Here is a 264,743-nt window from a genome sequence, read left to right as displayed (position 1 = left end):
CGTGCCATCTGGGCCACGCGGGGGAGGTGACACGCCTGTCACCAGTGCCACACGTGTCCCCAGCCCTTGCCTTGCAGGGTGCGGGGATCCAGCCCTACCTCCCTGTCCCTGCCGTGGGGACGGCACTCCCGGGGAGAGCAGCTCAGGCCACACGTGTGACCTTGTCCCCACTGTCCCCAGCAGCCCGGGGGTCCCAGGGGGGCCCTGCCGGCTCACGGCAGGGGAGGGGCGAGGGGGGTGGGGGGCTGGGGAGCGGCTCCTCCATCCCCATCTGAGCCGACTCCAGCGCTGTTCTCGCCGCAGCTGCTGCCGCCGCCGGCTCCATCCCGCATTTCCCCGCGTGTCTGAACCATCTGCCGTGGTGCCCGCGGGCAGGGGGCTGCGGGGCTGCTCCCCCATCCCCCCCCACACCGCCACGGCACCACCGGGACCCGCGCTCTGAGCGTTTTGCTCCCGGTTTCGCCGCAGACCATTTAATTTCGGCCCTAATCCGTGCCGGGTTCGCTTCCCCGCGCGGCTGTCGGCGGCGATTTCCCAGCCCTAATTAAAGCTCGGAGCGTGTGACGGCGCTTCCCTGGGGATGCTTCTCTTGCTTCCTAGCTCCCGTCAAGATCAGGGGGATAAACCAATGTTGCCGGCGGAGTTAACGCCGGCGGCAGCTCGGGGGAGCGGTGACGAGCCCGGAGCCGGCGGCTCCCGCGATCCGGAGGCGAATCCAGCACGGGCTCTGCCGGTGGGGGAGGGCTCGGGGCTGCTCAGATGAGCCGGGCCGGTCTCAGCCCAGCTCTGAGCCCCTTCTGTGACAGCTCCTTGTGGTTTGGTGTCCATGTCGTGACAGCCTGTCGTGACCCCGGCCAGGCGTCCCCGTGTCTGGCGGGAGGGGAGGTTTTGGGGTGCCACAGCTCCCTGTCATTTGTGTCACTGTCCCCGCTCTCCCCCCCCTGCACCCCACAATGACCCCTGATGGCCCAGAGCACCGCAGTGACCCCGGGGAGGGACAGCTGGGCTGGCACCCGCCCTGGCGAGCTGGGCAAGCGGAGCTGCCTCCTCCCCGGCACCTGCCAAGCAACCACAGCCCGGACATCTGTGCCCGCTCCCAGCTGCCAACCAGCTGCCCTGGGCACCCGAAAACCCACCCGCAGCCCCACGGGGTGGATTCCCAGGCCTGGCAGGAGGACGGCTGCTGCAGGCAGGGATGCTCCTGCTGCCTGGCACGGCTGCTGCCTGCTTAATTGCGCTGAAAGCACAACAGATGGCAGAAGGGCTTCAAGATGTTCTTTTCCAACATTTTGGGCTCCTTTGCTCGCCTTCCTCCAAAACGGCTCCAAGGAGGGAGGCTGGGAAGAGCCCTGCGCGCCTGGGGAGGGTTGATGACCCCGGGGACGAGTCCAGGGCCGGGGAATTAAAGGGAATTAAAACATTTGCCGGGCTCACACTGCACCGCTTTCTTCCCGCTGTAATCCCTGCGCCTGCTGCTCTTCCTGCCCGCACCTCCCGCACCTGCCCGCTGCTCCCGGGGGACAAAAGCCCCTTTACCCCGACCCCGGGGCAGCTGGTGGCAGCAGCTGGGGGCTGGGGGTCACCTCTGGGCCGCGGGGGGCTGCGAAGGGACCTCGTGGCTTCTTCCCAGAGATGAGGGTCCTGCCACACTCCAGACCCAGCCCTGGCTGTGCTGGACTGTCCCAACAGGGCACTGAGGGTGGAACCAGAACCCCCCAGCACCCCGGGATGCTGTGCAAGGCTGGCACCCAGCATGGCTGAGCTGGGCCAGGACCCAGCACGCATCCCTGTCCCCAGCACCCATCCCTGTCCCCAGCACCCATCCCTGTCCCCCAGCACCCGTCCGTGTCCCCGGCACCCATCCCTGTCCCCAGCACCCATCCCTGTCCCCCAGCACCCATCCATGTCCCCCAGCACCCATCCCTGTCCCCAGCACCCATCCGTGTCCCCCAGCACCCATCCCTGTCCCCCAGCACCCATCCCTGTCCCCCAGCACCCATCCGTGTCCCCAGCACCCATCCGCGCCGCTGCCCCGCCTGCCCCCGCCGCTCTGGGGGCCGAGGTGTGTTACCACGAGCCTTTGATGAATTATTTATGAGGCAGGTGACCTCATTCATTCAGATTGATTTTCCTCCGTGTCACTCCAATTCCATCATGCTCCTGGAAGCGGCGGGCGGGCGGCACGTCAGGTGCTGTGCTGTGGGACACGAGGCGAGAGCCCTTTGCCAGCCCGGGAATTATTAGCGTTAATAATAATATTATTAATATTAGTACCTTCGGTGTCAGCATTGTTATTATTAAAATTAAGATTTTAAAAATCATCATTATAGTACCGTTATTATCATTATTGATAATTTTGGTATTATTACAGTTGTTACCACCCTCCTGTCCTCCCCAGGACCCCGGGCTGTGCCCACCCTGCCTTGCCTGGGGCAGACAGACCCACATCTGCCAGTGGCCCAGGGCCACCAATGGCCACCTCTGCCGGATGTCCCCAAGCAGGAGGGTGGGAGGTGGCAGCCTGGGTGCTCTCCCAATGTCTTAAAGATGTGATTACAAAAACATTATTGGGTTAAAACCGGAGATATTTGAGGCTATATTTAATTTTAAGTGTTCTCTGTGTTCAACCAGTTGCTTGAGCTTATTAAAAAAAGATCTATTAAAAAAAGCAATGTGTATTTATTTGTGTACACACACGTCTGCAGCTCCTGCAGCCCCTTCCCAGCGCTCGCTGCCTGTCTGAGCTCTCCGTGCCTCAGTTTCCCTCCCGGCTGGGCAGGAGGAGCACAGATCCACACGGAATGGGGACAGAGCAGGGCTGGCAGAGCCCACGGTGCTGCTGGCCTTGTGACACGGTGGCACTGCGGGACAGCGCCAGCGCGGTCAACTTGTGCCCTCCCAACAGCCCCTGAATTCCCCAGCCGAGCATCCCTGAGCCAGAGCATTGCCTGGATGAGCATTCCTGGACAAGCATTCCTCGACCAGAGCATCCCTCCAGCTCAGCATCCCTGAGCCAGAGCATCCCCTGGATGAACATTCCTGGACAAACATTCCTGGACCAGAGTATCCCTCCAGGCGAGCCTCCCCCCCGGCTCAGCATCCCTGAGCCAGAGCATTCCCAGGATAAACATTCCTGGACAAGCATCCCTGAGCCAGAGCAGAGCATCCCTCCAGCTCAGCATCCCCCCGGCTCAGCATCCCCCCGGCCCTGTCCCCAGCCTTGCCCCACGGCCAATTCCCATCAGGAGCCGCCGATCGCCCAAATTCCCCCCTCGCCGCCCCTGAGCGCGGCTCGGTGGCAGCTGCCCATCCCTATTGTCACCCGACAATGGGAAGCGCCCAGTGCTGCTCCCCGGGAGTGCCATTAGCCCAAATATTTGCTTCCCGTCTCCAGGGTGACAGGGTTGCCAGCGCTCACCCACATCCCTCCTTTCATCATTTTCCTCTTGATCTTCCCGCGCCGCTTCCCCGCGCTCCTCCCCGGCGCCCTCGCCTCGTGGGGATGAGGAGCCGGTGGCACCCGCGGATCCGGGAGCGGCGGTGCAGGAGCTGGGGGAGATGGAGGGCAGGGGTGGGGGAGATGAAAGAGGGACTAGGAGTGATGGAGATGAAGAGTGGAGGATGAAGGCAGATGAAGGGGGGTGATGGAGATGGGGGTAAGAGAGATGTTTGGGGGGTGTAGCAGGTTGTGAAATCTGCAACCACCATCCCCCCATGGCGACAACCATCCCCTCCCCATGGCCACAGCCACCATCCCCCCCCATGGCCACAGTCACCATCCCCTCGTTCAAGCAGAGCCATTCAGTGGCCAGGGAAGGGAGAGCAGAGACTCTTTGGTGGGACCACGCTCCCTGCACCGTGCTGGGACAGCAGGACCTGGTTCAGCAGAAGCCCTGGGCAGGATTGGTGCAGCTTCTCCCTCTCCTTCCCCCTGCTCCTACGCACTCCTCCTGGAACTCTCCCAGCCCAGGGAGCCAAGCAGACCCACCAGCAGTCCAGGCTTGTTTCTGTCTTTCCCAAAGCTCACCCAGGTCCAACAGTGGCTCTTAGGGCAGGAGATGGAGATGGGAAATTTCTCCCAGAATAAGAGGAATTTTGGAGCCAGGTGGGATCAGCTCCAAAATCTCTGGAATTTGGCGGTGGCAGGAGAGGGACCGACAGTGCCGAGCCATTTCTAAGCAGCGTTTTTTAAAAACAAAGCGAAATCTTCGCCAGAAAATGTTATTTCGATCCCTTTGGCAACCACGAGTCGTTTCGAAGCGACGCTTTGTGTTCGGAATGGGACCCAAATCTAAAGGAGCTGGGAATGGAGCCTCTGGGAAAGCTGCTGGGAGCTGGGATGGAGCCACAGCGAGGGATGTTGGGGTTTGGCAGCCGGTGGGGCTGGATCCACACTCCCACGATATCCTCGCACTGTGGGACCTCAGAGGGTGCTCGGGGGGTGCCACCACCCCGGGTGACAATCCCTGTGCCTGGGTAGGTGGTCTCAGGAGCAGTGGCCTTCACCTCATAGACCCAAACCCCTTTGGGCCCCACACTGCAAATCCCCTGGGAAAAGGGCAGAATCCAGCCCCCCTTCCATGGGGAATCCCATCAAAGACCAGGAGAGACCGGGGGGACCAGAGGGGATGTCTTTGAGGGACCAGGATGGAGGAGAGGGGACATCAGAGAAGCCACCATTGCTTGGGGCCAGGAGGGACATGGCTGGAGAACCAGGAGCTCTGGAGGAACCAAAGGACCAGGAGAACCTGAAGGGACCATTAGGGACAAAGCTTCAGGCCCAGGGGCGATGCTGTCACACAGCAGAGACATCAGCAGAGGACCGGGGGACACCAGTACGGACACTGTCACCAGGTGGGAGCAGCCGAGGACACCGCAGCCACCGGGAAGCGGCGGCGCGGGGGGTGGCAGCGGCCGGGGGAGACGTGCTCGCCCGCACTTTTCTGCATGACGGTGATTAAGTTGCTTCCCTTCGTTATGGTCCCTCGGGGAGGTGTTAACCAGCTGCTAATAAAGACGGATGGTTCTGAAGTGGCGTCTCCGGAGCCTTTGTATCCGTGGAATTTCGGGAAAAGCCACCGGGGTGCCCGGAGCCACCGGGCAGAGCCTCGGTACCCTCGGGCCGCGAGCACCCGGCTCTGGTGGGGACAAATCTGCTCCGTGGGGGTGACCGGGGGGACACTGGGGAGGATTTGGGGAGGCTCGGAGGATGCCGAGAGCCGGAGCAGCCCCGGGGAGGAAAAGGGCGACCCGAAGGGCTGCGGGGGGGCGGGAAAGCAGCGGGAAGAGGAGAAATCCAGCAGCAACTGCCCATTAAAATTCATGAAAGCTGTTAAAAAGCAGAGCGCAGCGCGAGCTCCCGGCTGCTGCTGACAAAGCCGGCGAGGGAGGCGGCGGTGCCAGCTCCGTGCAGCGGCAAGTTCGGGGTTCAGCCCCCCCTTTCCCAAAGCGGTTTCCGTCCTGGTGACCCCACAACGGACCCGGCTCCCTCAGCACCAGCGGCTGCCGGAGGAGGGGGGGGGATGGATGCTCCAAATCACATCCCCCCACTACGGCCATCCCGGCCCTCACTGGGGACCCCCAAACTCCCTCCGCTGCCTAGAGGGGGATTTGCATCTTCGAGCTCATTTATTTTCCTTTTTCCCATATATTTTTAGCCCCCCCCCCCCAGCTGCCTGCGAACAAGCCCCGGCGCGATTCCCTCGCCGTAATTAGCAACGTTTCTGCAGGCAAATGGCAGTCGGGAGTGGAGGTGGCATTTCCTTAATTAAAACAATTAATTAGGGTGGGGTGAGAGGGAAGATAAAACATCTTCCCCACAAAAAAGCCTCTTGGAGCTGCCGGTCCCTCGCGGTGGTGCCGGGGCTGTGGCTTCCCCAGGGTGACGACGCCACGCATGTCCCTGTGGGTGCCACCCTTGGGTGCTGCCCCGCTGCTGAGCACCCCGGGGCGGCTCTCGGACCCTCATCCCAGCTTCTCAGCCTGCAAGGCCGGGCTGCTTGTCCCAAAACGTCCCGGCTATGGCCGGTCCCAGCCGGAGCATCCCGGTGATGCCGATGCCGGCATCGTGCCGGCCCCGGTTCTGTGCCGGGGTATAAATATCCGTGTGTTACTTAGCGACTAATTGCACGGAGCGCAACAGCGGGGGGTGCCAGCCCCTAATGAGGATCTGGAATCAAAGCTGCTAATTACCCCTGTGCCGAGCTGCCGCATCGCTCCTGCTGGGCTCTGCCTGTCCGGCCACGCCGCGCGGCCACCGCATCCCGATGGCATCCCTGGCACCCCAGACCCCCGTGCCAAGGGCTTTGGGGCAGGTGAGAGCCCAAATCCAACCATCATCCCTTTTGGATGGCCCATCCGAGGCAGGCGCCACGCCGCACCCTGGTGACATCCCTTTGGGTGACCTGGCACGGCCACACCGGTACCAGGGACCGAGGGCTGCCCTGGGTGGGTGTGGGAACACCCGGGCACGTGCAGGGGTGTCTGTGTGTCCCTGGGGATGTGCAATGCCAGCTTAGGACAGCGGTGTTTGAACTCCCAACCTTTCCACGTGCTGGGGGAACGGCCCCGGCCAGGCCGGTGGAACCCCCCCAGCAGCACCAAGCCCCCCCTCGCTGAGTTCACCCACCCCCTGCGCTCCCCGGGACCTCTCACTCTGCCCCAGAAGCTCCAAGACCGCCCGGGACGAGGCTCTGGCATTCCCGGCACAGGCAATTGCAGCCCTGGGACAGCCTCCACACCACCCTGGTGCCCGGTGCACCCCCGGTGCTGGGGTTACCCTTCCCCAGATCACAGAATTTGGGGAACCCAGGAATATCCCTCCGGGCTCATTATCTTCCCGTGGCGGGGGGATTTTTTTTCCCTCGGCTCTGCACACCACACGGATGGTGGGAAGCAGGTCCCGGGTAAATATCTCCCGGCGGGTGCGTGCGGGGATGCTGCCTTCACAGGATTTACAGCTTCAAAGCCTCGGCCTCAAAGCCTGCAGATATCTTTTCATCATTTCAGCCGCGGTCTAATTACCCCGCTGGCCGCCGGCGCTGCCCGGCGCTCCCAGGTACAGCCTCTCTTAATAGCTGGGATTTATTATTTAAATGTCGTTTTTCAGCTCCTCGTTCCCGTTCCGGCTCCGAGGGTGCCTGTGCCCCCCCCTGCACCCCAAAACCTGATCCGCCAGCACCCGGCGTTCATGCTCTCCGCCTGCTCTGAGCCGTGACGAGTTATTAATTAACGGCGAGGTATCGTTCCCTGCTTCATCTTCGGTGTAATTAGATGGTGGGGATGCCGGGAAGCTGAGCTGGTTAACGCTTGCCGGAGGGGGACGGAGGGAACCGGAGTCCTCCCGACCCAGCCGGTGCTGCCGGATGCTCCCGAGCTGCCGAAATTGGGGCCCCCCCGCCCCGGCGGCCCCGAGCTCTGGCGCAGAGCCCCGGTGCCTCTGATTTACAGCGGGCACCAACCCCGCCGGCGGCGGGGCCGTGATGGATGCGGGGAGCAGCCCCGGCCGCGGCGCCTGTTAATTAGTCGCTTTGGATTGATGAGAAATTGCAGCTCCCGCTAACGATGGCAGCGGCTGAGCCGCGGCGGCAGGGCCGGGGTCGGTGCCGCTTCCCCGGCGCTCCGAGGGGCTGCTCGTCCCCGCAGCCGGAGGATAATTTATGGTTTCGTATCAGTGCCGCTGATCTTGGAGCTTTTCCAGCTTCCTCTTCCCTCTCCCCACATTGCTTTTCCTCGAAAGCCGATTGCTCAGGATGGAATCCAGCTCCTCGCTGGGATATCGCTGTCCCCAGCATCCCTGGCCGTGTCACCCCCCCAAGGGACCTGGATCCCCCCCCTCCGAGCTGAGCTCATGCGTGTGTTGAGCTGTGTCCGGGCTCTGCGCTGCCTCCTTCTCTACCTGAAGGATGCTCGGCTGCTCCAGGCATGCGGGCAGGGCGGGAAAACGGCATTTCCACATTTCCACATTCCCAAATTCCCAAATTCCCACAGCCTGGAGCCCACGGGGGACACGCGCCTGGCCCGGACCTGTTTGTGATCTCAAATTGTCTTTTAGTGATTGGATTGCTCTGTGGAAGTGGAGCTTGGGGATCTGGGAAGGGATCTGGAAAGGATCTGGAAAAGGACCTGGCAGGACATCTGGGAAAGGGTTTGGGAAGGGATTCGGGAAGGGGAAGCTCAGCAAAGGGCGGTGCTGTCCCTCCACTCAAGGAAATGACCCCAGTGCCACCAGCTGGTCCGGTTTTGGGGAGATTTTGGTGGGTTTTGGTGTTTTCTCGGTGTCTGTGGGAGCTCTTTGCTGGAGGAAGGGCAGATCCAGGCAGAGTCGGGGGACGGCGGTGACCAGAGGCCCTGGCGATGGGCACAGGGGGTGGCACTGCCCGGGAGCCTGGTGACCACCGCGGCACGGGCAGGGTTAAGGTGAGCGCTGCAGGCAGAGCCCTGCCAGGGGGATTATCCACGTCCCTCGGTGCAGGCAATTCCCTGCCTTGTCCATCGATCCCTGCGAGGTGTTAAGAGAGGCTGGAGCATCGATTGGAGCAAAGCCCAAGCTCGGCGAGGCCGAAGGCTTCCCCAGGAAGGGGGTGCAGGCTCGGGCCTCGGGGTCTGGAGGCCAGAGGAGGCACAGAAACCTCTTTGGGGACAAAGGATGGCGGGGTGGGGACGTGCTGGGCCATGGGAAACGCCGATGAGCCCTCGCCTCGCCTGCCAGGCGCCCGCGGCGTGCCGGCTTGGCACTTCAGCACCACAAACCGAGCTCTGGATCGTGTCCCGGGCGCTCCGGTGACAGACGGGGACGTTGAGCGAGCCGCGGGCGGATGCTCAGAGAGGAACCGGGAGCGGCCCCAGCCCGGGATGCGGCGGGAGCGGCACCGGCTCGTGGCATCCATCGGGCACCGGTGTATAAATAACACCGACAAAAAATCGGATTCCATTTTCCTGAGGAGAAAGGAAGGGCTAAAGACAAAAGAGGCCGTTTACCAACCGGCTGGCAGCCCAGGGGAAATTGCTATCCAGATAAAAAATCACAGATTAAGGAAGGAAAGAGCTGACCTTAACTCCAGTCCTTAGGCAGGGAGGAAGGGCAGGATTTTCACCATTTAATTGGGGTTTTTTAACCATTTCGGGCGGTTTGTTTGCTCTACTTCAAAGCCTGGAGTGCATCATTTTTACTCTGTGGCTGTAATAATGGCATAAATAAAGAGACTTTTTTTTTAAAGCCGCTTTTTCGACTCTAATTGTCCTTGAATTAATGAATCTTTTTGCGGAACAGAACCCCAGTTCCTGGGGGTTTATCCTCGTGCAGAGACAACATCAGAGCTACAGGACTGGGCTGAAAGCTGGAAAATAGCTGATGGAGGGGGCAAAAAAAATCCCAATAAATGGCAGGATGGGTTCAGCATCCTGCTCCCGGTTTGTGCCATTGTTTTGGGTGAAATCCTTGCCCTGGCTGTGGGAGGGGATCCCCCATGCCCAGGTTTGTCCCTGCAGCGGGTGGTGCCGGAGCTCCTCCGGGGGGTGGGAAATGCTTTGGCTTGGGCTGCGGGGCCGGCGTTAGCCACGCTTCAGGGGAAAATCACAATCGCTGCCGGGGCCCCGGGCCAGGAGCCGGGCCCGGATTTTCCCCGGGAAGAGCCGCTCTGCCAGGGGGGATCCACGTGGTGGGGGCTGCTGCGATCTGCAGGGTCGCTTTGGGGGGCTGGAGGTTCGGTTTGGGGGTTTGTTGGTGGGGAAACTGAGGCACGAGCTGAGAGGGAGGGGCTCAGGGAATGAATGGGTCGGGGGGCACATGAGGTACCCCCCCCATCTCCACACCGTGACCCCCGGGAGGGAAAAAGCCCTGCCCAGCCAAAAGCCTTGACTTTGCTCCTCCTCCTCCTCGGTAGGATACGGAAATCTTGAGGATTTTATCCTCGTGAGGAGAAAGGAGCAAAGCTGAGGAGGGAGCAGGGATGGGGGCAACTCCTCCACCAGGGGGGAGGCAAAATCTCTCACCAGGGATTTGGGGGCACGGGCACCTCTGTGGTCACCCCCGGCACTGGTTCATTGCCAGAGGGAGGGAGAACTGAAATCTGGGGTTGGAATAAAGGAGGTTGTGAAAGTCACTGGCTCCGGATGGAACCGGAGCAGGAGAGAGCTGAAAGGAGGATAAAAATAGCCCCGGCTCGATGGGGGGCACGGGGGTGGGGTGGGGTGTGGGGGGCACTGGCCATGGACTGGGGGGGAACAGCTGGGCTGGGACAGACGGGGCTCCTGGGAGCACATCTGGATGGGGAAACAGTGGGAGCAGCTGTTTTGGGAGCCTGCGGGCAACAGCTGGATGGACGGCCCTAGGGTGACAGCGGGAACAGCTGGAACGCGGTCACGGGGGGCACATCTGGATGGCAGAGCCGTGGGATCTCGGGGGGCTGTGTAGGGCTGGAAACAGCTGGATTTGGCCTTGGGGTACATCTGGGAGGGAGAGGCCGGTGAAGGTGACGGCCACGGCTGGGTGACACTGATGGGGACACCGGGTCCCCCTGGGGCTGGGGGAGCTCAGCTCCTTCCCAACCCCCTCCCCCCCCTCCCCAGCAGCCTCGGAGGGTCCTTCTCTGTCCGGATGAACCCGCTGAAGTCACCAGTCACCTCCCGGAGCAGGGAGATGGCAGCGGGGTGGCAGGAACAAGGTCATTAAAGCAGAAAGAAAAATACATTAGAAATGTTCAACTGCTCAGTCTTGCCTGAAATGTGCTTAAATCAGCCCCGAGTAAACAATGAGACGGGATTAATGGCAATTAGTTTTCATTAGAAAGGTGGCATCACCCTCTCCTGCTCCCCAGGGGCCTCTCCCTGCCTCGTGGGGACCGGGGGGGAGCTCCCGGGGGATTCAGCCCCGGAGGGGTGAGCGCGTCCTGCCCAGCCCCGGCTGCGGGGAGCCGCGTTATCTGCGCCGAGGCAGCCGGAGCTTCAAAGGGAACCCACAAATCCGGCACATGCAAAGCCCCAGCTGGTCCTGCAGATAAACAGAGACCGGGCTGGGGTGGTCACAGCCAGCCCTGGCAGCTGTGCCACGGGCAGTGCCTGCTCCGGGGCACCATTAGCTTTGGGGGGGGTGGGTTTGGGGTGATGTTTGACCTTGGGGTGCTGCTGGGCCCCGGGGAGCTGCTCAGCCTTGGGGTGAGGCTCGACTTGGAGGTGATGCTCAGCCCTGGAGCAGCGCCCAGGCCCCGGGGATGCTCGGCCTCAGGACAATATTTGGGGCCATGCTCATCCTCAGGGCAGTTTTTGGGGTGATTCTCATCCTCAGGGCAGTTTTTGGGGTGATGCCCAGCCTCAGTTTTTGTGGCTCCCCATCCTCAGCAGGATTTTGGGGACAGAGATGAGGCAGCAGAGCTCCCAGGGGTGCATGGGGAAGAGGGGGGGAATGCTGTGTCCGTGCCTCCTGCATTTTGGGGTGCTGATGGTTGGTGCTGGGTGCTGCCATTCGTGTCCCACAGGGAGGGGACGCTTCGGTGGCCCCACAGCCCCCTTAGGTGACACGAGTGGCCAGGCCTCAGCTCACCACCATCGTTCCAAAACACTTCCTGGGCAGCAGGGGTGGAAAGGAGCCCCGCCGCCTCCAGAATGGGATAAATTCCCTCATTTTTGGGGCTGGCCCAAGCCTACACCGGCCTCACCGGGAGGGACGCACCCACCCCCACCGGGCTGACCCCCGGTGCCTCGGCAGCACCTGCACCCCCGGGGGTCCCTGTCCCCCACCCCGGGGCACGACCCCCGTCATTAGCACCCAGAAAATGTTGGGTTCCTGCCTGGGAAAACACAGCAGATATGTACATTAAACATCGAATTATAAAATTAACAGATTCCAACTGCGGATGATTTGCATGTGCAAATTAACTTAATTACCACTCTTCCTCCCCGAGCGCCAGCGTGCCGGGAAGGGCCGGCCCCGGCACGGCCGGCGGCAGCTGCGGGGGGACCGGGGGGGACCGGGAGGGACCGGGGGGGCTGCGGGAACGGTGACAGCGAGAGCACAGCAGGGTGGGGGACAGGGGCGCTGCGGGGACCTGGGTGTGGCTGGGAGAGGGGGATAGGGGTGGACATGAGGGTGGACACACGGATGGATGGACACACGGATGGATGGACACACACGTGTACACGGGTACGGACACGCGTGTGCACAGCCACACTCACACACAGAGGGAAGGGGACGCCCTGGGGCCCTGATCCAGGGGTTCTGCCGGGAGGGCGGGGCTGCCGTGCCAGGATCCCCCGGATTTGGGGTTCCTGCCCCCCCATTCACCCCCTCTCAAGGTGGAGGGGCCCAGGGTCCATCCTGGCCGAGTGGGGGCTCTGCCAGTGCAGACGGGGTGGGGGCTGTGAAGGCACCGCTCCCCAAAACCCCTGCCCGGGCCCCAGCAGGGCGCGGATCTCGTGCCGTGCCGTGCCGAGGCGTGCCGGGACAGGCCGGGGGTCGCGGCTCCCACCCCGCGTGCTCGGCGTGCACGAGGCCGGCGAGGCACGAGAGGGGAGGGGGGGACACACCCCTGACCCTGACCCTACCCCTGACCCTGTCCCCTCCTCATCGCACCCTCCCCGCAGCTGAGACCGGCCCCGCTCATCGCACGGGTGGCTGCGGGACTCAGCCGAGCCCATCGACTCCTGCGCCGCGCTCTATTCCCTTAAAGGTCACACAAATCCCCAAATCCGGGAATAAATCCCGATCTGGAGGCTGCGGATGGGAAGAGCCCTCCCAGGGCCGCAGTTTTCCGAGCTGCCAGCCAAAATTTCCTGCACGAGAGGAGTCCTGGGACCGCCGCGGCCGCGGGGTGTCGGGGTCACCTGGGATATTGGGGTGCCCTGGGGTGTCGGGGTGCAGATGGCGGGTACCAGGGGATATTCGGGTTCCATGCGATGCTGGGGTGCCGTGGGATATCGGGGTGCCCGAGGATGGTGCTGATGTTCAGCAAAACGCGTCTGGACGGTGCTCGCGGGAATTAATTCCGAGGAGGGTTGATTAATTAGCCGTAACGAGCCCGAGCTGGGCGAGCGGAGGGCCGGGGCTGTGTGAACAGGTCAAGGGGCTGGCGGTGTCCCCTCGCTGTCCCCCTGGGGACGGTGATTCAGGCGCTGAGTCATGGCTGTGTTTCCTTCCCCTGGAGACCCCCCTTCCGTCAGTGTCCCCCCGGGGGTGGCCGCCCCCCTCCCTGCCCTGGGAACCGGCGGGGACCGGAGGGATGCAGGAAGAGGTGAATCACGGTCCGAACCTCTTGCTCACCAGGGCGGACTGGGCCCTGGCACAGCTCGGGGCACCCATGGCACCCGGACAGGAGTTTACCCCCATTTGGGGTTTTTCAACCCAAAACAACTGGGACGAAGCAACAAAATAATGGCGAGCTAGGCCCCCACCCTGTGTGTGACCCCCGGGGCCCATCCTGGCGTCCCCTACAGGTTTGGGTGGGCAGGTTTGGGTGGGCAGCACCCGTGGGGTGCAGAGCAGCTCCTGGGGGCAAAGGGAAACTGAGGCAGAGGGTGGGGGGCGCACATCGAGGGAGGGAGGGGGTTCAGCCTGGGGTCACGGACATGTTCGACAGCAATGGAGGAGAATCACCTTCGAGGCGGCGGGCGAATGGGGTCCGAGCCCCTCACCGGGATGGGAAATTCGGGAAACTGAGGCAAGGGGCGGAGGGGGTCGGTCTCAGTCCCTCTTCGTGCCAGGGGGGGAGAAAAACGGAGGCAGAGGATGGGGGGGAGGACTCGGTCTGAACCCCTCTTCGTGCCGAGGATGGAAGGAAACCCGGGCAGGAGATTGGGGGGATCAATCCCAGCCCCTCCCGGCAGCCGGGATGGGCGAAACTGATGGAGGGGACGAGGGGGGTTGGTGCCGCCGGTACCCGGGAACGCGGGGGGAGCGCTGCCCCTTTTCAGGGGGGCCGAGGCGGGCGGGGCCGGCTCCCCCCGCGCTGCCCCCTCCCCGCCGGGGGCGGGGGGCCCGGGGCCGGGCCGGGCCGAGCCACCTCCCCGGGGCGGGGGCAGGGCGGGGGGCGCAGCCGCTCCGGGAGCGCCGGCGGCGGCGGCGGCGGCTCCTCCATCGCCGCTGCTGCCGGAGCGGCCCCGGTGCCGCCGCAGCCACCGGGCGGGCCCGGCCCCGGCCCCCCCCGCCCCCCCCCCGCGGCCCCGCCCCGCCCGGCCCCGGTACCGGCGCTCCCGGCGCGGAGCCGAGCGGGGCCGGGCCGAGCCGCTGCCGGTGGGCGCAGGTGCGCGGTGCCCCGAGCACCCCCGGACCCCCCCGGGACGGAGAGGTAAGAACGCGGTCGGTGCCCCCACCCCCCCCCCCCTTCACCCGCCCCCCTCCCGATGCGGTCCCGTCCCGGTTTTTCCTCCTCCTCCTCCATCCGTTGCCCCTCCTGGGGTGGGGGGGAAGGGAGAAAAGGGGGTGCTGCCCCCCCCCCCCCCAGCCCTCCCCCCTCCCGCCGCCGCCGCTGCTGCATTGGGAAGCGGCGCTTTTGTTAGCGGAGCGGGCGGAACCTTGAAGGGTCACGGGCTGGAGGGGCCCCCCCGCGCCCCCCAACCCGCACCCCTCTGTCTCCTCTCCGTGCAGCCTGAGCCCCCTGCACCGCTGCCCCCCCCCCAGCACCTCCATCCCGCATCGCCATCCCCACCCCGGCACTCCTGGGGGTCCCACCCGCATCCTAATTCTTCCCCCCCACCAGCTCCTTCCCGTGCCCCCCATCTCCAGCCCGCACCCCCAGCCCAGCCCGGCACCCCGCGACCATCCCGGCACCCTCATCCCGCACCCCCAGCCCCCCCTGGCACCCCGGAGTCCCTCCCCGCACCCTCATCCCGCAACCTCATACCCCCACCCCCCGCACCCCTGCTCCCCCCCACACCCCGATGTGTCCCCCCAGCACCTCGGTCCCCCCCACATCCTCACCCCCCACCCCCAGCGCCCCGATCCCGCTCCCTTCTCCCCATCCCAACACCCCGACATCCCCCCCGTACCCCCCTGAGCTCCCCCCTCCACCCAGCACCCAGTCCCACCCCCCCATCCCCTCCCACGCCCCCCTGCCACCCATCAGCCCCCCGGACCGGCACCCGAACCCCCCCCCCCAGCCCCGGGACACGGTGATGGACGCGGGATACGGAGCCCCCCCCGCGCCGAGCTGGGGGGATGAGGATGGGGACGGGGATGGGAATGGGCTCGGGGGGGGTCTCTGCTTCGTCGGGCTCCCGTTTTGCCTCCGCTGCTTCTTTGGGAAGCATCCAGGGCTTGTTGTTTTTTTTTGGGGGGGGGGGAGGGTGAGAAAAGGAGGGGCTGGTCTGTGCCCCCTACCCCGGGCAGCCTCTGCTGGTCTGGGGGGGCGCAGAGACTGAAATGGGGGATCCGGCCAATGCAGCCCCCAAAAGGGCAGCGAGGAGCGGCGAGGCTCAGCCTGGAGGGGGGCTGGGTGGTTGTGCCCCCCCTCAAATAATCCCGCAGGGCTGGGTGGGGGCAGAGAGCCCACAAATCCAGGGGGTGCCTGGCTCTGTCTCGGGGCTGTAACTTGGTGGGAACAAGGCTTGGGGGGCCAGCCGGCAGAAGTGGGGGACCCGCCGTGCCTGGGGGGTGTCAGGGCAGGGCCGGGGGGGCCGTGCAGGCAGCGCCTGCCAGGCTGGGGGGGCTCCGTCCCCCTTTTTGGGGCTCGGCACCGCTGCGCCGTCGGCAGATTTGGCGAGGGGGAACCCTAAAATAACACGGCTGGGGGTGTTTTGTCTGACCCCAATCCTCCCTGTCATCCTCACTTGGGGTGTCCCGGGCACCCCCAGACCCTGGAAAACCCCCCTGCCCCTCCCCCCCAGCCTGACCTCCATCGTCCCACATCACCCAGAGCTGTCGGGGGGGGCTGGGACACCCCAAACTCCCCCCGAAACCCCCCCATGGGGCAGAGGGGAGTGGGGACCCCCGTCCCTGTGCAGGGGCTTTGTGGAGGGGGCCCAGCACCCCCCATTAGAGCTGGGGGAGGGGGATGCCCGCGGGGCTGTGCCATCGGCACGGGGTGACCTTGGGTGAGCTCTGCTTCCTGCCGTGCCTCAGTTTCCCTCTGCCAAGCCAGGCCGGGAGCTCTGGGGGGGTTGCAGAGGGGACCCCCAATCCCTGGGGTGTGTGTGTGGGGGGGGTCAGACACCTGCCATGAGTGACCGCCCTCCGGGGCACCCACCTCTGCTTTCCTGGGAAAGGTGGGGGTGATGATGGCACTTGTGGCACCGCCGTGTCCCCCCCGGGTGTCCCCCTCGGTCTCTCTGGGTCCAGCAGGGCCGGGTCCTGCTCCAGGGATCGCTGGGAGGGGGGCAGGGGCCGGCTGAGCTCCCTGTCCTGCAGACACAGCCTTGGGGAGGGCTTGTCCTGGTTTGGGGGGGCCCCCCGAGCAGTTCACCCCATAAAATGACACCGAGGGCAGCTCTGGCTGGCCCAGGGTCCGTCCCGGGGTGCCAGGTGCGGGCAGTGCCGTGTGTCCCCCTGTCACTGTGTCCCCCTGTCACTGTGTCACATCGCAGGGTGCTGCCGGTGTCCCCGCTGGGTGCTGGGGTCACATCCCGGTGGCTCTCGGGGTGCTGAGCGCGGCCAGCACGGCTCCAGAGCCCCTCCTGCAGCGTCCCGGGGGTGACACGGGAACTGGGTCACTGCTGGCACCGCTGGCACCGGGCACGTGGCTGCACCGGGGAGCTTCTGTGCATGGGGGGGGGGGGCAGGAGGTGGCCCCGGGGCTCGGGTTCAGTTCTGGGGGTGCTGGGGGCACCTCGCCCCCCTCCCCCCAGCAGAGCCGGTGTGTCAGTGTGGGGGGACACGGCTCATTCCCCCTCCCAGGAACCCGCCGGTGGTTCTGGTGCCATTCCCAGGACAAAGGGAGCTGGCCCAGCTCAGCCCGGTGACCCCACAGAGAGCACAGGAGCTCTCCCACGGCAGGGCTGTCCCCTCGGGGGGCTGCAGTGTCCCCCACGGCAGGGCTGTCCCCTCGGGGGGCTGCAGGGACCTCCCGTGCTCCCCCCAGACCAGGCCCCTGCTGGCTCTGCGTCCCTTCCAGCCCCACCAGGAGCCCCCCAGTCACGGGACAGGGTAGTGACACCAGGCTGGCTGTCCCTGTCCCCTCAGCCCTGGCAGCCGGCTGCACACGCCAGGCCGTGGTTTGGCTCCCAGTTAAACCAGTAACTGCTGTGCCGTCACCAGCAGTCCCAGAGCGGTGCTGGGGCACGGCCCGGCCGCGGGGCCCGGCTCGCCAGGCACCGGAGCTGGATGCAGATCCCTGCTGCAGTGCCGGATGCGGTTTGTATCCCTAGACAAGCTGGAATATTTTTAATTAAACCTGCCAGTTTGGATGAGATTTAATTTTTCAGTGAGCTGAGCTGCGCCGGGCCCTTGGAGCACCTCCCGTGCCGGGGCCGGATCCCAGCTCGTGTCGGGGATTTGTCCCACCGGGCACGGACCCCGAGATCCCCACGGTGCCTTTTCCACGAGGGTTCCTCCCTGGCTGTGCCAGGCCCGTGGGTGAGCAGGGAGCGGCCGGGATGGATCCCTGTGGTGGCATCCGGCGGTTTCGGCGACATCAACAGTAGTAAAGAAAAGCAGGAGCAGCTCCGGCTCCATCTGGGAGCTGTTCCTGCCGAACCTGTCGGCTCCATCGCCAGCGGCTCTCGGGAGCTGCGCCCCGGGCACCTCCGGCTTTGCTGCCCCTGCCAGGGTGGTGCTGGAGCTGGAGCCGGAGTGGGGCACCCAAAGGAGGCTCGGTACCCTCGGTACCCAGCCCCAAATGGGACACGATGGCCTTGGGGACACTCCAGCCGGGCCTCAGGGAGCTCCAGGCTTTGGTGGCGTCCCCCAAAAAGGGGCCAGGAGGGGTTGGGTTCCCTGAGAGAAGCGAGGGGAGAGGAAGAGCAGTGGCACAGAGGAGATCCCAGAGGGGCCGCCGTGTGTTAACGGGATTTTACTCCCTATTTAATTACAATTTTGTCAAATTAAAAAAAAAAATGGAGGTGTGGGGGGGGGGGTGAAGAGATCCCTCTCGCCTCTTTGTGCCGGTTAATTAAACAGCGGCTGCTGGAGCCACCGGTCCCGGGGGAGCCCCGCGCTGGGGCTCGGCCTCACACCTGGGCTCCAGTTGCTCCCAGTTCAGGCCAGTTCGGGCGGCTGGTGGCGTGGCAGTGGCAGTGGCAGTGGCAGTGGCAGTGGCAGTGGCAGTGGCAGTGGCAGTGGCAGTGGTGTCGTGCCGATGCGCCGTGGCTAATCCTCACTCTTCCCCGTGTAATCCCGCCCGCCGGGATAATCCCATCAAACCCGGCAGCGCCGCGGCCGAGCTCAGCGCCGGGTTTGGCGCCGGGGGGATCTGGGAGGGACACGAGGGGGACACGAGGGGGGGGGGACACGATGGTCCAGGGGGAGCGGCAGCTGTGAGAGCCTTCGGGGGGCTCGGGTGGGGAAACTGAGGCACGGAACAGGGAGCAGAAGGGAGGGAAGCAGCGCTGGGAGCAGCCCCAGGGTGATGGAAGAGGGTAGGGTGGGACGAGGCAACGGTGGCAGCACCCGCGGGTCCCCCCGAGAGACAGACCCGGGCCTGGGTGGGGTTGGGGGGAGCATGGCGGGCTCTGCTCACCGCCCCATCCATCACCTCCCGCCGGCAGCGCGCAGATAAAGCCCCGGGAAAGGAGGAAGTGTCAAGGTGGAGGTTTGGGAGCTGGGATCCATCCTTGCTACGTGCCCAAAATAACCCGAGCTGTGCTCAGTCCCTCGTGCCAGCCCTGTGGGCACAGCCCTGGTCACACGTGTGCCAGCACACGCCTCACACGTGTGACATCCCTGCACGTGTGTGACACCCATGAACACCTGCACACGTGTGACATACACGAACACACGTGTGACACCCCTGCACACACCTGCACACATGTGACACCCCACACACAGGCACACAGGTGCCACCCGCTGCACACACGAGTGCCACCCGGTGCCCACATGCCATCACACGCAGGTGCCAGCTGGTGCCCACATTCCTGCACATGTGTGACACCAGGTGCCTCCTGCCAGCCCTGCACACGACACCTGGCGCGCACACACTGACACGGAGGGACATGTGACACGTGTGACACCTGCTGTGCACACCGACACCTGCACAAGCACACACGACACGCGGTGACACCCCTCCGCGCACACGTGACACCCCGCGCACACCTCCCCCCCACGCACAGATGGCACCTGGCACACCTGGCACACCTGGCAGGGGACAGGGACACCGTCCTGCCCTGAGGCTTTGGGCGCCGGTGCCTGGGAAGCTGCGCCGGTGATGGCGGCGGGGGTGGCAGTGGCGGTGACAGCGGCGGTGGCAGCGGTGGCCGCGGGCTGTGCCGGGAGCAGCTCCGAGGGCGGTGAGGCCGCTCGGACCTTCCGGCGAGGCGGCAGCGCGGAGGCGGCGCTGGGAACAATGGCCCTTTGTTCTGCGCGCCGCTGGCATCCCAGAGCTCGGCCTGCATCCCATCCTGCATCCTACATCCCATCCTGCATCCCAGAGCCCGGCCTGCATCCCATCCTGCATCCCATCCTGCATCCCATCCTGCATCCCAGAGCCCGGCCTGCATCCCATCCTGCATCCCAGCCTGCATCCCATCCTGCATCCTACATCCCATCCTGCATCCCAGAGCCCGGCCTGCATCCCATCCTACATCCCATCCTGCATCCTACATCCCATCCTGCATCCTATATCCCATCCTGCATCCCACATCCTATCCTATATCCTACATCCCATCCTGCATCCCACTCTATGTCTCCTAAGCCAGCCTGCCTCCTATCCTGCATCCTACATTCCATCCTGCATCCTGTCCTGCATCCCATCCTGCATCTCCTCCCGTGTCCCCTAACCCAGCCTGCATCCTGCATCCCAGCCTGCATCCTCCATCCCATCCTCCCTCCCATCCTCCACCCTGCATCCCAGCCCACATCCCACATCCCACATCCCATACTCCATCTGTACATCCTGCATCCCACTCCTCATCCCACATCCCACACTCTACCCCATTCCCGGGCAGTCTCAGCACCCATCCCGGCTCCAGGCGTCCCGCAGCTCCCGTGGGGCTCACGGGGGTGGGGGGGTGTTGGGTGTCACCCCACAAAGCTCCCCCCTGTCCCCAGCCACGACAGAGGACACTCCCAAAAAGGAGAGAATGGCGCCGGGTGGGAGGAGGAGGAGGAGGAGGCCGCAGGGCGAAGGCTCACGTGCTCTCACCCACACCTGGCACCGGAAGCCACTTGTCACTTTGTCACCCTCTGGGCACACTGGTGATGGCGGGAGGAGATTTGCTGGGGATGGCCGTGACTCCTGTCCCCTCGGGTGTCCCCATCCCCTGGTGCTCCTGGGAGCTAGATGGCTCCAGGAGGGACGGTGGGCACCCTGAGTGCCACCTCCAGGGCCATCATCACCTTGGGGACAGCAGGATGGCGAGGCTACAGTGACACTGAGGTGACACTAAGGTGACACTGCCATCCCCAGCCCCTCTCTGCCCCGTTGAACCCAGCAGATATTTAACTTTATTTAAACACAAGAGTTTGAAGATAATCTGGGCGGGAGAGTTGGAACAGCTCCGTTTTCCTGACAGGAGCAGCGTAGCTGTCACAGGGAGGGGGGACCCGAATGCCAACAAACCCCAAAACTATGACCCAACTTTATTAGGGTTTAAAAACTGACCCGGCTGTGGGGCTGACCCTTGGTCCCAACCTCCCGGAGCCCCCCCCGGCTCCTCTGGCTCTGGGATCCGTGGGGTGTCATTGTAGGGCTGCTCTCTGGGGGCTGGGCTGCTTTTTGGGGTGTTTTTTGGGGTGTTTTTGGGGTGGGTTTGGGGTGTCGGTGGGTGGTGTGGGTGTGTTCAGCAGCCTCCCATCCCGGGAATGCCGGGGTTCCATGTCCTGGCAGGTAATTGCAGGGTTCCCGCCTGGAGCCGGATGTAAACACCGCAGGGTGTTTTTGTAGGGTCTCCTGTGGGGGTTGGACCAGGGGCTGGTGTCCCTCTGCCTGCTCGGGGACACCCACGGGGACAGGGATCCACGGGGAAAGGGACACTCTGGGGACAGGGACACCCTGGGGACAGGGACACCCTGGGGACAGGGCTCCATAAGGTGACAGGAATCCCTGGGGACAAGGATCCCTGGGGACGGGGGAGGTGCCATCCCGGAACTGGCAGGGCTTTGGGTGGGGGTTCCCAGGGCGGTGCCCAGGCTCGGGGCAGGAACAGGGGGTTCCCTCTTCCCGTGCCGAAGGGGAACTGAGGCACGAGGCCGGGACGGTGACTCGGGGCAGCCGGAGCTGCTCCTGTCACCGCCCTGGGGCCATGCGGGCACCAAAGAGAGGGGACAGGGTGACATCCAGGGGACCCCGCCAGGGCACGGAGCCCCTGGGGTGGCACAGGACGAGGCAGGTGAGTGCCTTTGGGGACAAGGGGACATGTGGGGCTTTGGGGACAAGGGGGATGAGGGGAATGGCTGTTTTGGAGGGACAGGAGGGGTGGGGATGTGCCCCTTTGGGGACAAGGGGAGGTGAGAGTTTTTGGGGGGATGTGTGTGTGAATAGGGACAAGTGGTTTGGGGAGAGCAGCAGGACGGGAGGATCCCGTCCCGTAGAACTGGGGGGGGACAACAGGGGACAAAGGCTGTGAACCGGGGGGACAAGAGGGGACAAGGGCTGTGAATTGGGGCGGCACACAGCGCTCCGTCTGCCACCCCCTCTGTGTCCCACCCCAATCCCGGAGTTTATTTCGGCGTGACGCGTGATCCTCCTCGCTAGGAAACCGTCCTTAATATGCAGATGAGCCTGTATTTAATATGCAAATCACCATGCGGCTCTGGCCGGCCACCAGCACCGCCGGCGTGCTGGGAGGGACAAGGGACGTGTCGGGGCACCCATGGGTGTCACCCGGGGGGTGCCGAGGGGGTGCCCGGCAACCGGGGCCACCTCTGGGCACCCACGGCGGGTGACAAAGCCACCCAAGGTGACCGCGGGGTCCCCACCATCCCCCGTGCCCCTGTCGGACGCCCTTGGTGGCTTGCGGTGTCCTGGGGGGCTCGGGCGCCTGTGTCCCCACCCGGTGGGCGATGGGGAGGGGACAGGGACAAGGGACGGGGCCCGGGGCTATAAACGGCAGCTGTAAGCGGAGCCGGTAACCGGAGCGGGAGGCCCGGGGGGACATTTGAGCCTCCGGCGGGGCCGTGGAAGCGCCAAGGTAAATGGTGGGAGCTGTGTCCCCCCCGCCGGCACCACGGTGACCCCCTCCATCCCTGTCACCACGCGGGGACCCCCCCCGGTGCCGCTGTTTCCCCATCCTCTGGGCACCCCTGCAGCTCTGGGGGTGCTGGTGCTTGGAAAGGGGGGGACCCACGGCAGGAGACAGGGACAGGGACAAGGCCAGCGCGCGGTGCCAGGTGGCCGGGGTGACATTTGCTCCGTCCCTGCCGTGGGGACAGCTGCTTCCTGGCTCTGCCATCTGAACCGGGCCCGGAACGGAAACCCGGGGGGGGCTCAGCCCCCCAGCCCCGGCGGCAGCAGCAGCTGGGATTGGGGGGGTCCCCACGGATGGGGGGGGGCACTGCTGGTGACCCCCAAGCCCCTCTGTGGCAATGGGGGCGACACTGTGTGACCCCCCTGGGCAAGGGCACGGGGGGCCATATTTTGGGGGTCTGGAGCATGTGGGGGGGGTGTGTAAAGCCTCATTAGCATATCTAATTACTGATTTCTTATTGGCGTTGGGCGCCTTTTGAAGGAAATGACCCCAAAATCCAGCATTAGACCGATGGATGGGATGTGGATATGGAGATTAAACAGGGGACGGGATTCCCAAAAAGTTGCGTTTTAAGGCATTTCATTGTTGGTGTCCTCTGCCTTTCCCACCCCCCATTCCTCAGTGTGTCTCCCCTTCCCAATGTCCCCCCCATTCTCCTGCGTGCTCCCCCTTTCCCACTGCCCCCCGTATTTCCCACTGTGTGTCCCCCATTTCCTGTGTGTCCCCCCATTCCCGGTGTGTCCCCCCCTCTTTCCCACTGGATGGGGGTCCCGGTGAGGCTGGGGGGGGACCCCGCTGTGCCCTCTCTGTGTCCGGGGTGGGGGTGGTCTCACCGGTGGCTCCGTGCTTTCCCCTGGGGACACCGCGGTGCCGCTCGGGGGTCCCATGGGTGCCCCCCCGGGTCCCTGGCTGCGGTGACAGCTGCCAGGGTGGCGGCGGGGGGGTTGGTGGCTCCGATTACGGTGACATCACCCAGCCCTACCTTCCCACCTGGCGCGGGCGGGGGGCGCGGGCCCCCTCCCCTGGGGGTCGCGGGGGGTTGATGTGACAGCTGAGAGCGCTCGGAGCCCCCAGCGCCGCCAGGGCGTCCTGGAGAGGGGGTGCCCACCCTGGAGAGGGGGTGCCCACCCCCAGCTATGGGACCCCCCCGCGCGCGGAGGGGACAGTGGTGACATCGCGCCAGCGGCGGAGGCGGCCGGAGCAGCTCAGGTGGGCAGAGCGCGACACTGAGGGGGGGGGGGGGGGAGCAGGCAGATGCCACGGGAAGGGCTCCCACCCCCGAAAAGGGACGTGAAGGGGGGGACAGAGTGACCCCCCCAGCAGGGACACCCCTCCTCTGTGGGATCAGAGCGATCCCGCTGCGCTCGGAGCCGCTGGGAACTGCGGCGAGAGGGGGGACACTGGGGACACTGCCCCCCATTCCCGCCCCATTCCCCACTGCCGGGGGTCGCCGAGATGCTGGAGAGGGGGGGTGGGACAGAGCAAACAGCTGCCCCCGCCCCCCAAAACTCTGTGTGTGCGGGGTGAGGGCTGAGCGTGCTCTGGGATGGGGAAACTGAGGCACGGAGCAGGGACAAGGGACAAGGGACATGCCCGACGCTGCTCACCCGCTCCGTGTCGGAGATTCCCAAGCGCAGACCCCCCCTCACCCCCGGCACATCCCCCCCCTCTCCACCCCTGCCTCAGTTTCCCCACAGCCGCTCTGGGGACACGCACGGGGACCGTCCCCCTGCTCCGCCGCCGCCGTGAATGGGTCCCTGTTTGTCACCCCCCTGCTGCCGTGTCCCCCTCCCCGCCGCGCCCCCTCCTCCTCCCCGTGCCCCCCTCTTCCCGCTGCCTTTTCTTTTCCCGCACAATCGCCGGCATTTATGGCGCCGGAGGCTCCGGTTACCCTGAGCCCGCTCGCTGTCACCGCACTGGGGGACGGTGACACCGCAACCCCCGCTCGGGGTTCCAGGCAGGGCCCCCCCGGCCCCCAAACCCCACCCGGCCTGGGCGGGTTCCCAGGTGGCCGCTGGACACCGAACCCTTCCCCGGGGTGCTTTTTTGGGGTCCCCCCCTTGCTCCCCCCGGTTCTTGGTGGCTTTCGGGCTCTGCTATGTGACAAACGCGCCACAAAGAGCTCATTTCCTGCTTGTTGGGGACACCACGGGGACAAAGCTGGGTGTCTCTGGGAGCTGTGGCAATGCAATGGGGACAGGTTTGGATGTGCCTGAGATAGTGGGGACATGGCTGGGTGTCCCGGGGGCCGTGACACCCTGAGGATGGGGTCAGTTGTCCCCAGGGGCTGTGACACCAGGGTCAGGTCCCACTGGGGTCGCCTCCTGCCCGGGGGCTGTGCCACAGCAGGGACGGGGTCAGATGTCCCCGGGGACCGGGTTGGGGACAGTGCCGGGTCTCACCCGGGGCCGGTGACACCACGGAAGGGCTGGGGACGCGTCCCCTCCCCGCGGTGACACCGCCCGGTGTCCAGGCCCTGTGACACCCAGCCCCACACAATGTCACCCGTGCTCGGTCCCCGCGGGGCAGGAGGGCGCCGCTTCGATCGCTCCCCGCTCCCTGCTCCCGTGGAATTAACGATCAATTAATTCCCTGCCCGACTGCTAATTACCCAGCCCCTCGGGGACGGGACAGGGTGGCCCAGCGTGGTGTGGGGACAGCGGCGGTGGCACTGGGGCTGTCTGGATGGGGGGTGCTGTGACACTCTGAAGTGTCCCCGGAGATTTTCCGAGACATCCCGGTGGCGTTTGGGGAGGGAGAAGAACATCCCTGGCTTCCCACTTGTCCCCACATCCACGTGTCCCCATGTCCCCTGTCCAGGTGTCATCATCCTCCTGTCCCCAAGTCCCCAGCCCTGCCCTGTCACCAGCAGTGGCTTCCCCACGTGCTGCTGGTGACAAACCACCGGCGTGGCCCCAATCCCCAGTGACACCGAAGGGTTTGGGGCGCTCCGGGGGGGGCACCTCTGTGGGTGCTGCCCCTCCCAGCCCTGCCCGTGCCCGCAGGTGCCCACCCAGGGCGGGGGTCGCCATGGGACCCCCACCCCGCGTGCCCCTGGTGCTGCTGCTGCTGCTGGCGGCTGAGAGGACGGCGAGGGGCACCTTCCCCGAGGAGCCCGGGCCCATCGCCGTGGCCCCCCCGGACTGTGAGTGCCCACCCGGGGCTGGGGGGCCGCGGTGCTGCGCTGGGGCACAGGGGGGGCACGGCTTGGCATGGAAAGGGAGGGGGGTTTGAGGTGATTTGGGGTGAAGGCAGGAGGGGGCACCCGAGGGAGAGTTTTGGGATGAAGATAGGATGGGACCACCCGTGGGCACGGCTGGGCTTTGGGTTACTTTTGGGGGCACCTATGGGAGGGGTTTTGGGGTGGTTTGGGGTTAAGGCAGGTGGGGGGCACCAATAGGGGGGATTTTGGGCTGAAGGCAGGAGAGAGGTGCCTCCCCTGGGCAGGGCTGGGTGTGGGGGTCACCTGGGCTGTGTGGGGGTGCCCGGCCCCGTGTGACCCCCGTGTGACCCCCGTGTGACCCCCCCCAGATGTGAAGCACTACCCCGTGTTCGTGGGTCACGGCACCGCCCGCCCGGGGGGCCCCGAGGCGGGGAGCACCCAGCGCCTCAACATCCAGCGCATCCTCAAGGTCAACAGGACCCTCTTCATCGGGGACAGGTCTGGACCCCGGCACCCCAAAGCCTCCCCTCCCACATCCACCCCACTCCCCTTGGCTGGGAAGGACCCCACTGCCTGCCCAGGGCACCCCAAATCTGCCATGGGGCATTGGGGGGGTTCATTGGCACTGACACTGCCCTGGTGAGGTTCATTGCCCACCCCAGCACCCCAAACCTTCCCGGGAGGTGGGGTGGGGGTTGATCCTGTACCCCCAACGCTGGGGAGCTCATCCCAGCTGGGGGGTGGTGACACCCGTGTCCCCTTCCCCAGGGACAACGTCTATAGGGTCAGCCTGGAGCCCAGCGGGGCCGCTGAGCTGCGCTACCACCGGGTAAGTGCTGGGGAGCCCAGGGAGCCCTGAGGGTCCTCAGGGGGGTCTCAGGGGGGTCTCAGGGGGGTCTCAAGGGTGCTGTTGGTTTCTCCCTGTCCCCACACTGCTTTTTCCCCCCCCCCGCAGAAGCTGACGTGGCGATCGAACCAGCACGACATCAGCATCTGCCGCATGAAGGGCAAGCACGAGGTACGGGCTGGGGGATCTGCACCCCATGGGGACCCCCGGGAGGGGGGCTGAGCACCCCCTGTGACCGTGTCACACCCTGTCCCCTCTCAGTGTCACCGCCCCGCTCCCTGCCAGTTGTGTCTCTGATTTATTGGCCGCTTGGCTAATTTGATTTGTAATTAATTATTAGGGGACAGAAATCCCATTCCCAGCTCCCATAAATGCAGTTCTGGGCTGAGAAGAGCCCCCCCCCAAGCCATCCCCTTCCAGTGCTGAGGTCCCGGGTGGGGTGGGATGAGGTGGGGGGGGTTTGGGGTGCTGAGGGTGACGATCCCCTCTCCCGGCGCAGGCAGAGTGCCGAAATTTCATCAAGGTGCTGCTGGTGAGGAACGAGAGCCTCCTGTTCGTGTGCGGCACCAACGCCTTCAACCCCGTCTGCGCCAACTACAGCGTGAGCCCCCCGGGAGGGGACCCCGTGTGGGAGGAGGGCTCGGGGTCAGGGACGGAGGGGACACCCATGGGAGGGGTTTTGGGGTGAAGGCAGGAGGGGACACCCATGGGAAGGGTCTGTAGCATCAACACCTTCAATTCTGTCTGTGCCAACTCCAGCCTGAGCCCCCTGGGGATGGGGACCCCGCGTTCCCCCCGTGCCCGGCTGTGTCCTCATGTCCCTCTGTCACCCCCTCTAGATGGACACGCTGGAGCCTGTTGGGGACAACATCAGCGGCATGGCCCGGTGTCCCTACGACCCCAAGCACGCCAACGTGGCCCTGTTCACAGGTCAGTGGTGGCACTGCCAGTGTCACAGCGGGCACTGTGTCTCCCAGCCCCGCTGACACCCTGTCCCGTGCAGGGGGGATGCTCTTCACGGCCACGGTGACGGATTTCCTGGCCATCGACGCCGTCATCTACCGGAGCCTCGGGGACAGCCCCACCCTGCGCACCGTCAAACACGACTCCAAGTGGTTCAAAGGTGTGTGCCCACCCTTAGCTGTGCCAGGACATGGCACGTGTCCCTTGGGACCATCCTGGGCCACCCCTGACCCCGCTGTCCCCGCAGAGCCCTACTTTGTGCACGCTGTGGAATGGAGGAGCCACGTCTACTTCTTCTTCCGGGAGATCGCCATGGAGTTCAACTACCTGGAGAAGGTGAAGTCGGTGACCCCCACACTCCCTTCCGACCCAACCCCTTCTGTCACACCCACAGGGACACTTGGGGTGGGGACAGGGACACAGGGACGGCCGTTGGGGTTGGGTGGTGACGGTGTCCCCCCCCCGCAGGTGGTGGTGTCACGGGTGGCCCGGGTGTGCAAGAACGACATGGGGGGCTCTCAGCGGGTGCTGGAGAAGCAGTGGACGTCCTTCCTCAAGGCCCGGCTCAACTGCTCCGTGCCGGGCGATTCCCACTTCTATTTCAACGTCATCCAAGCCGTGACCGACATCCTGGAGCTGGACGGGCGCCCCGTGGTGCTGGCCATGTTCTCCACACCCACCAACAGGTCAGAGCCTCCTGTGCCCTGCCTGGATCCCCAGGCTCGGTAGGATCTGAGCTGGGATCTGGCTGGACTCCAGGCTGGATCCTGAGTGGGATTTGGGGTGATCTGGGTGAGGTCTGGGGTAGGGTTCTGCACAGGGTTTGGACTCGCTTCCATTTGGGATCTGCAGGGCCCCTCGCACTGCCCGGGGCCCCCTCTGTGCTCACCCCACAGCCGTGTCCCCACAGCATTCCCGGCTCCGCCGTCTGCGCCTTCGACATGACCCAAGTGGCCGCCGTCTTCGAGGGACGGTTCCGGGAGCAGAAATCACCCGAGTCCATCTGGACACCCGTGCCAGAGGACATGGTGCCAAAGCCACGGTGAGGGACAGGGATGGGGACAGCAAGGAGCAGCTCTGGTGCCTGCAGCAGGGTGGTGGAGATGGGGCTGGGGGCAGTGCTGGGGCTGGGGAAAGGAACGGAGTTGGTGACAGGGACAGCGGCCAGTACCCGCTGGGATGGGGACAGGGATGGGGACAGCGCCACTGAGCCGTGCCGTGGCCGCAGGCCCGGGTGCTGCGCGTCCCCGGGGATGCGCTACAACTCCTCCAGCGCCTTCCCCGACGAGATCCTCAACTTCGTCAAGACGCACCCGCTGATGGACGAGGCGGTGCCGGCCCTGGGCAACGCCCCCTGGATCCTCCGCACCATGAGCCGGTGGGTGCCCGGGAGGGCTGGGGGGAACTGGGAGGGCTGGAAGGGATGGGAGGTGCTGGCCAGAGCCTCCCGTGCCGCCTTTCCACGCTTGTGCCAGCACTGGGAGCGCTGGGAGAGCTGATAAATCTCATACACTTTGCAGTCAAGATTGTCTCGTCCTAATTAAATCTGCCTTAATTGCTGCTTGATGGGGAATTAATCAAGCGGCGTTCTCGGGCCGCAGCCTCCCGCCGGCAGGGCAGCCGTGGCGTGAGCGAGGATGGGGACAGGGGCATGGAATGGGGACAGGGACCTGGGGATGGGGGGGTGGGGATGGGGATAGGGACATGGGATGGGGACAGGGGACGGAGGAGTGGGGATGGGGACAGGGATTGTGGGGCTGGAGCTGGGGACATGGAGATGGGGGTTGTGGGGACTGTGGGGCTGGGTCCCTCACCCTGCCCCTGTTTCCCCCACCCTGGGGACACCTGGACTCCCCCACACCCCAACATTGCTACGTCCCCCCACTCAGGTACCAGCTCCGTAAGATCGCGGTGGACACCGCGGCGGGGCCGTGGGGGAACCACACCGTGGTGTTCCTGGGCTCCAGCACCGGCACCGTGCTCAAGTTCCTCATCCTGCCCAACGCCACCCGCAGCCCCGCGCCCGCCGCCCCCGGCAGCCAGAGCGTCTTCCTGGAGGAGTTTGAGACCTACCAGCCCGGGAGGTGAGAGCCAGGGTGCCAGAGGGGGGAGAGGGGGCGACAAAAGGGGTGGGTGGCGTGTTTGGATGGATGGATGGATGGATGGATGGATGGATGGATGGATGGATGGATGGATGCAAGGGTGGGGGAATGGATCAGAAAATCTCCTCTGGACTGGGGCAGGCTCTGTGGAGGGCCCTGTGGAGCAGGGCTGGGGCTGTGACAGCTCTGCCCTGTCCCCAGGTGTGGCCGGGACACGGAGGACGAGCGGCGGCTTCTGGGGATGGAGCTGGACAAGGCTGCGGGGTCGCTGCTGCTGGCCTTCCCCCCGTGCGTGGCCAGGGTGCCCGTGGCTCGCTGCCAGCAGCACTCGGGCTGCATGAAGTGAGTGCGTCGGGCTGGGCCGGGGTGGGAGCTGTGCAAGGAGTAACCTCACACCCCAGGAATTCACCGTGCTGGGATCAGGGCTCAGCACGGCCGGGAGCACGGCTGGGGAAACTGAGGCACGGCACGGGGCGGGGCAGGGGCTCTCGGGGGGGGCGGGGTGTTGTGTCCCCGCCATCAGGGCTGGCCCTGACATCTCTGCTCCCTGCCAGGAACTGCCTCGGGAGCCGGGATCCCTACTGCGGCTGGACCCCCGAGGGCTCCTGCATCTTCCTGGAGCCCAGCCCCAGGTAACGCCGCCAGGCCTGGGGGACATGCAGGGGGGACAGCGGTGTCCCCAGAGAGCATCGGGTGCTGCAGTCCCCAGTCGCTGAGCCCCAACAAACTCGCTGAAGGGGGATGGGAGACTCTGCCAGGCCATTTGGGACCCACTGACCCTCCCCAATTTGCACCCCAGGGTGACCTTCGAGCAGGACATCGCCGGCGGCAGCACGTCCCACCTGGGCGAGTGCGAGGGTGAGCGCGGGGCCGGGACCGGGCTCGGGGACGTGGTGGTGGCACTCGCAGGTGCCCTGACGTGTCCCCAACCCCAGGACTGGTGACGGAGAGCTTCGTGGACGAGCCGGACGGGCTGGTGTCGGTGAACCTCCTGGTGATCTCCTCCGTCGCCGCCTTCGTTATCGGCGCCGTCATCTCCGGCTTCAGTGTGTGCTGGTTCATCGGGCACCGGGACCGCAAGGAGCTGGCGCGGCGCAAGGACAAGGAGACGATCCTGGCGCACAGTGAGTCGGTGGTGAGCGTCAGCCGCCTGGGCGAGCGGCGGGCGCGCGGCGCCTTGCTGGCCCCGCTCATGCCCAACGGGTGGCCCAAGGAGCTGGGCAAGGTCACCCAACACGACCTGGACTCGGGGGTGCTGCCCACGCCGGAGCAGACCCCGCTGCAGCAGAAACGCTGCCCCGGCGCCCTCCAAAACTGCACGTGGGAGCAGAGTCACAACATCATCAACGCGGCTTTGCGGGACCCTGGCGGCTCCGGCCCCGCGGGCGCCGGGCGGGGGCACGGCGGCTCCGGCCGCCCGCCGCGGGGCATCCCCCTCTCCTGCCACGCCATCCTGGTGGACCAGGAGCTGGAGGCCGAACTCAGCGACTCCTCAGGTGACGGGCATTGGGGTCGGGACCCTCAGGAGGGTCCCCGCACCCGGCAGCACCCACCCGCCGGCGCCCGCCGCCCGCCCCGCAGCTCCTACGGCGACTTCGGCGGGACGCCGCACCCCAGCCCCGAGCGCCGGCGGGTGGTCTCGGCACCCAGCGGGGAGGGGGGAGACTTTACCGAGGGGCCGCCCTGGCACCCCGAGCAGCTGAACTTCAACGCCAACAACGGCACGGGCCGCCCCGGCGCCCACCTCAAGAGGAACCACACTTTCAACAGCGGCGAGGCGGCGGCGGGCGGCTACGGGCGGCACCGGGCAGCGCGGGCACCGGGCACCCCGCGGCCGCTCACGGACCTGCACCACCTCCTGCGCTACGGCGTGGAGCGGACTCCCTCGGGAAAATAGGGTCCCACCCTGTGTGCGTCCCCCTCGCCAGGACACTGATGGGGCCCCCGGCTCCCTGGGGACAGGGAGGGGTGGCCGGGCAGGAGCTGCGGGCATGGGCTGAGGTGCTGCATTGGTGAGGGGGGGACAGGCACCCCCTGGGTGCCCCCGGATAGGGTTTGGGGGTGTCCCCGGCTGGCGTGGGGCGGTGCCCTGCGCTCCGGCTGCTTTGTCCCATATGCCGGGGGGGGGGCCGTCCACCGTGTCCCCTCCCCAGGCTGGACCCAGGGCCCGCAGCACCCTGGGACGGGGATCCCTGGGGGGCAGCAGGATGGACACACGGACATGGGCGCTGGGCTGTGCCCCCCGGCCCCCAGCCCCTCGGCCCGTCAGTGGCACCCGGGGGGGCTTTTGGGTGCTGCCATCCCCCTGGGGACACCCGGCCGGGGTGCACTGGTTGTGGTGATGGAACCTGGTGAACATTTTGGGTGCGGGGAGCAGGGGGCCCCCCGAATGTGGCGTTATCTGGGGATGGGGCACACTCCCACCCCCAGTCTGGGGTCAACCCCTTCCCAGTGCCAGCCTGGGGGTTGCTCATCCTTCCCCCTCCCGGCACCCCCTCCTGGAAAGCACAGCCGGGGTGGGGGGCACCGCTGGGGGGTCCCACCGAACCCACTCTCTGCTGGCAAAGGGTGCCCTTTCGGTGCCACCCCTGCCTGGCACCCACCCGGGGTGGCGTGTCGCGGGGGAGTGGCAGGTCCCTGGGGGATGGCAGGTCCCCAGGGGGTGGCAGGCTGTAAATAGGGCAGGGGGCGGCGGGAGCCCCCCCCCAGCGGCCATGCATGCGGCCGCCCGCGGGCTGTACCCCGCGGCCCCAATAAACACCCGGTTACCGGAGGCGACTCCCCCGCCGCCGCCTCGACCCCTTCTGAACCCCCCCGGGAGGCGGGAGAGGCCGGGGGAGGGGGGCACAGGGCTGGGGGACAAAGGGTGACACCACCTCCATGGGTACCCGCCCCCACCCGCGCTCAGCCCCTCCCCACGCACCCCTGGGCCCCCACACGCCCCTCCCCGCACACGCGGCCCCACCAAAGTCCCCACCCCACTGGGGATATCCCCACTGGGATAAGGCAGTGCCGGCACCGTGTCTCTGCCCGTGTCCCCTGCCTGTCCCCTTTCCCGGCCGTCTCGTGCCCCACGGGGGTCACTCACGGCCCTCTGCCCCCCGTCATTGCTGTCCCCTGGCCTGAGCACCCGCGGGGGCTGGGGGACACCTGGCACCTGAGGGGCTCTGGTGGCACGGGAACACCTGGGGTGGGGACATCTGGCAAAGGAACACTTGACATGGCGAGACTTGGCGTTGGGTTCCTTGGGGACGCCAATCATTGCGTCCCTTGGCGTGGGGACGCCAGGGGTGGGGACATCTGGGCTGGCGGCCATCGGGTCTCCTGGCTTTGCTTCACCAGGATGGGGACACTTGGAGAGGGTGGGCACAGCGGCCATTGAGTCCCTTGAGGTGGGAACAAGTGGCAAGGGGACACGTGGCAAGGGGACACCTGGGATGGGGACACCAGGGGTGGGGATAACGGGGGCGGAGACACCTGGGGCTGGGGCACAACAGCGGGCACGGGGTCCCTCGGCGGGGGACACGTGAGAGCGTGAGAGGTGACCGGGCTGGGTCCCGCTGTCGCCGCCGCTGTCCCCGCTCGGTCCCCGGACCCCACGACGAGCGCGCCCGAACGCCAAGCCCCGCCCTCGGCCACGCCCATCGCTCCTCATTGGTGGAACCCCTGCCCCGCCCCTCCGCTGATTGGCTCCCGCGACCCCGCGGGTCCGGGCTGGGCGGGGCCCGGGGTCGCGATCTCTCCCGGGGGTCGCGACAGAACCCCACCCCCAGCCCCGTGAGTACCGTGCCCGGGGCTTGGCGGGAGCGGGAGGGCGGGAAATGGGGCCGGGGGCGTCCCGGGGGGGCTCCGGAAAGGCTCCAGGGGGGGCTCCGGGTGGTCCCGGGGCGAGTCCGAAGGTCCCCGGGGGCTTCCGGGGGTCCAGGCGAGGTCGAGGGTTCCGAGGTCCCCGGAACACCCCAGGGACCCCTGGAAACTCAAGGGAACAAAGCCAGGGTCGCAAAGGGACCTGACCCCAGCAGTGACCCGCCTGAACCCCCCCAAATCCCCCAGAACTCGTCCCGCGGAGAGCACAGGGGGTGCCACGGGAGACCCCAAAGGGCAGATGGGTTGTCGGAGCCCAGGGGGGGCTGCCGGGAAGTCGGAGGGGCTGTCAGGGGTCGGGGGGACTGTCGGGGGCCAGGCTGAGCTGTCGGGGGTCAGGGGGGCTGTCGGGGGCCAGGTGGGTCTGTCGCGGCTCGGGTCCCTGCGGAGGTCCCGGGACTGCCCCGGCCCAGGTGACAGTGACTGACCGCACGTCCTCAGCGCAGGATTGCGACAGACAAGTCCGGTCTGGCTTCTGCTGAATCACCTAAAAAAACCCCTCCCTGGCCCCAAAAGGGGGTGTGGGGTTCCTGGAGGGGATAGGGGGATCCAAGACGGGCTGAGGCGACGCAATCCTCCCGTTTCCTGGCAGGGGAGAAGGAAACCCCATCCCAAAAATCCCTTTCAGACCCCTCATAGCACCCCGTGAGCCCCTCAGAACCCGCCAGGAAGTGCTGACTCTCAGCCCTCAGGGAGCAGAGGCTGGGGGCTGCTGGGGGTCTCATCCCCCGAGGGGTCCCCACCATTCTCACCCACCCATGGCCCCCCAAAATCTCCTCTTCCCGCTGCAGCCGCCGCTGCCATGTCGGCTGAAAACGCCGCGGTGCCGGCAGAGGCCGGGCCGGAGATGCAGGTAGGGGAGCACGGAGGGTTCGGGGGGGAGGCTTCGGGTGACTCTGGGGACCCCATCTCATTGTCCCCCACCCTCAGAGCGTGGTGAGCCGCGTGGCCAACCTGGCCCTGGTGAGCTGCGCCTGCGGGGCCGTGGCCTCGGCGTACGGGCGCACCAAGGAGAGCCACCCCTGTGTGCGCTCCGTGTGCGACGCTGCCGAGAAGGGGGTGAGGACTCTGACAGCAGCAGCAGCGAGCGGGGCCCAGCCCCTCCTCACCCGGCTGGAGCCACAGAGTGAGTGCGGGGCGGGGACAGCGCCCCACGGGCATGGGGGACCCCAAAACTGCCTCTCACCGAGCTCTCGTCAGGCAGGAGGAGAGGGAGTTTCACATCTCCAGTTTGTATCACCAGTGAATAAAGGGCTGGAGAAGCTGGAGGGTTGGAGGGGAATCACCTCACAAGTTTTGGGGTGCCCCAAAAGCTGGTCCTAGCAGAGCTCCTGCAAGGCAGTAAGGTGTTTGTTAAACTCACCTGTTTTTTACATCTCCAGTTTCCACCGCCAACAAATTCGCCTGCAAAGGGCTGGACAAGCTGGAGGAGAAGCTGCCCATCCTGCAGCAGCCCCCCGAGAGGGTAACGACATCCGGGGGACACGGGCAGGGCCCAGCGCTGAGCGAGGAGCGGGGACGAGCTGTCCCTGCGCTGTCCCTGCGCTGTCCCCTCGCAGGTGGTGGCCGGGACCAGGGAGCTGCTGTCGTGCACGGTGGGCGGGGTGGTGGCGAGGACGCGCTCGGCGCTCGGGGCCGTGGTGGGCACGCGTGTGGGGCGGCTGCTGGCCACGGGTGTGGACACTGTGCTGGGAAAATCGGAGCAGCTGCTGGATCGGTACCTCCCCGCGACGGACGAGGAGCTGGGTGAGTGCTCATCATCTCCCAAATCTCGGGGTGCCCAGCCCTCCTGGGACCCTCGCCCTGCTGTTGGTCAGTGCTGCCTTGGTATTGCCAAGTCATGGTGGCCCCACCGTGGTGCCAGAGCACTGAGGCCACCATGACCCCACGCAGGGGACAGTCCCTGTCTGGAGGACACAGGACGGCACTGGGTGAACTCTCACCTGGAAACCCAAAGGCAAATATAGTCCCGTGTGCCCGGCTGGGTATTTATAGCTTGGCACTGGGTGACATTAGGCACAGCTGGCCCCATGTGACCACAGAAGCCACCTGGCTTAGGGTGGCATCTCCACATGACCTGGTGGCCGAGCATCCTGTGGGTGCTCACGCTGGGCTCCAGTGCCCAGCACAGGATGGCCCAGCCACGCTGCCCTCACCCCTGGGCCCACAGCAGCGGCGGCGGCAGCCACGGAGGTGGCCACAGGCACAGAGGAGAACAGGGACACGGAGGCGACCACGGGCACGGAGGCGACCACGGGCACAGAGGAGACCACGGGCACGGAGGCGACCACGGGCACGGAGGCGACCACGGGCACGGAGGAGACCACGGGCACGGAGGTGACCAGGGGCACGGAGGTGGCCGTGAAGGACCGGCAGAGGCGGTGGCAGAGCTACTTTGTCCGTGTGGGCTCCCTGTCAGCCCGGCTGCCACACCGGGCCCTGCGGCGCTCGCTGGGGGACCTGCAGCGGGCACGGCTCCGTGCCCAGCGGCTCCTGGCCCAGCTCCACCACGTCATCCGGCTGGTAAGGATGGGGTAGGGACCGTGCCAGCCCCGTGCCGGCCCCAGGTAACCCCAGGTGTGCTCTCACCTGGCTGAATTTCCCCCCCAGATCGAGGAGGGGCAGCGGGGCACGGACGGGCCCTGGCACAGCACCCGGGAGCACCTGCACGGCCTGTGGCTGGAGTGGAGCCAGCAGGATGAGGTGCCCATGGAGGACAGCGAGGTACGGGACGGGGGGACCGTGGGGGACAGATGGCTCCGTCTGGAGAGGGTGGGGACAGCAGCCATTGTGTCCCTTGAGGTGGGGACACGTGTCAAGGGGACACCTGGAGCAGGGGTGGAACAGCAACCACGGAGTCCCGGTGTGGGTCCATCCAGGTAGGGTTGGGGTCCGTCACCTCCAGCCCTCGCTGCTCGCTGCCCATCCCACAGGTGGAGGCTCGGACTCTGGCCATGCTCCAGGGACTCCTGCACCAGCTCCACGCCGCCTGCTCCCACCTGGCCGCCGGCGCCCGGGCATTCCCCAGCAGCGTGCAGGAGACAGCGGGACACGTCCGGCACGGCGTGGAGGGCGTCCAGGCTTCCCTGGCCAGCGCCCGCTCCTTCCAGGACCTGTCGGGGCTAGTGCTGGCGCAGAGCCGGGACGCGGTGACGCGGGCACAGCTGAGCCTCGAGGGGCTGCTGGAGCACGTGGGGCAGCACACGCCCCTGCCCTGGCTCGTGGGACCCTTCGCCCCCGCGCTCGTGGAGTACCCGGAGGATGTCCCCGTGGATATGTCCAAGTGGGAGGGCTGTGTCACCGTGGGGGGGACGCACCAGGTGCCCGCTGCCCCCCAAGTCTGCCAGCACTGAGCCAGTGAGCTGGGGGAGCACCCACCCGGAGCCAAGACCCCAAATCCCACCGGGAATGAGGGGATGATAGACTTGGTGACTCAGCGTGGGACCCCAGTGTCGCTGTGGGGGTGGTGGCACTCACTCACAACGTGAGTCTGGGATCCAGGGCTGCCCTGAGCCCCAGCAGCACTGGGATTTTGTGTCTTAACAGCTTCAAAACAGTTTAAATAGGAAGAAAACAAGTTTTTTGGCCTTAAAATGACTCAGAGCCTGCATTGCTGTGGCAGAGCCACCGTGCCGGGCTCGCCGGGGGGCTCCGCACGGACGGCACGGCCGGGGGCACCCCCGAGGGGGCTCAGTGAGGGCGGGGTGGGAAAGTGGGACGGGATTCCGTGGGGATTGCTGGGAGAGAGGGCGCCACAAGGTGCCAGGACATCTGGACTGTGACCCGCAGCCGTGTGGCACTGAACTTTGTCCCAGTTGTCACTGTCGAGGGGCTGGGCCCGCCCCGGGGTATCCCCGACGTCACAAGCGCAGCGTGGTCACAGCAGCCACTCGGGCGACACTGGGCACCCCAGGACTGGCCCTTCTCCTGCCACTGGTACCAGTTTGACCAACTGCAGCTGGCCAGGTGTGGGGGAGCACCGCACGAGGGGAGGAGATGCTGGGGAGGGTCGGGGCAGGGTCTGTTCGGGGGGATCGGGACCAGGGAAGGTCGGGGGCGGGGGGAACCAGTGTCGGTGGGGGGGAGTTCCGGGCTCGGGGTGTCCTGCAGCTGGATCCCGGGGAACCGGGTCGGTGCAGACAGGTCCCGGGGGTGTCCGGGCCCCAGGGGGTGTCCATGCGGCCCAATCCCGGGAGATCCGGTACCGGGGAGGGGGGGTCAGTGCAGCACCGACCCAGGAACGGGGTCCCGGGGGCTCCGATGGTGGGCGGGAGACTTGGTGCAGGCGGTTCCGGGGGGTTCGCTGCCCTCCCGGTTCCTGGGGGTTCGCTCCCCTCCCGGTTCCTGGGGGTTCGCTGCCCTCCCGGTTCCTGGGGGTTCGCTCCCCTCCCGGTTCCGGGGGGTTCGCTGCCCTCCCGGCCCCGCGCTCCCCGCCGGTCGCTGCTCCCGGTCCGCCCCGGGCCGGCCCCGCTGGGCGGCTCCGGTCACATGCGCTCGGGGCGGGCTCCGGGGTATAAAGGGCGGCGGGGCGAGCCCGGAGCCGAACCGAGAGGAGCAGAACCGAGCCCAGCCGCCAGCGGTGAGCACGATCCGGGGCCCGTCCGCGATCCTGGTCCCGTTTCCGATCGCAATCCCGGAACCGATCGCGATCCCGGTCCCGGTCCCGATCCCGGTCCTGTTCCCTATCGCAATCTCGGTCCCGATCACGATCTCGGTCCCGGTCCCGCCTGTGATCCCGATCGTGATCCCGATCCCGGTCCCGGTCCCAGGGACCCCCCTGTCCCGGGTTGTTCCAACCGCGCGGGAGCTGCCCCGTCCCGGGAAGGGGTAACTCGGGGTCCTCCCTTCGGGTGGCAGGAGCGGGGCTTGGGGGGCCCTGACCCCACTCACGGTCCCGTCCTGTGCCCCCCAGCCCCACCATGGCCACCAGCGAGCCCACGCCGGCGCAACCCAAGGCAGAGGAGCAGCAGGTCAGTGCGGGCAAGGGGGGGAATTTGGGGGCGATCCACGGGGTCCCTGCTCGGAGACAGAGATCGGGGTTATCCCACCCTCAGATGGGCTTGGGGAGCCTTGGGAGCACCTCAAAACCATCCCCAGGGTGCTGGGAACGTGCAGCACACACCATTCCGTGTGAGATTTGGGGGTTCCTCACCCCCACGCTCACCCTGAGCCCTTCTGGTCCCCAGAGCATCGGGACACGCGTGGCCAACCTGCCCCTGGTGAGCTCTGCCTACGACATGGTGTCGTCTGCCTACACCTGCACCAAGGAGAGCCACCCCTACGTGCGCTCCGTGTGCGACGCTGCCGAGAAGGGGGTGAGGACTCTGACAGCAGCAGCAGCGAGCGGGGCCCAGCCCCTCCTCACCCGGCTGGAGCCACAGAGTGAGTGCGGGGCGGGGACAGCACCCCACGGGCATGGGGGACCCCAAAACTGCCTCTCAACGAGGAGAGGGAGGACTTGGGTTTGTTTCTCTGGTTTGTATGGCCAAGGAGTAAAGGGTTGGAGAAGCTGGAATAAAAGATGTGGGGGCAGCTGTCCCTGAATGTTGGGGTGATGGAAAATGGGCCCTAGCAGAGCTCCTGCAAGGCAGTAGGGTGTTTGTTGAACTCACCTGTTTTTTACATCTCCAGTTTCCACCGCTAATGAATTTGCCTGCAAAGGGCTGGACAAGCTGGAGGAGAAGCTGCCCATCCTGCAGCAGCCCCCCCAGAAGGTAGTGGGGTGTGGTGGGGTGGGCAGCACACTCAGAGCTCCCCCAGTGCTTAACTGAGGTTTGTGTGTCCTCTCAGCTCATCTCAGACACCAAACTGCTGGTGACCTCCACGGTGACTGGGGCCAAGGATGTGCTGACCAGTACCATGGCTGGGGCCAAGGATGCGGTGTCCAACACCATGGCCGGGGCCAAGGATGCAGTGTCCAGTACCATGGCTGGAGCCAAGGATGCAGTGTCCAACACCATGGCCGGGGCCAAGGATGCAGTGTCCAGCACCGTGGCTGGAGCCAAGGATGCAGTGTCCAACACCGTGGCCGGAGCCAAGGATGCAGTGACCAGCCGAGTGACCGGTGTGATGGACATGACCAAAGGGGCCGTGCAGGGTGGTGTGGAGCTGACCAGGTCCGCGGTCAGCAGTGGTGTCAGCACCGTGGGCCAGATGGTGGCCAGCGGGGTGGGCTCCGTGCTGGGCAAGTCGGAGGAGCTGGTGGATCATTACCTGCCCATGACGGATGAGGAGCTGGGTGAGCAGCTGATCCCAACCCTCCCGAGAGGGCGGGCAAAGCCTGGGCAGGGCAGGGGAGGCTCTGTGGGGTGGTGATGGTGGTGCTGGGACTCCCTGAGCAGCTCCTGTTCCACAGCCAAGCTGGCCACGGCCGTGGAGGGCTTCGAGCCGGAGCAGCAGAGGCAGCAGCAGAGCTACTTCGTGCGCCTGGGCTCCCTGTCCACCAAAGTGCGGCACCGAGCGCTCCAGCACTCCCTGGGCAAACTGCAGAGTGCCCGCCAGAGCAGCCAGGACCTGCTGGCCCAGCTCCAGCGCACCCTCGACCTGGTAGGACCCAGCCCCGCTCCCCCTGTGCCACCCCGGGGTGTCCCCCTGTGGCCTCCCCACCCAGCGGGGCTGTGCCCCTCTCCCAGGTGGAGCAGCTGAAGCAGGGCGTGGACCAGAGGCTGCAGGGAGGGCAGGAGAAGCTGCAGCAGCTGTGGCTGGAGTGGAACAAGAAGCAGCCGGGCAGTGGCAAGGAACAAGTGTCACCGGAGGTAGGAGGAGGGCAGGGGGTCCCCAGGGTGAGCCGGGGTGTCCCCCCAGCCCTCACCCCCCCATGTCCCCCCGCAGGCAGTGGAGTCGGGCACGCTGACCATGCTGCAGGGCTTGACCCAGCAGCTGCAGAGCTCCTGCCAGCCCTTGGTGTCCAGCCTGCAGGGCCTCCCCGGCAGCATCCAGGACACGGCGGGGCAGGTCCGGCACAACGTGGAGGAGCTGCGGGCGGCGCTGGCCTCGGTCACCTCCCTGCAGGACGTGACTGGCCCCGTGCTGGCCCGAGCCCGCGGCCACGCCACCAAAGCCCGGCAGTTGATGGACGAGCTGGTGGAGCACGTGGCCGTAAACACCCCCCTGACGTGGCTGGTGGGACCCTTCATGCCCTCGGGCAAGCGCTCGGTGGAGCTGGAGATGGAGTAGCAATCCTGGGTTGCTTCCCCGCCTCCTCCCAAAAAATCCTCGTTAGGAGCCTTTGCTAAACCCCGCCCCAGACCTCCTCACCCCTAACCTTGTGCCTGCCTCTGTGGGGACCCTCCTGCCTGCCCCAGCTCCGTCCCTTGTCCCCTTTGCTGGGGACTTGCAGTTTTGTGCCTTGGCTGCCCCAAGTGCCTGTTGAGGGTCCCCCATGTCCTCGGTGCCTTCAAACCCCTCAGCCTTGTAGGGTCAAAGCAGCACAAGAAATAAACTCTGGTTAGTTTTGCACTGGACTGTGGTTTCTCTGGGCCCGTGGGAGGGGAGGAATTGGGCTCTGAGGGAACAACCTCCTCCCCAAAACCTGGGGACCCCCATGGCCTGAGCCCCCATTTCCCAGGCAGCTCTCCCCAGCCTGTCCTTGTCCCCGTGGGAGGAGAGGACCTGGCAGTGGGACCAGTGGGGGCCTCCCACTTCCCAGCAGTTGGGCAAGAGGCACTCGAGTTGTTTTGGGCTTTATTTAGGTCTTGTTTACGGAGGAGCGAGTGTGAAAACAGGCCTGGAAAAAGCAAAAGTGAAATGTCCCCAGGGCAGAGTTACTGCAGCCTGTGAGGGGGTGGTCGGGACATCCTCCCCCGGGGGTCGGGGCACAAAAAGGAGGCGGCACCGGGTGGAGCCGGGAATTCTTTATTGGACACGGACAAAAGCTCGGGGGTGTTGCAAAAGAGCAAAGAGCCCAACACGGAGCTGCTGCCCAGCACGGCCGAACTGGCACAGTTAGGACAGAACACACCCTTTCCACGCTGGTTTTACCCCAAGAAGTCGGTGCCCAGCCCTGCTGCCACCCTTGAGGCAGAGGGATCCGGCTCCAGCAGCTGCCTCTGGATGGAGAGAGGATCATGATGGTGGGGAAAGGGGCTTGGAGCAGCCCCTGAGTGTCTGATCCTGGCCAGAGGGCATTTGGCGACCCAGGGGTGTTTTCTAGCCCTGACCCTGGGCAGGGGGTTAAGGTCCTCCCCTTGTCCCAGCCTCAAGAAAGAGACACTGGGGTTCCTTCTGTTTTTCATTAGAAAACCCTTTATATTCATTTTATGTCGGTTGAAATCACAAGAAATTAGGTAGGAGGGGAAAAAAATAAAACAAACAAACAAAAAATAAAAGAAAAAAAAAAAATCGAAAACAAGGTGGGGAGGACAAATACAGACACCAGCACAGCCCCCCCGCGGGTGGTGCCTCCGCAGGGACAGGACACGGGACAAGACCAAGGACATCGGCTACGGTGGGACTTAGTGAAGTGACTCAGGCAGGGGACGAGGCACAGGCTGCTCTCCCTTCACAGCCTCTCCTCCTCCTCCTCCTCCTCCTCCTCCAGCTGGGAGCTGCTTCCTCAGCTCTCCTCCTCCTCCTCATCCGCAGCCTCCGACTCCCCGTGAGCTCTCTCGGGCCCGGCCTTGGGATAATCCTGGACACTGCTGGGGGAGAGCAGGGGCAGGGAGAGCTCAGCTCCCTGCTCCTCTGCCTCCCCCCGGCCCCTCTTCCACATCCCAGCTCCTTCCCAAGCTGGCAGAACCCTTTCCCAACCCACAAGATGTCCTCAAACCATCCCTGCAGAGCCCAGCGACCACAGGGGCCCCAGCCCTGCCCCTCACACTCACTTGTTGTGGGGCTCCTCTGTGGATGCCTCCAGCTCCCCAACTCCTGGCCCTTGGCTCTTGTCCTTCTCCTCTGTGCCTTCTGACTTTTGGGACAGGGATTCACCATTCACAGGACCTGACAGGTCTGCAGGGAAGAGAGAGAGGCTCAGGCTCTTGGATCCCCTCATGCATCCCGACCCTTGTGGGCTGAGGATCCATGGCCACAGGTGGTCCCTGGAAGTGCAGCTGAGCCTGAAGGGACTCCAGGACTGGCCTGACTCCCACAGCAGCAAGAAGGGCCCCAAAATCCCCATCCCCCAGCCCAGAGGCACCGTCAGGGCGGATTTTCCCTGTCAGCTCCTCTGGGAAGGCTCTTGCAGCATCACCAGGACGCCCCAGGCAGAGACCTGGATCCGAGGGTGGAAGATCCCAGTCACCACTCCCTGTGCAAGAGCCTGAGCCAGTGTTCAAGGACATCTCCATATTCCTTCATGCCCAGACCAGAGCTCGTGCTGGCAGGGAGGAGCTGTTCTGGCCCAAAAACCAGCATGGAGGCCCCCAGAGCCTGGGTGTGGGGCTCGAGGCTTGCCCTCTGCTCTCACTGCATTCCCCATCCAGCCCTTTCCCACTCCTGGCACTGCAGCAAAGCAAGGCCTGGAGGTGCTGATTCCTCCACCACGAAGCCAACAGGCACCTCCCCATGTCCCATGTCCCCAGCAGGACGGGGCATGCCCCAAGGAGGGGATTATGACCTGCCCAGACAGGGGTGCTCAGGAATGTTACCAGCATTTGTCTCCTCTTCCCCCTTCTCATTACGTGTCTCTGCTCCCGACAGCTTCTCCTGGCCCTTCTCTGCCTCCCCCTTGTCCTTCTCAGGCCCAGCTTTGTTGGCTTTCTGGATGGATTCCATCTTTGGTCCCAGCACACGCGACTTCAACCGGGTGTAGACTTCGGCCGCTTTTTCCATCACGTCCTTGTTGGCTTTGTAGCGACGGATCTGCCCCGGGGGAGCAGGAAGAAGGAGCCCTTAGAGCTGGGGCCAGGCAGGCTCCCTGCTCCCCCAGGGAGGGCTCAGCCCCAGCTCTACCTTCTTGAGTGTAGCCACCACATCCGTGTGCTTCTGGAGGATGTGGGAAGTGACCTGGAGCGTGCCCAGCTCCTCGAGCGCGTTCAGACACCGCTTGATGTCCTGCACGGATGGCACCGGCATCAGGAGCTGCTCTGGGGGCACCTGGGGCCTCCCAGCACCCCCAGAGGGAGGAGGAGGAGCACTCCCAGCTATCACAGCCAGGCAAGGACGAGCAGGGATGTCCCAGGCCAGGCCAGGCCATCGGCACTCACCGGGTTATCGACCTTCAGCGCAAACTTGATCTCGCTGTGAAGTTTCTGCAGTTTCTCTTCCACTGTGGGCTCTGGAGCAGAGAGAGAGACACAGACTGAGATGTCAGGGCACCAGCAGAGCCCACGACCCTGTCCAGAGCCCAGGATCTGCTCTGGAATCACTCCAGGCAGGGGTTGTGTCCTCCTGCACTTCCAAAGCTGAGCACAGCTCCGGGAATGTCTCTGGAGAGGATGGGCTGGGGACGCCAGGGAAGTGATCCCGGGATCACAGCAGTGCTGGGAAAAACCCTGGCACAACCTCACCAATCCCTCCCTGTCCCAGGGATGGGGGAACCAACCCTGGAGCCCTCCCCTCTCTCTCCTCCCCTCTGTGATGGAAAGCAGTGGCTCCCTCACCCTTTTTCTTCTCCATCCTCCTTTCGGGGATCGGGTCGGATTTCTTCCGGCCTCGTTCCACCTTCAGAGATCTGTGGGAAGGAAAGAGGGAAGGTGGTTGTGGTGAACCCCCTGCTCACCACTGGGCTAACACAGGGATGGCACTGGCCAGAGCACCCAAGACCCCTCCACCCTGGGCACAGCTCCCCTGTGCCCCACGAGAAAGAAAACACCACGGAATCTCATCCTGGTAACCCCCAACAGCCCCTCCAGTCCCTCCAGCTCAGGAGCAGGGGAGAAACAAGCCCAGCCCCTCTGCAGGTGCTGCAGCCCCACAAGCTCCATTCCCACCCTGGGGTGCTGGGGCTGGAGCTGTGCAGGAACAGCCCCATTGCCAGGAGCAAAGAGGAGGGAGGAAGGGAGGGAGGGAGAGAGATGTGCAGATGCTGACTTGTTCCGTGGCTTCTCCTCTGCTCGGCCCCTCTTCTCCTTCTGATTTGGTTTCCTTGACAACTCCGAGGGCTGTTTCTTCACCGGCTTCTTTACCTTGGAGGAGAGAACAATGCAGGGAGAGCAGCAGGGCCCTCCCTGCTGCAGCACAGACAGAGCCACAGCCACGCCACAACGGCACCTATGGCCACCCCAAAGCCACCCCACAGCCACCCCTAGGGCCCAGGGGCACCCCACACCCCATGACACATGGTTACCCCACAGCACAGCATCACCCCATGGCACACGGTCACCCCACAGTCACCCCATTGCCATGGCACAGCATCACCCCATGGCACATGGCCACCCTACATGCTCCCAAAAGCTCCAGGGGCACGGTGGAGCAAAGCCCTGTGACTGGAAGAGCATCTGGGAGATCATGGAATGGTTTGGGATGGAACATAAAGCTCATCCCATTCCATGGCAGGGACATCTTCCACTGTCCCAGGCTGCTCCAAGCCCCGTCCAGCCTGGCCTTGGACACTGCCAGGGATGGAGCAGCCACAGCTGCCCTGGGCACCCTGTGCCAGATGTGAGGCCCACAGCTGGATGAGGCATCCTGGGCCAGAGGAAGAGCTCCCACTCCAAGACATGGATGTTCCATGGACACAACCCTTCCCAACACCGTGTGGGCAGCTGCAGGGTAACCCAAGACCACGAGAGCAGGTCCCTGCCACTCCTGGAGGTGCCTGATGGCCTCACAGGGGGGTGACAGGTTCTCCTCCCACCTCCAGGCCCCCACAGCTCAGCACTCACCTCCTTCTCCTGCTCCAGCTCAGAGTCTGAGGAGGATGCAGCCTTGGCCCGGCCCCTCCGGCCTTTTTTGGCCGTTTCATCCTCGGCGCTGCTGTCCGAGTCCGAGTGCACCTCCTCGCCCTTCTCTGCCTTCTCCTTCCTCTTCTCCTTCTCCTCCTTCTCCTGCTCCCGGAGCCGCCGGATCTCCTCCTCCTGCTCCCTCTTCCTCTTCTCCTCCAGCTCCCGCCGCCGCTCCTCGTCCCTCCTCTTCCACTCGCTGATGCGATCCACGTCGCTGTCGCTGTCACTGCCAGGACAGGGCACCCCTGTCACACCCCTGTGTGACCCCAGCCCAGCCCAGGGGTGACAATGTCCCGGCTGAGCTCACCTGTCACTGCTGGAGCTGCTGGGGACACGCTCGGGCTTCGGTTTCCTGCCCCGGGGCTTGGGAGGGGGTTTCTCAGCTGCAAGACAACAGGGATGTGTTCAGCAGGAGCCCTGGAGCTCTCTCTGTTAAAACAGCCCCAAGCTGCAGAGGCAGAGGGGTTCTGGAATGTTCCCACAATTCGGGATAGGACCCCAGAGCTTTGGGAATGCCCAAGCTCGAACACTCCCACCCTGAGGTGGAGGCAGGAGCAGGGGCAGGAGCAGGGGCAGGACCAAGAACAGGAGCAGAAGCAGGAGCAGAGGCAGGACAAGGAGCAGGAGCAGGGGAAGGAGCAGGAGCAGGAGCAGAGGCAGGAGCAGCAGCAGCCCCGGGGGTACCTGGCTTACGGCCCCGTGGTGCCTTTTTCACCGACACGTCTGAGTCCGAATCCGAGTCTGACTTGGTCATGTCCACGGTGGCATTGCCCATCTCCAGATCCGAGTCCACTTTGGAGTCAGAGTCAGAGCCAGACTCCACTTTCTGCAGGCAGAGAGCGGAGCTGGGATGGAGGGTGGCACTGCCCCAAACCCTGTGATGGTCCCGGACCCCAGCAGGTCACCAAGAGATCAGCGAGGGCCCTGCAGGTGCTGCAGCTCAGGGCACAGCCCTGTCACCCCCAGCTCCCCTCTCCTCACAGTGCAGACCCCGACTCCTCTCCAGCCTCCCTCAGATTAGGGGTCCTTTACCTTCTTCTTCCTCCCCGCTGCTGGCATCCTCCGTGGGGCCCGGGCCACTGGCTTCTTCTCGGGAGTGAAATCCTGGAGGAAAACACAAATATGAGCAAATGTGGAACGATGTCATCACTGTATCAAGCCAGTCAGATTGTCTCCAGCCTCTGCCCCACTCCCACAGGGATGTTCTCCCCACCACCCTGCCAGTGTATCCCCAGATCCTCTCACCTGGTCACTGTTTTTTTCTGACTCAGAAGACGTTTCTGAGTTCTCCTCTTCTGTGACAGAGGGGCTGCCCTGATCCAGGTCACTGGAGGATTTCCGAGGCCTTTTTGTCACAGGCATCTGCTAAAGGAGAGGTAACGAGATGAGAGAAGCCCATTGCTTCTCCACCCACCATGGAAAGCAAACATTTCCTGGGAAGGGCTTTCTCCAACTCTCCCCAACCGGCCCTGCAAGAACTGCACTCAGATCTGCAGCTCTGGATCCTCCTCCAGGCTGCAAACCCCGCCAGGACCGGCCATCCCACCACCCCACAGGCATCATGAGACAGCTGTGAGACCCCCAAGACCACGCTGAGCCCCATTTCCCACTGGAGAATCCAGAAGGAGATGGGTTCTCCACCACCTCCTGCTGAGGTGGCTTCAAGAAAAGCTCTGTGATGGAGCCACAGTGTCCCCTGTGGCTGTCCCCAGCCCATACTCACTTTCATGGCCAAGGATTTCCTCTTGAGCCCGCTGTGGTCGCTGCCTGGCTCCGAGTCCTCATCGCTGTCCACCTTCTCCGTGGGCACCGTGGCCATGGCAGCGTCGTCCTCGTCGTCCCCGGCGTCGCTCCCCGCCATGGGGTCGTTCTCGGGGACGTCGCTGTCGGAGGAGCTGGCGGGCTGAAGGCAGCGGGAGGACAGCGGGGTTAGGGGGGATTTGTGGGGCACTTGGGGGGCAGGAAAGGAGGGAGAGGGGGCAGAGAGGGTGGGGAGGGAAGGAGGGCAGAGCTGGGTGTGCAGAGCAGGGCACGGCAGGCTCACCTGCCAGCACGGATCCCTCTGGACAACACCACCAGCCCTTCCTGGGGAACGGTGTGCCCCTTCCCACAGCCCCTCACACACCACTCTGGCAGTGACACATCCCGGGGGTGCTGCTGCCTCACTGCCCTCTTCCCCCCATCCTCACGCCCTGCAAAAATCCCTGGAGCAGCCTGGAGCCGAGCAGAGCCCAGCCCTCCTCTGCCCTGACGGCGCCAGACAAGCTGCGGTGGTGGCTGCGTTCAGCCTCTCCTGCCTCCACTTGGCTTTCTCTGTCCTCTTCACACACCTTCCCCACAGAAAAGGTCCACACAAGGAGTCCAGGTGGCCACTGTGCTCTTCCCAGGTGGGATCTCCTGTGTCCTGCTCCCTGAAGGTCTCCTTGTTTCTCCAGCCCATCGGGAGGGTCCTCACACGGGGACATCACATCCCAGCTTCATCTTCTGGCCTGCTCCTCTGTGTGTGGCAGCACTGACATTCCTAGAGCCGGGTTCTTCCAACTGCTGCAAAGCCTCTCCTCACCCTTGGCTGTTCCTGGCACCTCTCTCCACTTAGGTCTCAAAGCCAAGGGAAATTCAGGGTCTTCTGCTGCTCCTTTTGCCCACAGGATGTTGGGTGGGTGGGTGGGTGTTGGTGAACCCTCAGCCTCGCTGGGTCCCTCATCTCTGATGGGATTCCCAGCAGATTCCAGGCCATGGCAGATGCTTCCTTCCTCACCACACCAATCTCCAAGTTTTCAAGCACCTCCAGAGCCTCACCTCACCCTACACCCACAGTTCTGGGTGGACCAATTCCCAACCCCTGCCCCTCAAACCACATCCTCACTCCTACCTGACCATGAGGCCTGGAGGGCTCAATCCCTGCAGCTGCTGATCTCCAGGGACCACCTCGACCTTGCTGCCCACCCTACAAACCTTCCTCTGCCTCTTCAGCCCCACTGCCTACGAAGCCAATGCCTCCTGTGATGATCTTTACAGAATAAACTGGATCCCAATTATGGTCATGAGATGCCCCCACGAGCAGCTGACAAAGAGCTGTTCCCTGGCCTGGCCCGCTCCAAATCCTGCTGGAGGGCTCAGGAACCTCAGGAATGGATGGAGAAGGGAACTTCCCAACAGTCCACGAGCAGATGCAGGAGCCAAGGATGAGCAAGCCTCAAGTTCTTGCTCTGACAACAAAATCTCCACGATTTTGGGCAAGCAGCACAAAACACGACTCCAGATCCACAACAGGACAGAAGCACCTTCCTCCAGAGCAAGCGGGAACTTCCAGCGCTCCTGGAAGCCCGAGGGAAACCCCTCCACGGAGGAAGATGAGGAGAGCAGACTCTCTGAGGAAAGGAGAGGGCAGGGAAGGAGAGGGGAGCAAATTCCACCCAAAGGAAGCCAAGCTGGAAGCTGGAAGCAATCGGCACGGCAGCGAGGAGAAGCAGAGACAGGAGGAGTGACTCGGGGGGACGCAGGGGCAGCGGCCCCATGCCCTGCCCAGCCCACACTCACCGCAGGGGCACTGTAACTGGCGTGGGGGTTGTTCTGGATTTCCCACAAGCCCTCGTTGAATCCTTTTCTCTTGTTTGGTTTCCCATATTTGTCTTTGTACTTTTCGTAAGGGAACAGATCTTTAGGGCCCAAGAAGGCGCTGGAGAGAGACAAAGCAGAGGTGAGGCCGGAGCGGGGGCAGAGCCCGGCGGGGGGAGCGAGGCAGCGCTTACGTCTCGTGGGTGCCGAAGAAGAAGATGGGGTACTTGTTCGGGGGGGGTTTCACGGCGCCGTCCGCGATGTCATCGATCTGAAAGGAAACCCAAAGCAGCAGGAGGTCAGAGACAGCGCTGACACGTCCTCAGCCCCGGCAAGCGGCGTCGGGTCCGGCACCCGCTTGGAGCCAAGCGCGGCAGGAAAGCACCCGGACGGGGCCCTGGCTACGGGTCCGAGTCCCTGCGGGATCTCTACCAGAGAAACGGGAAGGATCCAGCACCGAGGTCTTGTGGGCAACGTGGGCTTTGTGCTACTCGCCCGGGATCCATGGCCAGGAGCCCGGCAGCGCGGGCGGGGGGCGGTGGATGAGTGGCCGCAGGGTCCGCAGGAAAAGCCCCGCTGCCGGCCGGACACCCCGTCTGTCTTCTGTGCTCCGGGCGAGCAGGGGGAGCCTCGGGGTGTGCAGGGGGTGCTGGGGAGGTCTTCGGGGCGGGGGGACCCTTCCCCAAAAAAAGCAAGCGAGCTAAAGCAGAGGGGCTGTCCTGGCAGAAGCGGCAGTCCCGGGTCTCACGGCGAGGTGCAGCCAAGCGGTGTCAGCTCCGGCCCCCTGAGCTCCCCGATCCCACACGGGTCCACCTGCCAGTCTCTTCCCATCCAAGGGCAGTGGATGAAGCTGCCACGCCCTCGGCTGACCCCGCAGAGCCCCCAAGCATCCCCCGCAGCTGAGCACATCCCAAAGCAGCTCCCGCTCTCCAGGAGCACTGCGGCACGACGCTGTCCCGCTCCCCAAACGCTTCAGCATCCCAAAAAACGCCCCCAAAGCGCAGCAGCACCCGCTGATCCCGCACCGTGGGCACTCACACCCATGTCACACCCAGAGTGTCCGCTCAGTGTCCCCAACAAGGGACAGAACCCCAGGGTGCAGGATCCCATCCCAGTGTAGGACCCCACCTCGGTACTGAGCTGCCATACAGGATCTCTGAGCCAGTGCTGGGCCCTCATCCCAGTACAGTTGCTGGTATGGGGTCCCCCATTCCGGTACAGGACACCCCATTCCAGTGCTGGGTCCCCTCCCAGTAGGGGTGCTGGAATGGGACCTCTCATCCCAGAATGGGACACCCTGCACTGACACCGGGCCCCATCCCAGTACAGGGATGGGTGCTGGGATGTGACCCCACATCCCAGTCTGAGTGCTGGGACAGGTCCCTCATGTCACCACCGGCTCACGTTCCATGATATACCGATATAGGTCCCCCATCCTGAACGGGACACCCATCCGTACCGGGTCCCCATCCCGGTACAGACCCTCCTATCCCGATACAGGTACCGTTACAGCATGTCCACCCCAGTACCAGCTCCCCATCCCGGTACAGGGCGTCCCGTCCCGGTACGGGTCCCGTTATGACATCTCCATCCCGCTACGTGTTCCCACGCCGGTACCGTGTCCCCATCCCGGTACGGGATCCCCATCCCGGTACAGGTACCGTTATGGCATCTCCATCCCGGCAGGGCCTCCGCTCCGGGGACAGGGGCGAGTGCGCGTCCCCATCCCGTCTCCAGTCCCCCCTCCCGATCCCGCCCCTATCCCCGTCCGGGACCCCCGCCCCCCTCCCAGTCCGTCCCCCCGCGGCGCGGCCCTGCGGTCTCACCCGGGCCGGCCAGTGCGGGTAGCCCTTCATCTTGGCGAAGACGAGGTCCCCGGGTTTGAAGCTGTGTGGCATGGCGGCACCGGGGGGCGCGGGGGGCACCGGGCGCGGGCAGGCCCAGCCCAGGCCGCGGCAGCACCGGGCAGGCGGCGGGGGCGGCCCGCACCGCACGGCACGCAGGATGTCCCGCCCCCGGTCGCGACCGCACCGCCCATTGGCTCCGCCGCACGTAGCTCAGCTCCTCAGACCAATAGGAGCGAGGCGGTGGCGCGGCGGGATAACGGGATTGGACCGCGCCGCCGGAGGCGCCGAAGCGGGGGGCGCTGGAGGGCGGGGCCTGAGGGGCTGTGGGGGGGCCGGGAATGGGGACAAGGACCGGGGGGCTGGGACATGGAGGGGGACAGGGACTGAGGAGACCAGGACCTGAGGGGACACAAGGACCGGGGGGCTGGGACATGAGGGGGGACAGGGACTGGGGGTGCTGGGGCCTGAGGGGGGACGGGGCTATGGGGGGTGTCAGGGCTGTGGGGGGACAGGAGTGTGGCCATGGATGGGCCAAACTCCGATTCTGCCCCATGCTCTGCCTCCAGCTCAGTCCTCAGCCTGGGGATGCAGCTCCTGGCTGAATTCCTTCCCTGGGGCCTTCCCGAGGCTCCAGACTCTTTCTAGGCTGGGGAGGGTGGTGGGTGGTCACGTCCCTGGCCCAGGACAGGGCCACCGGGACAGTCACTGGGGCCACATGGTGGAATCTGACCCACAGGGTTCCAAACTTGGGCTCAGCCCAGCTAAGCTGGAGCAAACGCTGTGCAGCTGGCCTGGGGTTTAACCCGGTTTTAACCCAAACTGGTTTCTCTGCAAGGTCATGGAAAGGGAAACAGTCCCTGCCCACACCTGGCTGCTCCCAGCGCCTGGCGAGAGCCAGGCAGGAGCAAAACCCAAACCCCAGCCCACCTTTGGGGGAAATGATTCCCAGGGGTTTGGGAGTGGGGAGGTATGTGAGGAGGGGAAATCCCGCTGCAGGGAATTGGTGAAGGTGGTGTCGGGGTGTTGGGAGTGCTCCCTGTCACACTGTGAGTGAGGCCTCGCTCCTGCCAGGCTGTGCCACGTCCCTGCTGTGCCTTGGCCTTGCCGTATCCCGTCCATGCTGCGTCCTGACCGTGCCATATCCACTCTGTGCCACATTCGGGCCTTGCCGATTCCCAGGCCTTGCCCTATCCCAGCTTTGCCGTATCCCAGCTGTGCAGTATTTCAGGTTGTGCCAAATCCCAGCATTTCCAGCGCTCTGTGCATCCTCCTCAGCCTTGTCCTGTGCCATGGAGGTGTCAGTGGAGGGCAGATCCGTGTTTCAGCCCGTGATTCCCACTGGCGATGCCGGTGCGTGTCCATCCAGGTGTTTCTGGCTCTCGGTGCCACCGGGGTGTCCCCGGGATCGATCCTGGTGCCACCGGCGGGGCAGTGCCAGGTGCTGTCGCACAGGTGAACACACAGCCCCCGTTCGGGGTGGGCTCCGCCGAGGGTCGCAGCCCCTTCCTCGTGTCCCACGAGCAGGGAGAGCGGGAGCTGTGCCCTGAAAATAAACACGGTGAAAGTGCAGCACACGCAGGGACGCGTTCATTGTGTCCATCCTCAGGTCTGGAGCCCTCGGTCGATCTCCCAGCGATGGGGCGGACTCGAAGCTCCTTGTCCGTGTGCTTTACACTCCTCCAGCCCCGGCTGTGTCCCAGCTCCGCGCCAGGTTCGCTCCGGAGCTGCCCCGGGCTCCTTCCAGCCGGCTTCGCTCACACCGGGGCTGCTCCGGGAGCCGAGGCTGGTCCGTGGGAGCTGCGGGCGCAGATTTGGGGGTGCTCTGGGGCGCTCCGGCCGTGCAGGTCTGGGCTCCGTGAGTGCAACCTGGGCTCTGTGGGAGGTCCGTGAGTGCCGGTCAGGGGTCCGTGAGTGCCGGTCTGGGGTCCGTAGGTGCCGGTCTGGGGTCCGTAGGTGCCGGTCAGGGGTCCGTGAGTGCCGGTCTGGGGTCCGTGAGTGCCGGTCTGGGGTCCGTAGGTGCCGGTCTGGGGTCCGTAGGTGCCGGTCAGGGGTCCGTGAGTGCCGGTCTGGGGTCCGTGAGTGCCGGTCTGGGGTCCGCGGTTACAGCCAGCCCCGGTGATCCCGGTGTCCCTCGCCCCCCGCCGCCCGAGCGGGGCCGGTCCCGCCCCGTTCCGGTGACGGTGCGGGCGGGCCGGAAGCGTGGGGGGGGGGGGGCGCGCCCGCCCCGTTCTCCGTTCCCGTCCCGGCTGCTCCCGTCCCGGCCCGGTCCCGGCCCGGTCCCAGCCCGGTACCGCCATGCGCAAATTCTTCCAGGAGATCAAGGCCGACCTGAAGTTCAAGACGGCGGGGCCTGGGCAGAAGCTCTCGGAACCGTCCCGGTACGGGCTGGGGGGACCCTCCGGTAACGGCACCGCCGGTAACGCCACCCCCGATCAGCAGCGGCCCCTCCGCGGCCGGTACCGCCCGCCCTGGGCCCGGCACCTCCCCGGGGGCTCGGGGCTGGCGCCGCCGGCTGGGTGGGCACGAGCGGCCACCGAGCCCGTGTCCTCCGTGCCAGGGCCCCCAAGGAGAAGCCGAAAGCCGAGGTGGCCCCCAAGCCCCGGCAGGCCCCGACGGATGAGGCGCAAAGAGCGGCGGCCGCGGCGCTGGCCCGGCTGGAGCTGAAGCCCAAGGGAAAGGCTCCGTCCTCGCAGGAGACCATCAAGAACCAGGGTAGGAAACCGCGGTCCCGGGTGCGGCTTTCGAGGGTGTTTTGGGGCAGCTGTGGTGGAAATGGGGTCATGGGCTGGGACAGCACACCTGGGCAGGTGTTGTTTGCTTCCCAGGGCAGCGCTGAGCTGTCCAAAAGCTTCTGCTCCAAATAGGGTTTGTGTGTTGTAGTGAGGAAAGAGCTGATGGCCGAGGCAGCTGCCAGCGAGAAGGGGCTGTCCATGGAGGAAAAGGTGAGGGCGGTGCTGCCATTCTCTGCTCAGCACCCCTTGGGGCTGTTCTCCCTGTGCTGAGGGGATCTGCCGGGGTATTTATAAACAAAACCCTCCCGTGCTCAGTTTGGTTTCATCTCCTTCAGGGGCAGGAGGAGGGAGGGGCAGCTGCTCCCTCTGTCTCAGGGGTTTATTTCATCTGCCCCTTGACTGGTGCCATTGTGAGGAAAGACCAGAAGGAAAAGCAGCTCCGAGAAGCCATCCAGGCAGTGAGTGCTTCCTTCAAACTCCTTCCTCCCCTCTTCAAACTCCTTTTGTGCCATGGGTCCCCTCCAGCAGTGACCTCTCCAACCCTCCACCTCCTCCCTGTAAAATCTCCCCCAGGACAATTTCACTTTACCTGTTCAATCACCTCTGGCCCAGCAAATAGGAACAGGATCTGGGGTCAGCTCCTCCCTGAGCAGCTTCTTCCCCTCTCCCCCAGTATTACTCTGTGGATCCAGTGGCTGCTTCCATCATGGAGATCCACACCTTCAACAAGGACCGGGAGAAGGTCCAGCTGTGCGTGGAGACCATGGCCAAGTGAGTGTGGCTGAGGGCATGGGCAGCTCATCCCTTCCCTGGTGGTTTTCTTGCTCTGCTTCTGGAAAAAATTTTTTGGAAGAAAACTGAACTCTTGAACCACCCAATTTGTCAGTTGACCTGATGTCAGCATCCTGGAGGAGTTGGTCCCACTAATCCAAGAGGTTTGGGAGCTGCTGGTTGTTTTGTTTGGCCCCAAAACATTCCTCTGTTTTATCTTTCTGGGTTTCTCAGCTTTTTTACTCCGTGAGAAATACTGTGAGGTCTCTGTTTCCTCTCTGACCTTGGAGTGTCCTGCTTTGATCCAGGCAGTGCATTCCTTTTCCTGCAGGTACCTGGATAACATTTATCTCCATCCAGAGGAGGAGAAATACCGGAAAATCAAACTGCAGAACAAAGTGTTTCAGGTGAGCTCAGACTCCACAGCTGCTCAGTCTTGGAAAGCCCTTGCTTGGAGCAAACTCCAAAACTCTAAATCTCGTCCTTTTCTTCCAGGAAAGGATAAGCTGCTTGGAAGGGACACACAAATTTTTCCAGGCTGTTGGGTTTGAGACCAAAACACTGCCTGTTCCAGGACAAGGCAAGAACTCGTGGTGTTAGTGTGGAGTCAGGGCTTTGGGGGGTGCTGGGGGCCAGTTCTGGTTGCTGACAGCTCCACAAGGCTGGAACCAAAGCAGCCTCCGAGCCTGCACACTCCTTGTCCGGACATTTCCCCAGAGATCCTTGTCCCTAAAAAAGACCAAGAGCCTCACGCCGCATTTCTGCGTTTGCAGACACCACGGAGGAGTTCTACGTGCTGAAAGAGGAGATGCTGAACAGGCTGGAGGAGCTGAAGGACGGCAAGGAGCAGCTGCAGAGCTCGGAGCCCGTGCGGGCTCAGCTGCACCGGCAGCCGACGCTGTTCCGGCCGTCACCCGCGGCCGCGCATTTCGAGCTGCCCCACGACTTCTTCAGCCTCACTGCAGACGAGCTCCGCAGGGAGCAGCGGCTCCGGTGAGGGCCTGGACAGGGGACAGCAGCCAGGAGCTCGTGGCTCTCTCCTGGGGGCTTACAAGGGTCTCTCTCCCCGCAGGACAGAGGCGGTGGAGAAGGCGTCGATGCTGAGGACCAGAGCCATGCGCGAGAAGGAGGAGCAGAGGGAGATGAGGAAATACAACTACACCCTGCTGCGGGTGCGCTTCCCCGATGGATACATCCTGCAAGGTAACTGAGACTCCTGCCCTTCCTTTGGCACCTCCAGGAGCTTCTGAGGCTACTCAGAGTGTAAGGAGCTGGGTATCAGGAGGTGCTGAGTTCAGCTGGTGGGATAAACCACCCCAAAACCACATTTGGTTAATATTTCTCCATGAATTCTTCCCATTTCCAAACCCTCCCCCTGCTCAGGGTTGGGATTTTAAGCCAGGATTGGACAGAGAGAGAAGAATCTCAAGGCATCATTAATTAAAGTCTGCTCTTCCCAGGCCTCTGGAAACAAGCTGGACTCATCTAATGAGTGTGTGACAGCAGCCAGCGTGGGGCTGCCTGTGTGATGTCAGACTGCATAAATCCTCTTCAAATTTTCCAGTAGAACTCTGGAAATCATTTCAGGCTTTCCCAGCTCTTTGTTACAGGCTGGCAGGGGCTCCCAACAATTGACTGTTTTTCTTTGGGGATTCTGCTTTTATAGTTTTCAGTTAAATCAGGCAGGCTGTGTGTCAGGGAAGTCGTTCATCAAGTCAGCATCAGTAGGTAAAGCCCCATGGAACCGACCACAAAAGGTTAGATTTTGGTAAATGCCAGACTCTCACCTTGTTTTCTCATGGCAGGGACTTTTTATGCCCGGGAATCAGTGTCTGTGCTCTACAACTTTGTGAGAGAAGCACTCAGAGATGACTGGCTGCCCTTTGAGCTCCTGGGACCTGGAGGTCTCAAACTGACTGATGAGAACTTGGCCTTCAATGAATGTGGGTTGGTGAGTGAAGAAAATTATTGTTGGTCCCTTCCAGAGCATCTTGAGGCTGTCGGAGCCTTCTGGGGGAGAAGTTTGTGTCCTTTCAGAGCCCCAAGATGTGGCTCTGAGCCCTCATTTTAAGCCCAAACAAAGCAGGAACTGCTTGGGGGCTTCAAGGTGTGGAGGGAAGTGCAGGGTCCTCCCTCCTGGAGCAGAGAGAGGAGGTGCCAGGGTCTGGGACAGAGGGAAGGCAGGGATGGTGAACTCGGGAGGGTATGAACAAACCCCAAAGCAGCATCCCCTGAAAGGAGCTGCTTGCAGAATCCAGCCTTGTCCTTTTGAGCTCTGTGGGGCACACGGAGTGTCCTAAACTCAAGGAAAACAGAGCAGCTGTGGCTGCCCCATCCCTGGCAGTGCCCGAGGCTGGGACTCAGCAACCCGGGACAGTGGGAGGTGTCCCTGCCTGGGGCAGGGGTGGGACCGGATGGGCTTTGGGATTCCTGGCTGTGCTCTGTAACCTGCCTGTCCTGCCCAGGTGCCCTCGGCGCTGCTGAGCCTGGCCTGGGACGCCGAGCTCATGGCAGACGTGGAGGCGGCAGAGGAGCAGCGCAGCCCCCTCAGGCCCGAGCTGCTGGCCGGGGCCCAGAGCCTCTCCTGAAATAAAGGGCACTGCCTCCAGTGCTGCTGCCTCGTCCCTCCTTTGCCCAGGACTGCTGGAGCTAGGTGAGCTCACAGGTGGCTTTGGTGCAGCTCTGCAGAGGGGGCTGGGCCCTGCTGCAGCTCCAGGTTCCTCTCCCCCTGGCACTGGGATGCTCCGAGGGGTTTTTGACACCAAATTGGGGCAGGGAGTGCCTGAGGTGTCCCCAGGCAGTGGTGGAGCAGGGAGTAGGGGCTGTTAGGCTGGATTACCAACCTGAGCCTGGCCCTGGGGCCGGGTTTAGAACTCGGCTTCCCGTTCTTTGTGCACTCTCAACTCCTGCTGCACAGAAGCTATTGGGTACAGTTACACTTAGTCTGATTAAATGGAATTATTTAAAAGACTCAGTTCTGATCCCAGTTTTTGAGTTGCATTGTTGCTGTAGGGTTGAGATGCCAAACCAGTCTGTGCTGGGGCTGGCACTGGTGTTACTGGGGCAGCATCACCCCCCCCTTGTCCCTTCACAGAGCAGAGCTGCTGGTGGTGCCCAGGGGGAGATAATAAACCTCCAATCACTGACAATCTTTTAAAGAACTAATTCAGAACTCACCAGTCATAGAAAGCTGAAAGCTCCAGCAGGTTTGTTCTGTGTATCCTCAAGTTTGATGCCAGCTCAGTCCTTTAATACCTCAAAGTTTTTCTGTGGGACAGAGCCCAGCTCTGATGTGGACAAGAAACTGAGAGAATCTGGCCCTGACCTGTCCAGCCTGTCCCAAAATAAGAGAAACAATTTTTCCTTTTCCAAAGGTAAAGCCTTGCTGCTGTTCTCTGGAGCAAGTAAGACCACAAACAGGATGGTACAAGAGCATAAATTCATATATAATTGTACATCATTTATACCCAAGGCCACGCTGTACAACATTATGAACAGTCATTTCCCCAGTGGCATCACAATAAGCTTATTCCAAAATCCCTCAGCTACTTTTAGAGATAACTTAGATACCTTTCATTACAAAGAAGTATCAAAATTTCAATAATGCTTTATTAAGGGCAGATTAATATGCAGTATTTAAAAAAAAAAAAAAAAAGCTAAAAAGCTAAAACTAAAAATTTAAGCTTCCATCTGGTCTGAAGCAGAACAAAGTGCTGTCTTCTCTTTACAAGAAATGTGGAATACTTTCAAGTATCTTGGCCAAAGATACACAAGGTTTAAAATTTTCTAGCTCATTCTACATACATACAGAGGAGTTAGTAGGCATTTAAGTGTCAAATGGGATTAGATGGGCTGACCATGCTGCTGTCCTGGGGAGCAACTCCTGTGCCACTGGATTCTGAAGCTGTAGAACCTGCAAAGGAGAGAATGTGTTGGGTTTGTTTTGTGTTTATAAATATCCTCATTCATCCAGTAGAATTTGACTTTATGTTTTATCTGTCTTAGCTTCCTGCATCTGTTGTGAGTCTCCTTTTCAACACTATTTAAAAACTGGTTTTAACACTGGCTTCATATTTAATATCACCAATCCAGAATAAAAAAAAAAAAAAATCACTTCAACCATAAAAAGGATTTTCATAATCTTTTCAGTGCTTTTAGAGTCAGGCAGAGCCAAACAAACAGAGCTGCCTGTGTGTCAGCAGAGCCTGAGGGAGGGAAGCTGCTCAATGGCACTCTCAGAACAAGAGGTGACAAACCTGAGGCGAGGTTTTCATCTCAGAGCCTGGTAATAAGCAAAAGCAGCTTAAGATTAAAGCCAGGCTTCTTGTCAAGCAGACCCAGTGTCTGTTTTGGGAGGTGAGAGGAGCTCAGAGAGGAAGGAGAGCCCAGATAAAGCCTGGAGTGGGTCAAACACTGCACAATGTCTGTGCACGAGTCCTTATCTACCAGAGGAGCTGCCCAACACAAACCCCAACACAAACCCCCTTTTCCTCAGAGCTCCATTGTGAGCAGCAAGAAAAGAGCCCAGAGCTTTGGGAAGCACAGCACGTGCTGGGAACCAGCTCATTGATCTGTGTGATCACGTCCAGAAGCTCTGGGAGATGAAAGGAGCTGCTCCCCATCCTCATATCCCAGCCCTGAAAGGAGCTTTGAAGCCCTTTTTCCAGGGGATAACTGGGACACAAACACAAGCAGCTGCTCAGATGGTGGAGCACAGCAGCTCCCTGGTGTCACTGCCTCCAGACAATTTGTACCTTGGAGGAGGAACCAGAGGGGTGAGAACCCAGACCCTGGCAGGGCTCTGCAGGGCCCAGAGAGCAGCAAAAAATGACAATAATTTAGCAGGAGATCTGCTGGCACTGCCCTAGTGCTGCCCACAAGGGCTTTGTGCCACTGAGGCAAGGGGAGGGAGGAGCAGGGCAGGAAAGGCAAGAGGAGGCCATAAATAGCAAAGAAGCATCTTCAAAATGAGTTAAAAAGTAGGAGTATCTAAAATGAAATAGAAAAGCTCAAGGGATGCTGGAAAAGGGGCAGAAAACCCCAAGGTCAGCTCACACAGTTCTGCTCCCTTGGGGCAGTGTCTGCCAAGAGCCTGGTACCCATTTCCCCTCCTGGTACCCCCATTTCCCCTCCTGGTACCCCCATCTCCCCTCCCACCTTTTCCTGGCTGTACATCCACAATCATGCAGTCGTCATCTTCCTCATCTTCCTCAGTGTCTGCCTGAAATCCATCCATCTCTGCAGCCTGGGGGGAGACAACAGGAACCAGGTGTGAGTCAGGAGGGTGAGACCTGGGCACCACGGGCAGGTGGGCACATCAGCAGGGAAGGAAAACCTGCAGTTGCCAGCTTTAGGAGCCACTGGCTGGTGCCAAAGGCCTGGGCCTGCAGTGGCACACACAGAGGGAGAGAGGCCAAGCTGCTGCTCCAAGCTCCTTCCCCTCTTACACAACGAGCTGAGCAGCCCACACAGCTCAGGCTTCGTGGAAATCTTGACTCCTGCTGGATTTTTGGAAGGGAAATCTCTCCCCGCTCTGTTCATTGTTTTCATAGAATCACAGACTCATAAAGGTCAGCGAGTCCCCAGCACTGACCATGTCCCCAAGTGCCACATCCCTGTGGCTTTTAAATCCCAGGGCTGGGCACCCCTCTGGGGGAAGAAAATGTTCCTTAAATCTCACACCTAAACCCCCTCTGGTGCAATGTGAGGCTGTTCCCTCTTGTCCTGTTGTTCTCTGGGGACAGAGCCTGACCCCCTGGCTGTCCCCTCCTGTCAGGGAGTTGTGCAGAGCCAGGAGGGACCCCTGAGCCTCCTTTTCTCTTTCTGAGCCCCTTTGGATGTTCTCTCCTTTCTGGAAATGGAGAATTACTGGTGCCTGTCAAGTTTGGCCCTTGTTCTCTCCCAGCTCCCCCTCATTTTTGCCCATCAGTTTTTATTCAGGGAGTGGTGACAGTTCCTCCCTTGCTGCCCAGGTTTCCTGCTGTGGGAAAAGCCCAAATTCCCAATTTTGAATCGAGAACACAGAACCCCAGCAGTGCCACAAACTGAAGTTGCCCAGCTGTGAGGGTTCTGTTCCCTTCAGCTGGAACTGGAATGAAAATCCTGCTCCCCCATCCCCTAAAAACTGTTCCAAGCCAAGAAATTTTCAATTTCCATCTTTCAATAAAGTCCTAGTTCTCAGATTAAATCCCTCCTACACGTGGGCAGGTACTGCCCACTTCAGCACCAAGTTTTTCTCTCCACAGCTTATGTAAGAGCACCTTTACTCACACAAGCCCTGGCGTGAGCTTCCCAGCAGGGGAACACGTGCCAGAGTGGGAATTTGGCAGCTGTGCCCTCCCCAGCCCTTGCCAGGCTCTCCCCACACCCCAGCCTGGCCCCACAGGTAGGGAGGGATCTGAATTTAACACCTGAGCAAGGCTGATGGAGACATCAGGGATGAAAAGCTCCTGGGGCTGTGACACCTCAGCTCGGAGCTGCACCTCCCCAGCACAGCTCTGAGCTTTGAAGCATTCAGGTTGGTGATGTAATTCTCCCAAAAGCCTTTGTTTTGCTATTTCTGCTCCCTTACAAGCTGAATTTCCAGTGGGTGCCAAGCAGAGACTTTTATCTCTGCCTTTATTTAGTGTACAAGAAAAAACCCAAGCAGATGGAGTTTGGGGGCTGAACAGCTTCTCACAAGTCTCTGATCTCTATCAATACCTGAATGCTGAGCTTTTTCAGTAGAAAAGCCAAAAAAGCCAAGAATAAATTGGGAAGGCAAAGCATAAAAAGCATCAAAAGCCTCATCTGTGGTCCATGGGAGGGGGTGGAATGAGATGAGCTTTAAGGTCCCTCCCAACCCAAACCATTCTGGGGCTCTTTCCTAACCTGGTGCACGGGGAAGGAGGAATAAATCCACTGGCAGGGATTTCAAACCCTGCCCTGCCTGTGGGATTGGGAAGCAAAAAGTTCATAACCCCGAGTTCCTGCTCCTAAAGCTTTGTGGGAACCCAGCTGTGGCTCCTCCAGTGCCTGAAGGGGCCAAGAGGAAACATGGAGAGACTTTGGAAAGGGATGGAGGGACAGGGACACAGGGAACGGCTCCCCACTGCCACAGGGCAGGGTTGAAGGAATTCCCAATTCCTGTGAGGGTGGGGAGGGGCTGGGATGGAATTCCCGGAGCAGCTGTGGCTGCCCCTGGATCCCTGGAATGTCCAAGGCCAGGTTTGGAGCACCTGGGACAGTGGGAGGTGTCCCTGCTATGGCAGGGATGGCACTGGGTGGGATTTGAGGTCCCTTCCAAGCCAAACCATTTTGGAACTCCATGATCCCATTTTTCAGTCATGATTAGGCTCCAGCACTACCTGTGGTTGCCCTGAAAAGCAGAAGCAACAACAGGAAAACCACAACACAGCTCCCAAGCAGCAACCACTGCAATTCCATCTCATCTTGGCCCTATGAATTATTAGGTTTTTAAACCAGCTCTTGAAACTGAGCTTTATGTGTTGTCAGGATGAGCTGGAGCCTTCACAGACTGCTCTGGGCTGAGCTGCAGCACTTGGGAACCACATTTAATCTGTTCACATGCAACTGCTGTAAGTCATCAGCAGCTCGGGCTGTACATCTGGCAGCCACAGGCACGCATAAAACCTGCACACAAATTACACACAGCTGTAAAACCAAGGCCAAGCAGACTCTCCAACTATTCACAGCTTGGATGCAATCACTGCCAAATAGCAGAGAATGGAAGAACAGCAGGAGAGCAACGTTTCCAATGGAACAGAGCCTCCAAGCTGCACACACACACACACACACACACACACAAAAGAAACCCATCTCTTTAGTGCCATCATTTCACTTCTCTCAACAAAAAGGGGATTATGGAGTGCAGGACAGTTGCTGGAGCTAACAAGGTGCAAACTTCACTGGGGTACAACGCCCTGCCAGGAGCTCACCTGCTCAGCATCGCGGGCTCTCTTCATGAAGTGGGTGATGGACATGCTGCCCAGAGCCTTCCTCTTGGCTGCAGGAGGGGTGGCTTGGGGCACAGCCAGGCCTGGCACGTTGCCCCCGGCCTCGTCCTTGCCCGTGCAGGGCACCTGGGTGACGTAGTTCCACTGGCAGGGCACGGGCAGCTGCAGGTGGCCGAAGCTGCGCAGGACGTCGGCGTGCACGTACCAGCACATCCTGAACTCGGGCCTCTTCTCGTACACCGAGTTCTCCGAGATGATTCTCTTGAGCCTGGCCTTGGAGGGGACCCCGCTGTCCTCTCCTCCTCCTCCTCCTCCTCCTCCTCCCGGAGGTTGTGCCTGTGGGGGGCTCCCCTCCACGTCGCTGAAGCGTCCCTGCCTGCAGCATTCCTGGAATTCCTGGATGATCACCCTGCTCCCGTGCACGTTGCCATGCAGCAGAGGCAGGAGGTGCCCGAGGACTGGAAAGGGGGGGAAAAAAGGGGGCACGGGGTGGGTTAGAGGTTGGCAAAGCCAGGGGAGTATAAATCAGATAAATCAGTGCTCCAGAGGGGGAAATAACAGGATTAATTTTAGAGATGGAGCTGCCCCATCCCTGGAAGGCTCCACAGACAGGTTGGACGGGGTTTGGAACAAGTGGAAGGTTTCCCTGCCCATGGTAGAAACTTGAAATTCTTCAATTCTTTACATCCCTAAAGGATGATCTTTAAGGTCCCTCCCAACCCAAACCACTCTGGGATTCCATGATTGTAACAGGAGCTAAATTTGATGTAGAAAATTTCACCCCCAATAATAACAACAACACCCTGGAGTGAAATCCTCACCCTCTGTTTGGACTTCGTGTGAGTTATCACATCCTTGTGTTAATCAGGTGCAGGAAAAGCTCAGGAATGGAACCCAAAACAGAAACCAAACCCTTCTCCCCGAACAATAAACAGGCTCAAGCCCATCCTAAAGCTGAGCTTGCTCCAGTCTGGCTGGCTTTATTTCCTAGATTGCCCAGAGCAAGACTTTTTGGAAGAGGCACTGCCAGAAAACTCCTTTCCAAGAGCTCTCAGAGATTCCTTGGATTCCAGACTTGTCACAAACAGGTCATTCTGAATTCAACACTCAACCATCCCCTACTCCCTCCAAAAGCACAGTACAACACTGTGCAAGCACTGTTCAGCCCTTCAGGTCTTACTTTGCTGATCTTTTGCTCTTTTTTTGCTACATTTCTGTGTCTGTTGCTCTTCCTCTGGCACAGGAGGATCCAGGACACAGGCTGTGAATTGCTGGAGCACCTTCAGGTCCGTGTTGGTGCTGCTGTCCTTTGCTGCTCTTTCCCAGACACAGCCAATCTTCACAGGCTGCAGGACATGGAACCTCTTCCCCTTGGCTATCAGCTCATCCCACTCCTTTGCTTTCAGTTTCTGACGAACCTTCTGGTTCTCTGGGTCACACTCCTGCACCACAGGGGACAAAGGACTCATTACACTCATGTCAGGAGAGAAAAAAAAAAAAAAAAAAAAAAAAAAAAGATCTCTTTAAAGCCAGCTTTGCCTCGTGTTCCCTGAGGCACACAGGGCTCCTGAGGGAGCTCAGCCCTGCCAGGACCTCCCCTGCCAACACTGACATCACACAGCTCACTGAGAGCCCAGGGACACCCTTACCTCAGTCACACCTTCATCTTCAGATAGGTACCCATGGGGTACAAAAAACCCATCATCCTCATCTTCATCCTCTCCCTCCTCTTCATCATCCTACAAATAAATGCATTAGGAGTCACACTGCCGAGTGCAATTGGCTCCTGATTTTTTTTTCAGCATGCAGGATCCTCACCTCTTCACTATGGGAGAGACTTTCCCCTGGCTCCTCCTCTTCCCACTCTTCATCACTGTCTACTTCATAGTCCAGCAGCTTCTGCAAGAAATGCAAAACATTTCTGTCCATCACTGGAGAGCCCAGCACCAAACCCAGCCTGGGGTTTCAGAGCTGATGGAACAAAGAGGCTCAGAAATGCCAGGGAACCCGAAGACTTGGCCAGAGCACAAAGAGGGGGAAGAAACCAGCAGGGTGAGGTGCTTACAGTGTCCTTGGACCATGGATTCCTGGCTCTGATCAGGGGGGTTCTCTTGTTCCAGGTGCCCCAGTAGGCAGGGCGGTGATTCTCACTGAACTGCAGCAGCTTCATCCTGCCGAACTTCTCCCTCTCGGGAACAGCATCTGCCTGGCAGCTGTCCACCACCACCACGTCACTGGGAACACAGGCAGGGCTCAGGCCCCACAGAACGGCTCCAGCCTCCCTCCTCCCCACTGCCAAGCTCTCCCTCACACCTTTTACTGCTGTAAAAACAGAAGCAGAGCGAGCCCCCGAGCCCACACTGACCTGTTCACGCTGTCACTGCTGTCATTGACCAAAGTGGGCCCAGTTTTTCGTGGTTTACGACATTTTAGATCCCTCAAGAAAGAAACTTCAGCGTTCTGGGCATGCAGGAGCTTATCCAGCTGTTCTAGGTAGTCTGGATCCAGGGCAACACGGCTCAGGGGGGCTAAGACCATGTTCTCCTTAATTTCAAAAGGAGCAAACTTCCCACAGGAGCCAGCAAGGGTCTGGAACATCAAGGGAGGAATGTCAGGGTTTGGACACTGAGAAGCTGCAGCACCAACACGTGCAAGAAACACCTGCTGAGGTGTTGTCTGAGGTGAAGATTTAGGTTAAGTGAAGATTTAGGTTAAAGCCTTCCTGTGCAAGACTCCAGCAGATCTTGCAAGCAATGCAGAAGACAGAGCTGAGATGCACTAAACCAACCACCAATGTCTTCTGCAGTCTCTGCTCTGGCCTTTTTCTTAAAATGCTTTACACACTTTTGAGACCAAGAAACGAATAAAATGCAATGTTTTGACCACCTGAGAAGCTGGAAGGGGCAGCTGAGAAGGAACTCAGGGTCAGCAATGCCTCACCTTGGGGGCCTGGGGAGTCTTTGGTTTCTGGAAGAACCTGGTGATCTCTGCTTTCTGTGCATGGATGCGCTGAAACGAGAACCCAAATTCCAACTGTCACCACAGAGAGGGGGGAACAAAGCTGTGGGATTCCAGGTGAGCTCATGCATGACTCAACCTCAAATGCAGGCAGGCACAAAGCAAAGTTCAGGGTGTCAGCAGCTGCTGTGACTCAACACAAACACTCCTCGTCCTCCCTGACACCAGCAGGGCTCCAGTGTCACTCCAGGGGAGAGGTCACTTGTGGGCAACTCAGAAACCCACACAGAAAACACTCGAGAGGGTAAAAGCAAAGGAGCCAACAGTGTGAAAGGAACAGGGAAAAATCTGCATGGAGCAGCTCCAGCAGGTCAGGGGGGACAGGCTGCACCCCAAAGGGATCTGCTCCATCCCAGCTGGCACCACTTCACCCCAGAAAGAATTTAGAGACAAGCCAAGGAAAGCTTTTTTTACCTTTTCCTCCTCCTTTAACCGTTTCTCCTCTTCTTTCTTTCTCTTCTCCTCAAGTTTTGCCCTTGAAAACAAAGACCACGTGCATTGTCACCCAGCAGGAAGGGGTTATTTAGCACTGGGGAGGAGGTGGGGAGCCCCAGACCATGACCCAGACCCCACCACGAGGATCAAGTGTCAATCCAGCCCAGAACCACACTCGGTTTAGTGTGGAGAAGACTTTTGTTCCTTCCTTCTAGAGCAAATATTGACCCGTTTTAGCCACAGTGTTAAGAGCCTGCCTCAGGTTTCCCTTGACACCAGGAAATGGAAGGATTACCAAGTCCCAGGTAACTTTTCTCAGCAAACAGAGCCCAGTGCCAGCCCAGGTGAGCCAGGTCAGGGGGGAGGCTCAGTGCAGCAGGAGGCACTGCTGGGATGGGACACAGAGTCCCTCAAGCATTTCAGAGGCAGCCCTGAGCCCAGGCCCGTGCTGCTGGAGCAGGGCAGCCTCTGGGAAGGCCAGACCAGGGAAAGGTGGGGTTGGAAATCAGCACAGGGACCCCCAGGAGCTGCAGAGCCCCAGGCACTCACTCCAAAGCCTCCTGCCTCTCCTTGCGCTTCTCCTCCTTCACTCGCAGCTTCTCAGCTTTCTCCTTCTCTTCCTTTTCTTTCTTTTCCCTCCTTTCTCTCTCTTTCAATTCCTTCTCTTCTTCTTTCCTCTTCTTTGCCTCCTCCTTGGCTCGTTCCTTCGCAGCTTTTGCCTCTTCCTTCAGCCTCCCCTTCTCCTCCCTCTCTGCCTGCAGCTTCTGCAGCTTGTCAGCACGTTCCTGGTCCTGGGGCACAAATGGGACACTCAGGGAGCTGCACCTCGTGGTGCCAAACTCCTGATGAAAAATCAGCATTTCATTCCTCAAAAAGGGAAACTGGACCCACCCAGTGTTTGACCTTGAGCATCACAAAATATCCTGAAATGGGAGAGCCCCTCATCCTCCCCAGGGATGCAGGTGGGAGCACATCCCTGGTGCCTCAGCAGCAGCCAGCTGAGCTTCCCTGTGCTCTGAAAGCTTTAATTATTCTTTTCCCTTAGCAAAAAAAAAAAAAAAAAAAAAAAAAAGGTGTTTGCATTTCTCTAAGCATCAAAGAAAGCTTTGTATTGAGTCATCTTCATTACCACTGTAGCATTAAGGAAAATTAGATGGGAATTAAAAAAATTGTAATTGTTCCCTTATTTAATAGGAGATTTCAGATTATTTTCAAAATATTTCCTCCTGAGCTAAGCTTTCATGGTTTGGTGTCACTGTAGGGCCACAGTGGTGTCACTTCTACAAGTGAATTTCAGCTGATTTGACATCATAAACCCACAAGGATTTTCTGATGCTTTCCACTATCACAGAAATCAGACTTTGATGATCCTGTGGGTCCCTCCCGAGCTGGGATATTCCACGATTTCAGGGAATCCCGAGTCACCAAACTCCAGGCTGTGGAGCTCATCCCTTGTTTTCTTCCATTTCAGATCATCAGACACCATCAGTGCCCTGAGCTTGTTCAAGGGGCACTCTAGGAACAGTGGGGGGAAGATTTTATTGGAGGTGCTGCCTTTCGTGGTGTTTCCTCCCAAAACAACAATTCCCACCGTGACAGAAAAGGAGAAAAATGTCAAATTAAAGAGAAAGAGCTTTTCTGTGCTGCAGGCAGTGGTGATGTCACCAGGAAAGGAGGATCTGCCTGTGCCCAGACACTCCAACTCCTCCCTGAGTATTTTCAGTTTTCTTTTATTGATTTCACATCTCTCCTTGTCAACATCAAGGCTTCCTGAGCGGTGTCACAACACAAATAACTGCAGAGAGCCACCAACAGCCAAATGGTGCCAATGGCAAGGAAACAACACTGTCAGCCTGAGTCATGGAATGTGCTGGGAGCTGGTGTGAAGCTGACAGCTCACTGGTGGGTCTAGTTCATTCTCAGCATCATTTTTAGCTCCCATTCTCCTCTCTCCATCACATCCCTGCTATTTTTAATACAGCTATAGAAGGCAAGAAAACAACAGATTGGAATTCTATATGGGGCACTGGGAAAAGCAAGGAGCTTTACAGCTACAACTTACATAAAACACAGGAGTTTATAAACAAGCACTGAGAGACACAGAATTCCTCACACAAACCTTCCCAGGTGCAGGTGGAACAACTCCAAAAAAAAAAAATCCCATTCCTGCAGCACTGAGTGCTGCAAACCCCAGTGACCCTTCAGGCTCCTCCACATCCAGCATTTCCAGGCCTGGCAGCAGAATTAGGGAGCAGAGTTTGCATCCAAGCAAACAGAACCTGGAGCTTGAGCATTCCCAGTGGTGGCATCCAGTGGTGACATTCTCTGGGAAGCCACACACACACACACAGTGCCCCACTTTTATTGTGTGTTAATAAAAACAGACCCTACATTTTGGAGTTTAAACATTTCCAATCTCTCCCCCCCCCCAAAAAAAAAAGCCCCAAAGGTACCCACGGCTCCATTCAGGAGCTTTGGAAAGAGCCAGACTTTAACTGTCTGCATTAAAGGTTCTTCCACATCCTCAGGGTGAGGAAAAATGGCAAGAGAGAAGTTCCAGCTTGGCTGAGATAAAAGGAAAAGCCTTTGCTGGCTGCCCAGGGGAGGTTTGGGTGTCAGGGAAATGCCTTACTCTTTGCAATCTCAGCTTCTCCTTCTCTGCTGAACTTCTGTGGAATTTCTGAGGTACCTGGAATTACAAAATGCAAGTTTTAGAGGAGATCCTGCGCCTCCCTTTCCAGCCTGAGTGACATCAGGCTGCTCCTGCAGATTCACATCCAGTCACTGCAAACTCCCCCGGGGCAGGGAACGAGGACACGCCTCAGGCAGATCCAATCTCCCCTTTTCCATCCCATTCCCGGCTCCATCCCAGTGCTCCTGTCCCCATGAGACCCCCCCCAGGTGTGAGGAACAAACCCCTCAGGTCCCCTGAGCCCCACAGGATCCTCTGCAGGGGAAACACCACGTGCACAGCACCCAGGGGACTGCTCTGAACACGGGGCACATTTCAAGATGGCAAAGTCACTTCCTTCCAGCTAAACTTGGTTGGTTTTTTTGGTTTTTTTCCATCCACCTATCTTGCTGTGATATTTAGCTGTAACTTTATGAATACAAGGACTGTTTCCAACATTTTAACAGTTTCACCTTGGCATCACAGTCCACTTGACCTTCCACCAGTAACAGTGCACTGACCCTGAACTCCAAACTGGGCACACTTCTCATTTAACTTTTATTTATGGGGGGAAGAAAAAGGTATTTTATGCTTAAGATCATTGTTCATAGACTGGTTAAAGGCCTCATTTGTCAATATTTCAGCACACTGTGACTTGATTTACCAGATCCCCCCTCCTCCTCCTCCTGCCACTCACAGCATCACATTTTAACTGTGATTAACAGGCTAACACAGCCCAACTGCTTTATTTGCTATATTTATCTGATAGAAAACAGGACTTCTGTCAAGTGGGGGCTTCAGCTCCTCAGAACTGTTTCCTCCCAGGAAAACAAACCTGCCAGGACCCCCAGCCTGGGGCTGCAGACCCTCTTTTTGGGGAGCAGCCCAGAAGGAAACCCAGCCCCACTGGCAGTACTGGAAAGCACCAGGAGTGGTTTCTGTTGTTCTGCTACACTGGAAATACTTCATGCCTGCTTGAGTGTGTCTGTTTATTTTAGAGATGGGAGACTGGGAGTTTTTCCACAGAGGAGGAATTGATCATTTGACTTGATAAACAAAACAGAAGGACTGGGAGGAACCATCCCCAGTTCTGTTTTCAGCCACCTGAGCAGGTGCTGCTGCCCTTGGAAACTTCTCTGTCAAAGCTGCCCCAAAAATCAGTTTGGGGGTCTCCTGCTGAAGCAGAGCTGCTAAACTGAAACTCAGGTGACCAAAAACCCCCCTCATCCAGAGCTTTTTCATGGAATCCCAGAATGTTTTGGGTTTAAAGCCCATCCAGTGCCACGGGACGTGTTCCACTGTCCCAGGGTGCTCCAATCCCCACCCTGCCTGGTCTGGGATATTTTCAGGGATGAGGCAGCCACAGCTGCTCTGGGAAATGCGTGCCAGGTTTTCCATGGCAGTTGCAGAAATTCAGAGCTGGAAAAGCATCTGCACTGGCTGTACTGGGGGAACATCCTCCCAGGAATCCCAGCAGCTTCGAGGAGGAAGAACAGAGTTTGGGAATCAGCTCCTAAAGCACAAAGCTGCTCCTGGATGTTGTTACCAAAACACCAAGTGGGCATTTCACTGATGAAACGTAAATACACCACCAACCAGAACCAGGGAAGATAAAATCCTTTAGCTGCAGGATTTCAAGATCCCAAAAGGCAACAATTCAGTAATTCATCACCATCACCTCTCCTCCAACTCCTCACTGCCCCACTCATCCTCTTCCCCACAATCCCAGGAACCCAAACACGGCACTACCGCAGCTTCCAGCCCGAAGCAGAGCAGACCAACCTTCCTGGCAGGTGTGGAGGCAGCCAAAGGACTCGAGTTCCTCTTGGCCTCTGCCACGAGCTGCACGTCGGGCGAGCTCGAGGAGCTCAGCGAGGAGTTGGTGAGTCCCGAGTCCCCCTCGTGGGACGACTCCAGGGCCTCGTTCTCTGACGTGGTGCTGCCATCCAGAGAGACCACTGGGGAGGGTTTCAGGGTCATGATGTCCTCCAGCAGCACCACGGGAACTTTCCCCTCAAACAGCACATCCTTCAGTTCGTCGTGAGCGCCCTTCCTGCCTGTCACCACCCCCGAGCAGGGCTGGGTCCCAGCCCCCGAGTCCTCCTCTGGGGCTGCAGCTGCACAGGGCCCCTCAGTCTGCATGGAGTCACCTGCAGGGCTGCTCTGTGAGGAGTTCAGGCAGCTCAGCTGCTCCAGCTTTTTTCCTATCGTGCCATTGGTGACAGCAGCTCTAGAATCCACGTCCCCCCGCTCTGTGCTGTCCCCGAGTCCGTGGCCAGAGCCCTCAGAGGGGTCAGGAACATCCCCAGGGTCACTTGTGTCACCTCCGGGGTTTTTCTGGATAAAATGGTCCAAGGGACCCTTTCCATTCACGAGTTTTGGAGTCAAATTCCTGTCTGAGCCCAGCTGGCAGTCATTCTCCACATCGTCCAGGGAGGCACCGGCAGCATCCAGGGATGGATCCTTGCTTGGAACAAAAGCATTCGGGGAGCTCTTGGCTTTTTTGACTTCTGAATCCACGTCAAGTTTTTCCTTTGGCACAGGATTGAGGCGCTTGAAGGGCAGCCGAGCTGCAACGACAACACCAGGTTACTGAGTGACAGCAAACATCACAGGATTTCATTCATTTTGAAGAATAAGGTTGAGATGAGCCACATAAAGATCATTTAATCACAGCCAAGCCAATGCATTTCACAAAATCAGGTCCAAAACGCTCTTAATGTGTTAAAACTGCACTGGATGAGAGACACTGCCTTACCTTGGACGAGTTTCCGTGGAGGAACAGCAGCTTTGTCTCTGCACTCCATGGCTACGGGAGAAAACAACAAATCAACACCCGTGCTTGTTCCCAACGAGCTGCTCCTTCCCTCGGACGGCTGAGGCAGAGCCCAACAGCTCCCCCAGGGCCGGTGAGGGAGGACAAAGGGGTCCCAGTGTCACCCCCCAGGCCAAAGGGTCCCAGCAGCCAGAGTGTCTCCCTCGCTGGGAACGTGGGCTTGCACCCAACGAGACGCGAGGAGGAAATTCCTCGCTGGGAGGATGGCGAGGCCCTGGCACAGGGTGCCCAGAGCAGCTGTGGCTGCCCCTGGATCCCTGGCAGTGCCCAAGGCCAGGCTGGAGCACCTTGGGACAGTGGAAGGTGTCCCTACCATGGCAGGGCTGGGCCCTCAGATCCCTCCCCACCCAAACCGCTCTGTGATTCCAAGAATGAGGTTGCAGGGCGGGCCCGAGCCCAGCCCCGGGGCGCGGCGGCGGCTCCGGCGCCTCCTTTGTTACCCCGGGCAGGCCCCGCGCACCCCGCGGCCCAACCGCCGCCGGAAACACCTCGCGCCCCGGCCGCAGCGCATCGCACTCCCCGCTCGGTCCCACCTGTGGCGGCGGCCGGCGCGGCTCGCGGCGGTGCCGGGCGGCGGCGGCCAAACCCGAGGCGGCCCGGCCCGCGCAGCCCCCGCCGCTCCCGGTCCGTCCCGCCCGGCCCGGCCCGCTCGTACTTGGCGGGAGCCGGGGCGACCCCGAGTCCCGCGGCGCTGATTGGCGGAGCGTGCCCCACGTGATCCGCCCAGCCACGCTCCCCGCTGCGTCTCGCCTTCCGATTGGCCGTGGGCGCGGGAGGCGCTGATTGGCGGAGGAGACTGTCGGTCTGGCGCGCTGCAGGCGCTGATTGGATGGCTTTGTAGAGGCCCGGCGGGATGCCGCTGGGTCTTTGAGGCTGGGCCCGAGGCCCGCCCGTTCACCGAGCGGGAACGGGGCCGCGGCGGGCGCCGGTCCCGGTCCCGGCCTGTCCGCAGCACCGGGCGGAGGGGGCGGAGCCAGCACTGCCGCGCGCCGCTCCGCTACGGGCCTTGAGCCAACGCGCGAAATGGCGGCGGCGCCGGTGGCCAATTAGCGCCCGCCGCTGCGAGGCGCAGTCGCAGCTGCTGTCGCGAGGGATACTGGGAGTGGTAGTTTTCCATTTGGAGTGCCTGTCGCCCCATTTTCCCCCCAGGACCATGGCGGGGGTCCCGGCCTGGTTGTCCCCATGTCGCACACGCGGTCCGCTCCCTGCAGGTAGTGCTGGGTCCCTCAGGAGAAGGACACGGCTGCGCCACAGTCAGCTCCCAACATGACCGCCCGTCCCGCCTGTCGCGACAGAGCGATTCTCTCCGCCGCTCAGTCGCCACCCGCGGCGGTTCCGCCCGGCCGGCAGGGGGCGCACTGACACAGGGCGGCGCTCCGGCCGGGGCCGCTCGGTGGTGGCCGCCGGGGGCGGGGCGGGGCCGGGCGGCGGCGGAAGCGGCGGCGGGGACGGGCCGGGCTGGGACGGGCGGAGCGTCCTGAGGCTCCCGAAGCTCCCGCCGCCCCCGCACCAGGTCCCGCCGGCCACAGACCGGGCCCCTGCCGCCACCGGGCCAGGCACCGGCACCGGCACAATGTCGGTGGCGGGGCTGAAGAAGCAGTTCTACAAAGCGACCCAGGTGAGACGCCGGCACTCCGCGCCCGTTCTCGCCGCCGTTGGGCTCCGGGGAGGCCGCTCTTCCCTTACCGGTTGGCAGAACCCGTCCCGGCCGCTGCTGCCCCGGCCCCGCCGTTATCCCCTCCCGCCATCCCGGTGCGGGGCCCGCTTGGCATCCCCCGGTACCCCCCGGTGTCCAGCCTGGCACCCCCCGGTATCCCGGTCTGGTACCCGCCGCTTCTCAGTGTGATCCCGGGGCTCGCTGCGGGCTGTGAGCGGAGCTGGCACCCCTGGGTGGGGGCCCGGTTTGGGGGTCCCATTCTCCTTTCCGGTCCGTGGAACGGACACGGGCACGGAAACGGCTCCGGCGGGCACCGCAGGCTGCGGGGGTGACACCATGGGGGTCACTTGGGGGGTGCTTCCCCCTTCCCAAAACCCGCAGAACCGGGACGGATCCAGCCCTAAAACAGTCAGGATGCGGAGGAAGCCCCGGTAACCCCGGCCCGGTAACTCCGGTAGCGTCGGTAACTCCGGTAACCCTGGCCCCGGTGACTCCGGTAACCCTGGCCCCGGTAATTCCGGTAGCCCCGGTGGCAGCTGCAGCCCGGCCTCGGGAAGCTCCCGTTTCCTGCAGGGCTCCGGGAGCCCCTGGCACCGGGAATGGGCCGGGAGGTGTCGGAAAAAGCTCGGGAATTCCAGCCAGGATCAGCCGGCGGGGAGCGCGGGGTTTGTGCCGTGTCCTTGGAGCTCTTTCCCCCGAATTCCCCGTCCCTGGAAGTGCCCAAGGCCGGGATGGGACAGTGCAGAGGGCTGGAATGGGATGGCATCTTTCGGGTCTCTTCCAACCCTAACCATTCCGTAATTCCATGTGGGAATCAAAACGGGTTCATCAACAGCTTTTCCCTCAGCCTCAAACGAGGGGTGGCCATTCCCAGTCCCCCCGAGCTGAATTATCCTTCCCACCGCTTCCTGTTGTGAGCTTTGTTTTTTTTTTAATGCATTTTGGGAATGATTCAGGAATCACAAATCCCCCTCTGCTGCTGCTTTCCTGCCCCTGTTTTAAATTCCGGATAAATTTGGCACGGATCATGTTTTCCATCAGTGACTTTAAACCCTTTCAGCTCATCCCACCCCTGTGTGCGACGTGTGTCGCCTCCTTCCTTGGCTCTCTTTCCCCAAATCCGTTTTATTTACCCAGCAAAGCAAAATAACAAATTCCTGAAGTCATCCCCCACCCCCTTTCCCACTAAACCCACTGAACGATGCTGGGGTGGCTTTTTTTTTCACTATTCCATGGGGAAAGGTCGTGCTGGGAACTCCATGTGGGAGGATTTTGTGGGTCTGGATGTGCCTTGGTGGTGTCAGGAGGTGAAAATCCCTCAGTGACTCAGGACTAACGTGTTCCTAAACCCAAAAAATATCATTTTAAACCCCTGATTAAACGGTTTTTTGGAGGAATCACAAATTTTTCCAGAGGTGCTGCCACCCCCTTGCAGTGCTCTGGGGACAGGGACAGAAGTGATTTAGAGATGCTCTGACTGGGAACTGAGAGTCACTGGTTCTAGTTTGGCCATTTTAAAATTTTTCTTTCCTTTCCCCCCTTTCTTCCCTTCTCCCCTTCCTTCCCTTTTCCCCCCTCTGGTCCCACTCAGCCCTTGGCTGAAGGAGGGGAGGATTAGTTATTTTTTGGCTCCCTTCAAACCATCAGACGCTGCCAAAGCTGAACATGTGGAAGATCTTTCCCCAAACGTTAAGTTTTGTTCCACGTCTGTCGTTAATTGAAGGCAAAGGGAGCCAGGAGTGGGGTCTGCAGGGACCCAGAGGGTTTGGGGTCCCTGTCCAGCATCCAGAGGGAGCAGGGCTTGGCTCCTGGGGCTCATCCATGTGATTCCTCCAAGCCCACGTCTCTTCTGGGTGAGGCAGCCGAGCGCCCACACGCAGGAGAGAGAGAGCCTGGAGTATCCTGGAAAAAAAAAAAAATAAATTAAAAAAAAAAATATCTGAGTCGTGCTGGCGAATGCTGCAGATGGGGAGCAGCTCCCAGTGTGTCCAGAACAGGTTCTGCCTGTTCACAGCAAACTGTTCTCTAAAAAAATAAAGAAAGCTGGAGAAAACATCCTGAGAGGAAGGGGGAAAACAGCAGCAGCTTGGAGCTGGGAACAGGGTGGGAAGTCCTTGCCTGCCTGGGCCGAGGTTTCATCCAGCTGGGAATTCACAGGGACCTTCTGGTGTGGAAACAGCTTCGTTTGCAGCGTTTGGGTTTTGTACAAACTGATGTAAATCCTAAAATCCTGCAGATCCAGTGGGCAGGACAGGCTGGGGGGGAATCCCGAGGGAATGCTGGAGGTGTCACCAGGAATGGGGAGCAGGGCTGGCACCACCCAGGGCAGGGCTGGAATGACCCCGGGAATCCTGCCTGAGTCACCTCACCTGCAGCAGGAGCAGCTCTTGGGGACACAGGGATCCAGGGATGGGGGATGGATCCCCATGGATCACAGGAGGGTTTGGCTTGGAGGAGACCTGGGAGCTCATCTCCTTCCACCCTCTGGAATGTCCAGGGTCAGGCTGGGAGCAGCCTGGGACTGTGGGAGGTGTCCCTGTCCCATGGCAGGGGTGGCACTGGATGGGGACAGTGGGAGGTGTCCCTGCCCCATGGCAGGGGTGGCACTGGATGGGGACACTGGGAGGTGTCCCTGCCCCATGGCAGGGGTGGCACTGGATGGGGACAGAGCTGGGAGCAGCCTGGGACACTGGGAGGTGTCCCTGCCCCATGGGTGGCACTAAATGGGATTAAGGTCCCTTCCAAGCCCAGCCAGTCTGGGGCTCAGCCCTGGGCGCTGCTGCCGTTCCAAACTGGATGAACGTGCTCCCAAAGCCTGTGTGAGCTGAGCCTAAACCCTGCCAGGCCTGCCCGGGCTCAGGAGTTCGTGCTGGCCCAAGCCACAGCCCAGCCAGCTCCTCCTCCACATCCAGAGCCATTTTCCAGAAGGGGAAAAGGCAAGTGCTAATTAAAACTCAGCAGCCCTTGCCACGCGTTTCCCTGAGTTTGGTGACAGCTCCCAAAGCTTCCCGAGGTATTTTTGACCATAAATAGCCCCTTGCTCCCTGCCTGGCCCATCCAGAGCCTCTGAGAGCCCTCTCAGCCCAGCAGGGAATGGTTTCCATGCCCTGGGAGTTTCCTGCCAGGGGCTGTGCTCCGAGCTGGGGCACAGCAATGTGCTCCCACAGCGTGTGTGGCACTGAGGGCACAGCCTGCAGCTGGCACAGAGGGCATTTCCCCTTTTTTTTTCTGTCTTTTGTGGTCATTGCTCTTGGTGCTGCTGAACTGGGATTTCCTTCACTTCTGCTTGGGTTGGGATTTCCTTCTCCCCTCCTCAGCTGGGGTTCTCTCTGTGGTGGTTTGTGCTCTGCTTTGAAATGTGGGGTTTTTCTTCCCTTTGCCAGATGAACCTTTCAAAAGCTCCTTTTTTGTTGTTGTTCTGCTGGTTTTTTTTTGGTATTAACTCAGCCCTGCTCCCACTGGTCTCTCCAGGTTTTCTCCTGGAGGCAGGAGGTGTCTTTGGGATGGTTTGGGTTGGAAGGGACCTTAAATCTCATCCCATTCCATAGGCAGGGACACCTCCCACCATCCCAGACTGCTCCAATCTGTGACACTTCCAGGGATGGGGCAGCCACAGCATCTTTGGGAAGCTGTGCCAGGGCCTCAGCACCCTGTGAGCAAAGAGGGGAGCAGGGAATTCCTGGGGGAGGGATTTGGCAGCGTCAGGCCCTAAGCTCCTTATCTGCACACGGGAATTTGGACTGGGATTTTGCTGATTCCTGCCAGCCTGGAGCCTCCTGCCAACCTCTGTCCCACAGCACCTGATGTTTCTGTATTAACATTAACCTGGGCTGGATTTCCCTTGCAGCTCCTGGCTTTATCTTTCCACATTAATCTGCTCCTGAAATCCGGATTTGCTGGGGCCTGGGGTGGGATCCTCCAGTTCTGCTTCCAGCCGGGATCCATCCCTGAGCATCCTCCCCTGGCTCCCTGCAGCTCTGCTGGCTCTGGGGATGTGTTTGCAGATCCAGGGGGAAAAAGAGGCTCAGGGGAGACCTCGTTGCTCTCACAGCTCCCTGCAAGGGGCTGGGACTCAGGGAACAAGTGACAGGAGCAGAGGAAACGGCCTCAGCCGGGCTGAAATTTGATATCAGTGCGAATTTTTCCATGGAAAAGGTTGTCAGGCATTGGAACAGGGCAGCAGTGAAGTCCCCATCCCTGAATTGTTCAAAAGCCGTGTGGATGTGGCACTTGGGGACACAGTGCTGGGCTGCACTCGGTGGTTTTAAAGCTCTTTTAAACCTCACCCGTTCCACGATTCCACGTGTGGCAGGTGCAGGACGGAGGCTGAGTGTCCCCAAACCTCTTGGGGACAGGGACGAGGTGCCAGTGCCTCCCTTCGGGCCTGGCTGCTGCTGCCTGGACCCTCACAGAGGAGCCTCTGCCACATGCAGGGGAAATCCTGCAGCCAGGAGATTTTTCCTGTGGATTCCCTCTCCTTTTCCTGGGTGATTTAACTGGCAAAACCAGCCTGGCCTGGCTGGTTCATCACTGTAGGAGCTGAGCAGCCCCAGAACCAAGCAGGTTCCATTTTTCCAGGATTGTTTCTCTCCAGAATTTCCTATAAATTGGTTTTTCCTCCCGTTTGAGGTTGGGTTTTTTTTTGCAGCCATTGGGCTCTGACAGTAACGGGAGCTCCAATTCCTGGAAGGCAGAGACAGAAAACAGAACTGGGGAACTCCAGCTCCATATCCTGCTCCGTTTGCTCCCCTTCCCCTGGTTGATGTCAGCCAGGGAAAGTTCTCCTGTGCTGGGATAAGGGCAGGATCCGTGACTCAGGCTGGAGGGGGGATCATGTGTCCCTGGGATGCTGAATCCACGTCATCTGCCTGAAATCCTGGATTTATCCAGCTGAGTGCACAGGGGAAGGAAGGAAATCCTTCCTCCCCCTTTTTCCCTGCCTCTGATTTCCTCCTGGGAAAGAGCAAAATGGGGCTGAGCTCAGGCAGCCTGCCTTGTAAAAGCTGATTCATTTCTTTAGCACTTTTTTTTTTTTTTTTTTCCCCTTTCTTGCTCCTCTCCCCCATCCCTGCATATGCCAGGGCTCCCAGCCCCATCCCTGTGGGAATTCCGGGCAGCTCCTCCTGCCTGGGACTGCAGAAATCCCAGAGCCAAACCCCAGGCTGTCCCTGGGGAGGGAATTGGTGTCTGCTGGGATGTGAGGGGCTGATCCTGCTCCATCCCTGCTGCTCTCCCTCCTTCCCAGGCAGGATGGAGAACTGCTGAAGAGCCCAGAAATAAAATAAATCCCCAAAAATCCCCAATCCCGAAGGTTCTGGCTGTGTAATTCCAGCTGAACTCATTCACATGGAAATGCTGCTGCCTCCCAGCCCTGCTGGTGTTTCATAAGACTCTGAGGTCGCTGTCCCTGCTCCTTCCCACCCTGAACTGCAGGATTAATCCAGCCTGGGATGTGATGCCCGGGGTGGGAGCAGGCAGGAGGCTGATCCTGGCTTTTCCTGTGGATCTGCTCCATGTCCCAGCCCTTTCTCCCTGGATCAGGTGGGAAAAGATGCAGCTCACGGTCCTGGGAAAGCCCCACAGCATCCCAGAGCTTCCCTTTTCCTAAGCTGCTCCATGACTTCGAGCAGGATCCAGCCCATTTTGGCCTCTCCCTGTGATTATTGAAGTGATAATTGATATTTTTTTACAAATTTCCTTTTCCTGTTCCCCCTCAGCCCCGTCCCTCCAGTCAGTGATCCCGTGGTTTTCAGGAAAGGTTCCTCTGGCAGGAAGGGGCCGTGCCTGGCCCAGACTCAGGGGTGAAGCAGAGCTGGGGGGTTCCTGTCCTGATTTTGGGAGGTGCCCAAAGTCCTGCTCCTCTCCCAGAGGATGGAGAATCCATCAGGAGAGTCTGGATTGCTGCTGCTTCCAAGAAAAGCCTTGTCACCCCCCCCTTCCCAGCATTGCCACCAATAGCTAATTAATAGAACCAGTCCTTTTAAAGCCACTGGGAATTTTAGGATCTCCTAATGCCTGGCTGTTAATAAAGTTCATGGTACTGTCACTAATTAAATTGCTTTTCTGCTCCAAAGAAAAAAAAAAAAAAAAAAGATGAGTTAAACATCTCCATAATGAAATTCTGTCTTTGAGACAGAAGGTTAAATTTGCATGATTAAAGCTTTAAAGGGCTTTTCCTAATTGAGAAAATGCTTCATAATTCATCCTAGAGCCTGAAAACCCGGCTGCACCCCCTGGCTGGGCCAGACTTTATTCTCCAGTGATAATTTATTAACCACTTTCCTGACCAAATCTGGTTTGGCATCCCAGTTTTAGCTGCACTTAAACTTAATTTTGCCACTTTCATGATGAAAAAGGCAGAAAAAAGGTAAACAATTACCTACACCCGAAGCAAATGCACTGCAGGAGAAGGTGCTGGGTTTGGTTTTATTCCCTGATTTTCTGCCCTGGGTTAGGAACCATTTTGTGTCCGTGGTTCTGAGGGAGCAGGGGCAGCACAAACCAGAGATGCTGGAGGAGCTCTTGTCCCGCTAAAGCTCCTCCTGGTTGAACTGGGGGAGTTACAAAGGGCAAAGGCTCTGGGTTTTGGGGCCTTTTTGGGATAAAACATCCTCCAGATGTCCCAGGATTTTTGGGACACCTCTGGCTCTGCCTGCAGGGCAGGAACACCACAGTGATGCCAAGCGCTGGGGTGGGATTTTATCCCGTTTAAACCATTCCAAAATGACTTTTAGTGTGCAGTGAGGGGAAAAAAAAACAGATTGAGCAGCACCTTGGATGCTGCCAGAGTCCCTGTGTGTGGGAAGGGCCCTGGTGCAGGAGTTTGAGCCAAGGCAGCCTCAGGGATGCTGGGCTTGCTCCTTCCCACTCTCCCTTTCCTTAGGATGCCCTGCTGTGCTCTGATAGCCACGGAGCTTTTCCTAGAATTCAAAGGAGCAAGGAAAAGGGGTGTTTACAGTGTCCCCAGCCATTCCTGTCCCCTTTGATGTGTGTGTGTCAAACGTGCTCTGCACGGGGCTCTGCTCTCCCAGCCAGGAACGGGAGTTTGCCTTCCTTTGAGGGGGGGATTGGATTTTTTTTTTTTTTTTTTTTAATCTCCCTGGTGGCTTTAGAGCCGTGTCCCAGCTGCTCTCTGTGTCCCACCGGCCTGGCTTTGTCCCATCGTCCTGCAGATCCAGAGGTTTTGTGTCTCCTGCTGTATCCTGGCTTTGGGTGATCCCAGCAGTGTCCTGCACCTCAGGGAGATGTTTTTCCTGCTTTTCACAGGGAGCAGAAATCCCTTCTTCTGCTTTCTTTTTGCAGCTTGGTGTTTTTTTTCCAGGGTTTTACCTTTACCTTTTACCTTTCCCCCCCTTGTTTTTTGGGAAATCCTTTAGAGCACCTCCAAATGCAGGACTTGGCTGCTGGGCGCTCTTCCTGGTGCTTTGCAGCTGGGAAAAACAAAGATTGCGATTCCTAAGGAGGCATTTTTAGCGCTCTGCATTTCTCTCCCCCTCATCTCAGAGCAGCTCCGAGCCTCCAGGACCAGGAGCTGCCGCCTTTGCTGTCCTGGGGCCGGGTGGAGCTGCCAGGGAACGATGGCTCAGCAGCTTTGGAAAAGCCAGGCTGTGATTCACTGGGACAGCACACAGGGAGGCTGTGCATGCAAGGCCAATATTCCACATTTCCCCTCATTTCGCTGAACTTCCTCTCGGTTGCTGAAGGCGCTGGAAGTGTGTGAGGGGAAATCACGGCCGGGAAGGAGAGGAGCTGCTTCTGCTTCCTTACGTGTTTGTGTTTTGACCCAATTCCACGATTTTTTTTTTTTTCCCCCCAAGCTGAGTAGAAATTGTGTCTGGTTTGGTTCAAAGCGTGTGAGAATTAATAACAGGAGAAAACAGGATGCAAATGGCTGTTGGGAGGTGCCCCCATCCCTCGAGCAAGAGCATTCCGAGGCTCCTGTGGAAACCTTCATCCTTTGGGATGAGCCTGCTCTGGGGGTAGGGTTGTTCCCTCTCTGTCTCCTGCTGGAAAAAGGAGCTGAGAGATGAGCAGCGAGTCCCAGCCAGGGTTTGAGCTCTGCCCTGCAACCCAGGACAGGAGGAATTCCCAAATCTGGGAAGGAGCAGCCGCACTGCAGAGCATCCTCCGGGTGCCCTGGGCTGGCCTGGCCCCCTCTGGCTGCTGCTGAAATCCTGGGTTTGCCTTTAATTCCCGCTGTCCTCATTCCTGCAGCCCATCTGCTGGATGGAGATGAGTCACCCGATGCTGAGGAGGAGGAGGAGGAAGAGGAGGAGGGCTGGCAGGTGGCTCCTGGGAAGAGCCTGTGCAGCTCTTCCTTGCTCTTTCCATGGGATAAGATTACGAGCCGAGGTCGCTGGGAAACCTTTCCTCCTGGCCAGGGAAGGGAAGGAGCTGTTCATTGTTCCAGGCTGACCTTCCTGCTGCAGATCAAGGAATTCCTGTGGCGCTGTTGGGAGGGGAGGGGAGGGATCCCAGCCTGAGCTGCTGAGGGGGTGGAAGCTCGGGATGTTCCAGACACGTTCTCCCTCCCTGCTCACGTGTCTGGAGGCAGCCAAGAGCCTCAAGTGCCCTGGCTCGAGTCTGTTCCCAGCCAGGGATTCCGTGGTTCCATCATCCCCAGCACTTTGGGTGCCTGTGGTGAAAGGTGGGAATGGGGAAAAACGCAGGGAAGGAGCTGCAGGAGCAGGCTGGGAGTTGGATCCAGAGTGGGAATGTTCCTGGGTGTCCAGGTGCCTCCAGGCAGGTTGGATGCACAGGGATAACGTTGGGAACCAACAGCAGGGTGTGCTCAGTGGGGCTGGAGCCTGAGAGCTCTGGCTGTGCTCCTCCTCCTCCTCCTCTGGTTTGCCAGGAGGGGATGTGACAAATCCCAGGGTCACGGAATGGTTTGGGTTGGAAGGGACCTTGAAGGTCACAGAGTCCCACCCTGCCATGGCAGGGACACCTCGGACTGTGCCAGGCTGCTCCAGCCTCATCCAGCCTGGCCTTGGGCACTGCCAGGGACGGGGCAGCCATTGGGAATTTGGGGATGTGCCTCCCTCCTGCGAGGCTGGAGGTGATTGTTCCTCCCCTGCCCTGCACAATAAACACTGGGATCTGTTTTCTCCTCCTCAAAGTAGGTCAGGAGTTGCTCAGACACTGAGCTGGTTCAGGTCACGCTGGCTCTGCAGTGCTGGGGTGATGGGGGTGACCCAAAATGAGGCTGAAGATGAAGGGAGTCACACCCTGTTGAGCTGGGGAGGTGCTGCTGCCTCTTTAGGTTTTACAGAGCATCCCACAAATCTGGTTTTCCTTACCTGGTTTTTCTTAACCCCTCCTGTGCTGAGTTTTGGGGGTTCTAAACATTCCCACCCCTTTTTCCATGGCTTTGTGGCTGGCATTTCCCCCTGGGCTGGGATGAAGGGGCAGAGCTGCTTCTCTGTTTGCTCCTCTGTGGGTTTGTTTTTGTATTTCTTGAGGGGAACTTGCTGTTGGGAGGGTGGAGGGGAGGAAGAAGAAGGCTTTGATACCCCAGAGTCTGCAGGAATAAGGTTTTCAGTCAACTGTAGGGAACTGTTTTGATTGCAAGGATGGCAAATGTTTGATGTGTTATAAATAGGGCTGACTGCGATGGAAAAAAGAAAGCGAGTTTAAAAAAAAAAAAAAAAAAATCCCTGATTTTTGGGTTTCTCTTGGTGTGTTTTGCTTGTTTGAGGCTGAGGGAATTAGGGATAATTTTCCGTTTTAAAATATTTAAAGGCTGGAGAGCAAAATATCAAAATGAGGTCTGTGAAATCCCCTGGGGAAGCTGGTGATTAGCAGAAAATAACACAGACTCAGGAATCTGCCCCTCTCCAGCTTTTGAGGAGCTCCTGCCTGGGGAGATTTGGCTCCTGGCACCTTCCCAGGGATTTTACTGATGGTGCAGCCCAAAAATCACTTTTTTTTTTTTTTTTTTCCCTCCACATCTGTCCCACTCCTGGAACGATGCAGGAATTCCCTGCTGGGACTGCCTAGCTCTAATCATGGACCAGCTTCACCCACTGCTCCCAAAATCTCTCCTAATCTTCCATGCTCCTGAATTTACCCAGGCACACCCCAGCCAAAGTCCTGGGAGCTGGGAGCAGCTGTGCAGCATCCCCATGTCCCATTCCCATGTTCCCATGTTCCATTCCCATGTTCCCATGTTCCATTCCCATATTCCCATATTTCATCCCCATGTTCCCATATTCCATCCCCATATTCCCATATTCCATCCCCATATCCCATCCCCATTCCCCTCTCCCATTCCCACGTTCCTTTCCCTTCCAGGAGGATCCCTGTGCACCCCTCCTGCCCCTCTCCATGCACACACCCCATTCCTGCCTCTCCCCTGCCTCCACAGCAGCTCATTCCAACAAGGGCTCTTTCATTCCCTGACATCTTCCCCCATTGTGGGGCTGGGCACAAGGGGGAGGCCGGGATTGTTCCCATTCCCACGGCCCTGCTGAGGAATCTGCAGGAATCTGCAGGAATCTGAAGGAATCTGAAAGAATCTAAAGGAATCTGAAAGAATTTGCAGGAATCTGAAGGGGTCTGAAGGAATCTGAAAGAATCTGCAGGAATCTAAAAGAATCTGCAGGAATCTGCAGGAATCTGAAGGGATCTGCAGGAATCTGCAGGAATCTGAAGGAATCTGCAGGAATCTGAAGGAATCTGCAGGAATTTCCCAAAGGAAGCTGTGGAGAGTGGCTGGAGCAGCCGTGGGTGGATGAGAGGGGCAGTGCCCAGTGCTGTGATCTCAGCTCGGGGCTCTCTCTGAGATTTTGGAGCTGTTGTCCTTTTCAATTCAACACGGCTGGGACTGAAGGGATGCATTCCTGGCTCCTCACCTCCCTGCCAGGGCCCTGTGGGTGGAATTCCAGGTGAAATGCCAGCTGAGGTGCCCGCTGGGAGCAGCCTGGGTCTGCCCAGGCTGTGCCACCCAGCTGCAGCGCCCTGGGCCAATATTTGCTCTGGGAAGTGTTTGGCTGAAGGCTGCAGCTCTCACTGCTCCCTTGCGTGTGTCCCATCCAGAACCAGGGAGGTTTCTCGTTCTTGTTCTGCCCTTCCACTCCCAGGGAATGTTTGGTTTGGTTTTTAACCATTTCCATGCTATCCTTTCCCAGTCTGGCTCCAGGAGAGGTTAGATCCCAGCCAGGGGAGCTGAGATGTTTCCCAAACCTTCTCCTGGCTGCTCAGGAAATAAAAATGCAGAATTGTCAGCACATCCTCCAAAAAGCCCCATAGCTGCTTCCAGGGGGAAGGGCTGTGGAATCTGCAGTGCCAGCATTCCTCCAGCTGCCTTCCAGTTCCCTTAGGCCAGGCAATGTATGGGTAAAGCTTTCTTTTCCTTTTCCTTTTCCTTTTCCTTTTCCTTTTCCTTTTCCTTTTCCTTTTCCTTTTCCTTTTCCTTTTCCTTTTCCTTTTCCTTTTCCTTTTCCTTTTCCTTTTCCTTTCATCCCATGGGATGCACAACGTGGCACTTTGGGAATTTGGCTCCCAATGGCGTTGTGAGGCTCCAGGTCAAACAAGGAGCTGGTGATGGCTCCTCCAGGCTCTGTGTGGGTTTTTTTCTCCCTTCCTGAGGGGTTTGGGGATGTGGGGATGGGGTCCCTCCTCCTCTCCTCCCATGCTGACGCCTCCCAGTTTAATTAGAGCCAGCAGGGAGAGAACCTCGGTTTTATTATTCCCTCCCAGCAGGGCAGCAGCAGCATTTCTTGGACGTCAAAAGGAGGTTTAAATGAGTCTGGAAATGAGGGGGTTTTGCCTCCTTCACTTCTCTGGGCTCTCCAGAGGGTGTGGAGCCTCTGGAATCGCTGTGGTGATGGATTCTGGCACTTGGGGCCCCTCAGAACAGAGTCCTGGCAGGGGTTATTTACATCTTCCCAGGCTGCAAATCCAGGGGAAAAAAAATGGGAATGGAGCTGCTTGGGATGGCTGCAGCCCCAGGTATGCGAGGGAGCAGAGCAGGTGCGACCTTGGTGGAAGGGATCCCATCCTGGCTGTGGGATTCTTGGCAGGGGACAGGAGGTGGCAGCTGGGACAGAGCTGTGCCCTGCTGAGCCTGTCCTAGCAGGCCTGGAACTGCTCCTGGGACATTTTCCAGGCTCGAGAGAAAAGTGTGCCTGCCCAGCCCGGGGCTGGGGTGTGTGCTGGCACCTCAGGTGTGCAGCAGGCATCCGAGGACAGCAGGAAATCTTCCTTTCCCTTCCTTTCCCTTCCCTTCCCTTCCCTTCCCTTCCCCTTCCCCTTCCCTTCCCTTCCCTTCCCTTCCCTTCCCTTCCCTTCCCTTCCCTTCCCTTCCCTTCCCTTCCCTTCCCTTCCCTTCCCTTCCCTTCCCTTCCCTTCCCTTCCCTTCCCTTCCCTTCCCTTCCCTTCCCTTCTTTGGTGTCCCCGGGTGCTTCTGACCCTGGATAATTCCCTGAAGGGATCCCTCCCCCTCTTCCTCAGAAAACATCCAGCCCCATTTTGTATCCCCACGGGAGCAGGAGTGTTCCAGAGGAAGAGAGCCTCGATAAAAATCAAATATTTGATGTTGGAGTAAACAAACGGGATTGTTCCTTCAGATCTGGAGTTTTCAGCACAAACAGGAGGGATCCTGGCAATGCCCCGGGGCAGGCGTGGAGCCTGTGCCAGGTTTCCTAGAGCACTTTGGATGTCTGGATGGGGAATTTGCTGCTTTGTTAGGGGCAAAATAATCACTAATTGCTCCCCACAACTCCCTGTCAGGAGGGTGGAGCCAGGTGGGGGTCGGGCTGTGCTCTTAGGGAACAGCAGGACAAGAGGAAACGGCCTCAAGTTGCACCAGGGAAGGTTTAGGTTGGAAATCAGGGGAAATTTGTTGCTGGAAAGGGTGGCCAGGCATTGGCACAGCTGCCCAGAGCAGTGCTGGAGTTCCCAGAGAACACACAGAGGTGAACGTGGTCAGACTCGATGATCTTGGAGGTCTTTTCCAACCTTAATGATTCCTTGATTACAATTTTGGCCAATTCCCATGTCCTGCATGCCCAGGCTCTGCTGCTCCCCTCCTGCCCTGCCCGGGGCTGGGAAGGGAACATTCCCCTGCAGGGAAGGGCACTTTGGGGTGGGTAATGGGGCATGGATCCCCCTTGGGCAGGGAATGGTGTGGATTATGGACTGGGACTGTTCTTAGAAACAGGGATCCCCTCAAGGGGCTGCATGAAATGGGCCCTGACTTTCCAGTTTGTCAAACATCTCTGACAGAGAATTGCATCCCCTTTTCCCCGAGCTGCTGTGCACTTCCAGTGGTGGCTCTGCTCTCCCCCTGCTGCCTGCTGGGAGCTGAGTGTGTTCATTCCCTGTTTACTTGGATCTTGCCATGTGTGAAACGGAGTCCTTGGCTCCAAATGGAGCTGAGAGACGCTTGTGCTGCTTGTTTTTTTCCAGCAGGCGTTGGAGTTGGAGCCGTGGGCTGGGATTTAAGGGAGCTCTGGAGCTCCTGGTGGGTGAAGGAACATCCTGCCTGAGCCGAGCTTTGGGTGCTCGGGGATGTTTGGGGGGAATTCTTTTTGAGGGGCTTTGGGTTGTTCCTTTGTCTTGCAGGTGCTGTGTGGACAATCCCTGTTCCCTTTCTCTCCCAGGGAATTCCTCCAGGGGGTGGGAAGGTTCAGACAATGCCTGACCCTCCTCCCTTGACCCTCCTCCCTTGTGCTCTCTCCACAGCTGGTCAGCGAGAAGGTCGGAGGGGCCGAAGGGACCAAGTTAGACGATGACTTCAAGGAGATGGAAAAGGTGAGCAGGGAACCAGAGAAATCTCCAAAATCACCCCATGGCTGCTGTGGGATTGGCTGAGTCCCTGAGCTGATCCTCACTGGGCTCTGTTGTCTCCTGCAGAAAGTGGACGTGACCAGCAAGGCTGTCACAGAAGTGCTGACCAGAACCATCGAGTACCTCCAGCCCAACCCAGGTGAGGGCCTGGACCTTCCCTGCCCCCTTGCAGCTTTCCAGGGAAACAGGGAGATCAGGGAGATCCCTTCTGCTCCAGGTTTGGATCAGGTGGAGATCTGGGAGCCCCTCTTGTCCCGAATCCAGGCTGCTGAGCAGGGTCAGAACAGATGCAGCCTTTGCCTCAGACCTAGAGAGGCCCCAAGAGGACCTGTTTTTCCAGGAAAATCGGTGTTTCTGGGCTGGGAAGGGGTGGCTGGCTCTGTCAGCCCTGCATCCTTCCAGCCAGCTGCTCCAGAGAGCACTCCAGGGACCCTGGGAGGGCTGGGGAAACTCCTTTGGCCTTCCTTGGCCAAGCTGTGGAGAACTATTTTTGCTTTGTGTCTTGGAAAAGAACCTTTTTTCATAGCAAGGGACATTTCTGGGGGATGGAGACAATGGAGCCTCTTGGCTTTGGGTGTAGCAGGGCTGCAGGCAGTGCAGAGGAGGCAGAGGCTGAGGTGTTTGTGTGGCAGCTTCCAGAGCCAAGCTCACCATGCTCAACACCATGTCCAAGATCCGTGGGCAGGTGAAGAACCCCGGGTACCCCCAATCCGAGGGGCTGCTGGGGGAGTGCATGATCCGCTATGGGAAGGAGCTGGGAGAGGATTCCAACTTCGGTGAGTGTCCCTGGGATTTGGGGGGGAGGGTGCGTGGGAGGCTCCTGATTCACTTCTGAGGTGTCACTCTGAATTCTGGAAGGGTTTGTGGCACTGAACAGCGTGGGGGGGCTTGTAAGGGGTTCAGGAACTTGCAGAGTGAGCAGATTGCAAGGGAAGGAGAGGAGGTTTGGGTGGGATATTGGAAAGAATTCCTGCCTGTGAGGGGGGTGAGGCCCTGGCACAGGGCACAGGGCTGTGGCTGCCCCTGGATCCCTGGCAGTGTCAGGTTGGAGCCTGGGACAGTGGAAGGTTGGGACTGGATGGGTTTTAAGGTCCTTCCATCCCAAACCATTCTGTTACTCTGTGATCCCAGATACCCTGGATCTCAATCCGCTTTCTTATTAAACTCTGAGATAAATTCGCACGCAAAATAAAAATTTCCCTCTGAACTGGACAGCGAAGCAGGAATGGGATGGAGCAGGACTGGGAGCTCCAAAGGATCCCTTCCAACCCAAACCTTGCTGTGATTCCGTAGGGAATTCCATTGGGAGGCTGAAGCCAAGAAATCTTCTGGCCTGGCTGCTCCTGCAGCCACGTGTGACTGGCAGGGAGGGGGGGGTGAAGCCTTTTGGTGACATCAGTTCTAATCCCCTGCAACCTCGGCCAGGCACGTGATGGCTCTGCCAGGGCAGGGAGGAGCTGCCTTGCCTCAGGAAAATTAAAAACCTCTGGCTGCTTTTGGGACTGACAGAGGGTTTTGGAGATGCTCCCTGGCCAGCTCAGAGCTCTGCATCAATCCTGGCTCCCAGGGACTGAGGAGAGCAAGGGAAGGAAGCTTTTAGGAGCACACACCGAATTCTATTTCCTTAATGGCTTCCTTAAAGCAGCACTGAGGACTCCATGCCTCCCTTCCAGCTTATTCAGAGTTATTACAATTGAAATAACACTTCTGGCCTATTGATTTTTCCAACTGGACAGTGGAGAGATGTTTCCCCTTGACCCTCTCTCTCACTCGTGTGTTTTCCTGTGCTCATGCATTGCTGAAATTGTTGTTTTGCCAAAGCTGCACAGGAATAATTTCATCTCTCAACGTTTCCTCTGCACTAAAAAGCCAGCACTGACTGTGCTGTGCTGCAAGTCTGCCTGGCTCAAGTGTCAGAGTGGCCAGAGCCTTAGGAAAGGATGGACCTGAGCAGCTTTCATTGAGTGCCTGAGATCTCTGGGACTGTCCAGGGCCAGCTTGGAGCAACCTGGGCCAGTGGAAGGTGGGACTGGATGGGCTTTAGGGTCCTTCCAGCCCAAACCATTCCATGGCTGTGGGGCACACCATGGCTTCCTGCAGCCTCAGGCTGTGTTTAATCCCTTTTCTCTTCTCCCTTCCTGCTGCTGTCCCCTCAGGGGACGCCCTCCTGGACGCTGGTGAGTCCATGAAGCGCCTGGCAGAGGTGAAGGACTCGCTGGACATCGAAGTCAAACAAAACTTCATTGATCCCCTGCAGAACCTGTGTGACAAAGACCTGAAAGAGATCCAGGTAAGCACCCCCGTGGTTTTCTCTCCTCCTCATCTCCCTCTCTCTGGGCTCTTGGGCTATTGGTTCATGGAGCTGCCTGCTCTGGAGTGCTGGGGACCAGGGGCTGGCAGGAATTCCCTGCACTCTGTGTGTTTTCTCCCTCCAGACTCTCTGGTATTTCCTCCCTGCTCAGCGCTGCTCCTGCTGCTCCTGAGCAGCCCAAAAGGCTGGATGCAGGTTGGAATGGTTCTCCATTTGCCATGTTTGATGGAGGGTGCCGTGGGAATACATCCCAACACCCCTTCTGGGCTTTGCTGATCTGGGTTCTTAGTGCTGTGAGCTCCCAGATGGGATAAATTTGGGCTCCGAGCTCCCCTCAGGTCTCTGCTCAGCAACCCAAGGAGCCCTCTGGGGTCTCACTGGGAGAACAGGGAGCTCAGCAGCTCCCTCTGTACACACAGACAAGTCCAGGCCTTGTGACAGGATCCATCCCAACCTCCAGTTCCCCAGTCAGGTGTCCTGAGGGAGTTTTCCCTGTCAGTGGTGCCCTGGGTGAAATAACCAGTGCCTGTCTGTGCCCCACTTCCATGGGGCTGCTTTAAACATCCCTGCCCTGAGATCCAGGAGTGCAGCGCCCAGAGCCCACATTGCTGCTGTCCTGGGGAGCTGAGAGGAGCAGGACAGCTCTTCACCTTCCCAAAAGGCTTCTGTGGGGAGCAGACCTGGGCTGCTCTGCAGCCTCTTCCTCAGTGGAAAGGGTCTGGAATCGTTCCCCCATCACAGCCTGGGTGTGATGCTCCCCCTGGAGCCGAGGTGGGAGCCACAGGAGATGGATCAGGTTCCTGACACCACTGAACTCAGCCTGTAACTGGAGCTGCCCTCCCAAGCCTCTGGCTTTTCCCTCTTCCCTGTTTTCCCCCCATCCTCCCCCAGCACCATCTCAAGAAGCTGGAAGGGAGGCGCCTGGACTTTGACTACAAGAAGAAGCGACAGGGCAAGATCCCCGACGAGGAGCTCCGGCAGGCCATGGAGAAGTTCCAGGAATCCAAGGACGTGGCAGAGACCAGCATGCACAACCTCCTGGAGACAGATGTGAGTGTGGGAGAGCAGAGCTGAGGGATTCAGTGTCCCCGGGGTGGCATCTCCTCAGGCAGGCACCGATTACAATTTCCACTCCTCCCGAGTGTGGTTGTGCTCTGGGAAAGCCCAGACAGGGCTCAGCCCCTGATGCAGCTCCTGGCCAGAGCAGACCCCGTGCCTGGCACCAAACAGGCCCCTCTCGGGGTGCTGGGGGGGTCAGTTTGGGAGGTGACACAGCTGGGAAGGATTTCCCAGCTGGCAAACCCGGAGTGGGCTCTGGGGAAAATGGGAAATGGGCTCTGTGCTGTGCAGTGTCAGCCAAATCCCAAACCTCCTCCTGGGCTCCACTGCCCAGAGCAGCCCCAGGGGCAGGGCAGGGGTCTTCAGCTGGGAGCAGACACTGATCCCAGCCCGGGGCCTCCCCAGATCGAGCAGGTGAGCCAGCTGTCAGCCCTGGTGGATGCACAGCTGGATTACCACAGGCAGGCCGTGCAGATCCTGGATGAGCTCGCCGAGAAGCTCAAGCGCAGGTGAGTCCTGGGGTGCTCCCGTGGGAACACCTGAGCCCCCCTTGGAGTCACAGAGTCCTACGGTGGGTGGGGTCGGGAGGGACCTTGAGGCTCATGGAGCAGGGACACTTCCACTGCCCCAGGCTGCTCTGAGCCCTGGCCAGCCTGGCTTTGAAAAAGCCAATTCCTTTGGCTGTTCCCAGGGGGATTTGAGTTTAGTTGGGTGTCTGATCCCAAATCCTGGCTTAGAAAGGCTCGTCCCACCTCTCCTTCCTCAGCCTCCCCTCTCTGGGGAGGGCCTGGCAGTGCTGCCCTGCTGCTCTTCCCTCCTGGGGGAAACTGCAGAGTGGATCCTGTGCCTGCTCTGAATTGGGAGGAGCTGGAAGGATCCTGCCAAGTCTGAGCTTTCAAACTACAGCACGAGTGTCCTCTGCTGGCCTGAATTCCTGAGCATTCCATAGCAAAAACTGGGATGTGTGGGCCCTCCCAACCCCAAACCCTGGGGAAACCCCAAACCTTCCAAAGGCTCCAGCACAGGCACTTGTGCAAATCCATGTCTACAAATCCGTGTCTACAAACCCCGGGAGGATGAACACGGTGTTGATCCCACCCTGTTCCACTCCTGATTGCCCTTTCCCACGTCTTTGTGCCTGTCCCAGGATGAGGGAGGCCTCCTCACGCCCCAAGCGGGAATACAAACCCAAGCCCAGGGAGACGTACGACTTCAGGGAGAGCGACCAGTCCAACGGGGGCTTCCCCTGCAACCCCACCCCCAAAGTCTCAGGTAACGTGGTCCCAGGTGTGTGCTGCTGCCTGTGGAGCAGCCTCCCAGGGGAGGAGGGCAGCTGCTCTGCCTGCACAGGCTGCTCCTGCTGTGCTGGATGCTGGAAGACGTCGGGACTGCCTCTAGACCGGGCTGTGTTCTCCTGGGAACCAGGAGCCTTTGCCGTGTTGGCTTTGGGGATGTGCCAGAGGGGTCTCCAGCCTGGGCCTCTCGCTGTCAGTGCCAGACAGGAAAACTGAAGCCTCCCTCCCTCCCTCCCTCCATCCCTCCTTGTGTTCCATCCCGCTGCTCCCTCCCTCCTTCCCTCCCTCCCTGATCCCCGCGGGTTCCTAACAGCATGGGGACCCTGCTGTTTGTCCTAACAGATCCCTCTGGACCCTGCCTGTCCCTGTCCCCGTTCCCCTTGGTTGAAGCATGTCTCTCTTTTGTTTGGAAGCAGCTTCCACCTCTTTCCGGTCGGACAAGCCGTCCCGGGCCTCCGTCAGGAGTATCCGTGAGTTTCCTCCCTCTGCACTGCCCCGTGTGTGGCCTGTCCCTGTCCCTCCTGCCTGCTCCTCCCTGCTGCTGCTGCTGCTGCTGCTCCTTGGAGCTGCTCATCCCCCCCGTGCTGAGCCTGAGCTGAGCCCTGAATTAACCCAGCCACGCTCCAGTGGGATTTTCCACCCCAAAACCAGGCCTGGCTCACCCAGGGGAGCTGCAGCAGCTCCCAGCACCCAGGCGTGTCCTGATCCCTGGGGATCAGGTGCTTTCCCACGAGAGATCAGACACTCCAAGGATTTCCCTGCTCTTACCCAGCCTGGATCTCTCCCCCTCCTGCTCCCTGTGTCCCTGTGGAGGCTGGAGGGAGGAGGCAGAGCCTCAGCTCATGGAGTTTGTGGGGTGTGGTCCCAGCTGGGCCTCAGGGGCATTGTGGGGTGATGTGGGGTCTGTGGTTCCTCCTGCAGGACCTTGGGACCCCCGGGCTGGGCTGGGGCTGGGGCTTGGAGCTGCTGTGCTGGGAAGGAGCCTGGAGCAGGGCTGTGGTGATGGGGAGCAGCCTGGTGATTTTGGGGAGTTCTCTCAAACCCATCCATGTCCTGCTGCTGGTTTTTGGTGATTTCTGAGTGCTCTCCTCGTGCTGGGCCCTCCCTTGCTGTGGCTCCTGGAATCATGGAATGGTTTGGGTTGGGAGGGACCTTCAGGACCATCTCATGGCACCCCTGCCATGGCAGGGACACCTCCCTTAGCCCAGCCTGTCCAGCCTGGCCGTGGACACTTGCAGGGACACTCAGCAGCCTGGGGCTGCCCTTGCTGCCATTCCCTGCCCTGGCTGAGCCCTCAGCACAGTGGGGAGGGCTGGGGGGTCCTGCAGGCCCTGGAGGTCTCCCTTAGCTCCTTTTCCACTGGGATCCTGCCAGCTCCAAAGCTGAGTCCCACAACGTCAGTGCACAGAGTGAGGAGCAGGAAATCCCACAGAAAATCCCTTTGCAGCCGAAAGGTGATGCTGAAATCGTGGAGCTGAGCTGGGAGAATGAGACCTGGGGCTTCTCCCAGCTGTCCTGTCCCTCCTGTCACCCTCAGGTGTGGGGTGACCCCTGCAGAGTCCCCCTCCATGTCCAGCCCCACCACTGAGCAGCAGGGCAGGTTCTCTGCTCTCCAGAGGGATAATCAGGATTCGGGTTGGAATGCAGGAACCCGGGCAGGAGCAGCACAGGAGTGTTGGAAGCAGGACCTGTGCTGGGCCAGGGGCTGGAGGGGGATAACCGAGGGACAAGGGCCAGTGGAAGCAGCCCTGCCAGTGCAGAGCCCAGGCAGGAATCCCTGGTGCCAGGGCAGGGGTGTGTGGGGTCCTGCTGACGTGTCCCCCCTGTCCCCACAGCCCCCCTGGACCAGCCCTGCTGCAAAGCCCTCTACGACTTCGAGCCCGAGAACGACGGCGAGCTGGGCTTCAAGGAGGGCGACATCATCACCCTGACGAACCAGATCGACGAGAACTGGTACGAGGGGATGATCCACGGCCAGTCCGGCTTCTTCCCGCTCAACTACGTGGAAGTGCTGGTCCCGCTACCTCAGTGAGAGGCGCCGCTCCCGCCCCGAGTGTCCCGAGCTCCATTCCAGCTCCAGCCCCGCCCTCCCCGCCTCTCCTCGGGGCCAGGCGCTACCAGGGAACAAACCAGAAGGGTCCCACGGCCCCTTCCCCCCGTGAATTTGGTTCTTTTCTTTTTTTTTTTTGGTTTTTTTTTTTTTTTTGGTTTTTCTGTCCTTCTGGTGCTTGAACATCGGTACTTTGCGCGCCCCCAGCCCTGGCTGTGCCACCAGCACTGCCCTGTCCCCATCCTTGTCCCTGTCCTTGTCCCTCTTCCCGCCTTTCCTTTGGGTACAGCGCCCCAGATGAGCCAGGTGGGACATCCAGGATGTGTCTGGGACACACGGCCCTGGGCCAGGGCAGCCCCAGCCCCAATCCCACCCTCCTGCCCCAGCCAGCACTGCCCCTGTCCCCAGGGATCCCAGAGGGATCAGGGGAGGGGAGCTGGGGCACAGCAACACTACAACACCCAGGAACACTAAGGCAGCCCTGCAGGGCAGGTGCTGAGCCCTGCCTGGGGCTCGGGGACATCCCTGGGGCTCGGGGACATCCCTGGGGCTCGGGACCATCCTTATCTCTCAGAGCCATCCTGGAGGGACAGGAGGAATGTCCCCTTGCCCGCCTGGCCCCCTCCTCACAAAGCTCAACCCCGTGAGGGGAGGCAGCTCCTTCTGCCCATGGTTTTTTCCTGGACCTCAGGCTTTTCCTGCTGCAAACTCTCCCAAGTCGGTCCCAGCTGCAGGGGGAGGAGCTGGGCCACAGCCCGGGGTGTCTCTGCTGGGCCAGGGGTTGTGGCTCCTCTGCACGTTCCCCTTTCCCGGGGATCCCTGCTGTGGCTGGGGCTCACCTGGCCCTCAGGTGCCTTCCCTGGGCACAGCCCCCCTCCCTGGGGACACTGCACCCCTCTGCCCTGGATTGGTGGGGAAAGGGATGGTTCATCTCAGTGTCACTTCTGCCACCCCTTATCCCTCAGCTGTCCCTTTGCTGGCCAGGAGCTGGGTCTGGGGTGGTGCTGCAGAGCAGAGCTCGGCTCCCTGGTTTTCCTAAAGTGGGTTCTGCTCCTCCAGGGGCTGGGAGGAGCCCCAGCCCCGCTCTGTGAGCCCCCAGCCCCAGCTCAGTGCAGGGCTGTGCTGCAGCCCCCCTGTCCCTGCTGCTCCTGCTCCTCTGTAAGGATTTGGTCCGTGCATGTCCACGTGTGTCTGACCCCGAGCAGTGACCCCCGGCCCCAGGGGGGCACAGGGCAGCCCAAGGGACCTGAGCGAGTCCTGGGGACCCTTCCTGCTGTCCCCTCCCCGATGGGACCAGGGTCACGTCCTGGGGACACCCTCAGGTGGATTGAAACGTGTTCTGTCAGCTGGGACAACTCGCTAGGTCTTTTGTTTTGTTTTGTTTTTGTTTTTTTTTTTAATGTAATGGTTTCTCCTGGTTTTTAGGGGAAAAAGTGATGACCCACAATTCTTGACTTGTATCTCTGAATGAAAGTATTAAATGTTTTCTTCTTTCTAACGGCTGCATGGTGGAATCAGGGAATGGTTCGGGTTGGATGAGACCTGGAAGGTCATGGCAGGGACACCTTGGACTGTCCCAGGCTGCTCCAAGCCCCATCCAACCCGGCCTTGGGCACTGCCAGGGATCCAGCTGCTCTGGGAACCTGTGCCAGGGCCTGCCCACCCTCCCAGGGAGGAATTTCCTCACACGTCCCCTCGGTGCAGGCCATGGCAGGATGTCCCCAAGCCAGCGGAGCCGCCTCTCAGGAACTGCTCTTTAATCCAACTGCTCTTTAATCCAACTGCTCTTTAATGGAACTGCTCTTTAATCAAACTACCGCTGCCACAAACCACTGACCCCGAGACTCCCGGAGCAGCGGGGCCGCCCCCGGGGCCGCCGGGGCCGCGGGAGCTCCGGGAGCTGCCCCGGGCCGGGCTGGCTGAGCCCCGGGGCTGCCGAGCCCCGCCCGGGCTGCGGGAGGCACCAGGTCCGAGTCGGGGACCCCGGGCCCTCACCCGCTGAGCTTGAGGAGGCTGAAGATCTGCTCCAGGATGTGGGTGAAGCTCTGGTCTTTGGGGGTGCGAGAGGCCAGGGAGCCCTGGATGGGGGAGCCCCAGTTAATTCCAGCACAGGGAACTGGTGTCACTCCAAAGCCCCCCCTCCCCTCCCGGCCCTTCCCACCTTCAGCTTGTCCAGGTAAGTCTGATCCTGACTCCACAGCTCCTGGAACTTCACCAGGTCAGGGGCCCCCTTGTAGAACTCCACCAGCAGCGTCTGGGGGGGAACAGAGGGGCTGCAGGCCCTGGGGGTGCCCCAAAGCCAGGCAGGGGGACCCCAAAACTGAGACCTTGGTGGCCCCGGAGGGGGGGCGGGCCTGGAGAAGGGACTGTCACCATCACCAGGGCTAAGGGCAGGATGGGGACAAAGGTGGGGCTGCAGCCCAGCCTCGATGGACTCAAGGGGTTTTGGGGACCCCCAGCCCTGTCTCACCATCTCCTGCACGACGTCGTTGGTGAGGAATCCGTCCTGGATGTAGGTGACCTCCACGTCCATGGGGATCCCGTAGTCATTGGGCCTTTGCTGGAGGATGGGGGAGCCAGGCAGGGATCACCCCACAGCTCTGGGGCCCGACACCACCCTGGGGGACACCTGACGGGGGACCCCACCCCAAACTCCTCCCCACTTACCTCTGGCGGTGGCATCACCCAAAAGGGAGCGATTTTGGACTCCACGCCGGGGTTGCCGTGGTAGAAAGGCCCTGTGGGGACAGAGGGGGCTGGCACAGGGGGCTGAGAGCAGCCGCAGCCCCCTGGGACCCCCGGGCCCCGGGCCCGTACCGCAGATAAGCCCCAGGCAGGGCTGGAAGCCGTTGCCGCTGCCCTGCAGCTTGAGCTGATAATCCATCTGCGCGTCGATGTCGTGCAGGGACGGCAGCGCGGGCCCGAAGGGGTGGCTGTGGTACCACCCCACCAGCGACAGCCCCCGCAGGAACAGGCTCTGGCAAATCTGGGGGGGCACAGACCGTGGGTCCAAGACCCTCCAGAGAGCCCCCCGGCCGCTCCCGAGGCTGGATCAGCCCCTCACCTCCTCCTCCACTGCGCCCGCGGCTTCGGCGTCCCCCAGGCGGGTCCGGCACGGGAAGGCTCGGAGCACCGTGAGCACTGCGGGGACACGGGGCTGGTGACACCCCCCAGCCCACGGCTGAGCCACCCCCATCCCCTCAAACCCCACCTACACTGCGTGTTGGTGTCCCACCGGCCCCCCAGGTACCCCACCACTTCGCTCCGCGTCAGGTGGCTGTGGAAATCCTAAAGGAAAAGTTAAAATCAGCAGTTTAGCGCTAAAACGATGACACAAGGGACATGCCGCTCGCCGCGGGTGTCCCCCAGTGCCATCAACCATGTCCCAGCCTGGGGAGGGGACGCACCAGGAGCAGGAGGACGTTGCTGGAGATGGCCACGTTAAAGGGCTGGAATTTGTTGATGGCGGCAAAGGACGTCACCTCCACCAGGGTCTGGGGGTTCCTGCAAGAGCCACAGCCCCGCTGCCACCGCTGTCCCCGGCCCTGCTGCGCCCCGTGTCGCCCGTGTCCCCTACCTGGCCGAGTCGCGGGTGCCCAGGGTGCAGTAGCGGACGGGCACCCGGGGTTTCACCTCCAGCCTTTTCCCTGCGGTGCCGGGATCTGCCGAGGACAAGGTCCCGTCACCGCGGCCGGGCTGCCCGGGACCCCCGGGACCCCCACGGCCGCTCACCCGTCCCCGCCGGCTCCGTCAGGCTCTTGCTCTGCTGCTTCTTGCTCCTCTCCTCCGGTTTTTTGGGAGCCGCCGGCTCCGGCAGCGGCACCCGACCTTCCCTCGCCGCCTCCTCTTCCTCATCCTCAGGCAGCTCCTCCTCCTCGCCCTCGCTGGCCAAGCTCTGCGGGCACACGGGGCTGGCACCCAGCTCGCCCCGCAGCCTGGGGGTGCCAGGGGGAGGTGACCCCGATCCCACCTCCTCGGGGGGTGGCACGTTGGGCTGGTGCTTGCGCAGCCACGCGGCTTTGTACTGGTCCAGCTTCTGGCCCTTGTAGCGCACGGACGCCCAGCCGCAGCCCGACTTCTTGGCAGGATTCACCAGGCGCTTGCAGTGCGTGGCCCAAGCGCTCGGCGAGTTGAACACCTGCCCCGTTTCCTGCCAGGTGATCGTCCCGTCCGAGCCCAGGTCCCCCACGAACTTCTTGCCCTGGGGACAATGGCAGGAGTCGCATTTCCCTGTGCCCATCCCTTCTCCCTCAACCCCATCACTGTCCCACGTTCACCATCCGTGTTCCTTGTCCTCATCGACATCCCCTGTCCTCATCCTGTGCCCCGTTTCCCATCTCTTTCCCTGTTCCATCTCTGCCCCATCTCTGTCTCCTGCCCCATCTGTTTCTTGTCCCCATCCTTATTCCTTGTCCCCATCCTTATTCCCAGTCCCCATCGCCTCTCCCCTGTCCCCATCGCTTCTCCCCTGTCCCTGTCCCCATTCCCTGTCCCCAGGCTCACCAGGTAGTAGATGGACAGGACGCCCCTGCCCGGCTCCAGGAGCCCATCTCGGAGCAGGACCCTCAGGGTGATCCCTCTGCGGGTCAGAACGGCCCCCCGGGGCCCCCCCGCCGCCTTCGCGCCGCTCCCGACCTCCGGCTCGGCCTCGGCCTCGTCCAGCCCCGGCTCCAGCTCATCCTCATCCTCTTCCAGACACTCGTCCCCACCGGGGGAGGCGGCCGCCAGCGCTGCGGAGGGCGGGGGGGACACGTTGTGGCAGCACCCCTGAAGTGTCCCCCCAAAACACCCCTGGGTGTCCCCCCAGAGCACCCCTGGGTGTCCTCCCCCATGTTTTCTGCCTGCGGATGGGGACACGGGGACGGGAAGAGGTGGGCATAGGGACACAGGCACGGAGGGGACACAAGGACATGGAGGGGCAGGACACAGGGACAGGGAGACTCGGGGATGGGAGACACTGACGTGGGGAGACGGGGGCTGAGGACACAGGAGAGTGACAATAAAGGACGGCGGACACGGCTGAGGGGTACAGGAACGGGCTGGGGGACACGGGGACGTGGGGACATGGTCGGGGGACACGGGGCTGAGTGTCCCCCGGCCCAGCAGGTCCCCAGAGCCCGGTCTGAGCCCAGAGAGCTGCGGGGGAGGCCGGCGGTGACACACGACAGGTCCCGTCCCCGGGGGAGGGCTGTCCCCGCCCCGCCCCGCCCCCGTTCCGCTGCTGCCCCCGGGGTGTCCCGGGATGTCCCGGGATGTCCCCACCGGGTCCCGCGGGCTCGGGCAGGTGCACGCGCGTGCCCTGGGTGTGTGCGGGGAGGGGCGAGTGACCGGTGCGTGTCCCCGGCCGGGGCGCGTGTCCGTACGCGCGTGTCCGCTTCCCGGTCCGCTCCTGGCGCGTGCCCGGTACCGCGCGCCCGGTGCGTGCCCGGCGTGCGCGTGCCCGGTACGTGCTCGGTGCCCGGTGCGTGCCTGGTGCGCGCGATCCCGGTGCGTGCCCTGTGCCCGGTGCGTGTCCGATCCCCGGTTCCCAGTTCCCAGTTCCCGGTTTCCAGTTCCCAGTTCCGGACCCGCAGCCCGGTGCCCGGTGCGCCCCCGCCCCCCGGTACCTGCCATGCTCCGCTCCCGCCGCTCCCGCCGCTCCCGCCTCCCCCCGGTGCGCGCGGCGGCGGCGGCGGCGACACGTGATGGGGCGGCCCCGGGCGCCCCGCCCCGCCCGGGGGGGGTGAGGGGACACCGGCACCGGGGGGGGGGGGGACAGCCCCGCACCTGCAGCACCGGGCGGGAGGGGACACGGGGACTCAGCCCCGCACCGAGACACGGACCCCCCCTCCCGGCGGGACCCCCGCCCGCCGCCCCTCGCCCCGGCCCCGGGGAGGAAGGGGGACACCGGCACCGGAACCAGGCGGGGGGACAGGCGGGAACCTGCTGGGTTCGCCCCCGCACCTGCAGCACCGGGCGGGGACACGGGGGCTCAGCCCCGCGCCGGGGCGCGGACCCCGCCCGGCGGGGACGCCCCCACCCCGGGGAGGGGCACGGGGGACACCGGGGGCGGGAACGGGAGCGGGACCGGGAGCCTGCTCGGGGCTCAGCCCCGCACCTGGTGCGCCCGAAGGGAGGGACAGGGGGCTCAGCCCCGCACCGGGAATGCGCCGGCCCGGCCGGGACACCCGCCCGCCGCCCTTCGCCCCGGCCCGGGCGGGGCCGGTGCCGGCAACTGCGGGTGGCGGAGATGGAGCGGCCGGTGCCGCTGCCCCGGAGGATCCGACCCCGGGCCCGGCACTACTACGAGGGCTTCGTGAACAAGCGGGGGCCGCGGGATCAGGTGGGCGACACCGCCGGGACCGACACCGGCACCCCCGGGACCGACACCGGCACCGACACCGGCACCCCTGGGACCGACACCGGCAGCCTCCGCACCGATACCTGGGACTCTGTGGGACTGGGCGCCAGGAGCGACCCTCGGGTACCCAGGACCTGTTCCCGGGACCGCTCCCGACACTCCCAGGCACTGTCACCCCCGGGACCGACTCCGCCGCCCGGGGACACCGGGTGTGTTCCCCGCGGAGCCCGGGGCCGGTTCCCTTTTCCTGGTGCCAGTGCCGGTTCTCAGCTCCCGGTTCCTGGTGCCTGATTCTCCCTGCTTGGCTCCCGGTTCCCTCTTCCCGGTGTCGGTTCCCGCTTCCCAGTGTCGGTTCCCGGTTCCCGGTGTCGGTTCCCGGTGTCGGTACGGAGCTGAGCCCGTCCTTCCCCGCAGGGCTACCAGAGGGTCTGGGCCGGGCTGCGGGGGCTCAAACTCGCCTTCTACAGGTTGCCCCAGGACCAGGAGGTACGAGGGCTTCTCCAGGCAGGATCCCCGGGGCTGGGACCCCCGCACGGGCTGTCCCGCCCGGGACCCGCGGGATTTCTCCATGCCGGGACCCCCGTGGGACCCCCAAAGCTGGAGGCACCCCTGGGCTGGGACCCCTCAGGGTGGGATCCCTGTGTCCCCTCCCCGAGCTGGGACCTCTTTGGTGAAACCCCCCAGGATTGGGGACCCCTCCCCATAAACCCTCCTGGGATGGGACCTTCAGGGGACACTGGGGGGTCCCCGGGCTGAGGGTGGGGGTGGCCCGGCCTGACGTGCTCGTGTCCCTGGGCCGGGGGCTCCCACCCTTGGGTGCTCCCAGCCCCTGGAGGTGCTGGACCTGGGCGAGCTGGTGACCGTGCAGGCCGAGGGCGGGGCTCTCGTGCTCAGGCTGAGGGGACAAGAGGTGACAATGAAGGTGAGGGGCGGCCACGGGGGGCTGGGGGCACCCTTTGACAATGGGGGTACCTGGAGGGGGGATCTGGGGGTGCAGAGGGGACAGGATTTCAGGACTGGGGGGACAAGGGGGGACAAGGGTTTTGGGACAGGGACTGCAGGGGGGCACTGAGGAGCGTAAGGGAAAGATTTAGGGATAGGATTTGGGCCTGGGGGGCAGAGGGGGAAGGATTTGGGGGTACAGGAGATGCAGAGGGATGGGAAGCTGTGGGATTTGGAGCCAGGCTTAGGGGACTGTGGAGACCTGTGAGGGGACACAAGGGACAGGGGACGGGCCCCCCTCATGTCCCTGTGTCCCTTGGCAGGTGGAGAACTGGGAAACGCAGGAGATGTGGCGAGGATTCATCCTGACCATGACCAAGGTGGGCGAGGGTCGCTGCCCGGGGGTCCTGGGGTGACAGGGACCCCTGTGTGCCACCACCCCGTGTCCCCCCGCAGATGAGGATGCCCCGGGACCTGGCGCTGCTGCCCGGACACAACGTGCAGCTCCTGGAAGCTCTGAGGGAGGAGCGGGAGCGCAGGGGGACCCCCGTGTCCCCCGCCAGCCCCGTGTCCCCGGTCACACCGGTGTCCCCGGTCACACCCGTGGTGACACCCGTGTCCTCTGCCACACCCGTGTCCTCTGTCACACCCGTGTTCTCTGTCACACCGGTGTCCCCGGTCACACCCGTGGTCACTCCGGTGTCCCCCAGCTCCTCGGAGCCGTGAGTCGGGGGCTGGGGGGTTCCCCATCCTCACTGGGGGTGGCCCAGTGTGGCCAGCGGTGACACGGCAGGGCTGGGGGTGACAGTGGGGGGGGTCCCCAGGGTCCCCAGCTGCTTTTTCGAGGTGACGCGTTCCGAGGCCGAGCGGCTGCTGGAGCAGAGCGCGGGCAGGGGGAACCTTCTCCTGCGGCCGGGGGGACACGGCCAGGGGCTCTCGGTCACCATTCGCCAGGAGCACGACGGGTGCGTGCCAGGGGACACCGGGGGTGGCTCACAGGGGGAGGGATCTGTCCCCAACGGGGAGGGGCCCTGGGCGAGCCATGGCCCAGCCATGGGGGGCGGTTCCCAGGGTAAGGGGTGAACCTTAGAGGAGGTGGCCCCGGGGGAAGGGCTCCTCGCCAGGGGTGTCCTGCGGGGTCTGAGTGCCCCAAAAGGGGGTCCCCGGGCACGGGGGTCCCCGGGTAGGGGGTCCCCAGCCCCTGAGGCAGCCCCACCACAGGACAGCGCTGCTGAGGCACTACAAGGTGAAGAGAGAGGCCCAGGGCTACGTCATCGACATGGAGACCCCGGTGAGTGACACGGGGGACAGGGACCCCAACCCCCGGCACCCCCCTGAGCCCCCGGGGTGGGACCCTTGGGGTCACCCAAGGGACTGGCACCTTCTGGGCTGTTTCACCCCAAGGCTGGGCACCCCCAGGGAACACCCAAGGGTGGGACTAAGGGGCTGGGACCCCCAAAGAGCTGCAGCCAGGGGGGTGGGACGCCCCACGCAGGGCCTGGAGAGGCGGGCATGGAATGGGGGGCGTGTGGGGGTCCCCGATGACGCCGTGTGTCCCCCCCAGCATCGCTGCTCGTCGCTGGCAGACGTGGTGCAGTTCTTCGTGAGGAGGAGCAGGGGCAGCCTGCAGCCCCTGGACCCCGACTACAGCACCCAGCTGGGTGGGCACCGGGGCTGGGGGGCTCAGGGACAGAACTGTGGGGGTCGAGAGCAGCTGTGGGAGGCTGGGGAGGGGCAGGGAGGGGTGTCTGGGGGTACTCGGGGGAGTCTGGAGGTTTGGGGGGCAGAGCTGCTGGGGTGTCGCAGCCTTGGGGGGGGGGATCAGAGGGGTCTGGGGGTGTCCGTGACCCGCCCCCCCCCCCCCCCGCTCTGCTGCAGAGTTCGTGCCCATGGAGGGGCCCCCCCCGCCGGCTGAAGCCGCTCCCAGGGCGCCCCCGAGGACCCTGAGTTTGGGGTTGGTTCCCGAGGAGAAAATCTACATGAACGACCCTGGTGAGGCCGCTCGGGGCTGCGGGAATGGGGCGGGAATGGGGCGGGAATGGGGCGGGAATGGGGCGGGGGCACCCCCGCACCGAGCCCGACCCCTCCCCACTGCCCCGGCCCCGCTGTCACCCCCCAGGCACAGAGAGGGGGACACCGTTGGGGGGGCACAGCATGGGGACACCGGGTGCTGTCACCGGCTCGGGGGACAATGGGGAGGAGCAGGGGGGGTTCCTGGGGGGCAGGGGGAGGGGGATTCTCTGCCAGGGGCTCACCCACCCCCCCGCCCCCGGCACAGAGAGGACCCACGAGCTGCTCCAGGAGATGCACAGGAAGCTGCAGCTGCGCCAGATTCAGCTCAAGAACTGATGGGGACACTTTGGGGAGGCCCCATTTCCCCTCACTTTGTGCCAGCAGCCAGCGGGGGTAGCGAGGGCCCCCCCTCACCCTCAGGGAAAGCTGTCCCCAATGTCCCCTGGGGTAACACTGGGGAGGGGGGAACCCCCTCATGCTTGGGGGGGGGCACTGTGAATAAAAAACCTTGTGCCCACCCAGCCCCTTCCCGCTCCTGCAGTGCCATGGGCGTGTCACAGGGACCCCCAAACTCCCCCCGTGCCCCATCCATGCCCACGTCACACCTACATCCCAATTTATTCTCCAGGCCAGAAGCAGCTCTCGGTGCTGGGGGGGCAAAGGGCCCCGGCGACACGGGGGGCACGGAGTGGGGGGGCCGTGGGTGGCCCCGGGGGTGGCAGAGCCCTGCAGGGCAGCGCTGGGGGTGCCAGGGGCAGGGGTACATTCAGTGCTGTGCCCAGGGGGGCTCAGGGCAGGCTGGAGCTGCTGGCCGTGCTGTTCCGCTTCTGCAGGCACCGCACGGCGCTGGGCACCTGCAGCCCCGACGTCACCTGGAAGCTGCCACACCACACCTGGGGACACGGGGGAGGGGCTCAGGGGGCTGAACCCAGCGCTGGCAGCACCCCCAGAGCCTCCAGCCCTGCCTCAAATTACCATGAAGGCTGGCAGCACCGGCTGCGAGAACTTGGCCTTGAAGGTGTGGAGCAGCTGCTTGGTCCGGGCGTTGTAGAAGGAAAGGAAACCTGTGGGAATGGGGGCACAGGTGGGCACGGGGTGGGCAGAGCCCCAGCCCCGTGCCCGGGGTGGTGACAACGGTGGTGGCAATGCCCATGGTGGATGCTGGTGTCCATGCTGATGCCCATAGTGGTGGCAATGCCCGTGGAGGTGCCAACCCCATCCCCAGCCCAGCCCCAGCCCCAGCCCCACCTTCGTGGAAGTTGCAGTGGACGCCGATGCAGTCGGGCACGGGCACGTCGAGCGCCTTGGCCTTGTTGTTGTGCTTGGCACTGAAGCTGACCTGCAGCCAGTTGTTGAGGTGCAGGCACCAGGACGCCGAGGTCTTGCCCAGCTGGTCGAACTTGCCCAGGCTGCGATAGGCTACGCCCACGCCGAAGGCTTTGCTGTCGCGGTCGTACCGCACCTCCCAGTAGTGCTCGTCCCCGTCGATCAGGGTGTCCCCTGGGGCACGGCCACGGCTCTGCCCGGGGCACCCAGGGCGTGCCCTGCCCTGTCCCCACCCTGCCAGGGGTGCCCCCTGCCCCACCCGCTGTGCCCTGTCCCCTTCGTGCTCCCTCTCACCCCTGGGTGTCCCCTCCTCACCCACACTGCTGGGTCCCTCTCTCATCCCACCCTTGGGTGTCCCCCCGACACCCCCGGGTCCCCCTCTCACCCAGCACCGTGTAGGATTCAGCCGTGAATCGGTCTCGGCCCCCTCGGCCCAGGGACATCCTCTTGGGTGACTGCACCACCCTGGCACACAGGGACACAGGCAGGGTTGGCACTGCCAGGCCCAGGGACTGTCCCAGGGGGTCTGGGGGTGGCGTTACCTGGCAGGGGAGTTGGCAGGGGAGGCCGTCCTGCCCTTGCCATCCTTCTCACGGGCCTTGACGTCCTGCACCTTCCCGCCCGTGGCGTCCCACTCCACGCTCAGCTCCTCCACCCGCAGGTTCTGGTGGCAGGTGCTGGCATCCAGCCGGAACATGAACGCTGGGGACAGCCCCTGTCAGCAGAGCCTCGGCCCCTCCTGCCTGGCCACCACCCCACGAGGGTGGCACAGGGGCGACACGGGCACCTGCCACCCCCCCCAGACCCACCTCTGGTCTCCAAAGTGACCGGCTCCGAGAACTCGCCCGCCACCGCCTTGTTACACGCCCGGACCCGAAAGTTCATGTACTTCATGTCAAACTTCAGCCCTGTGGGCACAGCGGGGTCACAGGGTGGGCCATGAGAAGGGCACTGCCACCCCCATGTCCCCAAGAGAGCCTGGGACAGCCCCAGTGCCCGCCTGGCACCGGCTCCACCACTGCGCCCTCACCAGTGAGGGTGTACTCCGTGCCCTTGATGCCCTCGATGACCATCCAGGGCTGGTCCTCCTTGGCACGGGGTGGCCCCTCGAAGTTGGTCCTGCGATACTCCAGCACGTAGTGGTCGATCTTGCTGTCCTCGTCGGGCATCCTCCAGGCCAGGGTCACACAGTTATCGGCCACCAGCGACTCGGCCAGGTCGATCTCGGGGGCGCTGGGCACTGCCCGCAGGAGCAGCCGTGCCAGTGTCCCCCCCTCCCTGCCACGCAGGGGCTCCCCAGCACCCCAAGGGAACACCCAAGGGTGGGACCAAAGGGCTGGGGTTCCCAAAGGGCTGGGCCTCCCACAGACCCCACGGGCTCGGCAAGTCCCAGACCTCAGGCATGGCACCCACTTGGTCTCACCCTGGGACCCCACCTGTGGAACCCAGAGACCCCCAGCACGGCCCCCACCGCCCCCTTGGGCACAGCATCCAAACCCTTCAGCCCTCCGTCCATCCCTGGCACCTTCCTGCCCCTCTGGGAAGGCACCCCAGGGCATTCCAGGGACCTGGCCCTGCCCTGCCCTGTCCCCCCGTGCCCCCCTGGCCTGGCAGTACCTGGCAGGAAGGTGAGGGCCTGCAGCAGGCGCCGTTCCTGGGCGAAATCCACCATCAGGTGGCTCATGTTATCGCTGACCTTGGCCTTGAGCGACAGCCGGAAGGCCGGAGCCATCGTCACACTGTGCCAGGACAGGGGACAGAGCTCAGCGGGGCTGGGCACCCATCCTGCCCTGCATGGCCCTGGGGAGGGTGGGCACAGCCACCCCTGCACCCACAGGGCCACCCCTGCACCTTGGGACCACCCCCTGTGGGGTCCTGGCTGGGAGGAGGAGGTGGAGGAAGAGGAGGAGGAGGAGGATGGGGTTAGTGGGTGGGGGCTCAGGGGGGCCGTACCTATCCTTGATCTGTTTGGCCGCCTTGTGAGCGCAGAGGGAAAGAGGAGGAGAAAAGCAGCAGTGAGGCAGCAGAGCCGGGCACAGGGGGGCACATGCGGGACCTGTACCAGCTGTGGCACCCAGCGGGACAGCATCCCTGCATCCCACAGCATCCCACAGCATCCCACAGCATCCCTGCATCCCACAGCATCCCACAGCATCCCACTGCATCCCACAGCGTCCCTGCATCCCACAGCATCCCACAGCATCCCTGCATCCCACAGCATCCCACAGCATCCCACAGCATCCCTGCATCCCACAGCATCCTAGAGCATCCCAGAATCCCAGAGCATCCCTGCATCCCAGATCATCCCACAGCATCCCTGCATCCCAGAATCCCAGATCATCCCACAGCATCCCTGCATCCCACAGCATCCCAGATCATCCCACAGCATCCCTGCATCCCAGAGCATCCCACACAGCACAGCACCCGCCTGGCACAGCACTCCATGTGCCCCCCAGTGCCCCCCATGTCCCTGCCATGCTGCCCCTCTGGCACTGGTGGCACTGGTGGCACTGGTGGCACTGGGGGCAGCCCCGGTGTCTGCGCTCCCCCCCAGCCCCACAGCAGGCACAGCCAGCCCAGCGTGGCCCCAGCACAGACAGAAAAGGGTGCCCGGCCCAGAGCAGCATCCAGCGGGTGGCAAGGAGCGGTCAGGACACTCCCAGCGTGGGGACAGCCAGGCAGTGCCACCCCTGGCACCACAGGGACCCACCTGGGAGAAGTCGTGGTGGTTGGCCGTGCCCAGGGCCTGGTTGGCCGCCTCCAGCAGCTCCTCCGAGCTCTCCAGGGCCTTGGAACAGGCCACGAGCTGGGCCTGGCGAGGGAGGGCACAGGGGCAGCGCTGGGCAGGGGTCCTGGGGGTCCCGGCGGCTCTGGGGGCTCCGGGCTGGGCTCACCTGCAGCTCGTAGGTGCGGCTGGCGCGCTCCTGCTTGATTTTCATCACCATGTCCTCCTTGAGGTCGTCCAGCAGCGTGTACAGAGACTGGAACTCGGCCTCCAGGTCCTGCTGTGCCCGCGCCGAGTTGGCCTGGGCACAAAACAGGGCCTCAGCCGGGCCTGGCCTGGCACGGCACGGGCAGGGCAGGGCAGGGCAGGGGGCCCGGGGGTACCTCCACGTTCTGGATCATCTGCTTGAGGGAGTAGATGAAGTTCTGGATCTCCTCATTCTTCACGGCGAGGGTGGTGATGATCTTGCGCAGAGACTCCTGCCCGGCGCCCTGCAGAGCCCGTCAGTGCCCGCGGCCTCCCCCGGGCCCCCCGAGCCCCCCAGGGCCCGGCCCCGCCCTGCCAGGCCGTGCCAGGCCGTGCCAGGCCATGCCAGACGGTGCTGCCCGGCATGGCGGGGCCGATGACTTGGCAATGTCAGTGTCAGTGTGAGTGTGAGTGTGAGTGTGAGTGTGAGTGTGAGTGTGTGAGTGTGAGTGTGTGAGTGTGCCAGCCCTGCTCCCCTCCCGCACCCCTCCTTCCCTCCGGTGCCATGCTGAACCCCTCAGCCCTCCATCCTCCGCACCCTGCGCTCCTCATCCCTCCTTCTCCATCCCTCTCTTCCTTCTTCTCCATCCCCTCTTCCTCCCTCCCTCTTTCCCATCCCTGCATCCCTCCTGCTCCTCTCCCTCTCGCATCCATCCCCACTTCCTCCATCACTCCTTCCTCCATCCCTCCGCCCCTTCTTCCTTCATCTCTCCTTCTTCATCCCTCCCTCCCTCCTCCCTCCTTCCTCCCTCCCTCCCTCCTCCCTCCACCCGTCCATCCCCTCTCTCTCCCTCCCTCTCTCCTCACTCCATCCTCCATCCCCCCGGCCCCCAAGGCTCCATCCGCTGTTCCTGCCCTCTCCCGGTTCCTCCCGCATCCCCCCCGTGTCCCGCCGGTGCCCGGGGGGTTCGGGCCGTACCTGGTCGCCCATTCCGGGCCGGCCCCGCCGCGCTCGGCCCCGCCGACACCAACAAAGGGGGAGCGGCGCCCCCGCCCCGCCCCGGCCACGCCCCTCGGCCCGGCCACGCCCCTCGGCCCGCGGCATGCCGGGAGTTGTAGTCCCGGAGTGGGGGGGTGGGTGTTGAGACCTCGGGGTTGGGGAGCGCCGGGCCAGGGCTGGGGGCGACGGGAGAGGGGGACATTGTCACACTGTCACACTGTCGCACTGTCACACTGCCACACTGCGTGGGGGGAGAGGGGTTCCCAGTCCAGGGCACCCCCACCCTCCCTGCAGGGCCACGCTGGGACCCCCAGCCCACTCGGGGGGCAGGAGGGGTCCCCCAGCTCCAGGGGGATCAGGAGGAGTCCCCACGGGCTCCTCCCCAGGCTGCAGTGGATCCAGGATCAAGGTGGAGCCTGAGGAGTAGCTGTCACCTGTCCTCACTCTGGATGGTGTCCCAAACCCCTGTCCCCATCCCTGTCCCCATTCCTGCCCAAATCCCTGTCCCCATCCCTGTTCAAATCCCTGTCCCCATCCCTGTCCAAATCCCCACCCCCAGTCCCCCACCACGCCCCGATCTCTGCCCCCTCTCTGTTCCTGTCACCTCCCCTGTAGCACAGGAAGCCACAGTGTCACTGTCAGCTGGCCCAGGTGACAGAGGGCCAGGAGGCTTTGGGGACAGCAGCGCTGTGGGGACAGGGACAGCGTGAGGACTGGGAACCCCTGGGGACGCAGCCCCTCGGAGGGGGTGGCTGGGCTGGCCCCGGAGCAGGGATGTGGGGGCTCGGAGTCCTCATTTCCCTCCTTGGAGGTGAGTGGGGGACAAGGCTGGCTGGGGGGGACAGTGGGGACAGCGCCTGGGACCCTGTGGCTGCCCTGTGGGGTTGGGGACAAGCCACCCAGGGGACACTGGAGGGGGCACGGGGCTCAGGCTGGCCCCTGTGTGACAGCTGGGGTGGAGGGGGGACATCTGTCCTGATGGGGAGACCAGAGAGGGGCTGAGGACACAGAGGGAGGGACAGAGGTGGGTGACATGGCTGTGACGGGGTGGAGCAGGGAGAGATGCATGGGGGGACATGGAGAGGGGACAGGATGGGGGTGAGTGGGGACAGGAAGGTGGCAGTGGTTGGGGACAGGATGAGGGTGAGTGGGCACAGGAAGGTGGCAGTGGTCGGGGACAGGATGGGGTGTGTGGTCAGAGGCAGCGGTGACAGAGAACGTCAGCGAGCCTGCAGTGTCCCCACCCCCACCCCACGGGTGTCCCGGGGGACCGCGGGGCTCGGGGGTGCCACCCCCCCGTGACCCCGGGGCTGTCCCCACAGCGGGCGCCCTGCGGGTGATCCAGGAGCCGGACGAGCTGCAAGTGACCGAGGGTGACACGGCCACCCTGGGGTGCCAGGTGGAGATGGCCGAGAGCGGGGTCCAGCTGCGCCTGGAGTGGGTGAGGGACGGGGGGCTCGGGGTGCTCTGTGCCACCCGCCTGGGCTTTATCACCTCCCCGAGCCCGTCCCCGTGTCCCCGCGGCTCCCAGGGGGTCCAGCTGGCCTGGCACCCCCCCCGGGCCACCCTCAGCCTCCCGCAGGTGCAGGAGAACGACAGCGGCCGCTACATTTGCCAAGTGATCCTGGAGATCCCCCGGCACGGCACGGCCACCGGCAACGGCACCGAGCTCCGCGTCACCCCCGGTACTGCCCGGGACGGCCCCGGTACGGCCCCGGTACTGCCCGGGACGGCCCCGGTACTGCCCGGGACGGCCCCGGTACGGCCCCGGTACTGCCCGGGACGGCTCCGTGCGGAGGGGGCAGCGGGACAGTAGAGGTGGCATCGCCGAGGGGCTTGGGCGGTCACTGAGGGTCACCAAGAGGGCGAGTGGGGTCACCTGGAGGAGATTCCTGGGGGGTTTGGGTGGGCACAGAGAGGGGGACAGGGACAGGGACAGGGACAGGGATGGGGACAGGAACGGGGATGGGGACAGGGACATCTCTGACTGCTTTCCCCTCACGGCAGCAGCTCCCGGAGGACATCGGGCAGGTAATTGTGTCCCCGCTGTCCCTGCTGTGCCCCCCAGCCTGGCACCCCCGTGTGACCCCCGCGGTGTCCCCGGGGCTGGGGGTGACCCCGGCTGGCTCCGCTTGCAGCGCTGTTCTGGGGGCTCGTGGGGAGCCTGGGGGGCATCATCCTTCTCCTGGGGATGGCCCTGCTCGGCTACCGCTGCTGCCACAGGAGCCCAGGTAACCCAATGTCCCCAAATGTCCCCTTCCCCAAATCCCCTCCCCGAGTTCCCCTTCCCAAATACCTGTCCCCAAATACCCCGTCCCTTTCTGCCCCTCTCTCCCACACCCAAACGCCCCCCATGCCCACCTGCCCCATGTCCCCTTGATCCCAAACCTCCCCTGCACGTCCCCGTGTGTCCCCCCAGGGTCCTAGCACACAGAAGCCACCCCAAAAGACGCTGTCCCCCCAGACACGGCCATTTACGTGAACGTGGTGTCCGGTTCGGCTCGGGACCCCAAAAAGCCGCCGCCCCCCGAGCAGCAGCAGAACCCGTACCAGCGGGCACGGGTCCCCGCCGTGCCCCCCCGGCCCTGAGGGTGCCCCCGGTGTCTCACACCCTCCCCCAGCCCTGCCTTCCTCAGGAAACCGCGCCCTCCCCAAAAAAACCCCAAAAAGCATCCTGTCAGGCGGCTCCGCGTCCTCCGTGTCCGTGCCATGCTGTGCCACCCCTGCGTGGGCAGCCATTGTCACTGTGCCGGAGCGGTGACAGCAGCCCCTGGCAGCGCGCATTTGGGGGAAGCCACTCTGGTGTCCCCTGGAATCTTCCACGGTGTCACCTGGCACACGGGGGCTGTGCTGGGGGGTGGGAAATGAGGACCCTCCTGGCGGGGGACAGGGACACCGGGTTGTGCCCATGGGTGGGGGGACAAATCTCGGCTTCCCCCACCATCCTGGGGGTCCTGGACGGTGGTGACAGCAGGAGGGGACGGAGGTGGCAGCGCCACCACTTTGTCCTGCCTTCCCCAGGGGCAACACAGAGTTGGGTGACAAGACGCACGAGGGACACGGATTGCTGTCCCCATTCCTGTCCCCATCCCTGTCCCCGTTCCTGTCCCCGTTCCTGTCGCTGTTCCTGCCCCGTTCCTGTCCCCATCCCTGTCCCCGTTCCTGTCCCCATTCCTGTCCCCATCCCTGTCCCCGTTCCTCACACCCAGACTCACTCACAAACTTGGGCGCTCTCAGGCACACCAGATATCACGTGACACTCATTTAATAAGTGACTAAAAAAATTAAATTAAAAAAAAAAAGAAGCTCGATTGCTCCTCTCTCCTGATCAGTCACTGACATCGATTGCTCCACCCTTGATCAATCACTGACATCGATTGCCCCTCCCTGGATCAATCACTGATATCGATTGCTCCTCCCTCCTGATCAATCACTGACATCGATTGCCCCTCCCTGGATCAATCACTGACATCGATTGCCCCTCCCTCCTGATCAATCACTGACATCGATTGATCCTCCCTCCTGATCAATCAGTGACATCGATTGCCCCTCCCTCCTGATCAATCAGTGACATCGATTGCCCCTCCCTTGATCAATGACTGACATCGATTGCCCCTCCCTCCTGATCAATCAGTAACATCGATTGCCCCTCCCTTGATCAATGACTGACATCGATTGCCCCTCCCTCCTGATCAATCAGTGACATCGATTGCTCCTCCCTTGATCAATAACTGATATCGATTGCTCCTCCCTTCTGATCAATCACTGACATCGATTGCTCCTCCCTTGATCAATCACTGACATCGATTGCTCCTCCCTCCTGATCAATCACTGACATCGATTGCTCCTCCCTTGATCAATCACTGACATCGATTGCTCCTCCCTCCTGATCAATCACTGACATCGATTGCTCCTCCCTTGATCAATCACTGACATCGATTGCTCCTCCCTCCTGATCAATCAGTGACATCGATTGCTCCTCCCTTCTGATCAATCACTGATATCGATTGCTCCTCCCTCCTGATCAATCAGTGACATCGATTCCTCCTCCCTCCTGATCAATAACTGACATCGATTGCTCCTCCCTTGATCAATCAGTGACATCGATTGCTCCTCCCTTGATCAATCACTGACATCGATTGCTCCTCCCTGGATCAATTACTGACATCGATTGCTCCTCCCTCCTGATCAATCACTAACATCGATTGCTCCTCCCCCCTGATCAATCACTGACATCGATTGCTCCTCCCTCCTGATCGATCACTGACATCGATTGCTCCTCCCTCCTGATCAATCACTGACATCGATTGCTCCTCCCTCCTGATCGATCACTGACATCGATTGCTCCTCCCTCCTGATCAATCACTGACATCGATTGCTCCTCCCTGGATCAATAACTGACATCGATTGCTCCTCCCTCTTGATCAATCACTGACATCGATTGCTCCTCCCTCTTGATCAATCACTGTGCTTGATCGCCGATGTAATCGATCGGCAGGCATTAGCAATCGAACGCCGATCTAATCGATCGACAGGCATTAGCAATCGATCGCCGATGTAATCGATCGGCAGGCATGAGCAATCGATCGCCGATCTCATCGATCGGCAGGCATGAGCAATCGATCGCCGATGTAATCGATCGGCAGGCATTAGCAATCGATCGCCGATCTAATCGATCGGCAGGCATGAGCAATCGATCGCCGATGTAATTGATCGGCAGGCATTACCAATCGATCGCCGATGTAATCGATCGGCAGGCATTACCAATCGATCGCCGATCTCATCGATCGGCAGGCATTAGCAATCGATCGCCGATCTCATCGATCGGCAGGCATTACCAATCGATTGCCGATGTCATCGATCGGCAGGCATTAGCAATCGATCGCCGATCTCATCGATCGGCAGGCATTAGCAATCGATCGCCGATCTCATCGATCGGCAGGCATTAGCAATCGATCGCTGATGTAATCGATCGACAGGCATTAGCAATCGATCGCCGATGTGATCGATCATCATGCATTAGCAGTCACTGACATCGATTGATCCTCGCTGGATCAATAACTGACATCGATTGCTCCTCCCTTGATCAATTACTGACATAGATTGATCCTCCCTGGATCAATAACTGATATCGATTGCTCCTCCCTCCTGATCAATCACTGACATCGATTGCTCCTCCCTTGATCAATCACTGACATCGATTGCTCCTCCCTCCTGATCAATCACTGACATCGATTGCTCCTCCCTTGATCAATCACTGACATCGATTGCTCCTCCCTCCTGATCAATCACTGACATCGATTGCTCCTCCCTTGATCAATCACTAACATCGATTGCTCCTCCCTTGATCAATCACTGACATCGATTGCTCCTCCCTCCTGATCAATCACTGACATCGATTGCTCCTCCCTCCTGATCAATCAGTGACATCGATTGCTCCTCCCTTGATCAATCACTGACATCGATTGCTCCTCCCTTGATCAATAACTGATATCGATTGCTCCTCCCTCCTGATCAATCACTGACATCGATTGCTCCTCCTTTGATCAATCACTGACATCGATTGATCCTCCCTTCTGATCAATCACTGACATCGATTGCTCCTCCCTTGATCAATTACTGACATCGATTGCTCCTCCCTCCTGATCAATCACTGACATCGATTGCTCCTCCCTCCTGATCAATAACTGAGATCGATTGCTCCTCCCTTGATCAATCACTGACATCGATTGCTCCTCCCTTGATCAATCACTGACATCGATTGCTCCTCCCTTGATCAATCACTGACATCGATTGATCCTCCCTGGATCAATAACTGACATCGATTGCTCCTCCCTTGATCAATCACTGACATCGATTGCTCCTCCCTCCTGATCAATCACTGACATCGATTGCTCCTCCCTCCTGATCAATCACTGACATCGATTGCTCCTCCCTTGATCAATCACTGACATCGATTGCTCCTCCCTCCTGATCAATCACTGACATCGATTGCTCCTCCCTTGATCAATCACTGACATCGATTGCTCCTCCCTCCTGATCGATCACTGACATCGATTGCTCCTCCCTTGATCAATTACTGACATCGATTGCTCCTCCCTTGATCAATAACTGATATCGATTGCTCCTCCCTGGATCAATAACTGACATCGATTGCTCCTCCCTGGATCAATTACTGAGATCGACTGCCCCTCCCTCCTGATCAATCACTGACATCGATTGCTCCTCCCTTGATCAATCACTGACATCGATTGCTCCTCCCTCCTGATCGATCACTGACATCGATTGCTCCTCCCTCTTGATCAATCACTGTGCTTGATCGCCGATGTAATCGATCGGCAGGCATTAGCAATCGATCGCCGATGTAATTGATCGGCAGGCATTACCAATCGATCGCCGATCTAATCGATCGGCAGGCATTAGCAATCGATCGCCGATCTAATCGATCGCCAGGCATGAGCAATCGATCGCCGATCTCATCGATCGGCAGGCATGAGCAATCGATCGCCGATGTAATCGATCGGCAGGCATGAGCAATCGATCGCCGATCTCATCGATCGGCAGGCATTAGCAATCGATCGCCGATCTCATCGATCGGCAGGCATTAGCAATCGATCGCCGATGTAATCGATCGGCAGGCATTAGCAATCGATCGCCGATGTAATCGATCGGCAGGCATTAGCAGTCGAGCTCCAGGCGATGGATCAAGGCAGAAGAAGTCACGTGCAGAGTGCTGGATCGTGGAGGGAGCAATCGCGTGCAGAGTGATGGATCCCTCAGGTTCACTCACGCACACACACACACCCAGGCACGCCCAAAAACATTCGGGCACACTCAGACACACTCAGGTACACCCTGACACGCCCAGACACACCCAGGCACACTCGGACACACCCAGACCCATTCGGGCACACTCAGGCAAACTCTATTCCTGTCCCTATTCCTGTCCTCACCCCCATCCCTTTCTCCTCCCTGTCCCCATTCCTGTCCCCATTCCAGTTCCCTCTCTCTGCCCCCATCCCTGTCCCAACTCCTCTCCCCCAACTTCCCCATCCCCATCTCTGCCCAAAAACTCCTCCCCAAATCCCGCCCTCCCAAATCCCCTGCGGAGGCACCACAGCGTCACCACGCCGATGTGACACGGCGGTTTAATGGGGCGGGGGGTCCCGGGTTCACAGGGGCTGCACGGCCACGGGGTAGAGCAGGGACAGGTGGCGGGCACCGCGCACGGGCAGTGCCCGGGCCGTGTAGTGCCCCACGGCCGCTGGCACCGACGGGAAGGCGGCGCCGGCCCGGCCCAGCGTGAAGTGCTGCTCCCGGGTCCGCGTCAGCTTCACGTGCACGAAACCGTGACTGCTCCTGTGGGACCGAGAGGAGTGAGGCACGGGCTGGGATTGATGGGATTGATGGGATCGATGGGATGGGGGGGAATAAAGTGCGGATCTGGACAGGGATGAGAATGAGGACAGGGATGAGGAGCAGGGACAGGATAGGGATGGGGACACGCGTGGGGGGACAGCTGGGACAGGAACGGGAATAGGGATGAGGACTAGGATGGAGATTGGGGCATGGACAGGAGTGGGGATGAGGACAAAGATGGGGTCCCCATCCAGAGCAGGGGCAGGGGTTGGCACTACCCCAGGCGAGGATCCCGGGTCACCTCCAGCCTGTCCCCATGCACGGCGACATCCCAGGGGTGCTGGCACACCCAAACACGCCAGCACCGGCTCCAACCCCACACCCACAGCCCCGATGGCCCCCGTGGCGGGGCTGTGCCCGTGTCCCCGTGTCCCCAGGCTCACCGGAGGGACAGTGAGTAGTCCTCGGGGCTGGTCTCGCAGTCCCTCACCAGGAAGCTGCCCTCGCGGCACAGCGCCAGCAGCGTCTCGGCGCCCGCCCGCCCGATGGGGCCGTGGTACCACCTGGGCACAGCGCGGTCACACGGGCACCCCCCGGGCCACCGGGACCCTCCCGGACCCCTCAGCAACGCGGGGCATCCCCCGAGGCCTGGGGACACCCCACACCCCACAGGGAGCTGCTGTGCCATGGGGCACCTTCATGGGGGCAGGCAAGGCATTGGCAACCAAAGGAGTCAGAGGGGCAACCATGCCATGGGGCACCCAAGCATCCCATGGGGCACCCAACCACGCCATGGGGCACCCAACCATCCCATGGGGCACCCAACCATGCCATGGGGCACCCAACCACGCCATGGGGCACCCAACCCCACAAGGATTCACCCATGACCCCCGTTCCCTCTACACCCCCCGGGGACCCACCATGTCAAAGGGCCCAACCCCATCATGGGACACCCCTGAGCCCACAGGGACCCGTCCATGGGGAACTCTCTCCCCCCGAGGTTGCCCCCATGCCACGCTGCGTGCCCGGGGTGCTGATGCCACCCCTTGGCTCGTCCCCAGACTCACGCCTGCTTCTCCAGGGGCAGCGAGGTGTCCACGTGCCGGGGGCTGGGGGGACAGCCCGGCCTGGGGGTGCCAGGGGGGCGGGGGGAGCGCGGCAGCTGCCGGGACAGGCTGGGCGAGCGCTCGGGGCTCTCAAACTGCACTGCGGGGACAAAGGGGGCGTCACCCGCCCCGCCTGGCACAAGGGAATGGCCCAGAGGTGGCTCTGCCCTGCCCTGTGTCCCATTGGGGGTCCCAGGGTGTTGGGGTCCCAGGGGTGACAGCCGTGGGTACATGGGGGGGAACCCCAGGGTGCTGAGGTCCAGCACTGATCCCCCAGGGATGCGGGGCTGGGGGACCCTGGGGTGGTCCCCACGGGCACTGGAGGATGCTGAGAGCCACGAGTGGCACCCACGGGAGCTGTGGAGCCCAAGGGTGGCATCGGGGGACGCTGTCACCTGCGAACGCCCGAGAGATGTGATCCTTCTTCCACTCCCAGGGCTGGTCGTACTCATCGGCCGGGCGCTCGTCATCGCGGGGGAGGCGGCTCTGGCGGGCCGGGGGTCCCCCCGGGCCATCCCCGGCCGTGTCCCACTCCTCGGAGGGGGTGTCATAGAGCTGGGGACCCCGGCGTGGACGCACCCGTCTGCCCTCGCCCTGCCGCGGGTACCCTGGGGGGGGGCACGGGGTAGTGGGAGGTGCCCGGGACCCCCGGAGGGTGCTGGGGGTGCCCGGGGTGTCACCCACCTGGGGAAGGTGTCACCCACCTGCGAGGGGTGTCACCCATCTGTAGGGGTCTCACCCACCTGGGGAAGGTCTCACCCACCTGGGGAAGGTCTCACCCACCTGTAGCCTCCTCGTCGCAGCCGCCCTCGGGCGCCGCCTCCTGCTCCCCCTCGAAGGGCTCCGAGTACTCGCTCTCACCTGGGCCCTGCTGGGGGGGCTCGGGGTAGGACGAGACCCCCCCCTGTTTCCCCTCCTGGGTCCCTGGGTGCCCTCACGGGACCCTTGGGGCTCCCACAGCCCCCACTCGGGTGTCCCCAGCTCCGTCCCCCCTCCCGCCCACCCGGTCCCTTTGTCCCCAACCCCTCTCCCCTTCCCCCTCTCCCAGTGACCGCGCGGTCCCCAGTCCCCCCCAGTTCCCTCTCCCAGTGACCCCAGATCCTCCCCGGCTGCCCCAGTGCCCCCCCCGACCCCTTGGCTCTCCCCGGTTCCCCGTCCCCGCTCTCCCGCTCTTTATTCCCGGTCCCCACCCCCGTTCCCCATCTCCCCCCATCCCCTCCTGTCCCCAGCCCCTCTCTGTTCGCCGCTCCCCCGCTGTCCCCGCTGCCCCACTCACACCTCCCGGACCCCCCCCGGTGCTCCCGGTGCCCCTCGCCCCCCTTCCCCAGCCCCCCCCCCCCCCACTCCCCGCTGCCCCTCTGCACCTCCCGCTCTCTCCGCCGCCCTCCCCGGTGCTGGCGGTTGGCTGCGGCTCCTTCCCGGTGCCCCCGGTGCCCCCCGGTACCCCCCGGTGCCCTCCCGGTACCCCCCGCCCGTACCTGCTGCAGGTGGCGGGGGCCGCCCCCCGGTGTCCCCCCGGTGCCCCCCACCCGCACGAGGCGGCGGCGCGGGGAGGCTGCGGGGCCGCGGAGAGCGGCGGGGGCGGCGCCGGGGGGGCCCCCGGGGCTACCGGGACCGCTGTAGTCGGGCTGGGGGGGGCGCGGGGGGGAGCGCCGAGCCCCCCGGCCCAGGTACTCCCGGAGCCACTTGGCCATGGCGGGGAGCGGCACCGGGACCACCGGGACCGCCGGGACCGAGCGGCTCCGGGACCCGCCGGGACCCCCCCGCCGCCGCCGCCGCCGCCGGAGCCGCTTTGTGTCGCCGCCGCCGCGCGCGGCGCGGACCGGAGCCCCCGATCCCCCCCCCCCCCACCCACCCTCACCCCCCGCTCCCGCCTCGCCGGGGGCACCGGCACGGGGGGGGCGAGACCACCGAGGGGACACCGGCAGCGACAGCGAGGGAGACACGGGGGGACCCCGCGGGGCTCATCCCCACTCCTCCACCCCTCAGTGGCGGGGGGCACCGGGACCCCCAAGTGACACCGGGGCGGCCCCTCCCCGTGAGACAGCGGGAGAATGGGGGGGGTCACCGGGACCCCCAGAGCCCGGTGATGGGGTTGGGATCATCCCCCCCGCTCCCCACGGGCTCCCCGGGGCTGTCCCTGGGGGCTGGAGGGGCGCAGGGTTTGGGGGGAACAAGGAGCCCCCCCCAGCTCTCGTCCTGGGGGGCACGGGGGGTTCTGCTCTGGCCCGGAGTTTGGGGGGGCTCAGACACCCTCAGACATTGGGGGCAGGAGGTTTGGAGCCCCCCCCAGCCCTGCCCCGAGCCCCCTCCTGGCATTGTCTGTCCCCAGAACAAAGGTCCCTGCCCGGGGTCCCACCTGGTGGTGACAGCTGGGGAGTGGGGGGGACACATCTGGGAGGACACGGCCAGAGACCCCCCCCCTCCCCTCATGTCCCCCCACCTCCAGCCCCGGGCTGAGCCCAGTGCCCAGCATTAATATTTGAAAAGGTTAATTAAGGCATGTGCACAGAATGCTAATTGGGATGGGGGGGGGGGGGCTGCCCTTGTGGCCAACTCGCCCTGATGCCCCGAGCCCCCCCCCCCCCCAGCCCCTTTGTGAGGGGCTTAATTAGCCAGAGGCTGCTCAGCAATTAGAAGTGGGGGTCTTGATGAGGGGGGAAGTTCATGGCCGTGGGTGAGGAGAGCCCCACTTGGGGTGGGTGGGCACTGGGGTGGGGGGGGGTCCCTGTCATTGGGGTGGGGGTCCCTGGAGCAGGACCTGACAGTGCCCACGCACAAATCACTCTCTGGAAGAAAATGAACCAACTGGCTCTGCCAGATCCGATTTATTCCAGACTTGTGGCTGCTGCAGCACAGCAGGCTCAGAATGGTGGGGAGGGGTTTGTCCCTGAGCTCTCGGGGGGGCTGGTGGTGGCAGGACAGCCCTGTCCCCACAGTGAGGGGCTGGATGAGCCCCCCCAGGTCTGTGCAAAGGTGGGATCTGAGACACCCTGGCACAGAAAGAGCTCGGGGTGAAGTGAAGGAGAGGGGCTGAGCACCCACCTTCCCCTGCACCCCGGGGGGAAGGATCCAAGGTCCCTCAGGACACCCCAAACCCGACCTGGGCGTGATCACTGGGGGGTGAGGGCAGTGGCACCCCCAGCACGGACACAGCAGGGTCCTGTCCAGCCCAGGCACTTCCCAACACATCCTGGGAGCAGGGCTGGGACACACCAGACACTGCCAGGGCTTCCTCCAGGGTTCCTGCTGCAGGGAAAACACCTTCCCTGTGCTGCTGCTGCAGGGCAGGACGTGGGGACAGTGGTGGCCTGGACCCTGTGGGGCCCTGGCTGTGCTTCCAGCTCCGTGTGGGGCTCCAGGAGCAGCAGGGACCAGGAGAGCCCCATCCCTGTCCCTGCCCCATCCCTGTCCCTGCTCCTCAGTCACTGGTGCTGTCCTCGCTGTCTGAGTAGGCTCCCAACAAACCCAGGGAGGACGTGGCTGCTGCTGCTGCTGCTGGAAGCGAGCCTGGAAAAGAAGGGAGAGAGGATCTGGTCAGGTCCAGCCTCCCCAGGGCATGTCCCAGCAAATCCCTGGAGAGATTCCGAGTGGAGCCTCATCCCTGATGAGCCTGAGCCTCATCCTGAGGGATCCAGGGAGGATAAATCAGGTGGACAAGGAACCCCTGGGCTGGAGTCTTCCTCCTCCACCCTGCAAGGTCTGGGATCCCCCTTGTCCCTCCACAGCTCCGTGGGAGATTCCAGACCCTGGGAAGGGAGAGAGGAGCCAGCTCTGAGCTCCCACCACCCCAATCCTTGGAACAGCAGCCAGGAGCAGGTGGATGGGGAAGCACAGGGAAAAGGGGACAGCTCCAAGAGCTGGGATCCCAGGGAACCCCCGAGGGCAGGGGGACTCACTAAGCCAAAGGCTTAAGATCAACCAGCCCAGAAAAAATTAATCCCTCATCTCCTTTCCCAAATCATGGATCTCCCGGCTTGCTGGGCAGCTCACTGAGGTGCTGGAAAACTTTCCAGCTTGTTTTGTATTCCTTAAAGCTTCCCAGCTCCAGCAGCGAGGCAGGGTTTATCACCAGGCCTCAAACCAAAGCAACTCCCTGCTGTTCCACCCCCATCCCTGTTGTGACGTTCCCGGGGCTGTATCTCCTGTTTTGAAGCTCCTGGCCCTGTCCCCAAGGCCAGAGCCAGGAAGGAGCCTCTCCTTCACCAGGAACCTCCTGGAAATGGGGACACCCCAATCTGTCCCCACACCAAGGACCCCACGCCAGGCTCTGAGCACGGAGCCAAACCCCCCTGGGGGCTTCCAGAGCCCTCCCCAGGGCCCAGCCCGGGGCAGGTACCAGTGCTGGCCGTGCTGCCTCGGCTTTCCATCCCATTATCCAGGGCAGGATGTGGCTTCTGCTTCCTGAGGGCCACCAGCCCGGCCAGCTGGGCCTTGGTGCTGAGCTTGCCCACGCTCCTCTCCCAGCTCTCTGTCCTCGGCTTCTTGCTCTGGGGCTGGGGGTCCTGTGGGGCACAGCCTGGGTCAGGGGGCTCCAGCACGGAGGGGACAAGGGGGGGATTGGGGATGAGAGCAGCAGAGACACAAGGAGAGGGGCCCGAGGGGGAATTGTGGCCCTGCAGTGACAAACAGGGATGTGGAGCTGCAAAGCTGCCCCTGGGAATCCACACGCCACTGCCTCAGGATGGCCCTGGGATGCTGAGGAGGCAGAGAAAAGAATCCCAGGATGGTTTGGCTTGGAAGGACCTTAAAGCTCATCCAGTCCCACCTTCCATTGTGTCCAACCTGGCCTTGGACACTTCCAGCCACAGCTTCCCTGGGCAACCTGTTCCCTCCTTAACCCAACCCTCCCTGCCTCAGTTCCAGACCATTCCCCCGTGTCCTATCCCTCTCTGCCTGGGGAAAGGTCATTCTCTCTCTGTTTTATCAGCTCCTTTCAAGGCCACTGAGCAGCTCCGGGTGCCTGCAGGTGGTCCAGCCACAGAACCCAGTGAATCCCAGAGCCCTGGGCACAGGGATTAGTGCCGGGCCAGGGAACAAGGCTGGGATTAACCCCAGCCCCACTCTGGGCATGGCAGCTTTGATCCAGCCCAGCGGACATGGGGCCCTGGGGCAGGGATTGACAGTGGGAGAGGGCAGGGCTGTTTTGTTGGGATAATCCCTCCCTCCAGGCCGGGCTCTGGGAGCTCTTTTGTTCTCCCTGAACCCAAAGCACAGCCCAGGGAGAGCCCAGAGCGCTGCAATCCTGCCTGAAGCAGCAGCAGGGCCCAGCAGAGCTCTGTTCTTCCCCAGGAAGGCAGGATGGGGACAGGATTGTCACCAAGCACAGCCTAAAATCCCCGAGTGATCCCTGGCTCCTCTCAGCCCAGTTCACAGGGACAGAGCCTTTGGGAGCTGCTCAGGCGTGACACGAGCCTGGTGTCACTCAGACAGGGACACAATGGGCACACAGAGCTCTGGGACACGGTCAGGGCTGGGGCTCCCTCACCTCCTGCAGGATGTCTGTGGGTTTTGTCGGGGCTGCAGGATTCGGGCGGGGTTTTGCTGCTTCCTCCTCGGAGTCGGAATCGTCCAGGAGCCGGCGGTTCTGGGCCTGCTCCAGCATGGCCCTGTGGGGACACAGGAGTGTTGGAGCTGGATCCATCCCACTGCCAGGCCCTGCTTGCTCCAGGGGAGCTGGGGCCAGCGGCAGAGCCTCGGGATCCCCTTCCCAAGGGGTTTTATGGGATCAGGTTCAAGCCTGAGGGGTGAGAGCACTGGGATCTGGAGCTTCACCCCACAGCAGGAACTGGGTCCATGTGAGGGCACTTCCCAAGGGATGGGACCCCCCCTCAGCAGCCCAGATCCCACAGAATCCCAGCCTGGCTGGGTTGGAAGCACCTTCCACTCCTTCTCCCTGAGCACTTTGCCACGACAGACTGGGATTTCTTCCCAGCTCCCCAAATCTGGTAACTCAGCCCCCTCTGTCCAGGCCCAGGCTGCCTCATCCCCCATCCCAGCACTCCCAGCCCCCTCACTTCATCTCCTGCTCGTCCTCCTCCTGCTCCTTGCGCCTCTGCTCCTCCTCCAGCTCCTTGTACTGCTTCAGCATGGCCTCAAAATCCACGTTGGCCTGGCGCTGGTTGAGCTCCTTCAGCTCCTGCAGGTTCTCCAGGACCTCCATCTCCAGCTTGGAGTCCTTGGTTCGGTTCTCCAGGACCTGGATGGGATAAGTTGGGATATTTGAGGCAGCAGAGCCTGCACAAGAGCCTCCAACACCTCCCCATGCTGGATGAAGCACAAGAGGATTGTCCTCATCCTCATTTTTGGGTAAGACAGGAAAGTCTGAATGGTTAGGAGGTCACTGCTGTGGCTGGGGAGAGTCAGGCAGTGTGGGAGAGGTTTTCCTGCAGTCCTTGTACCTTCATGGGATTGTTGAGCTCCTCCTCTTCCCTCTCCTTCTGCATCCTCTTCTCCTCCTCCTCCAGGAGCTTCTCTGCCTGGAAGTTCCTGGTGGCACCGTGCTCCATGGTGTAATCCGTGTTCTCGGGGTCTGTCTGAGAGGGAACAGCAGGAAAACCATGGTGGGTGGGAATCCTGCTCCAGCCAGCCCATGGCCACCTCCAGAGCCACACATTCCCTGAACAAAACTGCCCAGGAAGGGCTGATCCAGCCAAGAACCCATGCTGGGACTGGAGTGTCAGGGAATCATGGGGACCATCAGCTCCTCTCTCTGAACGAGACAATCCCACCAACCCCACTGTCCAAAAGCTCCTGGAGCTCTGCCCCCCTCATTCCCTGGGGGAATTCACTGCCCCACCACCCTTGGAGGTAAAACCCTTCCCTTGATCCCCACCCCACCGCCCTGGCACAGCTCCAGCCGTTCCCTGGGATGCACCCCGAGCTCTCCCAGGCAGGGAGAGGCCGGAATTGCGGGGCCAGGCTGACCTTGAAGGTGATCTCAGCCAGGCAGCGTGTGCACTTGATGTAGAAACGGAAGATGGGCAGCCCCAGGTACGCCTCGTTCTGCACGGTCTCCTTGCGGGCGTTGAACTTCTTGCCCTTGTAGATGTACTCCCCACACGTCTTGCACCTGGGGCAAGGGGAGGGAAATGTCCAGGGCACCTCAAAAAAGCAGGGAATGAACACCAGGAACAGCCCAGGTGACTGGTTGTGTCAGGATGTTTTTGGCTTTGGAAATTTAAGGGTGAGTAACGCCCAAAATTGGGGAATTGTGGGTTGGTTTGGGTCCCCTGCACTGCCACCCCTGCCATAGCAGGGACACTTTCCATTGTCCCAGGCTGCTCCAACCTGGCCTTGGACATTCCAGGGATCCAGAGGCAGTCACAGCTGCTCTGGGAATTCCATCCCAGCCAGGAATTCCTTCCCAATATCCCATCCATCCCTGCCGTCTGGCAGTGGGAAACCATTCCCTGTGTCCTGTCCCTCCATCCCTTGTCACTGTTCTCTGTCCATCCTTCCTGTCAGCTCCTTCATGGGCTTTGGGGCCTTTCCAACCCCTCCCAAACCATTCCACGACTGATCCCATTATTCCAGGAGTGATCCCGTGGCTCCAAAGCCGCTCTCACCTCATGTTGAAGGGGGCCATGAGCCTCACCACGTACTGCCTGTCCTTTGGGAGCTTGAGCTTCGGGATCTTGGCCGGATCAAAGTCCGGGGGGTAATATTTCTATGGAGAGAGAGAGAGAATTTGGGAATGCCAGGAATATTTCTATGGAGAGAGAGTGGATTTGGGAATGCGGGACCACCAGGACTCTTCTCACTCCCCACAGCTCCGACAGGAGGGGGCAGCCAGGTGGGGGTCGGGCTCTGCTGCCAGGGAACAGCGACAAGATGAGTGGAAACGACCTCAGAGGAGGCTGAAATTGGATTTTGGGAAAACCCCTTCAAGGAAAGGTTGTTAAACACTGGATGAGCTGCCCAGAGAGGTTTGGAGTCTCCATCCTGGAGGTGTCCAAGGACGGCCTGGACGTGACACTCGGTGCTCTGGACTTGGTGACAAGGTGGGCACCGGGCAAGCCTGGACTGCATCTCGGTTCTTTTCCAGCCTCAGCGATCCCGAGATTCCGAGTGACTCCCGAACCAACCGGGACGCCCCCCAGCGCCCTCGGGGAACCCTCCCGCGGCCCAGCCCGGCTCGGAACGCCCTCCTGGCCCCTCCCTTGGCGGGGATTTCCCCCCAACTCACGTTCAGCACTTTTCGTTCCGACATCGCTGCGGCTTCTCCTGATCCCCGGTGCTGCCGGTGCTGCCTCCGCGCCGCTCGCCGCTTCCGGGTGTGGCCCCGCCCCCTCCGCCGTTCATTGGCCCAGCGAGCCGCGGCCTCCCCGATCCTCGTCTGTTATTGGCTGATCCAGCTGCCTGTCAACAGCTCCGCCCGCGGCTGTTGTGCAGCCCAACCAAGAGTCCGCCGGAGAGCCGCGGCCTCATAAGGGGTTCCGCAGATTCTTGGGTCCTGCCGGGCGGCTTGGGGGACGCCGGGGCTGCAATCTGGGGCTGGGGAAATTCGGCTTCCTCACAGCAGCACGGGATGTGGGTCTTTGCCTCCCCTGATCTCCCGTGACACATATTCGTCATGTGGATAACTGTCCCCAGATCGTCTGTTTTGTGTTTAAAATGACACTTTCTTCCTTAAAACTGAAGACTCTGAGTGCTTTTAAGTTCACTTCTGTTTTTTTTTTAATCATCCCACTGAGCATGCGTAGCTATGGCAGCCATGCTGTACGGCACCGCTGCAGTGCGCACACGGCGTTGCCATTGCCGCCATTCCGTACAGCGCTCCTCCCATGCGCACAGCCTCTAATTCCCGCCAGCGAGGGCAGCCCCAGGTGCCACTGCCGCCAGCCCCGCCCGAACCGCGTGGCCCCAGCTCTGCGCATTCTCAGATCCTCCCTCCCCGGTACTGCCCGCCCCTTCTGCTCGGCGCCACCACACCGCGCCCGCGCAGAACCGCCATTATCACCGGCGGGGATGACGCTGCCGCTTCACCGCGCATGCGCAGCGCCCCGCGCGCCTTTCCCGCCTCCCCGCCCGGCGCTCGTTCCCCCTCGCGCGCATGAGCAGCGCAGCGCCCCCTGGCAGCCCGGCCTGCGGCGCCGTCCCGTCGTGCCCCGCGCTCCCCACACAAAGGACGCGCTGGGAAATGGCGGCGGCCGCGGCCTCGCAAAACGCCCCCGGGAAAATGGAGCCGCCCCCGGCGGCGGCCGCGGCGACAGCGGCGGCTCCGCCAGCGCCCAACGGGGCGGCCGGCGCGGGGGGGCCGCCCCCCAAGAGGTAGGGAGGACGTGAGGGGCCGCGCTGCCGGTGGGGCCGGAGGGGCCGCGTGCGGCCTCCCCGCGCCTGGGCCCGGTTTGAGGGTGGCGGGGCGGAGCGGGGCCGGCGGGTCCCGGTGAGGTCGTTACCGGTGCGGGGCCGTTCCCGGCGCTGCGGCCGCTGCTCCCTCCGGGCTCGCCTTTGGATCCCGGGCGGGGCCGCCCCGGAGGCGCCTCCGGGGCTCCCGCGGCCGCAGCGCGCTGGGCCCGGCCCGGCGGGCAGGGAACCCTGGGATCATCCCCTCTGGAAAAGCTGCTGCTGAGTTTTGGTGGAGTTCAGGCTTCCCCGGGGAGAGCGGGCTGTGCCAGCGTGGGGATGTTGAAGTTCGTTACTTTTTTTTGCTTGTCAATAAGTTTTAATAACTCGGCTGCTCTCAGCACGCACCTCATCCTGCTGCCCGCTTTGCAGCCGAGTGTGCTCCTTTTTGGGGCTGAGTTACGCGTGAAGGGATTTAGGAGCGCAAACACCTCGAGGGTGAGAGTTTAAGGTGGTGCCGGGGAGAGGTTGCACAATCCCGGTGGCTGCTGTCAGTAAAACGTTACAGAAATTTAAACCAAAATCAGCAGCGCTGCAGTTCCGTCTGCGTAAACGTGGGGATGAGCGGCAGAAAAAGCCTCGGCTGCTTCTCACTTCCTCTTGTTGATGCTGGGTGAAAATTCCACAGTTGCCAAAGCCGGTTTTGGTACCGAATCCATGGAATAGAAAGGACTTCTCTCCCTCAGGGCGTTTGTGGCCTCAGTTTCATGCCGGGCTGATAAGAATCAGGTTGAACCTGGTGTGTGCTGTGATTCTTGTTGCAGACTCAAGGTTGGACTTGAGTTTGTGTTCCCCGAGACCAGGAAAGTGTTTAGCTTTGGGGGAAAAAGATAATTTTTTTTTTCCCACCACTCCTGGGAACATGGAATCAGCAGTTTGCCTGCATGGTTATTCCTGGAAGTATAAATAAAGACATTTCTGTGCTGTGATTTTGTTTTTCCTGACCCTGTTCCATTTGGGATGCCTCCGGGGAATTTGTTTGTGTCTGCAGGTGCAGTTCTGTTTGGAATATCCAGCTCTCACTTGCACAGGGATAAATAACACCAAGGCTCCTGTGGGCACAATCTCAGTGGCCTTGGGGAAATGCAGCTTGAGTAACAACCACTAAAATCTGAGTGCAGCTTTTTTTGTGTTACTTTGTCAACCAAACAGAAATGAAGGTGGGAATAAGATTGTCCTATTTCAAATCTAATTCTGGAGTTTTAATTACTTCATTAATTAAGAAGCTTTATGAAAGTTCAGTAAGAGAAAGACTGGAAAATTCCCATCCCTGTGTCTGAAGAAGCTTTGGCTGCTGGGTGATAGAAGCAGGGAACACATTCAAATATAAACCCTCAGAGGCCTCTACATTCTTAATTTGCTTTTCTCCTGCAGGCTGTTGTGTCTGTTCAGGGATTGAAATGGAGCTGGGAATTGCAGGGCTGCACGGGTGCTAGGCTGGGAAAAGCTCAGGACAGAGAGGTTGTAGAAACTTCAGCTTTTTTATCTGGTGTGTTCTGAATTCCTCCTCAAGATGTGTTGTTGCATCTTTTCCAGCAGCACTGAGTGAGCAAGGAGATTAATTGGATTAGCAAAGGGAATTATGTAAGACTTAGGCTGAAGCATTTTGTTCTCTTGTTTTTTGGTTTTTTTTTCTTTCGAGATGGGATGGGCTCCAGGGTCCCTTCCCAGCCAGCCTGCTCTGGGATTCAGTGACTCCATGTTCTGGTTTTGTTCCATCTGGAGGTGGAGCTGCTCCATGCCCAGGAGCTCACAGGGATTCTCCTATGGAGGTGGAGCTGCTCCATCCCCAGGAGCTCACGGGGATTCTGTGGAGGTGGAGCTGCTCCATGCCCTGGAGCTCACGGGGATTCTCTGGAGGTGGAGCTGCTCCATGCCCAGGAGCTCACGGGAATTCTCCTCAGGAGGTGGAGCTGCTCCATCCCCAGGAGCTCACGGGGATTCTCTGGAGGTGGAGCTGCTCCATGCCCAGGAGCTCACGGGAATTCTCCTCAGGAGGTGGAGCTGCTCCATCCCCAGGAGCTCACGGGGATTCTCCTCAGGAGGTGGAGCTGCTCCATCCCCAGGAGCTCACGGGGATTCTCTGGAGGTGGAGCTGCTCCATGCCCAGGAGCTCACGGGGATTCTGTGGAGGTGGAGCTGCTCCATGCCCAGGAGCTCACGGGGATTCTCTCCTCAGGAGGTGGAACTGCTCCATCCCCAGGAGCTCACAGGGATTCTCTGGAGGTGGAGCTGCTCCATGCCCAGGAGCTCACAGGGATTCTCAGGAGGTGGAGCTGCTCCATGCCCAGGAGCTCACAGGGATTCTCAGGAGGTGGAGCTGCTCCATGCCCAGGAGCTCACAGGGATTCTCAGGAGGTGGAGCTGCTCCATGCCCAGGAGCTCACGGGGATTCTCTCCTCAGGAGGTGGAGCTGCTCCATCCCCAGGAGCTCACGGGGATTCTCCTCAGGAGGTGGAGCTGCTCCATCCCCAGGAGCTCACGGGGATTCTCTGGAGGTGGAGCTGCTCCATGCCCAGGAGCTCACGGGGATTCTCTGGAGGTGGAGCTGCTCCATGCCCTGGAGCTCACAGGGATTCTCTGGAGGTGGAGCTGCTCCATGCCCAGGAGCTCACGGGGATTCTCTCCCGCAGCGAAGGCGAGCGCCCGACCCCCAATGAGAAGAAGAAGGAGAAGGGGATGAAGAGGGGAGGGAATCGCTTCGAGCCCTACGCCAACCCCGCCAAGAGGTACCGAGCCTTCATCACCAACATCCCCTTCGACGTCAAGTGGCAGTCACTGAAGGACCTGGTCAAAGAGAAAGGTAAAGTGCAGCTCAGTGGCCCAGGCTGTCCTGTGCTCCAGCCCGTGCCTGGCTCTGTCTGTAGCTCAGCACTTGGCCACAGGAGTTTGGGAAAGCTCTTCCCGAAGCCTCGCTGGGTGTTGCACAACTTCCATCCCTGGCAGCCTTCCAGGGGCCGGTTCCTGTGGAGGCCTCTGGCAAGCAGCTGCTCGAGCCTCATCCCGGGATTAGCAGTGTTTTCCTTAGGGATTCAAGCCCAGGCTTGCAGCAGGTTTTAGCTTTGAATTGAAGCAGAACTTTCTGAAGCATTTTAATGTTTTTTGGGCATTCAGGTGGTTCAGTCCTGCTCTGGTGTGTCCCCACATTCGGAGGGGCTTGGGCTGGCTTCAAGAGCCATTCTGCCATTGGTTGCAGTTCAATGTATTTAAGGGTGACCTGCAAAATCAGGTTGGTGCTTTGGCATGTGCTGCAGCAGAATCAGGGCTTTGGAAATCAGGTTTGTGGTGTTCCCCCTTCCACAATTCTCTTTAATTTCCATGTGGATGGGAGCTGCCTTTGCTGACCTGAACACCTTCATCTCTCGAGGAAGATGAAGAGATTGAGCTGAGTACTCAGGTGGTGACAAGTCTAAATTAGTGTCATTTCTTCAGGCTGGTGCCCAGCTTTCTGGTTTTCAAGTCACCTTGGAAGTGCAGTGGAGTGGCAAGAAAATCCTTGGCTTCTCCAGCCTTCAAATGTTTAAACCAAGTTCAGAGTAACAGCACAACATTTCCTGTGGGGCACTTTTGGATACAGAGCATCAGCCAGGGTAGTGGTCATTGTGCTGGAGCTGGGTAAGGACTGACGGCTCAGGTGCTTGAGGTGTGACCTGAAGAAGGGGAAAACAAAGTTCCAGAGGGTTTCAAATGTTTGTCTTTGGAGGCAAAAGGGAGCCGAGTCAGTGGAACGGCCGTCGGGACTGGGAGCACTGGGAATCTTCCCTAATTAGGGGCTGTTTGAGAGCCAGCAGTGGCTTTGTGTCAGCCTCGAGGGCTGCTGGAACAGGCCCTGGTTATGGAAGGGCCCTGAACTGCCCCGTGGCTGCTCTGGGTCTCTGATGTGGAGGTGTGCAGTCTCTGTGCTGTGTCAATCCCGTTCCCAGTGTCTGCTGGTCTCTCTCCAGTTCCCGTGGATGGCTCAGGTTGTTTCCTGCCGGGCTCTTCAGCTGCTCATTCCAGCAGATCCTAGGGGAACGTTGGAGCCTCTTCCTTCAGGCTGCAGGGCTTGTCCTGCTCAAACTGGGCTCGTCCTTCCTGGGGTTTGGCACTGCTGGTGAATCCAACAGTTTGGATTTGATTTGCTGTGCAGTTGTTCTGGACTTCTCCAAAGTGCTGCTCTCGGGTTTGCTCAGTCCTTGCCCCGAGGCAGAGCAGTTCTGAGCCCCAGGAATGTGCCCGTGGAATTCTTGCTTTGGAAGTGTTAAGAACAGCCAGGCCAAACGTCCCAGGCTCTGGGAGCAGGTGGAATTCTGTGCCCAAGGGGAAACCCTGGGTGTGTGAGGGCTCTGCAGGGCTGTAGCAGCAGGGAGCTCGGGGAGGTGCCGTGTGTGCAGGAGCTGCTGCTGGTCCTGGCAGTGGCCAGGCTGCTCCAGGTGCCACCTCTCTGTCCCCACGCCGTGCTCGGGCATCCCAGTGCATTGGTTGGAGAAACTCAATTACAGGTATGCAGTGGGAATGTTGGTAATGGAATGAAGAGATGTTCTTGTTTGGAACTCCCCGGTTTTGGCTGGCAGACACAAGGTGTTACAAACCGAGCAGCAGTGCTGATGGGAATTTGGGAAGGGTTCCATGGAAGTACCTGAATGCTGGGAACTTGTCCTAATCTGTCCCCCTACACATGGAGAGAAACGTGGGAATGTTCATGGCAGCTTGTGGAAGGGAGCTGATGGCCATGACATCAAAAGACTGGGATTTGAATTCCAGGTTTTATTGGCTCCTTTAGGAAATAAAGAATTTTGTATTTTAACTTTCTCCCTGCCCTAAGTAGCAAAAGGCACAGAATGCAAGGAGAGGGCTTAGCTGTGAAACGAGGCAGTATTTGTCACGTTGTGTGGGCAGGGACGTGTTAATGACTGTAATTAGTGTGGTTCATGGGCAGGGTGTCCCCTCGGGGAGGGACAGGACCCCCCGGGCAGGCAGGGCTGTCCCACGTTCCCTTCTCCAGCACAGCCCAAACTTTAACAAACCAGGAACTCTCCCGGCCTGAATCCCCTGCAGGAGAGCAGCTGCTAAACCCCACGTGCTGCCTTCCTGCTGAGCCTCCAGCAGTTATGGAGGCTTGGTGGCCTCCTGGAGATGGAGATGTGGCTCTTTGCTGGTGTCCCAGTGCCAGTACTGGTGACAGTGGCACTGCAGAGCCCCAGGATTTGCTCCCAGTGTGGGGAGTGAGGGATGGGGCAGGAATGTGCAGTTCCACCCTTGGCCTGTTCCCCCTTCCATTTGCTCAGGTCTCTGATGAGTTGCTGTGTTTCCCTTGGGCTTTCTCCATCTTTCCAAGGAATCTCAGCCCTTCCCTGGCTGCAGGGAGCTTTTCACTCCCTCTGCTGCCCGAGCTCTTCAAGAGCCAAAATCCCCACTTAGTTTGGGTGTTCTCTTGCAGAAGGGAAGTTTCCCTTCCCCATGTGGGACACAATTGCTGACTGCTATCCCTGTTTGGGAAGGTTTTCCTTCTCCCTTTTTCAAAGCTTTGCACGTTTAAAACTTGCTCCTCTTCTCTCCCCAGGCGTTGCCTATCCTGAGCTTTACCTGTAAAAGAGGGAGGAGCTGTGGCCAGCTCTGCTTTGCCTCACACTGGGAGTGAGTGTAAAGCTTTTTGGTCCTCTTGGTATTTTACTTTTGGCCCTGGAGGCCCAGGAATAACTGCTATAAAACATTTCCCCTGCCCCACTTCTGTGCTTGCTCCCCACTTCCCTCCCTGCACCTTTCACACCTCTCAGAGCTCTTAAAATCAAATTGCCTAACTTCAAGTTGGCATTTCTGCCTGAACTTGTTGTGGGGAGTTCCCAATGTGTCCTCAGGGCCTCAGGTCACCCTGTGGATCCTGATCTGAGCTTCCTGGACAGGCCCTGCAGAGTTCTGGAATTCTGCTGGAGCAGCCCAGCTTGAACATTGGTATTTTCTGTACTGATAAACTTTGGGAAGTGATACCAAGTTTTAAAAGGGAGGAAAATAATGCCTGTGGTAAATAACACTGAGGCCTTCTTCAGTTTGGCTTTCTGGTTATTGTAGTAAATTCTGCTCCAGTCTCGTGGTTTGGGAAAAGCTGCATTTCCAAACTTTTAAGTGAGAGGTTTAAATAAATCAATCCATAAATCAGTTTCCTCTACATTAAATCTTAAAGACACCACGGGGAACATGTTCCTTAATTAAACCTGCAGTGACTTGGAGCTGGTGTTTTTTGGAAGTTTCCTCCCTTCCTGAAGTAACAGTTTTTTGTGTTTGGATGAAATTTCTCCACTTGTGGCTGTGGGATGTTCCCTGACAGAATCCAGCTGTTCTCTGGCAGAAAGGAATCCTGCTGGGATCACTGGTTTATCCTGGGCTAGCACGTGGATATCTGCTCCTGCTAATTTTCCATGGCATTCTGTGCTTTGGGATCTAGGAAAAAAAAACCAAAACAACAAAACCCAAAACTTCAAATAAAATGTGACCCAGCCTAGCTTCTTAAAAAAGCTTTCCTTTGCCAGCAGCAATGATGTGCTGGCAGAGGGGTTGGGTTGGCTCCTCTCACACATTTTTGGGTGAATTTAATGCATTTTCATGTCAGTGGTTCTGGGCTCTGTCCTGGCTCAGAGCTGTTGCACTGAGTGTGTCATTCCCCCCCTCCTGCTGTTTTGAAATTTGGCTCTTCAGGAAGTTCAGGTGTCCTTTAAGGGAAAGCAGCTCCTTCAGGCTGGATATTTGGATTTTAGTGTGTCTGCAAGGCTCCAGCAGGAAGCTCTGAGCAAAACTGGCACAGACTCAACTTCCCAAGAGATTCCTGGAGATGTTGTGGTTCAGAGTCAGGGATTGGTTACAGGAGCAGATGTTCAGTTGTGCTGGACATCCTCAGGCTTGGCAGAGTCCTGTGGGAGTGCTGTGTGTGGAGCTGCAGGTGAGGGGCTGGGACAGGAGAGCCTCACTCTGGGGCTGTGCAGGTACAGGCAGTGCCCACCTGGGGCTGTGCAGGTGCAGGCAGTGCCCACCTGGGGCTGTGCAGGTACAGGCAGTGCCCACCTGGGGGCTGTGCAGGTACACCTGGGGCTGTGCAGGTACAGGCAGTGCCCACCTGGGGGCTGTGCAGGTACACCTGGGGCTGTGCAGGTACAGGCAGTGCCCACCTGGGGCTGTGCAGGTACAGGCAGTGCCCACCTGGGGCTGTGCAGGTACAGGCAGTGCCCACCTGAGGCTGTGGCTCAGAGAGGTTTTGGAGTGGAGCTCACCTGGGAGGAGCTGGTGCATCCCAGCCCCAGGTGAGGCTGGACTCTGGCTGCTGCTGTTGAGCTGGATGGCTTCAGAACCTGGTGGGAAAGCTGAGCCCCCCCCCAGGACTCCTTGGGGACAATCCCATGTGTGCTGGGTGAGCTCTGAGGGATTAGAGACTGGAATTAGGATCCACAGCGACATGGATGAGCTGCTGGAGCTGTGGGTGATAATGGACACTCATGGAGTCCCTTTCAGAGGGACTTGTCAGCCTTTTCCAGCCTCATTGTCCTCCCAAAAGCAGGAGTGGATCAGAGCTGTTCATCCTCTGCTCTGGCTGGAATGCTCTTACTGCAAAATTATTGTTTAAAATAAGAAATGGAGATGAAAAATCGGTGGTTTCATTAAGCATTCCTTTTTTTTTTTTTTTTTTTCCAGCTTCGAGAGAGACCTTCCAGGCTGTCAGTTTTGCACAGTGATTCCCAGTGTCCTGTAAATGCTGGGCCTTGGGGAGGTCAGGCTGAGCCCTGTCCCTGGCAGAGCTTTGTGAAACCCCAGTTCCTTGCTCCAGTTAAACTATTCATACTCAACTGGCTCGTGGTTTCCCACAAATAAAACATTCCACCCTCCATCCACATAATGCAGCTTGGGAGTCCTCCTGGTTTAAATTTAAACCCCCAGGACTTCTAAAACCAGCAAGGAAAAATCAAATAATTTTTAAAAATACTTTTATTCCATTCTTCTGTATGCCAGTCCCTTCAAAGGCAGCAGCCATGTGGGTAGTTGCATTCTGGAGGTCCCTGCCAGGGTTATTTGGTCCTAGAGAGGCAATCCCAGTCCTGTGAGGAAAGGGGCAGCTGGAGTTTTCTGTGGACTTTTGTCTTTTGCTGTTGGCAGTTTTGTCTTGAGAGATTTTAATGCTAAAACGGAATTGATTGTGGCTTAACAAAAACCTGTTGAAATAAACAGCAGGCAGGCAGTGATCTCTTGATCTGTAAGTTCAGTGTGACTCCTTTTTTTTGTCTTTAAATCCTGAGAAAAACAAATCCATTGAAATTCTGGATGATGGAGCCAGGACCACATCCTGTGGGAAGAGAGGAAAACTTGTTCCTGCAGCCTCTCCCATGGGTTGGGATTGCCTCAGGTAACTCAGGGCACTAAAGATCCAGGGAGCTGCAGGAATCTCTGGCTTTTGAGGTGGAGGAAAACCAAGAACATATTGAAGTGCTTGAAACCTTTACTGCATACCTGTAATTGTCCAGTTTTGTGGTCTAGAGAACATGGAGTGTTTCTGGGCTTTCTTATAAGGCAGAGGCTCCATACACGGTTGTTGATTGTTCTAAATTCCCATTGTTTTCTTGGCTTTTCTCCCTTGGTATCTGTGTCGTCTGGAATCTGATTTGTAGTTGGTGAGGTAACATACGTGGAGCTCTTAATGGACGCTGAAGGAAAGTCAAGGGTAAGTGTTTGAGAGTTTCTTTGTGGATTTTCTACCTGCAATGTTTCTGTGTGCTGGACAGGAGGCCAGGGAGGCTCAGAGTGTGGATGTGCAGTGGCTCTAGGTCAGCAGTGCTGTGGGATGGGAGGAGTGGGGTGGGCTCTGCAGGCAGGAGCTGTTGGCGTTGGTCGTGTCACCCTGGAGCCCAGCAGGCAGGGCAGGGCTCTGGAATATTCCTGTGCTTTGGAAAAGTCACTCGAGTGCTTTGGCTGAGTTTGGAAGGGCCAGGGTGCAATTTCCTGGGCCAGCAGAGAGAGAGAGAGAGAGAGAGAGAGGGAAATTCCTAAATGTAAACGTTCAGTGCCTTCATGGGCCTTGGATCCAGGATGAGGGAAGAGAATAGGAGCACTCCTAAGTGTCCTGAAGGAAATGGATTTAGGGTGAGAGTGTGGAGAGGAGGGTTTTGCTGTATGCCAGGGAAGAGCAGGTCACAGGAAGCGTGTGGTATTTCTTGGAGAGTCGGGATTTAGTGTTTGTCACAAGCTCAGAGAGCCCAGGTTAATCCTGTTAAGGCACAAGAAATTATGGAATTCCAGTATTGGAGGCTTGCCCTGTGTAAAATTCCATTTATTTTCACTGGTAGGGCTTAACTGATGTGATTTGGCTTTAATAATAAAATATTTATGTGTGATTTGAGCTTTCACTGACTTTATTTTTTATTTTTTTTTTCTCTTTTCCCTCCTCCTTGTGACTGCCCCGGGAATCACCTCGCCAGGGATGCGCGTAAGTTCACTGTGCACCCCTGCAGAAACCCCCGGGTTTCTCCTCAAAACAACATCCTGAGCTGTGCTGTGTCCCCACACAGGGTGGTCGAGTTCAAGATGGAAGAGAGCATGAAGAAGGCTGCTGAGGTTCTGAACAAGCACAGTCTTGGTGGGAGACCACTGAAAGTGAAAGAAGTAAGGAGGGGATCAGTCGTGGCGAGTTCTTGTTAAAGGTTTAGGGCTGACCCAGAGGGTGATGGACAGAAAGCAGCAATTCAATAGGATAAAAAGCCCCAGTCAACCTTTTTCTAATTTTCTGAACTTGTGGCTATCAAGACTAAACTCAATGTGAGGACGAGGCAGGAGTTTGGCTTGAATTGCAGTTCCTTTGTTAATGATTGGACACAGAAACCTCAGTGAGTGTTTGTTCTTGACAAACTTCCCTTTGAGTTCTGCTTCAGAATGAATGGATTCCACCAACAATTCCATAGAATCAGCTCTTTCCTGGAATACCTCAAAGATATATTTCCATTTTAATGGCTTTGCTATTGGCAGCCAGTCCTGGGAGCTCATTCCAAACCCTCTGCAGTGGGGATTTATCAGGGTTTGGAACAGGTGTAACACAGATTTGTTTTTGGTATTAATGATGGATAAACGTGTTGGAAACCAGGGAAATGCCTTTAATAATAAAGGGTAACATTAATAGAGGGTAACATTAATAAATGTATCATTTAAATGCTAAAGGGTGCTGGGTGTTGGCTAAAACAAAAATTAAATAAAAGTGGCTAAAACAAATTGACTGCCAATGAAAGGGAAGCAGTTGGCTGGGAATGCTTAGAGAGCAGATAGGGAAATCGAGGTGGGGTGGAGGGAAATCGAGGTGGGGTGGAGGGAAATCGAGGTGGGGTGGAGGGAAATCGAGGTGGGGTGGAGGGAAATCGAGGTGGGGTGGAGGGAAATCGAGGTGGGGTGGAGGGAAATCGAGGTGGGGTGAAGGGAGCTCCTCTCTGTGCCTGTTGGAGCCCTGGCACTGCCCACGGGGATCTCACTGTGTGTGTTTATGCGTCCCCCAGGACCCCGACGGGGAGCACGCCAGGAGGGCCATGCAGAAGGTGATGGCAGCAGGAGGGATGGGCATCGGGCCCGGCCCTGGTGGCCCTGGCATGATCAACATCCCCCCCAGCATCCTGAACAACCCCAACATCCCCAACGAGATCATCCACGCCCTGCAGGCCGGCCGCCTCGGCAGCACCGTCTTCGTGGCCAACGTGAGTGCAAACCCTCAGCTGGGGCAGCCCGAGGGAGGAGGAGCCTTGGGAATTGCAGGAAAAGTTCCTCTCTGTGTGCTCTTGATTCTCTGTGCTTCTCAGTTGTCTGATAATTGGGATTTTTGAATAAACCTCTGTCCTCTGGTTACATTTTATCTCAGCTCTGTCGCTTTAATGCCAACACCAGGGAAGGACAGGAGCCCACCAAAGCTGTTTGAAATCTCTGTTGCATTCCCAACCATGCCCTGTTTTGCAGCTGGACTACAAGGTGGGCTGGAAGAAGCTGAAGGAAGTGTTCAGCATGGCTGGGGTGGTGGTCAGGGCCGACATCCTGGAGGACAAGGACGGCAAGAGCCGCGGCATCGGCACCGTCACCTTCGAGCAGGCCATCGAGGCCGTGCAGGCCATCTGTATCCTTGGCAGCACCTGGGGACGGGCCAGGACACCTGGGAGCCCAGCAGGGGACACTGGGGATGGATTCCTAGCCAGGACATTGCCAGGGCAGGGAAGCTCAGGTTGTGGTGGGTGGGAAATGGAAGGAAAAGCGAAACGGAGGCAAAATTCCACCTTGAAGGAATTGTTGTATTGGCTCGGGATCTTTAGCAAAGTCCCTTTGCCATGTGGGTAAATGTACCTGTGTCCCAGGTGAGTTTGTGTCTCTGGCTTGTAGTTAGTATTAAAATGCAATTGGCTGGGAAGGGAAAAGTCCCTGTGCCAAGGCACCCACAGCTGGTGTTTCCCTGTTCCCTGTGTCCTTCCACTAGCAATGATTTGCTGCCTAGAAACCAAACTGCAATAAAATTCCAGGCATTACTCCCTCAATTCCTGCTTTATGGTATGGAAAGGAGGAAAATATTCCCCCTTTCCTTTCCCAGAGTTTGTTTGAGTGTTGATTCCCCTCTGCACCAAACCCTGTGGGAGCCAGACTTGGGCACAGGATTTGCTGGCGTGGCACACTTCAAAATGTGGAACTTCTCCCTGTTTTCTCCTGTTTTCAATGGATAAAGTGACTGAGGAAACATTTAAACACTTGGGCTGACATAGAGTTACATTTTGTATCTCTTTGTGAACATCATACCCCAGGAATGTTGTTCTTTATAAATTTTCTTTTTTTAAATTTCAAAAAGCCTTTCTTTGAATGTTCACTATATTTGGATTTCAAGGCTTTTTAGTTTTGGAGAAAGCAGAAAGATTTGGGATAATCAGTGAATGGTAACTGAGGAGATGAGATTTTTCTGAGGGGTTTTTGTGTTCCCCTCAGAGCCCTCAGTGCTTGAACAAAGATCCTTAACAACCCCAGCAATGTTCAATGGGCAGCTGCTCTTTGACAGACCCATGCATGTCAAAATGGTGAGGACACCCCCATTCCCACTGCTTCCTGACCTGGGAATGCTCTCCTGATTTGGGGGGGGAATCTGTGGTTTCCAGGGTGGACCCAAATCCTGAGGGGGAAATGTGGGATTTGCCTGTTGCCTACTGAATTGATGCAATCAGGGAAGGTTAATTCAGATTATTTTGCTAAAAGACAAATCAAAAACTACAATCAAGACTGCTTTAACTTGAAATTTTTGTATTTTAAATCAAAATTTTAAGAATCAGGAAATCATTTTCTTCTTTCCTTGCCAACTTTAACATGCTGAATTCCTTTTAGGATGAACGAGCCTTTCCCAAAGGAGATTTCTTCCCTCCAGAACGACCCCAACAACTCCCTCGTAAGTGTCCCCTGCATGATCCAACATCTTCTGCTTTTTGTTTGGCTGTTCAGCACCTGGGAACCAGTCCCAGCCCCAGTAAAACTCTGGTTCACACTGGAAAACTGGGATCCAAATTCCTGAATAATTTCAGAAGGGGGAATAGTGAAGAAGAGCTGCTCAGATTTTTTTGGATACTTCTTTCAGCTCATGGCCAGAAGCTTGTCTTAAAACATTCACCTTCTCAAGGCTTCCAGAGCTCTCCATTGCAATTCCAAGATCCCAGTGCCTTCCATTACCAGTGGGATTTAATGGAAACACAAAGAATCAGTCAGCACCTCCTATGGGATGGTGCTCTGGGAATGGAATCTTTTCCCTTAAATTGGAAGGGCTGAATTCAGCACCTGGGAGTCTTCCAGGCCTTCAAATTTCCAAAGGAGATCTTACCAATGTATTAAAAATGGAAAGAAGAGGGGAAAAACCAGGCTCTTCTTGGAGGTGCAGGATGCAGAAAGCGCCAACCAAAACCCAGGAGATGGAAAATTCAGAATAATTGGCTGCCCCAAGCTGCTCCTTCCAACTTGGAATTTGAATGAACTAAAAGATCAAGTCTAAACCAGCAGTGGAAATCCACAGACTGCACGTGGATGTCAGGAAACAATTCCTGGGAGGGTGACTGGGTTGCTCAGAGCTCCTGTGGAGTCTCCATCCCTGGGAATTCCCCAAAGCTGTGGATGTGATCTGAGGCCCTGCAAAGGCTGGGATGAATTCCTGCAATACTGAAGAGAAGAGCTGGGACTGGAAGAGCTGGAGGCTGAATTTGTTCAAATGCAGCTAAATTGGGGCAGTTTGATGGAATTTGAGTTGTCCTGAGCAGCCTGGGCTGTGTGGAGGAGCTTTAAAGGTCCCTTCCAACCCAAACCAGTCTGGAATTCTGGGATCCTCTGGATTCAGACAGATGCTGTTTTCTTCCTGGGAACCAGACCTGTTGTGTGCTTCTAAATTGTCCATTATTAATGATGATTAATTATCCCCTCCCCAGCTGAGCTGTCAGTGCCTGCCAAGGCCTCCCTCAGCAGCAGTGTCACTGTGAGGATGTTCCTCTCTTCAGGACAAAGCCATTGGGTTCCAATTGCATTGCCTTGGGGTAAAACTCCCTAAAATCCCTCTGGAAGCCTGGATTTTTGGCCTTTACTGGGGCGGGGAAGCGGGAACCTTGTGCTGTTTTAAAACAAGATTCAACACTCCTGTGTTCAGTGCTGAGCTGGAAACGAGGGAATCCTGCAGGCAGAGGATGCCATGAGCTGGTGTTTGTGCCAAGCAGAGAACTTTCTTCCTGTTTCAGGGGGGAAAAAAAAAAAAAAAAAGGGTTTTTTCTTCTTTCTTTGGGCTGGGGAATCCTTCAGGAAGGTTCAGCTCTGTGCCTGGGAAGAAGGCTGTGGTGTGTTGGCTCAGAGAGAGGCTGGCTGTGTGCTCCAATTCCATCGGTGGCTGTCATTGATCCCTAGGCTGCAGCTGGTGCTTCAGTTCTGCCCTGCAGGGGCCCAGCCCTGGCAGAGGTGGAAATGAGCCCCTGGCCAGCCAGGGTGAGAACTGTGCACAGGTTTAGGGGAACTTCTCCCAAATTGCCCACTCCACCCTCCTCAGCTGAGGACTTTGCCCAAACGAAGCAGTGTTCTAGCCAGTTATTTTTCAGGAGTCAGCTCCAAACCAAGCTTTCTCAGCAGTAAGATGGAAATTGAAATATGAAACCAAATAATTGGAGATAGTTTTTAGCCTATTTCAAGACACATCTACTCTTGATTTACTCCACACTTCCCTGCTTTCAGTACACACCCCACAGGGGGGACACAGCAAGCTTTTTTTTGGAGAATGAAAGTCAATTACTTAAGAAATAAAACTTGCTGTTTTGTCAAACTATGGAAAGAAGGCTTTTTTGATATCTGAATATTTTCTTCAGATGGTCTTGGTGGTATTGGCATGGGATTAGGACCTGGAGGTCAACCTATTGATGCAAATCATTTAAACAAAGGCATGGGAATGGGCAACATGGGACCTGGAGGTAAGAAGATTACTCCTATGCTTTTGTTTCATGAGAGCTTTAAGCTGTGTAGAAGGTAGATAGCTTTGTTTGCCTCCCCAAAAAGTTGGTAGTTTCTTAGGAATGTTAAAGCCAAGTGAGTTTTTTTTTTTTTTTTGTTCAGCTTGATAATGGAAACTTGAATTTAACCAACTGCTCCATTTTTCTTTTTTTTTTTTTCACTGTGGTCAAGACACAGCTCTCATTTTCTGACTCTTGAGCATGAGCAGCAGACACTGCAAAGATCCATGAAACTCCAAACCATCTCTCACTTTTAACACTTTTAGTGGGCTTGCAAATCTTTGGTGAGGATCTGTTGAAATAGCACAAGTTTCAAAGAGCCACCTAAAAAGTAGCACACACTCAGCTTTCCATGTCGAAATGCCAGTGGGTTTTTTTTCCCCTTTGCTGCTTGATTTTCTGAGCAGGAATGTTGAAATCTCCTCAGGGTTATCCCATGTAAGCTCTTCAGCCCAAGCCATGGATGTGTTGTGTGGTTTGAGTTGTGCAGCCTTTGGCTGGAATTTCTTGGCTGACACCTGCTATATAAAACTTTCTCTTTTATTTTGAGGAATGGGAATGGAAGGCATGGGCTTTGGAATGAATAAAATGGGAGGTAAGCTGTGGTTCTTGATCTGTTCATAGCTTTGTGAAAGTCCTGCAGCCTGGGCTGTGTGTTTGGGCAGGGATTTGTGTGCTGGGTAATCAGCACCAATTTAGCAAGAATTTGGTGCTTTTTGGGTATTGGAACTGCTGCAGGTGTGTGGGGAGGGTTGGGCACACCCCATAAAAAATGACCTGTGCTTCCTTAACTCAGCAGATCTGGAAGTGCCATCCCTGGGGGTTGAAATGGCTCCTCAAAATCCCCACCCAAAGCACTCTGTGATTCCGTGGTTTTTATAACACTGTACCCAAATCCTGCCCCTTTTTTGGGACCTGGTGGCAGGGAATTGCTTTGTGCCTGTGGGAATGGTGTGGGGCAGCAGCTGCTGGCTGTGCTGCTGCAATGCTCTGCTAAAGAATGCCTGGAAAATGTTTTTTTTTTTTTAGGAATGGAAGGTCCCTTTGGTGGCATGGAAAACATCGGCCGCTTCCCAGCCGGGATGAACATGGGCAGGATGAGTGGTAGGCACCGGATTTTTGTGTCTCCCTGGGAGGGATCCCTCTTTCCACAAACCTCAGGTCTAAGGGAATAATTTGAGCCTTTTCCAGCTGGCATCTCGAGCTGCACAAACCCAATGATTTGTTGGTACCTTGAAGGGTTTATTCAGAAAGATTCTGGCTCTGTCCGTTCCCCAGAGCCTCCCGTGTGTTTGGGGTAAATCTGCTTTTCCTTGGGGCTTTGGGCTCCTGAAACCACGACAGAAGGATCAGAAGAAAATCACAAAAACCTTCCTGTGGTAAAATGTTCTCTCAGGGGTCATAGAAACCCCCTGCAAACTTCTCCACCTTCTCTTTGCAGAGATGGATCGAGCCATGGGAGGGGGATTTGAGAGGGAGTTTGGAAGAAACGAGATGGGAATGTCCCGGAGTTTTGGAGAGACCTTGGAGAGGGGAATAGGTGAGTGCAGTAAATGAAATCCATTTCCTGCCTGCTGTTCATCCCTGAACTCACAAAAATTATGGGGGTGACACAGATTAAAAAACTAGATTTTAGATCTGCTGTAGGAATTTGCTGTCTGGCTTTGAAATGCTGCTGGGAGGTTATTTTTTGTCAGTGGAAACAAAATCCTACTTCTTCTGCTGCCTGTATCACATTTCACTTCTGAGCATGTTCCCTGGAAACGTTGGACAATCCCAGTAATGAAACTGCAGAATTTCTGGAGCAAAGCTGAACCTTAAACACCTCTAAGCAGATAGAGCTACCCCATCAATTTCCAGATTTAATTTGGTTTAATGACCAAACCACAGCATTTCAGAATCAAGGGAACCATTCCCTGTGTCCAGTCCCTTTCCCTCAATATCTTCAGGGCCTCTGAGCTCTCCCTGGATCCTTCTCCTCTCCAGGTGAGCAGCCCCCAGCTCTCCCAGCCTGGCTGTGGAGCAGCTCCGGGGCCTCCTCTGGATTCTCCAGCAGCTCCACGTCCTTATTTTGGACTCTCAGTGCTGCAGGGTTTGACCTGAACATCCCGGAGCTCTGAGTGAAGGGCACGGATCCCATCAGAGCTGCTCAGGTTTCTCATCCTGTTCGTGTTGTGCGTTTCAGGTGGAGGGAACGCCAGCATCCCTGGCATCGAGAGGATGGCGCCGGGCATGGAGCGCATGGGCTCGGGCATGGAGCGCATCCCGGCGGGCATGGGGCACGGCATGGAGCGCGTGGGCTCCGACATCGACAGGATGGGGCTGGTGCTGGACCGCATGGGCTCCAACGTGGAGAGGATGGGCTCGGGCATGGAGCGCATGGCCCCGCTGGGCATCGACCACCTGGCGCCCAACCTGGAGCGCATGGGGCCCGGCATGGAGCGCATGGGCTCCGGCATGGAGCGCATGGGCTCGGGCATCGGCTTCCCCATGGAGCGCATGGGAGCGGCCATGGAGCGCGTGGGCGGAGCCATGGACAGGATGGGCTCGGGCGTGGAGCGCATGGGGGCGGGCATGGATAGGATGGGCATCGGCCTGGAGCGCATGGTGCCCGCGGGGATGGGCGCGGGGATGGGCCAGGTGATGGAGAGGATGCCCGCGGGGCTGGAGCGCATCCCGGGCCCGCCCATGGACAGGATCGGGATAGAGAGGATGGGGGCGGCGCCCATGGACAGGATGGGCCTGGAGCGCATCGGGGCCACCAACATGGAGAGGATGGGGCCGCCCATGGGGCAGGGCATGGGGGCCGGCATCGAGCGCATGGGGCTGGCCATGGGCAGCAACTTCGAGAGGCCCATGGATATGGAGAGGGGCAACTTTGCAGGGAATTTTGCAGGGTCCCTGGGAGGAGCAGGAGGCCCTGCAGCCGGCGTGGCCCGGAAAGCCTGTCAGATATTTGTGAGAAATGTGAGTACCTCTCCTGTCAGATATTTGTGAGAAATGGGAGTTCCCCTTGTTCCCATTCCTGCCCTTTCCCACCCCTCCCTTCACACCCATGGCATTCATTGTCCCTGCTGTGTTGATCTCATCCAAGCTCAGTTTCCAGTCACAGTCTCATACTGGATGCTGCCACATTTTGGGGGAGTTGGAGCCATTTCCTTACCAGGAGAAGAGCTCCTGGCTGACCACAATCCCATGGTTTTATGGCAGTGGCTGTTCTGGGATGGGTTCCAGTTTTGGGGAGCTGGGGGTGCCTACAGGTTGTTCAGCACAGCCTCAGTAATGGTTTATTCCTCTCTTCCCACAGCTGCCTTTTGATTTTACATGGAAAATGCTGAAAGATAAATTCAATGAATGTGGTGAGTAGTTTTTCCTCACTCTGAGGAATGAATATGAATAATGGTCAGATGGGGAAGGAATTGCTGGCTGGGAGGGTGGGGACACCCTGGAATGGAGTTCCCAGAGCAGCTGTGGCTGCCCCTGGATCCTTGGAAGTGTCCAAGGCCAGGCTGGACAGGGCTTGTTGCAGCCTGGGACAGCAGGAGGTGGCCCTGGGTGGCACTGGATGCTCTCTGAGGTCTCTCCTGGCTCAGACCATTCCAGGATTCCATGGGAGCCAAGCCCAGCCTTGGCTGTGAGGTGGAGCCTGCACTGACCCTCCGGACAGGGCTCTGCTCCCTCCACATCCTGGTGCTGCTGCTTGAGCTGGGTTAAATCCCCCTCCTGTCCAACAGCACCTGAGCCAGCTCCTCCCAGAGCTCCGAGTGCCACAGGCAGGATGGGGACAGTCCTTGGGCTGCAGATTTGGGACTGGATGGAGAGTGGCTGAAATGCCAAAGGCAGGATGGGGAGCAGACTTCGGGATGTAGATTTGGGACTGGATGGAGAGTGGATAGAGTAGCAAAGCCAAGGTGGGAGAGCACCTTTAGGTGCAAATTTGTGACTGGATGGAAAGGGCCAAAGGCAGAGTGGGGAGCACTTTGGGATGCAGATTTGGGACTGGATGGAGGAGTGCAGGAGTGCCAAAGGCAGGGTGGGAGGAACACCTTGAGGTGCAGATTCGGGACTGGCTGGAGCACTCAGGTCTCTCCCTGCCCTTCCCTAGGCCACGTGCTGTACGCTGACATCAAGATGGAGAACGGCAAGTCCAAGGGCTGCGGCGTGGTGCGGTTCGAGTCTCCGGAGGTGGCGGAGCGCGCCTGCCGCATGATGAACGGGCTGCAGCTGCGCGGCCGCGAGATCGACGTGCGGATCGACCGCAACGCCTGAGCCCCGCCCGCTGCCCTCCCCACCTCCTGCTGACTGGATGTAAAGCTGTTCAGCCCAACCCGGTTGCTTTCTGGAGTAATTTTAAGTCCTTTTTTTAACCGAGGGAGCCCCCGTTTTACTGGTTTTTTGCATTGGAACTGCCATGTGCACAATCTTTTTTTGTAGTTGTGGCATCTCGTTGACCTGACAGATGTAAACAGTCTGACTTTGATAATAAATGCAAGTTCAAGATTTCAGTCACAGCATCCTTTACTCTGCTTAAAACCCCTGCAACCTCCAGTTTGTCAAAATAACCAGCGTTCCTCTTGGTTTCTGTCAGAATCTCTTTAGGATGGCTCCAAGGGTGCAGGATCTTCCCTCTCCTCTATCCCACCCACTCCCAGCTCATTTTCTCTAGTGCAAATGCGGTCAAAAACCTCTTTTTTTCTCTCCTGGAGTGAGTGCGTGGCCCAGGCAGGTACGAAGCAAACACCTGCCACAGGCGAGAGGGGAGAGATTCCCCCTTTTCCTGCAGGAAACGCTTTGAACACCACAAATGCATCCGGTGTGTGGGGCACGGAGGGGCCCTGAGACAGCCCCGGTGAGATTGGGCCGGGTTTGGAGCGGTCCCGGTGAGGCCGGGCCGGGTTTGGAGCGGTCCCGGTGAGGCCGGGCCGGGTTTGGAGCGGTCCCGGTGAGATCGGGCCGCGTTTGGAGCGGTCCCGGTTCAGCCCCGCGGCTCCCGGTGAGATCGGGCCGGGTTTGGAGCGGTCCCGGTTCAGCCCCGCGGCTCCCGGTGGGTTCCGCCCGTTCCCGCCGTTCGCGGCCACGTGGCGCGGGCGGCGCGCGGCAGTGACGTCACGGCGCGGCGCCGCGCGAAGGTCACGGGGCGCGCGCGGGGCGATGGCGGCGGCCGGAGCGTGCCGGGTGAGCACCGGGACACCGGGACCGGGGACACCGCACCGGAACCGGCACCGGGGACACCGCACCGGAACCGGCACCGGGCGGAACGGGGCCTGCTCGGGCTGGGGACACACCGAGCGGGACAGCGGGGCCCAGCCCGGAGCCGCCGTTCCCTGCCGGCCCTCAGGGCCCCGGCGCTGGCAGCTCCCGGTGTGGGGACAGCGGGGACAGCGGGACCCGACCCCGCTCCGCTACTCCCGGAGCTGCTGAGGCTCCTCCAGCCAAACACTCCCGGTATTCCCGTAAAAGCAAATTCCCCGTGAACGGCGGGAGCTGCACACGGGGCGTCACCCTGAGCTCCCGCTCGTAGCACGAGGGGCTGGGTGGGATTTTTGTACCCAGAGTGAAACGAGAGGTTCGGGACTTCTGATCGGTCCGGGGTTTTTGCTCGGTCCGGGGTTTCTGCTCGGTTCGTGCCTTTGCTCCGGAGCTGCCAGGGCTCAGCCCTTTGGTTCCTGGCCCGAGACTCGGTGCTGTTCTTGAGCGAATACAGATTTTTTTAATGTTGGATTTCCCTGATTCTGCCCTGAGCTCAGCACTGACCCCTTCCAGAGCAGGAATCCGCAGGGGCAGCAGAAGAACCGTGCAGGGATTGTTCTGGGATCCTCCAGAGCTGGGAAGAAGTTGTGTTCGGAAGAGTTTTGCCAGAAAAACCCGTGTGCTTCTCACGTTTCAGCTCCAGGATGGATTTGTGCATTGCTGCTGTCCCAAATCCAGGTTCTGGGAGCTCTTGGGCGCTTCCCTGAGCTCCTCCTGTGTTTTTTTTTTCCTTGCAGAAATGTCTCCTCAGTGGGCTGTGGCTCCTTTCCAGGCGTTATCCCATCCCTGCCTTCCCCAGCAGTGCCCTGTACAGGATCAGCAGCCCTGCCCTGGGCACCTCCCAGGTTGGTCCCACCTGAATTTATTCCATTTCCATTTTTTAAGTGGAACTGAGGGAATTTTGGGGTGTCTGAGGTTGGATGGGGATGGAGTGAGATGGGATTTCAGATCCTTTCAACCCAGTCCATCCTGGGCTTCCATGAAATCCGTTGCACACGTGGCTCTTTGAAGGATCAGCTTTTCCAAGCAGATCCATTTTTTTCCAAAAGTGACCTTGAGCCCACCCTGCCTTGGACTCTCATGCTCCAATCCCATGGGATTCTCCAACATGGAATGGTTTTCTCCAGTCCAGATGCTACTCCTCGGGAGGAAGGAAAGGATTCATCTCAGGTTTTGTGGAGAACATCAAACAGGAATTAGCCAAAAACAAAGAGATGAAGGAAAGCATCAAAAAATTCCGGGATGAAGCAAAAAAGTTGGAGGAGTCGGATGCACTGCGGGAAGCGAGGAGGAAATATGTGAGTTCTGGAATGTTCCCTGCTTTATTGAGCAGCCCCTGAGTTTTTCCTGCTCTGAGTGGAAATTTCAATCCACAGTTGAGCTGTTCAGGAGAAGTTCTGCTTGGCTGGAAGCACTCAGTGCTAAACGGATGCCTCAGAATGTTTATTTGTTGGAATTTTTTTTTATTTTTTTGTTCTTAGTGGAAAGTCTTTCCAGCAGACACTTGGCTGCATTTCTGAGCAGATCAAATAATGAGGCATTAAATTGAGGATCAAATGTTTATTTTGCATTGCTCAGAGGGCTCTGAACATCATCATTTGCAAAGCTGAGCTGCTGCTGCTGACTCAGGCCATGAGCTCCTGAAATGTTGCTTTTTCTGCTCTCAATTCCAGCCTTAATGGATTGTGCTCCATCCAAACTGGGCTCGAGTCGTTTCTCTCTCCTGATTAATGTTCTTTCCCCCTAGAAAACCATTGAGTCTGAAACAGTGAAGACCTCAGAAGTGATTAAAAAGAAACTTGAAGAAATAACAGGGACGGTTAAAGAGGTACAAGGACCTTTCCTCAGGGCAGCTCTGCTGAAATTGTGCTTTTGGGGAGCTGGAATTGGCCTTGTTGGTGGCAGAGGTGATTCAGACCCTGGAGCTTTTAAAACCATTAATGAAATAATGGATTGAGTGTGGTCAGAGCAGACCCAGCCAGGGATTCCTCTGGGATTTGGGGGATGGAGAAGAGGGAGAGACCCCACCTGCAGCCCTGGGAGCCCCAAAATCAGGGCTGAGGAGAGCTGGGGGTGCTCACCTGGAGAGGAGAAGGATCCAGGGAGAGCTCAGAGCCCCTCCAGGGCCTGAAGGAGCTCCAGGAGAGCTGGAGAGGGACTGGGGACAATGCCTGGAGCTGGGATGACCTTTCAATTTTTGCCTTGCAGAGTTTGGACGAGGTCAGCAAGAGTGACCTGGGCAGGAAAATCAAGGAGGGCGTGGAGGAGGCAGCCAAGACAGCCAAGCAGTCAGCAGAGTCAGTGACCAGGGGAGGGGAGAAGCTGGGCAGGACTGCAGCCTTCAAAGCCATCTCCCAGGTCCTGCTCCCTGTGCTCTTTGTGCTGCAGAGCCTGGGCTTGGCTCTAGGGGGAGGCTGGGGGTGAAATCCAGCAGGAAAATCCCCCCCCCAGGAGTGCCAGGGCTGAGCTGCTCCTCCTGGCGAGCAGACAGGGTGAGAAATGCCTCTCCCCAGTGGGATTTCATCTTCCTTAAATCCTTCTTTTTTACAGGGAAATATCCAATATTTTATTGTCAAGCTGTGGCTGCCCCATCCCTGCGAGCGCACAGAGCGTTTTTTTTTTTTTTTTTTAATCTCTTCCCAAACCATCCCAGGAGGGATTTTTCAGCTTCTGGGAGAGCAATAAATCCACACTGACAGGGCTGTTTTCCTTTTCAGGGAGTGGAAAGTGTTAAGAAGGAGATAGATGAGAGCGTTTTGGGACAAACGGGTCCCTACAGGCGCCCGGAGCGGCTCCGGAAACGAACGGAATATTCTGGAGAGAGGATCAAGGAGCAGCGAGTGTTTGAGGCCAATGAGTACGTGGGGAATCCTCTAGGGGAGGGGAAATTTCTGTGTGTAATTGGATGGAAAAGCTCCAAACACGTCAGGGATTCAAATCCAGGAGTAGCTGGGCTTTGGGAGCGCATTCCCAGCGGGGCTTGGGGGGGGATCCTGAATTTTCCTGTGCTAAAAGTGGGAACTTCCAATTCTGAAGTTTCGAATTCTGAAGCTCAGATTGGATGTTCAGAGGTGAAATTCTGAGCTGAGCATTGTTTTGTGTTCAGTTTTAACTCCTTGCTGCTGGGTGAGGCTGAGCTCCTTTTTTCAGGGCTGCTTTGCTCCTCTGAGTCTGAGTTTTATTTGTCTGGTGCTTTATTTATCTGGAGTTCTGTTTATCTGATGTTTTATTTATCTGGTTTTTTATTTGTCTGGTGTTTTCATTTGTCTGGTGGATCATTTATAGGGCTATCATTTATGAGGCTGCAATTTATTTTATAATTTATGAGGCCATAATTTATCGTGTAATTGAGCTCATCATTTCTGTGCTGCCTCAGCCTCACTGATGCCAAGTGCTGCAGGGATATTCCTCAGGGTGTTGTCTGTATTTGTTACAAGTTAATTTTTTCCCAAATATCCCCATTTTATCCCTGTTTTCTGCCCTCTCTAGGGAGGCCATGGGCATGGTGCTGCATAAAGACTCCAAGTGGTACCAGCAGTGGAAAGATTTCAAGGACAACAACGTGGTTTTCAACAGTGAGTGCTCAGAGGGAGCAGCACATTCCCTTCCCTGGGAGCCTGGATCTGCTCCCATCTGTGCCTCCAGGGATGCAAATCCCAAATTCCCACCTTTCCCTGTGGGTTTGGGATGCTGGGAATGCTGTGAAGGGAGGGAGGCAGAGCTGGAAGCTCTGCAGCTTCTCCAGGCTGCTGCATGTGTGCTGCATGTGTGCTGCATGTGTGCTGCTCAGAGTGGGCTGAACCCCTGGATTTCCTGCTCCCCCCTGGAGCTGAACCCCTGGATTTCCTGCTCCCCACTCCTCAGTTTTGTTCTGGCACCAGGGAGAGGGAAAGCAGCTCTGCTCCTCCCCAGCTGGAGTTTAAAACAAGGAAAATCCTGAAAAAAATCCAGGCAGTTTCACACAAATTCCAAATTGGTGAAAGACTTGAAAACTCATGTGATCTCTCTGCAGTGTAAAGCTGACTTTTGGTATTATCTGAGGCTGTTTCTAGTCCCAGATATCCCAGAATTTAGGTTGGAAAAACCCTCCAGGACCATCGAGTCCGACCTGTCCCTGATTGTCACCCCAAGTGCCACCTGCAGGGATGGAGACTCCACCAGCTGGAGCAGCACTGCTCAGAATGAGCTTAATCCTGAATTTCCTCCTTCCACTGGATAAATTAACAGCCTTCCCAGAGGTGTTAATGCTGAGTGTTAGCAGAGGAAGAGTTACTCAGAGATCAGAGCATGGCAGGAAAACGGGGAGAAAAATGGGGAGAAAAACAGGGAGAAAAATGGGGAGGAAAATAGAGAGAAAGGGAGGAAAATGGGGACTAAAATGGGGAGAAAACCATCTGGCAGGTGGTTCCTGGCACTGAGCAAAGGCACTGAGGAGAGGCTGGGTCCTGCAGGTCGTTCCCTGGCCCTGAGCTCTCTGTTCCCTTGCAGGGTTCTTTGAGATGAAGATGAAATACGACGAGAGTGACAACGCCTTCATCCGAGCGTCCCGCGCTGTCACCGACCGCGTCACCGACCTCATCGGTACAGGGGACAGGGCAGAGCCCGGGGCCTGGCACTGAGCCTGGCACTGAGCCTGGCACTGAGCCTGAGCCTGGGACTGGGACTGAGCCTGGCACTGAGCCTGGCACTGAGCCTGGCACTGGCACTGGGACTGGGACTGAGCCTGGGACTGAGCCTGGCACTGGCACTTGGACTGGGACTGAGCCTGGGACTGAGCCTGGGACTGGGACTGAGCCTGGGACTGAGCCTGGGACTGGGGCTGGGACTGGGACTGAGCCTGGGACTGGGCCTGGGACTGAGCCTGTCACTGGGACTGACCCTGGGACTGAGCCTGACCCTGACCCTGATCCTGCTCAGCCCATAGCCCAGAGCCTGGGACTGACACTGAGCCTGAGTCTGAGCCTGAGCCTGGGACTGGGCCTGCCACTGAGCCTGAGCCTGATCCTGATCCTGATCCTAATCCTGATCCTGATCCTGATCCTGATCCTGACCCTGACCCTGATCCTGATCCTGCAGAGCCCAGAGCCTGGGACTGACCCTGAGCCTGAGCCTGATCCTGATCCTGCTGAACCCAAGAGCCCCTGGGGCTGCTCCTGATTCTGAGCCCAGAGCCCTGAGTCCTGCTCTTGCTGAGCCCAGAGCCCCTGCAACTGCTCCTGATCTTGCTCAGCCCTGAGCCCAGAGCCTGGAACTGCCCCAGATCCTGATCCTGCTGAGCCCAGAACCCTGCAGAGCCCAGAGCCCCTGGGGCTGCTCCTGGCACTGCAGAGCTCTGCAGGCTCTCCTGGATCAGGATCAGGGTGGGATCAATCTTTGGGATCCATCTCAGGTCTCAGCTCAAGGCTGGAGTCACTCCCAGGGTGACATCTCCTGCCTGTGCTGTCCCCAGAGCTGTGTCCCTGTGTGCTGGTGGCTGTGCCAGCCCCTCACTGAGCTCTTTGTGCAGGGGGTTTGTTCTCCAAGACCGAGATGTCCGAGGTGCTGACCGAGATCCTCAGGGTGGATCCCTCCTTTGACAAGGATCGTTTCCTGAAGCAGTGTGAGAGGGACATCATCCCCAACGTGCTGGAGGTGACAGCACCCCCTCCTTCCCTTCCTCTTTCCCTGGATTAGCCCATGGAAAATGTTTTTTTTTTTCACTTTTCCATTGCTGGGAGAGGATTTGCTTCTCTGGCTTCGCACAGAGCCTTGGGAAAGGAATTGGGTCCCACATTTAGGTTCAAACCATGGGGTAATAAATTAATGTTCTGGCCTGGAAAAAAATGAGGTGGGGTGTGGTTACTGTGCTGAAAAGAGAGGGAAAGGACAGCAACACACACGGGGCTCTTTGGGGAAAAAAACACAATTTATTGTACATCCAGCCCGGATTTAAAGTGTGTTAGTGCAGCCAGGACAGGACAGGAGCTCATTGGACAATTGGGAAAAACATCCTTGGGACAGCACCTCAGGATGTGTCCCACGGGAAAGACACCAGGGGTTAATGTTGGTGATGAATTCCACTCTGTTTGTCACCATGTTGTCACCCTGGGAGACTCCTCCCTAACTGAAGCTGCAGTCAGCTTGTCAGCCTGGGAATGGAGCTGAGAGTCAGGAGAAATCCAGGCCTGGAAAGAATTCCCAAGCTGGAATTCCCCAGCTCTGTCAATGTGTGTGTCCACAGTGGGGTCACAGGGGAGTGGGTGACAGCAAGGACAAGGGGAGGAATTTGGGATGTGCTCCTGGCTTCTGATCTGGGGTTTGGGAAGAGCAGCAGGCTGTGACAAACGGTTCAGTGCTCACAGGAGTGTCTGGAATTTGAGGTTTTTAGGGACTCAGAGTGATGAGAGCTGTGACTGTAAATGGATGTAGGTCCCTGTCACTGCAGCAGGAAAGACAGAGGGGATTTGGGATTTGAAACAGAGCAGGAATTGCTCTGAGACACTCGGGAGAGACTGGAAAAACTGGGGCTTGAGGAGCCAGATGTGGGATTCCTCTGTTCCTTCTGTGCCCTGAATGTTTCAGGGTGGAAATTTGCAGCTCTGCTCCTGCTCCTGTTTGATCCCAGGATTTCTGAGCCCTGGGAACTCTGCTGCCTCTGTGGCAGCTTGAGCAGGAAGATTTAATGGGAAGGTTCAGCTTGGAAGCTTAAAGAGAATTTAATTATCCCAAGGTTTATGTCCCTTGGCCTCAGCTCCTGTGTTTTTATAGAAATCCTTTTTGCTGTTCCCCTCTGCAGCTCCAGTTTATCCCCAGAGTCCCACAAAATGTGGGATTTAAGGTGTTTTGCTGCTGGAAGGGTTGATTGGTCTCATTTTGATATAGGAGGGCATTAAAATGTTCTCTGTGATTTTCCTCCTCAGGCTCTGATCTCTGGAGAGCTCGACATCCTCAAGGACTGGTGCTACGAGGCCGTGAGTGCAGCTCCCAAAATTTGGGATTCTCCCTTGAAAATGGGCTCATTCTTGGGGGGGGGGGGTTGTTGGAATTCAGGGAGGTGCTGAAATCAAAGCCTTTCCTGGCAGTGCTGCTGAGCTTTTATTTGGGTCTTCATTCCTCCAAAGTTACTGTGCTGTAAAATCCAAAATAATTCTGCTCTTCTGTTCAAGAGCTGAATTTCTCCAAGTGAATTAATTCCCTGTGCTGCTCCAACCACCAGAGGGCTGAGAGAGCCAAGTTTTTTCTTCAATTTTATAAATCCTGATGAGCTTTTTTTAATTTTTTTTTTTTTTTTTTTTTTGGTAACAATAATCCAGTCTGAAAGCAAAGAATCTTCCTTGCTTCCAGCAGCCTTGGGAATGACACCTTGGATTGCTCTGGAGGGAAGCAGAAGCTTCAGTTCAGTTTGTGAGACCAAAATCAAACATTCCCAAGGCAGCTGGAATTGGAAATGAAACTCCTGAGTCAAGAGCAATCAGTCAGATAAGCCAGGGGAGGAAATGGGAATTTTATCCCTGAGAATCCAGGGGATAAAAGCTCTTAATGGATCCCACAGGTGTTCCCATGGGGATTCTGGTCATTGAAATCCCTGCTTTTCTTATTTTTTCCCTATTTTTCCCTGCTTTTCCCTATTTCTTCCTGTTTTTCCCCATTTTTCCCTGCTTTTCCCTATTTTTTCTCTGTTTTTCCCTGTTTTTCTCTGGCTTTTCCCTATTTTTCCCTGTCTTTCCCTATTTTTCCCTATTTTTCCCTGCTTTTCCCTATTTTTCCCTGCTTTTCCCTGTTTTTCCCTGGTTCTCCTGCTCAGTCCAGTTGTGAATCCCTCAGCTCTCAGTTTCTCTCCCATTCTGCCCAGGAAAATTGGGATTTTCCATTGGGAATTTGATGAATCCCAAATCATTTGCTGCAGTTCTTTCATCCCTTCCTTCAACACATTTACCAAAAAAAAAAAAACCTTGATTCCTTTTCTTGTGGGTTTCTTTTTTGTGTTGTTTTTTTTTTTTTTTGTGGCTCTCTCCAAGGCAAAAATTCCTTTTTTTTTTTTTTTTTTTTTGACGGGGGTGGTGACAGAATAATTCCAAATAATTCTAAAAAAATTCCAAACAATTCCCAACCCACTTTTTTCCATCCCTCAGACCTACAGCCAGCTGGCCCATCCCATCCAGCAGGCCAAGGCCTTGGGGCTCCAATTCCACTCCAGGATCCTGGACATTGACAACCTCGATGTGAGTTCCCTTCCTTTGGGGGGGAGGAATTGAACTCCTGGGATCAGGAGGAGTTTGGGGGTTTTTTTTTAGGATCATGAGGATTGGGAAAATCCTTCAGGATCGTAAAATCGAATTTTCTTTTTGGTGGGTTGGAAATCTGGGGGTTTTATTTCTGCTCCTAGAGGGGAAATCCCAGTGCTGGAAGGGAAAATTCATATCTGGAAGGGAAAATCCCATTGCTGGAAGGGAAAATTCCAGTGCTTGAAGGGAAATCCCATTGCTGGAAGGGAAATTCCACAACTTGAAGGAAAATCCCACAACTGGAAGGGAAAATCCCACAACTGGAAGGGAAAATCCCATTGCTGGAAGGGAAATCCCATTGCTGGAAGGGAAATCCATTATTGAAAATATCTTGGAAATTGGGGTTGAGTGGAAAATTGTTTTTAAATTGGATGGGGCAGCTCCAGGGAGTTGAATTTTGGGATCAGGCACAGGAACGTTGCAGAGCTGCTGAGATCCCCTCAGGGAACAGGAAAAATCTCCCTATAAATACATTTATTCCTTTGTGACACAGCCCAGCCTCGTGCCTGTCCTGGTGCTGCTTCCTTTATTAGGGATAAAATAAAAACCCAGAATGTTTGGGAACATTTGAAAAAAAAAAAAAAAAAAAAAAAGGAGAATCCTGCTGTCCTCAGTGCCTGTGGCTGCTTTTGGGGCAGCACAAGCAGGAACTGCAGGGCTGGAGAGCAGCAGAGCATTCCCTGGCATTCCCACAAAAAAGAAAATAATAATAAAAAAAAAAGGGATGCAAGCAATTCCTCACAATGGGCAGGAAGAGAATTCTGAGTTTTTAAAAGAAAAAAAAAAAAAAAAAAGCTGAATTTCCACTCCTCTTGCATTCCAGTGAATAAAGTCTTTAAATATTTAATGGGAATAGAGGGGGAAAATCCTGGCAAACAAAAAGTTCTCACCTTGGAGTCTTTGTGGTGCAGTTTTTGTCTGGTTCAGAACAATTTCCTGGCAAAACCTGATTTAAAAGAGGAGAAAAGGCTCTGTTTGATCCTTGTGGGTCTCTTCCAGCTCAGGATGTTCCAATTCCAAGCATTTCCCTCAGAAAATTCCATTTTTTATTTTTTTTTGGAGAGCAGGTTATCTTTTGATTTTGCTTTCTAATTGGGAATAACAGAGCAAAGCTCGTTCCCATTTCCCAGATTTATGGACTTGGGAAAAGAATGAAAAAAAAAAATCCACGAGAGTTTGGGGGAAAACTTTGAAGTGCAGGTTCCCAAGGGTTTTTTTTTTTTTTTTTTATTGGAAATTTTTGGGGGAAATATCTTTTCCATGATACCTGAATTAATGGAATTGGGGTTTTTTCCATGGGGTTGTGTGTGCCTGCAGCTGGCCATGGGGAAGATGATGGAGCAGGGCCCTGTGCTGATCATCACCTTCCAGGCCCAGGTGGTGATGGTGATCAAAAACCACAAAGGGGAGGTGGTGGAAGGGGACCCGGTGAGTGGGGCCAGGGGCTGGGACAGATTTGGGGTCAGGGACACATTTGGGATCTGGGAATGTTTGGGGTCTGTCACAGTTTGGGGTCTGGGACAGTTTGGGGTCTGGGACACATTTGGGGTCTGGGAATGTTTGGGATCTGGGACAGATTTGGGGTCTGGGACAGTTTGAGGTCTGGCTCAGTTTGGGGTCTGGGACATATTTGGGATTTGGGGTCTGGGACAGGTTTGGGGTCTGGGACACATTTGGGGTCTGACAGTTTGGGGTCTGTCACAGTTTGGGGTCTAGGACAGATTTGGGGTCTGGGACAGTTTGAGGTCTGGCTCAGTTTGGGGTCTGGGAATATTTGGGGTCTGGGACAGGTTTGGAGTCTGGGACACATTTGGGATCTAGAACATGTTTGGGGTTTGAGAAATGTTTGGGATCAGGGACACGTTTGGGGTCTGGGGCACATTCGGGATCTGAGACACTTGTGGGATCTGGAACAGTTTGGGATCTTGGACAAGTTTGGGGTTTGAGACACATTTGGGATCAGGGACAGTTTTGGGATCAGGGACAGTTTTGGGATCAGGGACAGTTTGGAATCAGGGATAGTTTTGGGATCAGGGACAGTTTTGGGATCTCCCACTGCAGCCCCATTCCCATTCCCAGCTCACCCCGCTGGGTTTTCCTCCCCTCTCCCTCTGGCAAACAGGGTTGGCAGCAGAGTTGAGTCACTGGATGAAAAAAAATCCCAAATGTTCATTTTTATCTGCCCACACTCACCCGGGTGATTCCATGGAATTCCCATTCCCATATTCCCAGAGTTTGTGGCAGCAGCTGCACAGGGAGATTCCTGGATTTTATTCCCAGGTGTCTCTGTCCATCCTGTCCTGTGCTTCAGTGGCTCCATGTCACCTCCTGGGGACGTGGGGACAGGGCTGGAGCTGCCACTTCCCTGCACATTTCCCTTGGAATTAATTCAGGCATTTAACAAATATTGGCTTTTGCAGCCCTGGCCTTTGGTCCAGGCTGGAAAAATGGGATTTGTGTGAACGATGGGGCCCATCTGGGCTGATTTCACAGGCAGGGCAGGAAGAGCTGATCCAGTGATTCCCTGCACTCAATTCCTGCATTCCTGGGAGATAAATATTGATGGGATAATTATTGAACAGGATATCAAAGTCTGTTTGCTGTCGGGTTCCTCCAGAGCTGCAATAAATCAGAGAGAGGAATTAAAATTCTCCAGTGGAAGCCAAAGCTCAGCTTTAATCAAGTGCCTGGGGTGGGCTGGGATTGCTGAGCCACTCCTGGAAAATGGAACCAGAATGGGGAGGTTTGGGGAGAGGGGAGCCCCAAACCCCCAAAATTCCGGGGTTGGAAGGACCTGGAAGTGCCCTCAGCTGGCAGGTGAGGACACAGCAAGTGTCCCTGCCACTGGGATAACTGGGATAACTGGGATAATTGGGATTCTGGGTTAACTGGGATAACTAGGATAATTTGGATAACTAAGATAATTTGGATTCTGGGATAACTGGGATTCTGGGTTAACTGGGATAACTGGATTCTGGGAGTCTGGGACAACAGATAACTGGGATTACTGGGATAACTGGGATAACTAGGATAATTTGGATTCTGGGCTAACTGGGTTAACTGGGCTAATTGGGATAATTTGGATTCTGGGCTAACTGGGAGTCTGGGATTACTGGGGTAACTGGGTTAACTGGGATAATTTGGATTCTGAGATAACTGGGAGTCTGGGCTGACTGGGATTCTGGGACAACTGAGATAACTGGGATACTGGGCTGATTTGGATTCTGGGCTGACTGGGATCATTTGGATTCTGGGCTGACTGGGATCATTTGGATTCTGGGCTGACTGGGCTGATTTGGATTCTGGGCTGACTGGGATCATTTGGATTCTGGGCTAACTGGGATCATTTGGATTCTGGGCTGACTGGGATCATTTGGATTCTGGGCTGACTGGGATCATTTGGATCCTGGGCTGACAGGACAAGGTGCTGAGGATGCTCTACGTGTGGGCGCTGTGCCGGGACCAGGACGAGCTGAACCCCTACATGGCCTGGAGGCTGCTGGACATTTCCTCCTCCAGCACAGAGCAGGTGCTCTGAGCCTTTCCCAACCCTCTGGAAGCAGCTCCAGCCCGGAGCTCAGAGCTTGGGGATTTGGGGATGAGCTCCAGCTTGTCCCAACCCCTGAGGAACGGGGCTGTGTGTGTGGCATGGACGAGCGGCTGCTGGCGCTGCTTTGTCCTCCGGGAGTCACCCAGAGCTCCCCTTGCCACTTTCTGGTCCCTTTGGACATCCTGGAAAGGCCTTGGAGGGGCTCCTGGCTTCCAATCTGTGCCCAGGCTCCAGCCTCGTGTCCCCACCGTGTCTTTGCACTTTCCCAAACCAAATACAACCAGGACTTTGCACATGGAGGTGTTGGATGCTCAGGTTGGTGGTGGGATGGGGCTGAGCTTTCAATATCCAGGGCTGGGATTTGTTTATCCAGGGTTTGGCAGGGGCAGTGCTGTTGGTTCTGGCCACAAAGAGCCACAAGTGAATCCCTTGGGATGGTGGGGAGGGTGTGGGGCTGCTTTGGGAACACTGAATTCTTCCTGTCTCATTCCCAAGAGGAAAGTTGTGCTCCTTGCTCAGCTCTCAGGGCTTGTCTGCTCCTCATCCCTGCACAGATCCCAGTCCAGGAACAGAATTCTCCCCAGTTTGCTCCTGGGGGTGAGATCTCCTTTTAGGCCCAATCTGAAAAAAAAAAAAAAAAAAAAAAAAGAAAATCCCAAATCATGAAAATCATCCCCAAATTCAGGTTCCAGTGGCAGCGTTCAGTGGGGTTTGGGATTCTCTCCCTGCTGAGCTGCTTCCCTCTGGGAGGAAGAGCAGGAGGAAGAGTCTGAGGGGAGCAGGAGCTGCAGATTTGGGATTTGAGCCAGGGCTGAGGCACCTCCTGCCCCCTGCCCATGGAAAGGGAGGTTGGGAAAGGTCTGGAAGAGGAAATCCAGGGATTGCTGTGGTGCTGAGGGTGAGGCAGGACAGCCCTGCCCTGCCAAGGTGATTAAAGAGAATAATTGCAGTTCCTCCTTCTCTCCTGAGCTTTGAACATCCCTGGGATCTCCCCACAGCCCTGGGCTTGGACTTTTCCTTGGGATGTGTCAGCTCCAGCAGCAGGGGCTGCCCTGGAGCATTCCCAGGGTTTGGGGATGCCACATTCCCTGTTGGGATCCCCCGAGGATGGGCTGAGGGTGGGATGTGGGTCACAACCCCCCAGGGATGCTCCAGGCTGGGACAGGGTCCTGGAGCACCAGGAGAGGCTGAGGGAGCTGGGAAGGGGCTCAGGATGAGAAAAAGGAGGCTCGGGGGGGACATTTGGGCTCTGCACAACTCCCAGACAGGAGGGGACAGCCGGGGAGGGTCGGGCTGTGCCCCCAGGGGACAAGAGGACAGGAGGGAACAGCCTCAGGCCGGGCCAGGGGAGGTTTAGGTTGGATATTGGGAAAATTCCATCATGGAAAGGGTGGTAAAACCTTGGCACAGCTGCCCTGGGCAGGGATGGAGTCGCCACCCCTGGAGGGATTTAAAATCCGCAGGGAGGTGGCATTTGGGGACGGAGTTTGGTGGCCCCCGGTGGTGTTTGCAGCCCTGCTGATGGCACTGCCAGCCCTGCCCAGCTCCGTGCCCATCCCCGGGATGTCTCCAGGGAAGCGGGGTTGCCATGGGGATGGGGATGGTGGGGATGGTGACTCAGCTGCTCCCTGCCAGGCTCTGACATCCCGTGGGCTGTTCCCACCCCGGCGTTGGGGGGCTCGGAGCCCCCACATCCCCCCCCCCCCCCCCCAGCCTTTGCCAGGCACTGCCCGGGCTCCAGGGGCTGCTCTGGGAATTCACTCCCCACCCTCCAGGGAAGGCTGGGAATGAGCTGAAGCTTTTGGCCCTTCCCAGCCCACCCCATCCCGGGGTTCTGTGGTTCCTGAGCTGTCCCTTGGGCCATCCCTCACGGTTACCCCAAAGCACTCGGGGCTTTTTCCCCCAGCCCTGCCCCGAGGGTTTGTTGAGGCATTTCCCAGCTCCCCGCTGGATTTGGGTGGGATGTGATGGTCAGGGTGGCTCTGGGCCCGTCCCCTGTGGTCCCTCAGTGCTCTTTGCTCCTCTGTTCCTCCCTCCAATGCATTTTTTAGGGATGCAGCCCCTGCTGCCAGGTGAAATTGTCCTCCCTGGGCCTTTCTGGCACGGGGTCTCTTCTTTCCAGCCTTTAGCACACAAAACATCTCTGCCAAATGACAGCTCCAGGGGAAGAGCTGTGCCAAGCCAGGAGCACCAACCTCCTTCAAGAACAATTCATTAGAGGGGGGTGGATTTTTTGAATGAGGTGTTTTTCATCTGGGAAGGGAGCTGGGACAGATCCATGGAGCAGCAGCCTCTTGTGCTGCCTCTCCAGAGCTCAGCTCCTCTGCCAAAGCCTCGGAGATTTTTTATTTTTTTTTTGGTTTGGTTTTTTTTTTTGGTGGTGAATGATTCCAAAATGATTCCTCTCCTGTCTCAGATCAGCTCCAAGAGCTGTGAGTTCTCCCTGGAGCTGCTGGCAGGAGCGGGGGCTCTGTCAGGCTCGGGGGAGGGATGAGTTACTGAGGGCTGTGGGGATTCTTCTGGCTCTGATTATTCCTGCCAATTCAAAGAAATAAATAAAGCTTCATTAAGGCAAAAAGCCTTAGAGAACGCTTCTCCCCACACTTCCCCACGGAGCACGGGGAGGAAATTCCAATTGGGAAGGTTCTGCCCCATCCCTGGAGGGGTCCAAGTGTTGGACAGGGCTTGGAGCCACCTGGGCAAGTTGGGAAGGGGGAATGGGGTGGGATTGGACGGGCTTTGGGATCCTTCCGAGCCAAGGCAGTCCCTGATTCCCTGGATCAGCCCCTGGAGGTGCAGAGTCACCACCGGGAGCACCTTGGGGACCTGGAGCAGCTCCGGGAAAGAAAAATCAGGAAAAGAAAATCCCGAAGCTCCAAATGGCAGAGCTGGGCCGGACAGAGCCCTGCAGAGATTTATTTTCCAAACATCCCCCGGGACTGGCTGGATCCCCTGGAGAAGGATCCTGACACGGCATCCCCACTCCAGAGGGACTGGAGCCAGTGGCTGTCACCCCACAAAGCTTCGGGGGAGCTCTGGGCAGTGTCCCAGCAAGCCAGGGCTGGAAAATCCCAGGAATCCCACAGGGAGATGGGATCCAACACCTCCGTGCCATCCCTTAAAAGCCAATCCCGATTCCAGGAGCGTTTGGGATGGCTGGAATTCCAAACAGCCCTGGGGAGGGAAATGACCACGGGCTAAGGGATGGATCCATTGATTTTATTCTGTCCTTGATCACGATCTCGCCTTTCCCTGGGATGTTTTCGGCTGAGGTGCTTTTTCAAACAGCTTTAATTCGTTTTTCCCTCGGCTGCTGCATTGCTGCTAATTGGGAACTGGGACTATCTGACAGGATTTACATAGATTTTGAAACGGGAAAGGAATAACTTCCAAAAATACCTCCCTTTTTAAACGCAAATGCAGCAGGAACTTCATGGAACCATTTTCTTAAAATACCCTGAAAATCCGCCGTGATTTTGATGGATCCTTTCTGCCGGGGCGAGGTTTGCTCTGGGAAAGGAAGGATCCGAACATCCCGGCAGGCTCTGAGCTCTGACCGCTGCCCGGACCCTCCCCGCATGGCCGGCTCTCCCCGGGAACTGAGGCTCGGAATTCCCGGGAATACAAACTCAGAATTCCATGGGAGCACAGGCTCAGAATTCCCAGAACACAGGCTCAGAATTCCCGGGAATACAAACTCAGAATTCCATGGGAGCACAGGCTCAGAATTCCCGGGAATACAAACTCAGAATTCCTTGGGAACACGTGCCCTGCGGGCCCCCGAGCCCATCCCATGAGGTCTCTCCTTGTGGGATTTGCTCTGATCCCATGGGATGGGATCTCTCCTTTCTGTTCTGATCCCATGGGATGGGATCTCTCCTTTTTGCTCCAATTCCATGGGATGGGATCTCTCCTTTTTGCTCCCATCCCATCCCATGGGATCTCTCTCTCCTTTTTGCTCCCATCCCATCCCATGGGATCTCTCTCTCCTTTTTGCTCCCAATCCCATGGGATCTCTCTCTCCTTTTTGCTCCCAATCCCATGGGATCTCTCTCTCCTTTTTGCTCCGATCCCATGGGATCTCTCTCTCCTTTTTGCTCCCAATCCCATGGGATCTCTCTCTCCTTTTTGCTCCCATCCCATGGGATGCAGGGGGGACCTGCCCTGGCAGGGATGAGCCCCGCGGTCTCCATTGGCACCGGCACGTCCGAGTTCCCCGGGATCGTCTGCCACGAGCTCCCGTAGCCATGGAGACACCGAAGCCGCGCACAGCAACACTTTTCCAGGCGGTTTTTTCCCTTTTTTTTTTTTCCCCCCGCCAGCCTCCTCAAGTCTGTTGTGCCCACAGCAAGGGCTGGTAATTTTCAGGGAATAGTGGAATTTTCTTTGGAGTGTCAGGTGAGAGCCCTGGCAGAGTTTATCCTTGCTCTGCCCATCTCCAATCTACATGGATCCTTGTGGGATGGGGCATCTCTGCTCCAGAGCCAGGCTGGGAGAGCTGGGAATGTTCACCTGGGGAAGAGAAGCATCCAGGGAGAGCTCAGAGCTCCTTCCAGGGCCTAAAGGGGCTCCAGGAGAGCTGGGGAGGGACTGGGCACAAGGGGTGGAGGGAAAATAAAATCACCCTCTGCTCGGCACGATGGGATGGGCAGGAGGGGATGGGAAGGATGGGATGGGAAGGATGGGATGGGCAGGAGGGGATGGGAAGGATGCCGGGCACAAGCAGCAGCAGTGCTGGAATTCCAAGCTGTCATTTGGAAAGGATCTTGGCCAAAAAAAAATCCCGTGGGGCCTGGATCCCCCCTGTCTGTCCCAGCACGGGGCTGCTCCAAGGCTCTGTCCCCTTCCCGGCACCCCCACGGCCTCTCCTGTCCCCCACATCCCCGGGGCCACTCCCATGGGTGCCCCTGCAGCCACCTGGACCCCCCAGTCCCGAATTTCCACAGCATTTCCCATGGCTCTGCTCCTCCCTGCGTACCCAGGGTCCTCCTGCAGGATCACACCCACTGCAGCCCCCTGTCCCTGTGCTGTCACCTCCCCGGGGGTCCCCCAGCACATTCCTCGGCGTCTCCGCCACGAAAGCGCAGCCCCTGCACCCCCAGGGCACCACATCCCTAAAATCCCCCCCAAAGTACCCCATCCCTAAAAACCCCCAGGGAACCCCATCCCTAAACCCCCCCAAGGTACCACAACCCTAAACCCCCCCCCAGGGTACCCCATCCCTAAAATCCCCCCAGGGCACCACATCCCTAAAATCCCCCCAAGGCACCACATCCCTAAAATCCCCCCCAGGGCACCCCATCCCTAAAATCCCCCCAGGGCACCCCATCCCTGCATTTCCCCACTCCACCTGTATCCCTGGGTTACCACACCCCTAAAATCCCCCCCAGGGTCGCACCTCCCCCCCGCATCCCACGCACCTTTCCGCATCCCCACGCTCTCCCATCCCCCCTCTCCCACCTTCCCGCAGCCCCGCGTGTTTCCCACCCCCTCCCGCCTCCTCCCAGCCGCTGCATCCCCCCCCCCAAGCCGGGTACCACACCCCCGCATCCTCCATCTCCCGCATCCCTCCCCACCCTCCGCATCCCCGCACCCCACGCGTCCCTCCCTCCATCCCTCCCTCCCCACCCCTCTCTCCGCCCCCCCCTCTCGCAGCTCCCCCCGCCTCCCGCAGCCCAATCAGGGCCGCTCGGAGGAATTCAAACCCCGGCCCCGCAAGCGCCGGCGGCGGCTCCGCTCCGCTCCCCGAGCCGGGAAAGCGGCGCCGTGGAGCGGCCGGGAACGGCGGCGGCACCGGGAGCGGGGCCGGTCCGGATGGGCTCGGGGAGCGGCGGGGCGGGCGCGGCCCCAGCCCGCAGCCCGGAGCTCAGGTGAGAGGGGAGGAACCGGGAGAAACCGGGGAGAACCGGGAAAGTTTGGCTGCACCGGGCACCGCCCGCCCGCGGCTCCGCAGGGGCGGTGCGGGATGCGGGGACTCCGCTCCCGGTGCCTATCCCGGTGCCACTCCCGGTACCGGCTACCCCCGGCCCCGGGTGGGCTCCCTGAGGGGTCGGGGGGTCCGGACAGGTTCGGTATCCCCGGGCTCGGGGTGCGCCCGGGGGTCTGTGACAGCCTGGGGTGGGCGGAGAGCGAAAAAAAGGGCGAATTTTGGAAGAAATATCGCTGCTAGATAAAATCTGGGATGGGCATTTTAGGGAAGAAGAAGTGGAAAACAAGGAATTCCTGCAGCTGCTGCAAAGCTGCCGATTTTGGGGGGGCGGCTGCCGAAACCCCCAAGTGCTGAGGGGCTTTGGGGGTGCCCAGCCCGGGTCTGGGAGACGGGGGAGGGGCGGCTTCGGGAAACTTTGGGATGAATCGGAGCTGCTTTGTCCCTGCCGGAGCCGGGGGTCCGTGCGGGAGCCGGGGGGATCCCGCAGGACCCCGGGACAAAAGGCTGAGCCACGGAGCTGCCCCTTGGAGGAACCGGGGGCGTTTCGCTCTCAGCCCCCCGGAGCTGCGGGAGCTTTCCGGGAGATCCGGGCAGCCCTGCCCGGGCACAGAGAATCCGGCGAGTCTGGGCTCGCTGGAAGCAGTTTTTGGTGCAGAGCCTCGTGGTGAACATGAGATGAAGCTCCGGCAGTGCCGGGGTGGGATTGGCGGAGATTTGGGGCTCCCCAGGACCTGAGCCCCATCCCCTCCTCCCTGCCCGTTCCCAGGGGGGCTCTGCCTCCTCCCAGCCGCTGTTCTTGGGCAGGAACGTGCTCAGGGCGGAGGAGCTGCTGCTCCGGGCTGGTTCTGGGGGTGCTGGGCAGGGCTGGGCGTGGGACAGGAGCTGGGAATGGTTTTGGTGGCGAAGGGACGCGGTGGGAGCAGGGTCTGGCTGGCTGCGGGTGGCAGCTGCTCCTGGCAGTGCCAGGATCTTTGGGCGAGGCTCTGTTTTCCCTGAGCAGCCCCTGGGAAGCTGCCGGGGAATTTGCTCGGGGTCTCCCCCCACGGCTCCGGCGTCAGGAGGGGAAGGGAGAGAGGGGAGATCATCCCTGGAAACTGCACGGGAGTGGCGTGGGTGGAACCCCCCCGGGCTGCAAATCCCCCCGGGAAGGATGGAAGGACACGAGGACAGGGCCTCGTGCCAAGGTATTAGGTTGGATATTTAGAATTTCAGTGTTCAGGCAGTGGCACTGGGCGAGTCCCCATCCCTGCAGGGCTTTGAAGGGATGTGGCACTTGGGGACAGGGGTCAGCGGTGGCCTGGGCACTGCTGGGAATGGGCTCGATCATCCTGGGGGGGCTTCTCCGATGTAAACAATGCCCTGATCTCGTGATCTGGGGCAGCTCCAGGGCCACCAGCAGCTCCTGCTGTCCCCAAGGCTCCATCCACCTGTTGCAGGTGGCCCTGGCCGGGCGGGTCCCCGCTGTCCCCGCGGCTCTCCCGCTGCCAGGGAAATCTGCTCCGTGCCCCCCGCAGCCACCGGGGCCGGGGCAGCGTTCCCGGGGCACAGCGGGACGGAGCGGGCAGTGCCCAACCCGTGCCCAGCCCGTGCCAGGCCCGGCCGGGGCCGTGGGCGGCTGCAGGAAAAACCGGAGCTTGGAGCGGCAGCATCGGCTCGACAGCTCCGCGTGACACGGGGGACAGGAGCGGTGACAGCAGCGGGTGGCAGGAGAGGGTGACAGGAACAGTGACAGGAGCGGTGACAGCAGCGGGTGACACCCTCGGGCTCGTGGCGCTGAACTCTCTGGAATTGCTGCCGTAAATCCCGAGCCGCGCTTTGGGAGCCGCTGCTGGGCTGGGCTGGGGCTGCTCTGGCTCCAAACATTCCCCACAAAATGCGATTGATGGATCGGAGAGCCCTGAAGGGGAACTTGAGGGACGTGAGGCTGCGGCTGCAGCCCGGGGCGGGGCGTTAAACCCGGGATTAAAGGAATAATCATGGATGGGGAGGGAAATGCGGGACGGGGGGGGACTCCAGGGTGTGGGGCCAGGGATGGGAAACTGGGATTTAGAGAGGAGCTGGAACCTGCAGGGAGAAGCTGTGGAGACCCAGAGAGAGGGACCTGGAGTGGGTCTGGAATTGTTGATTGTGATGGAATTGCGATCAGAGCACAGAGGGATTTTTGCGTCCTCCCAACCCTTGTGTGGCTTCCCCTTGCTGTCCTGGCAGGGCTCGGTGCCCACCGTGCCTCTACATCCCAACCACCCAGGCAGAACCTCCTTCAGGGAGGATTTTTGGAATCCAAACCTTCCTCGGGAAGCGCGTTTGGCTTCTGCTGGAGTTCCCCTGTGCATGGGAATGGTTCGGAGCAGAGATCCCCGAGCCCAAAGGAGAGCAACAGCTCAGGGTCATGGAGAGGAACAAAGTCCTGGGAGCTCCCAAAGAGGCCGGGCAGGAGTTGCTGGATCCTCTTCCAGCCTGGAATGGCTCTGGAGGGGCTCGGAGCAGCCTGGGATAGTGGGGACCCCTGAGGTCCCTCCCAGCCCATTCCATGATCCCACAATTCCCTTCGGAGTGGGCAGAGGTGGCTTTGCCATCCCGCCCTCGCTGTCCCCACGTTCCTGCTTGCCCAGCTCGGGGGGACGAGGATCCCCTGGAATGGGAGAGCTCTTGGAATTCAGCTGGAAAATCCTTGGAGCTGCCCGGGGTGGGGAGGGCTCCTCATCCCGGAGACTCCTGTGCCTGAATTGGCGGGATCTCCCGCAGCCCCTCTGCATTGCAGGGCTGGGAGTTTGTCTTTAATTGTGCCGGGCTGTGCTAACGAAGGGATTAAGGCCTGGAAGGGTGAGCGGTGCCGGCCAAATTCCCCTCCCTGCTCCAAGGACTCGCGTTTTGTAACTCTCCTTTCATTCCTTCATCCCTGCCTGGAGCATCCCACACTGGGATCCAGATCTGAGCCACGTGTCCCCTGCAGCCACTGAACCTTCCCAAGGGCTGAGGGAGCTCCTGGATGGATCGGGGCATTCCCTTCCCCTGGATTCCAGCAGGGATCGGGGTGGGCTCCAGGGCTGGATGTGTCCCTGTGGAAGGGGGATCTTTGCTGGATCCCATGGAGCTGCTCCATCCATGGGATTTGGGATCCAGGGGATCTGGGATTCTCCCTTTCCCAGTTCAGGAGGGCGTGGGAGGCGCCCAAGGCTCCTCCAGGAAAGGAGGGGTTGGAACCGGAGCTGCTGCCAGGGCTTGGAATAAACGCCTGGATTCTCCTGAGCGGGACAGGGGGATCAGGAACATTCCCTGAGAGTGGCAGAGAGAGAGAGAACCTTGTCCCCAAGGGAACTCCTGTCCTGCCCTGGCTCGGGGCAGACACGGCCCCGCTGTCCCTGGAGCGGGATTGCAGCCGGAGCAGCCGCCGGGCTCGGCTGCCAAGGTGCTTCCAGGAATCCTCTCTCCACTGGGGCATGGCAGGGACACAAGTCAGGCGCTGATGGAGAGTGCTTGGCACTGGCATGGCACAGAGTGTCCTGGCACAGGGCGGGGACAGGCAGGACCAGCCTGGGATCCTGGCACGGGGCCGGAGCCTGAATCCACAGGAGCTGCAGCCGGAGCTGGGGGCGGCCGAGACACGAATCCCCCGGGGCAGGACTGGGCTCCAGCTGCAGAGGGACAATCCTGTCCCCCTGTCCATCCCCGCCTGGCACTGGGGGAGAGGAAAGGTTCCAGCAGAGGGATGAGAGGATTTGGGGTCGGGTTCTGGGGATGCTCCTTCCCTCCAGCTCTGTCCTGTGTGTGTCACTCATCCCAACCCAGCCCAGACATTCCTGGCTCTGGGGAAGCCATGGAGGAGCCTCTGGCTGAGGAGAGAGATGGGGATGGGCCAGGGGGCCGAGCTGGGATCCAGGGGGCCCTGCTGGGATCGGGGGGACCCTGCTGGGATCCGGACCCTGCTGGGTCTGTGGCCATTCCTGGTTTCCCAAATCCTGCCCATCCCACAGCTTTTCCCACCTCCAGCACATCCCTGGAGCAGGGTCTGGATCTCAGATCCCTGAAGCTCAGGGCAGCCCCTCTGATCCCCCAGCAGCTCCCAGTTCCTTTCCCTGCCCGGTTTGCTCCAAATTCTGGGAGCTGTGGCCAGATTTGATCAGAACCTTCCCTGAGGGAGGCAGGAATGGGATCCCCCCGGCTCCCTGCAGCTCCGAGCCTCCCGAGGGTGGATAAAATCCCTGGGAGTTCGCAGCATGGGAACGGCATCGATTTCCGGGAGCTGAGCCCTGGCCCTGCCATCGATCTGCATTTTTATCAGCTCATCTCGGTGACGGGAGAGGCTTTGGCACTGCGGGGGAGGAGGAGGAGGAAGAGGAAGAGGAGGAGGAGCAGCTCTGCCCTGGGGGTGCTGCTGGTGGTCCCTCAGCTCCTCAGGTCTCCTGCCCGGTCCTGCAAAGCTTGGAGGGATGGAAGGAACGAGGGATTCAGGGATAGAAGAAAGGATAAAGGGATGAGGGATGGAAGGAATGAGGGATTCAGGGATGGAGAGGTGGAGGGAGTGAGGGATTGTCCCTAAACCAGGACAGGGATGCAGGGATGGATGGAATGAGGGATGGATGGAATGAGGGATGGAAGGAATCGGGGGATTCAGGGATGGAAGAAAGGAGGGATAAAGGGATGAGGGATGGAAAGAATCAGGAATTCAGGGCTGCAGGAATGGAAGGATTCAGGGATTCAGGGACATTCTCCAGGTTCAAGTGCTCCCCAGGGAGAGGCTGGGACACTTGTCGTGCTTTGGGAAGGACATGGACCAAATCCAGCAAGGCTTCACTTTCCCTCTTCTCCTCCCTCTCCTGCTCCTGTTTGTGTCCGATCTGGGTGGGTGGAGGGGCTGAACAATTCCAGAGAATTCCCGGGGCTGGGGTTCGCTCTTGTTTCCTCTGGAATTCCTTGATGACAACCACCAGCCCTTGGAAAAATCCATTTTTCCTTGGATTTACGGGTGTGTGGGGATGCTGGGTGGGGTTCACTGGGCATTCCCAGGGCAGGGAAAGCTCCGGCCCTGCCTCCTCCTCCTCCTCCTCCATCCTAGGCTGAATTCCTGCTTGAACCTTTCCTGGTCACAGAGCCCAGACGCGGATTTGGGAGCGTTCCCCCCTGCTCAGCCTTTGCCGCATTCCCAATCCCGGTTTTTTTGGGGGGCTCGGAGCAGCCTGGCACAGCAGGAGGTGTCCAGGGCTGGCTCTGGATGGGCTTTAAGGTCCCTCCAACCCATCCTGGAATTCTGTGACAGGAGCAGAGCTGGCATTGACCATCCCGCTCTCGAGCTTTTCCAGCCCGGATTATTTTGGGGGAATTCAGCTCCGTGATCCACACAAAGCCTCGGCCGCTGCTCCGGGTGTCGCTGCACGTGGAGGGCGGCTCCAAACAAACCCAGGAACGATTAAAAATCCCTCAATTGCAGCACCGGAGTTCCTGGGAGCTGAATCTTTGCCCATTTGCTCAATAATTCATGGCAGAGCCCGGTAATTAAATGCTAAAGACCCGATTTGCCTGGCATTGTTTGCAATTCCATTGCTGCTTGAATGCGAGAAATTACCGAGTCATTTAATTGGTAATTAAAAGTAATGATTGCTTCCCATGCTCCAGGAATTACTCAGCATTTCTGGGGTTGTTTGCACACAGCAGAAACACCCTCCTTGTTTTCCAGGCTGATTTTTCCTGTAAACTGATCCCTGGATTTGTGCTGAGGGAAGCCTCGAGCTGCCCCATCCTCTTTTATTGGCTCATAAAAGCCAGGGAAAAAAAAAATGCAAATTAACCAAATGAGGCTGCCCGTGGGAAACGCCCGGGTTTGATCCCTGTCCCCCTTCCCGGGCTCTCCCCCTGGATGTGCGGGTTTTGGGGGGAGTTTGGGATGTCCGGGTGCTTTTGGGGCTGGGTTTGGGAGTTTGGATAAGGGAACGTGGCTGTATTTATAAATATTCCACAATTCCTGACAGGAGGAAATCGGGATCTGCTCCCAGGCAACGACAGGACAAGAGGGAACGGCCTCGAGTTGTGCCAGGGGTGTTTTTAAATTGGATATTGGGAAAATTCCTCCATGGAAACGTGGGGCAGGGGGAGTCCCCATCCCTGGGAGTGCCCAAGGCCGGGGCTGGATGGGGTCTGGGGACAGTGCCAGTGTCCCTGACCGTGGCCCTGCATGGGTTTTAGGTTTTTCCAACCCAAACCATGCCACGATTCTGGAATTTCGCAATTCTCTCCAGTTCTGATCTTGGGAAGGGTCCTTAAATGGGGCAGCTCCCTGCTCCGGGAATGGATTCCCAGACAAAGCCGGGATGTGATGATTGATTGAAATGGAGAACTGGGATCGGGTCCGTGCAGATCCCGAGCAGAGCTCGCTGTGGGATCGCAGCGAGGGGAATTTTTCCCTCCTGAAATCCCCGATTCACGGGACCAGTTCGGGACCAGTTCGGGATCGGGGGAGCCGGAGCCTTGCGGGGATGTCAGAGCAGTGCGGGGACATCGCGGTGCCATGGCAACCTGAGCTGGCCACCGAGCCGGGAGCGAGGGACGGGAGCGGCTCTGGGACTGGGATGAACTGGGAGAGGCGCTGGGATGAACTGGGAGCGGCTCTGGGATGAACTGGGACTGGGATGAACTGGGGGCCGCTCTGGGCTGAGCCTTCCCCAGGTTTTGATCCCCAGGGATGGATCCTGGCAGTTTCGAGGAAACGTCCCTGGAATCGTGCAGGGGCAGGGCAGGACCTTGGAGAAGCTGGGAACGCTCCCAGCGGCTGGAGCCGACATTTCCCGGAATCTCGGGGAGTTCTGCCCCAGCCTTGGAGCTGGGATTGCGATTCCAAGAGCGGGCACAGGGAATAATTTCCATATTTGTGTGCAGAGCGTGGCTGTTCCGTGAAGAGCTCCAGGATAACCTTTGCTTATTCCCAGTCTGGAGTTACTCTGAGCTGGTTTTTTTTTTTTTTTTTTGCTGCCTCAGCCCTTCCAGCTGCCCTTCCCTGCTCTCATTCCCAAATCGCCGGCTCTGGAGGCATCTCGGAGCCAGAACGTGAATTAATAATGTGCTAAGAAAATAAAGACACTTCAACAGCCTTTAAATCAAGGGGAACAGGCTGTTAAAGGCTTTGGACAAATCCCATTACTTTGTGTGCAGTTTTAGGGCTGGCAGGAATAAATCTCCCGGCAATTTATGGATGGTGACAAATTCTTTGAGGAAGAGCCGGGCCCGTGGGATGCTCCTCGTTATCCAGAGATTCTCTGCAGGAATTGTGGAGCAGATTAATGTGTCCCACTGGAAGTGACAGCACGATTTGTGGCCCAGAGCCTCCAGGGCACCTGAGCTGGCACCAAAATCCATTTTGGGAGTCTGGGATGCTCCTGGCTGGGCTCTGGAGCGGGGCTGGGGGTGACAGAACAGAGCAGGAGGGGACAGGGACTGGGAAATTCCTGCTGCCCATCCATGGCAGGGAAAGAGGGGTCAGGGAATGTTTGGGGATCAGGGAATGTTTGTGGCTCTGGGATCAGGAATGTTTCTGGATCAGGGACCAGGGAATGTTTGTGGATCAGGAATATTTGTGGATCAGGAAATGTTTGTGGATCAGGGACCAGGGAATGTTTATGGATCAGGAATATTTGTGGATCAGGAAATGTTTGTGGATCAGGGACCAGGGAATGTTTGTGGCTCTGGAATTAGGGAATGTTTGTGGCTCAGGGATCAGGGAATGTTTGTGGATCAGGGAATGTTTGTGGCTCAGGGATCAGGGAATGTTTGTGGCTCTGGAGCTGCCCAAGCCTCTCCTGGGGTGGCTGCTGGCACCTGGACCCTGCTGCTGTCACCCTGTCCCCAGAGCTTCCCTGTCCCTCCCCTTTTTCACAAACCTCTCTGGCTCGACCAGGAAAGGCTGGTTTGGGTGGAAAACTGGAGGAATTTGTTTGGGAAGTCGATGGTCGTGGGTTTCCCCTGGCTGCAGCTCCTCAGGGCTCCCTGGGAATTGGGATTTCCTCCCTGTGTTTGCCTGACCCTGGAAATTTCCTGCTCCAGGACCTTTTTCCTTTTGCTCTTTTCCTCCCTGGAGCCCCCCCAGGACCAGGATTCCTCTCCTCCTCTCTCCCCAGGGTTCAGGGAAGCTGCCAGGGCTGGGATTTTGTGCAGGGAGAGCTCCCAGCCCCCCTGCAGGATCAGGGAGCAGCTCAGGTGTGGAACATCCCTCACCTGTCCAGGAGAGCTCTGCAGGGCTGGGCTTGGCTCGGGAAGGGGCAGCGAGCTGGAATTGTCTGCTTGAGCAGGAAAGGACAGCACAGGACACTCCCTGCCCTCAGTGTCACCCAGCACGGGGTCGGGGAAATGTTGGGAATGTTGGGAATGACCCCCCCAGGAAAGGGGGTGGGAGCTGTCCCTGCCCCACCGGTGCCATCCAGAATAATCCTGGAATTATCAGGTTTGGATTAAGCCTCCAGGGCCATGGAGCCCAAGCATTCCCAGCTCTGCCAAGGCCACCCCTGTCCCCCAAGTGCCACATCCCCACGGCTTCCAAGCCCTGCAGGAACGGGAGCCCAGCCTGCCCCACCCTTTCCATGGAGGAATTTCTCCTCCTGCATCCACCCAGGCTCCCAGGAAGTCCAAGGTGATTTTCTTTCATTTTCCATTGGCACTTAAATCCAACCTCCCATGGCTGGAACCTGCAGGAATCACAAATGGTTTCCCCCCCACATCCAGCCACGGGTGATTTTTTTTTTTTTTTTTTAAATTTTTTTTTGGTTTTTGTTTTTTTTTATTTTTTTTTTTTTGCCTGGAACTGGAGCAGCCAAGTGTGGGATTGTCCTCCAAGCAGGAACAGTCACTCGGTGCCACAGGGCTGTACCCAGAGCAGCCACTGCAGGCTCTCACAAATCCCTTTGTCAGCAAAGAAAGGGCTCAGATCCTGCTCTCAGATCCTGCCATTCACAGGGAAGGGAATTCTGATGAGAAAACTCGGATTTTCCTCTCCCCAAAAGCGCAGGGCTGGGTGGTGGGATAATGCTGAACCTCATTTCATCATCCAGGAGGAGCTTTCCTGTCTCCACCTGGATCCCAAATCCCTGCTCTGAGGCAGGGCTGGGATGGATATTCCTGAGTGCCAGAGCCTCAGGGCACCCCAGAGCTCCCCCAGGACCATCCAGATTTCTGTGCTGTAAGAGGAAAAACTCAGCACAAGGATTCCTTCCAGCCCTGAAATCCTTCCAAGGAGAGAGGGCAGAGTGGGAAGCTCCACACAGCAATTCCCACAGGCAGGAACTTCATGAGAGGCAGGGGAAATTTGGAAGCAAAAGTCTTGGAGTTAAATTTGAATTAAAGCAAAGAATTCCAGGATGGTTTGGGGTTGGAAGAGACCTTAAAGCTCATCCAGTCCCATCCCATGGGCAGGGACACTTCCCACTGTCCCAGGGTGATCCAAACTCTGTCCAGACTGGCCTGGGACATTGCAGGGATCCAGGAACTGATGGAGGGAGGGAGGGATGGATCCATGGAGGGATAAAGGATGGATTCATGGAGGGAAAAAGGATGGATTAATGGGTGTGGTGTGGGTCCATGGATGGATTCATGGATGGATCCATGGATGGGGGGATGCAGGGGGAGGAACTGAGGGACCCTCTGGCCACATTTGGGATTTGGGGATGAATTTCTCCAGAGGAACTGTGGGAACTGCCAGGGCAGCCCCAGCAGGCTCTCCCAGGAGCAGTGGGAAGGAGACCTTCAGGAATTGTTCATCCATGCCCTCCCAGCCCTGCCAGGGCCCCGGGACTGAGCAGAGCAATTTTAATTTGCCCCTGCTGAGGCTGCCCTGTGCCCCGGGCACCGAGCGTTCCCTGCACTGCTGGAGTGTGGAGAACTCCCCAGGAACCCCAATTTCTGCTGGACAGAGCAGGAGAACACGTGCCTGTTTCTGAGTATTCCCAAGGGATTTTTTTCCCGTGGGAAGGAGGCACTGGAGGTGCCCTTGGGAAGGGCAGCACTGCCTGCTCTGGCTTTGCTTGGTTCTCCAGGCTGGGATGGATCCAGGAGGGTCAGGATGGAGGTGGAGGGAGGGGCTCAGCACCCCCCTGGCCATGGACAATTCGGGAATGCCAGGGGAAAGAAGGGTCTGACCCTGGCAGGGAGAAACAAGGAAGGGGAGGTGGATCCCAGTGGATCCCAGTGGATCCCAGTGGATCCCAGGCATGGGGATCCATTTATCCCTGCTGGGGCAGGACAGAGGAGAAGCCCTGGGGGCACAGCAGGAGCAGATTCCCGGGGATAATCCAGCTCTGGGATGCACAGCAAAGGCAGGAGAGGAAAATCGGGATTGTCCCACAAAAGAGAGGGAACAGCTCCGTGCTCTGCAGGAGCTCCTCACCCTGCTCTGATCGGGGTAAAACCCCCGGGGGACTCGGGGCAGCTCCGGGGTTTGATCCCTTGGGAAGCTCAGATTTCCCTGGATGTGCTCCAGAGGCAGCCAGGGCCCGTCCCAGCAGCAGCAATGACTGAAAAAGGCAAAGCAGAGATTCCAGCAGCTCCGGGGGGAGCACCAGGGGTGTCCAGAGGGGCACGGAGCAACCTCGGACACCTCGGACACCTCGGCCACCCGGACCTGCTGCTCTGGAGGTGAAGGGAAGGAGGGAGGGACCCCAAGACCCTGCAGGGGAAACCTTTCCCCACCTTTGAGGAGTTCAGGCACCAAAAATCACGGGGGAAAAAAAATCCTCCAGGGAGATTTTGCGATGATTCGTTTGTGAGCAAGATGAGGGTGGGGTGATGGTTTTAAGGGAAAAAAAAAAAAGGGAGGTTCAGGGTGGAAATGAGGGAGATTTTTTTAGGGTGAGGGTGGGGAGGGGGCTGGGATGGAATTCCCAGGGAAGCTGTGGCTGCCCCTGGATCCCTGGAGGTGCCCAGGGCGGGGTTGGGGCAGGGGGGAGGTGTCGGGGTCGGCTCTGGATGGGATTTCAGATCCTTCCACCCCAAACCTGGATCCTTCCCCTCATCCCACTTGGATCACACCCAGATCCTGCCTGGCTCCTGCTGACTCCCTCCTTTGTTCTAAATAAGCATCTCATTAGGTATTTGCCTTCCCAAATTAACATTTAATTCGTGCCTGGTTCCCAGAAAAACCTGGGCACAGCCTCCTGGAATTGTTGACAGTGATCCTGTTCCTTTGTGAGCTCTGTCCCTATTAAGCAATTTCCTCGCCTGTGTCTTTTGAGTTACTAAGGGAACAGGAATAAAATCTTAATAAAACTCCATCAGCTGCTCCTGAAATAACAGCAGCCTCCTTCGAGGGGCCTGAGCACAGGGATGGGGATCTGCTCCCAATTCCCAGGAAATCCAGAGCACAGAGTCACGGGATGGGCTGGGCTGGGCTGGAAGGGCCTCAGGGTTGTCCAGTTCCACCCAATTCCATCCAATTCCATCCAATTCTGGGGAGGGTGGTGTGGATGTTCCAGGGATATTGATGTGGATATTCCAGTGTTGTTGGTGTGGACATTCCAGGAATACTGATGTGGATATTCCAGCCACATTGATGTGGATATTCTAGGGATATTTGGGTGGATGTTCCAGGGAGGTTGGTTTGGATATTCCAGGGATATTGATGTGGATGTTCCAGGGATGATGGTGTGGATGTTCCAGGGATGATGGTGTGGATGTTCCAGGGATGATGGTGTGGATGTTCTCCTGAGGGGGTGGTGTCAATGTTCTCCCAGGGAGGATGACGTGGATGTTTTCCCAGCGAGGTTGTCATGGATGTTCTCCCAGGAATGTTGATGTGGATATTCCAGGGACATTAATATGGATATTCCAGGGATATTGATGTGGATATTCCAGGGATATTGATATTCCAGGGATGTTGATGTGGATATTCCAGGGACGTTAATATGGATATTCCAGGGACATTAATATGGATATTCCAGGGATATTGATGTGGATATTCCAGGGATATTGATATTCCAGGGATGTTGATGTGGATATTCCAGGGATGTTGATGTGGATATTCCAGGGATATTGATGTGGATATTCCAGGGATGTTAATATGGATATTCCAGGGAGGTTGGTGTGGATATTCCAGGGAGGTTGGTGTGGATTTCTCCTGGCTGAGCTCCCCCCCGCCCAGTGCTGCTCCCAGAGCCTCTGGCAATTCCAGAGGAGTCCCGGGATGTTCTGCTGATCTCCCTGCAGTTCCACCTCCCTTTTAACCCCTTGTTCTCTCTGTCCCTGTCCCCAAGCCCTGGCCAGCCGGACGCTCCCTCGGTGACGGTGACGTGTGGGCACAGCCTGGCCCTGCTCCTGTCCCCACGCAGCTGCAGCCAGGTGAGTCCCCAGCCAGGTGAGTCCCCAGCCAGGTGAGTCCCCCAGCCAGGTGGGTGCCCCAGCCAGGTGGGTGCCCCTGTTCGAGCTCCCTCTGCCCCAAACCCTGCTGGACACGAATTCCCATCAGGAATGAGCCTCCCCCTGTCCTTGTGTCCATCAGGATCCTGCCCTGAGCTGCCCCTCTGCCCCCACAGCTCCTTTTTAATGGGGATTTCCTGGGATTTGGGGTTCCCAAGGGTCCCTCAGGATCCCCGGGGATTTATGGCCAGAGGAGCAGCCTCTGCTCCAGTGCCCGGGCTGCCCACCCACCCTGTGCCCTCATCAGTGGCTTCCTGAGCTTGCCAGAAAATCCAAAATTCCCCGTGAACCTCCCGGCCCTTCCCTGTGCCTGTTGCTGCATCCCGGGGCCGCTTCCTCCTCTGCAGCCTCTGCTTCCCCCACATCCAATTCCTTCTCCTTCACCATCTGTTTTTCCACGTCCAATTCCTCCTCCCTCACCATTTCTGCATCCCCTTCGCCCAATTCCTTCTCCCTCACCCAATTCCTCCTCCTCCCTCACCATCTTTGCTTTCCCCACACACAATTTCTGCTCCTTCACCATCTTTGCTTCTCTTTCACCCAATTCCTTTTCCCTCACCATCTTTGCTTTCCCTGTGGCCATTTCTCCCTCCTTCACCATCTCTCCCTTGTCCGTATCCAATTCCTGCTCCCTCACCATCTCTGCTTCTCCCTCACCCAATTCCTTCTCCCTCACCCAATTCCTCCTCCTTCCTCACCATCTTTGCTTTCCCTGTGGCCAATTCTCCCTCCTTTACCCAATTCCTTCTCCCTCACCCAATTCTCCCTCCCTCGCCATCTCTCCCATGCCAATTCCTGCTCCCTCACCGTCTCTGCTTTTCCCTCCAGGAGCTCTGGGCTGGGCCAGGAGCCGATCCCGAGTGTTTGCCCATGGAATAGGCGCTTTCCCCGGTACCTGGGCACAGCGAGAGGCTGAAGTTGGTTGCCCCGGGCACACCCGAACTCGCCGTGCCCCGGAGCCCCCGGCCTCTGCCATGAATGATGCATCCACCATGGATTATGAACTGCTCTCCCCGTCCCTGGTGGAGCACCCCGCCGGCGGCGCGGGCATGGATGCCGAGCAGAAAACTGTGTTTGCCTTCGTCATCTTCCTGCTGGTGTTCCTGGTGATGCTCATGGTGCGCTGCTTCCGCATCCTGCTGGACCCCTACAGCCGCATGCCCGCCTCCTCCTGGACGGACCACAAGGAGGGCTTGGAGCGGGGCCAGTTCGACTACGCGCTGGTGTGAGGGCAGGGCAGGCTCGTGGCGAGCCCCCCTCGCTCGCCCCTGGCCCCTCTGTGGTGTTGCCCCGTCCCCCCCCCCCCCCCGTCCCCCCCTCCCCAAAAGGATGCTCCAGGCTGGGTGGGGGCGAGCGGGAGTTCTGGCCCGGGGAGGTTTTCTAGAGGTTTCTCTCTTTTCTAAGCGATTTCTCAGTTCTCTTAGCCAGGAGGGGCCGGGGGGGGGGGTGGGGGGGGTGGGTGGAGGGGGTGGCCAGGGCTCCGCTGTCCCCTTTGTGCCCCCCTCGCACCCACCCCACCACCCCCCCCCGGGCATGGCAGGAGGGGACGGGACGGGGCATGGCGGGACCTGCCCTCGGCCCGCGGGGCTCCCGGGCTGGGCTCTGCCCGATGCCAGCCCCGAGCTTTGACCCCTTCGTGCCCCCCCCCCCCCCCCCCCCCGTGCCCCCGGAGCGCTGCCCGTGGTCCCGTGCGTGTCCGTGTGTCCTGTAGCTGAGCCTGTGTCCGTCCGGGGTTTCTCGGCACCAGACCCGAGTGCTGGCTTTGTTCCTCGTGTGTGTGTGTGCCAGTCCCGAGCCCCCACCCTAAAAAAGGGAGGGGAGGGTGGAGACCCCCCCCCCCCCCTCCCCTTGGCTGTCCCTCGGGCTGAGCTGGGCGAGGGGCAGCCCTGAGCCCCCCCCTCGCCCACCTGGCGACACCAGGATGGGTCAAGGGAGACACAAAACCCTCGGGAGAGGCTCCTGGCAGCTCCCATGGGATCCATCCCAGTCCCTGCTGGGGTGGCCACGCCGTGTCCAGGGGAGCCCCTCCCTGGCACTCCGAGCTCTCTGCAAGTGGCCAAGGGGCGAGCAGGGGAGCCGCAGGTGGCCCCAGGGCTCCCAAAGCCCTTGGTGGGCAGCGGGAGGGTTTGCGGGAGGGATTTGAGGCCAGAGAGGGGAGAAGCTCGCCCCCCTCCATGGAAATAAAGCCGCACTGTGCCAACCCCAGCCGGCTCCTGCTGCGCTCTTTGTCTGCGAGGGGAACCGGAGCAACCCCCAAAATCCAGAGTGACCCCCCCGGGACTTGGGGACCCAGCTCGGCCTCCTCCTGTCCCACACAGATCCCGTCTCACCCACGGAGCTGTTCCGGGGACATTTCCCAGCTCTCCCAGCTCCTGTTTCCCCATTCCCGGTTCTCTCCCTTTTCTCTCCGGTTCTGTCCCCTCTCCTGTCCCCTCCCCTGTCCCCTCTCCTGTCCCCTCTCCTGTCCCCTGTCGGGCCGCAGGTGCCGCAGTCCCGCCCGCCCTCTGCTGGCACCGGGCTCCGTCTGCGCCGGGAGCCGGGAAAAGATTCCCAAAACCGGGAATATCGGCCTGGGAGGAGCGTCCGGGCTGGACCCACCGGGAGAGCCCACCCAGAGCCCACCCAGAGCCACCGAGGGCCACCCAGTGCCCACCCAGAGCCACCCAGAGCCCACCCAGAGCCACCCAGAGCCACCGAGGGCCACCCAGAGCCCACCCAGAGCCACCCAGAGCCCACCCAGAGCCACCGAGGGCCACCCAGAGCCCACCCAGAGCCACCCAGAGCCCACCCAGAGCCACCGAGGGCCACCCAGAGCCACCCAGAGCCCACCCAGAGCCCACCCAGAGTCACCCAGAGCCCACCCAGTGCCCACCCAGAGCCACCCCTGCCATGGGGACACCTCCCTCTGTCCCGGGTGGCTCCAGCCTGGCCTGGGATATTCCAGGGATCCAGGGGCAGCCCCTCCCCAAAATCCCACCCAGATTTCCCTGGCCCAGTCTGGAGCCATTCCCTGTCCCCCCCATCCCTCATCCCAAATCCCTCTCCAGGCTGGACAATCCCAATTTTGTCCCCAGGGATGCTCCAGGTTGGAGCCCTGCCCTCCCCCAGCCTGTGCCCACACAAACACACAGCCCCAAAAATAACCCAAAATAATTTTATTGTTGCCGTTGCTTCCGATACAAAAAAAAAAAAAAAAAAAAAAAAAAAAAAAAGGGAATTCCACAAAGAGCCACCTCTCTGTGAGGGACAAAGGGCACAGGTTTGGGGTTTCAACATTTCCCCCCCAAAAAAATAACCAGTAAGAAATGTCAATATAAAAAAAAATATAAAATAAAAAAAAAAAATAATAAACCAAACCAAAACACCACACCAGAGAGGAGGAGAGGAAACCTCGAGCTTTGAGACTTTGGCTCAACACACACACACAAACCCAGCTCTGCTAATTTATTATTATTATAATTATTAATACTTTTTGGATTTTGGTTTTTTTCTTAAAAAAAAAAAAATGAAGGCAACTGTTGGAAAAAAAAAAAAAAACAAACCAAAATAATAATATAAAATTATAAAAAAAAAATCCCAAACATCAGGCCACCCATCCTGTCACAAGCTCTGGGACTCTTGTAAAATCCAGAGTCTGGAGCTGCTTTGAAGAGTTTTCAAGTTTGCCTGGAGCCCCGATACAGTAAACACACACATCCCCCACCCCTGCGGCAGCGAAGCAGAAATTCCCACCCCTCCAAAAAAAAAAAAAAAAAAAAAATTAAAATTAAAATTAAAAAAAAAGTAAAGCTACAGGAAAATGCACTCCTGCCAGCATTCCTTTGGTGGTTTTCCATAAATATGGGAGGGTGGATGGACACAGTGCAGAACGCGGGCCCGGCAGGAGGCAGCACCTTGATCCCGGGAATTAATTAATGAGCACCTTGATCCCGGGAATTAATTAATGAGCACCTTGATCCTGGGAATTAATTAATGAGCACCTTGATCCTGGGAATGAGCACCTTTATCTCGGGAATGTGCATGTTTTATCCCGGGAATGAGCATATTTTATCTCGGGAATGTGCCTGTTTTATACCGGGAATTAATCAGCATTTTAGCCCAGGAATCAGCACCTTGATCCCGGGAATGAGCATGTTTTATCCCGGGAATTAATGAGCACCTTTATCCTGGGAATTAATCAGCACCTTTATCCTGGGACTGAGAACCTTTATCCTGGGAATGAGCATCTTTTATCTCGGGAATGTGCATGTTTTATACCGGGAATTAATCAGCATTTTAGCCCAGGAATCAGCATCTTTTATCCCGGGAATGAGCACATTTTATCCCAGGAATTAATCAGGACCTTTATCCCGGGAATGAGCATCTTTTATCCCAGGAATTCATCAGCACCGTTTATCCCAGGGCTGCTGGAGAACTGCAGGGATTTGTACAAAACTCCGGGAATGGCCCTGCAGGGATCAGCGGGACAGGGAGGAGGGGACAGAAGGGAAATGTGGGGCAGCACGGAGCCCTCCAGCCACCCCATCCCGATTTTCCACATTTTTTTTGGTCAGAGGGGAGCGATTCCCAGCCCCCCCCTCCCCACAGGTGACCCCAAGTCAAGGATTCTGTTCCTTGGATGTCCCTGCCCATGGAGGGGACAACCCGAGCTGTCCCTTGGCTCAGGGCTGAGCAGAGGGAGGGGGTTCCCTGCTCAGGAGCTCGGAATCTTTGGATTTTGGGAGCTTTGGGCTCGGGTTTGGTCTTTTTGGGCTCGGCTCAGGCACCCCCAGAGCAGAGCAGAGCATCCCCAGAGAGGGGGCTGATCCCAAAGGGGGCTGATCCCAAAGGGACATTTCCCAAAACTGATCCCAAAAGGGGCTGATCCCAAAGGGACATTTCCCAAAAGTGATCCCAAAGGGACATTTCCTGTGGCTGATACCACAGGGACATTTCCCAAGGCTGATCCCACAGGGACATTTCCCATGGTTGTCCCAGCAGGTGCTGATCCAAGAGGGACATTTCCCAAAACTGATCCCAAAGGGACATTTCCCATGGTTGTCCCAGGAGGTGCTGATCCCAAAGGGACATTTTTCTGTGGCTCATCCCAAAGGGACATTTCCCAAGGCTCATCCCAAAGGGACATTTCCCCAAGGCTCATCCCACAGGGACATTTCCCCAAGGCTGATCCCACAGGGACACTTCCCGAGGCTGTCCTGGCAGCGGTGGCAGGAGAGGACGATCCCATTGCTGTCGTTTTTGCTGTTTTTTTGCCGTTTTTTTGCCGTTTTTTTGCCGGGTTTTTTTGCTGTTCCCGGGGTGGCTGGCAGGGGCAGGGCTGTGGTTGGGTTGGGTGGGGGGGGGGGTCTCTGGTGGGCTTTAGTAGAGCTGGAGCTGCAGCTTCATCCTCAGTGCCTGGCCCAGCTCCCCTGCCAAGTAGTCGAGGTGATTGTTGGCGTCGAGTTTGTGCAATTCCCTGCGGCGGGGCAGGGCCACGCTCACGATTTCCAGCAGGTACGTGCCCGGCAGGATTTTCTTACGGCCGAGGTGCAGAAAACTGAGCCCTTCTTTATGGTGGATCCTGAACAGCCCCTCCTCGTTGCCCTGGGCTATGGTGTAACGAACCCGGTTCTCCAAAGGTTCCAGGGCTGGCAGCAGCTCCAGGATGTGCTCCTTGTGTGCCAGCTCCGACAGGTTCAGGGTCATGGATACAGGAGCCTCCACGTCCATGCTGGCCAAATTCACAGAGTGCTCCTGGGTAAGGAAAAAAGGGGGGTTTGGGAAAAGGTAAAGGTTTGACAGGGAGGTCTCACAGGTATTTGTGTGTAACAGGAAGGTTTGTCAATGAGGAATCGGATTTTGTTTTGTGAAATATTAGGTTTTTGGTGCTGGTGTGTGGGGGGGTTTTTGGGGTTTCTTTGGGATTTTTGAGGTTGCTCCTGCAGCTCTCAGTGATGGAGCAAATTCCCCAAGCCTTGCCCAGATGGAATTTTGGCTCGTGGGGAGCTCTCAGACCAGCGAGGTAGAGACCAGCACATGCAGAAAGGCACAAACCCATGGTTTATTCTATGAAGGCTTCCTGTCTGCACATACCCACGGCTGTTGTTTTACAGGGGTTTTATATCTTTGGAGGGTTTGACAGTTTGCACCAATTACCAAGGGAATTCTACTTTGTAACCAATCCCTGAGGGATTTTACATTCAAAGCTGGCCTATGGATACTAAAAGAGAATGAACCACTAATATTGAATAAGATATTAATATAAGAGGGTCTAACAATGGGGGGAAGCTAAATTCCTTTTTGTATTCATCATTTCACAATCCATTCCTTATCTCTAAGCTATGATTTTCCAAGGGGCTTGTTCTGAGGATGCAGGGAAACTTTCCTCTGTGTTTTCTGCTCCCTGCACAGGTTTTGATATAGAAAGAATTGCTGATGGAGTTTTGAGATAGAAAGAAAAGAATTGCTGAGCCAGTCTTACTGGATAACTAAAAGGCCAAAAGGTAAAGGGAGTTAGAAAGGGTTTTTCTAACTCAGAGCAAAGGATAATCCAACCTCAAACAAAAGATGTTTTTACCAAGCAAAATCATTTTCACAGACAAACAAGAAAGCCAATGGTGCAAGAAGAGAAAAGACCTCAAAATTTTCCACTAAAAGAAAACTGAAAATCAACTTCCAGCTTAAACTGTAACTTTTTTGTGATTGGAAAATAGTAACAGGGATGTGGAAATGTTAGCAGTTATGACAGGCTATAGGTAATAGTAAAGGAATATTAATTGGTTGTTATGTATTAAAATAAAGTATATAATGCATTTTAACCAAAACTAAAGTTGGCTTCAGACAAACCCACAGCTGAGGCTGACAGGGCTGGGCTGGGCTCTGCCACCCCTGAGCTGTGAATTGCTGAATCCTCTGATACAAGAAACAGCATTTAAAATAATAAATAAATAAATGGCTGTATCCTCTGGATAAACAGCATTTAAAATAATAAATAAATAGATTGCTGTATCAGCTGGATACAATAAACAGCATTTTAAAGTGCCAGTCTGAGGCCCCCCCCATCCCTCGTTTCAGCTCTTACAGAAAGGGGAGTGGAATTCAGGGACAGCAGGGAAAGGTGGGTTTGATTTAGGGAAATTCAGCCCCAAATATGGGAAATCTCAAAGGAAAGGTGGGATTTGATTTAGGGGAAGGGAAAGGTGGGTTTGATTTAGGGGAAGGGAAAGGTGGGTTTGATTTAGGGCAAGGGAAAGGTGGGTTTGATTTAGGGGAAGGGAAAGGTGGGTTTGATTTAGGGGAATTCACTCTGAATTCCAGCTTTCCCAAGCAGATGTGCATGATCTGCTGGCTCTGCCTGGCCTGAGGGAACAGGATCCACTCCAGGCTCTGTTCCTGAAGGGATGCAGCTCCTGCCTTGCCCCAGCCCCTCCAGGACAGCCTGGATTTCTCTCTGTCTCTCTCACCTGGTGAGGATTTCTCACCTGGTGCCCCTCGGTGCCGTTGGCGCTGCGCCGCTGCCGGCCCCTCTTGGGGTACCCGTTGATCTTGCACTCGTAGCAGGTCTCAGGGGACAGCAGGTTGTCCTCATCCTCCTCCTGGGGGGCAGGCAGGTAGGGACCCTTCCCAAATCCCAAACCAGAAATGCAGTGGCTGGTGGGAGGAGAGGAGAGGAGAGAGAGGCAGCTCAGAGGCAGGAACCCATGGGGAGGTCACCATCCATGGGGAATGTCACCATCCATGGGAAATGTCACCATCCATGGATCCCATGGGGAATGTCACCATCCATGGGGAATGTCACCATCCATGGGGATGTCACCATCCATGGGGATGTCACCATCCATGGGGAATGTCACCACCCATGGATCCCATGGGGAATGTCACCATCCATGGGAAATGTCACCATCCATGGGAAATGTCACCACCCATGGATCCCATGGGGAATGTCACCATCCATGGGGAATGTCACCATCCATGGGGAATGTCACCATCCATGGATCCCATGGGGAATGTCACCATCCATGGATTCTAATCATAACTTTACCTCAAACCTCCATGCCAAAAGCTTTTAACATGAACTTTAACACTTGTAACTTTCCCTTAAATCCCTTTAAAGCCCCTTCCCATTAAATCTTCCTGCTCAAGCTGCCACAGAGGCAGCAGAGTTCCCAGGGCTCAGAAATCCTGGGATCAAACAGGAGCAGGAGCAGAGCTGCAATTTTCCACCCTGAAACATTCAGGGCACAGAAGGAACAGAGGAATCCCACGTCTGGCTCCTCAAGCCCCAGTTTTTCCAGTCTCTCCCGAGTGTCTCAGAGCAATTCCTGCTCTGTTTCAAATCCCAAATCCCCTCTGTCTTTCCTGCTGCAGTGACAGGGACCTACATCCATTTACAGTCACAGCTCTCATCACTCTGAGTCCCTAAAAACCTCAAATTCCAGACACTCCTGTGACCACTGAACCGTTTGTCACAGCCTGCTGCTCTTCCCAAACCCCAGATCAGAAGCCAGGAGCACATCCCAAATTCCTTCAGCCTCCCCAGGACTTCAACAAAAGCCACTTCTAATTAAAACTTCGCTTCTACTCAAAGCTCTCTGCCAAAAACTTTCAAGGCGAACTTTAACACTCGTAACTCCTCACCTTCCAAAACCAACGTGCAATAAACAACCTCACACCAACCAACAGCTACACAGCTCTTTAAAAAAAATAAAAAAAATAACAACAACAACAACCCGACACGGGAGGAGACGCTGCTGACACGAGCGAGGAGCAGCTGAGGATTCCCTGCCCCACATTTCCCTGGAATTCCCGGCTCCTTACCCCTGTCCTGCCCTGAAGTAGCCCCCGGGGCAGCCGCACAGGTAACCCCCGTCCGTGTTGGAGCAGCCGTAGCTGCAGGGGCTGCCCCCGGCCGAACACTCGTCCACGTCCTGGCAGCCCCCGAAGGCTTGGTCGAAGTCGAAGCCCGAGGGACAAACGCACTTGAAGCTGCCCAGGGTGTTGTAGCAGGAGGCAGAGCCACAGGCAGAGGGGCTGGAGCACTCGTTCTCATCTGCGGGGATGGTGGGATCGGGGGGTTATGGGGTTATGGGATCGGGGAGTTATGGGATCGGGGAGTTATGGGATTGGGGAGTTATGGGGGTTATGGGATCGGGGGGTTATGGGATCGGGGGGTTATGGGGTTATGGGATCGGGGGGTTATGGGATCGGGGAGTTATGGGATTGGGGAGTTATGGGATCGGGGGGTTATGGGATCGGGGAGTTATGGGATTGGGGGGGTTACGGGATCGGGAGGTTCCAGGGTGTCCCCTATAGGTGCAGGGTAACCCCCACAGGTACAGAATGCCCCCCACAGGTATGGGATCCCTCCCACAGGTACAGAATGCCCCCCACAGGTACAGGGTAACTCCCACAGGTACAGGATGCACCCCACAGAATTCATCCCCCCAGGTATGGGACCCCACCCCCAGGTATGGGATCCCTCCCCCAGGTACAGGATGCCCCCCAGAGAATTCATCCCACAGGTACAGAATGCACCCCCCAGGTATGGGACCCCTCCCCCAGGTATGGGACCCCACCCCCAGGTGTCCCCACTCACCCACGCACTGGTTCCACTGGTAGTGCTGCACGTAGCCCTGGGGGCAGCCACAGCGGTAGCCCCCGAGCACGTTCTGGCAGCCGTGCTGGCACCGGTGGTTCCCGTCACACTCGTCCACATCTGCAGCCAGGGGACACACAGGGAGTGAGACACTGTCCCCTTGTCCCCTTGTCCCCTGTCCCGGGCTCAGGGACCCTCCAGGCTGCTCCTGTGCCTCGTCCTGGCTCTGCAGGGACCCCTGCAATTCTGGAACTGAGACACTCCCAGACAGCCCTGCTGGGATGGTCCCTGATCCCAGGTCAGGCCTGGGCTGTCCCCAGCTCTGCTCTGCCTCTGAGATCTCTCCTGGTGGAATTTGGGGCCATTCCCTTCCCCAAGGATCACCCAGCCCAACCCCAGGCACCCCAACAATCACTGGTGGCTGCCCTCGGTGTTCTTGCAGATGAAGTTGCAGGGCTTTGGGGACTGGTTACACTCGTCCAGATCTGCACCCCAGGGACAAAACACATCAGCCTGTGCTGCTGGCCAGGGTCCCCTCCACCCCTCGGACCTCCCAGCCCAATCCTGAGCACGAGGTGATGCCAGGTTTAGTGGCTCAGGGCTGGGATGTCCCCGTGGATTTTGGCACTCCTGGATATTTTCACTCCCTCATTTTTCCCTCTGCAGGAAGCAGCCGAGCAGAGCCCAGGGCTTTGGGGGAGCAGCTCAGTTTGAGCCAGCCCGGCCCTGGAGCATTGTCCAAACCCTCCCTGAATTTGGAGCGAGGCTCTCCAGACCCGGGGGTGCCCCAGGAGCTCCTCCCCAGGGAAGCAGCCCCGAGCCCCGGACCCACCTTCACAGTTGACCCCGGAGCTGTCCAGGGAAAATCCCTTCTGGCACTCGCAGTTGTAGCTGCCTGGGGTGTTCAGGCACTGCCCCTTGGCTCCACACAGCGAGGGCTGGGCTGTGCACTCGTTGTTGTCTGCAAAACACCACGAGGGGCTTGAGGAAATCCATCCCTGACCACCTGGAAATCCATTCCTGAAACACCTGGAAATCCATCCCTGAAACACCTGGAAATCCATCCCTGAACACCTGGAAATCCATCCCTGACTACCCTGGACTGGGATTCATCCCTGGCCACCTGAAAGTCCATCCCTGGCTCTGTGGCCAGCTCAGGTGTTGGGGCTGAGCCCAGGCTGAGCAGCAGAGGGACATTGGAGGGGTGGCTGGAGGATCCAGGGGGACATTGGAGGGTGACTGGAGGATCCAGGGGGACATTGGAGGGGTGGCTGGAGGATCCAGTGGGACAATGGAGGGTGACTGGAGGATCCAGAGGGACATTGGAGGGGTGGCTGGAGGATCCAGAGGCAGAGTTTGGGGGCTGGGGAGCCTCTCCAGAGCCGGAGCTGCTCCGTGGGAAGGGGCAGGGCAGGAATTGTGCACTCACCAATGCAGGACGAGTGGTGCTGGGTGAAGCCAGGGGGGCACTTGCAGTTGAAGCCCCCGATGACGTTGACACACAGGAACTGGCAGTTGTGCTGCTTGGTGGAACACTCATCCAAATCTGAAGGGACAAGGAGAAGGTCTCAGTTTGTCACCTCAGTGTCCCCCAGAACACCCCTGAAGTGCTACAGGAGAACAAACCTGTCCCCACCTCAGGGTAACACCTGGCAGATGAAGAAATGATTCCCTGCCTCTCCTGCACTTCATAAATCCCAGAGAATCCCTGAGGATCTCCCTCATCCTCAGGCTCCTCACACTGGGAGAGGTGGGCACAGCCCAGCCTGGCTGGTGACAATGCCAGGACATCCATCTCTAAGCTCCCTGAGCTCAGGGCGTGCTCTGCAGTCTCCAGGAAAGATTCCAGGAGCGTTTTTCCCCCTGACAGACACACCTGCAGTGTCACACCTCACACCCAGCCCAGCCTGGCACCTTTCCCCACATCCTTCTGCTGACATTTTCCCGTGTCTGGCTGGCCTGTCCCCTGTCCCCGAGCTCTGTACCTTTGCAGATTTTGCCATCCTCCTGCAGGATGTAGCCCCGAGGGCACGAGCACTGGTAGCTGCCCTCGGTGTTCTTGCAGATGAAGTTGCAGGGCTTTGGGGACTGGTTACACTCGTCCAGATCTGCACCCCAGGGACAAAACACATCAGCCTGTGCTGCTGGCCAGGGTCCCCTCCACCCCTCGGACCTCCCAGCCCAATCCTGAGCACGAGGTGATGCCAGGTTTAGTGGCTCAGGGCTGGGATGTCCCCGTGGATTTTGGCACTCCTGGATATTTTCACTCCCTCATTTTTCCCTCTGCAGGAAGCAGCCGAGCAGAGCCCAGGGCTTTGGGGGAGCAGCTCAGTTTGAGCCAGCACAGCAAATGTGGGACAAATCCTGCTGAAAGATTGAGAGCTGTCATTCCAGAGGTGCCTTTTTTTTTTTTTTTTTTGGCCAACATCTGGATTCCCAGCACGGCTGGATGGAACCAGCTGCGCTGCCTTGGCAGTGGGGAGGGTTGGCAGCTCCCAGATTTCAGCTCAGCATCCCAATCCTGGGCAGCCCTGGGCTCAGGGAAGACAAGAAACTCAATTTTTTTTTAAGGAGTTAAAGTTTTTTTTTTTAAGGAGTTAAACGAAGCCTTGGAGGAACAGAGCATCACAAAACGGGGCGGGGTACCCAGAGCTCCGGGGGAGGAGGAGAGCGGCTCCCCGAGGGAAGGGCGGGTCCGGGGCAGGGTTAAAAGTCGGGGAAGGTGCCCGAGGGTGCCCGAGGGTGCCCGGCTCACCCTGGCAGGCCGTGCCCGTGATGTCCGGGGTGTAGCCCAGCCGGCAGTGGCAGCGGAAGGAGCCGATGCTGTTGATGCACTGCCCGTTCCTGCACAGGTTGGGCAGCACCTTGCACTCATCGATGTCTGGGCAGGGAGGGAAAGGAGGAGCTGTCAGTGCTCATCTCCCCCCCCCCCACCCCTCAAAAAAAAAAAAAAAGTTAATCTGGTGTTTGTTATCACATAAACATAAACAGGACAAGGTCTTGGATGATTTTGGCACCCAGCTCCTAACTAAATAAATATCCCCCTGTTAAAGCAGGAGCTGCAAAGATAAACTGGATTTCTGGCTGAACTTTCACAAAGCAGAAATCTGCTGCACGTTCCCTGGAAATGTGTGAGGCTTCTCCCCGGAGCAGGGGTGGAGGCTGAGTGAAGGACTCTGTTAATAATCATCATTTCCATGCTAAGTTCCTGATCAATCCCATTTCTTTTGCCAGCTTTAACACCTCGATATCTGCACGGTTTCTGTTCTGCTGTGACCCACCAGCACTTCTTTTCATCTTACCCCGTGCAATAAGCAATTCTGATTAAGATCTTTCATCTGTTACATCCTTTGCTAATAAATAACTCATTTCATAGCAGCCATGACGAGACTGCCATCCTTAGACCTTGAAGGCCAGAGAGATCCCTTAAAATGAAGCCCAAAAAAAAAAAAAAAATCCAAGGCTGAGGCAGGGCTGGCCTGAAACTCCCCCTGACACCAGGGGCAAGCTCCATTTCCAGGGAGCGCTGCCGAGGCTCCCTGTCTGCTCCAGGGGGATTTTTCCCCCGTGCCCACCTCACCTCTGCCATCCGTGGAGTAGCCAGGGCCGTGGGGACACATTTTCTTGTAGTGGGCAGTGCCAGGCAGGGGGCACAGCTCGCACTGGGGGCCCCAGCTGCGCCCGCTGTTGCAGCAGCACTCGGACTTGGTGACCAGGTTGCGGTTGGTGGAGGACATCTGGCACATGGTCTGCAGCACCTCCGTGAAGCAGAAACCCTGCCGGGTGTCTGGGCACACAAAGGGACACAAATCCAGCAGCTGAGGCAGTGCCAGCACCCGGGGGGAACGCCCGGGAGGGTGTGGATAAAAGGGATGCTCCTTTTTGCTCAGGAGCAAAGAATCCCAGGATGGGTTGGGTTGGAGGGGACCTTAAATCCCACCCAGTGCCACCCTCGACACCTCCCACTGTCCCAGGCTGCTCCAAACCCTGTCCTTGGACATCCCAGGGATCCAGGAGAGGAACAATTCCCCCCCCTCCCCAATATCCCAAATGTCACCATTCCCTGTGTCCTGCCCTGCTCTCTGAACCCCCTGTGTGGGACACACATTGAGAAAGTAAGAAAATTACAGCCTGAAAAATATTCCAGGCTGGAGCTTCTCAGCTCTGTTCCCAGCCCATAAGCTGGTCCAGCTCAAGGCTAAGGGAGAATTTCTCCCAGGGTGATAATTTGGTCAGAATAAAAAGGAATTAATAACAAAATCAAACCCCTGTTGTGGTGTGTGCCCAGGCCCTGGCAATGGGGTGTCTTCTCTCTGAACCAATCACCTTTTCTCTACTCTTAGAATTGCAAGTCCTGCTACAAAACCAAGTGTGTTTCCGAATAAATTTGTCTCTTTCTGTGCCTCTTACTTCTGCCTCACTTAAAGGGTTAAAACCCCATCCCACGGCTACACCCTGCACACCCAAAATTCTCGCTGAGGTGCCGGGGGGGAGGTGCCGCAGCCCAGCCCGGCGTTACCGATGCATTCCGTGCCCGAGGCGCTGACTTCGAAGCCCTCGTTGCAGTCGCAGCGGTAACTGCCGGCCGTGTTCACGCAGCGCCCGTTGGGGCAGATCCCGGGCTTGGTCCTGCACTCGTTCTCATCTGCCGGGGAGGAGGCACAAACAGCCCTGCTGAGGCCAGGGGTGAACATCCCCAAATTCCTCACTCCCCCTAGAACGCCCTCACACAGCCCCGGAGGGTCCCTTCCGTGCCTTTGGGTAGCTGGGAGGAAACTCTACCAGCCCCGGGGAAAATAAATATTCACCAGCCCTGGGGAAAAGAAATATCCACCAGCCTTGGGGAAAATAAAAAAACATCCACTAGCTTTGGGGAAAATAAATATTCACCAGTCCTCGGGAAAATAAATATCCACCAGCCCCGGGGAAAACATCCACACATCCCAGACCTCTCCCAGAGCAGGGTGGCCAAAATTCACCTTCCCTGGTTTGCCCATGCCTGGATTGGATTGGATTGGACTGGACTGGGATTGGATTGGGATTGGACTGGGATTGGATTGGATTGGATTGGACTGGATTGGATCCAAAAGCAGCTCGGCACAGCCTTTATAAAACTCAAAGGAAAGCACACGTGGCCCAGGGCTGTGTCACCCTGGGGGTCGCAGGGATGGGCAGAAGTTTTGTGTGTCCTATTGGGACACTCAGGATGTTGTGACATGTGGGAAAACCCGAGGATGGAAAACAAAGAAAGATGTAAACCAAAGAAGGATGCAAGAGAAAGAAAGATGCAAAACAAAGGATGCAAAACAAAGAAAGATGTAAAATAAAGAAAGGTGTGAAACAAAGAAAGATGTAAAATAAAGGATGTAAAACAAAGGATGAAATACAAAAAAGGATGTAAACCAAAGCTCCATGGGTGGCCCCTCAGAGGACCCTCACCATGCCCAGGAGTGCCCCAACCTGCCCGGGTACCTGTGCCCACCGTGCCTGGGTACCTGTGCCCACCCTGCCCGGGTACCTGTGCCCACCGTGCCCGGGTACCTGTGCCCACCGTGCCCAGGTACCTGTGCCCACCGTGCCCGGGTACCTGTGCCCACCCTGCCCGGGTACCTGTGCAGCCCTCGCCGTCGGGCCTGCGCTGCATGCCGGGGGGGCAGATGCACATGAAGGTGCCGATGAGGTTCTTGCAGAGCATCCCCCGGGACTCGCAGTCGTGCAGCCCCTCTGCACACTCGTCCAGATCTGCAAGGAGAGCCACCAGAGCCCCTGCCAGCCCTGCCAGCCCTGCCAGCCCTGCACATCCCTGCAGCCTCGGGCCACGTTAAAACATCTCATGGAATGAGCTGGGCTGGAAGGGACTTGAAACTCATCCAGTGCCAGCTCTGACACCTCCCACTGTCCCAAGCTGCTCCAAGCCCTGTCCAGCCTGGCCTTGGATAATTCCAGCGATCCAGGGACACTCTCCCCACCCTCCCCAGGGAAAAATTCCTCCCTGCCCGCAGGACACCGAGGTGGGTGATGGTGAGAAAAGCCAGCGCAGAATTCCCACCTTCCCTGTACACAAGAGCCAAGAGCAGGGGCCGGGGACAGTTTGGGCCATGCCCTGCTGGCTGCACAAAGGGTTTTTACCTCTGCACATCCTCCTGTCCTCCCGCAGGGCGTAGCCAGAGGGGCAGGTGCACTCGTAGGAGCCGAAGGTGTTGATGCAGCGGAAGGCGCAGAGCAGGGGGTTCAGGGAGCACTCGTTGATGTCTGCAGGGAGCAGAGGACACAGCTCAGCTGGCTGCCCTCCCCAGGGCACACCCACCCTCCCTGGGCATCCATCCCACCAGGGCTTTGTCCTGCTGTGGGGTCCCCCTGCGGAGGGACGGAGCCCCGGTGTCCCAGGGGATGGGAATGGGCTGCTGCTCCTCGGGGAGGCGGCTCCTGAGCTCACCCAGGGCTCCAGAGGGAGCTGAAGGAGCCCAGGGTGGAGAGGAGCCTCATCCGTGCCCAGGCAGGGACAGGGGGTCCCCCAGACTCCCAGTGTGATGGCAATGAAGGATTGTCCCCCAGCTGTCCCCCAGACTCCCAGCAGGGTGGCAATGAAGGGACTGTCCCCCAGCTGTCCCCCAGGTCTGTAATCACCTTCACAGGTCATCATGGGCCCTGGCTCGAAGCCCTCGTCGCAGGCACACTCGAAGCCTCCCACCACGTTGGTGCAGGTGCCATTGCCACAGGGATTGCCAATGGAGCACTCATCCGTGTCTGGGGAGCACAGCAGTGAGGAGGAGGAGGAGGAGGAGGAAGGGCTGGGCTGGGGGGTCAAACTGTGCCAGCAGAACCAGGAGGGAAGGGAAGGGAAGGGAAGGGAAGGGAAGGGAAGGGAAGGGAAGGGAAGGGAAGGGAAGGGAAGGGAAGGGAAGGGAAGGGAAGGGAAGGGAAGGGAAGGGAAGGGAAGGGAAGGGAAGGGAAGGGAAGGGAAGGGAAGGGAAGGGAAGGGAAGGGGGAGCAGCGATTCCCTCCTGGCACATGGACACTGATCCATCACCTCTGGAGGGAGCAGGAGGGAGCAGGACACCCCCACAAACCCCCCCCAGAGCCCCCCAGAGCCTCACCCACGCAGTTGACCCCGGTGTAGTCCAGGTTGTAGCCGAAGGGGCACTCGCAGCGGAAGGAGCCGTCGGTGTTGATGCAGGCGCCGTTGATGCACACCCCCAGGTTCTCCGAGCACTCGTTCACGTCTGGAAATGGAAAATGAAATTTTATACAGCCACAAACAGCCCTGACCCCTCAGGACTGACAGGGGATGCTCAGGTGATCCCGGGAGATTCCCTCTCCAGAGCTGAGGGATCAAACCCTGGCGAGCAGTTTTGGGGTTTGGGGGTGCCCTGCGCCCCCAGGATCCTGCCCAGCTCTGGTGGGTCCCAGGCAACAACAAACCCCCCCCTCCCCAGCAAACTTCTGCTGACCCCTCCCCACAGCCTCACCTTCCCGGGTGTCACCTGGGCCTGGGATGGCCCCGTGGCCGTACGGACACAGCTCCTGGAAAGCAACTGGAAAACAGCAGGAAATGGGGTGGGATGGGATGGGATGGGATGAATTCTGCTCCCAGTGGCTGGAACTGAAACTTTGGAGGCTCTTGAAGTCCCGTGGGGACACCCCATCCCTCCATGGGGACACCCCACCCCTCCATGGGGACACCCCATCCCTCCATGGGGACACCCCCATCCCTTTCCCTTATCCCCACACTCCCACCGGGACACCCCCACCTCTCCCTGGGGTCACCCCCTCCCCTGTCCCGGGTCACCCCCTCCCCTGTCCCCTCCTACCGTTGCCCTCCTGCGGGCACAGCTCGCAGGGGTCTCCCCACCCCTCCCCTGGCATTTTGCTGCAGCAGCACCGAGCCTTGGTGGTGTTGAAAGCCTTGGGCACGGAGCACTTGCCGTTGTCGAAGCGAGTGAAGCAGAAGCTCTGGCGAGTGTCTGGGGGAGGATGGGGCAGTGCCAAAATCAGGGAGATTCCCGGGAATTCTTGTCCCCACCCCTCCAGGAGCGGAGCACTGACCGAAGCAGCGGCGGCCGTTGTCGGACAGAACAAAGCCCGGGGGACACACGCACTGGAAGCTGCCGGGGGTGTTGGTGCACGTCCCAAAAAGACAAATGTTGGGCTCCTCCTCGCACTCGTTGATGTCTGAGAGCAACAGGGACACAGCCAGAGGTCACCCCAACAGCTCAAGGGGGTTTGGGGGCTGGACATCACAACCCTGAGCCCTCCCTCCTGTGGACACACACATTTAGGGAGCTGGGGAATTCCAGCTTGGGAATTCTTTCCAGGCCTGGATTTCTCCTGACTCTCAGCTCCATTCCCAGGCTGACAAGCTGACTGCAGCTTCAGTTAGGGAGGAGTCTCCCAGGGTGACAACAGGGTGACAAACAGAGTGAAATTCATCACCAACATTAACCCCTGGTGTCTTTCCCGTGGGACACATCCTGAGGTGCTGTCCCAAGGATGTTTTTCCCAATTGTCCAATGAGCTCCTGTCCTGTCCTGGCTGCACTGACACACTTTAAATCCGGGCTGGCTGTACAATAAATTGGTTTTTTTCCCCAAAAAGAGCTCCGTGTGTGTTGCTGTCCTTTCTCTCTCTTTTCAGAGCAGTGACCACACCCTCCCACAGGCAAAACGGGCACAGCAGAACCCCTGAGCCCCCCGTGCCACCAGAGCTGGGCTCGCCCGGCTCCCAGCAGGGATTTGGGGGTGGGGAAGGGCAGTTTGGGGGGCACAGAGCCCACCTTACCGATGCAGTTGTCGTTCTGCACCTCGTAGCCCGGGGGGCAGATGCAGCGGAAGGAGCCCTCCAGGTTCTGGCAGGTGCCAGGGGAGCAGGTCCCGGGCAGGCTCACACACTCATTGATGTCTGGAGAGGGCAAAAGAGCCAGGGGTGGGCACCTGGGGCTGCACCAGGCTCTGCCCCGCCCCAAAAGTCACAGGGAATAGGGGACACATTTCCAGGATGGGTCCCTGTTAGGAGTTTTAGGGCATGGAAAGGATTTGTGGGATTTGTCCCATTGTCTGCAGGGTCCAGCACAGGGAGGGGACGGCCTGAAGGGACATGGAGGCAGCGAGGGCCAGCCCAGATCTCCAGGGACATTCCAGTGACCAGGCTTTGCTTCCAGGGGCCACTGGGTGATTCTGCAGAATCCACTGCTGGCACCAGCTTGGGGACAACAGGGACAGCACCAGCCAGGCCAGAGGAGCCTGGACCCTGAGTGGACCCTGAGTGGACCCTGAGTGGCCACTGACCCACGCAGTTCTTGCCGTCGGGGGTGCGGTCGTAGCCCTCCTGGCACAGGCACTGGAAGGAGCCCACGCTGTTGATGCACTGCCCGTTCCTGCACACCTGCCCCACCAGCGACGAGCACTCATCCACATCTGGGGACACAGCAGGGCAGGGTCAGGGGTCACCCGTGTGTCACACGGGGCCACCCCCGCTGTCCCCAGGGCGCGGGGGGGACGCTGACCCATGCAGTCGTTGTTGTGGGTGAGCTCGAAGCCCGGGAAGCACAGGCAGTTGTAGGAGCCCACGGTGTTCTTGCAGGTGCCGTTGCCGCACGGCTGCCGGTCACACTCATCGATGTCTGCGGGGACAAGGGACAGTGGCAGCCCAGGTGACACCGGGACACGGGGACAGCCTGGGAGGACACTCGGCTGTGCTTGGTACCACCCTGGAGTGTCAGGGACTTGTGACTTTTTAGGGTGACACTGACCCGGGGGGGATGACACTGACCCAGGGGGGGTGACACTGACCCGGGGGGGGTGACACTGACCCGGGGGAGGTGACACTGACCCAGGATGGTGACACTGACTGGGGGGGTGACACTGACCCAGGATGGTGACACTGACCCAGGGGGGGTGACACTGACCCAGGATGGGTGACACTGACCCAGGATGGGTGACACTGACCCATGCACATGGTCTGCTCCCCGGTGGCCTTGAAGCCGTTGTGGCAGATGCAGACGTAGCTGCCCTCGGTGTCCACGCAGTCCCCGTGGCTGCACACGTTGGGGATCTCCTGGCACTCGTTGCGACCTGAAACGGAGCCCAGGGGGTCCAGGTGAGGGACAGGAGGGGACAGGAGGGGACAGGTGGGGACAGCAAAGCCCCACCCACGGTTTGGGAGAGGAGACTCCACAGACAACGAGATTTATGTGCTCTCATCCCGGAAAAAAGCGGGGGGTGAGATCAGGTGTGTGCTCAGATGTGCCCCAGATGTGCCCCAGGTGTGTCCCAGGTGTTCCCCAGGTGTGATCAGGTGTGCCTAGGTGTTCCTCAGGTGTTCCCCAGATGTGTCCCAGGCGTGTCGAGGTATGACAAGGTATGTCCCAGCTGTGTCCCAGGTGTGTCCCAGGTGTGTCCCAGGTGTCCCCAGGGGTTTCCCAGTTGTGATCAGGTACAAGGTGTGTCCCAGGTGTGATGAGCTATGACAAAGGTATGTCCCAGGTGTGTTTCCCAGGTGTGTCTCAGCTGTCCCCAGGTGTGTCCCAGCTGTCCCCAGGTGTCCCGCAGGTGTCCCCAGGTGTGTCCCTTACCCACGCAGGCGCCCCCCGGGGACAGCCGGTATCCCGTGGCGCACTCGCAGCGGAAGCTGCCCGGGATGTTGACGCACTCGGCGTGGCGCTGGCACAGCGTCTCCCCACTGCTGCACTCATCGATGTCTGCGGGGACAGAGGGCACAGGGACACCGGGATGGCACCGGGATGGCACCGGGATCCACCCAGCAGGGGCTCTCCCCTTGGGAATTCCATGGGAAAGGCGGGAACAGCCCGGCCTGCGAAGGATCAGGGACTCCAACCCCGGGTGCTGTGCAGGACATCCCAAAACCCCCCCAGAGGAGCTGCTGGGGCAGCGCTCCGGGCAGGGAGGAGCCGGAATTCCCGGCGGGATCCGCGGTACCTTCGCAGATGAGCAGGATGTTGTTGTAGCTGAAGCCGATGGGGCACTCGCAGCGGAAGCTCCCGATCTGGTTGATGCAGACGCCGTTGGTGCAGATGGCCGGGATCTCGCTGCACTCATCGATATCTGCAGCAATCCGACATCAGCCACCCACCCCGGCATCCCGGGAATGCTGAACGGCATCGGGATCCCACCCCGGCATCCCGGGAATGCTGAACGGCATCAGGGTCCCAACCCTGGAACCCGGGAATGCTCCACAACATCAACATCCCCCTCTGCATCCCGGGAATGCTGAACGGCATCGGGATCCCCCCTCTGCATCCCGGGAATGCCGGGAGCTGCTGGGAGAAGATGGGAGATGATGGGAGGTGCTGGGAGGTGCTGGAGGACGCTGCCCATTCCCATTCCCAACAGGATCAGTGGGAAAGGGCTGCCAGGAAAGCAACCCTTGGATATCGAGAGTGAAGCCTGCAGGTCACAGCTCCACAGGATTTTGGGAACGCAGCAGAGCCACACGAGTTTTGCTGACACATTTTGGGAAGGCTCCAACCCAGGACATCCCCCCTGCCTGCTCCCAGTAACAGGGACACAGCTCAGCTCTGGGAGCAGGCTGGGAATGGGGAGCCCAGGGGGTCACTGGGATATTGGGATGGCTCTGGGGTGCAAGCACCAATTCCTTCTGCTGCACTTTCCCCCCAGGAAAAGGAGATTCGCTCATCTCCCACCTCTGCCAGCCCTGGCACTGCCAATCCTCCTCTCCTTGCCCTAAGCTTTGATTCCCAAAGGGAAGCAGCTCCCCTGGGATGGCAGCAGAGGCCCCGGGGGGGTGCAGGGCTCACTCACCGATGGGTTTCCCTGTGTGGATGTCGATGATAAATCCGGGGGCTTGGTTCCCACACAGGATCTGGTACTCGGCTGCAAAGGGAACAGCGGGGTCAGGGCTGTGCCAGGGAGGGACAAGAGCTGGAATTGGGGTGTGACAGGAACCAGGGTTCCCCCCGTGCTGGGAGTCACCTCCAGAGCGCTCTGCTGTTTATTTTGTTGGTGTCCAAGCCCCGAATTTCATGGGAAAGTGGGAAAATCGATGGGACAGGGATCAACGTGGGAAGGACTTGGGGCTGGCAGGGGTGGGACAGGGACCCTGTGAGGACACTCACGGCTGGCAGGGGTGGGACAGGGCTCGCAGGGTTTGTTCCAGGCTTTGCCAATGTTGTAGGAGCAGCAGCACATCTTCTTGGTCATGTTGAAGGACAGCTCGTTCTCGCACGTGTCGTTGTAGTTGCGGTAGCAAACGCTTTTCCTCATGTCTGCAAAAACGGTGCCAGGCTCGGGACAGCCCTGGGAATGGCACTGGCAGCACTGGGAATGGCACTGGCAGCCCCGGGAATGGAGGAAAGGCCCCCAGGATCCAGCCCAAGCCATGCCCACTCTGTCACAGCACCGAGTGCCACATCCAGCTTTGAATCCCAGCCCCGTTTCCAGCATTTCTGCTCCGTCCCCTTGGCACAGCCCCCTCTGGGGTGGCAGTGCCAGCCCCCTGCCCACAGATCTGGGCCATTCCCCACACACTGGAGCCCTCCCCACGCTCTGGGGCCGTACCCATGCAGTTGTTGCCCCCGTTGACCTGCATGTACTCGGGGGGGCACACGCAGGTGTAGTTGCCCAGGGTGTTGTAGCAGGTGCCAGGGCCACAGATCCCGATGTGGGCAGAGCACTCGTCGATATCTGTGGGAGAAAGGAGTCAGAGCACCGGGCACGGGTGGCACAAGGGACGGTGGCTTTGGCACGGGGACAGGTTTGTGATGAGGAAATCTGGGACAGGGGAGGGGGAAGGATGCTCCCAACCATTCCTGGGGCAGCTGGGATGCACACACAGCTCTGGCACACATACAGGGTGCCACCCTGGATCGGTGCCACCCCATGTCCAAACCCCTGAATCAGTGTCACCCCCTGTCCCAGCCCCTGGCACCTTCACAGATCCGGGTGTCCTCGTTGAGGTAGTAGCCCAGGGGACACTCGCACTGGAAGCTGCCGAAGGTGTTGACGCAGTTCCCGCCCTGGCACAGCCCTGGCAGCTCCTGGCACTCATCAATGTCTGAGGAGGGACAGCAGGGGGACATTTTCACTGCCTGTGCCACCCCACAGCTCCAGAGAGCTCAGCTCTGGGTCGTGGCTGGAGCACGGCCACCCTCTGTGTCCAGCAGGCACCCAGCAGCCCAGTGCCATGGCACGGTGTCCCCACAGTGTCCCCACAGTGTCCCCCAGCACCCCATGCCATGGGAACTGGGGTCACTCACCCTCCAGGATGACAGTGATGGGGTTGGGCCGGAACCCTTCTCCCCCAGGGCACAAGGTCTTGTACTCGGCTGTGGAGAGAGGCAGGGAGGGCTGAGGGGGCTGAGTGAGCCAGGAGGGGTGGGGAGAGCCAGGAGAACCCCAGGAGGAGCAGGACACGGGGACAATCCCAGGCGGAACAGGACATGGGGACAATCCCAGCAGGAACAGGACACGGGGACATTCCCGGGAGGAACAGGACATGGGGACAGTCCCAGCAGGAACAGGACATGGGGACAGTCCCAGCAGGAACAGGACATGGGGACAATCCCAGCAGGACACGAGGATGCGGCCAGGGCTCAGATGGAGCAGCTCCATTCCCATCCCATCACCTGCCCTCCCTCCAAGGTGGGAATTCCACATTCCCTGCCCTCCCCTGCACTGGGAAAGAAGGATCCCAACCTGGATCTCCCGGCCACACCAGCCTGGCCTCCCCCACCCCGCTTAACCCCTGCTCTGTTCAAATCCTGAACTCAGCCCCTCCAGCGTGGCTCGAGGATCCATTGGGAATCATCCCTGCCCCGTTGCCTCCATCCCAGCCCGTGCCCATCCCAGGCTTTCCCCTCTCACTGGTGTTGGCTGGAGGACAGAGCTCGCAGGGGTTGCCCCAGGCTCGGCCCAGGGAGCAGCAGCAGGAGGCTCGGGTGACGCCCACGCCGATCTCAGCGCTGCAGGAGATGCCCCCATCCCCTCGGTCCTGCGTGTCCAGGAAGCAATTCCCAACCCGGGTATCTGCACAGAGACACGGCTGGTAAAAAATCCTGGAAATTTCCCTGGGTGCTGGGAAAAATCCTGGAAATGTGCCTGAGTGTGGAATTATGGAATTTTGGGATGGTTTGGGATGGAAGGGACCTTAAAGGTGATGCTGTTTCACACCCTGCCATGGGCTGCCAAGGAATGGGAAATCTTCCAGGGATAAGGAAAAGCTGGGGGTTACTGGGGATCTGTACTGGGAGCTGTGTGGGATCATGGAATCCCAAATTCTTTGGGCTGAAGGGAGCTCAAGGATCATCCTGGGCAAGGGCAGGGAGACACTTCAGTGTCCCAGGCTGCTCCAAGCCCTGTCCAGCCTGGCCCTGGACACTCGCAGGGAATAAAAGCTGGAACAAGAGGGGCACCCACAGTGGTGACAGTGGCACAGCCAACAGGACGTGGGTTCTGCTGAAGGGTTAAACCCACGGGGGACAGCACAGCCAGGCAGGGACAGCCAGGCAGGGACAGCCACCCTCCTTGTGTCCACCAAGAAGGTCGCCAGGTGAGGGTGGGAGGTGCCACTCACCCACGCAGCCCACCCCAGTGGGGTTCAGCTCGAAGTCCTGGGGGCAGTTGCACAGGTAGCTGCCAGGGGTGTTGACACAGAGCCCGTTGATGCAGTTCACAGGGTCTGCACACTCGTTGATGTCTGAAAGGACGGACAGATGGACGCTGAAGGTCCAGGAGAGCCCAGCCCAGCCTGAGCTCTGTGCCCACCCCACGGTGCCCCTCCTTGCCCTGTGCCCGGGGACAGAGGAAGGAGCAGAGCCACACCCTGCTGGCCCTGCTGGCCACCCCCAGGCCCTGGGACCATGGAGTGGTTTTGGGCTACCATGGAGGGCAGCAGCTGAGCCCAGCAGAGCCCAGAGCAGCGAGGCAGGAGCCCTGACCTGTGCAGTTGCCCCCACTCCTGTCCAGCTCGTATCCATCGTCGCAGGCACAGCGAAACATCCCGGGCAGGTTCTGGCAGGTGCCGAACACACAAATGTTCTGGAAGGTGCATTCATCGATGTCTGCAAAACAGGGACAGCTGGGGACAGGCTGTGGCACACTGAGGGACAGGACAGGACAGGTTGTGACACACTGAGGGACAGGACACGCTGCTCCTGCCCCCACCTCCTCCCCCACCGGGACAAACCCAGCCCAGGATGGTCCTGGTGCCATTTGAGACAATCTCCTGGGCTAGCTGGGCCACTCCACCCTCTCCCCTCAGCCCTGCTCTCCCGGTTTTCCATCTTGCTCTATAATGATTTATAGGAAGTTTATAGAGGTATTGGAGTCTGTTCAAGGTATATATGGTTCATGGTCATGGTTATGCACCCAGTTTGTTAGAGGAGGAGCAGGGGATGAGACTTTCCTTTCTTTTCCTTTCCTTTCCTTTCCTTTCCTTTCCTTTCCTTTCCTTTCCCTTTCCCTTTCCCTTTCCCTTTCCTTTCCTTTCCTTTCCTTTCCTTTCCTTTCCTTTCCTTTCCTTTCCTTTCCTTTCCTTTCCTTTCCTTTCCTTTCCTTTCCTTTCCTTTCCTTTCCTTTCCTTTCCCTTTCCCTTTCCCTTTCCCTTTCCCTTTCCCTTTCCCTTTCCCTTTCCCATCCACTACACCCCTTTTGGAGAATGTTCAGTTTCCCCTGAATGTCAGACATCACCTTCCCGGTTTTTAATCTGCTCAGATTCCTCTACAAAACCTCCAGCTTCTCTAGAATGGGGGCTGAGATTTCCAGAGGGGCCGATGGGACCCTCTGGAGGCTGGGGAGAAACTGCTGCCAGGGGCACGGGTGGCACCTCAGGAGGCGAGAGCAGAGCACGGAGAGGGCTCAGAGCCCCGGGCACTCACCCTGGCAGGCCCTGCTGTCCTCGGTGGGGTTGAAGCCCATCTCGCACTCGCAGCGGTACCCGCCGGGGGCGTTGAGGCACTGCCCGTTCTCACACAGGTTCACGTTCTCTGCACACTCATCCACGTCTGCAAGGGAGCCACAGGGCTGGGGGCTCGGGCCACCCCCCCAGTGTGCCCAGCCACTGCTGGGAGGATGCAATTCCTGCCCTGAGCCTCCCCAAACCCCCGTGAGGAGGGGCTGGATCCCTGCTGGAGGTGCCAGGCACAGAGCAGGCTGCTCCGTGCTGTGGGGAACTGCAGGGACGGGGAGCACTGAGCGAGGCTGGGGCTCAGAGGGGCTGGGGGCTCAGAGGGGCTGGGGACACAGAGGGGCTGGGGGCACAGAGGGGCTGGGGGCTCAGAGGGGCTGGGGGCTCAGAGGGGCTGGGGACACAGAGGGGCTGGGGGCTCAGAGGGGCTGGGGACACAGAGGGGCTGGGGGCTCAGAGGGGCTGGGGGCTCAGGGGTTGGTGGCTCACAGGGATGGTCCCTGTGCCAGCCCAATCCTGCTGCCAGCCCTGGTGGCTCACAGAAGCTGGTGGCACAAAGGAGCTGGGGGCCCACAGGGGCTGGGGGCTGTTCCCTGTGTCAGCCCAGCTCCTGCTGCCAGCCCTGGTGGCACAGAGGGGCTGGGGGCTCAGAGAGTTGGTGGCTGTGCCAGCCCTGGTGGCACAGAGGGGCTGGTGGCACAAAGGGACTGGTCCCTGTGCCAGCCCTGGTGGCTCCCAGGGACGGTCCCCGTGCCAGCCCAGTCCTGCTGCCAGCCCCAGGCTCACCCGAGCAGGAGAAGCCGTCGCCGTTGAAGCCGTCGCGGCAGGCGCAGCGATACGAGCCCGGCGTGTTCACACAGTTGGCGTTCAGGTTGCACTTGTGCTCCTCAGTTGCACACTCATCCAGGTCTGGGCATGGACAAGAGCCTGTCAGAGCCTGGCCTGGCTAGTCTGGAATGACCTTGGGCTCCTGGATGGGCTGGGCTCGCTTTTCATGGAACCACAGAGGGGATTGGGGCGGGAAGGACCTGAAGGTTCCACCCCCAGGGACACCTTCCATTAGCCCAGCTTGCTCCAAACCCTGTCCAGCCTGGCCTTGGACACCTTTTTGTGCCTTTTCCCTGAGCCTGAGCAGCTACAGGAGCACACAAATGGCCCAGGAGACTGTCCAGACACTTGGAAGCTCCAATACATCCCTGGGAGCCTCTATGGCCATGACCAGGACGCTGCCAAGCCACTGACCATGTCCCCAAGTGCCACATCTGCATGGCTTTAAACCCCTCCAGGGATGGTGACTGATCCAGGGCTGGACATTTCCATGAAGATTTCCCCAAAATCCACCCTGCCCCTCCCCTGCTGCAATGTGAATCTGTTCCCTCTTGTCCCCTGGAGGCAGAGCCCGACCCCCCCGGCTGTCCCCTCCTGTCAGGGAGTTGTGCAGAGCCACAAGGTCCTCCCTGAGGCTCCTTTTCCCCGGGCTGAAGCAGAACCAGGGCTCGCCCTCCCTGGCTGAGCACTCACCGTTGCACTTGAGCCCATCCCCGAGCCAGCCCGAGCGACATTTGCACTTGAAGCTGCCGGGGACGTTGATGCAGGACGCGTGCATGTCACAGTTGTGAGCCCCGATCTCGCACTCATCGATGTCTGCAGAGCAAGGACAGCAGGGCTGGCACAGCTCAGCTCTCCCAGCACGGCTGGGCTGAGCCTGGCACGATCCTGGCACGATCCTGGCACAGCTCAGCTCTTCCAGCACGGCTGGGCTGAGCCTGGCACGATCCTGGCACGATCCTGGCACAGCTCAGCACTCCCAGCACGGCTGGGCTGAGCCTGGCACGATCCTGGCCCGATCCTGGCACAGCTCAGCACTCCCAGCACGGCTGGGCTGAGCCTGGCACGATCCTGGCCCGATCCTGGCACAGCTCAGCACTCCCAGCACGGCTGGGCTGAGCCTGGCACGATCCTGGCACGATCCTGGCACGATCCTGGCATGATGCCACTCCAGGATTTGGGCACCGACAGCTCCCGGAGCTCCCAGGGTTTGGACCCTGGAGCTGAGGAGCTCAGCCCTGGCAAAGGTGCAGGAGGAAGGGCAGGCTCCTGGCCTCACCTGGGAACAGGTGAGTTCCTGGCCCTCTGTACCTGCCCAGCACAGGGCACACCCCACAGCAACCCCCACACAGCCCCTGGGCACGGGGGGTTCTCTCCAGGGCACCTCTGGGAGGAGTTTCCTGTTCCTGCTCACTGGCTCCAGGTGTGCTCTCACCTGTGCATCCCAGGTGTGCTGTACCCCCACCTGCGCACCCCAGGTGTGCTGTACCCCCACCTGTGCAGCCCGTGGTCCCTTTCTTGACGAAGTAGCCCAGCTGGCAGTGGCAGATGAAGGAGCCCTTGGTGTTCTCACACTCGCCGTGCAGGCAGATGTTGGGGTTGAGGTCGCACTCGTTCACATCTGCAGCACAGAACCGACCATGGGACACCCGCAGGAGCCAGGGGTGGCTCTGGGGACACGGCCAGGGCACAGGGCACGGCCAGGGCCTCACCAATGCACGTCTTCATGTCCAGGGATGCCATGAAGCCGTCGAAGCAGAGGCAGCGATACTCCCCGGGGATGTTGGTGCACTGCCCCCCGTCACAGATGTCGGGGTTGTCCTCACACTCATCAATATCTGCAAGAGGAAACCGTGAAGGGGAGCCCAGCCAGAGGTGGAGGGGACAGGAGCAAACCCCAAATCCCGAGCAGCTGGCAGAGCAAAAAAACCCATCCCTCCAGAAAAACCCTTCCTTTGGATGGGATCAAAAAACGAGAGCCTTGGTGCCCTGGGGGGGGGACACAGAGACCCCCTGGGGCAACCCCTGCAGGAGCCACGGTGGCCACCGACCTGCACAGGACCTCTTGTCCGGCATCAGGGCGTAGCCCTCGCTGCAGCTGCACTCGTAGCTGCCCTCGGAGTTGGAGCAGTGAGTGTCACAGCCGCCGTTGGTGATGGTGCACTCGTCGATGTCTGGGGACAAGCACAGTGTCACCTGAGCTGCCAGGGACCCGCAGCACAGAGCCCAGGCAGCAGTTTGGGACGCAAATGTCCCCCCAGGCACAAGCAAAGAAGTTCATCCCCTGTCCCCCCCAGCCCCTGGCAGTGCCCTCGCAGAGGTGACAGCAGCACAGGTTTGGCTGTCACCCCGTCCACGACATTCCCTGCTGGGATGGATTGGGGTGTGACAGGGAGCTCTCACAGAGGTGTGTGCACGACAGAAAGATTTTGGGATGTAGAATCTGAATAGGAATAGAAAGGAAAGCAAGTTTTGATACAGAAGAAAAGAATTGCTGAGCCAGTTTTAATTAAGGGTAACTAAGAAGGCAAAGGGAACGTTAGCATGTGAGTAAAAAAGGGTTTTTATAGCTGAAAGCAAAGGATAAATCTACTTCAAACTAAAGACGTTTTTACCAAGCAAAAAAAAAAAAGATTTCACAGACAAACAAGAAAACCAATGGTGCAAGTAAAAAAAAGGTCTCAGAAATTTCCACTACAAGAAAACTGAAAATCAACTTCCAGCTTAAACTGTAACACATTAACTTTTTGTGATTAGAAAATAGTAACAGGGATGTGGAAATGTTAGCAGTTATGACAGGCTATAGGTAATAGTAAAGGAATATTAATTGGTTGTTATGTATTAAAATAAAGTATATAATGCATTTTAACCAAAACTAAAGTTGGCTTCAGACAAACCCACAGCTGAGGCTGACAGGGCTGGGCTGGGCTCTGCCACCCCTGAGCTGTGAATTGCTGAATCCTCTGATACAATAAACAGCATTTAAAATTATAAATAAATAAATGGCTGTATCAGCTGGATACAATAAACAGCATTTTAAAAAAATACATAAATTGCTGTATCCTATGATAAAATAAACAGCATTTTAAAATAATAAATTGCTGTATCCTCTGGTACAATAAACAGCATTTTAAAATAATAAATTGCTGCATCCTCTGGTACAATAAACAGCATTTTAAAATAATAAATTGCTGTATCCTCTGATACAATAAACAGCATTTTAAAATAATAAATTGCTGTATCCTCTGGTACAATAAACAGCATTTTAAAATAATAAATTGCTGCATCCTCTGATACAATAAACTGCATTTTAAAGCCGTCTAAAGCCCCACATCCCTCGTTTCATCTCTCACAAGTCCCCCTTTGCTTCAGCCTCTGAGCACGAGCCCAGGAAGGTTCTGGAAGGAGCTTTTGGAGCAGCACTCACCGACACAGCCCTGCCTGTCGGGGGTGGCCTGGAAGCCCGGGTCACACGAGCACTGGTAGGTGCCAATGACGTTGACACAGCGCCCGTTGCGACACAGGTTGTCACTGAGGGAGCACTCGTTGATGTCTGAGGGGACAAGAACACGTGGAGCAGCCAGCCCTGCTTGGGGACACGGCATGGGGACACGGCATGGGGACACGGGATCGGGACACGGGATCGGGACACGGGATGGGGACACGGGATGGGGACACGGCATGGGGACACGGCATGGGGACACGGGATCGGGACACTGGATCGGGACACGGGATCGGGACACGGGATGGGGACACGGGATGGGGACACGGGATCGGGACACGGGATCGGGACACGGCATGGGGACACGGGATGGGGATACGGGATGGGGACACGGGATGAGGACGCGGGATGGGGACACGGGATCGGGGACACGGGATGGGGACACGGGATGGGGACACGGGATCGGGACACGGGATGGGGACACGGGATCGGGACACGGGATCGGGACACTGGATGGGGACACGGGATGGGGACACGGGATCGGGACACGGGATCGGGACACTGGATCGGGACACGGGATCGGGACACGGGATGGGGACACGGCATGGGGACACGGCATGGGGACACGGCATGGGGACACGGGATCGGGACACGGCAGGGGACACGGGATCGGGACACGGGATCGGGACACGGGATGGGGACACAGCCCCGGGTGTCCCAAGTGGGCAAAGGCAGCAGCAAAGCGAACATCAGAGCAATGAAACGCTGGGGGTGAGCCTGGAGCCTCCGGGATGAGCGGGACACTCGTCATGGAAGGACAGAAGGATTTGGGTGGGAGGGACCTGGAGGATCGTTCAGGGACAGGGAAAAGGGACAGGGACAAGGGACAGGAAGCAGGGATAAGGGACAGGGATGGGGACAGGGATAAGGGGCAGGGACAGGAATAAGGGACATGGATAAGGGACAGGAATAAGGGACAGGAATAAGGGATAGGGATAAGGGACAGGATGGGGACAGGAATAAGGGACAGGGATAAGGACACGGATAAGGACACGGATATGGGACAGGGACAGGGATAAGTGACAGGGACAGGAATAAAGGACAGGGATAAGGGACAGGGATAAGGACACGGATAAGGGACAGGGACAGGGATAAGTGACAGGGATGGGGACAGGGACGGAGACAGGAACAGGGATAAGTGACAGGGACGGGGACAGGAACAGGGACAGGGACCCCTCCAGTAGCCCAGGCTGCTCCCGGCTCTTGCCGGGATGGGCTGCAGGGGACGGGAAGGATCCCAGAGCCCTGCCCGGGCCATTCCCCCCCCGGTGTCCCCTCACCAACGCAGGTGTTGCCCTCGGCTGTCAGCTCGTGCCCAGGGGGGCAGATGCACTCGAAGCTGCCCTCGGTGTTGACGCAGATCCCGCCCCGGCACAGCAGCGGGTCCCGCTCGCACTCGTTGATGTCTGCACGGAAAAATGGGATTGGTTCCTTTCCAGGGGCTTCTCCAAGGGAGGAACAGCCCAGAACGGGGAATGGCACACAGGGAATGTCACACAGGAGTGCAGGGCTTGGATCCTGTGCTCTCCTGGTTGGAATGTGAATGTTGGGAAATCCCATCTTGAGCCCCGACCTCAGCAGAACCCAAGAGCCCCTCAATGACAGCAGAGAAAGGGGCTGAGGTTGGATGTATTAAAAAAAAAAAAAATCTCGTTTTCCTCTCGTGTTTATTTTCCTGACTCCAGCTTTGAAGTTAAGGATGGGATATTTTCCCCGACTTGGATAAAACACTGATGAGATTTTCAGGTGAAGAGGGCTGGGATTTAGCTGAAAATGGGGATGAAAATCAGTGGGAGCCTGGTCCTGGTGAATCCCAGGCTGCATTTTCACTGCTGGTATTGTCCCCTGCCCCAGGCTGGAAAGAAATCCTCCCTCAGGAGGCTGAAGCCAAATTCTGTTGCCAAACACAGGTGGGAAGAAGTTAATCCCTGGCCACAGGCAATGACAAAACGTCACCACCCCCTTTGGGGTGAGATGACTCAGCTCCCTGTCACCCAGAAAAAAAAAAAAAAGGATAAAGAGGAATTGGACAAATCACAGTGAGCATTAAATTAAAAAAAAAAAAAAAAAAAAAAAAAAAAAGAACAATGAAATTTATATCCCTCTATAAAGATTAGAAATCTGATTACTGCATGAAGGCACCAGGTCAGGGGTGAGGACTGTGACATTCCCAGTGTCCCAGAAATGGAGCAGAAGGAGGAGGATGAGCAGTGGGAGCTGTGGAAACCCACGCCACAAATTGTACAGAAAAGACAAAGCCCCTGCCAGGGCCAGTGATTTATTTTAAACAGCACAGCGAATAAAACATGAAAAATAATAAAAAAAAAAAAGTGGTGTTGAATCATGGCTTGGAGTGGTTTGAAAAGCCAAGCCAAAGCAGAATATTAAGAGCAGGTCAGTGAGACAAGTGAGTCTGGCTGGACAGAGGAGAGGAACATGGAATGCCAGGAATTAGAGGACAGCAGGAGCCTGGCTGAGCTGCTGGAGACAAACTGAGGTACTGAGGTCACTTTAAAGCTCCAAACAAGAATTATTCAATTGAAAACAGATGAGACTCGGACAGAATTAAAAACGAGCCTCGGGCAGACGGGAGGAGCTGTGAGGAAAGGTGCCAGCACAAAGGGAGGTGGAATGGGCAGGTGAAGGGAGCCCCCCACACCTGACAGGTCAGGGGGGTCCCAGAACTCTCACGGGGGGTTTGATCCCTGCAAGATTTGGGGATCTTGACACGTGGGAAAGACTTTATAACTTGTAAGAAACGAGAGTTATAAAGTAGGTCTGGATTTGAGGTGTACAGGGATAATTTTTTCTAAAGCATGCACTGTGAAACTTTACTGTTTCATTTATTTGTTGAAAGCCTCGGGTTACACAATACATCGAATATAATAATATTTCTGTTTTAGCCCAGCCTAGTCTTGTTTACTTTTGCTTTGTATTCAAATGAATTTAAAAAATCTTCTCGTGTTTCTTCAGTTCTTCGGGGTCTCTGGTGAAGACTTTTAAACTCTTCAGCACACTTGAACTTTCAGCTTTGTTTCTGGAGTGTCTTAACCCTTTGGGCACATTCTAGACCTTGAGATTCAGGGTTTTGGATTTATCCCTTCTCACTGGTAGCCTTGCACCCCTCACCCTGTTTGCAAAAATTATCACAAAGCAAAAATCTCTTCCTGATTTTTGCCAGCACAGTAAATGTCAGGTGTTCTTTGTTGTTTTAGTTTTTTGGTTTTTGTTTTTTTTTAATGAACTATTTCTCACTTTTCGATTTTCTGTCTCAATCTGCACCCTGCTCTGTCCCAGGAAGTGCCATGGGGGGCCCAGCCCTGTGGGACACATATTGAAAAAGTAAAAAAATGACAGCCTGAAAAATATTCCAGGCTGGAGCTTCTCAGCTCTGTTCCCAGTTGATAAACTGGTCCAGCTCAAGGCTAAGGGAGAATTTCTCCCAGGGTAATAATTTGATCAAAATAAAAAGGAATTAACAACGTCGTGCTGTGTCACCAAGCCCTGGGAACGGGGTGCCAATCACCTTTTTCTCTACTCTTGGAATTCCCAAGCCACGCTATAAAACCAAGCGTGTCACGACAAAACAAACCACGTAGCCGCGCATCTTCTTTCTGCCGCACTTAAAGGGTTAAAAGCCCTTTTCCCGGGGCTGCCCCGCCCCACTCACCCATGCAGTTCTTCATCATCATGAAGCCGCTCTCGTAGCCCTCGAAGCACTCGCACTCGAAGCTGCCCGGGGTGTTGACACAGGAGCCGTGGCCACACAGGTCGGGGGAGATGCGACACTCGTCGATGTCTGGGGACGGGGACAGGGATGGGGACACACACGTTGAGAGAGCCAGGGGGTTACAGCTTGGAGGTTCTTTGTCAGGGTTGGATTTCTCCTGATTCTGTCGCTGGTGTGGGGGTTTTTGGGGTCTCTTTGGGATTTCTGAGGTTGCTCCTGCAGCTCTCAGTGATGGAGCAAATTCCCCAAGCCTTGCCCAGATGGAATTTTGGCTCGTGGGGAGCTCTCAGACCAGCGAGGTAGAGACCAGCACATGCAGAAAGGCACAAACCCATGGTTTATTCTATGAAGGCTTCCTGTCTGCACATACCCACGGCTGTTGTTTTACAGGGGTTTTATATCTTTGGAGGGTTTGACAGTTTGCACCAATTACCAAGGGAATTCTACTTTGTAACCAATCCCTGAGGGATTTTACATTCAAAGCTGGCCTATGGATACTAAAAGAGAATGAACCACTAATATTGAATAAGATAATAATATAAGAGGGTCTAACAACGGGGGGAAGCTAAATTCCTTTTGTATTTGTCATTTCACAGCCATTCCTTATCTCTAAGCTCTGGTTTTCCAAGGGGCTTGTTCTGAGGGTGCAGGGAAACTTTATTGAATTTCTGCTCCCTGCCCACATTCCCAGGCTGACAAGCTGACTGCAGCTTCAGTTAGGGAGGAGTCTCCCAGGGTGACAACACGGTGACAAACAGAGTGGAATTCATCACCAACATTAACCCCTGGTGTCTTTCCCGTGGGACACATCCTGAGGTGCTGTCCCAAGGATGTTTTTCCCAATTGTCCAATGAGCTCCTGTCCTGTCCTGGCTGCACTGACACACTTTAAATCCGGGCTGGCTGTACAATAAATTGTGGTTTTTTTCCCCAAAAAAAGCTCCGTGTGTGTTGCTGTCCTTTCTCTCTCTTTGCAGCTCAGTGACCACAAGCACAGATTTAAAATGTTCCTAAAAATCCCGGGAACTGCATACAACAGATCCAGGGGGTGGGGAAGGAAGGTTGGGTCTGGGAAAGGGAACCAGGCCCTGGGAAGGAATATTGAGCTTTGTCTTTTCTAGATCATGTGAAGCTACACCTGCATGATCATCACGTGATAAATGATGTGATTGTTAAATGTAACCCTTGTTTGGTAATTGATTTAATTTAATTAATTTAATTGTAATAAGAATCATGAGAAATGATGTAATTGTAACAAGAATAATGACAAAGAATATTTGGGGGGCCTTGCAATGTAAAGCCCTAAAAATGTAATGTAAAATTATTTTCTTGTCATGAAAATGACAAGAATTCATGCTTGGATAAGATCAATGCATAAACTAGAACAATATGGGTTTAATAATTAATATAGAGTTATATAAAGAAAAGGGTATAAAAACATGTGCATGTGGGAGTCAGATTTGGGTTTGCACCCCTGATTCCAAGAGCTCCTCAATAAAAGCACCAGCAGGAAATCATGGTGGGATTTTGTGTTTCAACACTAACAGCCACACCAGGGAGCAGCAGCAAAGGAATTCCCCAGCCTGGGAGAGGCTGCTCCATGGGGCAGGGCTGGCCCTTCACCCCACAGGCAGCCCGATGGAATCATGGAATTCCAGCACGGTTTGGGTTGGAGGGACCCTAAATCCCAGCCCAATCCCAGGCTGCTCCAAACCCAATATCCACCATGGCCTTGATGCTCCTGCCCTTGTCCCTAAATATTTGACTCCTGTGGGCAGCCCCAGCCCTCTGAGCCCCCCCAAAAGCAGCAGGAACAGCTCGGGGGGGGGGGGATCCCTCACCTGTGCAGTTCCTCTCCTCAGCATCCAGAGCAAATCCATTGCCACAGATGCACCTGAAGCTGCCGATGGTGTTCCTGCAGGTGCCGTGGGTGCAGAGCCCAGAGAACACCTTGCACTCGTTCACATCTGAGGGGGAATCACAGGGATGAGAGAGGGGGTCCCCAAGAACCCCCCCAGCCCAGCCCAACCCAACCCAGCCCAACCCACTCCAGTTCAGTCCAGTCCAGCTCAATCCAGCCCAACCCAGCCCAATCCAGCTCAATCCAACCCAGTCCAGTCCAGTCCAACCCCATGCAGCCCAACCCAGCCCAGCCCAGTCTAGCCCATCTCAGCCCAGTCCAACCCAGTCCAGTCCAGTCCATCCCAGCCCAACCCAGTCCAGCCCATCTCAGCCCAGTCCAGCCCAACCCACTCCAGTCCAGCCCAGCCCAATCCAGCCCAGCCCAATCCAACCCAGCCCAGCCCAAACCAACTCAGCCCAGCTCAATCCAACCCAGTCCAGTCCAGCCCAGCCCAGCTCAATCTAACCCAGTCCAGCCCAGCCCAGCCCAGCCCAGCCCAATCCATCCCATCCCATCCCATCCCATCCCATCCCATCCCATCCCATCCCATCCCATCCCATCCCATCCCATCCCAATCCCCCTCACCTTTGTAGAAGGGCCGTCCCGAGAGCACATCCCCCCGGTTGGCAAAGCCGGGCCCGCGGGGACACAGAGCCTTGAACTCGGCCGAGCCCGCACGGGGACACTCCTCGCAGTCCGAGCCCCAGGCGGAGCCCACGGAGCAGCAGCACAAATCCATGCGGAACTTCCCGGGCAGCGGCTCCGTGCACTCGTCCTCGTCCCAGCGCATGTAACACTGCTCCACCCGCACGTCTGGGGACAGAGCCAGCCTCAGAGCCCGCACCGACACGGGTGACACTGCTGGGACAGGCTGGGGACACCTCAGAGCCCGCACGGACACGGGTGACACTGCTGGGACAGGCTGGGGACACTGCTGGGACAGGCTGGGGGTGGCTTTGGAGAGGGGGGGTCTCCTCCAAACAGCGCCCATGGGGATGAGCAAAGTGATTTTTGGGAGGGATTGCATAGCACGGACCGCTGGCAGCAGGGACAGAGGATGGATCCTCGCAGAATCCCAGAATTTAGGTTGGAAAAGACCTTTGAGATCATCAGGTGACACAACATCAGCGTGTCCCCGAGTGCCACATCCAGGCTTTCCTTAAACGCGGTGCTGCGAGCACAGGCGATCCCCGCAAAGGGCACGAGTTCGGCACTGCGTGCCCAGGAGCGCTTTTAGGGCTCGTCTTTAACCCCTGAGACCATCTGGTCACTCCTGAACCCACCCACGAAGGACAACGGTGTCACCAACTGCACTTGGGGACACAAAACTCTGGTTTGGCCGTGAGATTTTTTTTTTGGCTTTTCCAGGTGTGGCTCAATTCCCATGAATTCCTGGCGGGGAGGGGAGGATGTGGGAGGGCAGGATGGGGGTAGAGGAGGTGCCCTCACCCACGCAGGTCCTGGCGGTGCCATCCAGGGTCAGCCCCTCGGGGCACTCGCAGCGGAAGGAGCCGGCGGAGTTCACGCAGCGCCCGTTGGGGCACACGCCCGGGAACACCTCGCACTCGTTCACGTCTGTGGGGGGACACATTGGGGACAAGGTGAGGGATGGCTCGGGGTGGGGACGTGGCCAGTGGGACCTCAAAGGGGCTCCCAGAGGAGGTGGGAGGAGCCCAGAGCTGCCCAGCAGGCTCCAAGTGGTGACTGAGCCATGAAAACTGGGCACAGAGAGAGCGGGGATCTGGGCACAGACACACAGACAGACACACAGACAGACAGACACACAGACAGACAAAGACCAGAGAGGGGAGATCTCCCCCAAGACTCGGGGAGGCAGGAGGGCAACAGGGAAGCAATGATCCCATTCCCAAGAAGAAAAGCAGTTTCCCCTTCCCAAGAAAAGCAGTTTCCCCTTTCTAAGGAAAGCAGTTTCCCATTCCCAAGGAAAGCAGTTTCCCATTCCCAAGAAGAAAAGCAGTTTCCCATTCCCAAGAAGAAAAGCAGTTTCCCATTCCCGAGAAAAGCAGTTTCCCATTCCCAAGAAGAAAAGCAGTTTCCCATTCCCGAGAAAAGCAGTTTTCCATCCCTGCCGCACTTTACCTTCACAGGTGACGCCCTTCATGCGGGCGTAGCCCCGGGGACAGGCGGTGTCTGCAGGGGACAGCGATGTCAGCCAGGAAACCCTTCCAGCTTTCCCACACAACCACGGAATATCCAGCGAGACCCGCAGGATCACCCAGCCCAACTCCTGACCCTTCCCACCGCCCCCCCCAAAAAAAACCCCCACCCTGTCCCTGCGAGCCTTGTCAGTGCCCCACCACCCTCTGGGCATTTTTCCCCCTTTCCCGATCTCCATCCCACAGCTTGGCACAGCGGCAGCATTCCCTCGGGAATGGCACAGCCTGGCACAGCCTCACCGATCTCGCAGCGCTCGCAGGGGCTGCCCCAGGCTGCCCCCAGGGTGGCACAGCACTCGGATTTCAGCGTGGCACCGTTGATGTTGACCTCGCAGCGCCCGTCCTGGATGTTGAGCCAGCAGGTTCCCTTCATGCTGTCTGCAGGGACACAGCGGCTCAGGGGTGCCCCCCGTGCCCCCCGTGCCCCCCGTGCCAGGCATGGCACCCCTGGCAGGAGCTGTCCCCTCCCCACTGCTCCTGGGAGTCACCGATCCTCTGGGACGTGGCTTTCCCCACAAACCGGGGAACCTCCAAACCCATCCAGTGCCACCCCTGCCATGGGGACACCTCCCTGATGCCAGCCCCACCCAGCCTGGCCGTGGGCACTGCCAGGGATCCACAGCTGCTCTGGGAATTCCATCCCAGCCAGGAATTCCTCCCCAGTATCCCACCCATCCTCTGGGATTGCTGTCCCTGTGCCAGGCCGGGTGACACTGGCAGTGTCACACACCGATCCTCAGGGATTGCTGTCCCTGTGCCAGGCCGGGTGGCCGTGCAGGTGACGCTGGCAGTGCCACCCTGCCCTGGCAGTGCTCACCCACGCAGATGGTGCCACTGGGGTCCAGTTTGCTGCCCGGGGAGCACTCGCAGGCGAAGGAGCCCGCGTTGTTCCGGCACAGCCCGTTCACACACGGGTTGGACGTGCACTCGTTGATGTCTGCGGGGACAGGGGACAAGGGACAGGGGACAAGGGGACAGGGGATAAAGGGATAAAGGACAGGAGACAGGGGACAAGGGACAAGGGGCAAGGGGACAGGGGGCAAGGGGACAGGGGGATAAAGGACAGGAGACAGGGGACAAGGGGATAAAGGACAGGAGAAAAGGGGACAGGGGACAAGGGGACGGGGGATAAAGGACAGGGGACAAGAGGCAAAGGGACAGGGGACAAGGGGATAAAGGACAGGGGACAAGAGGCAAAGGGAGAGGGGATAAAGGACAGGGGACAAAGGGACAGGGGACAAAGGGACCAGAGACAAGGAGACAAGGGACAGGGGACAAAGGGATAAAGCACAGAACAGGGGACCAAGGGGACAAGGGGACAAGGGGACAAGGGGACAAGGGGACAAGGGGACAGGGAACAAAAGACAAAGGGACAAGGGGTAAAGGACAGGGGAAAAGGGGACAAAGGGACAAGGGGACAAGGAACAAGGGGACAAAGGGACAAAGTCACTGAGGGCAGTGACAGGGGGCACAGCCCTGGGGGACACACCCTGGAGGAGGTGAGCGTGAAGAATGGTGGGGCTGAATTCTTTTTTAAGTGGTTTTAAATAGAAGAGTAAAATTTAAAATACGTTAAAATCTGTTATATGCTAGTATACAAAAATATAAAGTGTGGCATATAGAAAAACATTGTGATATAGAGCATAAAAATACTGTATAATATACTAATATATTATATATAGTACATAATTAATATATATTATATATTGTATGTTATATATAATATATATTCTATATATTATAGAATAGATATATGCCATATATAATATGTAAAATATATAATATATAATGTATGACACATAATATATATTACTTATATTATACCTATAAACTAATATATAATATAATAATATAATATATAACATAAGAAACACTACATAATGTATTATATAAATAACAAACGATAAATTACACAGAAATTCCATATAAATATATAAAATATAAGTGTGCACGTGTCACATAGAGAGCTCTAACAGCCATATTAAAAAGAGAAGATTTTAAAAAAATGATTTGGATTGAGGGTGGTTGGGGCACTTGTGTGCAAAGTGCCAGTTCTGAAATATTCGAGGCCTCTGTGCACAGGAAACCATTTTTCCCCCTCCAAATCACAGCCTTTCAATCAAATTCCCCAAAAATTGCAATTTTGGTCAGGCCTCAAGCCCAAATTTTGTGGCCCTGGAGGAAATTGAAATTGCTCTGGTTTCCAGGCTCGGATGTTTTGGGGTCAGGTGTCCACTGCTGTGAACCCAGTGTGAAACATCACTACAAACCATGGGGGGAAAAATAAAAAAAAAAGTGAGGTCAAAGCCCCCCCCCCCCAACCCCAAAGGTGCAGATTTGCAGAGCAGTGCAGTGGGGAGGGAAGCAGGGATTTCCACCTGGGATTCCCAGCAGGAATTTCCAACTGAGATTTCCAGCTGGGATCTTAAGCAGGGATTTCTAGGAAGGATTTCCAGCAGGGATTTCCAACTGGGATCTCCAGCAGGGATTTATAGGAGGGGATTCCCAGCAGGGATTCCCAACTGGGATTTACATGATGGGATTTCCAGCAGGGATTCCCAGCAGGGATTCCCAGCAGGGATCTCCAGCTGGGCTGGCCCCGGGCAGGAGCTCAGGCCGAGGTTTTTTCCCCCCCAGGCTGCGGAGCTGCCCAGCCCCGGTACCTTCACAGGTGTCGGTCTCGGTGCGGAACACGAAGCCCTTGGGGCAGGTGCAGGTGTAGCTGCCCGGGGTGTTCCTGCACAGCCCATTGTCACACAGCAGCCGGTTCACGCTGCACTCGTCCACATCTGGGGGGCAGATGTGACATCTGTGAGCTGCTGTGGGCTGGGAAGGGTTAATTCCCCCACCCGCGGGGTCGTGGATCCCACCCCAGTCCCTGCACAGACACCCCGGCATTCCCAGCCTGTCCCAGAGTGCTGTCCCTGCTCCGGCAGGGCTGGGATCATTCCCGGGGGAATTTGGAGCAGGAACCATTCCCTGATCTCCATCCCAACCCCTGGCACAGCCCCAGCCCTTCCCTGGATCCTGGGACAGAAATCTGCTCCCAGGGCAGGGATCAGAGCTGCCCCAGCCCTTCCCTGGATCCTGGGACAGAAATCTGCTCCCAGGGCAGGGATCAGAGGTCCCCCAGCCCTTCCCTGGATCCTGGGACAGAAATCTGCTCCCAGGGCAGGGATCAGAGCTGCCCCTGCCCTTCCCTCACAAGGAACCCACAGAGTCTCCCCTGCTCTCCAGGAGGGAGCAGGGAATGAATTCCCCATTTTCCTTCCTTGTCCTCATCCCACCCCGTGAGCTCTCCAGCTCCCACCCTCCCTCCAGTTCCCCACTGGATTTGGGTGGTGCTTGAGGGGGTGGCACCCCCTGAGCCCCTCCCCGTGCCAGGCAGCCCCTGACTCACCCACGCAGTTCTTGCCCGTGGGGTCGGACTCGTAGCCCAGGTTGCAGATGCAGCGGTAGCTGCCCCGCAGGTTCTCACACATCCCGTTGGGGCAGATGTCGGGGTTCAGGGCACACTCGTTGATGTCTGACAAGGAAAAAGAGGCACGGGAGATGGAGCCAGCAAATGCAAAGACAGGAACGTTGCACCTCCTGAATCTTCACTGCAGGAATTGTGGATCCCAGAATGGGCTGGGTTGGGTTGGGTTGGTTTAGGCTGGGTTGAGTTGGGTTGGGTTGGTTGGGCTGGGTCAGGTTGGTTGGTTTGGGTTAGGTTGGGTTGGGCTGGGCTGGGTTGTGTTGGTTGGGTTGGGTCAGGCTGGGTTGGGTTAGGTTGGGCTGGGCTGGGTTGAGTTGGGTTGGGCTGGGCTGGGTTGGGCTGGATTGGGTTAGGTTGGGTTAGGTTGGGCTGGGTTGGGTTGGTTGGGTTGGGCTGGATTGGTTGGGTTGGGTTGGGCTGGGCTGGGTTGGGTTGGTTGGGTCAGGTTGAGTTGGGTTGGGCTGGGTTGGATCTCAAAGCCCATCTCGTTCCACTGCCACCACTCCAGGCTGCTCCAAGCCCTGCCCAAGGTTGGGGCAGCCACAGCTTGTCCCTGTCCTGAGCCAGCCCAGGGCTCTGAGTCAGGACAGAGCTGGATAACGGGCTGGGATAAGCCCAGTTTTAAGTCAGGGGCTCTCAGGTGTGACAGAGTTTTCTTTATCCCAGTACTGAGCTCAGGTCCTTTAATCACCCCTGGATTCAGCCCCAGGTGACCCAAAAAGGTGCCAGCCAGGAGGGCACTGTCCTTTCCCTGCAGCAGCATCCTCTCCTCTGCTCTTTTGGAGCCAAACCCTGGTGCCAGGGCAGAGATTTCACCCAGCCCAGCCTGTGCTGGCACCACGGGGTCCCTGCAGTGCCAGCTGGCCACGGCTGCCCAGGCACTGCTGGCCTTTGTCCCCACGCTCCTGGAGCTCAGCTCCATCCAGGGAAACACAGCCTGGAGAGCTCAGAGTGCAGCCCTGGCTCCAGGCACGGCTGGAATGCCCAGAGCACGGCTTTGCTAGAAGGAGTCTCAGCATTCCCATGGGGCTGCCCCTGGCCAGGACACGAGCCCTGGATGGGAGCCCAAGGAGCCACCGGGGCTTCTCCTCTGGCTCCTTCCCATCCCCAAGGCTTGGCAGGGCCCTGGCTGCTCTGGGCTCTCCCTGCTGATCCAAGCACTGCCCAGGGCTGGCACTGGGACCTCTTGGAACTCAGAGCAGCCCCTTGGCAGCACAGATTGGTCACCTCCCTCTGCCTGGGACACCCCAAGGAGGAGCTGGGGAGCAGAGGAGGGTCCCAGTGCTCATTCCCATCCCAGCAGGGAGTGCAGCCCAGCCTCTCCTGGCACAGCTCCCACAGATCCATCCCTGCTCCAGGAAAAGCAGCTGAGGGTGTTTCCCGTGGAATCCTGCACGTCCCCGGGGAATCTTGCATGTCTGTGGGGAATCCTGGACGTCCCTGGGGGATCCTGAATGTCCCTGAGGAATCCTGCAAGTCCCTAGGGAATCCTGCACGTCCCTGAGGAATCCTGCACGTCCCTGGGGGATTCTGCACATCCCTGAGGAATCCTGTAGGTCCCGGAGGAATCCTGCACATCCCTGAGGAATCCTGAACATCCCTGGGGATCCTGCACGTCCCTGAGGAATCCTGCACGTCCCTGGGGGATCCTACATGTCCCTCGGGAATCCTGCACGTCCTTCAGGGATCTGTACCCACCTCTGCCATCAGCCGTGATCCCGATGCCGCTGCTGCAGAGAGCCTGGAATTCCGCTGGGGACGGAGCAGAGCAGAGCCATGAGCGTGGCAGGAGCTCCCCACACGGAGACCCCCGGAGCTCAGTGCCCCGACCCACTGAGGGCTGAACCCTTTCTTTGTCACAGCGCCCGTTTTAGGGTTGTTTATGCTCAGGTAACACAAGCACAGAACCTTGGAGGGACCCCAAGGACCATCCAGCCCAAGCCCAGACACCCCAACAATCCCACCCTGCTCCTGGCAGCGTTGTCCCAACTCTCCTCGAGCTCTCCCAGCCTTGGCGCAGTGACTTTGTGCATTTTAACGCTGATACTCCCACTTCCAACATCCCAACACCAGATCTGGGCACCGCTCTCCATTTTCCCCCCATTCCTACATCTCTCCACGCTGCCCAAACCACGCCAGGACATTCCCGAGCCCCTTCCCTTCCCCTGGCACACCCAGGGCTGGGCTCACCGGAGTTCTTGGCCGGGCAGGGCTGGCAGGGCTCCCCGAAGCCGTGGTCGGGGTTGGCACAGCAGCACTCGGATTTGGTGACGGCGCCGGGGAAGGGGCGGGCACAGGTGCCCTTTTTGATGCCCCCGTAGCAGGTGCTGCGCATGTGGGTGTCCACACACACCCGGCCGTCCACGCCGATGGCCAAACCCCCCAGGCACTCGCAGCGGAACGAGCCCTCCGTGTTGATGCACCAGCCGTTCATGCAGATCCCGGGGGTCTCGCACTCGTCGATGTCTGGGGGATGGAGAGGAATGGGAGTGGAGTGACCTCGAGGGGTGGGAGACACCGGGAGAGGGGTGGGAGACACGAGGAGGGGGACTGGGACATAGGGAGAGGATTGGGTCACATGAAGGGGAGGCAGAACACACGGACAGAGGTTCAGGACACACGGACAGAGGCTCAGGACACACGGACAGAGGTTCAGGACACACGGACAGGAGCTCAGGACACACGGACAGGAGCTCAGGACACACGGACAGGGGTTAGGTCACACAGAGAGAGGCTCAGGACACACGGACAGAGGCTCAGGACACACGGACAGGAGCTCAGGACATGAGAAGCTTTCCCCCTTTTCCCCATTCTCCCACAAAGGGACAATTCCTGGCGGCAGAGCAGGAACTGCCCGGGCACACCCTGGGGTTTCTGAGCTTCCCTTGCCCTGAGGAGCTCACAGTGCCCAGGAGGGTGGGCAGGGCTGGGACTGGGCAGAGCCCAGCTGGGATTGACTCACCCAGGACTGGGATCACTCAGATTTGGGGTCACTCAGATTTGGGGTCACCCAGGTTTGGGATCACTCAGGTTTGGGGTCACTCACCCACGCAGTAGCGCCCGTTGGGGGCCAGCACAAAGCCGGGTTTGCAGATGCATTTGAAGCTCCCGTCCTCGTTGATGCACATCCCGTTGAGGCACATGTTGGTGGTGGCACACTCGTCGTGGTCTGGGGGCACAGAAAGGACCCCAGAGCTGCAGCCATACCCCAAACCCCCCCTGTACCCCATCCCAAATTGTGGTGGTGGGGGCTGGGCCTCAGAGCAGACGGGGAGAGGAATTTGGGTGGAACCTGCAAGAGCATCAGCTCCAAGCTCTGGGTCACCTTTTCTGCTCACAGCTGCATCCTCACAGGGACAAGGGTAAGGGCCAGGGACAGGGAATCCCCAGAGCTCCTGGAGCTCCTCCTGCTCCAGCCCCAGCCCTGCTGATCCCCTGCACCCCAAATTCCACAGGAGCACCCTCATGGAAACAGCTCCTCAACCCAGCCCTGTCCTTGTGGGACAGCCCAGATTAAAACCCCAAAGAGAACTGATCCCAACCCAGCCCTGTCCTTGGGGGTCACCCCAGATTAAAACCCCAAAGAGAACTGATCCCAGCCCTGTCCTTGGGGGTCAGCCCCGATTAAAGCCGCAGGGGAAGGCGATCCCAGCGCAGCCCCGGGCCCCTGCAGGCACAGCAGCCTCACCAACGCAGTTCTTGCCGTCGGGGGTGATCTCGAAGCCGGCGTTGCAGATGCACTGGAAGCTGCCGTCGGTGTTGACGCAGCGCCCGTTCCTGCACATCACCCCGTTCATGATGCACTCGTCAATGTCTGCGGGGAAAATCAGCACAAAGTGGGAGCAATCCCAGCTTCATATCCCCCATGAGAAACCCAGGCAGGTGCTCTCAGTCACGGCAATTCCTCTTCAAAAATCCCGCCTGGAAAATCGGGATTTTTCACACTGCCGGGCAATGGGGGAGCCTTTGGGAGCCGCTTTGTCAGGAGGGGAGGAAACAAAAATGTCGAAGCTTGGGCACTGCCATGGAAATCTGCCTTTGCTGCTGTTCCCGTGGTGGAACATTCCCTTCCCATCCCTGTTTTTTGGCAGCCTCTTGGCAGAAGAGCTTTGCTGGAAATCCTGCATCCACACCAGAATCCCACTTTGGTCAAATAAAGTTCTCCCAACAGAATTCTCTTCCTGTTCTGCAGGTCCCTTGATTGCCACCAGAAAAATTTTAAGGACAGCCAAGGCAGAGGAAGCTTCTGGACAGATCTCAGCCCATACCTGGCGGGGCTGAGGACTCCTCACTGCGTTTCACCCCACAACCTTTTCGTGGTGCCAAGCGCTCTGCTGACCCCTCTGCCACCTCTGCCACCCCCCAAAAAAGGGGGGGACAGCCCTTACCAATGCAGGCCTGCTTGGTGGGGGTGCTCTGGAAGCCCTCGTGGCACTTGCAGTGGTAGGAGCCCGGCGTGTTGACGCAGTCGCCGTGGACACAGGGGCTGCTCGAGCACTCATCCACATCTGCAAGGATGGGGTGGGGAGAAAAAAAACCCGGCTGTGAGGGACAGCAAAGCCCAGGAACAGCACAGGAGGAGCTTTGGGAGCAGCCCCCACTCACCAATGCACTCCCCTCGGACGTCCTGCTTGTAGCCCATGTTGCACTCGCAGCGGTAGCTGGACGGGGTGGGGATGCAGCGCCCGTTCAGGCACAGGTTGGTGAAATGTTTGCAGATGTCGATGGTCTGGTTCAGCGTGGCCGTCCCTGGGGACACAGGCAGGGTTGGGGAACATTTGGATGTCCCAGGAGGCTTGGGAAGCACGGGAAGGGTTGGAGAACCCTTGGGTGTCCCCAGGACTCCTGGAAAGGACAGGGAGGGTTGGGGAGACTTTGGGTGTCCCCGGGCTCAGGATGGTGGCAGTTCCTGGGAGGGTTGAGGAGCTCTTGGATGTCCCAGGATCTCCCTGGGGGGATGTCAGAGGGGTTCAAAGTGGGGACCAAACCCAGCAGGGGAGGGTGAGACCGAGGTGGTGATGGCAAAGTTCCGTTCCTATTTGGGAATCAGGGAGATATTCCAGAGCCGAGCCAGCCTGGATCTGAGTGCGGGCTCAGCGCCGGTGCCACATCCCAGCCCCGCCCCGAGCCACGACATTCCCTGTGCCCATCTGGGAATCGACATTCCAGCCCTGGGGAACCCGGAGCCAGGCTGGGCAGCCCCGGGACAAACCGGGAATTCCCGATGCTGGAACTCCCCGGACCCATCCTGGGACAAACCGGGAATTCCCGGTGCCCCGAGCTCATCCCTGGACAAATCGGGAATTCCCGATGCTGGAACTCCCCGGACCCATCCCGGGACAAATGGGGAATTACCGATGCTGGAGCTCCCGGGACCCATCCCGGGCAGCCCCGGGATCCCTCCCTGCCCGTTCGCCCCGTTCGGGCCGATCCCTCCGGGCCCGTTCAGTCCCGGTCCGACTCCGTTGGGTCCGAATCCAGGAATTCCTGGGAAGTTCCCGGGGAATCCTGGCACCACCGGGAGTCCCTCGATGCAGAGCCTGCGGTACTCGTCTGAAACGAAACGAAACAAAACAAAAAATCGGGATTTTCCAGCATCCTCCTGCAGGGATGGGAGCAAAGAGGAATTCCTGATGGGAACGGGACTAGGAAATGATGGGAATGGGGCAGAGGGACGAGGAGGGACTGAACACCCCTGAGCCCACAGCACAGCTTGCCAGGGGGGCTGGCAGAGGATTTTTGGGACACCGAAGGATCCCTCAGGGCAAGGAAGGACACGGGAGGGGCCAGGGAAACTCTGCCCTGCTCAGAGCTGGGGGTGCAGGGGGGATGCACAGGGATGTGGATCCATCCCCGGGTGTGGATCCCTCCCTGGGTGTGGATCCATCCCCGGGTGTGGATCCCTCCCTGGGTGTGGATCCATCCCTGGGTGTGGATCCATCCCCGGGTGTGGATCCATCCCCGGGTGTGGATCCATCGGATCCATCTCTCCAACCCTCCTGCCTGGGCTCTTCCCAAGGTTCATGTGTGGTGGGAGCCCAGGACAGGGATCGGGAGCAGGACAGGGATCAATCCCTGCCCAGGTAGGAGGAGCAGCACCCTCAGGTGATCGGGTTGGGTTTTTCCCCCAGGTAAAAAGGGACGGGGAAAAAAGGGAGTGGCCTCAAGCTGTGTCAGGGGAGGGTTAGGTTGGAATCAGGGAAAAAATTCCTCATGGAAACGGTGAATGGCGCCCATCTCTGAAGGGTTTAAAAGCCATGGGCATGTGGCACTTGGGGACAGGGTTTGGTGGCACTCGGCAGCGCCCTTGGAGAGCTTTCCCCGGTTTGGGGGTGATCATTTGGGGTCCCGGGGTGTCACTCACCCGAGCCCCGCACCGGGCACATCTCGGGGGTCTGGCCGATGGCCCAGCAGCGCCCCGAGTCACAGCAGCACTGCATCCTGCTGGCCTGGCCCGGAATGTCCCCGGCACAGCGGCCACCCAGCAGCGCCGAGAAACACGTCCCCAAACGCTGGTCTGGGGAGAGACGGGGACAGGGGACAGGGACAGGGGACAGGGAAAGGGATAAGGGACAGGGTAAAGGACAAGGAACAGGGATAAGGGACAGGGGTAAGGGACAAGGAACAGGGATAAGGGACAGGGAACAGGGATAAGGGACAGGGACAAGGATAAGGGACAGGGGTAAGGCAGGGATAAGGGACAGGGAACAGGAACACGGAAAGGGAAAAGAATAAGGGACAGGGAACAGGGACAGGGATAAGGAAAAGGGACAGGAAAAGGGATAAGGGATAAAGGACAGGAATATGGGACAGGGAACATGAACAGGGAAAGGGAAAAGAATAAGGGACAGGGGTAAGGGACAGGGAACAGGGACAGGGATAAGGAGAAGGGACAGGATAAGGGACAGGGAACAGGGATAAGGGATAAAGGACAGGGAACAGGAACAGGGAAAGGGAAAAGAATAAGGGATAAGGACAGGGATAAAGGACAGGGATAAGGGATAAAGGACAGGGAACAGGATAAGGGACATGGGTAAGGGACAGGGACAGGAGAAGACACACGGTCACAAGGTGCCACCACCACCCTCCCAGCCAGCTCCCCATTGAATCCCTCCAAGTGTGAAGCCCCTGACCCCAACCCTGGCCCCGCTGGGGGGGGTTTGTGGCTCCTGGCCAAGGCTCAGGGGACTGAGGGTCCCTCACATCCAGCAGGCTCCACCTGGCACCAATCCCTGCAGGAAAACCTGGAATCTTCCCCTCGTTCCTCTCCCACCTTGTTTTGTTCACAAGTCAATTAATGAGGGGGAAAGTCTCCCGGGATGTGGCTGCCACTTCCCGGGAATGTAATTGGGATTAATTGCCTGGGGCTGTTTGATCTGTGGGCTGTGGGTTCTGCTCCCAGCCCAGCTCGGGGACCCCAGGGAACATTGACCCCAGTTCAAACCAGCAGGTCCTTCCTCAGGCACGTCCCCCCACCCTGCCCAGAGCTGGTTTCAGCAGGAATTGCTCCTTTCAGGAAACTCCATCCACCAAAAAAACAAACCCAAAAACCCAGCAGAGAGAAAATCAGAGCTGGAGAAGGGGGATTTGAAAGCAGAGCTCGAATGTAAAACTGGATCAGCTCCTAATCCTGAGGAAGGGGAGGAGAGGCCCGGGTGGGGGGGGGGGGTTTGGGTCCCAGGGCACCGGATTGCACAAAACCCCAGTAAAGCAGAAAATGCAGCAGGGGAGAGAGGGGAGGGGGAAATTCCAGATGGGATTAGAGAGAGCTCAGAGGTGGGGACTGAGCCCGGGGGGCTCTGGGGGGTGACAGGGATGGCAGAGCAGGAGGGGGGAGTTTGGTCCTGCTCATCCTGAGGGGACAGGAGCGATTCCAGGCTGGATTTTGGGTCTGCACCCACCCCATGATCCCAGGAGAAGCAGGAGAGATTTTCCAGCACAGCTCATCCCACACAACTGGGCTGCTGGGAGCTGCCCCTGACACCCCAGGATGAGCTCTGGGATCCCTCCCAGCCCATTCCATGGTTCCATCACCCTCGTGTTTCCTTTCTCCTCTTGTTTAGAGTGAAGTGGACCCAAAAAAAGGCTCTTCAGGCAGGCAAAGCCCTCAGTGAAACCCCCAATAAATCCCTCAGTGAAACCCTCAGTGAAATCCTAATGAAACCCCCAATGAATCCCTCAATGAAATCCTAATGAAACCCTCAATTAAACCCCCAATTAAACTCTCAATTAACCCCCCCCCAAGCCTCTCTGAGCCCAGAGCAAGACCCAGACCTGGAGGTGCTGGAGCTGCCCCAGGAGAGGCTGAGCCCAAACCCTGCTGCTGTCTCAGGGAACAGGAGGAGCTCCAAGGGGTGCTGACCCTGTGCCAGTCTGGGAATGCTCTCAAAGGCCGTTTTTTGGGAATTATTCTTTGAAGCTGATCTAAAAGAGGAGCTTTGAATCCTTCCATGAAGGACCAGGAGGGGATTTTGTCCTGCTGGGCTTTTACTGGGAGCAGCTCCTGGCACTGGGGATCAGCTCCAGCTCTGGGTGTTGCTGTTCAACCTGTGAGAACTTTTATTTTTTAAATTTTTTTGAGATTATTGCAGCGCCATTAAAAAAAAAAAAAGGTGTTGGCTTTGCTGAGAAGGGGAATGGACCAAGGGCTCCTAAAAACCTTCACTGTGGTCACCTCCAGGGTGGCAACCTCCCCTCTCCTGATGCTGGCCATGCTTTAAAGGTTCCCACATTATTTACCCACCCTCCATTTCCCCAAACATCTCCCTTGTTTTACTTCATGGGATTCAAACCTGGAACCTCAAACTCTCCAAACAAGCCTTGAGACCTCGTGGAGCAGAGCTGGCAAAATTTGGGTGCCAGGGCAGCCCCAGCCCAGCAGGAGCTGCGGGTTTGGCCAAAACAAATCCTGCCTGTCCCAAAAAAAGGAGCCCAGGGCGAGGCTGCAGCACCCAGAGCCAGCTCAGGTGGAGTCAGACTCCACTGCAGCTAAACCAGCCCGGGGCTATTTTTAAAATCTGGGCTTTCTAATTTTATTTATTTTTATTTCTCGAAGCTCTCGGTTTCAAGGCAAGTGGGGAATGTCCACATGAGTCATCCCAGAGCTGTCACACCCCTCTGGGCTCATGGCAGGGGCTGGGAAACAGCAGGAAAAAAAATCTCATTCTCATTAAAATCTATCAGTTTCCCAAACAAGAGGACTTGGGCTTTACTTTTTAGTCACACTTCACAATATTTTTCTTTTTTTTTTTTTTTTCCTCCTGGAACTAAAACATTTAATCCTGCTCCAGGATGTGTGGCTAGAAAAGAATTTGGAGCTGCTAAGTGGGAATTTCTGTGAGCTGTGAGAGGAGCACAGGGATCCTTCCTCAGTCCCCCCCCTCATTGCCAGCCCCACACCTTCCTCCCAACCCTCCTCCTCCTCCTCCTCCTCCTCCTGTCCTTGCCAACCCTTCCCAGCACTTCCCTCCCAAATTCTGCAGAGGGAGAAAGAGCAAGAGAATCCAGCTGGGAGCAAAGTGAGCACTTCCCACCCATCCAAACAACCCCAAATCCATCCAAACAACCCCAAAACATCCAAACAGCCCCAAATCCCATTTTTTGGCCTCACCAAGGCATCGGGATCCATCGGGGCTGCTGATGAAGCCTCGGGGGCAGGAGCACACGTAGCTGCCCACGGTGTTGGTGCAGTCACCACCATCACACACCCCGGGCATGGCCCCACACTCATCCACGTCTGCAGGGAGAGAATCCCACAAAAACCATACAGAACGTCCCCTTAAAGCCCACAAAAACCGTACAGAACATCCCCATCCAAACCCCACAAAAACCGTACAGAACATTCCCATCCAAACCCCACAAAAACCATACAGAACCTCCCCTTCCCCTTCCAAATCCCATAAAAACCATGCAGAACATTCCCTTAAATCCCACAAAAACCATACAGAACCTGCCCTTAAACCCCAGAAAAAAACCATACAGAACCTGCCCTTCCCTATCCAAATTCCACAAAAACCATACAGAACATCCCCTTAAATCCCACAGGGACAGTGCAGAACCTCCCTTTCCCACAAAAACCATACAGAACATCCCCATCCAAACCCCACAAAAACCATACAGAACATCCCCATCCTAACCCCACAAAAACCATACAGAACCTGCCCTTCCTCATCCAAATCCCACAAAAAGCCATACAGAACATTCCCTTCCCACAAAAACCATACAGAACCTGCCCTTCCCTATCCAAATTCCACAAAAACCATACAGAACATCCCCTTAAACCCCACAAAAACCATACAGAACATTCCCATCCTAACCCCACAAAAACCATACAGAACCTGCCCTTCCTCATCCAAATTCCACAAAAACCATACAGAACATTCCCTTAAACCCCACAAAAACCGTACAGAACATCCCCTTCCCCTTCCAAATCCCATAAAAACCATACAGAACCTGCCCTTCCTCATCCAAATCCCACAAAAAACCATACAGAACATTCCCTTAAATCCCACAAAAACCATACAGAACCTGCCCTTAAACCCCAGAAAAAACCATACAGAACCTGCCCTTCCCTATCCAAATTCCACAAAAACCATACAGAACATCCCCATCCAAACCCCACAAAAACCATACAGAACATCCCCTTCCCCTTCCAAATCCCATAAAAACCATACAGAACCTCCCCTTCCCACAAAAACCATACAGAACATTCCATTCCCCATCCAAACCCCACAAAAACCATGGTTCCCAGTGCCATGGGGGTGGCCCTGGGTCATTGGGGTGGCACTCAGGGCCATTGGGGTGGCTCTGGGTCATTGGGGTGGCCCTGGGCCATGGATTGGACTCACAGATCCCTCCCAGCCCAGGATATTCCACAATTCCATTCTCTCATTCTATTCCAGACAAGAAGGAAACACCAAATCCTGCCTGGGTTCTTTGGGACCCTCAGATTCCGAGGTGTCCCCTGAGCCCCCCCCGGGCTCTTTGGGGCTCCCTGGGACAGAAAAGCCCCGAGAGCTGCCAGGGCAGCAGAGCAGAACACAAAAAACCTCCCCAAACCGGGCCCCTGAGCCAAAAAAAAAAAGAGATTTTATCAGCCAGCCTTGCCCTGCCATTCAATCCTGCCCTGCCCTGGGCTACAGCTCAGGAGCTCTGCAAGGAAAAGAGCTTTAGGAAGGGAAAGTTGTTAAATTTGGGGAAAAAAAAACCCAAAACAAACAGAACTTTGAGTTGTGATATTGGAGAGAAAAACCAGCCCAGAATTTTGAATTGTGATATTGGGGAACAAAAACCAGCCCAGAATTTTTAATTGAGATATTAAGGAAGAAAACCAAGCCCAGAATTTTGAATTGAGATATTGGGGAAGAAAAACCAGCCCAGAATTTTGAATTGTGATATTGGGGAAGAAAAACCACCCCAGAATTTTGAATTGTGATATTGAGGGAGAAAAACCAGCCCAGAACTTTGAATTGAGATATTAGGGAACAAAAACCAGCCCAGAATTTCGTGTGGCACTGGGGAGGGTGAGAGCCCTGGGTGCTGCTGACAGATCTGTGCCTCTGGCACCCCTCATTCAGCCCAGGGCAGCACTGAATCCCATTCCTATGAAAAAAAACCCAGAATCCAAGAGCTTCAATTAAACTTCAATTAAATTTTTTTTTTTTTTCTTCCCATTTTTGAAAACCCCAGGGCTGAGAAGAGCAGGAAAAAAAAAAAAAAAAAATCTCCAGGACTGCACATCCTGGGCTTTGTTGTGCTTTCAGCTTTTCCCCAGCACATTTCCCTTCTGTTTTTTTTTTTTTTCCCTGAGTGAGGGTCCCGTGGTGCTTTGGAGCCCCGTGGGTTCATTCCCCTCTCATTAACACCCAGAGCTGGGGAGGGAACCCTGCCAGCTCCAGCCTGGCTTTTCCAACCTTCTGTTGGGAATTAAAGCAGGATCCTGTGCTCTGCTGCTCAGACAATGGCAGGATTCAAGCAAAGTTTCAAAAAAAAAATCAAAATCAAGTTGATTTTGGAGCCGGGTTGGGGTTGGAATTGGCTTCGTCCTTAAGGCTGAAAAAAAAAGCTGGAAAAGCCAAAATGCAGAGCTCATCCCACACTGAGCTGTGGGAACCCCACGTGTGCTAAAAACTCAGGATTTTAGAGAGGAAAAACACCCCAGGGGATGAGTTTTGGGGTTCCCTCAGGGAATGGAACCTCCAAACCTCCCAAATCCAGGGAAATGAGCTCTGGGTGGAGCCAAGCAAGGAGCTCCTCGGAGGGGTTTAGTGAGGAAATGGAAAGAAAATGATTTTGGGGTTCCATCCATACCAAAGATTATGAAAAACCCTTCGTTTTCCAGAATGGAAAACTCTGGGAAGCTCCCTCTGGTGCAGGAATATCAGGAAATTCAGGATTTTGTGCCCTGGCCTGTGGGGGAAGGACAAAAGGAGCACCTCACATCTGAAAGGGTGAGGAGAATTGGTGAGGTTTGGAATTCCAGGATTTTTTTCCCCTCTGGCAGAAAATCCTGGAGAGGCCAAAAATGGGCAAATCCTGGCTGAGGGGGTTGCACACAGCTTTCCACTCCCTTTCCTGGTGTCTCTCCATGGATTTTTTTTTTTTTAATTTATTTTTTTTGTTGTTTTTGTTGTCTCTTATCACCCTGGATGGATTTTGGATGCATCCTTTGGGAAGCATCCTGGATGAGGCCCTGGCATTACCTCACTGATAGCACAGCTTGGCCTTTGTCCTGCAGCACAGGAAGGGCTGTTAAAAAAAAAAAAAGTGAAATTCTTGGCAGAGAAACCCCGGAATTATGGCAGGAAAAGCTTTGTCCAGCCAGTGATTCCTCCCCTTAACTCCACACCACGGAATTGTTCCCTCCGGTGTCATTTTTCCAGGATAATTTAAAAATGCCACAGCCCCCATTTCGCTGGGATTTATGGATCCAGGTCTCTGGAGCAGCAGGATGTGTCCGAGTTCAGCTTTGATGTTCCCTCTCTCCACTCTGCACCGGGAATTTTCACCGATTTTTCCTCCCTCCGAGGATCCAGACCAGCCCTGCTCCCCTGCCTCTCATTCCCTTAAAAACTCAGCAAATTCTGCACGACACAAACTCCATTTTTTGCACGACACAAACTCAATTTTCGGTGCTTCCCGAGCCCACCTCGTCTCCAGAGGATTTTAGGGAGCAGCCTGAGCTCTCCCCTCCCTAAATTCAGAATTTCCTTCTTCCCAGCCTGCTCCAGAAAACGAGCGGTGCCAGAAATTCTCCTCATCCCTCGGAATACAATGGACAATGGGATAACACGAGCCACCCTCTGGAAATGTCCCCATCCCTCGGGGATGAGCTGAAGGAAAATCCTCGCATTTTTGGAGGAGGTTCAGCCATAAATCCCGGCTGGATCTGTGGGGTTTGCGTTTCCCCGAGAGGAAAAGGATCGATTTTCCTGCTGGAGCGAGGGAATTCCGTGCTGGGGAATATCCAGCTGCAGTTCTCAGAGTGGGAATATCAGCCTTGGGAAAAAATCGTCCTTATCCTCCCGGGGAGAGAATTCCAAGAGTTGGAGATCAGGAAGGCACCGCTGTTATCTCTGCGTGTCAGCGGGATGGTGGCGTTAATGAGGGGACATCGTTAATGAGGGGACATTGCTAATGAGGGGACACCGCTAATGAGCTCCGGCTCCAGCACAATCCCAGCTGCTGCTTTCCCACCGGGAATTCCCCCCCAGCACAAAACACGAGCTCTGGGAAGCCGGGGAGAATCTCCCAGAGAGGTTTAATCGAGGTTTAATCGAGGTTTAATCGAGGTTTAATCGATATTCCCTGGATGCCAGGCTCGGATGGGGAATCTGAAAAAGAGAGGGAAGCAGAGAATTCCCTCCTTTCCCCAGAAAATGAACCCAGAACGGCACCAGCTGGGATTTGGAGCCTGGAGAACACCGGGATAACGAATCCATCCTCTGGTGCTGCTCTGATCAAACCCCGGGGCTCAGAGAGGACAGAACCCGCACCAAGGCACAGATTTTGGCAGTTCCAGCAGGAATGGGAAGCTCGGGAATTCGATTCTCCATCTGCTGGACCAAATTCCTGATGGATCAAAGGGTGCAGGAAACTCACAGGAGATTTTTCGGGGCCCCAAACCCTTTTTGTGTCCATAAAGAGGGAGAGGAACCCTCTCCGTATCCACATCATTTTTAGGGAATCCCAAAGGTGATTCCACTTTTTGGGATCCTCCTGCTGGCCCTGTGGGGTGACAGAGTTGGGAGAGGAGCCCTCAAACCCTTGGGAGCATCCCTGCCGTCCGTGTCGTTCATTCCCAGCAAAAATCCCAGATCCAGAGGGAATCCTCCTGCCCTCCTGATCCCACCTGGGATGGAGGAGCCCCCGGGAATGCTGGAATTGTCCCTTTTTTTTGGGGGGCAGCACGGGGAAGGGGAGATGTGTGGGGGAATTGGGAGGCCCCTCACATCTGGAGGACAGATCCACACGATGGATTTGGTTTAATCTCGGGATGGAGGAGATTTTCCAGCCCAACTGTTTTCACATGTGCTCTGCTCCCCCTGCTCCCACCTTGGCCACGAAAATTCCTGGAATATCGTTGGATTTGGGGAGCTGCTCCTTCACCCCGACACACGCACAAAACAACAACAACACAAAAAAAAAAATTAAATAAATAAAAAAAAAAAAAAAAAGGGATGGTTTGGATTCTCCTGCTTTCAATCCCGGGCTGTGGGAGCTCTGCAGGAATTCGGAGTGGATTTTAGAGGAAGTCTCCTGGCGGCCTGCCCAGGAAGATGCTCAGACACAGATGTTTCCTGGGATGAAGGAATGTCCATCCCCCAGCAGGGATTGACCTCTGCAGCTCCTGCCTCTCTTTGGTAAAGATTTCCCGAGGGGCTGAACCCAGGGCACAGAATCCTGGAGTGGTCTGGGTTGGGAAGGATCTTGAAAATCATCTCATCCCAATTCCAGGGGTTTCCAGAGCTCTCCCAGAGCTCCCACCACCACCTGATTTCCCATTTCACCGTAATTAAATCCTCACAGCCCTAATGAAGAGCCTCGAAATTAAAAAGCTGTTGAGTTTTCAAGGCTTGGTCAGACTCAGAAGCCAGGCAGAGCTTTGGAGGCAGCCCTGAGCTGAGCCTAAACCCTTCCAGAGGTCCCTCCTTGTGCCATCAGTGTGTTCCCCTTCAAACATCCCTAAAAAATTCCCTCTGGGAACAAACCAAACCATTTCCTTCTGATTTGAGGGAAGATGAGGAGATCAGGCCAGGCCTATTCCTCATTTCCTTGATCTTTAGGAAGGAGATGAAAAATCCCTTTGGCAGGGCTGGGCTGGGCAATGGGATCAGCCTGGAATGGGGGCTCTGTCCCATCTCCACTTTGAGAAAAAAAAACAAAACAGGATTTGATTCCCTGGGCTGGGCTGGGAAATGGGATCCAGCCTGGAATGGGAGCTCTGTCCCATCTCCACTTTGAGAAAAAAAACCAGGATTTGAATTCCCTGGGCTGGGCAATGGGATCCAGCCTGGAATGGGAGCTCTGTCCCATCTCCACCTTGAGGAAAAAAACCAGGATTTGAGTTCCCTGGGCTGGGCAATGGGATCCAGCCTGGAATGGGAGCTCTGTCCCATCTCCACCTTGAGGAAAAAAACCAGGATTTGAGTTCCCTGGGAAGTGGAGCCTCCCTTACCTTCACACCTGTGGCTGCTCTCGCTCTGCCTGTGCCCTGCAGGACATTTGCACTCGTAGGATCCCACGGTGTTGATGCAATTCCCACCTTGGCACAGGCCAGGGATGGCCTGGCACTCATCCACGTCTGGGGGGGCAGCAGCAGGGATGTCAGCATTCCCTGAACCCCCACAATTCCCTTCTCTGCCCTCAGCATCCTGCTTTAGGGTCCCGATTTAGGGTTCTGTTCTAGGGCCTGGTTTCAGGTTCTGCTCTCAGCACTCTGATTTAGGGTTCTGTTCTAGGGTCCTGTTTTGGGGCTGATTTAGGGTTCTGTTTAAGCACTTTGCTTTAGGGTTTTGTTTGAGGTTCCCTGTTTTAGGGTTCTGTTTTAGGTTCCTGTTTTAGGGTTCTGTTTTAGGATTCTGTTTTAGGTTCCTGTTTAAGGGCTCTGTTTTAGGTTCCTGTTTTCGGGTCCTGTTTTAGCCTCCTGCTCCCAGCACTCCACCCCTCTGCCATCCCCTCTGACCACCCCTGACCCCATCCCCACCCCATTCCCACTTTATTCCCATCCCCATCCCCATCCCCATTCCAGCCCATCCCAACCCATTCCCACTTTATTCCCATTCCCATTCCCATTCCCATCCCCATCCCCATGCCATCTCCACCTCATTCCCATCCCCACCCCATTCCCATTTCCATTCCCAACCCATTCCCATCCCCACCTCATCTCCATCTTCATCCCCACTGTACCCCATTCCCATTCCCATCCCAGCCCATTCCCATTCCCATTCCCATTCCATCTCCACCTCATCCCCATTCCCATCCCCATCCCCATCCCCATTCCAGCCCATCCCAACCCATTCCCACTTTATTCCCATTCCCACTTCATTCCCATTCCCATCCCATCTCCAACTCATCCCCATCCCCATCCCCATTCCCATTCCTATCCCCATCCCCACCCCATTCCCATTCCCATTCCCATTCCCATTCCCATTCCCATTCCCATTCCCATCCCCATCCCCACCCCATCCCATCCCATTCCCATCCCCACCCCATTCCCATTCCCATTCCCATTCTATTCCCATCCCCACCCCATCCCATTCTATTCCCATCCCCACCCCATTCCCATTCTATTCCCATCCCCACCCCATTCCCATTCTATTCCCATCCCCACCCCATTCCCATCCCCACCCCATTCCCATTCCCATTCCCATCCCATCCCATCCCCATTCCCATTCCCATTCCCATCCCCACCCCATTCCCATTCTATTCCCACCCCATCCCCACCCCATCCCCATCCCCACCCCACCCCATTCCCATCCCCACCCCATTCCCATCCCCGTCCCCACCCCATTCCCATTCCCATCCCCACCCCATTCCCATTCCCATTCCCATCCCCACCCCATCCCCGTCCCCACCCCATCCCCGCCCCATCCCCATCCCCGCCCCGTCCCAGGCTGACCCTGGCAGGCTCCGGTGCGGATGTTGGGGATGAAGCCGCGCCTGCAGGGGTGCGGCTGCGCCGGGCACATCTCGCACGGGTGGCCCCAGGCGCGGCCGATGGTGGCACAGCACAGGGTCTTGGTGCACACGATGCCGCTCAGCTGGCCCTGGCACATCTGGTTGTTGACCTGGCTGAAGCACGGCCCCGTGCGATAGTCTGCGGCAAGGAAAGGGTTAAACCCCGGCATTAAATGTAATTAGTTAATGGGGTGGTGGGTAATGGGTGTGTGGGGTGATGTCGTTGCTGATGTAGTTAATATCGGTATATTGTGTAAATATACATGTAAATGTGAATATAAATATAAATATAAATGTAAAGGTAAAGGTAAATGTGAATATAAATATAAATGTAAATATAAATGTAAATATAAATATAAATATAAATATAAATATAAATATAAATATAAATATAAATGTAAATGTAAATGTGAATATAAATATAAATGTAAATATAACTATAAATGTAACCATAAATGTAAATATAAATATAAATGTAAATATAACCATAAATGTAAATATAAATCTAAATGTGAATGTCAATGTGAATGTCAATGTAAATATCAGTATTATTAATAGAAATACCTATTAATTTATAATAAATATATATTAACATAATATTATATACTATATGCTATATACTACATGCTATTTACTATATACTATATAGGATAATATAAGATATAAGAAAGCTATGATATATCATATAGTATATATTATATATTACATTTTATGTTTTATAAGTATATCATATATACGTTATATAATATATAATAAATATATCTTAATATAAGTATTATTTATAATGTAATAAGTTATTAAATTATGTTGTTATTATATAATATACATTATATTAAAATATAATAATATAATATTATATACATGTATATACATATATATATTTTTAATACAAATGATACATTATACTGGGGCTTTCAGGGATGAGAAAAGCAATTAGATTTAACTTTGATTGCAAAGATCCCTGCCTGGAGGGAGCTGGGAACACCCTGGGATAGGGGAAGGAAAGAGCAGGCAGGGGAATTCCGTGATTTTTATGTTCCCTTCCATCCCAAACCAGTCTGGGATTCTGGAATTCTCAGACTCAGATCCTGGAATTTTTAGACTCGGATTCTGGAATTCTCAGATTCTGGGATTCTGGAATTCTCAAATTCTGGGATTCTGGAATTCTTGGACTCTGAGATTCTGGAATTCTCAAACTCTGGGATTCTCAAACTCTGGGATTCTGGAATTCTCAGACTCTGGGATTCTGGAATTCTCCAACTCTGAGATTCTGGAATTCTTGGACTCTGAGATTCTGGAATTCTCAAACTCTGGGATTCTGGAATTCTCAAACTCTGGAATTCTCACACTCTGGGATTCTGGAATTTTCAACCTCTGGGATTCTGGAATTCTCAGCCTCCATCTCACCATTCATTTCTCCACTTTAACTCTCCACCATCTCCTGGCAATTCCACCTTTAAACCCCAGACCCTGCAGGAACACCCAGCAGCTTCCCCATTCCCAATCAGGATCCTCCCATCCCTTAAACCCCAAAGGATTTGAACCCAAATTTTTATTTTTTTTGCAGGATTTTTATGGGATTTTTGCCACTGCCTGGGCTGCCGTGACCCTCGAGGAGGGATTTTGGCACAGCAGGAATCAAAATCTTTCCCTGGGATTTTTTCCTTCAGCTGGGCAGAGGTGATGGCATTGAAATTTTTGATCTGTGGCTGGGACAAAAAAAAAAAATAAAATAAAAAAATAAATGAAATAAAGGTTGGAGCACGTCCTGGTGAGCCCAGAAAATTCCTCCTGAAGTGTCTGAGCTGTCAGGTGCTGGTCAGGGCCTGGCTGAGCTGGGCTCAGGGAATTGCCAGGCTGGTATTAAACAGGAATTAAAAACTGCCCTGACCCCAATTCCCTGCTCCAGGATTAACCCCTGCAGGGAAAAGTTTGGGTTTGATGAGTGAAGGAACAAAAAAAAATCCCGTGTGGAGGGAGGGGGGTGAGAAAAAAAATCCATGGAAAACACCCAGGAAATGCTCCTGCCTGGGAAGGAATCAATTAGCAAAGAATTCCTCATTTCCAGCTTAATCCTCCCTCTGATTTGTGCTCTGGAGCAGTTCAGACTTGAAAATCAAAGCTGAGAAAATTGGGCTGTGGATGGAAAATTGGGATTCACCAGGAGGTCGAGAGGGAGGGGAAAAAAAAAAGGAATGGTTTGGAAGTTACATCGGTGTGAAGTGATGGCATCTCCCAAAAAAAGCTTTTTGGGAATCTGACCAGAAACAAGAACCGTGGGGAGTTAGCAAATAAGGATTTTTCTTTTTTTTTTTTTTTTTAACCCAAAATTTACAAGTTCCCAGACCTGTGGCTGATGTCACTGCGGGGTGGACACCAAAAAACTCAGGTTAATAAAGGGAAAAAAAAAAAAAAAACCAAATCGATGCTCTGGACAGAGAAAAAAAGTGGCTAAACCTGCACCTCCCACCTCATCTCCTACCTCATCTCCCCCAGGAGTGCAGGAATTCCAGGAGAGGGATAATGAATGCGGGATTGTGAGGAGAACACCCCCTTTTTTTAGCCCATCATTTACCCAAAAATAACTTTTCCTATGCAGATGACTCCTCGGGAGGGAATGGAGCCAAGGAAATCTCAGTCTGGAGAGCCCTGGCTGCCTCCCAGCCCCAGCTGGTGCTAATTTTAATGGGCAAATGATTAAATTTTTAATGAGGCACCAGTGAAATTTTATGAAGGAAATGGGGACGCTTAGGAGATGTCTGAAGCTTTTCCCAGTCCCTGCATGGGATCCTTGTTCCAGGAATCCTGCTGCAGGTCGCTGTCCTGCAGGAGTTGGGGTTTTTTTGTTGTTTTTGGGGGGTTTTTTTCCCCTTGGAAAATTTGGGATTGCTGTTCCCTCTTCCCACATCAAAGCCCAGTGTGGGATGTGGGGCAGCTCCAGGTAAAATTCCTATTAAAAGATTGTAAGAAATCCTGAATTTGGGGGGATTTAGGGAACCCCTCAGCTCAATTCCAATAATTCCCATTAAAGGATTGCAACAAATCCTGGACCGGGGGGGGATTTTGGGGGAGGGTTTGGTCATGAACTTCTGAAAATGTTCACGAGAAAAAAAAAAAAAAAAAAAAAGTTCCCTCCACTCCTGCAACATCCCCGGAGCCTGGAGGGTGTCCCTGAGTCAATCCCAGTGGGAATTCAGCTCCCTGCAGGTGGAGAAGTGAGATAATTCCAGGATTTTCTGTGTTATCTAAAGGACAACCCCAGGATCATCCCCAGGGAGCTGAGCTGGGATGGGGCCACAAATCCCGGGATTGGGCAGGGGGACACGGCCAGGATGGGATGGGATGGGCCAGGGATGGGATCAGAGACTGGGAATGGATCAGGGAGAGACTGGGAATGGGATCAGAGACTGGGATTGGGATCAGAGACTGGGAATGGGAGAGACTAGGAATGGGGTCAGAGAGAGACTGGGAATGGGATGAGAAACTGGGATTGGGATCAGGGAGAGACTGGGAATGGGAGAGACTGGGAATGGGGTCAGAGACTGGGAATGGGGTCAGAGAGAGACTGGGAATGGGATGAGAAACTGGGATTGGGATCAGAGACTGGGAATGGGATCAGGAGTGACAGGGAATGGGATCTGGAGTGACAGGGATTGGGATCAGGAGTCACAGGGATCACAGGGGGGAAAGGTTAAAATCAGATGCCCAGTGGAGCAAAGGATCTCTTGGAATCCTGGAATGCTCAGGCTTGGAAGGGACATTAAAGCTCCTCAGGGACATCCCCCACTGTCCCAGCCTGGCCTTGGACATTCCAGGGATCCAGGGGCTCTGGGAATTCCCTCCCAGCCCCTCCCCACTCTCCCAGGGAACGATTCCTGTCCAATATCCCACCCATCCCTGCCCTCTGCCATTCCCTGGGTCCTGTCCCTCCATGGACACGAGGGACAGGGGGCCCAGAATCCTCCAGCACAATCCCAGGGGAAGGAGCCGACCCCAAAGGATTGCTCCAGGTGTTCCCCAGGTGTTCCCCAGCCTGGATCCATTGTTCCAGGTGTTCCTCACCCTGGATCCATTGTTCCAGGTGTTCCCCAGGTGTTCTCCAGCCTGGATCCATTGTTCCAGGTGTTCCCCAGGTGTTCTCCACCCTGGATCCATTGTTCCAGGTGTTCCCCAGGTGTTCCTCACCCTGGATCCATTGTTCCAGGTGTTCCCCAGGTGTTCCTCACCCTGGATCCATTGTTCCAGGTGTTCCTCACCCTGGATCCATTGTTCCAGGTGTTCCCCAGGTGTTCTCCAGCCTGGATCCATTGTTCCAGGTGTTCCCCAGGTGTTCTCCACCCTGGATCCATTGTTCCAGGTGTTCCCCAGGTGTTCCTCACCCTGGATCCATTGTTCCAGGTGTTCCTCACCCTGGATCCATTGTTCCAGGTGTTCCCCAGGTGTTCTCCAGCCTGGATCCATTGTTCCAGGTGTTCCCCAGGTGTTCTCCACCCTGGATCCATTGTTCCAGGTGTTCCCCAGGTGTTCCTCACCCTGGATCCATTGTTCCAGGTGTTCCCCAGGTGTTCTCCACCCTGGATCTATTGTTCCAGGTGTTCCTCACCCTGGATCCATTGTTCCAGGTGTTCCCCAGGTGTTCTCCACCCTGGATCCATTGTTCCAGGTGTTCTCCACCCTGGATCCATTGTTCCAGGTGTTTTCCACCCTGGATCCATTGTTCCAGGTGTTCCCCAGGTGTTCTCCACCCTGGATCCATTGTTCCAGGTGTTCCCCAGGTGTTCTCCACCCTGGATCCATTGTTCCAGGTGTTCTCCACCCTGGATCCATTGCTCCCGTTGTTCCCCAGCCCCAGAGCTCTCCCAGCCCCAGGGTCTCCCTGAGGGGCTCCTTTCTCATGGAATATTTTCCCCAGCTCGTCATTTCCTCACTTCACCCAAACACAGCCACATTCCTGCAGTTTAACTGTTTGGGTTTCTGCAGAAAAGAAAAAGCTGGCAGGGACACTTGCTAAAGCCAGACATTCCAAGTGCTGGAAAAACACATCCAAAGGAAATTGTAAAGGGAGAACTTTCTCCGAGTTTTCCTGTCCTGTTTTTACAGTTTCCTGATGGAGTCTCGGCCTGATGAAACCCGAGAGAATTTCGAGGAGCAGCTCCTGAGGCACAGGGGAAACACGGAGCTGGTGCTTCCAGAGCAGGAGGAAAGGCTGGGAATGTCAGAGCAGGGCTTGGGAAACTCTGGGGGGGTCAGGAATTGTCCTGGTTGGTCACTGCAGGGGCTGGGGGGGCACTTCCAGAACTCCAAACCCTTCCCAAGCATTCCTTGGGAAAACCTGGCACTGCTCAGAGTCCCTTGGAAGAGACCACAGCTCCAGGATTCCAGGGAAAAACTCCTGGATCCAAGGGAAGAGCTCTTGGATCCAGAGAGAAGCTCCAGGATCCCAGGGAAAAACTCCTGGATCCCAGGGAAAAACTCCGGGATCCAGAGAGAAGCTCCAGGATTCCAGAGAGAAGTTCCTGGATCCCAGAGAAACAGGGAAAAACTCCTGGATTCCAGGGAAGAGCTCCTGGATCCAAGAGAAAAACTCCTGGATTCCAGAGAAACAGGGAAAAACTCCTGGATCCCAAGGAAAAACTCCTGGATTCCAGGGAAAAACTCCTGGATCCCAGGGAAAGGCTCCCCAGTGCAGATTTTATCTGGCTGGAGCAACACCCCCAAATTCCAAAGCTGATCCCTGGGGCACGGGAGGAGCTGCAAACATCAAAAATCAAACATCAAACACCACCCGAGTCAGAGCCGGCCTCAGCTCCCTCCGGGTCATTTTTTCCTGCTGGAGGGAGGTGAAATCAGAGCCGTGACATCAAAATTCTCATTTTTGCTGTAAAACCAAATCCTGGTTTTTGCTGTAAAAGCAAGAGCAGCTCCCCTGGGCTTCCCCTCCCACGCTGATGTCATGGCAGCTCAATTTCCACAAAATATCCCCCCCGGGGATGTCAGCGAGAGGGAGGAAATGATGCTGGAATTCTGTGAGTGCCTCGCTCCGAGGGGGGAATTTTCCTGGATGAGGTGTGAGGTTTGTTCTGCTCCCAGTACAAAGCAGCTCCTCACTGGAGCTGCTCTCAGCACTCAGAAATTCACTCTGTTCCAATTGAAAATTCCAATTTTTTTCTCCTTAGGGCGGCAGCAAGGTCAATTCAAGCGAATTCAACCCTTCCATAAATTTGGAATCTGATGGATTTGGGGTGGGTGAGGTTTTTTGTTTTTTGTTTTTTTTTTTTTTGCCAGGGATGGGGGCTCACAGAATCCCAGAATTCTGGGGCTGGAGATCACCCAGCTGGGTTTGGAATCTCCAGGAAGGAAAAATCCTCAATTCCAGGGCAGCTGTTCCAGGGCTCTGCCACCTCCAGGGAAAGAAATTTTCCCTCCTGCTGAGGAGGAATTTTTGGTGTTTTATTTGTATTTGTGCTCCTCACTCATCACTCCAGTCATGAAAGCAGAGAATTCCATGTGGAATTCTGTGTGGCAGAACCCAGAACATCCCCCTGTGATGAGATTTCTCCTTTCTCCCCGTGAGGAAAAAGCTTCAGGCTTTGCTTGCAATTAATCCTGCTCCAAATTAATCCTGCTAGAGGGAAAACCTTTTCAAAAAAACTGAAGAAGGTGCTGCTGCTGCTGCTGGAATTTCCCTCTGGAAACTCCCAAGGATTTCTGGGGATCCCTGGAATAGCAGGACACAAATCCTGGTGCTCAGGGACTCCTCCTGGAGCAGGAGCCCAGTTTTCCTTTGGGAAAGGGGAAGCTGCTCCTTGCTTTTCCCTGATTTTCCTTGGTTTTCCCTGATTTTCCCTTCTTTTCCCTGATTTTCCCTGCTTTTCCCTGATTTTCCTTGCTTTTCCCTGATTTTCCCTTCTTTTTCCTGATTTTCCTTGCTTTTCCCTGATTTTCCCTGATTTTCCTTGGTTTTCCCTGATTTTTCCTTCTTTTCCCTGATTTTCCCTTCTTTTTCCTGATTTTCCTTGCTTTTCCCTGATTTTCCCTGCTTTTCCCTGATTTTCCTTGGTTTTCCTTGCTTTTTCCTGATTTTCCCTTCTTTTTCCTGATTTTCCTTGGTTTTCCCTGATTTTCCCTGCTTTTTCCTGATTTTCCTTGGTTTTCCCTGATTTTCTCTGATTTTCCTTGGTTTTCCTGGTTTTTCCTCCTTTTCCCTGATTTTCCCTTCTTTTTCCTGGTTTTCCTTGGTTTTCCTTGCTTTTTCCTGATTTTCTCTGCTTTTTCCTGGTCTTCCCTAGTTTTCCCTTCTTTTCCCTAGTCTTCCCTGCTTTTCCTTGGTCTTCCCGGTTTTCCCTGATTTTCCTTGTTTTTTCTTGATTTTCCCTGCTTCCCCCCCCCCCCTTTCCTTGGTTTTCCCTGGTTTCCCGTACTTTTCCTTGGTTTTCCCTGCTTTTCCCTAATTTTTCCCTGCTCTTCCTTCCTTTTCCTTGGTTTTCCCTGATTTTCCCGGTTTCCCTGCTTTTCCCGGGTTCTTTCCCCTGCTTTTCCCTGTTTTCCTCTGCCTTTTTCCCATTTTCCCCCTGCAATCCCATCCCCCCCAGGCTCTCTCACCTGGTCGCCATCCCCCCCCCCGAGCTCGCCCCCGTGTTTGCCTTGGCAGGGAGGAGCCGTGTGGACACAGCTGCAGGATTTGTTTTTGTCTCTCACAAAATGTCTGGGCTCAGCCCAAACCTCTGCAGGCTTCGTGCAAATTCTCCTCCTAAAATAAAGAATTTCATACAAAGTCTGGCCCTGCCTCTTTCCCCTCTTTGCTCACACACACAGAGAGGACATTTGGATTTTCCAGCCTTTTCCAGAAGTTTCTTGCAGGAATTTCCAGCTCTCTCTGCTCACACACGGCCAATGTCTGGGGGGGTGGATTTGGGAATTTTTTTCAGGTCCCCAAGGAGGAGCTCACCAAGCTCTGGAATTTGGATTTGGGGGAAAAAAAATCTCACAGGGCAGAACCCTCCAGGGAGAAATCCTCACTTCCCATAACTAAAACAATTCCTGTGTGCTGGAAAAAGGCGAGGAGAGGGTTTAAAGAATCTCTAACTGCTGCAGAACAGGAGAATTGCCCAAAAAAAATTGGGGGTGTCCCATCCCTGGAAGCATCCAAAGCCAGGCTGGAGCAGCCTGGGATAGTGGAAGGTGTCCCTGGATGGTTTTAGGTTCCTTTTCTACCCAAATTCCCAGATTTTACAAAGGAGGAGCAAGGCAAGGTCACTCCAGTGGATGTGGGGAGGCTTTTCCAGAATTTTTCCTTCTTCAGCAGAGTTTGAGCTGGGGCTCAGCTGCACCCCGAGGGGCAGGAGATGCTTTTGGAGCCCCGGGAATGTTGCACATCCCCGTGGAATTTGGGTGGATTCCCTCTACCCTTCCTGTCTCACCCTCTGAACCTCGTGGAAAAATCCCAGGAAAAGCAAGAGCAGCCCAAACTTTGGGAATGGGGTGACACAGAACGAGCCCAGCCCTAGGAGAGCCAGGGGATGGAAAAATCAGGAATATTTCCAGGTGTTCTGGTCTCAGATCTGGGAGCTCCAACAGCAGCTCCGTGTTTCGGTTTCATTTCGGATCCCAAAAATCCTCTGGGAGCTGGGAGTGTCCATAGGAGCCAGAGGGAAAAAAAAAAAAAAAATCCCAGGGAATTCCCATCCCATGGGGGAATCCCACAGAGAGCTCGGGGCAACAGCAAAATACAACAAAATCCAGAATTTCCAGACCTGAACCCCAGAGAGTGAAATCCAGCCTGGATTCAGCCAGGCCACGGGGTTTGCAGGGAATTGCAGGGAATGGGGGATTGAAGGGAATGGGGGATTTTTTGGGATTTCAGGGAATGGGGGATTTCAGGGAATGGGGGACTGCAGGGAATGGGGGATTGCAGGGAATGGGGGATTGCAGGGAATGGGGGATTTTTTGGGATTTCAGGGAATGGGACATTGCAGGGAATGTGGGACTGCAGAGAACATGGGATTGCAGGGAATGGGGGATTTTGTGGGACTGCAGGGAATGTGAGATTTTTTTGGGATTGCAGGGAATGGGGAACTGCAGAGGATATGGGACTGCAGGGAATGTGAGATTTTTTTGGGATTGCAGGGAATGGGGAACTGCAGAGGATATGGGACTGCAGGGAATGTGAGATTTTTTGGGATTGCAGGGGATGTGAGATTTTTTGGGATTGCAGGGGATGTGGGATTTCAGGGAATGGGGGACTGCAGGGAATGGGAGATTTTGTGGAATTGCAGGGGATATGGGACTGCAGGGAATGTAGGATTTTGTGGGACTGCAAAGAATGTGAGATTTTTTGGGATTGCAGGGAATGGGGGATTTCAGGGAATGGGGGATTTAGTGTGATTTGATGTGATTTTGATGTGATTTGGTGATTTTTTGCCCTCACCTCTCTCGCACTGGGGCCCGGTGAAGCCGTAGACGCAGGCGCAGCGGTTGGGGCCGATGCACCTGCCCCCGTTCTGGCAGCCGTTCTCACACACAGCTGCGGGGAAAACCCCAAAATTCCATCAGAATTCCCTCTCCTGCAGAACCCCCCCAAGAGCTTGGGGTTGACATTGGAATATCAGCCCCGTGTTCTCCCGCCCGGAGCGTGGAGAAATTGGGATTTTTATTCTTTGTCCTTGGGGAAAATTCGCTCGCTGTCCCTGCCTGAGCCCCTTTCTGCAAAGGATTTCCTGCCCTCTGGAATCTCAGTTCCCTCAGGTCAGCGTTGGGATTTAAGGCAGGGTTGGGATGAGTGGATGCAAAGAGGAAAATGCACAAAGGGAAATGGGAATGGGGCAGGGATGGAATCCCACGTGCCCAGAGCAAGGAACTGAGGCCTGAGCAGCACCTGGGTGTTCCCTGACCTAAAATAGTCACTGGTTTAAAACATTCCTGCCTTAAAATATTCCTGCCTTAAAATATTCCTGGCTTAGACTTAGTCCTGCTACCCTGAGTTCAAACCCTGCACCCAGGGTTGGAGCCAAAGGAAGTTTCCTGGTTGAAATCAGGGATGAATGGAATGTCCAGAGGGGAAAGGATCCAAAGATCCTGCCCTGCCCTGACCCCTCTCAGTGCCCAGCTCTGATCCCAGAATCCAGGCTGGGACAGGCCCAGGGGGGTTCAGCATTCCCAGGATGTCCTGCCAGGCTGGGACAGGCCCAGGGGGGTTCAGCATTCCCAGGATGTCCTGCCAGGCTGGGAGCAGCACGTTTCACAGTGAGGGCTGCACGTCCCAGCCCCGGCTGCTGCTCCTGAGAATTTTCCCAAGCTTTTGCTGCTCAGAGTGAAATTTTCCATCTGGAGCCTCCGGCTGAACTTTTGGGGAGGAGAGAGGGCTGAGATTCCGGGGGAAGGAGAACACGGAGCTGATGTTGGAGTGTCCCGGGTGCCCTTTCCCATTCCCATTCCCATTCCCAATTCCCATCCCCATCACTCACACTGCCTGCAGTAGGTCCCAGTGAATCCCTTCTGGCACAGGCAGGACCCATTCCTGTTCCCATTCCCATTCTCATTCCCATTCCTATTCCCATTCCCAATTCCCATCCCCAATTCCCCATTCCCGTTCCCAATTCCCCATTCCCGTTCCCAATTCCCCATTCCCGTTCCCAATTCCCCATTCCCGTTCCCCACACTGCCTGCAGTGTGTCACAGTGAATCCCTTCTGGTACAGGCAGGACCTGTTCCCATTCCCATTCCTAATTCCCAATTCCCATCCCAAATTCCCATCCCTATTCCCATCACTCACACTGCCCACAGTATGTCCCAGTGAATCCCTTCTGACACAGGCAGGACCCATTCCTGTTCCCATTCCCATCCCCGTTCCTGTTCCCATCCCCAGTCCCAATTCCCATCCCAAATTCCCAATTCCCATCCCCAATTCCCAATTCCCATCCCCAATTCCCAATTCCCATCACTCACGCTGCCCACAGTAGGTCCCAGTGAATCCCTTCTGGCACAGGCAGGATTCCTCGGAGCAGCTGCCCCCGTTCATGCACCGCACGCTGCAGCTCTGCACTGGGGACAGGGACAGGGACAGGGAATCACCCCGGGATCCCAGCTCTGCACTGGGGACAGGGACAGGGACAGGGAATCACCCCGGGATCCCAGCTCTGCACTGGGGACAGGGACAGGGACAGGGAATCACCCCGGGATCCCAGCTCTGCACTGGGGACAGGGACAGGGAATCACCCCGGGATCCCAGCTCTGCACTGGGGACAGGGACAGGGAATCACCCTGGGGACAGGGAATCACCTCAGGGCACAATTCCTGATGTCTCTCTCTGTTTGACAACCCCGCCATAATACTTTATTTCAGGATTTTATACTTTTCCAATATTTTCCCATCCTTTTTATCATTGTTTCCCATTATTGCTCCGTTTTCAACCCTTTTCCCACTTTGGGCTGTCCAATCTTCCCAATTCCTCCCTGCCAAAGCCTCCTGAGGAGTTTGGGGGGATGGAATTTCCTTGGTGGAGGAAAACCATCAACTTTTAAGATATTTCTCCTCCCTTTGCAAACACAACGTGGCCTCCTTGGCAAGATCCAGTTACTGGGAGAGGGGTTTTGTGAAAGGAATTTGGAAAGAAAAGCACGAATCCTCCATTCCTGCATGTGAGAACTCAGCTTTCCCACTGGATTGTGAGCCACTGGATGTGACTGAGGCACTGCAGGAAAACAATAGCAATAAATAAATCGGGAGGTTTTGTCCTGCTGTGGACACCAAGCGTTGGCTTTAACTCTTTCCTCACCCCGTGTTTAAGGAATTTGGGATTAAAGCAGCCCCAGAGAGGGAGGTTTGGGGCTCAGCAGTGAGTTACAAACAAATACAAACAATTCCCTCTGGAATGCCTGGAACAACAAATTCCTCCTCTGGAAGGTGTGAACCACTCCGAATGTAGAGGCTGGAGAAAATGATGTGAAAAGTGGAATTCACACAAAAACCCCGGGGAGAGCCTGGCCCTGACTGCCAGGGAGAGCAGGGACTGGGATCTGGAAGCTCCAGGGGGAATGCAGGGATTGGGATCTGGAAGCTCCAGGAATGCAGGGATTGGGATCTGGAAGCTCCAGGAATCAGGGATTGGGATCTGGAAGCTCCAGGAATGCAGGGATTGGGATCTGGAAGCTCCAGGGGGAATCAGGGATTGGGATCTGGAAGCTCCAGGAATCAGGGATTGGGATCTGGAAGCTCCAGGGGGAATGCAGGGATTGGGATCTGGAAGCTCCAGGAATCAGGGATTGGGATCTGGCAGATCCAGGGGATGGATTTATGGGATGGAGGCTCAGCCGTGGCTCCTCCAACACCAATTCCAGGCTGGGAAGAGCCAGGGCTGAGCTCCAGGAGCAGCAGGAGATTCCCAAGGCCTGGAGCCATGGAAGAGCCCTGATCCTCATCCAGAAATTTCCAAGCAATGGGCAAACACCTTTCCAGTCCCATTTGTGACTCCCCAAAATCCCTGAGGTCCCTTCTGATTTATCATGGAATTTATCAGGAATGGCAGGGGGAAAAAAAAGGGAGGATGACACCTCGTCCTTGTTAACTTTTCCCAGGATTGGATTAATCCTGTTTTGGGAAGGGATCCCTCATTTTGGGAAGGGATCTGGGTGGCTCTGCCCGGGATCAGCTGTGGGGTTTTTGTCTCTACTCTCTGCTCCACCCAAAGAGCCCCTGCCGAGGACTCCCAAAATATTTTTACTCCCTGGAGTAGGAAACCAAGCAGGAAACTCTGCTCTTTGTTATTCCAGAGGAGGCACAGGGGATTTTCTTGCCTCTGGAATGCACAATTTGTCTGATTTTCCACAGAAATCCAGCCCCCAACAGCGAATTCCAGATTGTTGGAGCCCCCCCCATCCCCGCAGCCATGGGATGGATGCTCAGCTCTGGGCATTCCTGGAATTCCTCCCTGATTGATCCCACATGGATCCCGATTCCCGGATTTGGTGGCTCCAGCGCCTTCCCCTCCCCAGGGGATCCGATCCCGGGGGATCTGGAGCACAACGTGGCACTTTGGGAAGCAGATCCCGGGAATTTCCTTCTCCCTGACTGTGCCCTTGAGGGGTCACTTGATCCCAAAGGCTCCTCTGCAGCTGGGCACCGATGGAAAATCAATCCTTGGGATGACTCTCTCCATCTCAGACCTTAAAATACTCCCAAAAAATCCCGTTTATTTCTGCAGGAAAAGCACCCCCAAAACCACAGAAGACGTGCTGAAACACGGAATATTTTTGAGAGTTTCAGGGTAGAGCTGCAGGGATTCGATTCCTTCCCCCTTTTGGGAGAACACAGGAGCCCGGGGATCCCCAGGAGAATTCCCTCACCTCCAGCAGAGCCGCAGTTTGGGGACAGTTGTCCATTGGAGCAGGTGCACATGTTGGGCCGGGAGCAGAATCCATCCCCGCAGGAATTCCTGCAGATCGCTGCGGGCACACGGGGACAGCGAGGTTACACCTCGGGAATTTCCCAGAGCTGGGATCATCCCTCGGGAATCACCCAGGGAGGGGCTGGGCAAGGAGCTGAAATCCCAGCCCTGCCATGGATTTTATCCTAAATTAACCCAGCCATGGATTTTATCCTAAATTAACCCAGCCATGGATTTTATCCTAAATTAACCCATCCATGGATTTTATCCTAAATTAACCCAGCCATGGATTTTATCCTAAATTAACCCAGCCATGGATTTTACCCTACACCTTTACCCTACACCTTTATCCTGCATCAACCCAGCCATGGATTTTATCCTAAATTAATCCATCCATGGATTTTATCCTAAATTAACCCAACCATGGATTTTATCCTAAATTAATCCATCCATGGATTTTATCCTAAATTAACCCAGCCATGGATTTTATCCTACACCTTTATGCCACATCAACCCATCCATAAATTTTATCCTACATCAACCCATCCATGGATTTTATCCTGCATTAACCCATCCATAAATTTTATCCTACACCTTTATCCTACATCTACTCATCCATGGATTTTCCAGCCCTGGAAAATTCCCAATCCGGGTTGAGATTTTTCTCAATCATCCTCCCGAGGCCTCTTAAAGATGCAAATTCCCGTCGGGAGAAACCCCTGGTGACCCCAGGTTTGTAAAGTTTATTAATTGCACCGTCAATTAACGGAATTATTCCGTGGGAACAAGCAGGAAATCATTTCCTGGGGAGCAAAACTTTCCCAGGAACCTCCTGTCCCAAATCAGGCACTGGTGACACCTCAGGAAGGGATTAAAAAACTGAATTCAATAACTGGGACCAGTTGGAACCACCCGGGTTTAATCGGGATTAAAGCAGAGCTGGGAAATCCCAGGAACCCTGATCCTGAGCTGGAATTCTAAATTCCTTCCCACCGGGCTGGCAGCTCCCCTGGGAGCAGAGAAATGGATAAAATAATGGATAAAACAATGGATAAAACAATGGATAAAATAAATGGACACAGGGATACTCACGGACAATGCACTGGTTCCCTCCAGGCAGAGTTTTCCAGCCGGGACAGCAGTAGGAATGGAACCTCGAACCGCAAACATTTGGGCTAAAAATCAAACACAGTTTGGGCGTTTTCCCCTCTGAGAATACAATTTTAAAATTTAAAAAAAATAAATTTTAAATTAATTGTGAAAATCCAGAGGGTTTTGGGTTTTTTTTTTTTTTCCCCCTCCGCTCAGCTCTGCCTCCTTGGGATTTTTTTTTTCCCATGGATGGATCGCCCTTTCTCACCTTCCGTGCCGCTGAAAGGGCTCATTAGCTAATGAGAATTATGCAAATGAGGTGAATGTGACCCAAAGGGAGCTGTTAAGGAAGGACAGAGGGAAAACAAACGCTCGGCATCGCCGGGATCAGCGAGGAACCAGCGGGAATTGCGCGGGTGGCACCGGGAAATGAGGGAAAAATCCCTGAAAAATCCCATTCCCATTCCCTGCGATGGGAAACCTCGGCAGGAGGAGCCGCCTCCCAAATTTACCGAGGGACGGGCACGGGGACACGGCCCCGGGGGACGGGACAGGACACGGGGGACACCGGGATGGGGCGGCAGGAAAATCTGGGAAAGGCACCGGGAGCACCGGGATGGGGCTGAAAAAACCCAGGAAAGGCACCGGGATGGGGTTGGGAATTTGGGAAAGGCACCGGGATGGGGCTGAAAGAACCCAGGAAAGGCACCAGGATGGGGCTGGGAATTTGGGAAAGGCACCGGGATGGGGCTGAAAAAACCCGGGAAAGGCACCGGGATGGGGTTGGGAATTTGGGAAAGGCACCAGGATGGGGCTGAAAGAACCCAGGAAAGGCACAGGGATGGGGCTGGGAATTTGGGAAAGGGACCGGGATGGGGCTGGGAATTTGGGAAAGGCACCGGGATGGGGCTGCAGGAATTTGGGAAGGGATGGGGAACCTGGAAAAGGATGGGAAATCTGGGAATGGCACCGGGATGGGGATGCAGGAATTTGGGAAAGGCACCGGGATGGGGTTGGGATTTTGGGAAAGGCACCAGGATGGGGTTGGGATTTTGGGAAAGGCACCGGGATGGGGTTGGGATTTTGGGAAAGGCACCGGGATGGGGTTGGGATTTTGGGAAAGGCACCGGGATGGGGTTGGGATTTTGGGAAAGGCACCGGGATGGGGTTGGGATTTTGGGCTCGGCTCCTGCGGGCGCTGCCAGATGCCAGGAAAGGCTGGAGAGGGAGGAAAAAGGGGGGAAAAACCCGGGCTGGGAATCTCCGCGGGCTCCGATTCCACGGGAGCAGGAACCCCGAACTCAGCTCTGCTAACTCCGGGATCCATTCAGCTTTCCCAATATTTTGGGGACATCCCCAAATCCCCAGTTATTTTTTTCCTTTCTCTCTCGGTATTCTCTGTGTAGCCCCAGCCATGAAATTCTCTCTCCTGCTTTGCCAACTCCCCCAGTTTGGGGAGCAGCCGCCCTGACTGGGGAGAACGGAATTCCCAGTTCCCACCTTCCCTGTGCCTTTCCTTATTGGAAAAGTTTTCTGTTTTCCAAGTCTCATCCTAAGCAAAATCTGTGGGGGAAAAAAAAATCAAATCCTTCAGGAGCAGATTCAGCCAATTCCCAACTTGTTCACCTTTTAAAAAACGGTGACTATTAAAAAATAAAAAATAAAAAAAAAGAATAATTGATTCCAGGTTTTCCCAACCATCCACCTTTTCCTTCCCCACTGAAAATCCACTTAATTCCAGGTTAGTGAGGTCGCTATCCATGGAAAATCTTCTCTCAGGAAGAGAACAGGGAAGTTTCTTTTTGGGATTATTTATGACCCCCCCCCTCGCAGCTTTTCTCTCATTGTGAAACTCAAACAAAATGAATGTGGATGATCTCAGCCTGTGCTTTGCCAAGGGACAGCGATCCCACCTCTCCAAATTCTTCCCCCAATTCAGGATTTGCTCTGGTTTTGGTCGGTGCCCGGATTTTTTTTTGCAGCGCCCTTGGGATATCAGCTCTGACCCCGCTGGGGATCACAGGGGGACAAAATCCGCTGCCAAAATATCAGGGTGGGTTTGGGAAAGCGTCTTTCCCCCCTTCCCAAAGGGATTTGGGATTGTGTCAGGGCGTGGGAAGGGATCCCGGACAATGCTGGCTTTGGGATCCTCGGTGCGTTTGTGTCCTGCAGCGAGCAGATCCCCCCCAGGCAGTGATGGAAGGAATTGATTCCAGATAATTCCAGCTTTGGGGAGTTCTCTGCGAGCTCCCCCAGGACTGGCTGTGCTTGATTTGTAACGGGGGACAAAAAAAAAAAAATAAAAATCCCAGAAAATTCCCGCTGGAAAAGTCAGAGCTGCCCACGTTCAATTTGGGGACAATTGTGGTGCTGCAAAAAAGGGGGGGGGGTGGATCTGAATTCCAGGAACTCATCCCTGGTTCTCCAAAGAGGATTTTTAGGATCGGGTTCAAGCCCCAACAAATTCCGATTCTTTTTGTTTCTAAGAGCTGCGGTTTAAAGGTGAGAGGTGTGAATCCGAACTTCCAGCAGAAATTTGGATGCGTGACGCTGCCAGCATTAAAATATTCCGAACTCAGCATCACAAAATCCCAGACTGGTTTGGGTTGGAAGGATTTTAAATCCCACCCAAATCCAGCCCTGGCCCTGGACATTTCCAGGGATGGAGCAGCCACGGCTGCTCTGGGAATTCTCCTCCAGGGTTTCACCCCTGCGAGATGGAATTCGTAATTTGAATTATTTTTATTCGGTTTCATCAAAGGAATGAAGGAGAAGCTGTGCAGGGTTCAAGCCCAATAATCCTGATCATTTTCTGTTTTATTTTCAGCAAGGTGGGGGGATCTCTAAAATCTTTTCCAACACCTTTGCTTTGTCCATAAAGGCAATTTTTTTCCCCCCTTCATTGAGCTCTTCCCTCTGAGTGATGGTAGGAAAATCTCCCTTCTCAATTCACATTTAATTCAACCCCTACAGATCAGCAAGGAACCTTTTCCTTTGAAAAAAAAAAAATAAAATAAAATAAATAAAAATCCAACAGATTTCCAGGAACTACTTCACACTTTCATTTGGAAAGCAGCACTACCGACTCTTCCATATATTTTTTTTTTTTTCCTTCCCTCCTTAAATTCTGAAATAAATCAAAACTTCAAACACAGCCCTTAAAACTTCCAGACAAAACCCATACAACCTCGGGCTCCTCTGCCAGATATTCCTTCACCATTCCAATATTCTCCTGCCAAAAACAAGAGAGCCCAGGCAGGGCCGGGGGGGGGGGGGCCAAAATCAACCATTTCACACCATAAATCAGAGCCCTGGGGAAAAGTGAGGAACAAAAATCTCCAGTCAAAGCTTTCCTTCACGTTGGTGATGTTTGGAGAATTCCAACCCTTGGGATTTGCTCCAGGAATTTCCCTCCAGGAAATCTGGGCTGGTTTTTTTGGTAATTTGGGGTTTTCTTGATAGTAAAAAAAAAAAATGGGAAATTTCAGTTTCTGGCTGCCTGAAAACCAGGGTTGAGTTTTAAAATGGGAAATTTCAGTTTCTGGTGCTGAAATTCAGGATTGAGTAAAAAAAATGGGAAATTTCAGCTTCTGGTGGTGAAATTCAGAATTGAGTTTAAAAAATTTGAAATTTCAGTTTCTGGCTGCCTGAAATCCAGGATTGAGTTAAAAAAACGGGAAAATTCATCTTTTTGTGCTGAAATCCAAGCTTGAGTTTAAAAAATGGGAATTTTCAGTTTCTTAGGAGCACCTTGGTTCAGAGAATCACGGAATTGTTGAGGCTGGAGAAGATTTTGGTGGCACTGCCACCAGCCACTGTCCCCAAGTGCCACCTCCAGGTGGGTTTGGAACCTTTTTAATTCCTGGCTGGAACTGCGAGGTCAGGGATGGGTTTGGGTTAAAATCCTGCAGGAATTCACCCCTGCCCCTCTCTGAGGACACCCAAGAGCTCCACCCTTGATTTTTTTTTTTTTTTTTACCATCACCCCAGGGTCAGGTCCAGCTTTGTGTCCCTAAATCCCAGTCCTTGCCTTTCCCTGTCCTTTGCATCCAAGATTTTGGAGATTTTGGAGAATTCCCCTGCATCCCTCAGCTGCTGTTCTGCAGCTCCAGCATTTCCCTCCCTGTTCCTCGTGGGATGGAAATGAATTCCCCCAGGGAGTGGAAAATGAGGAGGTGTCAAAACCCAGCTGGGAGCTGCTCCCGTTGCCTCTTTGTCCACAATTAATTTTTAATTTAATTTAATTTAATTTAATTTAATTTAATTTCCCCCCCCAGCGCTGCCCTCAGGGCAGGGGTCCCACATCCATCCCAACATCCATCTTCTCATTTGCAGCTCACAATTAATGATTTTACCATAACGAGCTGTGCTCAAAGCCAGCCCTGCTTTGTTCCACCCCTTCCCTGCTCCTGGAAATTGCTCCAGGGTTCATTCATTAGGGCAAAAATCCCATCCCAACCCTTCCTCAGAACGGGATTTATCAGGGCTGGGCCCTTCAGGACAAGCTCGTTTGAACCTGGCTCTGTTTTCATGGGTTTAAGGCTGGATTAAAGCCAGGCCTGGGCTGGGATTTATTGCTCCCCACGTTTTTATGAATTATTATTTGGGAAAGCAGGGTTGGATAAGAGGCTCGTTGATTTTGCATTTAATCCCCGCTTTGCATTTATTTGATGCTTTCCTCTTGATTGAAGGAGGGCTGGGATGGGGATGAGAAATAAAGAAATAAATAAAATTCCAGCAGATAAATAAATAAATAAAAATTCCAGTGCTCAGCCTGGAATGTTGGAATCTCTTCCCAAGGGTTCTCCAAATTCCCTGGAAGCAGGGACAGCTCGTGTTGGGCACTTGGAGTCACTGGGAGCATCTCCTCCCTCCCAGCCCCGTGGTTTGAATGGATTTAATTTTTTTTTTTTTTTTTTTAATGGATTCTGGATGATCTCTGAGCTCCTTCCAAGCCAAACCACGCCAGGATTCTGCAGAAGCCACAGGAAGAAGTTTGTGCCACTTGTGGGTGATATTTAACAGAAGCTGAAACGGTGTTTGGGAATTTTCATCTCCCCAGAGTTTAAAAAAAAAAACCAAAAAACTCCCTGAAAATTCACCCGAGTCTCATTTCCCTCTCTGAATTTCTGTTTTCTCATCCCACTTGGGGAACAAGAGAATTGGGAGATGGAGAGAGAAAAGGAGGCAGAGACAAGGAGAAATCCCAGAATTAGGGCTGGGAAACACCTCAGACATCATCCCAACCATTGACCCAGCAGGGGAGAGAAAAATTCCCAATGGGAAAGGGGAAATTCCCAATGGGAAAGGGGGAAAAATCCCAATGGGAAAGGGGGAAAAATCCCAATGGGAAAGGGGGAAAAATCCCAATGGGAAAGGGGGAAAAATCCCAATAGGAAAGGGGAAATTCCCAATGGGAAAGGGGGAAAAATCCCAATGGGAAAGGGGGAAAAATTCCCAATGGGAAGGAGAGAAAATCCCAATGGGAAAGGGGAAAAATCCCAATGGGAAAGGGGGAAAATCCCAATGGGAAAGGGGGAAAATCCCAATGGGAAAGGGGGAAAATCCAAATTTTGTCAGGGTTGGTGCCTTGAGCCCTTGGATGTGTCTGTCCCTCAGCAGGAATTTGGGGAAGGAAAACATTTCTGCCATGGATAAAATGGCAGGAAAAGGTTGGGAAAGCCTTTGGGAATTGGAACAAAAGATGTGGGGAGGGAAAACTCAGATTAACTCACATTGGGAAACCAAATTCTTTCAAATAAAGCAGAGCTGCAGCAGGAGCCCTGGGAGCTCAAACCCAACTGCAAATCCTCAACATTTGTCCCTTTTCCTCCATCCAGACCCAACATCCAAAGTTTTGGATCCTCTCTCAGTGTCCAGGGAATCTCCAGCCCAGCCCAGCTGGGTTTTAATTCCAGGAGAGATCCCAGCCTGGAACTGGTTCCTGTCCCCAGAAAGGAAAACTTTGGGGGGTGGGGCTGAGAGGGCAAAGCCAAAGCAAATATTTGCAGTGGTGTCCTGAGCTGTTAAACGAGGATAAATGGGATTAAATGTTCACTGGGTGGCTTTGGAGGAGAGATAATTCCACAAAATGCAGCTGTCAAGGTCACCCAACGTCGTGACACAACCCCAGATTTCAACATTTATTTATTTAAACATTTATCGACTTCATTTCTCCCTTGGCTCATCCCTTTGGACGCTCTGAGAGAAGCAAACCTGGAATTGTGACTGATTTGCTTTTCCCAAAGGGAAATTCCACAGCAGCAAAGGATCCCTTAAAGCAGCAGAAACCAGGTCAGGGATGATCCCAAAATTCTTAAATTTGGAAACAACCTCGGATCATCCAGATCATCAACACTGATCCATAACTAAACTTCCCAGAATTGTTCCACCATTTTGGGGAATCCCAAAATTTTGGGAATTTTGGGCTCTGCAGGTGACACCTGAGGCTTCTTCCCAAGCCCAGCAGGACATTATTTCCATTATTTCCATTATTTCCATTATTATTTTCTTGGGACAGAGAGGTTCCAAAGGGGGAGATTCCCAGCACAAGGGCTGGGAGGGAAGGAGAGATTTGGACACAAAGGCAGGGAATGGTCAGGGAGCCTGGGAACCCCTGGAGCTGTGATGCCCCACCGGGAATTCCTTCCCTGGGAACAGGAAAACAAAGAATTCATTCCCTGGGAGCAGGAAAATAAGGAATCCTTTCCCTGGGAAGAGGAAAACAAGGAATTTGTCCCTGGGAGCAGGAAAACAAGGAATTCATTCCCTGAGAAGAGGAAAACAAGGAATTCATTCCCTGGGAGCAGGAAAACAAGGAGATCTTTCCTGGGAACAGGAAAACAAAGAATTCATTCCCTGGGAACAGGAAAATAAGAAATTCGTTCCCTGGGAAAAGGAAAACAAGGAATCTCTTCCCTGGGAAGAGGAAAACAAGGAAATCATTCCCTGGGAGCAGGAAAACAAGGAAATCATTCCCTGGGAGCAGGAAAAGAAGGAATGCTCCGCTGCAGCTGCACGGATTTCCCTGCCCTTGTTTTTTTTGGGATTTTTGCAGCCGGGTCTGGTCACCCCCAATCCCCGAATGCCCAGCGGACAGCAGCGACCCCGGCATGGAAAATGGGAATATTCCTTTCCTCCATCAGCTCCTCCCAGCGATTCCCAAGGGATCAGCCTGGGGTGAACTCGGGGATGCTCTGGATGTGGCAGAGCATCATCCCAGGCTGAGGGAGGGATGGAAAACCAAGAGCTGAGCTCGGGAATGAAGGACTTGGGTGCCTTGAGCCAAGCCTGGAGGGAAGGTGGGAACGTTGGGAATGTTGGGAATGTTGGGAATGCTGGTGCAGAGAGGTTTTTTTTTTTTTCCAGAAGCAGCTCCAGGCCCGTTAATCGCAGCTCCCTGGAGTGGGAGGGGTTGGAAGGGACCTGGAGATCGTCCACTGCAGCCCCCACAGCGATCCGGGAGCTCCTCCCTGCTTTGGGAAGTTTTATCTCAGGAATTCCTTACGGGTCATCCCAGGGGATGCACACAGAGAGATTGGAAAAGCCCAAACCCCTGGGCAAGCCTGGTCCCTCTTTTCCAAATCCATGGGAGCAGGAGGGGAGGCCGTGGAGGCTGGAATTCCAGGAGGAGACACCTCCATCCCCTGGGCTGGAATTCCAGGAGGAGACACCTCCATTCCTCAGGGGATGGAATTCCAGGAGGAGACACCTCCATTCCTCAGGGGATGGAATTCCAGGAGGAGACACCTCCATTCCTCAGGGGATGGAATTCCAGGAGGAGACACCTCCATCCCCTGGGCTCCAGCTGCAGCCCAAGCCCAGCCCTTTTTCGGGGCACTCCCCCATCCCAGCAGCATTCCAGCATTCCCAGCCTCTGGCACAGCCCAGCCCTGAGCGTGGATCCCCACGGACACGGGAACAGTGCCCAGGAACTGCAGCCAGACAGGCTCCAAATATCATCTCCAAATATCTCCAAATATCTCCAAATATCTCCAAATATCTCCAAATATCTCCAAATATCTCCAAATATCTCCAAATATCTCCAAATATCTCCAAATATCTCCAAATATCTCCAAATATCTCCAAATATCTCCAAATATCTCCAAATATCTCCAAATATCTCCAAATATCTCCAAATATCTCCAAATATCTCCAAATATCTCCAAATAACGCCCAGTCAGTGCAGGCCAGGAACCATCTTAGAGCAGCAGAGCTGAGCTCAGCCCAGGACTTTCCTGCTGGGATCAGCTGGGACACAGCCCCGGATTTGGGAGAAAGCAGGAGCTGCCCCAAGGGACTGAGCAAAGCCCAGGAGCAAATCCCGAGGTGCCAACATCCCCCAGGGGACAGGGGAGGAGCAGGGACAGCCACCAGAGCAGGGCATGGAATGGGTTGGGTTTAAATCCCACCCAGAGCTGGGCATGGAATGGGTTGGGTTGGGTTTAAATCCCACCCAGAGCTGGGCATGGAATGGGTTGGGTTGGGTTTAAATCCCACCCAGAGCTGGGCATGGAATGGGTTGGGTTGGGTTTAAATCCCACCCAGAGCTGGGCATGGAATGGGTTGGGTTGGGTTTAAATCCCACCCAGAACAAGGCATGGAATGGGTTGGGTTTAAATCCCACCAGAGCTGAGTATGGAATGGGTTGGGTTTAAATCCCACCCAGAGCAGGGCATGGAATGGGTTGGGTTGGGTTTAAATCCCCCCCAGTGCCACCCCTGCCATGGCAGGGACACCTCCCACTGTCCCAGAATATCCAGCCCGGCCTTGGGCACTGCCAGGGATGGGAACTCACAGCTTTTCTGGGAATTCTGTGCCCACCCTCCAGGGGAAGACAAACCCACCCTCCAGGTGGATGTGGGGGCTCTGCAGCCCCTACAGGTGACCCCAAAAGGAGCTCAGCGCCCAGCGCTGCTCCCATGGGATCCTCCCTGCCTGTGCCAGGAGCTGCAAATCCAAATCCAAAAATCTGCTTCGAGCCAGCGCCAAGAAACCCCCCCCCAACTCACCCTCGCAGCGAGTCCTGGCCCCTTCTCCTCACTCTGCTCGGGGCTCTCTCCTCGTAGGCTGCGAATCTCTCAGGCTGCGAGTCCCCCTCGTATTGTCCCCGGGCCGGGGCCACGGCCAGCACAGCCCAGCAGCCCAGCAGGAGCCGGGCCAGCCACACATCGCCCATGTCCCCAAAGTCCCCCCGAGAGCTTTGTCCTTGCAGGCTCCGGGCTGCCCTGGCAGCACCGGGATGGATTTTTTTGGCAGCAGCAGCTCCCGCGCCGGTGCCGAGGAGCCGTCGTGGGGTTGCGTTTCTGGAAGGAAAAAGAAAGGGGGGAAAAAGGAGATTTTGAAGGGTTTTTTTGGTGGGTTTTTTTTTTTTTTTTTTTTGGAGGTGTTGGTAAGCCCAGGCTGGACCCACCCAGCTCCCGGTGTCACTGAATTGCCAAAACTTTCTTTCCCCAAGAGCTGGAGAATCAGGAGATGGGCAAGAGTTGCCTCACATTTCTTTTCCCGGTGGAGAAACAAAGAGCAACCAAAGCCCTCCAGAAAAGAGGAGAAGGTGAGGAAAGAGCAGCTCCTGCTCATGGACCATCCTCCCACAGCTCTGGAAAAACTTCCCAGCTCCTCCATGGCTCAGGGGAGCCTGGCCTGGCGTGGGGACAGCCCCTGGCATGGCACTGACCCCCCCAGGGTGGTCTCGGGGGGCTGGGATGGGAGGGGAAGGAATGAGAAATCCCCAAAGGAAAAGCTCCAAAAATGATCGCCAGGGCCAGCATTCCCAAATTCCCCCAGTTCTGCATGGGGAGCCCATCCTTCCTCCTCCTTCCTCCTCCTCCTCCTCTTCCCGGCTCGGGGTGCAGCTCTCACCTCGAGAACCCCAAAATTTGGAGTTCCAGGAATAAAAAAAAAAAAAAAAATCCTCCTGGATGTGTCCCGGGGTGGGAACAATCTGAGCTGCGAGAGGCCCCGGGTGGGGAAGGAGAGGCCCCCGAGCCACCCCTGACTGTCCCCCCTGCTCTCCCACTGCAGCTTTTCCCGGCCAGCCCAGCCTCGAAAATCAGCCCAGACAGGGCAGAAAATGTGTCTGAATTAAAAAAAAAAAAAATCCAATCAGAAAAACTCCACCAGCAAAAAAAAAAAAAAAAAAAATCCCACACTCTAAAAGCTATTAAAAAATAATTAAAAATAATTAAAAGTTCAATTTCCCTCGCGTCCCAGCTGGGAATGTCTCAGCTCTGGAGGGCAGGAATTTTTCAGGCTCTAAGGTTTCAAAGGCAGAGAGTGGGAAGGGGAAAGGCAGGGCTGGGAGACAAAGAAAAATTCCCTCCCTGCAGCCCCCCGAGCTGAGCTCGGCTCTGCCGGCTCCGCTTATCTCCAGCCACACAAAAGGCAAAGTGTTCCCTGTCCCGCAGCTCCCGAGGGGAGAAAAAAAAAAAAAAAAAAAAAAAAAAGGAAGGGAAAGGGAGAAAAAAAAAAAAAAAAAAAAAAGGACCAAAAGTTTCGCACTCCAGCGATGGAATTCCAGCTGCATCCATTTCCCCGCGGGGGGATGAGGAGCCTGACAAATGATGGATACACGGGACATTCCCGGAGAGCTCGCACACGCATGGAAAAGTCATTTACAGCCGCGAGAGAGCCGCAGCTTCAATGGAATCAAAGCCTCCAAAAGTTCTTTGCAGCGCTGAGAAATTCCAGCAAACCCCCACTTGTGTGAGAAAGACACTGAGAAAGGCAATGAGAGAACCGAGCCCTAAAAAAAAAAAAAAAAAAAAAAAAAAAAATCAGATTTTAAAGCGGTCGGGAAGGAAGCGAGGAAAAAAAAAAACATTCCCAAGGCAAGGCTGCGAGTGTGAAAATCAAATCAATTAAAAAATTAAAAAAATAAAAAAATTGTTCGAGACACAATGGAGCAGAGAAAGGAAGCGATAAAAGAGAAAGAAAAAAAAATCAGCTGAGCAACTCCGGAGTGAGGAGGAAAATCGGTGAAAATACCTTGAAGTCCTGGAGCTGGGGATGTGCCCAGAGCTCCTTTGTTTGAGGTCTGGGCAGAGCAGAAGGGACTGAAATCCTCAGTCCTGGGCAGAGCAGAAAAGGTAGAGCCCGATGCAGGGCAGGGGGAGGGCCCGGCCGGTGGGAGTAGCTCAGCCCAAAATTCTCCAGCCAAAAAAAAAAAAAAAAAAAAAAAAAAAAAAAAAGAAGTTTAAAAAAAAAAAAAAAAAAAATTGTGCGAGGAGGGGCTGGGGGAGAGCTCGGCTGTCACCTCGGGATTGCTCGGGGCTCCTCCTCAGGGAAACCCCAATTTTGGTTGGAGCAGCATCGTTATCCTCATGGGGGGGTAATTAAGGGTTTGGTCTTAATTTCGGGGGAAATGGTGGTGTGGTAAAAAAAAAAATAAAAAAAAAATAAAAATATCAAGTATAAAGCACTTTTCTGGCTGGTGGTTTTCCTGGTTTTTGGTGTAAGTCGTGTGAAACAATGAAGGAAATGTGGATTTTTTTGGAGGAATAAAAGTCACCCAGGTCAGGATCTTTACACCCAAAAGTTACCTTGGCTCCAGAGGAGAAAAACTTTGGGGGTTAAGGAGCATTTTCACCAAATAAATGATTTTAAAAATAAAAGCAGGCTGGAGATATTCAGTCTCCCTTCTGAGGAAGAACTTTGTCAGTGGGGAGTTCAATTCTGCTCTTTGAAAAAAACAAAACAATAAAACAAAACAAAATAAATTCAAACGAAACAAAAAAAAAAACCCAAAACCCACCCAGTTTTCCTCTGCCTCTCGCTGCAGGCCTCAGGACCGATGGCTTTTCTTCAAACAGCTCAGAAAAAAAAAAAAAAATGCACAAAAAAATCCCCAAAATCCTCTCTCTGCTCCGGGCCACCGCTCACCCACGGCTTCAAGCCCAGAATTCTCCCAGGAAATCCCAAATTCGGCCGATTTGCAGGTCCGGGGGGTTCAGGGGAGCTCCTGACCCCAAAGGGATCCAGAGGGGGATCCAAGGGTTCCCCAGGGGGCTCCATCCCCATGGGGGTCCCATGGGGGTCCCAGGGCAGCCCCAGCCCTGCTCCTGCTGCTCCCTTTGATCCCAGCCCTGGCTCTGGAAGGGTCAGGAGAGGCTTGGACTAATTAACAGCAGCCTAATTAACAGCAGCCTAATTAACAGCGACCTTGTGGGATGCCAGGGAAAAGGCAGAGCTGGGAGTGGAGTGAGCAGGGAAGGCAGCTCTGCCAGGAGACCATTCCCAGCCCTGTCCCCATTCCCATCCTATTCCTGTCCCCATTCCTATTCCCAGCCCCATCCCAATCCCATTTGAATTCCTGTCCCCAATCCCAACCCTGTTCCCAATTCTATTCCCCATTCCTGTCCCCATTCCCAATCCTGTTCTCATTCCTATTCCCAGCCCCATCCCATTCCCAGTCCTGTCCCCATTTCCAATCCCATTTCTGTCCCCATTCCTATTCCCATCCCAATCCCATTTAAATTCCTGTCCCCAGTCCTATTCCTGTCCCCAGTCCTATTTCCATCTCATTCCTGTTCCCATCCCTATTCCCAATCCCATTCCCCAATCCAATCCCATTCCCATTCCCCAATCCCATTCCTGTCCCCATTCCCCATTCCTGTCCCCAATTCTATTCCCAATCCCATTCCTGTCCCCATTCCCCATTCCTGTCCCCATTCCCCATTCCTGTCCCCATTCCCCATTCCTGTCCCCATTCCCAACCCTGTCCCCATTCCATCCTGGGCTTTTCCTTCCATGGGGAAAAAAACAGCCAGGAAAGACCCAAAATTAACAAAATTTTCCCTGGAGGAGAAGAGAGGCCTCAAACCCAGCTTAGGCTCAGCTCAAGGAGCTGCCACAAACTGCCCAGGAAGGGTTTAACATCTTAATGAGTGGGAAAATGCTTGTAATTAATTATTATTGTTATTAATTACGTGCTGGCAGCAGAACCTTCAGAGTAATTGAGTTTTTTGCTGCCCTGGGCAGAGTGAGAAATGAAGAGAAAGGAGGAGTCATTTAGGGGATTTAATTTGGGGTGATTTGTTTTAGCTTGGCCTGAACATAGAATTTGATTTTAAATAATAGAAATTTAATTTTTAAAGGGCATTTTAATTAATTTTCAGTTATCGTATTTATTCAAGCTCCTAAAATGTTGTTCAGAAAAGGAAAAAGCTCAGCCTGTAACTTTACCATTAATGAAATCAAATATTTGCAGATGATTCATTATCTGCCCAAATTAATAAATTTATGAATTTTCCCAGTCTGGATTCAGGAATTTTTGCCATTTCTCCTGTGCAAGCAGGTGAAACTTTGAGCAATAAATAAAGCAAATGAAGGTAGAGAAAAAAATCCAATCTCTTCATTTTGGGGAGCTCCAGGTAGCACATGGAGGTGGGAAAATCCTCTGGGAAAATGGGATGAGATCCACGTTCATTCAAATCATTGGAACCATGGAAATAACCAGGGGAGGGGGGCTTAAAATTCCTTAAAATGTTAAATTTCAACATTTCCATTTTAATGCTCAGCAAGCTCGTGGGTCTTTCTCTGGGGAGGAATTGGGAAATCAGGAATTGGGAAATTAGGAATTGAAGTATCAGGGACTGGGATATTGGGAATTGGGATATCAGGAGTTGGGATATTGGGAATTGAGGTATCAGGGACTGGGAAATCAGGAATTGGGATATCAGGAATTGGGATTGTCCAGAGAAGTGAAATTTGGGGTGGCCCAGTTGTGGATTTTTGGTGCCTGAAGGAGCCACAAGAAACACGGGGAGAGACTTGGGACAAGGGATGGAGCACACAGGGAATGTTCCAGGGCCAGAGAGGGGCTTTAGGTGGGATATTGGGATGGAATTCCTGGCTGGGATGGAATTCCTGGCTGCCCCTGGATCCCTGGAATGTCCAAGGTTGGAGAAGAGAAGCTCCAGAGAAACCTTGGAGCTGTTTCCAGAACCTAAAAGAGCTCCAGGAGATCTGGAGAAGATTTGGGATGAGGGATGGAGGGACAGGACACAGGGAATGGATTTAAACTGGAAAATGGGGATCTCTGTGGGATATTGGGATGGAATTCCTGGCTGGGATGGAATTCCTGGAATGTCTCTGCCATGGCAGGGTGGGATGAGATGAGATTTTTTTTGTTCCCTTCCAACCCAAACCATTCCGGGATTCTTTCATCTCCCAAGTCTGCCAAGAGCTGGGAATTTGGGTGCCAGCCCTGATTCCTTCACCTCTTTCCTTCATTTCTGCATCAAAGCTGAGCTGGTTCAGCCCCATCAGGGCTTGTCAGGAGCCCCTTGAACTTTTCCATTCCTGCTTTTATTAAAAGTGTCACCTCAAAACCGCCTTGGCTAAAATTAGCCCGTGGTGCTTTCTTCCAGGATGACACAAGCGCTGTCAGGGCAGCAGCAGCAGCTCTGAACCGTGATGTCATCTCAGAAAAAATCGGGGAAAATTTAAAAAAAACCCACAACAACAACAACAAAAAAGCAAATTCGGGCTCTGGTGCTGCAATCCTCGCAGAGAGCATCAGGGAATGTGGGATGGGCGCTGCTCCCCCTGCTCAGACAGCAGGGAAGGGAGGGATTGATGGGGAAATTCATGGGAATGGGGTAAAAGGAGCCGAGGGGGGCACGGGGTGAGCACAGGCTGCACCTGCCCTGCCCAGAATTTCCAGAACCGGAGATCCACACGAGGAGGCACCGAGAGAAGTCAGGAACCAACGCAGACAAAACTTTCCTCAGGGAATTTATTCCCCAGCCTGAACTCCTTCCCCACACACAGCCAGCAGGGTGCTGGCCCCGAGTCACGCTGGGTTTTGTTTTTTTTTTTTTTTTTCTCCTCCTCCCCTGGCATGGAATCAATAATTGAGCTTGGAGCAGCTTCCTGCCTCACCTCCGGCTCGGTCCAGTGACCTCTGCTTGCCAAAATCCCATTCCAAAGGTCCTGTGTGCACACGAGGGCTCCTGAGAGCTTCCCACGGCAGGGAATTCAGTGGATGATCCCGAGGATGGGAGTGATCCCAATTCCTGACAGCGGGGAGCACCAGGCAGGGGCTGTCAGGAGTTGGGATAATTAATAAGATAATAATTAATCAACTGCTGGGATGATCCACACTAATCCGTTCCTGCACCTGGTGCGGATGCCCTGAAAATTAAAAAAAAAAAAAAAATCCTGAATGCAAAAAACATCCCAAGGGATCCCTGTGGCAGCCTCAGATCCTCTGGGAATCTCTTCCAGCACCTCACTGCCCTCCCATTCCTGTCCCATTCCCATTCCTGTTTGAATTCCCAATCCCATTCCTGTTTGAATTCCCATTCCCATTCCTGTCCCAATTCCCAATCCCATTCCTGTCCCAATTCCCAATCCCATTCCTGTCCAAATTCCCATTCCTGTCCCATTCCCAATCCCATTCCTATCCCCATTCCCAATCCCATTCCTGTTTGAATTCCCAATCCCATTCCTGTCCAAATTCCCATTCCTGTCCCAGTTCCCAATCCCATTCTTGTCCCAATTTCCTATCCCATTCCCAATTCCCAATCCCATTCCTGTCCCCATTCCCAATCCCATTCCCAATTTCCAATCCCATTCCAGTCCCCATTCCCAATCCCGGGAGCAATTCCTGCCTCTGCATCCCCTGGGATGAAATCCCGTGCCCATCCCAAACCTTTGGGTTTAATCAGGACCAGCTCAGACCCCTGGGCTGGAGAATTCCCTAAATCCTCCCTGCGATCCCCAGGGCTGGAGAAACTCCCGGATTTCACACACACGCGTGGGGGGAATGCGGGATTTGGGGTGGGCACCGAGGTGCCACCGGGCACGGCCGATCCCAGGAACCCAAAAAGGGCTCCCGGCCCCGGGGGAACATTTCCAGCTCCCGAGCTTGTGACCACGGTTGCAAAATTCCTTTTGTTTTCTAGGAATTCGACTCCACCAAGGAGGGAAACCACAGGGAAATTGTTTCAGTGTGTGCTCTGGATTTGGGAGAGCAGGGATGATGTATCACACACGGCTCCGCGGCCAAGAGCTTTAAAAAAACACCCTCAGCTTTAAAGCCGGGGACTTTTTCCCTCTTTGGCTTGGCAGGGGCTGAGCCCAGGCAAGGGGAGATCAAAGCCAGGCGAGGCTGCTGCGAGAAATCAAGCCCTGGACATTTATTAAGATTTTATTCATTAAAAAAAAAAAAAAAATTTAAAAAAAAAAAATAAAATTTAAAAGCCGCGCTCCGAGTGCAGTGGGATTTCGCAGTGGAACTTTTGACACGGGAGCTGCCTGATTTAGAAGGAAAATCGCCTCTTTCTCCTGCCGGCAGAAAGGCGATCCCTCCATTTCCCGCGAAATTCCAAGCAGGGACACAAACACCTTTCCTGCCTCCCTCAGGTGGGCTGGAGGCACATCCAGCCTTGGGCTCCGGGGTGTCACCCCCCGGCAGATGTGACCCCTCCCCGCCACATCTGTCAGCCCCACCTCACTCCCTCTGCCCTCGGTTGAATTTCAGAGTTTTCCCTTTTTTTTTAATTTTTTTTTTTTTTTAATTTTTTTTTTTCCGCGGTTCTTTTCTCCCCTTTGTGCGATCTGCAGCGCTGGAGTTTAATTTGGCAAAGGGCTTGGAGCAGATGGAGAGCCCTGGCCCGGCTCCCCAGATCCCAGGAACTCCTGCTCGGTGCCACGGGCAGGATTTCCAGTCACTGCATCTGCCTAAAAAATAAAATAAAAATAAAATAAAACTAAATAAAATAAAATAAAATAAAATAAAATAAAATAAAATAAAATAAAATAAAATAAAATAAAATAAAATAAAAATAAAATAAAA

At 57.5% G+C, this 264,743-nt stretch overlaps 17 protein-coding genes and 3 long non-coding RNA genes across 39 annotated transcripts in view; 10 read left to right on the top strand and 10 right to left on the bottom strand.

Annotated features, from left to right (window-relative positions):
* The first annotated feature begins 25,276 nt into the window (after positions 1-25,276).
* Positions 25,277-32,119, top strand: SEMA6B (semaphorin 6B). Its single transcript, XM_014887199.2, has 16 exons — positions 25,277-25,411; positions 25,798-25,927; positions 26,198-26,258; positions 26,385-26,447; positions 26,776-26,877; positions 27,116-27,206; positions 27,280-27,399; positions 27,487-27,575; positions 27,708-27,925; positions 28,150-28,281; positions 28,468-28,617; positions 29,129-29,323; positions 29,543-29,683; positions 29,896-29,973; positions 30,141-30,199; positions 30,277-32,119. The coding sequence occupies exons 1-16, from the start codon at positions 25,297-25,299 to the stop codon at positions 31,236-31,238; spliced, it is 2,706 nt and encodes a 901-aa protein (XP_014742685.1). The 5' UTR covers positions 25,277-25,296; the 3' UTR covers positions 31,239-32,119.
* Positions 32,120-33,007: 888 nt separating this feature from the next.
* Positions 33,008-36,799, top strand: LOC106859682 (perilipin-3-like). Of its 3 annotated transcripts, XM_088179139.1 has the most exons (8): positions 33,008-33,118; positions 33,997-34,058; positions 34,136-34,331; positions 34,588-34,670; positions 34,765-34,951; positions 35,376-35,728; positions 35,816-35,929; positions 36,139-36,799. In XM_088179139.1, exons 2-8 carry the CDS (start codon positions 34,008-34,010, stop codon positions 36,556-36,558), a joined length of 1,404 nt encoding a protein of 467 aa, XP_088035265.1. In that variant the 5' UTR covers positions 33,008-33,118; positions 33,997-34,007; the 3' UTR covers positions 36,559-36,799. The 3 variants fall into 3 exon arrangements, with proteins under 3 accessions (XP_088035265.1, XP_088035267.1, XP_088035266.1); XM_088179141.1 differs by lacking the exon at positions 33,008-33,118 and having other exon boundaries at positions 33,569-34,058; positions 35,379-35,728; XM_088179140.1 differs by lacking the exon at positions 33,008-33,118 and having other exon boundaries at positions 33,569-34,058.
* A 236-nt stretch (positions 36,800-37,035) lies between these two features.
* On the top strand, positions 37,036-40,663 carry LOC106859731 (perilipin-3-like). Of its 2 annotated transcripts, none has more exons than XM_014887201.2 (8): positions 37,036-37,171; positions 38,118-38,175; positions 38,392-38,587; positions 38,837-38,919; positions 38,996-39,443; positions 39,561-39,751; positions 39,838-39,960; positions 40,037-40,663. In XM_014887201.2, exons 2-8 carry the CDS (start codon positions 38,125-38,127, stop codon positions 40,379-40,381), a joined length of 1,437 nt encoding a protein of 478 aa, XP_014742687.2. In that variant the 5' UTR covers positions 37,036-37,171; positions 38,118-38,124; the 3' UTR covers positions 40,382-40,663. The 2 variants fall into 2 exon arrangements, with proteins under 2 accessions (XP_014742687.2, XP_014742688.2); XM_014887202.2 differs by lacking the exon at positions 37,036-37,171 and adding an exon at positions 37,705-37,784.
* A 763-nt stretch (positions 40,664-41,426) lies between these two features.
* On the bottom strand, positions 41,427-50,553 carry HDGFL2 (HDGF like 2). Of its 3 annotated transcripts, none has more exons than XM_088179031.1 (16): positions 50,412-50,553; positions 48,780-48,856; positions 48,568-48,706; positions 46,751-46,930; positions 46,273-46,392; positions 46,060-46,131; positions 45,712-45,853; positions 45,335-45,410; positions 44,968-45,253; positions 44,174-44,268; positions 43,744-43,814; positions 43,348-43,418; positions 43,094-43,195; positions 42,790-43,003; positions 42,028-42,151; positions 41,427-41,841 (listed from the first exon to the last, which is right to left on the bottom strand). In XM_088179031.1, the coding sequence occupies exons 1-16, from the start codon at positions 50,481-50,483 to the stop codon at positions 41,760-41,762; spliced, it is 1,923 nt and encodes a 640-aa protein (XP_088035157.1). In that variant the 5' UTR covers positions 50,484-50,553; the 3' UTR covers positions 41,427-41,759. The 3 variants fall into 3 exon arrangements, with proteins under 3 accessions (XP_088035157.1, XP_088035155.1, XP_088035156.1); XM_088179029.1 differs by having other exon boundaries at positions 41,427-41,844; positions 50,412-50,552; XM_088179030.1 differs by having other exon boundaries at positions 41,427-41,844; positions 46,273-46,389; positions 50,412-50,552.
* Positions 50,554-52,623: 2,070 nt separating this feature from the next.
* On the top strand, positions 52,624-56,905 carry UBXN6 (UBX domain protein 6). The gene is made up of 11 exons (XM_014887236.2): positions 52,624-52,810; positions 52,990-53,144; positions 53,313-53,374; positions 53,500-53,622; positions 53,838-53,935; positions 54,267-54,342; positions 54,431-54,515; positions 54,709-54,928; positions 55,008-55,138; positions 55,741-55,886; positions 56,401-56,905. Exons 1-11 carry the CDS (start codon positions 52,728-52,730, stop codon positions 56,521-56,523), a joined length of 1,302 nt encoding a protein of 433 aa, XP_014742722.2. The 5' UTR covers positions 52,624-52,727; the 3' UTR covers positions 56,524-56,905.
* A 455-nt stretch (positions 56,906-57,360) lies between these two features.
* Positions 57,361-71,445, bottom strand: CHAF1A (chromatin assembly factor 1 subunit A). Its single transcript, XM_014887238.2, has 15 exons — positions 71,384-71,445; positions 70,773-70,823; positions 69,797-70,584; positions 67,976-68,032; positions 65,893-66,134; positions 65,323-65,383; positions 64,831-64,899; positions 64,256-64,479; positions 63,956-64,124; positions 63,709-63,789; positions 63,540-63,629; positions 63,071-63,332; positions 61,873-62,348; positions 59,093-59,180; positions 57,361-57,848 (listed from the first exon to the last, which is right to left on the bottom strand). Exons 2-15 carry the CDS (start codon positions 70,819-70,821, stop codon positions 57,769-57,771), a joined length of 2,736 nt encoding a protein of 911 aa, XP_014742724.2. The 5' UTR covers positions 70,822-70,823; positions 71,384-71,445; the 3' UTR covers positions 57,361-57,768.
* Positions 71,446-72,290: 845 nt separating this feature from the next.
* Positions 72,291-94,511, top strand: SH3GL1 (SH3 domain containing GRB2 like 1, endophilin A2). 5 transcript variants are annotated; one of them, XM_014887220.2, is made up of 10 exons: positions 72,297-72,468; positions 86,194-86,262; positions 86,365-86,437; positions 86,931-87,074; positions 88,455-88,588; positions 89,501-89,659; positions 90,074-90,177; positions 90,816-90,940; positions 91,380-91,433; positions 92,799-94,511. In XM_014887220.2, the coding sequence occupies exons 1-10, from the start codon at positions 72,424-72,426 to the stop codon at positions 92,993-92,995; spliced, it is 1,104 nt and encodes a 367-aa protein (XP_014742706.1). In that variant the 5' UTR covers positions 72,297-72,423; the 3' UTR covers positions 92,996-94,511. The 5 variants fall into 5 exon arrangements, with proteins under 5 accessions (XP_014742707.1, XP_014742706.1, XP_088035410.1 ...); XM_088179285.1 differs by lacking the exon at positions 72,297-72,468 and adding an exon at positions 85,954-85,972 and having other exon boundaries at positions 91,377-91,433; XM_014887221.2 differs by lacking the exon at positions 91,380-91,433 and having other exon boundaries at positions 72,291-72,468.
* A 289-nt stretch (positions 94,512-94,800) lies between these two features.
* On the bottom strand, positions 94,801-98,702 carry MPND (MPN domain containing). 2 transcript variants are annotated; one of them, XM_014887145.2, is made up of 13 exons: positions 98,620-98,702; positions 97,517-97,743; positions 96,984-97,214; positions 96,746-96,908; positions 96,591-96,675; positions 96,421-96,517; positions 96,229-96,301; positions 96,078-96,154; positions 95,831-95,999; positions 95,681-95,751; positions 95,484-95,573; positions 95,175-95,267; positions 94,801-95,091 (listed from the first exon to the last, which is right to left on the bottom strand). In XM_014887145.2, exons 1-13 carry the CDS (start codon positions 98,624-98,626, stop codon positions 95,005-95,007), a joined length of 1,470 nt encoding a protein of 489 aa, XP_014742631.1. In that variant the 5' UTR covers positions 98,627-98,702; the 3' UTR covers positions 94,801-95,004. The 2 variants fall into 2 exon arrangements, with proteins under 2 accessions (XP_014742631.1, XP_088035408.1); XM_088179282.1 differs by having other exon boundaries at positions 96,746-97,214.
* Positions 98,703-99,213: 511 nt separating this feature from the next.
* On the top strand, positions 99,214-102,825 carry STAP2 (signal transducing adaptor family member 2). Its single transcript, XM_088179281.1, has 10 exons — positions 99,214-99,335; positions 99,768-99,839; positions 100,180-100,275; positions 100,619-100,675; positions 100,752-101,017; positions 101,120-101,260; positions 101,517-101,586; positions 101,860-101,956; positions 102,174-102,287; positions 102,574-102,825. The coding sequence occupies exons 1-10, from the start codon at positions 99,243-99,245 to the stop codon at positions 102,642-102,644; spliced, it is 1,077 nt and encodes a 358-aa protein (XP_088035407.1). The 5' UTR covers positions 99,214-99,242; the 3' UTR covers positions 102,645-102,825.
* An 82-nt stretch (positions 102,826-102,907) lies between these two features.
* FSD1 (fibronectin type III and SPRY domain containing 1) lies at positions 102,908-107,644 on the bottom strand. 2 transcript variants are annotated; one of them, XM_014887226.2, is made up of 13 exons: positions 107,525-107,644; positions 106,743-106,850; positions 106,529-106,660; positions 106,345-106,446; positions 105,588-105,610; positions 105,252-105,373; positions 104,665-104,874; positions 104,444-104,542; positions 104,177-104,336; positions 104,020-104,099; positions 103,557-103,808; positions 103,284-103,372; positions 102,908-103,201 (listed from the first exon to the last, which is right to left on the bottom strand). In XM_014887226.2, exons 1-13 carry the CDS (start codon positions 107,534-107,536, stop codon positions 103,097-103,099), a joined length of 1,494 nt encoding a protein of 497 aa, XP_014742712.2. In that variant the 5' UTR covers positions 107,537-107,644; the 3' UTR covers positions 102,908-103,096. The 2 variants fall into 2 exon arrangements, with proteins under 2 accessions (XP_014742712.2, XP_088035397.1); XM_088179271.1 differs by lacking the exon at positions 107,525-107,644 and adding an exon at positions 107,266-107,319.
* Positions 107,636-110,841, top strand: TMIGD2 (transmembrane and immunoglobulin domain containing 2). Of its 9 annotated transcripts, XM_088179280.1 has the most exons (6): positions 107,636-108,356; positions 108,868-108,986; positions 109,128-109,304; positions 109,556-109,576; positions 109,684-109,776; positions 109,965-110,841. In XM_088179280.1, exons 1-6 carry the CDS (start codon positions 108,320-108,322, stop codon positions 110,025-110,027), a joined length of 510 nt encoding a protein of 169 aa, XP_088035406.1. In that variant the 5' UTR covers positions 107,636-108,319; the 3' UTR covers positions 110,028-110,841. The 9 variants fall into 9 exon arrangements, with proteins under 9 accessions (XP_088035406.1, XP_088035404.1, XP_088035402.1 ...); XM_088179278.1 differs by having other exon boundaries at positions 109,128-109,230; positions 109,556-109,776; XM_088179276.1 differs by having other exon boundaries at positions 107,673-108,356; positions 108,868-109,230; positions 110,010-110,841.
* A 3,838-nt stretch (positions 110,842-114,679) lies between these two features.
* On the bottom strand, positions 114,680-117,704 carry SHD (Src homology 2 domain containing transforming protein D). The gene is made up of 6 exons (XM_088179094.1): positions 117,489-117,704; positions 116,794-116,878; positions 116,406-116,618; positions 115,972-116,110; positions 115,348-115,467; positions 114,680-114,904 (listed from the first exon to the last, which is right to left on the bottom strand). Exons 1-6 carry the CDS (start codon positions 117,702-117,704, stop codon positions 114,718-114,720), a joined length of 960 nt encoding a protein of 319 aa, XP_088035220.1. The 3' UTR covers positions 114,680-114,717.
* Positions 117,705-118,810: 1,106 nt separating this feature from the next.
* On the bottom strand, positions 118,811-124,297 carry YJU2 (YJU2 splicing factor homolog). The gene is made up of 8 exons (XM_014887225.2): positions 124,199-124,297; positions 123,579-123,679; positions 122,938-123,082; positions 122,412-122,546; positions 122,028-122,209; positions 121,499-121,619; positions 120,350-120,515; positions 118,811-119,520 (listed from the first exon to the last, which is right to left on the bottom strand). The coding sequence occupies exons 1-8, from the start codon at positions 124,220-124,222 to the stop codon at positions 119,432-119,434; spliced, it is 963 nt and encodes a 320-aa protein (XP_014742711.1). The 5' UTR covers positions 124,223-124,297; the 3' UTR covers positions 118,811-119,431.
* An 803-nt stretch (positions 124,298-125,100) lies between these two features.
* HNRNPM (heterogeneous nuclear ribonucleoprotein M) lies at positions 125,101-144,346 on the top strand. The gene is made up of 16 exons (XM_014887222.2): positions 125,101-125,283; positions 127,992-128,161; positions 133,986-134,038; positions 134,793-134,800; positions 134,883-134,976; positions 135,855-136,049; positions 136,306-136,459; positions 137,350-137,399; positions 137,701-137,761; positions 139,701-139,802; positions 140,392-140,436; positions 140,871-140,945; positions 141,283-141,381; positions 142,027-142,808; positions 143,149-143,200; positions 143,947-144,346. The coding sequence occupies exons 1-16, from the start codon at positions 125,153-125,155 to the stop codon at positions 144,108-144,110; spliced, it is 2,235 nt and encodes a 744-aa protein (XP_014742708.2). The 5' UTR covers positions 125,101-125,152; the 3' UTR covers positions 144,111-144,346.
* A 600-nt stretch (positions 144,347-144,946) lies between these two features.
* TIMM44 (translocase of inner mitochondrial membrane 44) lies at positions 144,947-157,204 on the top strand. Its single transcript, XM_088179174.1, has 13 exons — positions 144,947-145,016; positions 145,829-145,936; positions 146,219-146,389; positions 146,839-146,919; positions 147,300-147,449; positions 147,809-147,948; positions 148,581-148,666; positions 149,580-149,672; positions 150,598-150,722; positions 151,991-152,041; positions 153,203-153,292; positions 154,673-154,783; positions 156,774-157,204. The coding sequence occupies exons 1-13, from the start codon at positions 144,993-144,995 to the stop codon at positions 156,891-156,893; spliced, it is 1,350 nt and encodes a 449-aa protein (XP_088035300.1). The 5' UTR covers positions 144,947-144,992; the 3' UTR covers positions 156,894-157,204.
* Positions 151,014-156,308, bottom strand: LOC148221185 (uncharacterized). The gene is made up of 3 exons (XR_015808511.1): positions 155,549-156,308; positions 154,246-154,301; positions 151,014-151,255 (listed from the first exon to the last, which is right to left on the bottom strand). It is a non-coding gene; the product is annotated as an uncharacterized LOC148221185 (long non-coding RNA).
* A 2,906-nt stretch (positions 157,205-160,110) lies between the features above and the next one.
* LOC148221184 (uncharacterized) lies at positions 160,111-162,051 on the bottom strand. The gene is made up of 2 exons (XR_015808510.1): positions 161,530-162,051; positions 160,111-161,417 (listed from the first exon to the last, which is right to left on the bottom strand). It is a non-coding gene; the product is annotated as an uncharacterized LOC148221184 (long non-coding RNA).
* A 705-nt stretch (positions 162,052-162,756) lies between these two features.
* Positions 162,757-177,426, top strand: CTXN1 (cortexin 1). Its single transcript, XM_014887186.2, has 3 exons — positions 162,757-162,775; positions 175,059-175,143; positions 176,050-177,426. Exon 3 carries the CDS (start codon positions 176,196-176,198, stop codon positions 176,448-176,450), a length of 255 nt encoding a protein of 84 aa, XP_014742672.1. The 5' UTR covers positions 162,757-162,775; positions 175,059-175,143; positions 176,050-176,195; the 3' UTR covers positions 176,451-177,426.
* Positions 177,427-178,746: 1,320 nt separating this feature from the next.
* On the bottom strand, positions 178,747-257,148 carry FBN3 (fibrillin 3). The gene is made up of 64 exons (XM_088179173.1): positions 256,954-257,148; positions 247,943-248,025; positions 246,810-246,908; positions 244,414-244,509; positions 242,897-242,992; positions 233,411-233,608; positions 231,968-232,093; positions 225,902-226,027; positions 222,656-222,808; positions 221,647-221,844; positions 220,897-221,040; positions 220,680-220,799; positions 219,980-220,105; positions 219,338-219,460; positions 218,482-218,757; positions 217,990-218,043; positions 216,214-216,339; positions 215,477-215,602; positions 213,631-213,750; positions 213,054-213,191; positions 212,737-212,787; positions 212,086-212,211; positions 211,222-211,449; positions 210,575-210,700; positions 208,675-208,803; positions 206,285-206,410; positions 204,930-205,055; positions 203,554-203,676; positions 203,215-203,340; positions 202,998-203,123; positions 202,196-202,318; positions 201,461-201,583; positions 200,646-200,771; positions 199,707-199,829; positions 199,343-199,465; positions 198,634-198,795; positions 198,027-198,095; positions 197,699-197,824; positions 197,329-197,454; positions 196,887-197,036; positions 196,573-196,644; positions 195,730-195,855; positions 195,366-195,491; positions 194,740-194,865; positions 194,298-194,414; positions 194,080-194,208; positions 193,574-193,693; positions 192,842-192,967; positions 192,607-192,759; positions 192,265-192,330; positions 191,893-192,018; positions 191,423-191,542; positions 190,925-191,047; positions 190,406-190,537; positions 189,315-189,440; positions 188,376-188,582; positions 187,551-187,676; positions 186,781-186,903; positions 186,225-186,341; positions 185,628-185,756; positions 184,796-184,915; positions 184,018-184,249; positions 182,682-182,850; positions 178,747-180,954 (listed from the first exon to the last, which is right to left on the bottom strand). Exons 1-64 carry the CDS (start codon positions 257,118-257,120, stop codon positions 180,580-180,582), a joined length of 8,619 nt encoding a protein of 2,872 aa, XP_088035299.1. The 5' UTR covers positions 257,121-257,148; the 3' UTR covers positions 178,747-180,579.
* Positions 257,149-264,415: 7,267 nt separating this feature from the next.
* The window catches only part of LOC148221183 (uncharacterized), a 5,214-nt gene continuing 4,886 nt past the window's right edge, over positions 264,416-264,743 (bottom strand). Inside the window, exon 3 of the long non-coding RNA XR_015808509.1 lies at positions 264,416-264,628. This is a non-coding gene — a long non-coding RNA (uncharacterized LOC148221183). The remainder of the gene's footprint in view (positions 264,629-264,743) is intronic.

This window comes from Sturnus vulgaris, chromosome 26 (assembly GCF_052056855.1).
Source record: "Sturnus vulgaris isolate bStuVul1 chromosome 26, bStuVul1.hap1, whole genome shotgun sequence".
Taxonomy (NCBI): Eukaryota; Metazoa; Chordata; class Aves; order Passeriformes; family Sturnidae; genus Sturnus; species Sturnus vulgaris.
This window is presented reverse-complemented; position numbering and strand designations above follow the sequence as displayed.

Bases quoted from the DNA above. Each gene is read 5' to 3' on its own strand.
- SEMA6B (XM_014887199.2), top strand. From the start codon at position 25,297: ATGGGACCCCCACCCCGCGTGCCCCTGGTGCTGCTGCTGCTGCTGGCG. The intron at 27,207-27,279 runs GTCAGTGGTGGC...TGTCCCGTGCAG, and splicing joins CAACGTGGCCCTGTTCACAG to GGGGGATGCTCTTCACGGCC. The intron at 28,618-29,128 runs GTGGGTGCCCGG...CCCCCCACTCAG, and splicing joins ATCCTCCGCACCATGAGCCG to GTACCAGCTCCGTAAGATCG.
- LOC106859682 (XM_088179139.1), top strand. From the start codon at position 34,008: ATGTCGGCTGAAAACGCCGCGGTGCCGGCAGAGGCCGGGCCGGAGATG. The intron at 34,332-34,587 runs GTGAGTGCGGGG...TTACATCTCCAG, and splicing joins CACCCGGCTGGAGCCACAGA to TTTCCACCGCCAACAAATTC. The intron at 34,952-35,375 runs GTGAGTGCTCAT...CTGGGCCCACAG, and splicing joins CGCGACGGACGAGGAGCTGG to CAGCGGCGGCGGCAGCCACG.
- LOC106859731 (XM_014887201.2), top strand. From the start codon at position 38,125: ATGGCCACCAGCGAGCCCACGCCGGCGCAACCCAAGGCAGAGGAGCAG. The intron at 38,920-38,995 runs GTAGTGGGGTGT...GTGTCCTCTCAG, and splicing joins TGCAGCAGCCCCCCCAGAAG to CTCATCTCAGACACCAAACT. The intron at 39,961-40,036 runs GTAGGAGGAGGG...GTCCCCCCGCAG, and splicing joins AGGAACAAGTGTCACCGGAG to GCAGTGGAGTCGGGCACGCT.
- HDGFL2 (XM_088179029.1), bottom strand. From the start codon at position 50,483: ATGCCACACAGCTTCAAACCCGGGGACCTCGTCTTCGCCAAGATGAAG. The intron at 44,269-44,967 runs GTGAGTGCTGAG...CTCTCCTCCAAG, and splicing joins AGCTGGAGCAGGAGAAGGAG to GTAAAGAAGCCGGTGAAGAA. The intron at 43,419-43,743 runs GTGAGGGAGCCA...TCTCTGCTCCAG, and splicing joins GAGGATGGAGAAGAAAAAGG to AGCCCACAGTGGAAGAGAAA.
- UBXN6 (XM_014887236.2), top strand. From the start codon at position 52,728: ATGCGCAAATTCTTCCAGGAGATCAAGGCCGACCTGAAGTTCAAGACG. The intron at 54,516-54,708 runs GCAAGAACTCGT...CTGCGTTTGCAG, and splicing joins ACTGCCTGTTCCAGGACAAG to ACACCACGGAGGAGTTCTAC. The intron at 55,887-56,400 runs GTGAGTGAAGAA...TGTCCTGCCCAG, and splicing joins CCTTCAATGAATGTGGGTTG to GTGCCCTCGGCGCTGCTGAG.
- CHAF1A (XM_014887238.2), bottom strand. From the start codon at position 70,821: ATGGAGTGCAGAGACAAAGCTGCTGTTCCTCCACGGAAACTCGTCCAA. The intron at 64,480-64,830 runs GTGAGGCATTGC...TTGATGTTCCAG, and splicing joins AGACTCCCCAGGCCCCCAAG to ACCCTTGCTGGCTCCTGTGG. The intron at 57,849-59,092 runs GTGGGAGGGGAG...TCTCCTTTGCAG, and splicing joins GGATGTACAGCCAGGAAAAG to GTTCTACAGCTTCAGAATCC.
- SH3GL1 (XM_088179283.1), top strand. From the start codon at position 72,424: ATGTCGGTGGCGGGGCTGAAGAAGCAGTTCTACAAAGCGACCCAG. The intron at 72,469-86,193 runs GTGAGACGCCGG...CTCTCTCCACAG, and splicing joins AGTTCTACAAAGCGACCCAG to CTGGTCAGCGAGAAGGTCGG. The intron at 86,438-86,930 runs GTGAGGGCCTGG...TTTGTGTGGCAG, and splicing joins GTACCTCCAGCCCAACCCAG to CTTCCAGAGCCAAGCTCACC.
- MPND (XM_088179282.1), bottom strand. The intron at 96,676-96,745 runs GTGAGCGGCCGT...TGTCCTCGGCAG, and splicing joins GACGGAGCCGGCGGGGACGG to ATCCCGGCACCGCAGGGAAA. The intron at 95,268-95,483 runs GTGAGACAGGGC...GTTCCCCCCCAG, and splicing joins ACGACGTCGTGCAGGAGATG to ACGCTGCTGGTGGAGTTCTA.
- STAP2 (XM_088179281.1), top strand. From the start codon at position 99,243: ATGGAGCGGCCGGTGCCGCTGCCCCGGAGGATCCGACCCCGGGCCCGG. The intron at 99,840-100,179 runs GTACGAGGGCTT...GGGTGCTCCCAG, and splicing joins GGTTGCCCCAGGACCAGGAG to CCCCTGGAGGTGCTGGACCT. The intron at 101,587-101,859 runs GTGAGTGACACG...TGTCCCCCCCAG, and splicing joins TCATCGACATGGAGACCCCG to CATCGCTGCTCGTCGCTGGC.
- FSD1 (XM_088179271.1), bottom strand. From the start codon at position 107,289: ATGGAGGAAGGAGTGATGGAGGAA. The intron at 106,851-107,265 runs GTGGGGATGGAT...CGGGCTCTGCAG, and splicing joins AGGAAGGAGTGATGGAGGAA to GGCGCCGGGCAGGAGTCTCT. The intron at 104,337-104,443 runs GTGGGTCTGGGG...GGCTGTCCCCAG, and splicing joins GGTCACTTTGGAGACCAGAG to CGTTCATGTTCCGGCTGGAT.
- TMIGD2 (XM_088179272.1), top strand. From the start codon at position 108,320: ATGTGGGGGCTCGGAGTCCTCATTTCCCTCCTTGGAG. The intron at 108,357-108,867 runs GTGAGTGGGGGA...CTGTCCCCACAG, and splicing joins CCTCATTTCCCTCCTTGGAG to CGGGCGCCCTGCGGGTGATC. The intron at 109,231-109,552 runs GTACTGCCCGGG...CCCTCACGGCAG, and splicing joins CGAGCTCCGCGTCACCCCCG to CAGCTCCCGGAGGACATCGG.
- SHD (XM_088179094.1), bottom strand. From the start codon at position 117,704: ATGGCCAAGTGGCTCCGGGAGTACCTGGGCCGGGGGGCTCGGCGCTCC. The intron at 116,111-116,405 runs GTGACAGCGTCC...TTGTCCCCGCAG, and splicing joins CATCTCTCGGGCGTTCGCAG to TGCAGTTTGAGAGCCCCGAG. The intron at 114,905-115,347 runs GTGAGCCTGGGG...TCGGTCCCACAG, and splicing joins GACTACTCACTGTCCCTCCG to GAGCAGTCACGGTTTCGTGC.
- YJU2 (XM_014887225.2), bottom strand. From the start codon at position 124,222: ATGTCGGAACGAAAAGTGCTGAAC. The intron at 123,680-124,198 runs GTGAGTTGGGGG...CTCTCTCCATAG, and splicing joins CGGAACGAAAAGTGCTGAAC to AAATATTACCCCCCGGACTT. The intron at 121,620-122,027 runs GTGAGGGGGCTG...GTGTCCCCACAG, and splicing joins GAGGACGAGCAGGAGATGAA to GGCCATGCTGGAGCAGGCCC.
- HNRNPM (XM_014887222.2), top strand. From the start codon at position 125,153: ATGGCGGCGGCCGCGGCCTCGCAAAACGCCCCCGGGAAAATGGAGCCG. The intron at 125,284-127,991 runs GTAGGGAGGACG...TCTCTCCCGCAG, and splicing joins GGGGGGCCGCCCCCCAAGAG to CGAAGGCGAGCGCCCGACCC. The intron at 137,400-137,700 runs GTGAGGACACCC...AATTCCTTTTAG, and splicing joins GACCCATGCATGTCAAAATG to GATGAACGAGCCTTTCCCAA.
- TIMM44 (XM_088179174.1), top strand. From the start codon at position 144,993: ATGGCGGCGGCCGGAGCGTGCCGG. The intron at 145,017-145,828 runs GTGAGCACCGGG...TTTTCCTTGCAG, and splicing joins CGGCGGCCGGAGCGTGCCGG to AAATGTCTCCTCAGTGGGCT. The intron at 145,937-146,218 runs GTTGGTCCCACC...GGTTTTCTCCAG, and splicing joins CTGCCCTGGGCACCTCCCAG to TCCAGATGCTACTCCTCGGG.
- CTXN1 (XM_014887186.2), top strand. From the start codon at position 176,196: ATGAATGATGCATCCACCATGGATTATGAACTGCTCTCCCCGTCCCTG.
- FBN3 (XM_088179173.1), bottom strand. From the start codon at position 257,120: ATGGGCGATGTGTGGCTGGCCCGGCTCCTGCTGGGCTGCTGGGCTGTG. The intron at 233,609-242,896 runs GTGAGGGCAAAA...TCCTTGCCGCAG, and splicing joins CGGGCCCCAGTGCGAGAGAG to ACTATCGCACGGGGCCGTGC. The intron at 197,825-198,026 runs GTGAGTGACCCC...GTCCCTCCTCAG, and splicing joins CATCACTGTCATCCTGGAGG to ACATTGATGAGTGCCAGGAG.